A 205,081-nucleotide genomic window follows, 5' to 3' on the forward strand; every position below is an offset into this window, starting at 1 on the left:
TTTTCACTGAAGCTTTTTCTAATATCTAACCTAAACCTTCTCTGATGCAACTTGAGACCATCTCCTCTCACCCTGTCACTTGTCCCTAGGTAGAACACCACCCACATTGCTGCAGCCTCCTTTCAGGGAGTTGTAGAGAGCAATAAAGTCTCCCCTGCTGGAAAGCAGCCCTGAGGAGAGAGACTTGGGGGTGCTGGTGGACAAAAAGCTCAACATGAGCTCTCAGTGTGCACTTGCAGCCTGCAAAGCCAATCAGATCCTGGGCTGCATCAGGAGAAGTGTGGCCAGCAGGTCGAGGGAGGTGATCCTCCCTCTCTACTCAGCCCTGCTGAGACCCCACCTGGAGTACTGCCTCCAGTTCTGGAGCCCCTATTGCAAGAGGGATCTGGAGGTGCTGGAAGGTGTCCAGAGAAGGGCCACAAGGATGATCAGAGGGCTGGAGCACCTCTCCTGTGAGGACAGACTGAAGGAGTTGGGGCTGTTCAGTTTGCAGAAGAGAAGGCTCTGAGGTGACCTCATTGTGGCCTTCCAGTATCTGAAGGGGGCTACAGGAAGGCTGGGGAGGGACTGCTCAGGATCTCAGGTAGTGATAGGACTAGGGGGAATGGAATGAAGCTGGAGGTGGGGAAATTCAGGCTTGGAAGTGAGGAGGAAGTTCTTCCCCATGAGAGTGGTGAAACCCTGGAATGGGTTGTCCAGGGAGGTGGTTGAAGCCCCATCCCTGGAGGTGTTTAAGCCCAGGCTGGCTGAGGCTCTGGCCAGCCTGATCTAGTGTGGGGTGTCCCTGCCCACGGCAGGGGGGTTGGAACTAGATGATCCTTGTGGTCCCTTCCAACCCTGAATGATACTATGATACTATGAACCTCCTTTTCTCCAGACTAAACAATCACAGCTGCTCCTCACAAGACCTGTTCTCCAGATCCTTCCCCACCTTTCATTGCCCTCCTCTGGATTCGCTCCAGCACCTCAATGCTGTGCTGAGGGCTCCCAAACCGAACTGTACAACGTGGAGTGATTGTACACTGGAACAGTCAAACGGGAAGTAGAACATTTCCCTATCTCCAACTTGGTAGCTGCATTATGTCCTGTTTTGCATAGCACACATGCTTACCCAGCCCCAGGAAGAGGCCAATATCAAGTGATAGGTTCCATCTTGTATTATGCATCAACATGTGTCTAAACCTGCCCAAGTACTCTGCTGCATTCCAGGTGACGGCCCTACCCTGGAAAGCAGAAAGCCTCACTGGCTGCTAACGGACTGTCCCAGGGAGGCTTCCTTTGTCCTTGCTCAGAGGTGGTGGAATTGTGGCAAAAGGCAACAGGCTATAGCTTATGCCAGACTTGGTGCAAAGAGCAAGTTTGTGCCTGTGCTACACGGGGAAGAGGACAGGGGGAGATGCTGGCTTGCCTGAAAAGCTATGGAAGCTTGGGAAGCTTCAACAGGAGGCCTTTTTCAAAGGTCTTTAAACTGTTCTTTGAAAGCAGCCAAGGAACTCTGCTAACTCTGTGTATCTTCTCCTACTAGGCTACTTCAGCAGCTGCTCAAGTTTTAAAGCATTTCCAAATGCTATTGCCATGGTCTAGAGCAGCAGGACTTGTTGCAGTACACCACAAAAAGGAGATTGATAAGGCATCCAAGCTGGGGTTGTATGCAGACCTATGCCCTGCCCAGACCCAACTGGCACAGATACCTGTTAGACCCAGCAATGAGGCCCACCTGCACCCAACTAGGTCAGGCTAGTTCCACGTTGGCAAAGGAGGAATGCACTGAAGATGAGCACAGGGGCAGATGCTGAGATGCTGTTCCATGCTTCTCTCTTATCATCTGTCTAAACCACTGAGACATGAGGAAATGTTTCCCACGAGTCAAGGAACTTGTGTGGCAGGGTCACAGTTCAGAGATCTGTGATGTGCAATGCTGCTGTATAATGCTGAATAGGTAATATTAGAGCTTTTCTTAGAGTACCCAGCACAGATCTCATAAATTCACAGACTGGTTTAAACTGGAGTAGACATCTGGGGGCCATCTAGTCCAGTCTCCCCGCTCAGAACAGGGTCAGCTAGAGCAGGCTCCTCAGGGCTGTGCCAAGCTGAGTTTTGCACCTTTCCAAAGGCTGAGTCTACAACCCTCCTGAGCAACATGTTCCAGTCTTTGACAGCTGCACAGTAAGGATGTGGTTTTCCTCACATTTAAATGAAATTCCATGTATTTCACTTTGTGTCTCTCCCTTCTTTTCCTTTCACTGGACACCACTGAGAAGAGTCTGCCTCCATTTTTGCTCAGTCCCTTCCATCAGGTATTTTATACCTATGGATTTACACATGTTGGCTCCCCTCTCAAACTTAAACACCCCAGCTAAAACATCCCAGCTCTCCTGGTATGCCAAATACTCCAGACCCTGAATTGTTTTAAAGGACTTATGCTGGACTTAATCCAGTGTGTCCATGTCAAACAAAGATGGTCTCTGGTCTGGAGTGTGTTCTGTATGCATGTCATCCAAAACACATTCACTGCTTAGTTCCCTTCTCTTTGCCTGCTGCTGCTGCAGTGGGCAGAAAATGCTTCAGGAAGGCACTGTAAGTGGTTAAGTACATGGTCACAGTTATGTGGAACACAAGTTATCTTGGACCTATTAGAAGAGTCCTTCTTATGACAAATCCCTTGGGGTTTTGAATCACTCTGTCTCACATTTTGATTTGCTGATTGTGGTGCATGATCAACCTGCTGTTCAGCCAAATTAGGTAAATAAAGGTCTCTCTCTTCTCTTCTAGGATCATCTGTTGTAAAGCGGTGGGAGTTTTCACCCAGCTTGACATGTCAGTTACACTTCTAAGTCCTCTCTTTGCCTAAAACTTTGCTTTCATTTTCCCCCCAGAAGCCTTAGGGTCCCTTGTGTTTTACATAAATCTACTTTTCCTTCTATTTTTCTACTGACCCTTGTTGGGGGCCAGATCCCACCTCGTATGGAGACACATGCATACAATATTTTTGCTCAGATACTGAGCCTGAATTTGCTGTAGATTTTCTCCATCACCTTGGAAACAAGTCTTTCTCTCTCTTTCCCCCAAAATTCCAGACTCCACCTTCCCCAGCAGACAGTGATACACCCAGATCATTTTTGTCTGTGACAAGAATCATATAACCTTATTTTTCCCCCAACTGCTTCCTGAGTAGAACAAAACATCATTAAGTTACAAGCCCCACACACTCCTTGCCAAATGCACAATGCTGGGAATGGAATGGAATGGAATGGAATGGAATGGAATGGAATGGAATGGAATGGAATGGAATGGAATGGAATGGAATGGAATGGAATGGAATAGACCAGGTTGGAAGAGACCTTCAAGATCGTGTCCAACCTATCATCCAACACCACCTAATCAACTAAACCATGGCACCAAGCACCCTGTCAAGTCTCCTCCTGAACACCTCCACAGATGGCGACTCCACCACCTCCCTAGGCAGCCCATTCCAATGGGCAATCACTCTCTCTGTGAAAAACTTTCTCCTAACCTCCAGCCTAAACCTCCCCTGGTGCAGCCTGAGATTGTGTCCTCTTGTTCTGGTGCTGGTTGCCTGGGAGAAGAGACCAACCCCAGCCTGTCTACAACCTCCCTTCAGGTAGTTGTAGAGAGCAATAAGGTCTCCCCTGAGCCTCCTGTTCTCCAAGCTAAGCGACCCCAGCTTCCTCAGTCTCTCCTCACAGGGCTTGTGTTCCAAGAGAGTCAGAGGCAGTGCCTTGTCAGGTAAGAAAAGTAACCATAATCTGAGCAAGCACAAAAGTAATTCTGAGTTACTGCCCACTCTTAGATGGCATCAGCTGGAGCCTACAGCATGGGGTGGCTTTTTTTCACTGAGCCTGGATGCCACTTGATGGGGTCAGAGTGGCTGGAGGGCAGGCAGGTGGAGAGGGACCTGGGGGTGCTGGTTGATGGTAGGATGAACATGAGCCTGCAGTGTGCCCAGGCAGCCAAGAGGGCCAATGGCATCCTGGCCTGCATCAGGAACAGTGTGGCCAGCAGGAGCAGGGAGATCATTCTGCCCCTGTACTCAGCACTGGTTAGGCTGCACCTCAAGTCCTGTGTCCACTTCTGGGCCCCTCAGTTTAGGAAGGAGGTTGACTTGCTGGAACAAGTCCAGAGAAGGGCAACGAAGTTGGTGAAGGGTTTGCAACACAGCCCTGTGAGGAGAGGCTGAGGGAGCTGGGGTTGCTCAGCCTGGGGAAGAGGAGACTCAGGGGTGACCTTATCACTCTCTACAACTACCTGAAGGGAGGTTGTAGACAGGCAGAGGTTGGTCTCTTCTCCCAGGCAACCAGCACCAGAACAAGAGGACACAGTCTCAGGCTGCACCAGGGGAGGTTTAGGTTGGATGTTAGGAAGAAGTTCTATACAGAGAGAGTGATTGCCCATTGGAATGTGCTGCCCGGGGAGGTGGTGGAGTCACCATCACTGGAGGTGTTCAGGAGGAGACTTGATGGGGTGCTTGGTGCCGTGGGTTAGTTGTTTGGGTGGGTTGGATTGGTTGATGGGTTGGACACGATGATCTTGAAGGTCTCTTCCAACCTAGTTTGGTTTATTCTAAATAAAGGTTTATTCTAAATAAAGGTCCTGAAAACTGTCTATGATTGTGCTCTGTGCCAGCAAACCTCAATCCAGCAGCATGCAGCTAAAGTGCAGTGCCAGACATGCAGAAGGAGCCATGTTCCAAGCTCTTCATGCTGCAGGAAAATCGTGTTTAGAGGAAGAGAGAGGCCACAGGGATGTGACTACAAAAGAACACCTTCCTTCCCTTTTGGGGTGGTTGCTATTTACAAAGGGAAAATGCCTAGTGCTGCACAGCTGAAGAAACAGCATGACACATTCTGTTTTGCATAGCAACTTGCAGGAAAGCTACTGAGCCCTTCATGGAATTAATTATCAAAAATAGAGGATTTCTGCCCAGATAAAGAGAAACACTGGTGGGTGGCAAGCACTAGAAAAACTTCACTTGGCTGAGATGCTGCAAAACCCAGTTCAGAATTCACTTGAAATGAAAATTCCATGTCAAAGCACACAGAGGTAGGACCTTTCCTTGGGTTCAGCAGATTTAAAGAGTATTGTTTAACACAGGCAAAAGGGGGTAGAAAAAGGCAAAACAAACCCCAAACACTCAAGAAGCTTTTCCTAAGTAAATTTACAAGGGGGGGAGGGTGGGGGAAGAAAGGTAGATTTCAAGTTGTACAGGCCAAGAGGACTACAGAGAGAAAAAGAGAACATCTTTTTTGTCTGACTTGGCCCCAAGCTGCATCAAGAGAAGTGTGGCCAGCAGGGCAAGGGAGGTGATTCTCCCCCTCTGCTCAGCTCTGCTGAGACCCCACCTGGAGTACTGCCTCCAGTTCTGGAGCCCCTATTCCAAGAGGGATCTGGAGGTGCTGGAAGGTGTCCAGAGAAGGGCCACGAGGATGATCAGAGGGCTGGAGCACCTCTCCTATGAGGACAGACTGAAGGAGTTGGGGCTGTTCAGTCTGGAGAAGAGAAGGCTCCAAGGTGACCTAATTGTGGCCTTCCAGTATCTGAAAGGGGCTACAAGAAGGCTGGGGAGGGACTGCTCAGGATCTCAGGTAGTGATAGGACTAGGGGGAATGGAATGAAGCTGGAGGTGGGGAGATTGAGGCTGGAGGTGAGGAGGAAGTTCTTCCCCATGAGAGTGGTGAAGCCCTGGAATGGGTTGTCCAGGGAGGTGGTTGAGGCCCCATCCCTGGAGGTGTTTAAGCCCAGGCTGGATGAGGCTCTGGCCAGGCTGATCTAGTGTGGGGTGTCCCTGCCCATGGCAGGGGGGTTGGAACTAGATGATCCTTGTGGTCCCTTCCAACCCTGACTGATACTATGATACTAAGTTAGAGGGCTAGAATCTAGTGCATACCTTTCTTCTGTGTGCCAAGAGCCTCGTGGCCCCCTTATCTTAGAGGGGAATGGACATTAACAGACAGATAGTCATGCCCTTTCTCTTCTCTAACTCCACTCCAGTCAGAGTTACAGCAGGGCTGGAGACACAGGACAGAGGTTGAGCTCCACCTTCCTGTAGAAACAAAGGAAAGCATGAGGCCTTGAAGAGCAATACCATAGTGGTGGTAGATGTAGTACTCAACCAATTCTGAGGGCAAATTCTGTCCATGCAGAAGTGCATGGTGGCCAGAGAACCTGTCAGTGGGCTGGGATTTGACTGGAGGTGTGTGTGAAGTGGAGGAACAGGACTGTAGTCACTGGAACACTGGGGAATTTAACCTTTTAAAGAAGGGCAACAAGTATACAGGAAAAGAATAGATGGATGAACAGAGCCTTCAGTCAGAGTGAAATTATGTGTTTAGTCAAGCTGGCAAAGAGAAAAAGTATAATTGGTCTTTGAATTCTGGCAAAGAGGGAGTGTTTTTCCAAGCTAGAGATCGCTGCCCTGAAAAGAGGCCGTAGAGCAACATGTGCTGCTGCAGCTGATTAACAGTGCCACCAGCCGGCCTGCTGGAAGACTGCCAGTTGGCATGACAGGGGAGAGCAAGGTAATGTGCCTTCTACTCACCGCCTTCCACACCAGAAGGTCCTCAGACTGACCCTGCAAACCCATTGCCAAATACTTAGGGGCTGTTCCTGCGACCTCCTATGAAGCCCAGGCAGGTGGTGGAGTCACCATCCCTGGAGGTGTTCAAGAAGGGATTGGATGTGGCACTTGGTGCCATGGTCTAGTCATGAGGTCTGTGGTGACAGGTTGGACTTGATGATCTTTGAGGTCTCTTCCAACCTTAGTGATACTGTGAGGAAGGTCTTACCCACAGAGCTCCTAGGCTTACCTGGAGGTGGGGAGATTCAGGCAGGATGTGAGGAGGAAGTTCTTCCTCATGAGAGTGGTGAAGCCCTGGAATGGGTTGTCCAGGGAGGTGGTTGAGGCCCCATCCCTGGAGGTGTTTGAGAGCAGGCTGGATGAGGCTGTGGCCAGGCTGATCTAGTGTGGAGTGTCCCTGCCCATGGCAGGAGGGTTGGAACTCGATGATCATTGTGGTCCCTTCCAACCCTGACTGATACTATGATACCTAAGTCAACCTAGGCAACAAATCACTTGGGATTTTCTGGTAGAGCTAAGAGTGAATGACTAGAAATACCCAGCTCAAGAAAGCTTCTCCTAGTGTGGAGCCCACCAGCCAGCATGATGTGCTATGTCAGAATGAGGCCTGAAATTATTAGGTAACCAGATGGTGCTCCAGACAGAGTAAATGAGATGTGTTGGCAATTAGATACTTAAAGATGTACTTTCCATTGTCTGTGGGGCAATGTCCTGTTGGAAGCTGAACTCTGAGTGAAGTTTGGCATCTCACAGTCTCTGGCCAAAAGAGTTACTAGGAGGGCTGCTCTTGTCTACTTGTACCAGGCAAAGGAAAACTCTTACAAATATGCTAATGCACACAAATGCAGAAGACCCAGGAAAGTTCTCTTTGTGGCAGTAAAGCCAACATCAGAAACTCTGCCTTAAGATCTCCCCAAAGGGAATCAAAGGGTCATGGAACCTTTCACAGAATTTTTTGGGACAGCAGTAAGAAACTGGTTGTATCTAGCAGCTGCAACAAAGAGCTGTGTCATGAGATTGAACACATCCAAGTGCCAGGTTCTGCACATTGGCCACAGCAACCCCATGCAGTGCTACAGGCTGGGGTCAGAGTGGCTGAGAGCAGCCAGGTGGAGAGGGACCTGGGGGTGCTGGTTGATGGTAGGATGAACATGAGCCTGCAGTGTGCCCAGGCAGCCAGGAGGGCCAATGGCATCCTGGCCTGGATCAAGAACAGTGTGGCCAGCAGGAGCAGGGAGGTCATTGTGCCCCTGTACACTGCACTGGTTAGGCCACACCTTGAGTCCTGTGTCCAGTTCTGGGCCCCTCAGGTTAGGCAGGAGGTTGACTTGCCGGAACGAGTCCAGAGAAGGGCAACAAAGCTGGGGAGGGGTTTGGAGCACAGCCCTGTGAGGAGAGCCTGAGGGAGGAGGTTGGTCTCTTCCCCCAGGCAGCCAGTACCAGAACAAGAGGACACAGTCTCAGGCTGCACCAGGGGAGGTTTAGGCTGGATGTTAGGAAGAAGTTCTACACAGAGAGAGTGATTGCCCCTTGGAATGGGCTGCCTGGGGAGGTGGTGGAGTCACCATCACTGGAGGTGTTCAGGAGGAGACTGGATGGGGTGCTTGGTGCCATGGGTTAGTTGTTTAGGTGGGTTGGATTAGTTGATAGGTTGGACACAATGATCTTGAAGGTCTCTTCCAACCTGGTCTGGTCTATTCTATTCTATTCAAAAGCAGTGGTGAGAGAAGGGCAGGTGTAATTTATAAAGCCAGACTCAAATTCTGGCAGCTTTGCACACCCTTGCCCAGAACACTGCTCAGGATTTCACTTGATTGTAAGCATGCAATTATGCAGCCAAATTTTGTATTTCATAGTATCACAGAATGGTTTGGGTTGGAAGGGACCTTAAAGAGCATCTAGTTCCAAACCCCCTGCCATGGGCCGGGACACCTCCCACTAGATCAGGTTGTTCAAGGTCCTGTCCAGCCTGGCCTTGAACACCACCAGGAAAGGGGCATCCACAACTCTTCCAGTGTCTCACCACCTCCACTGTAAAGAATTTCTTCCCAATATCCAGTGTAAATGTTCAAGAGGGGATTGGATGTGGCACTTGGTGCCATGGTTGAGTAGTCCTGAGGTGTTGGGTGACAGGTTGGACTTGATGATCTCTGAGGTCTCTTCCAACCTTTGTGATTCTATGATTAAATCCATTCTTCCTCGTCCTGTTGATACAAGCTCTTGTAAAAAGTCTGTCCCCAGCTTTCTTATAGGCCCCCTTCAGGTACTGAATAAATGAACCCTTGAACAAATGCAAGACTTCTGGGGCACTGAAACAGTATGAACAGTTTGCACTGTGTGGTTGTCATGTGGTGTGGTTAATATGGACATCTTCTTTTCCAATGAGGTGTCTAGGTGGAATGTCTGTGTCTATGTATACACAGAGTCCCAGCTAACCACTCAAATGCTGACTGAAAAAAGGCATAATGAGATAAAAGATGAAATTTGAAGAGGTGAGTGGGGGAAAAAAATATCAGGCAAGCCAGTATCATATTCCAAGCCTAAGCAATAACTTCATGGAAGAGATAACAAATGAACCACCAGTGAAAGTTTAATTTTCCATCTCTAAAACAACAAAGGGACTAGGCCCACAACTTTACCCAAAGGCTCTCTGGACTGAAGCAGACTCATTCTTCTCCAGAGCTACTGGCAATACATAAATGATCTGGCCAACAGAAGCAGAGAGATGCAAGGGGGAGCAACAGCTTTGTAAGCCTTCGTTCAGGACTGGATGCATGCAGACTTGTCTGCGTGGTGCTGAAAAGATCCTTGGGGTTTTGTGCATGTTTCTCAGTGAAATTACTGCATCCTCATGGCTTTGAGACAATCACTGAAGGTGAACATAGTTGTGAAGCTCAGGAAATGCGTTTATTCCTAGGGAAGTAGTATCTAATGACAAGCGTTAAGGAGATGGTGCCAAGGAATGCCCGGCAGTAAGTCCACTGAGATGGTCACCAAGGAAGGAGGCAGAGTGCTCTGAATACCAACACTGGTTGATAGTAAGCTGAACATGAGCCAGCAGTGTGCCCAGGTGGCCAAGAAGGCCAAGGGCATCCTGGCATGTATCAGGAACAGTGTGGCCAGCAGGAGTAGTCAAATCATTCTGGCCCTGTCCTCAGCACTGGTCAGGCCACACCTTGAGTCCTGTGTCCAGTTCTGGGCTCCTCAGCTTAGGAAAGATGTTGAGACACTTGAACGTGTCCAGAGAAGGGCAATGAGGCTGGGGAGAGGCCTTGAGCACAGCCCTGTGAGGAGAGGCTGAGGGAGCTGGGGTTGCTTAGCCTGGAGAAGAGGAGGCTCAGGGGAGACCTTATTGCTCTCTACAACTACCTGAAGGGAGGTTGTAGCCAGGTGGGGGTTGGTCTCTTCTCCCAGACAACCAGCACCAGAACAAGAGGACACAGTCTCATGCTGTGCCAGGGGAGGTTTAGGCTGGATGTTAGGAAGAAGTTCTTCATAGAAAGAGAGATTGGCCATTGGAATGTGCTGCCCAGGGAGGTGGTGGAGTCACCATCACTGGAGGTGTTTAGGAAGAGACTGGATGGGGTGCTTGGTGCCATGGTTTAGTTGATTAGATGGTGTTGGATGATGGGTTGGACTTGATGATCTCAGAGGTCTCTTCCAACCTGTTCTATCCTATCCTATCCTACCATTGTCTGTTTCAGGCTTTCAGTTGCACAGAATTACTGACAGTACAGCAAATGCATGACTTCCTAGAGAAGTGGCAAGACACAGCCTCCTTTTAAACCTCAGCTTCCTCTCCTGGAGGGTGAAAGCAATAAGCTCCTTTGTTACAAAGCCCATCCTAACACACACCAACTCCCCCATGTTCAGCCAAGGAAGCAGGTTACCACTTGCTGGGAACACTGTCATGGGGATTTGTTTTTTTCCCACATTCTCACTTTGCTTCTGAGTCACTTCTGTTATTCTGAAATTCCAGTCATCTCCCCCACAAACCTGGCCTATACAGCTGAGTTGACTGCTGTCAGCTGAAGACTAGCACCTACTTCTGACAATGTCTGATGGGCACAGTGAATCACACTAATTTCTCATTGTCATCTAAACACTAAGTCCTCACTGTGGAATGAGTATCTTAGAACTGAATCATAGAACTGTTTGGGTTGGAAGTGACCTCCAAGGTCACTGAATCCAACCTTCAACCCAACTCCACCATGGCCACTGAAACAGGTCCCATGTCCCTTGAACACCTGCAGGAACAGTGACTCTACCACTGCCCTGGGCAGCTTGTTCCAGTACCTGACCACTCTTTCAACAAAGAAACTGTTCCTCAGATCCAGCTTCAATTTCAAGCCATTTCCTCTTACTCTATCATCTGATACCAAGGAGAAGAAACCAACCCCCAACCTCACTCCAATCACCTTTTAGTTATAAAGTGCTAGAAGGTCTCTTCCCAAGCTCCCTCAGCTGCTCCTCACCAGATCTGTTCTCCAGACCCTTCACCAGGTTCACTGCACCCACTCCAGCCCCTCAATATCTTCCTTGGAGCAAGGAGCCCAAAACTGAACCCAGGGTTTAAGGTGGCCTCACCATGGCAGAGGACACAAAACTCCCCTCTCCTGGCCGCCCCCCTCCCTCCCAAGGGGCACCCCCCTACCCGCAGCTGCTTGCACTTGATGATGGCAAAGCTAGAGGAATCATGTGTTCAGCTGGACTGCAGCATATAACTTGAGTCGTGTGTCCAGATCTGGGGCCCTCAATTTAAGAAGGACATCGAGACTCCTGAACATGTCCAGAGAAGGGCAATGAGGCTGGGGAGGGGCCTTGAGCACAGCCCTGTGAGGAGAGGCTGAAGGAGCTGGGGCTGCTTAGCCTGGAGAAGAGGAGGCTCAGGGGAGACCTTATTGCTCTCTACAACTACCTGAAGGGAGGTTGTAGCCAGGTGGGGCTTGGTCTCTTCTCCCAGGTAACCAGCACCAGAACAAGAGGACACAGTCTCAAGCTGTGCCAGGGGAAGATAAGGCTTGAGGTGAGGAGAAAGTTCTTCCCAGAAAGAGTAATTTGCCATTGGAATGTGCTGCCCAGGGAGGTGGGGCAGTTACTGTCCCTGGAGGTGTTCAAGAGGGGATTGGATGTGGCACTTGGTGCCATGGTTTAGTAGTCCTGAGGTGTTGGGTGACAGGTTGGACTTGATGATCCCTTTTCCACCCACACTGATTCTGTGATATGTGCCTTGCCTTGCTTTCTTGCTTTACAGTCACCAAGGTATTTAGTGGATCATTTTGGCATGAGATTGTGAACAGAGTGAGAGAGACTCCAAAAGGATACATGAGAGTGGGGATGCCCCGTGACGCCAAGTATTTCCGGATGAGCCGCTCGGTGCCGTACCAGTTGAAGCCTTTTGTTGCATACCCAATGCGTGGCAGATGCACTGATGCTGAGGAGGAGGGAAGCAGAGGGTGCACAGTCTTTAGGACAAGCTACACACAGAGAAAGCAATCTAGATAAGAACTTCAAGCTAGCCAAGAAAAACAGAAGAAATATTTTGGAGCTCAACATATCTGCCATGGAAATCTCACTCTTGCCTCACTGCAGGTGAGAAAAAATAGAACATAATCTTCAGGTGCAATTATACACTTAAGGATTCACAGTTCTACTGCACAGACACTTACCACTCCTTTTCTTGGCTGCTAAATAAATCTTCTTCAGGCCTTTTTCCAAAGCAGACAGCTTAATGCCAGACAAGTTGTTGGACCGATCCCGGTGCTGAGCTACAATCAAGGCCAACTGAAGAGAAAGAGACCACAAAGTTGAGGTGGAGTCTATGTACAGTGCTGAGAGAGACAGTGGTAGCTGCTAGAGAACTGCAGTACTGATTATTTGCTCTAATAAGTAAGAAAAAATGATAGAGTAGAGTAGAGTAGAATAGAGTAGAGTAGAATAGAATAGAGTAGAATAGAGTAGAATAGAGTAGAGTAGAATAGAGTAGAGTAGAGTAGAGTAGAGTAGAGTAGAGTAGAGTAGAGTAGAGTAGAGTAGAATAGAGTAGAGTAGAATAGAGTAGAGTAGAATAGAGTAGAGTAGAATAGAGTAGAGTAGAATAGAGTAGAGTAGAATAGAGTAGAGTAGAATAGAGTAGAGTAGAATAGAGTAGAGTAGAATAGAGTAGAGTAGAATAGAGTAGAGTAGAATAGAGTAGAGTAGAATAGAGTAGAGTAGAATAGAGTAGAGTAGAATAGAGTAGAGTAGAATAGAGTAGAGTAGAATAGAGTAGAGTAGAATAGAGTAGAGTAGAATAGAGTAGAGTAGAATAGAGTAGAGTAGAATAGAGTAGAGTAGAATAGAGTAGAGTAGAATAGAGTAGAGTAGAATAGAGTAGAGTAGAATAGAGTAGAGTAAACCAGGTTGGAAGAAACCTTCAAGATCGATTCCAACCTATCACCCAACACCATCTAATCAACTAAACCATGGTACCAAGTGCCACATCCAGTCTCTTCTTAAACACCTCCAGTGATGGTGACTCCACCACCTCCCTGGGCAGCACATTCCAATGGCCAATCTCTCTTTCTATGAAGAACTTCTTCCTAACATCTAGCCTAAACCTCCCCTGGTGCAGCTTGAGACTGTGTCCTCTTGTTCTTCATCCTTTCATTTTTAACTGCAGCTTAGCCATGCTCAGTATTCAGTACCATTACTGCTGGGGAAAAAGACATTCATTCCATACAGCTTCAAAAATGTGGACAGAGCAAGGCAAAAAGGAGCTTATCACTCTCAGAGAGTTGGGGCTGTTCAGTATGGAGAAGAGAAGGCTCTGAGGAGACCTTATTATGGCCTTCCATTATCTGGAGGGGGCTACAAGAAAGCTGGGGAGAGACTTTTTAGGGTGTCAGGGAGTGACAGGACCAGGGAGGAATGGAACAAAACTAGAAATAGGTAGATTCAGATTGGATGTCAGGAAGAAGTTCTTCCCCATGAGGGTGGAGAGACACTGGCACAGGTTTCCCAGGGAGGTGGTGGAAGCCTCATCCCTGGAGGTTTTTAAGGCCAGGCTGGATGTGGCTCTCAGCAACCTGATGTGGTGTGAGGTGTCCCTGCCCATGGCAGGGGGGTTGGAACTAGATGATCCTTGAGGCCCCTTCCAACCCTGTCAATTCTGTGATTCTCACCAAGTCTTGTCCTTTTTTCCTGGACTTTTTATCATCAATAGGGAATAACAGAGCTCGTCCTAACTCCAGGTCTGTACAGAAAACAAGAATGAAAAAACCCACACTAATAAATCAGGTCTGAAGAGTCAACTGACAGTCAATGCAGCTGTGATTTCACTGTCATGTTCTGTACTGTTCTCCTTGGCTTTGTCTCCTTGTGACTGTTCAAGCAGGGTCAGACCCTTTGCCTAGGGAAGCAAGACAGATGGTGCCTCCCTAGCCCCCAAAACACAGGGACCCACAGACATCCCAGTTAAAGACCATAAAAGCAGAGACTGACACAAGAAGTACATGTTCTGTACTATTCTCCTTGGCTTTGTCTCCTTGTGACTGTTCAAGCAGGGTCAGACCCTTTGCCTAGGGAAGCAAGACAGATGTTGCCTCCCTAGCCCCCAAAACACAGGGACCCACAGACATCCCAGTTAAAGACCATAAAAGCAAACAGAGACTGACACAAGAAGAAAGCATCTCTCAGGAAATTAGGAAAACCAGCAGGTGCACCTTACAGCAAGATGTGTGTTCCTCACCAGCTGCAGGTAGCTCAGAACTGCTCTTACATGCTCAGGAGAAGATCAGTGTTTGAAGGGAGCCAAAGGCTCAGCTGAGCACTGCCTGGGGTGGCTTTCATCCTTCTTATAAGCACTTTGGTAGACAATGTGGTGCGCTGTCTTACACAGCAAAAAAACCATCCTGTGAATAATGATCACTTGAGCTTTGGTGGTTGTGGGGTTTTTTTGATGACTTTCAGTGTGAGTTGGAATGACTAACCCCCTGCAGAGTTCTCACACTCCAAACAAGTCAAGTCAAAGCATCCCCTGTATTGCTACCTTCAGAGCTAGGGATGCACAGACCTAGGGAAAACTGGAAAGATCGTGAGTGTCCAGGTATCCAGGCACTTCTCCTGCAGCATCAGTGGGATTTAAGCTCATTCCTGTGTCTTGCCCTAAGGTTCTGTTTTAATCTCTTACCTTTCATCTTTCCTGCCATCTCATATATTTTCCTTGGCTGATCAGAACGAGCCTCCAGAGCTGTAAATAAGCCACCCCTTCCCCAGCGGCCGGAGTCATCTGCAATGAAATGCCAAGTTAGCTTCCTTTTCAACACTCAGCTTGAAGACCACCCTTGCAGGAAAGGGACCTGCTCTGTGCTAAGGCAACAAAAGATTCAAAACCCAGATACAGCAACCACACATGAACTGAAGCCAACCAGCAGTGAACCTGTTAGTATCCTCACATATGTGCATAAAGGTATATAAAGTGTGCACCTAGAATTGTGGAATCAATAAGGTTGGAAGAGACCTCAGAGATCATCAAGTCCAAGCTGCCACCCAACACCTCATGGCACCAAGTGCTACATCCAATCCCCTCTTGAACACCTCCAGGGATGGTGACTCCACCACCTCCCTGGGCAGCACATTCCAATGGCTAACAACTCTCTCTGAGAAGAACTTTCTCCTCACCTTGAGACTCAACTTCCCCTGGCACAGCTTGAGACTGTGTCCTCTTGTTCTGGTGCTGGCTGCCTGGGAGAAGAGACCAACCCCTACCTGGCTACAACCTCCCTTCAGGTAGTTGTAGACAGCAAGAAGGTCTCCCCTGAGCCTCCTCCTCTCCAGGCTAAGCAACCCCAGCTCCCTCAGCCTCTCCTCACAGGGCTGTGCTCCAGACCTCTCCCCAGCCTTGTTGCCCTTCTCTGGACACCTTCAAGAGTCTCAATGTCCTTCTTAAATTGAGAGGCCCAGAACTGGACACAGGACTCAAGGTGTGGCCTAACCAGTGCTGAGTACAGGGGCACAATGACTTCCCTGCTCCTGCTGGCCACACTATTCCTGCTAGTACTTGTGTGGGCTAGACATTGTGGAGTAGAGGCTGTACTGCCTCTGTACCACTCACATCAGACTCAAATCCAAATTACTTTGGTCTAGAAGAAAATTAGAAAATACAGAGCTGGTTGGGACAGTTCAGCCCCCCTGTCCACCTCATCCAACAGCATTCCTGCTGTCTTAAGTCCCACCTAGGCAGTGGACGATGATGGCATCCTCCTCTTCTGCTTTGGGGTGTGTGACATCTCCCATGACATACTTGATACAGTTCAGGTCTGCATCTTCATAATCTAAATCCACATTCAGCCCATCCTCATCCTCCTCAAACTCTTCCCCAGAGTCACTCTCTTCTGAAGGAAGGCAAGTAGATGTGTAATGATTTGCCTCCCACCAGGCCATCCTGAAACAAAACAAGAGAATATGGTGGTGAGAGAAAATTAGAGGTGGGGGGCACACAGCTTGTTTTAAATCACAGAGAAACACTGGAGACCTGGACCTGCATTCCCTCTGCTCCCTTCCCCTATTTTAGGCCAGAACCAAGGTTATCACACTTATTATCTGTGATATAAAGAGCCACATGCCAGTTGCAGGCATGGAAAAAGTGACCACTTGACAAAAAGGCAAGAAGCTACTTTGAGTGGTGAAAAGGAAGAACATGTAGGAAACCAGGAGAAAGTCAGGAGCCATGCCAGAGTCACAGATGTCAGAACAATACATAGAACCTAGCTATGACACCATAGAATCATAGAATCAGTAAGGTTGGAAAAGACCTCAGAGATCATCAAGTGCAACCTGTCACCCAACACCTCATGACTACTAAGCCATGGCACCAAGTGCCACGGCCAAGCCCCTCTTGAACACCTCCAGGGATGGTGACTCCACCACCTCCCTGGGCAGCACATTCCAATAGCTAACAACTCTTTCTGTGAGGAACTTTCTTCTCATCTCAAGCCTAAACTTCCCCTGGCATAGCTTGAGACTGTGTCCTCTTGTTCTGGTGGTGGTTGCCTGGGAGAAGAGACCAACCCCCACCTCCCTTCAGAAAGCTTCTCCCAGAAGCTCACTGTACATTCAGACACAGGGTTCTTATTCCAGGCACTCTCTCTGATTTAAATCAGATGTGAGGTCAGGCAGTGTATTCAGAGAAGAACCCTTGCTAGGGATTCAAGCCATTTTTCCACCTTCACATCCCTGCATTACACAGTTTGACCACACACAAAAACATCCTCAAGTATGAAGCTAACTCTCTTAGTAGAGTGGGTGGCAGCCATTTTGTCATCTTCTCTCCTGATCCCCAGCCCCACCCGCCAGAGTGGATGCAGAGCACAACTTGGTTTTGTCAGTCAGACACACGTTTCTAGGGTACAGAGGAACAGACATCAGCTCACAAGTAGTCAGTGCAGTACAAACCATACTTTTTCTTGTGTTCTGCCTCTGCTTTTGCTCTCTTCTTTTCCTCCATGAGCCGTGCTCTCTTTGCTGCAGCTTCTTGGCGCTTCTTCCTCCTGGCCTCCAGCTCCTCTGCACTCAACAAGTGCTTCCTCCTGCTTGACTGTTCCCTGAGGCCTGTGAGAAGGGCCTGGAGAAAGAAAGAAGTCTCATGGAATCAAACAGCTCATCTTAAAGCCATGGCTGGTGCCCATCTTAAACTATACTCCTTTCCCCTTCATCTACTTGTCCACAGGTCTTAATGACCTGATCCCAACTGTCACTTAATATGTAGTTCTGTGACATGTTTATTTGAGTGGAGCACAGCCCTGTGAGGAGAGGCTGAGGGAGCTGGGGGTGTTTAGCCTGGAGAAGAGGAGGCTCAGGGGAGACCTCATTGCTGTCTACAACTACCTGAAGGGAGGTTGCAGCCAGGTGGGGGTTGATCTCTTCTCACAGGCAACCAACACCAGAACAAGAGGACACAGTCTCAAGCTGTGCCAGGGGAAGTTTAGGCTGGAGGTGAGGAGAAAGTTCTTCCCAGCACAAGTAATTGGCCATTGGAATGTGCTGCCCAGGGAGGTGGTGGAGTCACCGTCCCTGGAGGTGTTCAAGAGGGGATTGGACGTGGCACTTGAAGCCACAGTTCAGATAGTCATGAGATGTTGGGTGAGAGGTTGGACTTGATGATCTCTGAGGTCTTTTCCAACCTTGACTCTATGATTCTATGAGTTCTCAGACTGGGAAGTGCTAGGCCTTGTCCTTCTGAAAGAGGTGGTGTGTAGGAAATGGTGTGTAGGTTTCATCTTCAGAGATTTCCCTTCCTCTTGGTTCTCTGAGGTCTTTTCCAACCTTACTGACTCTATGATTCTATGAGTGTCCAGCATACCCATAGCTCTTAGATGTCATCAGAACTGCTGAACTGTCAAGCTCTCAGACTCAGGAGCTAGCTTCACTACACTGACATCTAAATATTTCCAAGTATCTTCTGCAGGTGATAGGTGAAGAGAGAAAACTGTCAGCCTGATTTTCCACAAGGCAATGCAAGAGCAGCGCTGCGTCTTGCCACGTCTTTCATCTTACATTTGCTTTGTTCCGGAGAGCTCTCCCTTCCTTGCTGGTCTCTTCAGTCAAGGCTTTCTGAAGATCTAAAAGCTGATCAAATGCTTTTTTGTCTTCTCTGCTGGGCTCTTTGGAGTAATCTTTGCCTTCGTACACGTACATGTGATCTTTAAAAGGAAGGAAAGAAATTAGCGTGCAAAAAGGAACCGAAAGCCAATAAACCCTGAAGTGTGCAAGGACATCAAAAGAAGTCTGGCTTCTCTGTAGCAGGGTGCTCTACCCCTCTGTCCCAGTCCAGAGAGGGAAAGAGACTCAGTTCTTTTGAACATTCCTCTGTTATGAAATTAGAGGCACAAATGAGGCCAAAATATCAACAGCCAGGCTATTTATTACACAAAGTGGACGGATCAGAAGGGGGGAGAGAAAATAGAGAGGGAGAGAGAGAAGAGGGAGAGAGAAGAGGAAAGGAATTCTATTACCACACCTCTCACCCCCCCAAGACAGTTTGAGGCTGTGGAGGAAAGGTGCTGCAGCTTTGGGTGTAGAGGAGATGCTGGGGCTGTAGAGAGGAGGCTGGGGCTGCGGAGGGGAGGCTGCAGGAGGGGAGGCTGCAGGAGGGGAGGCTGCAGGAGGGGAGGCTGCAGGAGGGGAGGCTGCAGGAGGGGAGGCTGCAGGAGGGGAGGCTGCAGGAGGGGAGGCTGCAGGAGGGGAGGCTGCAGGAGGGGAGGCTGCAGCTATGGCTGTAGAAGAGATGTTGTCCTTGTTGGCTGTGTGGTCCTCTGAGCAGCCTTTTCAGCTCCATGGGTTGCAGCAGGCAGAACTTAGGACATGGAGACAGGGTTCTCCCAGGCTACATGGATTGTTTAGCCTGGAGAAGAGGAGACTCAGGGGCGACCTCATTGCTCTCTACAACTACCTGAAGGGAGGTTATAGCCAGGTGGGGGTTGGTCTCTTCTCCCAGGCAGCCAGCACCAGAACAAGAGGACACAGTCTCAGGCTGCGCCAGGGGAGGTTCAGGTTGGATGTTAGGAAGAAGTTCTACACACAGAGAGTGATTGCCCATTGGAATGTGCTGCCCAGGGAGGTGGTGGAGTCACCATCATTGGAGGTGTTCAGGAGGAGACTTGATGGGGTGCTTGGTGCCATGGTTTAGTTGTTTAGGTGGGTTGGATTGGTTGATGTGTTGGACATGATCATCTTGAAGGTCTCTTCCAACCTGGTTTATTCTATTTCTGTTTCTAGTTACAGGCAACTCTTCAATGGACACCAAACTTCCTCTTTTGAGCTCCCAAACAAAATAAGAACTCTGGCAGCCCAGAGTTCGTGCCTATCAGGTGAGCCATTTTCCCAATAGCTATTAGGCAGTGTGCTATCACTGCTCCTCTTTCAGTTACCAACAGAAAATAACACCCTCTGCTAAGTCTCAGCAAGTAATTTCTTGTTGCTGGCAACTGCTGCAGGACAGATAATACCTAACCTGCAGGGCTGTATTTCTGCTTCAGCCACAGATCTATATTTAGGTGCTACCATGTGCTCAAACCAGAAAATCAGTCTCTTTCTCACCATGACACTAGGAGCAGGAAAGTCTCCTTAGTCTCCTTAGGTGGGGAGATTCAGGCTGGATGTGAGGGGGAGGTTCTTCCCCATGAGAGTGGTGAAACCCTGGAATGGGTTGTCCAGGGAGGTGGTCGAGGCCCCGTCCCTGGGGGTGTTTAAGAGCAGGCTGGATGAGGCTCTGTCCAGCCTGATGTAGTGTGGGGTGTCCCTGCCCATGGCAGGGGGGTTGGAACTAGCTGATCCTTGTGGTCCCTTCCAACCCTGAATGAAACTATGAAACTATGAAACTATAATTTGTTCTCAAGTAGTGTGGGGCTATAAAAAACCTAACCACAGTTGTGTGACATCCAGACTGGAAGGTCAAGGACTGAAGACAAGAGTGGGTCTGTTCTAGCTGTTCAGACTCTGTGACTCTGCATTGCTTATCTGACATTTTGGACTGTTTATAAGGCATTTCAACTTGTGATTTTCATGGCAAATGATCTTTTTCTCTTTTTTATCCTGAGATACATGCAGAGCACCTGCCCTATAGCCTTTCCTTAAGGTACTGTTAGATCTCTAACCTGGTTAATGGAACATGTCCAGAGAAGGGGCAACAAAGCTGGGGAGGGGTTTGGAGCACAGCCCTGTGAGGAGAGGCTGAGGGAGCTGGGGTTGCTTAGCCTGGAGAAGAGGAGACTCAGGGGAGACCTTATTGCTGTCTACATCTACCTGAAGGGAGGTTGTAGCCAGGTGGGGGTTGGTCTCTTCTCCCAGGCAACCAGCACCAGAACAAGAGGACACAGTCTCAAGCTGTGCCAGGGGAGGTTTAGGCTGGATGTTAGGAAGAAGTTCTTCCCAGAAAGATTTGCCATTGGAATGTGCTGCCCAGGGAGGTGGTGGAGTCACCATCACTGGAGGTGTTTAAGAGGAGCCTGGATGAGGCACTTGGTGCCATGGTTTAGTTGATTAGATGGTGTTGGGTGATAGGTTGGACTCCATGATCTCTGAGGTCTTTTCCAACCTGGTTAATTCTGTAGTCTGAGAAAATGAAAGTAACTTAACTACAAGTCCACTGCTCTTGTTACTTGGAAAAATGCCACCTTTCTGGTAAGCTTTTTCTAGCAGCACCTAAGTGTCATGCATTCCATAGGTATGTAGATGCTTAACTTACTCTCTGTGTCCTCCTCTTCGCTCTCTTTTTCTCTTGGCAGGGCAGCATCCATCACCCACTTCCCTTCTTTTGTCTCTCCAAGGATGCTTTCTAGTTCCACATCCTGCATGGTACTCCCCTCAGAGGAGAGCAACTTATCCAAGCCGAATTTCAGGATCTCACTCAGCTTCAAGACAGAGAAGAGCGGAAGTTCAGCATTAATATTCCCTAATTCCATGCTAATCTCACCCTCTTGAACCTCTCAGCCTTAAATGCAGAGTGTACAAGTGGAGAAATATTAAGCCTTCATTTTCCCTGTCAAAATATTTAGGCTTTAACATGTCCAGGTCTCTGAACACCTGATGGGACAGGCCTCTGCAACATCTCTCTCTCAAATGCAACTCATCCAGGCTTGAACAGGTCATCTGTCTCCAGGGCTAAGTGATGAACACAGCCAGCATTTTAAGCTGTGTTCTTTGTTAAGCCAAAATGACCATGCTTGGTTTTGCCCCCTCCAACTCCTTTAAAACAAAAGCATACCTTAAAGTTAAAAATCCATGGGGAGAAAAAAAAATATCAGCATGGAATTTCCTCTGGGGTCACTTTGACTTCTCCCTTGGAAACTAGTGGTGTCCCCCAGGGATCAGTGCTGGGCCCCATCCTCTTTAACATCTTCATTGATGATCTGGATGAGGGGGTCGAGTCAGTCATCAGCAAGTTTGCAGATGACACCAAGCTGGGAGCAGATGTTGGTCAGTTAGAGGGTAGAAAGGCTCTGCAGAGGGACCTCGACTGACTGGACAGATGGGCAGAGTCCAATGGGATGGCATTCAACAAGTCCAAGTGCCGAGTGCTGCACTTTGGCTATGGCAATCCCATGCAGAGCTACAGGCTGGGGTCAGAGTGGCTGAGAGCTGCCAAACAGAGAGGGACCTGGGGGTGCTGATTGACAGCCGCCTGAACATGAGCCAGCAGTGTGCCCAGGTGGCCAAGAAGGCCAATGGCATCCTGGCCTGCATTAGGAATAGTGTGGCCAGCAGGAGCAGGGAGGTCATAGTGCCCCTGTACTCTGCACTGGTTAGGCCACACCTTGAGTCCTGTGTCCAGTTCTGGGCCCCTCAGTTTAAGAAGGACATTGAGACACTTGAATGTGTCCAGAGAAGGGCAACAAGGCTGGGGAGAGGCCTTGAGCACAGCCCTGTGAGGAGAGGCTGGGGGAGCTGGGGTTGTTTAGCCTGGAGTAGAGGAGGCTCAGGGGTGACCTCATTGCCCTCTACAACTACCTGAAGGGAGGTTGTAGCTGGGAAGGGGTTGGTCTCTTCTCCCAGGCAAGCAGCACCAGAACAAGAGGACACAGTCTCAAGCTGTGCCAGGGGAAGTTTAGGCTCGAGGTGAGGAGGAAGTTCTTCACAGAAAGAGTTGTTAGCCATTGGAATGTGCTGCCCAGGAAGGTGGTGGAGTCACCGTCCCTGGAGGTGTTCAAGAGGGGATTGGATGTGGCACTTGGTGCCATGGTCTAGTCATGAGGTCTGTGTTGATAGGTTGGACTCCATGATCCTCGAGGTCATTTCCAACCTAAGTTATACTGTGATACTGTAATATATTAAATGTTACTTGGCCTGAGGTTTTCAACTCAAGTTTCCAGCACAAACCTCAGCTTTCAGGTCAGAATTATAAATCATGCCCTGACTCTCAGACACTGGGTTTGCCAAGAGGTCAAGAGAAGGCTGACTGAGTTTCAAAGTAGAAACCTAAAGCTAAGTACTTATCATCAACTCTGTTTGGAAAAGCACCAGGGACAGACAAGTTCTAGAAACAATGAGTCAGCTTCCACTTTAGCCTTGATAAAATTTAGGGGAGACCTTATGGCTGTCTACAACTACCTGAAGGGAGGTTGTAGCAAGGTGAGGTTTGGTCTCTTCTCCCAGGCAACCAGCACCAGAACAAGAAGACACAGTCTCAAGCTGTGCCAGGGGAGGTTTAGGCTGGAGGTGAGGAGAAAGTTCTTCCCAGAGAGAGTAGTTAGCCATTGGAATGTGCTGCCCAGGGAGGTGGTGGAGTCACTGTCCCTGGAGGTACTCAAAAAGGGATTGGACGTGGCACTTGGTGCCATGGTGTAGTAGTCATGAGGTGTTGGGTGACAGGTTGGACTTGATGATCTCTGAGGTCTTTTCCAACCTTATTGATTCTATGACTGCCAAGTCAAAGCAAAGGAGGCATCAGCTTCCACCACACAATTCCCTTCCAGCTGTGGTTTGTACTGAAGGTAAGGGCTCATGCATCACCAAAGGAACAGCCTTCCCCATGAGCACACACCCCTTTTCAACAATGGCTGTACCTCAACATTGAAAAACAAACAAAAAACAGTCTTCAAACATCAGATCATGTCTGGTCATGGGATGTCATTTCAGCTGCTAAGGCATGCAGCAGCTGACGTGTCGCTGCAGATCTCCCCCACAACATTCCGTGCTTGGCTCGGCCCAGAGGATAGGATTGGACAGATCCACAGCAGACAGATATACAGAAACATTGTGGAACGCTTCTGAAGACATTAGTGGAGTCACAATATGGACATAGCTCTATTTTACCTGTAATGCTGCTGCTCCCTGTGGCTTGGGTGCTCCCAGAGCAAACTGACCTCCTTCTAAGACGGCGTTTGTCAGGTGGAGCTTCGAAGCAGCTCTCCGGTAGATGATTTCCTCGATGGTGTCTCGCCCAACCAAGCGGATGATTTTCACAGGCCTTGGAAAGTTTCACACAGCTCTTGAGATTTTCCTTTTGCTGAGGGGCACTGAAACTGCTTCCTAGCATAGAGCACTAGCTCCTCACCCACTCCTTTCACAGAATGGTTTGGCTTGGAAGGGACCTTAAAGATCATCTAGTTCCAACCCCCCCTGCCATGGGCTGGGACACCTCCCACTAGAGCAGGCTGCTCAAGGCCCCATCCAACCTGGCCTTTAACACTTCCAGTGTTCAGCTTCCCTGGGCAACCTGTTCCACTGTCTCACCCCCCTAACTGCAGAGAATTTCTTCCCAGTATCCAGTTAGTTACTCAGTTAAGCTGGAAAAGTTATCCTTTTCCAGCTTAAAGCCATTCCCCCTTGTCCTATCACTCCTAGGCCTTGTAAAAGGTCCCTCCCCGGCTGCCTTGCACGCCCCCTGCCCGGCTGTCTTGCACGCCCCCGTCAGGTACTGGAAGGTCTACCCTTTGGTAGGGTGAAAAAAGGCAAGAAAATCAAGAAAAATCACCAGCAGAAATGCAATGCTGATACAACTCCTTCCTGGACACAGAAGCAACCAATGCACACTGCAAAAGTGCAAGCAAACCTCCAGATCCCCTCTCCTCCAAACCTACAAGGTTCCCACCCTAAAGTGTGTGGCAAGCACAAGACTGTGTGAGGCTCCAACAGAAAAGCAAAGACATCAAAGCCTCTCTGCTCTCCCTCTTTGATATTCAGTCTGTTGCCCTTCACCCCACCACCACCTATGGATAGGGAGTGCAATCCAGAGGCCAAGAGAGTCAGCCCCAAACCAGAAACAGCAGCATTCCTCACCTGTCCTGCCCAATGCGGTGAGCTCGTGCTATGGCCTGCAAGTCGTTCTGCGGGTTAAAATCACTGTCGGTAAAAATGACCGTGTCTGCTGCTGTCAGGTTCATGCCAACTCCACCTGCCAACAAAGAAGCAGGTCACAAAGTATGTGACCAGCAGAAAAAAACCAACCAACCAACAGCACAAACAAGGAAAAGCTGGAGAATTTTTGCTATGCAAGGTTCTGTCAGATATGATCAACTGTATCCAATTCAATCGCTCTCTCAAGCCCAAATCTGAGCATCTCAAGGATTTAACAAGACAGGGAAGACAGGGATTTGCCCTTGGGAACAGTCAGCATGGCTTTGCCAAGGGCAAATCCTGCCTGACCAACCTGGTTGCCTTCTATGAGCAGGTGACAAAATTAATAGATGAGGGGAGAACAACTGATGTCATTTACCTGGACCTGAGCAAAGCCTTCGACACTGTCCCACACCACATCCTGGTCTCCAGGCTGGTGACACATGGGTGTGATGGGTGACCACTAGATGGATAAGGAACTGGCTTGATGGCTGCACCCAAAGAGTGGCTGTCAATGGCTCCATGGCCCAGTGGAGGCCAGGGACAAGCAGAGTCCCTCAGGGATCAGTCCTGGGACCAGGCTTGTTCAACATCTTTGTGGGTGCCATGGACAGTGGCACTGAGTGCACCCTCAGCAAGTTTGCTGATGACACCAAGCTGTGTGGTGCAGCAGACAGGCTGGAGGGAAGGGAGGCCATCCAGAGGGACCTGGACAGGCTGGAGAGGTGGGCACAAGCCAACCTCATGAGCTTCAACAAGACCAAGTGCAGGGTCCTGCATCTGGGTGGAGGCAATCCCAGGCACAAATCCAGGCTGGGCAGGGACTGGCTGGAAAGCAGCCCTGAGGAGAGAGACTTGGGGGTGCTGGTGGACAAAAAGCTCACCAGGAGCTCTCAGTGTGCACTTGCAGCCCAGAAAGCCAATCAGATCCTGGGCTGCATCAGGAGAAGTGTGGCCAGCAGGGCAAGGGAGGTGATTCTCCCCCTCTGCTCAGCTCTGCTGAGACCCCATCTGGAGTACTGCCTCCAGTTCTGGAGCCCCTATTCCAAGAGGGATGTGGAGGTACTGGAAGGTGTCCAGAGAAGGGCCACAAGGATGATCAGAGGGCTGGAGCACCTCTCCTGTGAGGACAGACTGAAGGAGTTGGGGCTGTTCAGTCTGCAGAAGAGAAGGCTCCCAGGTGACCTCATTGTGGCCTTCCAGTATCTGAAGGGGGCTACAGGAAGGCTGGGGAGGGACTGCTCAGGATCTCAGGTAGTGATAGGACTAGGGGGAATGGAATGAAGCTGGAGGTGGGGAGATTGAGGCTGGAGGTGAGGAGGAAGTTCTTCCCCATGAGAGTGGTGAAGCCCTGGAATGGGTTGTCCAGGGAGGTGGTTGAGGCTCCATCCCTGGAGGTGTTTAAGCCCAGGCTGGATGAGGCTGTGGCCAGGCTGATCTAGTGTGGGGTGTCCCTGCCCATGGCAGGGGGGTTGGAACTAGATGATCCTTGTGGTCCCTTCCAACCCTGAATGATACTATGATACTATGCTTTCCATTTCCAGCTTTTTGCAGCACTCCAAAACCAACTGTTCTGTGCAATGCAGTAAAAAACACAGGGTGCAAGTGAGCTCCAGAAGAAAATTTTTCACTGTGAGAACAGTTAGACATTGGGAATAATCTCACAAGGGAAGTAATGGAGTCCCTTACATTGGACAAGACTCAGCTTCACAGGGTGCTGGGCCATCAGTGTTGGGTGATAGGTTGGACTTGATCTCAAAGGTCTCTTCTAACCTGGTTAATTCTATTCTATTCTATTCAAACTATGCAATCACCTAGAAAACTTACAGAATTAACCAGGTTAGAAAAGACCTTCAAGATCATCAAGTCCAACCTATCATCCAACACCATCTAATCAACTAAACCATGGCACCAAGTGCCTCATTCAGTCTCTTTTTAAACACCTCCAGTGAGGATGGCTCCACCACCTCCCTGGGCAGCACATTCCAATGGCAAATAACTCCTTCTGTAAAGAATTTCTTCCTAGCATCCAGCCTAAACCTCCCCTGGCACAGCTTGAGACTGTGTCCTCTTGTTCTGGTGCTGGTTGCCTGGCAGAAGAGACCAACCCCCTCCTGGCTACAACCTCCCTTCAGGTAGTTGTAGAGAGCAATAAGGTCTGCCCTGAGCCTCCTCTTCTCCAGGCTAAACAACCCCAGCTCCCTCAGCCTCTCCTCACAGGGCTGTGCTCCAAACCCCTCCCCAGCATTGTTGCCCTTCTCTGGACACATTCAAGTGTTTCGATGTCCTTCTTAAACTGAGGGGCACAATGACCTCCCTGCTCCTGCTGGCCACACTATTCCTCATGCAGGCCAGGATGCCATTGGCCCTCTTGGCCACCTGGGCACACTGCTGGCTCATATTCAGGCAGCTGTCGATCAGCACCCCCAGGTCCCTCACTGTTTGGCAGCTCTCAGCCACTCTGACCCCAGCCTGTAGCTCTGCATGGGATTGCCGTAGCCAAAGTGCAGCACCTGGCACTTGGACTTGTTGAATGCCATCCCATTGGACTCTGCCCATCTGTCCAGTCGGTCGAGGTCCCTCTGCAGAGCCTTTCTACCCTCTAACTGACCAACATCTGCCCCTAACTTGGTGTCATCTGCAAACTTGCTGATGACTGACTCGACCCCCTCATCCAGATCATGAATGAAGATGTTAAAGAGGCTGGGGCCCAGCACTGATCCCTGGGGGACACCACTAGTGACTGGCCGCCAGCTGGATGCGGCACCGTTCACCACCACTCTCTGGGCCTGGCCCTCCAGCCAGTTCCTAACCTAGCACAGAGTGTAGTGGTCCAAGCCACAAGCTGACAGCTTAGACAGCAGTTTGCTGTGGAAATACTGTTAAGCACACCCCTTCCCTACTTAGGCCAGACATAGCAAAGTGCAGTAAAAGAGAACTGGCTAAGTCTGGCTGACATGGACAGAGAGAGTTCAGGCACTGTGGTGAGAGACACACTTAGTCCTACCATCTAGCATGAGGTGCTTCTCTTTGGTTTCTCTACACACTGCCCTCAGTCATTTGAGCCAGGATCATCTAGGAAGGTCTGACCAGAAGCCCAAAGGAAAACTTGATTCAAGTTTGATGCTTTAGATTAAGCACTGTGGATCCCTTCTCTGGAGACAAGCCTGCCTCTTGTACTTGCCTGAATAGAGACAGGGAGGTTTGAAACTGTAGAAGACACAGCCTGAGGAACTAAGAGGGGAAGAAGCACAGACAGCAGTCCCAGTGTTCTTTGAAGTCTCAGGACAGTAAGACACTCTCATTTGAGTCTATCTGCCAGCCAGAGAGCATGCCCACAATCAGCAAACTCAAGAAACAATTCCACCAGCTTACTTAAAGGAAGTCTGTTCCTGCCTAAAGTCTGGTGCTCGCAGAAATAAGATGCTAGCAAGATTCCTTCAGCTCAATCTGGCACAGGGACAGGCATTAGGGCCTCAGAACAAAAAAAGTAACTCAAGTGGCTGCAATATGAAAAGTACATTGGCATCAGCTGCTGAAAGCACAGAAGCCATATGCTCTAGCTGAGAGACCCAAGCTCATGACATGTCTTGTCTCCCTCCAAAGTCCCCCACATTAACAGGCTCTGTGGGATTCAGCACTCCCTGAAATCTTGCCAGAGGAGGCAAAGAAGAATGCAGAAGCAGGATGGGTTGTTTGGCTTTCCTTACTTACCTGCTCTGGTGCTCAGCAGGAAGATAAAGATGGGCTGTTGACCAAAGTTCTTAATGGCCAGGTGTCTCTCTTCTCCCCTAACAGAGCCGTCCAGCCGCTCGTAGCTGTAGCCTTTTCAAACAAGCAACATTCATGTTTCTGAAATCCTCTCTGTGCTCTTCTCCCTCTACCTCATTCTCTGCTCTCCCACTGCTGTCCTGAGTCTTCTTATGCCAAATCCTCCTGTCTCAATTCTCATTTCATTGCCTTCAGCTCCTCCATTCTTTCCCAGTTAAGCCTTGTATAAGCTGAAACAGTGACCCTGACTTCCAGACTGACTGTTGGCAAACGGTCATTTTGCTGAGTCTGAGGCTATGAGTTTCTACTCATAGCATTTAATTTACTGCTTGGAAACACAACAGGAAAGCTCAGAGCCAAAGTCAAAGCACATAGCCCCATTTCAGACTATGCTGTGCTGGCTGTTGGCCTCACTGGAAGGCCAACAACCCTTGGATTCTCCTTACACAAACTCCCCCAGCCTTCAGCGTGTGCTTTGCTGTGAGTGAGCAGCATGGGATACAGCCCTCTGTTTGGCTTCATCCTGCATTATCAGTTGTCCAAACCCATAAGCACCAAACAAAAGCCTCTTTCATAAGAAATCCTCAGCAGGCATAGAGCCATGTGCACTGAAACAAAAGCAATGTCCCAAGAACATTTTGGTAACCTTGCCAAAAATGGTCTGATCCAACCTGCCCTTGCAGACATGTTGGGGCCCCACTGCCAACAACTGTTTCCATCAAAAATTCATTTCCTGGTATGACTGTGGCCCAATTTGGTTTTTTTTTGTGTTGGGCAAACTGAATCTAGAGCAAACCTACTGCCTTCAGTGCAATTACTTCAGGACTCAGGCACGTAGCTGAACACAGGTATATAATGCAGCACTGCTACCCTGCCATCTGTCAGCTCCATTTTGTACAAGACCCAAAGCTGAAACTACTTTGAAAAACACTTCAGTGCCAGCTCATTTCAGACAGGTGGTACCACAGCAAAGGACTGAATCAAGAGGCTAAAGAGCTGAATCAAGACTCTCTCACAGCACCACTGCAAGAAGATGGTTTCTCCATACTAAGGATCAATACATTCTCATCAGGTTCCCTTTTCCACCCCAGACAGATCAACCAAAATGAGAGGAACAATATATGACAGATGTGATTAGGATAAGCTCTGTGCTGCCAAAGTGTGCAGACCATACCTCTGTAGTCCATGTAGTCTTGCAGAATATCAAGCAGTTGAGTCATCTGAGAAAAGAGCAAGACACGGTGGCCACTGGAAGAACAGGAGACATAATGGTAGTAGCTTATCAGTAGTGGTGGGGCTGTGAGCTCTAGGCAAGTGCTGGGACTTGATGATCAACAGGCTGGACAAATGGGCAGAGTCCAAGGGCAGGAGATTGAACACATCCAAGTGCCAGGTTCTGCACATCGGCCACAACAACCCCATGCAGTGCTACAGGCTGGGGTCAGAGTAGCTGAGAGCAGCCAGGCAAAGGGACCTAGGGGTGCTGGTCGATGGTAGGCTGAACATGAGCCTGCAGTGTGCCCAGGCAGCCAGGAGGGCCAATGGCATCCTGGCCTGCATCAAGAACAGTGTGGCCAGTAGGAGCAGGGAGATCATTCTGCCCCTGTACACTGCACTGGTTAGGCCACACCTCGAGTCCTGTGTCCAGTTCTGGGCTCCTCAGTTTAGGAAGGATGTTGACTTGCTGGAACAAGTCCAGAGAAGGGCAACAAAGCTGGGGAGGGGTTTGGAACACAAGCCCTATGAGGAGAGGCTGAGGGAGCTGGGGTTGCTTAGCCTGGAGAAGGGGAGGCTCAGGGGAGACCTTCTTGCTATCTACAACTACCTGAAGAGGGGTTGTAGACAGGCAGAGGTTGGTCTCTTCTCCCAGACAAGCATCACCAGAACAAGAGGACACAGTCTCAGGCTGCGCCTGGGGAGGTTCAGGCTGGAGGTTAGGAGGAAGTTTTACACAGAGAGAGTGATTGCCCATTGGAATGGGCTGCCTGGGGAGGTGGTGGAGTCACCATCACTGGAGGTGTTCAGGAGGAGACTTGACAGGGTGCTTGGTGCCATGGGTTAGTTGATTAGGTGGTGTTGGATGATAGGTTGGACACGATGATCTTGAAGGTCTCTTCCAACCTGCTTTGGTCTATTCTATCTCAAAGATCTCTTCCAACCTCAACAGTTCTATGATTCTGTGAGCCCCAACATACTGTGACAGCACTTCACAGAGACAGAGAGGTTACAACAGCTTAACCAGTTACTGTTCCATAGCGTACTGTTCCATGTCATGGGGTGAGTTGGACCTCCTGCTGTTATTCATAGCATGCTGCAGTCATGCCAGCCTCAAAAAGCAAAAGTGGTGACTGGAGGAAAGTATTATGGGGCTTGAAGTTCCAGCTGCTGCTTCTGGGATCTGGCTTCTTGGGTGCTGGCTCTTTCTCTGCAGACATGGTGGTGGAACAGTGGGAGTTGGGTAGCTGCTGGTTATGATTTTCTGGTTTATGTTGGGTTTTTCTGTACCTCACTGCTCTTATTGTGCAAATAGGCTAAGCTAAGGTCATCATGCATTGTATTATTAATTAGATTACTAGCTAAGGTAATAGAATAGAATTAACCAGGCTGGAAAAGACCTCTGAGATCATTGAGCCCAACCTATCACCCAACACCATCTAATCAACTAAACCATGGCACCAAGCACCCCATCCAGTCTCTTGCTAAACACCTCCAGTGATGGGGACTCCACCACCTCCCTGGGCAGCACATTCCAATGGCCAATCTCTCTTTCTGGGAAGAGCTTCTTCCTAACATCCAGCCTAATTACACATTGTGCTTATGATATGTTACACTGAACTCTTTATTGCAGCCCTGAGTTGTGTGTGTTACTCTTCCCCTCACTTTTGTGTTGGGGGGAGCAGGGAGTTTAGCCCTCACGTTAAACTGTCACATCCCATCACCTCTGCACATCAAGCCTTACAGGGTTATGGTCCATTCCCCCACATCAAAACAGTCAGCCTCATCTGCCAGCATCAGTTGACATGTCTACAGTGAGTGCTGTAATAAGGTTCTGGCACAGCTCTGCTGCTGGCTGGATGCAGCCTGGTGAGGATCCAAAGGAGCCTGTCTAAAAGGATCCTCCTATCTTCAACCTAGCATCATGAGATCTTCCTCACTACATGACTTGTCAGACCAGACTCCTCTCAAATCACACAATACAAAGCATCTCAAATGCTGGGAAAAAGTAGTATCAGCATCTCTCTGATAGCAGAGTACTTAGTCCTCCAGGAAATGACCCCCTGCCTACAATTGTGTGTGAGAAGTCAACTCTCCTCCCTCCCAGCTCTAGGCTTCAGTGCTGTTTAAATCAGACTTCACTGTAGAGCAGAACACAGACAGTTTCAAGTCCAGAATTTGCACAGGGCTGGTTCTGTGGCAAAGACTTTCAAGGGAGAGGCACTCATGAGTTGCTATACAGCAGGAGGAGAAAAACCTCCACAACGAGCTGGGGTTGCTTAGCCTGGAGAAGAGGAGGCTCAGGGGAGACCTTATTGCTGTCTACAACTACCTGAAGGGAGGTTGTAGCCAGGAGGGAGTTGGTCTTTTCTCCCAGGCAAGCAGCACCAGAACAAGAGGACACAGTCTCAAGCTGTGCTAAGGGAAGTTTAGGCTGGAGGTGAGGAGAAAGTTCTTCTCAGAGAGAGTTGTTAGCCATTGGAATGTGCTGTCCAGGGAGGTGGTAGAGTCACCATCCCTGGAGGTGTTCAAGAGGGGATTGGACGTGGCACTTGAAGCCATGGTTTAGTTAGTCATGAGGTGTTGGGTGAGAGGTTGGACTTGGTGATCTTTGAGGTCTTTTCCAACCTTATTGATTCTATGAACATCAGAATGTGCCAAGGTCTGTTGAACTTGTGTTCCTTGGAAGCAGTTAAGGAGAAAGAAGGTAGAGTTTGTGTCCTGCAGGAGGCACTGCTTCACAGGCAGCAAGCACCAGAAAGCAAACTGCAGTTTGATTTGCTTCCCAGCTGAGAGATGGAGGTAAATGCACAAGGCCTTTGGATTCTGGGTTCCAAAGGCAGCAGAGCCCAGGACCAGGAGTTCTGAATGCCATTCCCAAAGCTGAAGTTTCAGCTTATTCATGGGTTTGGGTCCAGGCAATTTTCTTTTTCTCATGTGGTATACATTCTGCCTCCAGAGCTAACAGACATGGCAGCACAAAGAAACTCAACTGATGCCTTGGGAGCTGTTCTCAAGAAACCCACAAACCAGATAACCTCAACCCTGTATCAGATGGATATTCTCCCATGGTCCCAAATACAGCAAACATGGGAACACAAGAGTTAGTGAAGTGTTTCAAGGGCAGCTACAAAAATCTTTGAGGCTGCTCTATCACTTCTAATGCAGCCCCTTATGCTGAAATGACTCCTTTCAGGTAGTCAGTAACATGCACCCAATAGGGCAATGCTTGGGTTGTGATGAGTATCTACTCCTTCCAGGGCTAAATAAAGTCTTTCAAATTCCCAGTTTACTACTTCTCCCCATGTGAACCCCACTCTGTCTTCCTCCCCCTGGTATGACGTACCCAGTGTGTAAGAATGAAAGGAGTTTATCCAGCAAACACAGCTTGCCACTGGCTTCAACAATATGGTCTCCAATCTCAAAGGGCTCTGGCTCCACACCTGCAACAGAAAAGAGTTTCAGAAGCAGGAGCAGGGAGGTCATTCTGCCCCTGTACACTGCACTGGCTAGGCTGCACCTCGAGTCCTGTGTCCAGTTCTGGGCCCCTCAGTTTAGGAAGGAGGTTGAGTTGCTGGAACGAGTCCAGAGAAGGGCAACAAAGCTGGGGAGGGGTTTGGAGCACAAGCCCTATGAGGAGAGACTGAGGGAGCTGGGGTTGCTTAGCCTGGAGAGGAAGAGACTCAGGGGTGACCTTATTGCTGCCTACAACTACCTGAAGGGAGGTTGTAAACAGGCAGAGGTTCGTCTCTTCTCCCAGGCAGTGGTTCGTCTCTTCTCCCAGGCAGCCAGCACCGGAACAAGAGGACACAGTCTCAGGCTGCACCAGGGGAAGTTTAGGCTGGATGTTAGGACAAAGTTCTATACAGAGAGAGTGATTGCCCATTGGAATGGGCTGCCTGGGGAAGTGATGGAGTCACCATCATTGGAGGTGTTCAGGAGGAGACTTGATGGGGTGCTTGGTGCCATGGGTTAGTTGTTTAGGTGGGTTGCATTGGTTGATGTGTTGGACATGATGATCTTGAAGGGCTCTTCCAACCTGGCTTATTCTATTCTATGCAAGTAATGGCTTGGTGGTCAGCCTTAGTGTGTCTGCACTGCTACCTACTGCTAAGCAGATCCCTATGATGAGAAGTGATGGTCCTACTCTGTCTCTGAAGAACACACTTAGAAGTTCACAAAGCACTGATTTCATTGTTTAGGTGAGAGTGGATGCACTGATGAGGAAACAAGCAAAGAGCTGCAGTGGCTTCCACAGTGCCCAAGACTTACTCCTCACTACTGATGAACTGTTGTGGGAACTCACAGCTGGTGCTGATTCAAGTACAACATTGTTTATTCCTTGCTGCTTCTAAGCATTACACTGCCAAGCAGTGACAGAAAAGCAAGGTGCAAATCAAGAAACTTCTCTCTCTTTGGAGGGAGCAGTGCTTTCTTACCATTGAAAAGGTATGGGTGGGCAACACACTTCCGAAGCTGAATTAAGACGTTCTGGAGTGTAACCTTCCTTCCCATCTCGTTTTCAAATGCATCTAGAACAGAGCACAAAAAAGGGGTCTGAACAGGAAACCCCATGCTCCACCAACAGCTGTAACTGGGAATATCTGGGCACTGAGTGCTGCTCTGCAGTGCTTTAGGACTGGAATAGCATTTCCTGTCCCCCGGGGATCAGTGCTGGGCCTCATCCTGTTCAATAGCGTCACTGACAATCTGGATGAGGGGCTTGAGTCAGTCATCAGTAAATTTGCAGATGACACCAAGTTGGGAGCAGATGTTGATCAGTTAGAGGGCGGAAAGGCTCTACAGAGGGACCTTGATCGGCTGGACAGATGGGCAGAGTCCAACATGATGGCATTCAAAAAGTCCAAGTGCCGAGTGCTGCACTTTGGCCACAGCAACCCCATGCAGAGCTACAGGCTGGGGTCAGAGTGGCTGGAGAGTGGCCAGGCAGAAAGGGACTTGGGGGTGCTGATTGACAGCTGCCTGAACATGAGCCAGCAGTGTGCCCAGGTGGCCAAGAAGGCCAATGGAATCCTGCATCAGGAATAGTGTGGCCAGCAGGAGCAGGGAAGTCATTGTGCCCCTGTACTCAGCACTGGGTAGGCCACACCTTGAGTCCTGTGTCCAGTTCTGGGCCCCTCAGTTCAAGAAGGATATTGAGACGTTTGAATGTGTCCAGAGAAGGGCAACAAGGCTGGGGAGAGGCCTTGAGCACAGCCCTGTGAGGAGAGGCTGAGGGAGCTGGGGTTGTTTAGCCTGGAGAAGAGGAGGCTCAGAGGAGATCTTCTTGCTGTCTACAACTACCTGAGGGGTGGTTGTGGCTGGGAAGGGGTTGGTCTCTTCTCCCAGGCAACCACCACCAGAACAAGGGGACACAGTCTCAAGCTGTGCCAGGGGAAGTTTAAGCTGGAGGTGAGGAGAAAGTTCTTCCCAGCACGAGTAATTGGCCATTGGAATGTGCTGCCCAGGGAGGTGGTGGAGTCACCATCCCTGGAGGTGTTCAAGAAGGGATTGGATGTGGCACTTGGTGCCATGGTTTAGTAGTCCTGAGGTGTTGGGTGACAGGTTGGACTTGATGATCTCTGAGATCTTTTCCAACCTTATTGATTCTATGATTCTATGTATATCCCATCTGCATTTAAATTTTGATCTCAAGACTTCCACCTCTGTTTACATGGACTAAACAAAAATTCTCCTTACACTTTTTTTGACAAGTCTTTAGAAAAAGACCCAGCTGCTGGATCCCTCTTCTTGAAGTTTCTGCAAGGCACATGGTTTCACATCTGCTTTCTGCAGAAAGGTGAATGGTGTTTCATAAGGAATGCTTTTTAGGACACAGGTAGGCTCAGCACTGTGAGACTCCTGAGACAGGTTTTAAAAGTATAGGTAGAATATGATCTCCCCTTGCCCTCACATCTGGAAATTGTGGGACCCAAGAAAAACAAGACTCATACTTCAAAAATATACTCTTAACAAATATTTAAAACCATGCTAATAGTGTATTAATAACAATATTCTGCTGTAGGAGGATCATCTATAACAGGAAAGGAAAAGAAACCTTTATCAGGAGCTTTTGCTGTATGTAAAATCATAGAATCAATAAGGTTGGAAAAGACCTCAAAGATCATCAAGTCCAACCTGTCACCCAGCACCTCATGACTACTAAACCATGGCACCAAGTGCCACATCCAATCCCTTTCTGAACACCTCCAGGGACGGTGACTCCACCACCTCCCTGGGCAGCACATTCCAATGGCCAATCAATCTCTCTATGAAGAATTTCTTCCTAACATCCAGTCTACACCTCCCCTGGCACAGCTTGAGACTGCGCCCCCTTGTTCTGGTGCTGGTTGCCTGGGAGAAGAGACCAACCCCCACCTGGCTACAACCTCCCTTCAGGTAGGTGTAGACAGCAATAAGGTCCCCCCTGAGCCTCCTCTTCTCCAGGCTAAGCAACCCCAGCTCCCTCAGCCTCTCCTCACAGGGCTGTGCTCCCCAGCTTTGTTGTGCTTCTCTGGACACCTTCCAGCAACTCAACATCTTTCCTAAACTGAGGGGCCCAGAACTGGACACAGGACTCAAGGTGTGGCCTAACCAGTGCTGAGCACAGGGCACAATGACTTCCCTGCTCCTGCTGGCCACACTATTCCTTATGCAGGCCAGGATGCCATTGGCCTTCTTGGCCACCTGGGCACACTGCTGGCTCATGTTCAGGCTACTATCAAGCAGTACCCCCCAGGTCTCTTTCTGCCTGGCCACTATGCACAGATAGAAGAGGAAGAATTCAGAGAGAAGGAAATACTTTCTGTGTCATTGCTCAGGCTGCTTTGTTACAGTTAATTCATCTGTACTAATACTGGATAACAATAGAATAGAATAGAATAGAATGGACCAGGTTGGAAGAGACCTTCAAGATCAATGTGTCCAACCTATCATCCAACACCACCCAACCAACTAAACCATGAAACTTGTAGGGATCCTCATCCAGAATCTTCTGTACCATCCTTTTATCTGAACACAAAAGCATGGAAGAGGAGCAGGGTTACCTGGAGATAGGCATTTTTAATTGCAGGCTGGCCTAAAGCAGAATCCTGAAGGTAATCATCCCCAGCTCTGGAAATGCTCAGCTCTACATTCTTATGTCTCTTGTGCATTTTAGTACAAGCTAAACCCACAAACCAAGCAGCCCAAAGCAATGAATCTGGCATGTTTACTCTATGCATATTCTTCAGGTCAAAGAGTCTCCTCCTTCACTGCAGCAGAGTATGGATTTACAAAAGAAATGAATCTCAGTTTTACAAGTAGCTGATATGGTTCAAAGCCTTCAGTTACCCAGATCCTTCATCAAAATGGCTTTGTAGTACTTCCTTTGCAGGGCTGACATTCCATGGTACAGAACCACCTCCACCTTCTTTGGAAGCTCTGCAGCCACCTCAGATTTAACTCTTCGAAGCAAGAATGGCTGCAGAAGACTGTGCAGTTCTTTGGCTATAGAGAGTCAAGGGGAAAATAAAACAAGGAGAGGAGATCACTGCATTAAATGGAAGGAATTTATACAGCACAGTCACAACTACACTTTCAAAACAACTGCACAAGGAACTTCACATCTATTAGTGCAATGATTCAAGCCCCTTGTTAAGGAGAAACCAAACCACAACTCCATACCTTAAACAGGTAAGAACTACATTAAGGTAAATAATCATTACTTTTAGTGGCTTTGTTTTAAAGGTAAAAACTACTACTACTACTAAAAAGGCAAATAAAGGGGTGAAAAAAGGTCTGCTTCCTATGCAGGTTAACAGCTGCTTTTGATTCAAGGGCTTATTACTGACCTGGCTCACTCTCCTTTTCAACTGCTTGGTAATACTCCACAAACTCTTTCACTTCTGTTCTAGGAAAGATGTCAGGCTCAATAAGGCTGAGTAAGGAGTACAGCTCCTGGAGGTTGTTCTGGACTGGAGTGCCTGTGAGCAGCAGACTGAAGCCTACTGAGAACTGAAAGAACCAGCAACAGAACAAAATCATGAAGAGAGAATATCTGGAAGGGAATGATACTTTGTACACAACTCCCCTCAAGCTAATCTTAAATTTAACTTAAAGATGACAGATGGCACAGAACTGCCCACAGAATGTAAATGTCTGCCAAGACCATCTAACATAAGGTATGGTGTAACAGTCATAGAATCATAGCATGGTTGAGGTTGGAAAAGATCTTTAAGATCATGGAGCCCAACTGCTAATCCAACACTGCCAAGTCCACCATTAAACCCAGTGCCACAGCTACACATCTTTTAAATACCTCCAGGGATGGTGACTCAATCAGTCCCCTGGGCAGCCAGATGCAGTGCTTGACAGCTCTTGAAGATGTTTTTCTTACTGTCCAATCTTTAAACTCCTGTGGCACAACCAGAGGCAACCTCCCCTCATCCTATCACTCATTACATGGGAGAGGAGATCAACACCCACCTCACTACAACCTCCTGCTTCTAGAGAGTGAGAAAGCCTCCCCTCAGACTCCATTTCTTCAGACTACACAGCCCCAGTTCCCTCAGTTGCTGATGCTAGCCCAGACTTAATGCCCATGTTTTAGAGTAGGATAGAATCAATAAAGTTGGAAGAGACCTCAAAGATCTTCAAGTCCAACCTGTCACCCAACACCTCATGGCTACTAAACCATGGCTTCAAGTGCCACGTCCAATCCCCTCTTGAACACCTCCAGGGATGGTGACTCCACCACCTCCCTGGGCAGCACATTCCAATGGCTAACAACTCTCTCTGTGAAGAACTTTCTCCTCACCTCCAGCCTAAACTTCCCCTGGTGCAGCTTGAGACTGTGTCCTCTTGTTCTGGTGCTGGTTGCCTGGGAGAAGAGACCAACCCCCACCTGGCTACAACCTCCCTTCAGGTAGTTGTAGAGAGCAATAAGGTCTCCCCTGAGCCTCCTCTTCTCCAAGGCTAATCAACCCCAGCTCCCTCAGCCTCTCCCCATAGGGCTTGTGCCCCAGACCTCTCCCCAGCTTTCTTGCCACTCTTCTACCCCTTCAGGAGCACAGCAGTGATTCAATTCTATGTCTGTCTGCTTTTCATTTTTTGGTCTTTCAAATTGCCCCAACACTGGCCAGCCCAAACACAAGTCAGAGTAAGAGATAAGGACTACATACTGCCCATCTCTCTGCAAAGCCAAGATGATAGACCTTCATCTGCCTGCCACTAAATATGAGAATCTGTTCACCCACTCTGATGGCAATTGGATGAGGCCCAAAGCTTAATGATTACTCAAAAGAACACAGAACCTGTGTGCTACACTGAAGAGAGGAAAGGCTTTAGACAGTAAAACATGTATGAGTTCCTTTACCTCTGAAAGCATCTTGTAAAGCACAGAGTTTTGATTTTTCAGTCTGTGAGCTTCATCTACAACCAAGGCAGCCCAGCTAAAGCTGAAAAAAAACAACGAGCATCATCATTTAGGGGCAGACAATTCATTCTTGGCAGTACAAAAAGACTGAACTAAGTGATAGATCTGCTTGGCTGAACTTGAGATGGTCCTACCCCATGAACCACAAGCAAAACATCATAAGCAGGGAGAGGAGGAATGCACAAGCACTGCTTTCCAAGAGCCTACGCAGCTTCTTGACTATGCCCTGGATGAAATTACCTCAAATCAAAACTAAGTAAATTCACTTGCATTTACTGCTTGTCTCTCCACCCTCTTCTCTATGGGGAAAATAACAAAGGCACAAGTAAAGCAAACATTTGAGGAGGTCTGTAGTTTGGAACAAGAGAGACTAGGCCCACCTGTGCAAAAACCCCCCAACTACAATCAGATAGTGATGGCAGAGTGATGACAAGCCTTTTGCAAATTGAGAATAAACCTTTATTTAGAATAAACCAAACCAGGTTGGAAGAGACCTTCAAGATCATCGTGTCCAACCCATCAACCAATCCAACCCACCCAAACAGCTAACCCATGGCACCAAGCACCCCATCAAGTCTCCTCCTGAACACCTCCAAAGATGGTGACTCCACCACCTCCCCAGGCAGCCCATTCCAATGGGCAATCACTCTCTCTGTGTAGAACTTCTTCTTAACATCCAACCTGAGCCTCCCCTGGTGCAGCCTGAGACTGTGTCCTCTTGTTCTGGTGCTGGTTGCCTGGGAGAAGAGACCAACCCCCACCTGGCTACAACCTCCCTTCAGGTAGTTGTAGAGAGTAATAAGGTCTCCCCATCTGTCCAGCCAGTTGAGGTCCCTCTGCAAAGCCCCTCCACTCTCCAGCAGATCAACTCCTGCCCCCAGCTTGGTGTCATCTGCAAATGTACTGATGATGGACTCAATGCCCTCATCCAGATCATCAATAAAGATATTAAAGAGCATGGGGCCCAGCACTAATCCTTAAGGCACACCACTAGTGCCTGGCTGCCAGCTGGCTGTGGCACCATTCACCACCACTCTCTGGGCTCAGCCTCCAGCCAGTTCCTAACCCAGCTCAGAGTGCTGCTGTCCAAGCCAGGGGCTGACAGCTTGCCCAGGAGTTTGCTCAGGGGGACAGTGTCAAAGGCCTTGCTGAAGTCCTGGTAGACTACATCCACAGCCTGCCCCACATCCACCAGGCTGTCACCTGATCATAGAAGGAGATCAGGTTGGTCAGGCAGGACCTGCCCTTCCTAATTCCATGCTGGCTGGGCCTGATCCCTTGGCCAGCCTGAAGGTGCTGTGTGATTGCACTCAAGATGACCTGTTCCTGATCTTGCCTGGCACTGAGGTCAGGCTGACAGGCCTGGAATCCCCTGGCTCATCCAACCGGCCCTTCCAGTGGATGGGCACCACGTTTCAGTTAACTGGCATGAAAACTGCCAGTTCATGCACCTCCTAGGTGACACTATAGATTATTCACTTAAAACTGGGCAAGGCAAAGCTCTAATCACAAGCAAAGAGCATCCTTGACTCTTGTGGGGGGGAAAAAAGCATGGGACCTCACACATAGAAACATACACTTAAGGAACTGCTGACAGATATGCAGAATTATACTTGAAAGAAAAAAATGAAATCACACTCACAGGTTCAGAAATGCAGCATCTTTCATGCAAATCTGCAATGAAAAAAATGATATATGACTTATTCAAATACACAGGTTAAGAAACAGAACATCAATCCAAGTGCTGGGTGCTGCACTTTGGCCACAACAACCCCATGCAGAGCTACAGGCTGGGGTCAGAGTGGCTGGAGAGCAGCCAGGCAGAGAGGGACCTGGGGGTACTGGTTGATAGTAGGCTGAACATGAGCTAGCAGTGTGCCCAGGTGGCCAAGAAGGCCAATGGCATCCTGGCATGCATCAGAAATAGTGTGGCCAGCAGGAGCAGGGAAGTCATTGTGCCCTGTACTCAGCACTGGGTAGGCCACACCTTGAGTCCTGTGTCCAGTTCTGGACCCCTCAGTTTAAGAAGGACATTGAGACACTTGAATGTGTCCAGAGAAGGGCAACAAAGCTGGGGAGAGGCCTTGAGCACAGCCCTGTGAGGAGAGGCTGAGGGAGCTGGGGTTGTTTAGCCTGGAGAAGAGGAGGCTCAGGGGAGACCTTATTGCTCTCTACAACTACCTGAAGGGAGGTTGTAGCCAGGAGGGGGTTGGTCTCTTCTCCCAGGCAACCAGCGCCAGAACAAGAGGACACAGTCTCAAGCTGTGCCAGGGGAGGTTTAGGCAGGAGGTGAAGAGAAAGTTCTTCACAGAGAGAGTTGTTAGCCATTGGAATGTGCTGCCCAGGGAGGTGGTGGAGTCACCATCCCTGGAGGTGTTCAAGAGGGGATTGGACATGGGATTGGTCCAGTCCCCACCTGGCTACAAGCTCCCCTCAGGTAGTTGTAGACAGCAAGAAGGTCTGCCCTGAGCCTCCTCTTCTCCAGGCTAAGCAACCCCAGCTCCCTCAGCCTCTCCTCGTAGGGCTTGTGCTCAAGGCCTCTCACCAGCCTCACTGCCCTTCTCTGGACAGGTTTTGACACAGTTGATGGCAGTCTTGGACTTGCTTAATTATGAGCATTGCCATTCATGGTATTTAGGACAAGGTTTATCAGTGATAACCCTTTCCTGCCCCTCCAAGGTGGAAGAAGATTCAGGCTCAGAGTGGTCAGCACAGGTCACACAGCTCTCAGTGGGAAGACACGTGAAATACTTGAAGAGAGCAAATGCAAAGGGACAAAGGGAAGAGAAGATCAGAAGAGGTGGGGTTAGAGAGCTCTGCATCGAATTTCAAGCTGCTGTGTTTGTTAAGAGATTGTTAAAATGAAATCAAAGTCCTGGTACAAAGTAACACCTGAGTGGAACTGACTCAGAAAAGGGCTTTTTCCCCACTCCAGAGAACTAAGGAGCAGACCACAGAAAGGCCAAAACAGTGACCCTTTTCTGCTTGCTTCTATTTACTCCTCTTAAGAGAGCTCTTCTTAGATTCTGGCCCAAGTCCTACCAACTGCAACAGCAACCTCACCATTTTGCATCCCAGGAATGAGGCATGCTACAGAGATACACAAAAAGGCAAACTCTAAGTGTCCTTGCACTGCCTGATTAATAATCCTGAGGAACACTTGTGCACTTCATTAAATGGTGAAGGTCTGTAAGGTGCCATACAAAGGCAATGCAGATGCCACTTAGCATTAGTTAAGGATGGGCAGATGTCTGTTTTCATAGTATCATAGTTATCAGTGAGGGTTGGAAGGGACCACAAGGATCATCTAGTTCCAACCCACCTGCCATGGACAGGGACACCCCACACTAGATCAGCCTGGCCACAGCCTCAGCCAGCCTGCTCTTAAACACCTCCAGGGACAGGGCCCCAACCACCTCCCTGGACAACCCATTCCAGGGCTTCACCACTCTCATGGGGAAGAACTTCCTCCCCACCTCCAGCTTCATTCCATCCCCCCTAGTCCTATCACTACCTGAGATCCTGAGCAGTCCCTCCCCAGCCTTCCTGTAGGCCCCCTTCAGATACTGGAAGGCCACAATTAGGTCACCTGGGAGCCTTCTCTTCTCCAGACTGAACAGCCCCAACTCCTTCAGTCTGTCCTCACAGCAGAGGTGCTCCAGCCCTCTGCTCATCCTCCTGGCCCTTTTCTGGACACCTTCCAGCACCTCCAGATCCCTCTTGGAATAGGGGCTCCAGAACTGGAGGCAGTACTCCAGGTGGGCTCTCAGCAGAGCTGAGTAGAGGGGGAGGATCACCTCCCTCGACCTGCTGGCCACACTTCTCCTGATGCAGCCCAGGATCTGATTGGCTTTCTGGGCTGCAAGTGCACACTGAGAGCTCCTGTTGAGCTTCTCCTCCCCCAGCACCCCCAAGTCTCTCTCCTCAGGGCTGCTTTCCAGCCAGTCCCTGCCCAGCCTGGATTTGTGCCTGGGATTGCCTCCACCCAGCTGCAGGACCCTGCCCTTGGTCTTGTTGAACCTCATGAGGTTGGCTTGTGCCCACCTCTCCAGCCTGTCCAGGTCCCTCTGGATGGCCTCCCTTCCCTGCAGCTGTCTGCTGCACCACACAGCTTGGTGTCATCAGCAAACCTGCTGAGGGTGCACTCAGTGCCACTGTCCATGGCACCCACATGGTCAAGCTATGATACACCCATGCAGTAAAGATAGAGGTCAGAGATGAGCACAAAGGACAAGGCTGGGTGGTACAAAGGAATGGAAAAGACAAGGAAGGACTTGATCCCTCCTTTCAAATGACAAAAATACCACATACCTCATAGGTAGTCAAAAGCACTCTGAAGTGAGTCTGCTCTCTCAGGCTCTGCTGCAGTTGAGGTCGCTCCTCCTTGTTGCCTATGTATGTCACAAAGAAAAGACCTGGAGCAAACCTGTTGTCCAAAGAAGGAGCAAAAACATGGGGCTAAATTAAGTCTTTCAGGTTCTTATGACCCTGGATGCCATTATCAACTACTGCCCTGACCCCAACACTCTGCCCTCCTGTGAAATGTGGCAGGATCTCAGCTTTTCAATCCAACCCCTTCTGAGGGGTGGGTTTTTCAGGTTGGCATCTCAGCTTCTGGTTCTGGTCTAGACAAGACCCAAAGAAACTGTGTTTCTCCTAGGAAACTTGCAACCCAAGTTTCAGTCATCTGAGTGAAAAACACTGCTGTGGCCTGCCTCTACTCTGAACTGAGAAAGGCCATGAGAAGCAAGTGAATGAACACAATTTGCCTGGTTGGTACCAAAGAATTGGCCTAAATCATGCTAAAATAAAGGCAAACAAAGTCTACAGCCAACAGCTCCAAGTCAAGACCTCAAAAATCTATCCTCTTAGCCACAGGATCACTGGATGCTAGGGCTTGGAAGGGTCTAGTCAAAAAGCAAATCAAACCAGTTCCACAGAGGAAGAGTTTGGACCATAACATTCTTCATTTAACCTCACCACTGATGTTTGCTTTCCTCCTGGGGAGCTGTCTGCTGCTGATCTATGAAGGGATGAACATTCTCCCAACTATTCCAACCACAAGGCTACCCAAATCAGGCCAGCTCACCTCAAAACATAACTTGGATGACTTCAGATACAGAGACAGCATCACCCAACAGCTACACAGACAGACTTCTGTTCCACTCATTTAACTTTCTTTCCTTTAATGGAATCTTTAGGCTCCAGCTTAAAAATGTTCATATTCCAGACACAGCAAATGTGTCATCAGCCCAGCCACTACACCCCAGTGAAGACATGCTGCATGCACAGATGTAATGCATTTTGCATGCATACATGAGCATGCCAAGGAAGACACTAGTCAGCTTGGGTCTTACCTTGCATCATACAGAATCCTGACTGTCCCCTGCAGATTTTGCCTAAGAGAGGCTGAGCATGGAGGGTCACAAATCAATAAAAGGAGCTAGTGGGGACACTTGGACTGAAAGTCAGTCAATACTAGAAACTGAATGAAATAGAATAGACCAGACCAGATTGGAAGAGACCTTTGAGATCGAGTCCAACCTATCACCCAACACCATCTAATCAACTAAACCATGGCACCAAGCACCCCATCCAGTCTTTTCCTAAACACCTCCAGTGATGGTGACTCCACCACCTCCCTGGGCAGCACATTCCAATGGCCAATCTCTCTTGCTGGGAAGAATTTCTTCCTAACTTCCAGCTTAAACCTCCCCTGGTGCAGCTTGAGACTGTGTCCTCTTGTTCTGGTGCTGATTGTCTGGGAGAAGAGACCAACTCCCACCCGGCTACAACCTCCCTTCAGGTAGGTGTAAGACAGCAAGGTCTCCCCTGAGCCTGCTCTTCTCCAGGTTAAGCAACCCCAGCTCCCACAGCCTCTCCCCCATAGGGCTAATGCTCCAAACCCCTCCCCAGCTTTGTTGCCCTTCTCTGGACACCTTCCAGCAACTCAACATCTTTCCTAAACTGAGGAGCCCAGAACTGGACACAGGACTCAAGGTGTGGCCTAACCAGTGTTGAGTACAGGGGCAGAATGACCTCCCTGCTCCTGCTGGCCACACTGTTCCTGATGCAGGCCTGGATGCCATTAGCCTTCTTGGCCACCTGGCCATTCATGCATACCACAGCAATGTAAAGACTGCATTAACCACATAGCTTGCATGGGCTTGTTGGTTTAGTAGCTTGCCTTTTTACTTTTTCTTTTCCCTGAAAGGAAGAAAGCTGTTTCACTTGAGCACATTTGAATAGAATCTTTGTAACTTGCTGTGTAAGAATATGAGCCAGACATCTGTTGAAACTTACCTCTCCAGTTCCTCCTTCCAGTTGCTCAGAACAGACAGAGGACAAAGTACCAAAAATTTCTCTCTGCTTGTTGTTTTTTTGGTCAAATAAAGAAGTAGAGAAATAGTCTAGAAAGAAAACGGGGAAAAAAAGTTAGTAACAAGGAAAGGGTTCAGCCCAATGGCCTGAATCTACATAAACTATCTCCTTGTAGAGTTTTTTAGTCAGTTCCCACAGGTTCCCTAGCACAAGGCAGGAAAGATCAAAGAAGATCCATCATCAGTGACAAAAAAGCTTAGATCCCAAAATGTGGCCTCAGTACTTGGAGTCCCTTTCCAAAGACCTTTCTCTCACAATCACAGAAAGAGATCTACCATACATCATTTTCTAAAACTACTAATTTTGGGTGTTTTTACAGAATACAGAATGAATCAGGTTGGGAAAGACCTCAGAGATCATCAAGTCCAACCTAGCACCCAGCACCATCTAATCAACTAAACCATGGCACCAAGCACCCCATCAAGTCTTTTCCTAAACACCTCCAGGGATGGGGCCTCAACCACCTCCCTGGACAACCCATTCCAGGCCTTCACCACTCTCATGGGGAAGAACTTCCTCCTCACCTCCAACCTCAATCTCCCCACCTCCAGCTTCATTCCATTCCCCCTAGTCCTAGCACTACCTGAGATCCTGAGCAGTCCCTCCCCAGCCTTCCTGTAGCCCCCTTCAGATACTGGAAGGCCACAATTAGGTCACCTCGGAGCCTTCTCTTCTCCAGACTGAACAGCCCCAACTCCTTCAGTCTGTCCTCACAGGAGAGGTGCTCCAGCCCTCTGGTCATCCTCCTGGCCCTTCTCTGGACACCTTCCAGCACCTCCACATCCCTCTTGGAATAGGGGCTCCAGAACTGGACACAGTACTCCAGGTGGGGTTCAGCAGAGCTGAGCAGAGGGGGAGAATCACCTCCCTTGCCCTGCTGGCCACACTTCTCTTGATGCAGCCCAGGATCTGATTGGCTTTCTGAGCTGCAAGTGCACATTGAGAGCTCCTGTTGAGCTTCTCCTCCACCAGCACCCCCAAGTCTCTCTCCTCAGGGCTGCTTTCCAGCCAGTCCCTGCCCAGCCTGGATTTGTGCCTGGGATTGCCTCGACCCAGATGCAGGACCCTGCACTTGCTCTTGTTGAACCTCCTGAGGTTGGCTTGTGCCCACCTCTCCAGCCTGTCCAGGTCCCTCTGGATGGCCTCCCTTCCCTCCAGCCTGTCTGCTGCACCACACAGCTTGGTGTCATCAGCAAACTTGCTGAGGGTGCACTCAATGCCACTGTCCATGGCACCCACAAAGATGTTGAACAAGACAGGTCCCAGGTCTTTTCCAACCTAATTGATCCTAGGCTGCCTAACTGACCAGTCATTAATGTGTTTTTCTGATTTTTCATTCTGGGCTAAAAAAAAACCCAACAAGTTTGGCAAAGATCATTGACCAGAAGAAGACAACATACCTGACAAGTCTTCCCAAGACCCATCTCATCCCCCAGGATACAGCCATGCTGGACATCATAGCACTGCACCAGCCAGTTTACACCTTCCAGTTGATAGGGACGAAGCGTAATGCCTGGAAATGAAACCAATCTGTTGCATTTACAGAGTCATCCAACATCATCTAGGCACCCTGAAGCCACCAGAAAGAAGGTCCTCTCCACAACAGGCCTTCCCAAACCTTTGCCTGAGAGGAAAAGCACACCATTTTTCAGCAGGTGGCTTAGAGATCAGAAGCAGCACTTACAGCAAGAGATCAGAAGCAGCACTTACAGCAAATTCATTACATTGAATCACATTGAGTAACCTGTACAGACAAAAATGCCCCAAGCTCTTACAAAGGCATGTACAAGGAACCCAAGCTGGTAATGAAGCCACTACTCTGCATTCCTAAAAGGTGGATTGATTTTCAGCTTCAGCTACCAAGGAGACCTTATTCTGGCCTTCCACTACCCTAAGGAGGCTTCCAAGAAAGCTGGGGAGGGACTTTTTAGGGTGTCAAGTAATGATAGGACTAGAGGGAATGGGAAAAAAAATAGAAATGGGCAGATTCAGATTGGATGTTAGCAAGTTCTTTACCATGAGGGTGGTGAGACAGTGGAGCAGTTTGCCCAGGGAAGTGGTAGAAGCCCCATCCCTAGAGGTTTTTAAGGCCAGGCTGGATGTGGTTCTGAGCAACCTATCTAGTGTGAGGTGTCCCTGCTCATGGCAGGGGGGTTGGAACTACATTATCCTTGAGGTTCCTTCCAACCCTGACAACTGTATGACTCTACTCTGTAAAACATCCAAGTACTACATCCAAGGACACTCTTTAAGCTACTGGAAGTGTTTGTAACACTCTTCTACTGTATAATAACCATTTCTCAACAAGGTATTCTGCAGATTTCACAGAATCACAGAATTAACCAGGTTGGAAAAGACCTTCAAGATCATCAAGTCCAACCTATCACCCAACACCATCTGATCAACTAAACCATGGCACCAAGCACCCCATCCAGTCTCTTCCTAAACACCTCCAGGGATGCTGACTCCACCACCTCCCTAGGCAGCACATTCCAATGGCCAATCTCTCTTGCTGTGAAGAATTTCTTCCTAACATGTAGCCTAAACTTTCCCACACTTCAGCTAGGATAGACCTCAGATGTAGGTTATCTGTAGCTACACCCATCACTGCAATCCTTATTATGGGGCATAGTATATAAAAAAAGCCAATGTGGAGTTCTCCAGATCATTCCTTGTACCTGGACTCAAGTGCCATGTATTGTTAATAACACAGCATCACTGCATCTCTTCCCTGGGGAAAGCTGCATGTGAACTAACTCACCAGCCCACAGGAAAAAAGACGTCCCAAGCAGAACTGAAATATAGGCTCTCCACAGCTAATGGAAACAAGCAAGAAAGCTGGGAAGCCTAGGCTCCCCTCAGGTGCTGGAAAGCACTTCAAAGCATTTACAGGATGGAAGCCAAGAGTATCCTGGGCTGCATCAAAAGCATTGTGACCAGCAGGATGAACAAAGTGATTCTCCTCCTGTACTCTGTTCTCATGAGATCCCACCTGGAGTACTACATCCAGTTCTCAGGACCCCAACACAAGGACATCAAACTGCTGCAGTGGTTCCAGGAAAGAGCCATGCAGATGACCAGAGGGCTGAAGCATCTCCCTTATAGGGCCAGGCTCAGAGAGTTGCGACTGTTGGGAAGGCTCCAGGAAAACCTTATAGCAGCTTTCCAGCACCTGAAGGCAGCCCACAAGAAAGCTGAGGAGGGACTTTTTACAGGGACTTGTAGTGATAGAAGGACATTGAGACACTTGAATGTGTCCAGAGAAGGGCAATGAGGCTGGGGAGAGGCCTTGAGCACAGCCCTGTGAGGAGAGGCTGAGGGAGCTGGGGTTGTTTAGCCTGGAGAAGAGGAGGCTCAGGGGAGACCTCATTGCTCTCTACAACTACCTGAAGGGAGGCTGTAGCCAGGTTAGGGCTGGTCTCTTCTCCAGCAACCAGCACCAGAACAAGAGGACACAGTCTCAAGCTGTGCCAGGGGAAGTTCAGGCTTGAGGTGAGGAGAAAGTTCTTCCCAGAGAGAGTTGTTAGCCATTGGAATGTGCTGCCCAGGGAGGTGGTGGAGTCACCATCCCTGGAGGTGTTCAGGACGAGACTGGATGGGGTGCTTGGTGCCATGGTTCAGTTGATTAGATAGTGTTGGATGTAAAGTTGGACTCCATGATCTCAAAGGTCTCTTCCAAGCTGGTTAATTGTATTCTATTCTAAGCACCCACCGACACCGCCCTGCAAAGCGGAGGAGCCTGGGCCTGAGGCCGCCGGGGATGGTTTGCGAGGAGCAGGGAGCACTGCGGCACCTCCCGCTTTTACAGGCCCGGGAGCCGCCGGTACTTCCACCTTCCTTCATGCGGTACACGGGGGTTGCTAAGAGAGCCCACAGGAGCCCAGCTGCGCAGCAGCGTGCAGCAGCGTGCAGCCGCGGGGCCTCCCCGCCGCCTCCCGCCGCCCCCACCGGCTCCCTCACCACCCCTCTCCCCGCGCAGCCCAGGGCCTGACCCGCTACCGCCGGCGGCCCGCTGACCTGTCAGACCCCACCGGTAAACCTCCGCCTCCTCCACACCAGGGCCCTTCGCCCGGGCGCTGGCAGCGCGGCGAAGTGCCTGGAAGAACCGGGACATAGCAGGAGAAGCCCGGCCGGCCCCAGCCCGCCAGAAAGCACTGAGACACCGCTGCGCTCCCGCCACTACTCGCCCCGCAACTTCGAGCAGGGCGCAGGCGCCCTGGGCAGGCGGGCGGGGCGAGACCAGCAGCACCGCCCCGGGAGCCGCAGGGCTCAGCCCCAGCCGGGCGCTGCGGGAGCGTTGGTCATGGCGCCGCTCCTGCTGCTGCTGCTCTGGCTGCTGCCGGCCGCCGCCGCCTTTTACCTGTGCTGCGTACGGCGGCACACGGGCAGTGCGGGCGCCACGCTGCGTCGCCGGGAGCCGGGCCGGGCTGAGAAGAGGGGCTACAGCCCCCCCAAGGAACCCGTGAGCTCCGGGAGAGGGCGGGCGAGCGGGGAGGTAGGGAGCGGTGCCGGGGCGCGGGGCCCAGCGCTCACCTCTCGCCTCCTTTCCGCAGTGGGCACCACGGCTGTGCGGCTCCGGGCTGCGGCTCTTCGTCCATGTGGCCAACACGGTGAGTAGCGGCCGGGGCGAGCTCGCCGCCCGCGGTACACAGGACAGGAAAACCTTAGGTTGCTTGGGGAAACCTGGAGGAGGCCACGAGTGACGGGCAGGCAGGAGGGAGAGGGATCTCGGCGTGAAGGTGGCATTCGCGTTTCGAGGGAAGTTGCGGCGCTTGGCGCGGTTTCAGGACCTCCCTCTCTCCCAGGTGGGATGCTGTGGGGGGAGGCAGCTGGCTTCGGGGCTGAGGGCGGCAGAGTGCTTTCGGGTGCATCCACTCAGGAGCCCGCATCCAACTCGAATACAGCACAGGACCGCTTTCCCCAGACGTGAAGGGATTTGAGGCCCTGGGTTTTCTTTCAGAAAGGTATTGAAGACAACTCTCCCCCGCAGTGCTCTCTCCTCAGGGTAGGATTTGGCGTTGAAGGCAGCTGTCCCCACAGGGCTCTCCTCGGGTCGGCTTTGGCTTTGAGGGCAGCTGTCTCTATAGCGCTCTTCTGGGTGAGCTTTGAAGGCAGCTGTCCCGCCAGTGCTCTCCTCGGGTGGGCTTGGGCTTTGAAGGCAGCTGTCCCCCCCCTCGGGCTTTCCTCCTCTGCTGGGCTTCGGTGTGCCTGTGAGCCTGCAGGTTGATTAGCGCTGAGGCAGTTGTGGAGGAGACCTGACTGCCGTGGGGCAGAAAAGCCTACATCTGCTTGGCACTGAGGACCTTGTGGCATTGTCTGCCCAAAAGCAGGTGGATTTTGTTGTTGTTGCTGCTGCTTGGCAGAGTCTAGGTTAGGCATAGAAGTGTCATTTCAACAGTGTGTTATGTTACAATTTGAGAATCATGAAGATTGGAAATGAGCCCTAAGATCATCAAGTCCAGCTTATCAGCCCAGCACCAGGATGACCACAAAACCATGTCCCAAAGTGACTTGTCTACATGGGTTTTTTTAACATCTCCAGGGTGGTGACTCTGCTCTTGGGCAGCCTGCTCCAATGCCTCACCACTCTTTCAGTAAAGACATTTTTTCCTAATGCCTAATCAAAGCCTCCCCTGGAATAACTTGAGGCCATTTCCTCTCATCCTGTCACTAGTTACTTGGACCTTGCTATGATCTCCTTTCAGGAGCTTTGTTAGCTTAGCAGCTGGTTGGGCCTGGAGTGAGGGCTAGCAGCGAGCTTTTGTTAGTTTGTGAGAGTACCTTGCAGATGGCTTTCTTCCAGGATATAACAAGCTGAATACCTCTTTATCTTTTATTTTGTGGTGGCTTCTGGTGTGTGGTTGTGGACTGGTTTCCTTTTCTGACATCCACCTTGGAGAGGGACACGAGAATCTCCATCTCCTAGGGGATTGTATTGGTTTAGATTAGATGTAGATTAGGAGTGATGTCTTTTCAAAAAGAGGTTAATTAATTTAGGCTGGAGGTGAGGAGAAAGCTCTTCACAGAGAGAGTTGTTAGCCATTGAAATGTGCTGCCCAGGGAGGTGGTGGATTTGTTGTCCCTGGAGGTGTTCAAGAGGGGATTGGATATGGCACTTGATGCCATGGTTTAGTTAGTCATGAGGTGTTGGGTGACAGGTTGGACTTGATGACCTCTGAGGTCTTTTCCAACCTTGTTGATTCTGTGGTAATTCTTACATAATGTGTGAAGCAACATATCACTTCTTGGATCTAGAAGCGTGAGCCTTACTTCAGACATAACATGCTTCTGCAATCCATTGTTGGGGTGTTAAGACAGGCTAGAACTAGGCTGGCACTGCTATGAACTGGGACCAGTGGTATTGCTGCCCTGGGAACCAAGTTGTTCAGAGTGTTTTCAGCTGTCTGCTGCCATGGAATCTCTCAGTTTCTCATGCTCTTCCAAGCTGACTTGGTTTAGCACAGAATCTGAGTAACAGGAAAGACTAACAGCAGGGTGAATAAGATAATAGTAAGTTTCTACCTCATCCAATGTTTGCATGCTCTGCAGAGCATGAGGAAAGTAAGGGATGGGAGCTATATAGATGCCTCTCAGTGTTGCAGCCACCAGCTGCAGGCTTTCTGGACCGAGTCAGGGAAGGACAAAGGCAGGAGAGCCAGAAGAATACACTCTTTATATTAATGAGAGGTGGGAGGAAAGTATTTCAAGGGAATTTTGTGGCCTGAAGTGCAAACATTTGTGCCTTTGTATGGGGTTTTTTTTTACTACATAGCATTGCATGCTCTCTAGAGTGCTCTGAAACTGAAGCAGTTTTGAGCATGTTCAGCATTCCTTGCCTAGCAAGGAGGGTGGTCAGGTCCAAGTCACTGCAAACCAATGTTTCTGCTTGCTTTCTTCTAGGCTTTTGGACAGATCTGCTTACTGCCATTCTTAATGAGGTAAGAGCAGGGAGTTTGCTCCCCTCCAAGGTTATCTCTTTTGGTTTGTTGGGTTTTTTTTTAAGGTGCTTGCATTGCATACCACTCATCAGGCTATCTGAAATGACCATTTCAGAATTTGATTGGAGAGTGAGCAAGATTATTTCATAGGTATCTTTTTTACTATATTCTTTTGTATTAACTACTTTGGTCTGAGTGATTCACTGTCAGAAGAAATCAACCTTTTTTGCACCCTCAGACAGGTGCCTAGAAACCAAAATCCCCAGTTTCCCTCTTTGTCTTTCTGTTCCTCTGAGGAAGAGCAATTTTTCTTTCAAGGATTATGGATGCACAAATCTGCCACAGTGGTAAATCACCCCCACAGTGGTGAAAGAATAGTAGTAATGGCTAAATGTGAAGTTCAGAGATTGTGGTATGTTCTTTTGAAGGATATGCACTGTTTTCAGCCAGCCTTTTCTCCTTAGTGTCATAGAATCAGTCATGGTTGGAAGGGACCACAAGGATCATCTAGTTCCAACCCCCCTGCCATGGCCAGGGACACCCCACACTAGATCAGCCTGGCAAGAGCCTCATCCAGCCTGGGCTTAAACACCTCCAGGGATGGGGCCTCAACCACCTCCCTGGACAACCCATTCCAGGGCTTCACCACTCTCATGGGGAAGAACTTCCTCCTCACCTCCAGCCTGAATCTCCCCACCTCCAGCTTCATTCCATTCCCCCTAGTCCTATCACTACCTGAGATCCTGAGAAGTTTCTCCCCAGCCTTCTTGTAGCCCCCTTCAGATACTGGAAGGCCACAATGAGGTCACCTTGGAGCCTTCTCCAGACTGAACAGCCCCAACTCCTTCAGTCTGTCCTCACAGGAGAGGTGCTCCAGCCCTCTGCTCATCCTCCTGGCCCTTCTCTGGACACCTTCCAGCACCTCCAGATCCCTCTTGGAATAGGGGCTCCAGAACTGGAGGCAGTACTCCAGGTGGGGTCTCACCAGAGCTGAGCAGAGGGGGAGAATCACCTCCCTTGCCCTGCTGGCCACACTTCTCCTGATGCAGCCCAGGATCTGATTGGCTTTCTGGGCTGCAAGTGCACACTGAGAGCTCCTGGTGAGCTTCTCCTCCCCCAGCACCCCCAAGTCTCTCTCCTCAGGGCTGCTTTCCAGCCAGTCCCTGCCCAGCCTGGATTTGTGCCTGGGATTGCCTCGACCCAGACGCTGGACCCTGCACTTGCTTTTGTTGAACCTCATGAGGTTGGCTTGTGCTCCTTCTCTTGCACTTGTTCAGAAACTGTGTTTTCAAGTGTATGTTGCACTAAGAGCTACTCAAACGAACTCAGGAACCTCAGGCTCCTAGAATCATGGAATTGTTTCAGTTGGCAAAGACCTGCAGGATCATGGAGTCCAACCATCAACCTAAGACCACCACTGTTCAACTATGTCCTGAGGTGTGGTTTGCCCAGCATTTGATGAGTCACCTGTGTCTAAGCCCAGGACACTGGGAAATGTATTAAACATAACTGATACCCATGAATCTTTACTTGAGGCATGGACTTTCTGAATGACTCAAAGCCAGGCAAGTGTCACTGTTGTTACACAGCAGATCACTCCTTGAAGTCTGTGGCAGGGTCTTGATTTCCTTGCTCTGTGTGTGTGACCGTTTGAGGCTGCGCCTTTAAGCTTCCAAGCCCCGGACCTGTGCTGCAGTGTTCTCTGTGTTTGATTGCAAGTGAACTGCATTGAAGCAGATCATGGTTTATACTACTTTCTCCTTTCCTTTTCCTCTCCATTCCTGTATGTACTGGCCCTGTAGGTGATCTATCTAATAAAAGTGCCTCATCCAACTTTGACCATTTCACTTCCAGGTTGGTTGCTGGAGGGCGGCCAGCCTTAAATCAAGGAGTAGGAGGCTTTGTTAAGCAAGCAGACTAGATTTGATGCTGCCCTTTGAGGAGGTGGGAGAGATGGTCTTGTAAATGTTGCAACTCCCTGCTGTGAAAGCAGGCTGCCTAGACAAAATGTTCTTGGGTAAAGCTCCCTCTGAAGGGTCTGAAAGATTAGTCATGGTAGAGCTCGCAGACTCTGGCAGTGACTCTCTCTCTCTTTCAGGCTGAACAGCTTCTTGCTTTTGCGCTCACTTGACATTCATGAAGATCCCACATTTATCCCAGAGGTTGCTGCAGAGGGTGGAGAAGACAAGTCTGAGGCTAAAAACACCTCAAATGTTATAGAGCAGCTGCTGGATGGAAGGTCAGTGTGTGGTGTGTGAGAGCGGAAGAGCACGCCTGTTGGCACTGCTGTGTGAGTGGGAAGCTGTTGGCAGTAATCTGCCATCACATCTTTCCCCACACTCAGCTGCTTTACAAAACAAATAGTACTGTCAATCTTCCCTCTTTTGTAACCTACACATCACCAGTAGCTGCAAGCACTGTGAAGTTGCTGGAAGCTTCAGGGAGCCAGCTTATTGGGGAGGGAACAAATTGTGCCCTTGTCGGGGCTCTGCACTACAAGAGCAGGCACATGTAGTGGTTGGCTGGTTGGTGGGTACAAGCCTTTCAGTGAGTTTGCAGCTGTGCTGCTTGTTGCCTGCAAGGACTCTCAAAGAGAACATAGGGGTTGCTTGGGGAAGAGAAGGATCACAGGTTTGTAAAGAAAACAATCCACAAGCAGCCCTGAAGAAAAGCACTTGGGGGTGCTGGTGGGTGAGAAGCTCAACATGAGCCAGCAGTGTGCACTTGCAGCCCAGAAACCAATCACATCTTGGGCTGCATGAAGAGAAGCACAGCCAGCAGGTCGAGGGAGGTGATTCTGCCCCTCTGCTCTGCTCTGGTGAGACCCCACCTGGAGTACTGTGTCCAGTTCTGGAGCCCCCTGCCCCTGGCAGTCCAAACAGTGTTCTACGGGATTACTCTGAGAACTTACTTGGATGCCTAAGCCTCCACTGGACTGCAATGCTGAAGTCTACAGGTCTGAACAGAGGTGGATTTGATGGTTCACAGTTGCCTCTTTAATTCTTTCTTTGCAGGTCTGATTCTACTGAAAATGGCTTTAGCTTCAAAGGGATCAAAGACTACTTGGACTGCTACCGGTAGGTGAAATTATGCTCTGAAAACAACCTCTCGTGCACATTCTCCTGCAGCTCTCCAGGCTGCTACTGTTCCACAAGCTCTCAGGCATCTCTCTGTTAGAATCATAGAATCAGTAAGGTTAGAAATGACCTTGGAGATCAAGTCCAACCTATCACCCAACACCTCAGGACTAACTAAACCATGGCACCAAGTGCCACGTCCAGTCCCTTTTTGAACACCTCCAGTGGTGGTGACTCCACCACCTCCCTGGGCAGCACATTCCAATGGCTAACAGCTGTCTCTGTGAAGAACTTTCTCCTCACCTCCAGCCTAAACCTCCCCTGGTGCAGCTTGAGACTGTGTCCTCTTGTTCTGGTGCTGGTTGCCTGGGAGAAGAGACCAACCCCAACCTGGCTACAACCTCCCTTCAGGTAGTTGTCGAGAGCACTGAGGTCTCCCCTGAGCTTCCTCTTCTCCAGGCTAAACATCCCCAGTTCCCTTGGTCTCTCCTCACAGGAGTTAAGACTGTCCTTGAGGTATCACTGTTTAGCATTACCCTCTGCAATCCTTTTCATCTAATAGAATAACAAAGGAGAAAACCCTAGGAGAGGTGGCACAACTTCTACAAGCCCTGCAAGGATAATTAAATGCTGTTTTCCTTGGATTATTGTCAGTCATCTCTGTGAAAGACTCCTGCACATCTTGTTTGCCCAGACATGTGAGAAGGAGAGGAAGGTTCATCTGAATTATACAAGTTGTTTGTATGCTGTGGGTCTCTGAAGAATCCCTTGGCTTCCCAGCTGCTTGTGCCCCTGTGAGCAGTTTTGTGCCCCTGTGAGCAGTTTTGTGCCCCTGTGAGCAGTTTTGTGCCCCTGTGAGCAGTTTTGTGCCCCTGTGAGCAGTTTGCCTGCTCTCCCCTAGTCAATATGTCCAATTCTGAAAGAGCTAGAAGCACATCCCATACTTGGAGGTTCTGCAAGCTGTTGGCTGCTCAGAAACCCCTGGTTGCCTCTGGGACATGGGCTGTGTGTGGAGTGCTCAGATCAATCCTCTTGCACTCCTGGCACTCATTCCTCAAGGGCCACCTCTGCCAGCAGGCTGTGGCCCTGGAGCAAAAGGCTGACAATTCAGTGTGGTGTTAGGGGTGCATCCTAACTGGGAGGCTTTCACATCAGCCAGAGATAGATGCTGCCTTTTGCCAGGAGTGAGAGAGTGCCTGTTTGATAAGGGTGGGCTGTGACAGCACTGCTGGGGACCCCTTCTCTGTAATGGGAGGCCTGTGTGAAAGGGCTGGCCTCTTGGTCTTAGCTCATGGTACTAGGGGTTAGATAGCATCAGGCTTTCAGGAGCTTGAGGACTCTGCAAAGCTGTCAGCTGTCCTTCCCTGTTTATCTAGTGGTTCAAAACCACCTGGGTAACTCTCCTGGCCCTTGCCCCTACTCTCAGGGTTGTGGGGGTGCTCTGTAGGCAAATTCTCCCCTTGAGGAAGAGAGTCTCATCTCTTGGTGGTGTCAACTGGGTTGTAATTATGACCACATATAGATTCTTAACTAGCTGTTGCTTGCAGTCATGGCAGCTGCCATCTTAGAATAGAATTAACCAGGTTGGAAAAGACCTTTGAGATCATCCAGTCCAACCTATCACCCAACACCATCTAATCAACTAAACCATGGCACCAAGTGCCTCATCCAGTCTCTTCCTAAACACCTCCAGGGATGGTGACTCCACCACCTCCCTGGGCAGCACATTCCAATGGCCAGTCACTCTTTCTGTGAACAACTTCTTGTTCCCTGAGAGACAAAACCTATGCATGGCTGTGGTGTGGGGGTCTTGTTGCAAGGTCTTGACTTCTGTCCTCTCCTGTAGGAGTGGGAAGCTGACCCCAGCTCAGGTAGCCAAGAACATCATTGCCACACTGGAGGACTGTGACAAATCCACCCCCCCACTCAGAGCAATAGTGCAGTGGGACCAGGAGCAAATAATGCTGGTAAGTCTGCCTGTGGTAGGAAAGAGCAGCAGCACCCATTAGAAGGGGCAGAAGGTCCTTTGCTGGGATGTTGCACAGAAAAATGTGTACCTTTTTCCTTCCTCCTCCTGTAGGGAGCTGCAAACAAGTTTGCTTTCCTTCCTGCAAAGAGAGGTGGCATTAAAGCAATCTGCTTCCCTGCTAGATGACTGTGTTTGAAAGGGGACTTCTGTGCTTGTGTGGCATCCATTGGCATAGCTGCATCCAAGTAGCAGCTTCCAATCAGCATATGTTGGGAGAAAGAAAGAAAACTTCTATAGTTTGGCTTAGTTAGGAGGCTGAGAGCCATTTGTGGTGTCTGTTCTGGTACTGGTAATGACCTTCAGCTCAACTAAATATATATATATCTAATATAACACATTTTTTCCTCCCCTTCTGTGCAGATGGCTGAGGCCTCCACTGCTCGTTATAGGAATCAATGTACCCTGTCTTATCTGGATGGTATCCCAGTGTGTCTGAAAGAGGAGTTCAAAGTGGTGAGTCTCCTTGTTTAGGCAGCAGTTGATGCTGCAGGTGGTCAAGCTGGACAACTCGCTGCAGCAAGGTTTGAAGGCCAACTCCTCAGCAGAAGCCTGAGAATATGTCTGCAGTGAGGGCTTGTAATGAGTAGGATTAACAAGTTTTGCCAGGTGAAGACAGATCTTGGGTACAGCAGACACATTCCTTATCTTGTGCTCATCTCTTTAATCCATGGGGAGTAGATGGGGGCGGGGAGAGGGTTGGAAACAGTCCCTGGTATGATGAGATTAGACTGTATAGAAGGATCTCTAGTGGTGGGTGTATTTCTCTGGCACTAACTCTGCTCCACTGGCAAAGCATCCCTGTCACCCTAAAGGACATGGGTCAGAAAGATGCAGCTTGCTTTGGAAATCTCTGCTCTCAAGGAGTTTTGCCTGTGGCCTAATAGCTACCATTAAATGCTCCTGTTGTAGGCTCTGCAGAGATTGACCTGCAAGTGGGAGGCCTGTTTGTATACAGGTTCTTTTATTGCTGCCTCAAGGTGAAGAGTACTTAGCATACCCTGACAAGGAGTCCATCTGGTATTTTGGCATTTGTCTATGCCTGTCCTTGGTGGCTTCCTTCAAAGCGCTGTGGGTCTGAACCACTGCAGCTCTGCCCCCAAAAGAGTGGAAAATGGGGCTGCTGTGTGGCCAAGGTGACTGTTCTGCAGCCTCTGGGCATAGCAGTTACATAGAATACATAGAATAAACCAGGTTGGAAGAGACCTTCAGGATCATCACATGCAACCCACCTAAACAACTAACCCATGGCACCAAGCACCCCATCAAGTCTCCTCCTGAACACCTCCAGTGATGGTGACTCCACCATCTCCCTAGGCACCCCATTCCAATGGGCAATCACTCTCTCAATTGCTGCAGAGGGGCAGACCTTTTAACCATCTACATAGTTCTGCTCTTCTGTATCATGGTATTAAAAGGGCTCCTCTGCATGGGAGAAGGACCAAGTTTTGAAGGGTTAAGCATCCCTCCTGACAGAATCAGAGAATCAGTAAGGTTGGAAAACACCTTAGAAAAGATCATCAAGTCCAACCTGTCACCCAACACCCAAACTACTAAACCATGGCACCAAGTGCCACATCCAGTCCCCTTTTGACACCTCCAAGGATGGTGACTCCACCACCTCCCTGGGCAGCACATTCCAATGGCTAACAACTCTGTCTGGAAAGAACTTTCTCCTCACCTTGAGCCTAAACTTCCCCTGGCACAGCTTGAGACTGTGTCCTCTTGTTCTGGTTTCCTGAGAGAAGAGACCAACCCCCACCTGGCTACAACCTCCCTTCAGGTAGTTGTAGACAGCAATAAGGTCTCCCCTGAGCCTCCTCTTCTCCAGGCTAATCAACCCCAGCTCCCTCAGCCTCTCCTCACAGGGCTGTGCTCAAGGCCTCTCCCCAGCCTTGTTGCCCTTCTCTGGACACATTCAAGAGTCTCAATGTCCTTCTTAAACTGAGGGTCCCAGAACTGGACACAGGACTCAAGGTGTGGCCTAACCAGTGCTGAGTACAGCGTACAATGACTTCCCTGCTCCTGCTGGCCACACTGTTCCTGATGCAGGCCAGGATGCCATTGGCCTTCTTGGCCACCTGGGCACACTGCTGGCTCATGTTCAGCCTACTGTCAACCAGCACCCCCAGGTCCCTTTCTGCCTGGCTGCTCTCAGCCACTCTGACCCCAGCCAGTGGCACTGCATGGGGTGGTTGTGGCCACAGTGCAGCACCCAGCACTTGGACTTGGTCAAGTTGAGGAGTGAAGCATCCTGGCCCTTAGCTCTTTGGGGTCTGTTTTGAAGTGAAGTGTGCATGTGATGCACACACATGTGCCTGCCTACCTTGCCAGGGCTGTAGGATGAGTAATACAGTGTCTTCTTGCTAAGGTACCTTACCATCACCGTGTGGGCACAGTCTACCTCGGGACAGAGCCTGAAACCGAAGATGCTACTGTGGCCAAGAAGCTGCGAGAGGCAGGGGCTGTCATTATTGGGGTCTCAAACATGCATGAACTAGGGACTGGAACAACTGGATGCAACCCCAATAGGTAAAAAAATCACTTTCCCCTCTCTTCCTCTAGGCCAGGTGGTTACCTAGTATGTGCCAGAGGAGTGAGATAAGAGTTAAGAGGAGAATTGTCTCCACTCCCAGCTCCAGCGGTGTCCTGTGTGGGCAATGTCTTCTTTGTGGTGGGTGCACACCAACAGTTAGTGATACTGCTTTTTACTCCTAAATTCCCCTTCCCCTGGTTGGCAGAGGGGGTCCCACAGCAGGGTGCTGCTTGTGTGATGGCTCAGGCACTTTGGGACAGCTGTTGACACCCAAGCAGTGTCTGAACTGCAACATCCTGTTCCAGGAGCAGACTCCCCCAGTTGCTTGAATACAAAGAAGGGGGAGCAGAGAAGCAGTCTGAGCCAAACCTTTATGGCAGCAAAGAAGTTTGTTGGAGATGGACTTCTGTAGTAACCCAGCCCCAGCTTCCACACACATGCAGCTGGATGGGGCTGGGACTCCCCCTCAGCTACAGCAATGTGCCAGGGCATTTCCTCACTGTGTGAGGCCAGCTGGATGCCCAGCCACCTGGCAGGTCTCTGCTATGTAGGCACTGTGGTCAGACTGGAGACTTTGGGAGCTGCTGCTCTGGGATAGAGAGCAGAGCTGAGGATGTTGGTGTGCTTGTCTCTAAGAATTGCTGGCCACCAGCTGCTTCACCTTTTGGAAGTGCCTGCTGCTCTGGGTTGTGCAGTAATGGCACAGTGCTGTTACAGACAGAAGAGCTGGAGTGGCACCCTTTCTCTTGCTTTGAGTCCCTCTCTTTGCATCTTGTTTTGTAGGGACATAGCGCTCCCTGGGGTGCTGGAATCCCTGAGCTGTGCCCCTGGATCTTTTCCTACATGCAGTCCATCCTAGGAAAACATTCAATGCTATTTGTCTGCTTCAGGTACCACAAGATCCCTAGGAATCCCTACCAGCCTAACTGCTTCACAGGTGGGAGCTCCAGTGGGTCAGCAGCAGCTGTAGCAGCAGGTAGGTGCTCCTAAACAGAGTTCAGGGGTGGTGGGAGGAAGGTCCTAAACCAAAGTGCCTCAGGCATTTAGTTTTATGAAGGACCTTAGAAGCTTGGGGCAACTCCTAGCTGATCAGTGTGCAACATGTGCTGTCTTGGCTACAGCTGCTGGTAGGACAGCACAAGGTCCCTCTGACCACAGGCCAACATGTGGTTTCTTTTGTAGGTCTCTGCCCAGTGGCTATTGGCACAGATGGAGGTGGCTCTGTGAGGATTCCTGCTTCATTCTGTGGTGTGGTGGGGCTGAAAGGTAGAGCTCTTTAATCATGATGGGGTGGGAGTGGTGGTGGTGTGGTGTGTTTGTCATTTACTGTATCAGACAGAATGCCACAGTCAAGCCAGGCACAGTCCATTAACTTCCTGTCAAGCCAAACTTGACCAGGGAAACTCTGCAGTACAGTCATGGGGGGTGGGCTGGCAGGTGGAAGTATTCTCAGTGCTGGCTGCTGGAGACAGTTCCAACAAAACCTGAATTAATGGAGTCAAATGCTAAACAAAACATGAAGGCTGCTTTTATTTCTACCCACTGGCCTGTCCCTCTTCCATCTTCTTTCTTTGCCTGGAGCTGTTCACAGCATGGTTGGGTCTCTGTGGGGAGCTGGTGAAAAGCACCTCCACCCATGGTGGTTGGCCATCACCCCAATTGCATGGAGAGCCTGAGGCTGCTCAGATTTGTGTCTAAGTTAAACCTGGTAAGAAGCTCAGATGAAACCAGGATGTAGCTGTTCCCTCTTAGCTCAGCATTACAAGAAGCAGCAATGCAGTTTTTACAGGACTCATGTAATCAAGGAGAATGTGCCCAAGACAGAGGGAATGCACAGGTCAGTGGCCACAGCATGGAAGGTGGTGAGGCAGGATTGTCAGCACTGGTTAGGTCACACCTCGAGTCCTGTGTCCAGTTCTGGGCCCCTCAGCTTAGGAAAGATGTCGAGTTGCTGGAAGGTGTCCAGAGAAGGGCAACAAAGCTGATTGAGGGGTTTGGAGCACAGCCCTGTGAGGAGAGGCTGAGGGAGCTGGGGTTGCTTAGCCTGGAGAAGAGGAGGCTGAGGGGAGACCTTCTTGCTCTCTACAACTACCTAAAGGGAGGTTGTAGCCAGGTGGGGGTTGGTCTCTTCTCCCAGGCAACCAGCACCAGAACAAGAGGACACAGTCTCAAGCTGTGCCAGGGGAAGTTTAGGCTGGAGGTGAGGAGAAAGTTCTCCCCAGAGAGAGCTGTTAGCCATTGGAATGTGCTGCCCAGGGAGGTGGTGGAGTCACCATCCCTGGAGGTGTTTAGGAAGAGACTGGCTGGGGTGCTTGGTGCCATGGTTTAGTTGATTAGATGGTGTTGGGTGATAGGTTGGAGTCAATGATCTCAGAGGTCTTTTCCAACCTTATTAATTCTATTCTAAAGGGATGCCAGCTCTGGGGAATGGATGATCAGTTCAGAGTAGCTTGGCTGCTTCCTCTGAAACCAGATACTCAGCCCTGAGTCTCTTTCCACTCTTCACATGTGATCAGCTTAGACACTTTCCTGTGCAACCTGATCTAGGTGAATAAGCTTTAGCAGGGGGTTGGACTAGATGATCTCCAGAGGTCCCTTCCCACTCCTACCATTCTGTGATTGCATAACTGGCCAGGAGGGTGGTGTGAGTACCTGCAGAAGACAGCTGATGTTAGGCTTGAAGGCTCACTGGTGAAGGGGGCAAAATCTCCCAGAGGGTGGTATCTCCTGCTGTTGATAGTCCTGCTCCTGCTTCTCTGTACTCCACACTGCTGCTTCTGCATGTGTGAAGTCATCTATTTCAAAACATTCTTGCCCTTATTTCCCCTCAACTGGTTTCTTGAAGGTGGGAGAACACTTTGGCTGTTGATGGCCTCTCTCTCACTAGTACAGATTGTGGCCAGCAGGACAGGTACTGAAAGGCGAGTGACTGGGCTCTGAAGAGGCAGCTGTAAAAGTGACTGGCAGGGGTATTTTGCTTGCTGACTGGCTGCCCCAGTGCCATTCTAGATCAGATGCTAGCAGCAGCTGCTGGTACCTTAGCTAAGTGTCCATTTCCTCCTCTCCAGGTACCTTTGGGCGCATCAGTGCCCACGGTTGCTTGCCGCTGTCCTACTCCACAGTCAGTGTAGGTAAGAGGACTTGTGCTGCACTCCTGGGACCTTGCTGTGTGGTGCTCTCGCAGGGGAGGCACTCCATACCTTGGGGGGAAGGTGCTGTTTACACTTTGTCCCATTTTACTAACTGCTGTGTGTTTTGCAGGCCCCATCTGTACTTCAGTGACCGATGCAGCCATTGTTTACAGCCTCCTTGCTGAGCCTGATCCCCTCTACCCATATGGTAGGTGAGCTCTCTTCCTCCTGGAGCCCAGCTGCTGTGCTTTCCTCAAGGCATCCTAGACAAGTGTGCTCCCTTGTTTGTTCCCTGCAGGACTGAAACAGCCCAAAGCAACCCTGTCTGATGTGTGTGCTCCTGACCTGAAAGGCTTGAAACTGGGAGTGGACTGGACATATTTTAAGGTGCCTCTTCTATCTTTCTCTTTCTGCTGCTTTGCAGAAGGAGATATTAAAAGAATTCAATGCATTCACTTTTCTCTTGCCTGTCATCATTAGAGATTCTTCTCTTTAGCTCCCTTAGCCCATCTCCATGCCTGTATCTGGAACAGTGTGGCCAGCAGGAGCAGGGAGGTCATTCTGCCCTGTACACTGCACTGGTTAGGCCACACCTTGAGTCCTGTGTCCAGTTCTGGGCCCCTCAGTTTAGGAAAGATGTTGAGTTGCTGGAAGGTGTCCAGAGAAGGGCAACAAAGCTGGGGAGGGGTTTGGAGCACAGCCCTGTGAGGAGAGGCTGAGGGAGCTGGGGTTGCTTAGCCTGGAGAAGAGGTGGCTCAGAGGAGACCTTATTGCTCTCTACAAGTACCTGAAGGGAGGTTGTAGCCAGGTAGGGGTTGGTCTCTTCTCCCAGGCAAGCAGCACCAGAACAAGAGGACACAGTCTCAGGCTGCGCCAGGGGAGGTTCAGGCTGGAGGTGAGGAAGAAGTTCTTCCCAGAAAGAGAGATTGGCCATTGGAATGTGCTGCCCAGGGAGGTGGTGGAGTCACAATCCCTGGAGGTGTTTAGGAAGGACTGGATGGGGTGCTTGGTGCCATGGTTTAGTTGATTAGATGGTGTTGGGTGATAGGTTGGACTCCATGATCTCAAAGGTCTCTTCCAACCTGGTTAGTTCTATTCTAACAGCCTGGGTGAAAACACTGACAGAGGTAGATATTGTATTTGATTTTATTTTTTCCTAAGGCAGCCTTATGATTAGAAGTTTGTTGGGGGTATGAGGAAAGGTGAGGACTGGACAGCTGATAACGCTGTGCTTCCTTGTACTGCTGTTTCTATCAGCAGCAGAGCTTCTGAACTGATTACAAAAGGCAGTTAGCTTAGAATCAAATGAGGAAAGTATCCATTTGGTGACAATGCTGGGGCTGCTGAGTGGGGTTTCATCATCCCAGTCTAGAAATTGGGCTTGAAAGCTCATATGCTTGGCATTTGTAATGAAGAGATAGAATAGAATAGAATAAACCAGGTTGGGGGTGACCTTCAAGATCATCATGTCCAACTCACCTAAACAACTAGCCCATGGCACCAAGCACCCCATCAAGTCTCCTCCTGAACACCTCCAGTGATGGTGACTCCACCACCTCCCTGGGCAGCACATTCCAATGGGCAATCACTCTCTGTGTAGAACTTCTTCCTAACATCCAACCTGAACCTCCCCTGATGCAGCCTGAGACTGTGTCCTCTTGTTCTGGTGCTGGTTGCCTGGGAGAAGAGACCAACCCCCTCTTGGCTACAACCTCCCTTCAGGTAGTTGTAGAGAGTGATAAGGTCACCCCTGAGTCTTCTCTTCTCCAGGCTAAGCAACCCCAGCTCCCTCAGCCTCTCCTCACAGGGCTGTGCTCCAAACCCCTCCCCAGCTTTGTTGCCCTTCTCTGGACACCTTCCAGCAACTCAACATCTTTCCTAAACTGAGGGGCCCAGAACTGGACACAGGACTCAAGGTGTGGCCTAACCAGTGCAGTGTACAGGGGCAGAATGACCTCCCTGCTCCTGCTGGCCACACTGTTCCTGATGCAGGCCAGGATGCCATTGGCCCTCTTGGCTGCCTGGGCACACTGCAGGCTCATGTTCAGCCTACTATCGACCAGCACCCCCAGGTCCCTCTCTGCCTGGCTGCTCTCCAGCCACTCTGACCCCAGCCTGTAGCACTGCATGGGGTTGTTGTGGCCAATGTGCAGAACCTGGCACTTGGATGTGTTCAATCTCATGCCCTTGGACTCTGCCCATCTGTCCAGCCTGTTGAGGTCTCTCTGCAAAGCCTCTCTACCCTCCAGCAGATCAACTCTTGCCCCCAGCTTGCTGTCATCAGCAAATTTACTGATGCAAATTTACTAAGATTAGGGAGAGGAACAAGGAAGGCTTGGTAAGGGCTGAAGTCCTGGTGAGTGTGCTCAAAAGCCCACTTGGTTCTTTCCTCTCATTCTCTAGGCATGTGATGCTGAAGTTGTGTCCACCTGTGAAAAAGGTAAAGAGGAAACCTCTCTTATTCTGCCTCCTGTCCTGCTATCCCTTGGTGCTCCTGTTGTGTGAAAAGATCTGCCTAAAGCCCTCAAAGAGCAGCACAGGACGTTCCACCTCAACATGAGGAAAAGACTTCTTTACTGTAAGGGTGGCAGAGCACTGGAACAGGCTGCCCAGAGGGGTTGTGGTCTCCTTCTCTGGCAGCTCAAGCCCCATCTGGATGTGTTCCTGGGTGACCTGCCCTAGGGGATCCTGCTTTGGTAGTGGGCTTGAACTTGATCTCCAGAGATCCCTTTGAACCTCTAACATTCTGTGATTCTGTGGAAGAGCTCCAGCTGGACAAAGAGCAGTAGCTTTGTGTTAAGGAAGCCCTCTGGGCTGCTGAGGGTTAAAAAGCTCAGCAGTTCCAGGCTTTTCAGAGCACACTGGACTCCATTCTTCCATTGTAATAAGCCTTTGTCTGGATAAAGGCAGATCTGTGCTCAGTCATACTTTCCCTTCAAGCTGTAATGGTGTAAGACTTAAGGGAGGGACAGCATAGTGTTCAGCAGGAAAGACAGGGCTGGGTCTTTGATTTATCCAGCCCTCTGGGATTGCCTTGAAATCAGCTTAATGATGCCTTTAGGGGGCCTTTGGCAGGTTTTAGACTAAGCAGAACTGACCCTGGCAAGCACTCAGGGGTTGGGGAGGAAGACTCTCCAATGCCTGGTGTAGTAGTTGGCCTCTTAGACCTTGGAGCTGAGAGAGTTCACAGCATTCAGGCTTTCTTTGCCTGTGTTTTCTTCAGCCTCATCATTTCTACAGACATGCCTCTACATGTGTAGAGGTTTTGCTGGGAGAGATGCAGCATAAAGCTGTGAAGTAGGCAAGCTTGTGTGTTTATGGAGAGGTTGGGGGTCAGACAAAGAAAGGGGTTCTTTTTAAGCTGAAAAACATTCACTTGTCCCAAAGGCTTGGTGTCCAGCCTTGCTGAAGTGCATCAGGGTTTAGTGAAGCTATACCCTCAAGGAGGCTGGGGGGAGACCTCAAGCACAAGCCCTGTGTGGGGAGGCTGAGGGAGCTGGGGTTGTTTAGCCTGGAGAAGAGGAGGCTCAGGGGAGACCTTCTTGCTCTCTACGACTACCTGAAGGGAGGTTGTAGCCAGGAGGGGGTTGGTCTCTTCTCCCAGGCAACCAGCACCAGAACAAGAGGACACAGTCTCAAGCTGCACCAGGGGAAGTTTAGGCTGGAGGTGAGGAGAAAGTTCTTGCTAGAGAGTGTTGTTAGCCATTGGAATGTGCTGCCCAGGGAGGTGGTGCAGTTACCATCCCTGGAGGTGTCAAAAGGGGATTGGATGTGGCACTTGGTGCCATGGTTTAGCCATGAGGTCTGTGGTGACAGGTTGGACTTGATGATCTCCGAGGTCTCCTCCAACCTTGGTGGTTCTGTGGTCAACCTGGTCTCTTGAGCATCCCCTGGGGTCTTGCACCATTGCAGTTCAGAAGAATGAGAATCTGCTGATGCTAAGGAATCACTTTGTGCTCGGAGAACACTGTCATGTTAAGTGCTCAGAGAAGTCAGTCCACTTTTACTCTAGGTTAACTGGAGCTAAAGGTATCTTAGTATCTGTCAGGGTTGGAAGGGACCACAAGGATCATCCAGTTCCAACCCCCCTGCCATGGGCAGGGACACCCCACACTAGATCAGCCTGGCCAGAGCCTCATCCAGCCTGGGCTTAAACACCTCCAGGGATGGGGCCTCAACCAACTCCCTGGACAACCCATTCCAGGGCTTCACCACTCTCATGGGGAAGAACTTCCTCCTCACCTCCAGCCTCAATCTCCCCACCTCCAGCTTCATTCCATTCCCCCTAGTCCTATCACTACCTGAGATCCTGAGAAGGTAGGGGATGAACTTGCCTGAAATGTAGCAGGTGAGTTAGAAGCCTGTCTGCAAGCCCCTACTGCTGCCCTGTTGGACTGTTGAGATCCAGTTAGGTTGAAGGCTTTTACCTGGGAGAAGCATCTGCAGCAGTTTGCATGCTGTGTGATGCACTGGAGATGCTTGCCTTGTAATGGCCTGTGGGCTCTCTAACTTTTTGGGGGAGTGGGGATTTGTAGCCCTTCTGTGAAGTTTGGTGAAATCAAGGATGCTGTCACAGGATGTTAGAATAGAGTAGAATAGACCAGGTTGGAAGAGACCTTCAAGATCATCCTGTCCAACCTATCATCCAGCACCACCTAATCAACTAACCCATGGCACCAAGCATGGGTTGGAAGGGACCCCCAAAGATCAAGTCCAACCCCCCCTGCCAGGGCAGGACCATTGAATCTAGCACAGGTTGCACAGGAATGCATCCAGATGGGTCTTGGAAGTCTCCAGGGAAGGAGACTCCACAACCCCTCTGGGGAGCATGTTCCAGTACTCTGTGACCCTCACAGGGAAGAAGCTCCTCATGTTGAGGTGGAACCTCCTGTGCTGGAGTTTGTATCTGTTGCCCCTGGTCCTATCACAGGGAGCAGAGCCTGTCCCCTCCCTCCTGACACCCAGCCCTCAGATGTTCATAAACAGTTATTAAATCCCCTCTCAGTCTCCTCCAGACTGAAAAGCCCCAGGGCTCTCAGCCTCTGCTCACAGGTCCATGCTTTGCTTGTTGTTTGTGCAGCTGTGTGGCACCTGCAGAGCTTGGGAGCCTGTGTGGTTGAAGTGTCCCTTCCAGAGATGGAGGAAGTGCGAGTAGCACATGCAACCTGCATCCTCAGTGAGATGAGGGACTTCCTGCAGCCTGACTTCAATAAACACTTCCATGAAATGGTAAGTGTCTGCAGCCTGCACCACTGCCAGTTGTTGTCCTGGCTGATGCAGAATGTGTCTGGAGTGCATCAGCAAAAGTGTGGCCAGCAGGTCAAGGGAGGTTCTCCTCCCCCTCTACTCTGCCCTAGTGAGACCACATCCAGAGTATTGTGTCCAGTTCTGGGCTCCACAGGTCAAGAGTGACAGGGATGTACTAGAGAGAGTCCAGTGGAGGGCTACAAGGATGATTAAGGTACTGGAACATCTGTCTTCTGAGGACAGGCTGAGAGACCTGGGTCTGGAGAAGAGAAAGCTGAGGAGATCTTCATAGTACATTGACAAATACCTGAAGGGTGGGTGTCAGGGAGGGGCCAGTGTCTTTGCAGTGCTGCAGACAAACTGGAACACTGGAAGTTCCCCTTCAACATGGGGAAGAACATTGCTGTGAGTGAACTGGAGCACTGGACCTGGCTGCCCAGAGGTTGTGGAGTCTCCTTTTCTAGTGACTTTCAAGACCCACCTGGCTGTGTTCCTGGGTGACCTGCCCTAGGGGATCTTGCTTTGGCAGGAGCGTTGCACTCGCTCACCTCCAGAGGTCCCTTCCAACCCTTACTGCTCTATGGTGGTCTGCAGTGTCATGGGAGTGAGAAACCTGAGGCTCTCCTGCTTTTTCTGTGACAAACCACCTGTTCAATGACTACTGATACAGGACAGCAGACCTGGAAGGCAAGTCCTGGGTCTTCACATGAATGTCTCCTGAGCAGAGCCATGACTGATGTGTTGTGTTGTTTTGTTTCAGAACTTGGAGACTCGGGCAACCATGGCCTTGGCTTCCCAGTTCACAGCTCTGGATTACATTAAGGTAAAGAGCAGGCAGTGGTGAAGGCTGAAGGGAGACACCTAGTGAAATTGCACAAGTGGGGTAGAGGATTCTCTTAACCTCCCATACTCCTGGGGACTACTGCCCTCTGCTGTGGCTGAATGGGGGGGCACCACAGAGGACATGCCCCTGGCAGTGGTGTCATAGAATCAATAAGGCTGGAAAAGACCTCAGAGATCAAGTCCAACCTCTCACCCAACACCTCATGACTAACTAAACCATGGCACCAAGTGCCATGTCCAGTCCCTTTTTGAACACCTGCAGGGACGGTGACTCCACCACCTCCCTGGGCAGCACATTCCAATGGGCAATCTCTCTTTCTGGGAAGAATTTTCTCCTCACCTCCAGCCTAAACCTCCCCTGGCACAGCTTGAGACTGTGTCCTCTTGTTCTGGTGCTGGTTGCCTGGGAGAAGAGACCAACCCCCACCTGGCTACAATCTCCCTTCAGGGAGTTGTAGAGAGCAGTGAGGTCTGCCCTGAGCCTCCTTCTCCAGGCTAAACAACCCCAGCTCCCTCAGCCTCTCCTCACAGGGCTGTGCTTGAGGCCTCTCCCCAGCTTTGTTGCCCTTCTCTGGACACGTTCAAGTGTCTCAATGCCCTTCTTAAACTGAGGGGCCCAGAACTGGACACAGGACTCCAGGTGTGGCCTAACCAGTGCTGAGTACAGGGGCAGCCTCCTCCAAGCCAAACAACCTTCCAACCCGCAAGGACGGGGTAATCATTTGCAGCAGCTGTGGCAGTTAACATTGGAGGAGGGGGGAGAAATTTCAACCCACTACAAGGACATGAGCTCTGATTGGAAGTCTGTCAGTGGCAAGCAGGAGCCTGATGACTGAAGAGGCCCTGGTCAGACACTCCTCTCTGTGCTTGCAGGCAAACCGACAGAGAACTCGGAGCATGGCGTTTCTGCGAGAGATCTTCGCCATGGTGCACTGCATCCTTACACCAGGTACTGGGCCAAGGAGCTGATGCCCATCAGCTGCCTGGTGCATCTTAACCACAGCCAGGCCATGTGCTTTCCCTGCCCTGTTTGAAGTGTGTGACTCTCTTTTTTGGCCAGGACTTTGCTGTGCCTCAAGCCTGCCATGGGTTAGTTGTTTCGGTGGGTTGGATTGGTTGATGGGCTGGACGCCATGGTCTTGAAGGTCTCTTCCAACCTGGTTTATTCTTTAGGTGAAGATGGGGCCTGGTTAGAAAAGCTGCTGTGTATATCTAGACCTGTGCCCATGGCAGTGAGAAACTCTTCTTGGCACTTGAAATGCAGATGCAGAGCCAGCAATGTTTACACAGGAGGGACGAGGCATCTACTTATGCAGGAAGATGTTCGTGCTCTGAATAGAAACTGACCACTTAATTCATGAATCCCAGTGCCTTGATTGTATTCCAGGGACATGAGTTTGTCCAGATCACCAGAATGCAGAATTAGCCAGGTTGGAAAAGATCTTTGAGGTCATTGAGTCCAACCTATCACCCAACACCATCTAATCAACTAAACCATGGCACCAAGCACCCCATCAAGTCTCTTCCTAAACACCTCCAGTGATGGTGACTCCACCACCTCCCTGGGCAGCACATTCCAATGGCCAATCACTCTCTCTGTGTAGAATTTCTTCCTAGCATCCAGTCTAAACCTCCCCTGGCACAGCTTGAGACTGTGTCCTCTTGTTCTGGTGCTGCTTGCCTTGGAGCAGAGACCAGCCCCTGCCTGTCTACAACCTCCCTTCAGGAAGTTGGAGACAGCAAGAAGGTCTCCCCTGAGCCTCCTCTTCTCCAGGCTAAGCAACCCCAGCTCCCTCAGCCTCTCCTCACAGGGCTGTGCTCCAAACCCCTCCCCAGCTTTGTTGCCCTTCTCTGGACACCTTCCAGCAACTCAACCTCCTTCCTAAACTGAGGGGCCCAGAACTGGACACAGGACTCAAGGTGTGACCTAACCAGTGCAGTGTACATGGGCAGAATGACCTCCCTGCTCCTACTGGCCACACTGTTCCTGTGAGGAGAGGCTGAGGGAGCTCAGGTTGCTTAGCCTGGAGAAGAGGAGGCTCAGGGGAGACCTGGTTGCCATCTACAACTACCTGAAGGCAGGTTGTAGCCAGGTGGGGGTAGGTCTCTTCTCCCAGGCAACCAGCACCAGAACAAGAGGACACAGTCTCAAGCTGCGCCAGGGGAGGTTTAGGCTGGAGGTTAGGAAGAAATTCTTTACAGAAGGAGTTATTTGCCATTGGAATGTGCTGCCTGGGGAGGTGGTGGAGTCACCATCACTGGAGGTGTTTAGGAAGAGACTGGATGGGGTGCTTGGTGCCATGGTTTAGTTGATTAGATGGTGCTGGGTGATAGGTTGGACTCAAAGGTCTCGTCCAACCTGGTTAATTCTATTCTATCGCCACTCTGTCATGGTCTAAGGCAGCCTGCTCTAGCTGGCTGTTCTTGAGGCAGAGGGTTACACAAGGTGACCCTCTGAGGTGCTTTTCTCTCTCACAGTTGTTCTGTGATTCCTCCACAGCTGTTCCTTCCACTGCCCCAAGAATCTGTGAATCTGACCTTGTGACTGGGAGCAGCGATTTGTCCTTCACAGTCCGGTCCATGAGGTGAGCAGAGTGATATTTGTGCTGAGGGAGCCAAAACTTGGGATCAGCTGGAGACTAGCTGTATTAACTCAAGGAACTTAGGCTGTGGATCAAGAGAGCTCTGTCCTAGCTGCCCTTCCCAAAAAAAGGATGACTTTGTTGCTGTCCCACATCAGGAATCAGAAGCACTGATGAGAGCTTTTCCCCCAGGTTCATGCAGCTTGGTAACTTCACTGGGATTCCAGGCCTTGTGGTGCCCGTTGGATATTCTGCTGCTGGGCTGCCTATCAACTTCCAGGTGAGCACTGACTCTTTGTGCATGCTGGGTCACCAAACCTCCAGCTTGCCTTTCCCCTGAACCCCTACAGCCAGAGCCTGCTGTTCCACACAGCACATTTGACAGGCACTGGTGATAAAGTTTCACTTGGCAAGTGAAGAGACTTGACTCACTCCTGAATGGCAGAGCAGCTCTACAGGTAGCTGGGAGATAGATTTCTCTGTCTGCTTGCATCAGGACACACTATTGGTCACTACTCTTATTTCTCAGTTCTGTAACTTCTTTAGGTCCTTTCTTGCTCTTCTTGAGATGAGTCTCAGTTTTGTTATGCATCTGCCCTGGTGCCATACTTCATAGGGTGAAAGGGAAGAGTGTGTCTCCTTTTGGTGCTGTAGGGGTGAGAGGGGGAAGAGCTGTTTTGCAGGGCTTTCAGGAGTGTCCAGATGTGATGATGCTACTTTTCTCTTTGTTTTCCCCCCTTTTCTTTCTCTCCTCTTTCCCCAGGTCATGGCAAAATGGTGGGATGAAGCTGTTCTCCTGAGGGTTGGCCTGAAGCTAGAGCAGTTTCGTTACCAGACCAAAAAGCCAGCCATTTACTATGACATCCTTGCATGAGGATGTGACCAAGATGGGAACCAACTCTTCTCTTCCCCCCCACCTCCCTCTTGTCCTAGTCTGACCTGGCCAAGTATTAGAGTGGCCTTTTCCCAGTGTTCATCTGAATAAGGCCTTAGTAGCAGGCCACTTGAGGAAGGGGAGAGAGAGTGATCTGAGCAGGCACTGATGCTGAGCAGACATAACTTTTACTCCATTTGTTATTTGATGGCCCAGTTGATACAGGGGAGGCCAGCTGTGCTAGCTAAGTTCCTTTTTGCTGGCAGGGGAAGCTGCAACTATCTTCTGCAACTTCTTTCCATGTAGTGGCCCTATGTAAAGATGGAAGGCAGGACTGCAAGTGAGCAGTCCATATGACTGGATGGAAAGGTACAACCCCTAGACCTCAAACCTTCTGTTCTTGATCCAGGACAGAAGAAAGGTCCTGTGTGGAGGGGGAGAGGCAGCTTTCATTAATAAATAACACCTAGCTCCTTTGGAAGGAGGATGATCTGAAGTTAGGTGGTGTGTGCTGTGGCCCCTTAGACAAGCCCTCAGAGCAAACCAGGAAGCCTGTAGCTATGGAAGTGTCACTGGGCTTCTGTGCCTCATGCTGCACATGGTGTAGGGTTAGCTGGCCTGCTGCACAAAGCATGGCTCTGCTCACTACATGAACAGTCCTACCTCTGCCCTTCAGCCTGATGTGCAGGGGGAGGAGAAAGCAGAGCATCAGCCTTCAGCACCTCTGTCACCCAAGGGCCTTGACTCAGGATCCTGGCTTTCAGTTGCATCTCTCTTTCTCAAGCTAAGCCTTGGGGAGCCTCCTTTCCCCCACTGGTTGCTGAACCATGAGTCTACTGTCATTGAGGTAGTCAAACAGAAGACATTACCTGGTAGTGCTGTGAAGTGCTGCTCCAGAGGTGCTGAGCCAGCACAGACAGATGGTTTTGAAAGTAGAAAGCCCTACTGAACAACTGCAGGAGCTTAGGGAGACCTTACTGTGGCCTTTCCCTACTCAAAGGGGCCATAGAACAAAAGTGGGGACAGACTTTCTAGCTCTAGATAAGAAGCCAACCCCTTCTTACCCCGAGTGCACTTCCTTAAGTAACTAAGGTGGAATTAAGACATGAATTGAAGGTGAGGCTCTGCTGCATCTCCTCTGCAAGAGAAGCTGCAGCAGACTCTACTGCTACAACAAAGGTTCCAAGCCACAGTACTGTTTCAGTGACAGGCCTCAGAGTGCAAACTCTTAGGTACTTGTGTCCTGCCAGCAGCAGTAGGGCCACATGAGAGCTAAGAGGAGGCCTAGGAGTGACCAAAGGGAAGCACTTCTGTTAATTTTGGAGTCACCTGAGGTTAATGCTCAGAGGCATCTCCTGTTGCCTACCTCACCAGGGATCCTGGGCTTGTGATCAGGCTGCTGGAGAAGCTGCCTTGTATAGACAGGAGGAGAGATCCCTGTCTTCTTACTTAGCCTGGAAGGAAAGAACAGAGAGTAGCTGCAGTTTCTGTCACACCTGGTACAGTTTGGGTGTTTTGGTTTGGTTTTCCCCTGTACATACACACCCTAAGTTTAAACACAGCTAGCACTTTACTAATGACCAAAATCAAGTCAGATAGCACCTGACTGGGAAATGATTGCATTGCTGTCTCCTTCACTACCTGAGGTGAAGTGTCAGCTCCACCCCATCAGCTGGCACCAGCAGCCACAGGATTGATGTTGCCTTTTATCTTAGTTCCTCTATGATACTGCCAGAACTTTTTCTACTACATTCTAAGTGTAGTTCAGCTTTCTGAAGAACATTTTAAAAGCCAAGTGTTTCCTCTATAAGGAATGACAAGTTATTAAACACCAACAAACTTTGAGCAGGCCACTGCTGAAATGTATTGTAGAGCAATAAGGGAGTTGAGAATAAATTCCTGCCAAGAACATGACTGCTTGAAGGAAATGAATGAATATTCTGCCCCTGTGCTCAGCACTGGTTAGGCCACACCTTGAGTCCTGTGTCCAGTTCTGGGCCCCTCAGTTTAAGAAGGACATTGAGACACTTGAAGGTGTCCAGAGAAGGGCAATGAGGCTGGGGAGGGGTTTGGAGCACAGCCCTGTGAGGAGAGGCTGAGGGAGCTGGGGTTGCTTAGCCTGGAGGAGGCTCAGGAGACCTTTTTGCTCTCTACAACAGTCTGGAGAAGAGAAGGCTCTGAGGTGACCTAATTGTGGCCTTCCAGTATCTGAAGGGGGCCTACAAGAAGGCTGGGGAGGGACTGCTCAGGATCTCAGGTAGTGATAGGACTAGGGGGAATGGAATGAAGCTGGAGGTGGGGAGATTGAGGCTGGAGGTGAGGAGGAAGTTCTTCCCCATGAGAGTGGTGAAGCCCTGGAATGGGTTGTCCAGGGAGGTGGTTGAGGCCCCATCCCTGGAGGTATTCAGTTATTCAGTATTCCTAAGGTTGGAAGGGACCTCAAAGATCATCGAGTCCAACCTGTCACCACAGACCTCATGACTACAGTAGGGAGGACACTACTCCCCACTGCAGGCTTCAACTCACAACCTTCTAATTAAGGGTCTGTTGTGCTACCGAGCCACCAAGACCAGGCTGGATGAGGCTGTGGCCAGCCTGATCTAGTGTGGGATGTCCCTGCCCATGGCAGGGGGCTTGGAACTAGATGATCCTTGTGGTCCCTTCCAACCCTGACTGATACTATGATACAACTACCTGAAGGGAGGTTGTAACCAGGTGGGGGTTGGTCTCTTCTCCCAGGCAACCAGCACCAGAACAAGAGGACACAGTCTCAAGCTGTGCCAGGGGAGGTTTAGGCTGGCTAGAGCAGCCAGGCAGAGAGGGACCTGGGGGTACTGCTCGATGGTAGGCTGAACATGAGCCTGCAGTGTGCCCAGGCAGCCAAGAGGGCCAATGGCATCCTGGCCTGCATCAGGAACAGTGTGGCCAGCAGGAGCAGGGAGGTCATTCTGCCCCTGTACACTGCACTGGTTAGGCCACACCAGGCAACCAGCTCCATAACAAGAGGACACAATCTCAGGCTGCGCCAGGGGAGGTTCAGGTTGGATGTCAGGAAGAAATTCTATACAGAGAGAGAGATTGCCCATTGGAATGTGCTGCCCAAGGAGGTGGAGTTGCCGTCATTGGAGGTGTTCAGGAGGAGACTTGATGGGGTACTTGGTGCCATGGGTTAGCTGTTTGGGTGGGTTGGATTGGTTAATGGGTTGGACTCGATGATCTTGAAGGTCTCTTCCAACCTGGTTTGGTTTATTCTAAATAAAGGTTTATTGGTTTATTCTAAATATAGTTAAATTTACTTCTCCTGCTTGGAACTGAGGTGAGGAGAAAGTTCTTCCCACAGAAGAGTTGTTAGTCATTGGAATGTGCTGCCCAGGGAGGTGGTGGAGTCACCATCCCTGGAGGTGTTTAGGAAGAGACTGGATGAGGCACTTGGTGCCATGGTTTAGTTGATTAGATGGTGTTGGGTGATAGGTTGGACTTGATGATCTCAAAGGTCTTTTCCAACCTGGTTAATCTATTCTAAGATGGCAGCTGCCATGACTGCAAGCAACAACTAGTTAAGAATCTATATGTGGTCATAATTACAGCACAGTTGACACCACCAAGAGATGAGACTCTCTTCCTCAAGGGGAGAATTTGCCTACAGAGCACCCCCACAACCCTGAGAGTAGGGGCAAGGGCCAGGAGAGTTACCCAGGTGGTTTTGAACCACTAGATAAACAGGGAAGGACAGCTGACAGCTTTGCAGAGAGTCCTCAAGCTCCTGAAAGCCTGATGCTATCTAACCCCTAGTACCATGAGCTAAGACCAAGAGGCCAGCCCTTTCACACAGGCCTCCCATTACAGAGAAGGGGTCCCCAGCAGTGCTGTCACAGCCCACCCTTATCAAACAGGCACTCTCTCACTCCTGGCAAAAGGCAGCATCTATCTCTGGCTGATGTGAAAGCCTCCCAGTTAGGATGCACCCCTAACACCACAGTGAATTGTCAGCCTTTTGCTCCAGGGCCACAGCCTGCTGGCAGAGGTGGCCCTTGAGGAATGAGTGCCAGGAGTGCAAGAGGATTGATCTGAGCACTCCACACACAGCCCATGTCCCAGAGGCAACCAGGAGTTACTGAGCAGCCAACAGCTTGCTGGAAAGTAGCCCTGAGGAGAGAGACTTGGGGGTGCTGGGGGACAAAAAGCTCAACAGGAGCTCTCAGTGTGCACTTGCAGCCCGCAAAGCCAATCAGATCCTGGGCTGCATCAGGAGAAGTGTGGCCAGCAGGGCAAGGGAGGTGATCCTCCCCCTCTACTCAGCCCTGGTGAGACCCCACCTGGAGTACTGCCTCCAGTTCTGGAGCCCCTATTCCAAGAGGGATCTGGAGGTGCTGGAAGGTGTCCAGAGAAGGGCCACAAGGATGATCAGAGGGCTGGAGCACCTCTCCTGTGAGGACAGACTGAAGGAGTTGGGGCTGTTCAGTCTGGAGAAGAGAAGGCTTCGAGGTGACCTAATTGTGGCCTTCCAGTATCTGAAGGGGGCCTACAGGAAGGCTGGGGAAGGACTTCTCAGGATCTCAGGTAGTGATAGGACTAGGGGGAATGGAATGAAGCTGGAGGTGGGGAGATTGAGGCTGGAGGTGAGGAAGAAGTTCTTCCCCATGAGAGTGGTGAAGCCCTGGAATGGGTTGTCCAGGGAGGTGGTCGAGGCCCCATCCCTGGGGGTGTTTAAGAGCAGGCTGGATGAGGCTCTGTCCAGCCTGATGTAGTGTGGGGTGTCCCTGCCCGTGGCAGGGGGGTTGGAACTAGATGATCCTTGTGGTCCCTTCCAACCCTGAATGATACTATGATACTATGAAACTATGAAACCTCCAAGTATGGGATGTGCTTCTAGCTCTTTCAGAGTTGGACATATTGACTAGGGGAGAGCAGGCAAACTGCTCACAGGAGCAGGAGTCACCATCCCTGGAGGTGTTCAAGAGGGGCTTGGATGTGGCACTTGAAGCCGTGTGTTAGTTAGCCGTGAGGTGTTGGGTGAGAGGTTGGACTTGCTGATCTCTGAGGTCTTTTCCAACCTTCTTGACTCTCCCTGTGAGCAAAGCAGTGCAGAGAGCCACACCAGCTCCCGCTGCTCCCCGGGGCTCCGTGTCTGCTGCCTCTAGATACATTATATATATATACACACCGGCCTTTTCTCTTCTTTAATATATATATATATATATATAAAATAACACCTTGTTTATAAAGCAACATGGACTCGCCACTGGGTGTCCTTCCCCCCCTGCAGGAGAGAGGGGGACACAAAGAAAACCAAACCACAACGGTATACAAAATATAAAATACTTTAAATATTTATAAACGCCGCAAGAGGGGGAGAAAAAAAATAGACCTGTAGGAAAATACTTGGGGGGTTCTGTCTCTTTTGTGTGTTTTTAACTCTTTTTCTGAGGTTTCCCCCCCCCCTCCCTCCCTAGGAAAGGAAAGAGGAGGAAGGAGGCGGGGGGGGGTAGGCGTTTGGCCGGCCCTAGTGCGCCTTGAGTCCGTAGTTGTTGAGCGGGTAGGAGTACGCCCTGCCTAACACGATCCGGTCCCGCAGGAGCTTAAATAGGACGTAGTAATTGCAGAAGAGGATGAGGGCCATGGAGAGGGTGTGGTTCCACTTCTCTGAGCGCAGCAGGGAGTAGAGCTGGTAGCAGACCACGCTGCCTTCGATGAGGATCAGCAGGTTGAGCAGCCGTAACGGACGGTGGAAGAGGAACTGCGGGGACAGAGGGCTGGGGTTAGTCATGGTGGAACCAGTGAGGGTGGAAAAGACCTCAGAGATCATAGAGTCCAACCTGTCACCCAACACCTCATGACTGACTAAATCATGGCACCAAGTGCCACATCCAATCCCCTCTTGAACACCTCCAGGGATGGTGACTCAACCCCCTCCCTGGGCAGCACATTCCAATGGCCAATTATTCTTTCTCCTCACCTCCAGCCTAAACCTCCCCTGGCACAGCTTGAGACTGTGTCCTCTTGTTCTGGTGCTGGTTGCCTGGGAGACCAACCCCCACCTGGCTACAACCTCCCTTCAGGTAGTTGTAGAGGTCACCCCTGAGTCTACTCCAGGCTAAGCAACCCCAGCTCCCTCAGCCTCCCCTCACAGGGCTGTGCTCAAGGCCTCTCCCCAGTCTCATTGCCCTTCTCTGGACATGTTCAAGAGTCTCACTGTCCTTAAATTGAGGGGCCCAGAACTGGACACAGTTGCAGTGTTGAAGGGGGGAGTGAGACAGGTGCCCATTGCTGTCAGCAACCTCTGAGCTAGTGACCACTCTGCTGGGTAGAAGCAATGTTTGCACTCCCAACCACCCGTGGCTGCTACCTGAGGAAAGCAGCGTTAGAAGTAAGGCCAATTGAATGTGGGCCATCAGGTGCTCAGGTGGCCTAGATGAGCAACAGCAAGCTGGCTTGTATCAGAAAGTATGACAAGCAGGACCAGGGAAGGGACTGTCCCCTGTACTCAGCACTGGTAGGGCTGCCCCTTGAGTACTGGGTTGAGTTTTGGGCCCTCACTACAAGGACAGTGAGGTGCTGGAGCACATCCAGAGAAAGGCAACAAAGCTGGTGGAGGCCTTGAACACACAATCTATAAGGGGGAGCTGGGGTTGTTCAACCAGGAGAAGAGGAGGCTGAGGAGAGATCTCATAGCTCTCTGCAGCTCCCTTGAAAGGAGGCTGTAGTGAGGTGGGGGCTAGCTGCTTCTGCCAGGTAACAAGTGATAGGACAAAAGGAAATGGACTTTAGTGGCACCAGGGGAGGTTCAGATAGGATATCAAGGAAGCTTCTTTCAGAAATGGTTATCAAGTGTTGGACAAGGCTGCCCATGGCAGGGGTGGAGTTACCATACCTGGAGGTGTTTAAAAGACATCTGGATGAGGTGCTCAGGGACGTGGTGTAACAGTTGTGTGGAAGGAGATGTTAAGTTCTGGTTGGACTCTATGTTCTTAAGCTCTCTCCCCACCAGGCAGGTCTGTGATTCTAGGGAGTGTCATTTCACTTGAGGAGGATGGGTGAAATAAAGTAACCTATAACAGGTGACATACTTTCCCATTTCCCTTGAAGATGCTAACAGAAACCCTCCTGAGAGTATAGCACTGCCTGCAAGGAGACCTGTGTCACTACCACCAGAAACCCTAACAAGGCAAGCTGGAGCTTCCACCTTGCCCAAGCATTGTGAAGTAGGCTGCCCAGGGAGGCAGTGGAGTCACCATCCCTCAGGGTGTTGAAGAAATGTGTGGACACAGCACTGTAGGCCACATTTTAATAGCCAATGGTGGTCTTGGATTGATGGTTGGATTCTATGATCTTGGAGGTGTTTTCCAACTGAATTCTGTGATTCTATGATCTTTATGGCATCACAGGAAAGCCCCCTCTGCTGCAGCAGGAACTGAAGTCTGTTCTACATCATCTTCTCAGGATCTCAGGTAGTGATAGGACTAGGGGGAATGGAATGAAGCTGGAGGTGGGGAGATTCAGGCTGGAGGTGAGGAGGAAGTTCTTCCCCATGAGAGTGGTGAAGCCCTGGAATGGGTTGTCCAGGGAGGTGGTCGAGGCCCCATCCCTGGAGGTGTTTAAGCCCAGGCTGGATGAGGCTGTGGCCAGGCTGATCTAGTGTGGGGTGTCCCTGCCCATGGCAGGGGGGTTGGAACTAGATGATCCTTGTGGTCCCTTCCAACCCTGACTGATACTATGTGCTCTGCTGCAGTTAGGTTTGAGCCTCTCCTCCCTCCCCCAGTCATAACATGTCAGGCAAGGGAAGAGATACTTGCATAAAAGCGGGCATGGGACACATCTGAAGGCACTGCTACATTGTAAGGCCCAACTGCTTTGTACAGGCACCGGCTACGTCGCACCAGAACTCCCTGTGGCCATATTGTGTTTTCTGACCAGCTGTGGGGATAGAATGACAGAGGGTTAATGTCTGTGCCCCCAGCTGCTTGAGCAGCTCACAGGAACAGACTGCATCTTGAAAAGCACCAGAGCCTCTGCCACAAGCACATGTCCTAGCTCCCCCTGGACAAGCACAGAGAGGTGATCACAAGGCCACCAGCTGGACCAAACAAATGGTTCCCAGGGCAGGAGTCCAGGGCACTGCGGCAGGGCGGGCGGCCTCCTGCCCCCGGCCAAGCTCCTTCTCCAGTAGCCAGGAGTCTGGGCATTTGTTTCTAGGAACCAGCACCAACCAGAGGAGCTCAGAGAGCTCTCTATAGAGGACAACTTCATTTCTAGGGAACAGCAAAGCCAGCAGAGTTCCATGGGGAATGAAGTGTCCTCAGTAGAGAAGCACTGCCGCTAAGTTTTGTGTACTCGAATGCCTTCTCCGCCCCTTGCTGGACGCGCCAACCCCTCCCCACACTCACATATGCTGTGGAGCATTGCTGTAGGAACCGTGTTCCAGTTTCTGCCACTTGCCAAGGTGGGCAGCTGATCTGTGGAGCAGGTCACAGTACTTGGGAGGCAGCAGCTGGGTGGTGAGCATGACAAAGGCGTTAATCCACACCATGATGAGGTGCTCGCAGGACCAGCGCATGTCGTAGTACTGGGTGCTCTGCAGAGAGACCAGAGGAGAGCTTGGCACCGCTGCCCCGGCGCGGGGAGGGCAATGACAAGAGCTGTACTGCGTGTGCATCCAGCAGACCCACACCACACGTTACAGGCATGCTCTCTTGGACCAGTGAGTTCAGAGGGTTACATCTTAGGAAACATTCAAGACTCCCTTCTCCTCAACCTGAATGCTGGATGGTGCTGCAGCTGATGCATCTCCTCTCCCAGCAGCAGACAGAAGGGGGTCTGCTTGTAACAGAACTGCCCCCAGAGCACCAATTGCACCAGGACTACTAGGTGGATGGTGGAGCCCTGCCCCTGTCACCACAGCAGCTGGAGCTCATTCAAGTTAGAAAAATAATGGATTAAAACAACAAAAACAACCCAAAACACAACCCCCACACTGACAAGAGGTTCCTGGGTTTAGTTTGCCAAGCATCCTGCTCGGCTTCGTTTCCTAACAGGCCGACCACCAAGGCCTCTGATCCAAGCACTCGGGCCAGGACGTTGGATCTGAGACAGGCAACAACAGGTTCCCTTTTCTAGGAAGAACACAACTATCCATCTGCCTAGGACAGGGGGTGGGAGAAGGGGAGTTAGTAAGTGGGGTGATGGGACTAGAGGTGCATCACATGTATGGCAATACCTATCCGCCAACCAGGAGCAGTACTAGTGCCCTCCGGATGCAGCCATGCTCCGCTATCCGGGCTGCCAAAGGGGAGACAGAGAAAAGGGGAGTATTAGCCAGGAGTCTGGCCTGGCAGCAGGTCACACAGCAGTCAGGAGGAGACGGCGGGCAGGGGCGCAGGGAGAGCTAGACAAGAGCTACCTTCACAAAGCACAGTGGCAAGAAGGCCACGTAGTAGGCACTGAAGAGAGAGTTGAAGAGAACTTCCTTGATCCTGCGGTTGAAGTCTGCTTTCAGGCACTCCACCTCGTTGCGGATGAGATCTGGGGAGAGGGGGCAGCTGTGGGTGGGGATAGATGTGGGATTATTGAACTGTTCTCTCAGGGACTCCCACAGCAGCGAGAGGAAATCTTTGGGTTTGACCAGGCTGCTGACAGCTGAAGCCCCATCGTCCACCATCTGGTCCTGTACCATGTAATCACAGTCTGCAGGGAGGGGCTGTGCTCTGCTGTCCTGGTGGAAGCAGCACAGAGGAACATAGACACCAAACCTGCAGGGAAAGAAAGAAAGAGGGTGGGGGGGAAAAAAGGGGGCTGAAGTGACAACCATCCCAACATGAAGCAGGGAGTACCTTCTCAACAGCTTCTGAGGAAGAGGAGGCCGAGGGGAGACCTTTTCACTCTCTACAACTACCTGACGGAGGTTAGCGTGAGGTAGAGGTTGGCCTCTTCTCCCTAATACCAAGTGATGAGAGGAAACAGCCTCAGGTTGCACCACAGGAGGTTCAGACTGGGTATCAGGGGAAATTTCTTTACTGGAAGAGTGGTGAAGCAGTGGAACAGGCTGCACAGGGTTGTGGTGGAGTCAGCATCCTTGGAGGTGTTTACAAAGCCTGTAGACACATCTCTCTGGGGCAGGGTCTAATGGCCATGGTGGTGTTAGGCTGACAGTTGGACTTGATGATCTCAGAGGTCTTTTCCAACCAAAACAATTCTATGATTCTCAACAGATGTTGGCCCTTATGACAGGGGCACCACGTGGGAACCCTCACTCAGAGTCACAGAATCACCAAGGGTGGAAGAGACCTCAGAGATCATCAAGTCCAACCTGTCACCACAGACCTCATGACTAAAAGCTAGAGGCTGACTCTTCTCCCCCATAAAAGCCTAGAGGCCAGCTCTCCTCCCCCATAAAAGCCTAGAGGCCAGCTCTCCTCCCTCATAAAAGCCTAGAGGCCAGCTCTCCTCCCTCATAAAAGCCTAGAGGCCAGCTCTTCTCCCCCACAAAAGGCTAGAGGCCAGCTCTTCTGCCCCATAAAAGCCTAGAGGCCAGCTCTTCTCCCCCATAAAAGCCTAGAGGCCAGCTCTCCTCCCTCATAAAAGCCTAGAGGCCAGCTCTCCTCCCTCATAAAAGCCTAGAGGCCAGCTCTTCTCCCCCATAAAAGCCTAGAGGCCAGCTCTTCTCCCCCATAAAAGGCTAGAGGCCAGCTCTTCTGCCCCACAAAAGCCTAGAGGCTGCAGCTTCACCAACCAGAGAAGCTTCTCTAAATCCCTGTCGTGGAAGCAACAATCCCAATGGCTCAGCCTTCACATACTGAGGCCATCTGCTTCATCACCTCAGCACCACCTCCTCACATCCTACTTCCTCTTTAATCATAAGGCAAGGAGGGTAGGCTACTGCCAACAGCTTTTCTTCCCATGGCAGCTCATCCCACCCCCAAGCAGCTATGTCCCTTCCACCCTGAAGGTAGAAGGTGCTGTCACAGGATCACAGTATAACTAAGGTTGGAAGAGACCTCGAGGATCGAGTCCAACCTGTCACCACAGACCTCATGACTAGACCATGGCACCAAGTGCCACATCCAATCCCCTCTTGAACACCCCCAGGGATGGTGACTCCACCACCTCCCTGGGCAGCACATTCCAATGGCCAATTACTCTTTCTGGGAAGAACTTCTTCCTCACCTCCAGCCTAAACCTCCCCTGGCACAGCTTGAGACTGTGTCCTCTTGTTTTGGTGCTGGTTGCCTGGGAGAAGAGACCAACCCCACCTGGCTACAACCACCTTTCAGGTAGTTGTAGAGGGCAATGAGGTCTCCCCTGAGCCTCCTCTTCTCCAGGCTAAACAACCCCAGCTCCCTCAGCCTCTCCTCACAGGGCTGTGCTCAAGGCCTCTCCCCAGCCTCGTTGCCCTTCTCTGGACACCTTCAAATCTCCCAATGTCCTTCTTAAACTGAGGGGCCCAGAACTGGACACAGGACTCAAGGTGTGGCCTAACCAAAGCAGAGTACAGGGCACAATGACTTCCCTGCTCCTGCTGGCCACACTATTCCTAATGCAGGCCAGGATGCCATTGGCCTTCTTGGCCACCTGGGCACACTGCTGGCTCATATTCAGGCAGCTGTCGATCCGCACCCCCAGGTCCCTCTCTGTTTGGGAGCTCTCAGCCACTCTGACCCCAGCCTGTAGCTCTGCATGGGGTTGCTGTAGCCAAAGTGCAGCACCTGGCACTTGGACTTGTTGAATGCCATCCCATTGGACTCTGCCCATCTGTCCAGTCGGTCGAGGTCCCTCTGCAGAGCCTTTCTACCCTCTGACTGACCAACATCTGCTCCTAACTTGGTGTCATCTGCAAATTTGCTGATGACTGACTCGACCCCCTCATCCAGATCATCAATGAAGATGTTGAAGAGGACAGGGCCCAGCACTGATCCCTGGGGGACGCCACTGGTGCCTGGCTGCCAGCTGGATGTGGCACCATTCACCACCACTCTCTGGGCTCAGCCTGCAGCCAGTTCCTAACCCAGCACAGAGTGTAGTGGTCCAAGCCACGAGCTGACAGCTTAGCCAGCAGTTTGCTGTGGGGGACGGTGTCAAAGGCCTTGCTGAAGTCCAGGTAGACCACTCACGGGTAGCCCAGGAAGAGAAGGTTGAGAACGGAGTGGCTGCGGAAGAGGTTGACCAAAGTCCAGCAGAGCACCCAGCCGCAGACGGTGAGCAGCACCAGGCGCACCATGTAGTGAACCACTGAGGTTGCACCCACCTGAGAGGCCTGCAAATGGAGAAGAAACATTCATCAGCCCTGTTACACTGGTGCTAGAACGTCAGCACAGGGGGGGCCTGTGGAGGAGCAGCAGGGACAGGGCTGCCAAGAGGCGCTGTGAGAGGCAGAGCTGCCCTCTCCTTCCCAGAACGCAGAGACTGAGCTGTTATTAATGATTGATAGGATCCAAACCCATTCAAATAAACACAAGTCACAGGGCATGATGAAAACAAGGCCCTTAAAACCAGTTTCAGAGCTACAAAGCAGAGAATAGAGTTACTCAAGTCTTTTATTGCTCTGCTGATAGGCCAGGATAGCCTGACACACATTTCCTATTGCTGTAGAATGCTCAGGTCTCAGCATTCATTCTCCTGCACAACTGGCATGTCACAGTGCTCAGCTGAGGGCAGAGGTGATGGTGCACCTTGGCAAGCCCCAAACTGGGTTTCCCACACTCATCTTTATTGGATGCAGTGCAGTTTGGTGAGGAGGCACCACCTTCCAGAGGACTGCAAGAAAGCTTGTTCCGGTCTCCTGAGGGGAGAAGGCAACTGAACCATGAAAAGATTCTTAGGGGTTAAGGCCACTAGGTGGGATGTGCCAGAACTTGCATGGAAGGCTTCAATGCAGAAATTTTGGTCTATGGGAATTTTCAGAGAGGATGAGATCATAAATGAAAATGGCAGGAAGTGGGAGATGAAAAGAGAACTTCAGAGATCCCATCTTCCCCACTCCCCCACTGAACAGGGCTCTTCCTTTCTTTTATTGAGCTGGGTTTCATTTTCTGGCTTAGCCTGGAGTTGTTTCAGGGGACAGAACTTCCATGTTCCTCAAAATGACCTTTCTGAAGCATATGTTTGGCCTGGTTCCACTCTCACAAACACAGGGGCTAAAACCCTGAGGTGGTATGACTAGGCTCTCAGAGTTACTGAGTAACCAGGACTGGGAAGGCAGTTCCTATTTCACTCGGGCATCCCCCCGACCTTTCCACTCTCATCTGTTTGTTCTTCCAGCCTCAGCCAACCTCCCTGTTTGCCTTTCTGCTACCTGACTTGCAATTCCCACAGCTGCTTCTCTGGCACAGGATACTGAGGAACAATACTGTACCTACAGGGACAAAGAACTAAGTGGGACCATTCAACCCCCTCCTGGCTACAGCCTCCCTTCAGGTAGTTGTAGACAGCAATAAGGTCTCCTCTGAGCCTCCTCTTCTCCAGGCTAAGCAACCTCAGCTCCCTCAGCCTCTCCTCACAGGGCTGTGCTCCAGGCCCCTCCCCAGCCTTGTTGCCCTTCTCTGGACACCTTCCAGCAGCTCAGCATCTTTCCTAGACTGAAGAGCCCAGAACTGGACACAGGACTCAAGGTGTGACCTAACCAGTGCAGTGTACAGGGGCACAGTGACCACCCTGCTCCTGCTGGCCACACTATTCCTGATGCAGGCCAGGATGCCATTGGCCCTCTTGGCTGCCTGGGCACACTGCTGGCTCATGTTCAGCCCACAGGGCTCCTCATTGTTTTCTACAACTCCCTGGCAGGAGGCTGGAGTGAAATGGGGGTCGGCCTCTTCTACCTAGTATCGGGTGACAGGACAAGAGGAAATGTCCTGAAAGTCTGCCAGGGAGGCTTAGGTTGGATATTATGACAAACTTCTTTCCTGCAAGAGTGTTCAGGATTTGGAAGAGGTTGCTTAGGGAGGTGGTGGAGTCCCTGTCAGAGGAGGTGTGCAAGAAATGTGTGGACAGGGCACCTCAGGGCATGGTTTAATGGCCGCGCTGGCGTTGGGTTGATGGTTGGACTCGGATCGTCTGGGAGGTCTGCTCCAAACAAATCAATTCTATGATTCATCTTCTGGTAGCTGCAGAGGCAAGAGAGCTACCCAATAGTGCAGGACCTGAATGAGCTCAAGGAGAAAGCTCCAAGGCAGAAAGGCATCCTCAAAAATCTCAGCCACTCACATCCAGACTCGTGCTGGGGGAACAGGCTCTGCAGCTATCCAAATGGCAGAGGTCTCTCAGGCTGGGGTCATGGGCATGCTGTGCTAGGAGTACTACAGGCAGGAGAAGGAAGAGTGGGAATGTTACCTCAGAGATGAGGGCCCACACCAGCCTCCGTGCCAGCATCACTGTGATGAATGCCGCCAGGTGGTAGTCAATGAGGTGAAAATTCTGGAGGAGGAAAAAGAAAAGGTCTTCACCAGGGGAAGGGACTCTTGAGCCACCCAGCTGAGGTGGGACCAGGAAGGTGTGTGCTGAGTGTCAGGGCCTTGTGCAAGCATGCCCTGAGCCTCTCTGTTAAGGATGAGGGAGAAAGGAGTGACCCAGAAAGTGGCTCCAGAAGGTCTTCCCCACATGGAGGTTCCTTTCCCTACAGGTTTCCACTGGAAAGAAACCAAAACAAGCTCACCACCCAAACACTGGACAAGAGTTTGGGTTCAAGGGGAGATGTAGGGCCAGGATCCTGCCGTGGAGAAGAGCTTGCAAGCTGTCTTGGGAAAAGCAATGGAGCAGCCAGAGCAAGGAGAGCCCAGCTGGAGTCCCCTGTGAGCACAGCAGCTCACTTCACCTCTCAGGGAGTCCCCTGTGAGCACAGCAGCTCCCTTCAGCTCCTAGGGAGTCCCCTGTGAGCACAGCAGCTCCCTTCAGCTCCTAGGGAGTCCCCTGTGAGCACAGCAGCTCCCTTCAGCTCCTAGGGAGTCCCCTGTGAGCACAGCAGCTCACTTCAGCTCCTAGGGAGTGCCCTGTGAGCACAGCAGCTCACTTCAGCTCCTAGGGAGTCCCCTGTGAGCACAGCAGCTCACTTCAGCTCCTAGGGAGTCCCCTGTGAGCACAGCAGCTCACTTCAGCTCCTAGGGAGTCCCTTGTGAGCACAGCAGCTCCCTTCACCTCTCAGGGAGTCCCCTGTGAGCACAGCAGCTCACTTCAGCTCCTAGGGAGTCCCCTGTGAGCACAGCAGCTCACTTCACCTCCCAGGGAGTCCCCTGTGAGCACAGCAGCTCACTTCACCTCTCAGGGAGTGCCCTGTGAGCACAGCAGCTCACTTCACCTCTCAGGGAGTCCCCTGTGAGCACAGCAGCTCCCTTCAGCTCCTAGGGAGTCCCCTGTGAGCACAGCAGCTCACTTCAGCTCTCAGGGAGTCCCCTGTGGGCACAGCAGCTCACTTCAGCTCCTAGGGAGTGCCCTGTGAGCACAGCAGCTCACTTCACCTCTCAGGGAGTCCCCTGTGAGCACAGCAGCTCACTTCAGCTCCTAGGGAGTCCCCTGTGAGCACAGCAGCTCACTTCACCTCCCAGGGAGTCCCCTGTGAGCACAGCAGCTCACTTCAGCTCCTAGGGAGTCCCCTGTGAGCACAGCAGCTCACTTCAGCTCTCAGGGAGTCCCCTGTGAGCACAGCAGCTCACTTCAGCTCCTAGGGAGTCCCCTGTGAGCACAGCAGCTCACTTCAGCTCTCAGGGAGTCCACTGTGAGCACAGCAGCTCACTTCAGCTCCTAGGGAGTCCCCTGTGAGCACAGCAGCTCACTTCACCTCTCAGGGAGTCCCCTGTGAGCACAGCAGCTCACTTCAGCTCCTAGGGAGTCCCCTGTGAGCACAGCAGCTCACTTCAGCTCCTAGGGAGTCCCCTGTGAGCACAGCAGCTCACTTCAGCTCCTAGGGAGTCCACTGTGAGCACAGCAGCTCACTTCAGCTCCTAGGGAGTGCCCTGTGAGCACAGCAGCTCACTTCAGCTCTCAGTCTCACAAATGGGCTGTTAGTGATTAGTGCTTCCTGAGAATTATGTTGATGTCATCTTCCTGAGCCATAGCTCTGTATTAGACATTAGTGTTGGCTCTGGCTCTATCAAGTCAGATACAGCTCTTGGACCTCCTGTGATTTTCCAGTGAAGCTATCAAATGTGTTCTGGCTAGAACAGTCAGTGGACTCTGAACACTGCTGTCTGGGACCTCAAGGCCATTTTGGGTAATCAAGGTGCTTGACTCCTGCTGGGAACAAACATGAGATGTATACAATCCTTTCAGGCAGGAAGCCTAAACCAGGCTGCTTCTTCAAAGCAAGCTGTGGCCAGCACAGCACTGCTCATGTAAACATGGGGGAAGAAATGTTACCCTGTGAGGGTGATGGAACACTGGAACAGGCTGCCCAGGGGGGTTGGGGAGTCTCCCTCTGGAGATATTCAAGACCTGCCTGGATGTGTTCCTGTGTGATCTGCTCTAGGTGATCCTGCTCTGGCAAGGGGGGTTGGACTGGATGAGCTTTCGAGGTCCCTTCCAGCCCCTAACACTCTTTGGTTCTGTGAACTTGAAACCAATAGCTTGACAGCTGGAACACCAGCAGCACCTGTTGGCATAGTTCACTGAGGAACCACCTTGTACTTCCAAGCAGCAAGGACACAACCTACACTGAAGGACCTCTTCAGAGGCTAGTTTCACTCAGAGGAGCTTTGCTGACTCCAGTATGGGGCACTGCCATGTTCTGTGGCTTATTGGGCCAGGAAGAACACTGGAGCAGAGGTGGCTGGAACATTTACATATGCTGAGGATCTGACCACCTCCCCAACTCCTCTGCTCCTGACCTGCTGTGAGGTCCTCATGATAACTTCAATGACCACCCTTCCTTTCTGCTAGGAGGGAGCAGCCCCAGCAGGCTCCTGCAATCTCAGCTCCATTTCAAACCCTAGGGGCTAGCTAGACCATGCAAGGATCTGCAGGTAATTTCCAGCCTTTTGGTGGTTGAGGCCCTGTCCCTGGAGGGGTTTAAGCCCAGGCTGGATGAGGCTGTGGCCAGGCTGATCTAGTGTGGGGTGTCCCTGCCCATGCAGGGGGGGGTGGAACTAGCTGATCCTTGTGGTCCCTTCCAACCCTGACTGATACTATGATACTGATGGGGCCCTGCTGACAGCCCTTTCTTTCACCTTCTCTCCTGTAAAATGGGGGATGACATGGCCCTGGCTGATTGGGGTGCACGTGCAGTGCAGCTCACCCCACTGATGTCCAATGCTTGGTGATTGCTGGGCTGAAGCGTGGAAGGAAGCTGCGTAATGAGAGAGCAAGAGCGACGGCAGTGGCCGGGGGACTTACCAGCGAGGTGCAGGAAGCAGGGTGGTTGTATGGGTACCACCAGACAGTCTTGTAGATGTTGATGTACTGAATGAAGAGGGCTACCAGCAGGTAGATGAAGAAGAGGAACTCGAAGAGGAGGCTGCCATCCAAGGGCAGATCAGGGATGCGGCAGTGACGCACAGGCTCTGGGGTGATCAGCGCGGTGATGAGAGGCGCAGAGAGGCTGATGGCACTACCATTCCTGAAGCAGACAGACAGCACTGGCTTAGGTGAGCCATTCCACATCATCTCTACTGCTTTCCAGTACACAAAGTGATTGTCATTGTGAATTCTGGGAGTGAGCAGTGCTGGGAGACAGGGCATCAGTCTTACGTTCAGAGCTCTGGCACCATCCTGCTGGTGAGCGTTATCATCTGCTTTGCTCAGGCAAAGCCTTTATCCAGCCTGTTCTCTAGACAAGAGATTGGTCTGCCAGAGGTGCTGGGCAGAGTCCAAGGGCATGAGACTTACCACATCTAAGTGCCAGGTTCTGCACATTGGCCACAACAACCCCATGCAGAGCTACAGGCTGGGGTCAGAGTGGCTGAGAGCAGCCAGGCAGAAAGGGACCTGGGGGTGCTGGTTGAGAGTAGGCTGAACATGAGCCAGCAGTGTGCCCAGGTGGCCAAGGCAGCCAGTGGCATCCTGGCCTGTACCAGGAATAGTGTGGTCAGCAGGAGCAGGGAAGTCATTCTGCCCCTGTACTCAGCGCTGGTTAGGCCACACCTTGAGTCCTGTGTCCAGTTCTGGGCCCCTCACTTTAAGCAGGACTTTGAGACTCTTGAATGTGTCCAGAGAAGGGCAACGAAGCTGCTGCTGGGTTTGGAGCACAGCCCTGTGAGGAGAGGCTGAGGGAGCTGGGGTTGTTTAGCCTGGAGAAGAGGAGGCTCAGAGACTTTATTGTTCTCTACAACTACCTGAAGGGAGGTTGTAGCCAGATGGGGGTTGGTCTCTTCCCCCAGGCAATCCACAACACAACAAGAGGACACAGTCTCAAGTTGTGCCAGGGGAGGTTTAGGCTGGATGTTAGGAAGAAGTTCTTCCCAGCAAGAGAGATTGGCCCTTGGAATGTGCTGCCCAGGGAGGTGGTGGAGTCACCATCACTGGAGGTGTTTAGGAAGAGACTGGATGGGGTGCTTGGTGCCATGGTTTAGTTGATTAGATGGTGTTGGGTGATAGGTTGGACTCAATGATCTCAAAGGTCTCTTCCAACCTGGCTGATTCTATTCTATATGCCCAGCATTATTTCAGTAAACTTGCAGGTGGAGGAGCAGAGGTAGAGTGAGGAAGTAACTCCAAGCAACAATCCCTGAGGACTCTGTGCCAGACCAAGTGCTCAGTGTCACTTCCTTCCACCCATCACTAGGATGTTAGGGGAGCACCCAGCCTCCTTCTCCAGTGTTGCTAAGTGCCCATCACCTACCTGCTCTCAGTTCCTCTCTTAAAAAGAGGGGCAACTAAAAGTGGAACAAAGGAGTTCAAACACGTCCTAGAGGCTTACCTCTCAAGTGTTTTCACACTTCCTTCTTTCCTAGGCTTCAGAGGAGGCTAGGACAACTCAATCTCCAGCAGACTGAACTTGATGAGGAAGTTCAGACATGCTCTGCTGTGTCTGGCTGTAACCAAGATAAACAATGCCCCCCCAGGACCCTGGGGCACTGACTGCATGGTCTCAACAGTGACTTGTTCCTCAAGAATCTGAGACTGTGCCATCCATCCACCTGTCCCAGCCACATAAGTCTTTAAAGAAGAAAGCTCTGGCAGGGGGGTTGGACTAGATGATCTTTTGAGGTCCCTTCTGGCCCCTAACATCCTGTGACCCTCTGACAGCTAAGTGGCTTGGAGATCTCTCCTCTGCAAGAATGAACCTATAGCAAAGTAGATCAGGGCCTCAACATGCAGCAAATAGCTTCTCTAACCTGTTAACTTCTGTATGGCAAGAAGTAACACTGAACCCTTTTAGTCTTCACACCAAATGTGGAGATCTAAATGTCACCCTGCATTCCTTTTTCAGCCCCTAACTTCCCAGGAAATGGAGGTGAGCTTTGCCAACTGTGAGAATTAGCTTCTGCTGCAGCTAGCAGTTCTAAAACAGAACACAGGCATCCTCCTGCCCTGCCTCTCTGTCATGTAGGAGGGGGACTCACAGCTGAGCTCTGACAAGTCACACTAACTCCTTGTGGCACTGCAGGCAAGTGAGCAAGAGAGAGAGCAGTTGTCACCTGCCAGGACTTGCTGCTCTAGGAACTGCTGCAGGGAAAGACAAACTGAGCACTGTGGGATTTCCACCTCTGGCTGCTGTGACCACACGAGATGGTGTAGGGTGGCCCAGACCACGTCCACAGTCCTCCCCCACAATGCATGAAGGCCACAGTGACCACAGAGGGAAGTGTGCACCACAGCAGAGCTGGGAAGAGAAACTGGAAGAGGTTTGTCATGCAGGGTGTGTTCCCTCTGGGATGGGCCGTCCCCTGATGCCACATCAGAGGCCTCGAGGTTTCCCTCTCCCGGTTCTGCTTAACCATGACACTGCACTCCCTCCGGGCGTTCAGAGCAGGCCAAGGCTCCTAGCTTTTGGTGCTGCCCTAGCTGCAGGTGTCTCAACAGCCCCACCTTTGTCCTCACCTGTTTCTCAAAGCAGTACCGTTGCCACAGCTCCCTCCAACCAGCGTCTGAAGAGAAGGCAAAGCTGAACGGCTTAGCTGCTGCCGGCTGGGTCCCCTCCTTCCACCGGGCATGACCAGGAACCAGTCCCCTTCCAACGCCTCCCGCAGGCTCTGCCCTCAGACTCACACAACGATCTCAAAGCCTTCCCAGGTCTGCAAAGGAGGCAGAAACGTCACTTACACTGTGAACTCTTAGTCGTCTAGGTGACCAGCCAGCCGAGCCAGCGCATGCAAGCGGCAGCTGCTCCCCTGCGGGACACCCAGCACCCAGCAGGGAGACCCTGCGCCACCCCCGCGGCAGCAGAGCAGGCTCTGCGTGCACACACGGGATGGCCACCACTGACACTGCATCTTTAAAAAGCAGCTGCTTAAATTAGCCATCAGTGACTGCTCACACTTCCTGTTGGCTGGAAAGCACCACAGAGCAGCCTCAGGGCTGGAGACCACACCGCTGCCTGCCGCGTTTCAGAAGCCGAGCTGGGAAAAACCCTCTCCCTGTTCGGCTGTACAGAACCTCGGCAGGTCTCTGAGCCGCCTGAAACATCACCTGACAGCTTCTGCTGCTCGTAGGGAATTTGCACCCCCTTTGCCAGAGCTCTCAGCAGACAGGCTGGTCCCTGTGAAGCTACCTGCATGGTTCAGCTCCCTTCCATGCTAAGGGAGCCCAAGTGACACGGCGGTAGGAGGTGCACTTACAGGTCAGTGTAGTCAGCAGTGCAGCCAAACACACCTCTATGTAGCACTTCAGATGCACCTGCAGGCAGTGACTTATCCCTGCACAGAACTCATGGTTTTAAGCCTTTAAACAGTTGTTTATTTTAAATGGCACATTTTAATCCATTCTTCAAGTGACCTAGTGGGAGAGAGGCTGGGCATCTGAAATCACCAGGAACAAAGGCAGAGTCTCTGCCTTCACCACTGCCCAGATGATTTGGTTGTTATTTCACTGGTCTCCCCCATGACACTGCAAGGACTTTGCCACTCTAACAAGTTTCTGGTAGCTAGCAGACATGAGAGGGGGCTGGGTTGAGCTGGTGTGTGAATCTGGAAGTTGCTCTAAGCATTGTGCTGTACAGAATCAAGACACTGAATGACCATCTCACCAGAAGGACTCTGGTGTGTGTCTGCATGGCTGGAGACCAACCACCAGCCCTTTGGGGGAAAATAAAGCCAGAACCAACCCAGGGTCTGAAAAAGCACCCCCATAGTACCAAAGTATCATTCAGGGTTGGAAGGGACCACAAGGATCATCTAGTTCCAACCCCCCTGCCATGGGCAGGGACACCCCACACTAGATCAGCCTGGCCACAGCCTCATCCAGCCTGGGCTTAAACACCTCCAGGGACAGGGCCTCAACCACCTCCCTGGACAACCCATTCCAGGGCTTCACCACTCTCATGGGGAAGAACTTCCTCCTCACCTCCAGCCTCAATCTCCCCACCTCCAGCTTCATTCCATTCCCCCTAGTCCTATCACTACCTGAGATCCTGAGCAGTCCCTCCCCAGCCTTCCTGTAGCCCCCTTCAGATACTGGAAGGCCACAATGAGGTCACCTCAGAGCCTTCTCTTCTCCAGACTGAACAGCCCCAACTCCTTCAGTCTGTCCTCACAGGAGAGGTGCTCCAGCCCTCTGCTCATCCTCCTGGCCCTTCTCTGGACACCTTCCAGCACCTCCACATCCTTCTTGTAATAGGGGCTCCAGAACTGGAGGCAGTACTCCAGGTGGGGTCTCACCAGAGCTGAGCAGAGGGGGAGGATCACCTCCCTTGCCCTGCTGGCCACACTTCTCCTCATGCAGCCCAGGATCTGATTGGCTTTCTGGGCTGCAAGTGCACACTGAGAGCTCAGGTTGAGCTTTTTGTCCCCCAGCACCCCCAAGTCTCTCTCCTCAGGGCTGCTTTCCAGCCAGTCACTGCCCAGCCTGGATTTGTGCCTGGAATTGCCTCGACCCAGATGCAGGACCCTGCACTTGCTCTTGTTGAACCTCCTGAGGTTGGCTTGTGCCCACCTCTCCAGCCTGTCCAGGTCCCTCTGGATGGCCTCCCTTCCCTCCAGCCTGTCTGCTGCACCACACCCTGGTCCCATCTTCTGGGAAACTCTGGATCTAGCTTCACAATTTGCAAATGAAACCTATCATCTATTTATAAGTCAGTTATCAGCTCCTTTGAAATCCTGCTGGCAGAAATGCCAGGAATTCTGCTCAATGAGTCACACCACTGTCACCATGAACACAGTGTGCAGGAGAACTGCTCTAATAAAAAGAATCCTTCAAATGATCATCCTTTGTATTAACATTTCTCATCCCTTGTCTCTTCTCCAATAACCAATACTCAAAACTCCACCAACAACCAAGATGATGTTTCAAAAGAGGAATCCTTCCTCTTTCTGGCAGCAAGGACAAGACAACAGTGAAGTGAAGCCCTCCTTACAGAGGTTCTAAAGCTTTCAGAGAACTTTCCCTAGGATGTTCTAGAGTTTTATTTAGGAATGTTTATATTTCAGGAATTAAATATAAACAGAAAAAAATTGTGTCCACTTCTGGGCCACTCAACTTAAGAAGGACATTGAGACACTTGAAGGTGTCCAGAGAAGGGCAATGAGGCTGGGGAGAGGCCTTGAGCACAGCCCTGTGAGGAGAGGCTGAGGGAGCTGGGGTTGCTTAGCCTGGAGAAGAGGAGGCTCAGGGGAGACCTTCTTGCTCTCTACAACTACCTGAAGGGAGGTTGTAGCCAGGTGGGGGTTGGTCTCTTCTCCCAGGCAACCAGCACCAGAACAAGAGGACACAGTCTCAAGCTGCACCAAGGGAGGTTTAGGCTGGAAGTGAGGCAGAAATTCTTCGCAGAAAGAGAGATTGGCCATTGGAATGTGCTGCCCAGGGAGGTGGTGGAGTCACCATCCCTGGGGGTGTTCATGAGGGGATTGGATGTGGCACTTGGAGCCATGGTTTAGTTGTCAGGAGGTGTTAAGTACTGGGTAATAGGTTGGACTTGATGATCTCTCAGGTCTTTTCCAAGCTGGTTGATTCTGTGAACGTTCTTCAGAGAGAGAGTAATTGGCCATTGGAATGTGCTGCCCAGGGAGGTGCTGGAGTCACCATCCCTGGAGGTGTTCAAAAAGGGACTGGACATGGCACTTGAAGCCATGGTTTAGTTAGTCATGAGGTGTTGGGTTACAGATTGGACTTGATGATGTCTGAGGTCCAACCTTACTGATCCTATGATTCTATGGCAGAAGCCCTCCCTTAACACCAGCCCATTGTATTGTAAATGCACTTGAATGAGCTCTTGCAGAGTGAGCCACAGCCCTTTCAACAGTGAACACAGAGATCAGGCAGTTCCTCAAACTGAGCTTCACATTGCTTCACTGGAGTCTGATCAAATTAGCTAGGTGCCTGTTAGAGCAAAATCTGCCCAGGAACCATCCCTTTGTGTTTGTGTCTGTGTGTGTGTGTGGCTTTTTTGTTGTTGGGTTGGGCTTGTTTTGGTTTGGGGTTTTCTTTTGTAAAGCCAGCCACACAAAACTGAAGCTTCCCAGATAAAGTTAAACAAAGCAGTGAGATTACAGAGCAGTTTTGATTCTTAAGTCTGCTTTTTCTGGCCTTGAACCAACCAACAGCCCTCCTTTTTTAGCAGGCAGACAGGGAGGGGGGGAAAAAAAAAACCTTTTTATAGTTTTCAATTAATAAACAAAGGCATGATTCTACTGTGAGAAATATGCTAACAAGGAAAAGAAAAGTGTCCATAGTATCATAGGATCAGAGAGGCCTTGAGCACAGCCCTGTGAGGAGAGGCTGAGGGAGTTAGGGTTGTTTAGCCTGGAGAAGAGGAGGCTCAGGGGAGACCTTATCATAGTACCATAGTATCAGTCAGGGTTGGAAGGGACCACAAGGATCATCTAGTTCCAACCCCCCTGCCATGGGCAGGGACACCCCACACTAGATCAGCCTGGCCACAGCCTCAGCCAGCCTGGGCTTAAACACCTCCAGGGATGGGGCCTCAACCACCTCCCTGGACAACCCATTCCAGGGCTTCACCACTCTCATGGGGAAGAACTTCCTCCTCACCTCCAGCCTGAATCTCCCCACCTCCAGCTTCATTCCATTCCCCCTAGTCCTATCACTCCCTGAGATCCTGAGCAGTCCCTCCCCAGCCTTCCTGCAGCCCCCTTCATATCCTGGAAGGCCACAATGAGGTCACCTCGGAGCCTTCTCTTCTCCAGACTGAACAGCCCCAACTCCTTCAGTCTGTCCTCACAGGAGAGGTGCTCCAGCCCTCTGATCATCCTTCTGGCCCTTCTCTGGACACCTTGCAGCACCTCCAGATCCCTCTTGGAATAGGGGCTCCAGAACTGGAGGCAGTACTCCAGGTGGGGTCTCAGCAGAGCTGAGCAGAGGGGGAGAATCACCTCCCTTGACCTGCTGGCCACACTTCTCCTGACGCAGCCCAGGATCTGATTGGCTTTCTGGGCTGCAAGTGCACACTGAGAGCTCCTGGTGAGCTTCTCCTCCAGCAGCACCCCCAAGTCTCTCTCCTCAGGGCTGCTTTCCAGCACACCAGCAGATAAGATTCCTGTGTGCACCCAAGTCCTATTAAGTATTGATAGAGAGCTTGCAGAGCTCGCTGTGAGTCTAACCAGGCTCCCTTCTCTGCTTGCAGCATCCCCACCCAATCAGCAGTATGGTTTTACATAGAGTCACAGGCACAACAATTAATGGAAGGTAAAAGCTTTTCCTGACAAGATGCTTCAGTCCATTACTGTGATTCCACATTCTTTTTCCCAGTTTGCCTGCAATTTCCCTCAAAGCAAGGCACGTATTTCTAGCCCTTTCATCCACAGCGCTCCCGGAACAAAACTGCCTAGCTTCTGAGATCTCCCCTCTCAGGCAGATGTCCTCATCATAAACAACACACAAGGAGGCTCTGGGGACTAGCTACAGAGCAGTGGACAGTGGTCCCCTTCACACACAGGGAATGGGTATTGGTACAGGCAGCTCTTGGGTCCTACAGAGGGGCCATGCTCTTTGTTCAGGACAGAGATGAAGCCAGCAGCTGTGATAGGGCTGTAAGAAGATCCAGGAATGTAAGCAGCATAGAATCAATATGGTTGGAAGAGACCTCAAAGATCATCAAGTCTAGCCTGTCACCCAACACCTCATGATGACTAAACCATGGCACCAAGTGCCACATCCAATCCCTTCTTGAACACCTCCAGGGATGGTGACTCCACCACCTCCCTGGGCAGCACATCCCAGTGGGCAATCACCTCCCTTCAGGTAGTTGTAGAGAGCAACGAGGTCACCCCTGAGTCTCCTCTTCTCCAGGCTAAGCAACCCCAGCTCCCTCAGCCTCTCCTCACAGGGCTGTGCTCCAAACCCCTCCCCAGCTTTGTTGCCCTTCTCTGGAAACCTTCCAGCAACTCAACATCTTTCCTAAACTGAGGAGCCCAGAACTGGACACAGGACTCAAGGTGTGGCCTAACCAGTGCAGTGTACAGGGGCACAATGACCTCCCTGCTCCTGCTGGCCACACTGTTCTTAATGCAGGCCAGGATGCCATTGGCCCTCCTGGCTGCCTGGCACACTGCAGGCTCATGTTCAGCCTACCATCAACCAGCACCCCCAGGTCCCTCTCTGCCTGGCTGCTCTCAGCCACTCTGACCCCAGCCTGTAGCACTGCATGGGGTTGTTAAGGCCAATGTGCAGAACCTGGCACTTGGATGTGTTCAATCTCCTGCCCTTGGACTCTGCCCATCTGCCCAGCCTGTCGAGGTCCCTCTGCAGAGCCGCTCTACCCTCCAGCAGCTCAACTCCTGACCCCAGCTTGGTGTCATCTGCAAATGTACTGATGATGGACTCAATGCCCTCATCCAGATCATCAATAAAGATGTTAAAGAGGATGGGGCCCAGCACTGCTCCCTGGGGCACACCACTGGTGCCTGGCTGCCAGTTAGCTGTGGCACCATTCACCACCACTCTCTGGGCTCAGCCTCCAGACAGTTCCTAACCCAGCTCAGAGTGCTGCTGTCCAAGCCATGGGCTGACAGCTTGGCCAGGAGTTTGCTGTGGGGGACAGTGTCAAAGGCCTTGCTGAAGTCCAGGTAGACTACATCCACAGGCCTCCCCACATCCACCAGGCTGTCACCTGGATACTCTCAAGAGCAGAGGAAGAAAAGTGGCCATTCTCACTTACAACAACACAACCCAAGAAGGCCACAGGTCTCTTCTTGCCACTCTCCACCTCGATCAAAGCAGCCTTACTCCTGCCGGGTAAGCATCTGACACCTTGGGCTGAAGCAGCACGTTGCCTCTGTGGGCCTGCCTGCCTCCTCCTCCTCAGCAGTGCAGAAGCTCCCAGCATTGTCTGAGTTGCTAGCTAAACCTGCCATTGAGGGTGCTTATGCTTTATGGCCACACAGGCCCAGGAGCACACCTGCCATATGTGCAGTGCCCCCTTGCAAGGGAAGCACAGCAGGCCACCCCTGTGCCACGGGTGCAGAGCACTGACCACTGAAGCACAGGGGACAACCAGTGAGAACACTGGTTGTGTCACCAGCATTTCCAGCCTCCCTGGGAGTCAGGGGTAATACCCTGAACCACAGCTAGCACCAAGTGCAGGATAAAGGCACTGGGAACAGCACCATGCCGGCAGCACCACCCATCTCCTGAGCACTCCTGCAAGCAGCTGTCTAGCAGTCCCTCCCCACACTTCAACAGCTACCTGCTGTCAGGTCTGCTGGCTTTTAGGTCATCCTCCTCCTACAAGGAACACACATCCTGGAACTGGATTGTCTAGGTAAACTCCAAGGATTAAGCTTTTAGCCCACGAAGGCAAGAGGCCATTTAAGACTTGGACAGCTTCCTCTTGCCTGAGTGACAGGCTCTGTCCCCAGGGCTTCCAGTGAACAGCACCTGTACAGCTTCTATTGTCACCTCACAAGTGTCAGCAGCTCCCTGTGTCACAGAGGCTTATTTACAAGATCTTGTTTGCAAGGCTGCAAGAGACAGTTACTAGCCCCTGGGGGAGCCATTTCTGGAAAGCTGCCAGGAGGAAAACAGGGCGAGATTCTCTGCCCTTTGGGATCAAACATAGACCATTAGCAGTTGTGACTTTCAGATGGCAGACAAGCAGCTCTTTCTCTTCTTCCTCCCTCCCAGCTCCATCAATCCCCAAAAGTGAAGTAAAACTGTCTCTTAGTTACCAAGGCCCTCACTTCCAACTCACTGCAGCTGCTCAACCTAATCCCAAACTTGCATTTGTCCTGCAATTCTGTCTTTGCAAATTGCCATCAAACCCATCTTAGAACCAAGTTCTCTTTCAAGCTGCTGTGAGTCCTAGTTACTATGATCTCGATGGGTGTCTGGAATGATCTTGATGGGTCTCTGGAATGATCTTGATGGGTCTCTGGAAGGTCTCTTGCACGATCTTGAAGGTCTCTTGAAGGTCTCTTGCATGATTTTGAAGGTCTCTTGAAGGTCTCTTGACTGATCTTGATGGTCTCTTGAAGGTCTCTTGCATGATTTTGAAGGTCTCTTGAAGGTCTCTTGACTGATCTTGGTGGTCTCTTGAAGGTCTCTTGACTGATCTTGAAGGTCCCTTGCATGATCTTGAAGGTCCCTTGATGGTCTCTGGAATGATCTTGATGGTCTCTGGAATGATCTTGATGGTCTCTGGAATGATCTTGATGGTCTCTGGAAGGTCTCTTGATGGTCTCTTCAGTGATCTTGATGGTCTCTTGAAGGTCTCCTGAATGATCCTGATGGGTCTCCTGAAGGTCTCTTGAATGATCTTGATGGTCTGTTGAAGGTCTCTTGAATGATCCTGATGGGTCTCTTCCAACCTGATCTATCCTATCCTATCCTATCCTATCCTATCCTATCCTATCCTATCCTATCCTATCCTATCCTACCCTATCCTATCCTATCCTACCCTATCCTATCCTACCCTATCCTACCCTATGGCTTATTTCTACTTCCTTTCAGTGTGAGCCATTCCCTTCTGTATTTCAATAAACCCATTTGGACAGCTGGAAAAAGAGAGACAGCAGGTTGGTAACCCATTCACCCCACACAACGCCAAACAACTCAAGAAGAGCCTAGGAACAGCCATGGCTGCACCCATGGCCATGGTTTCAAGGCCACCTTTTCAGCACCTGCCACACCAGAAACCAAGCAGCAGCAACATTTCTGTGGAACCCCTAACTCCATTTGGAAACAGCAAAGCATTTGGTTGTTGTGAGGGAGGAAGTAACCAACAGGCTATCGGATGGAAAGCTAAATATTTGGCTTGCATAGAGCTCCCCCCGTGCTAAGTCAACACAACCTTTCAGCTCAGGCTGGTTCCACACACCAGCCACCTGGCCCAGGGCTTGGCCCCAGCCCTGAGCTAGGACACTAAACCAATCAGGAGGGAAGTCTCCCGAGCCATCCTGTTTTCTGTGCCCTCACGCCATATGGAACGACAGATTCAGGAGGAAATTGGGCGCAGAGAGACAGAAACTCCCCCATGAAGTGCAGCCCAGGGTCTGGCAAAGAGGACAAGAAGTGGGAGGTGAATCACCACCGTCAGGTGATGCACCAAGACTAATTTTTGTTCAGTGACTAAGACCCAAGAACCTCCCCTGTAACAGCAAGCCCAGCCGAGCAAGACCACGTTAGCGTAGGCTTCTCTGGTGCAGCACAGCTCGGGCCGAAGAGGATCCCTCTGTTAGTCCCAGCACTGGTCCCTGGGGGGCTCCACTACTGACTGGCTGCCAGCTGGATGTGGCTGTCAATGGCTCCATGTCCCAGTGGAGGCCAGGGACAAGCAGAGTCCCTCAAGGATCAGTCCTGGGACCTGTCTTGTTCAACATCCTTGTGGGTGCCATGGACAGTGGCATTGAGTGCACCCTCAGCAAGTTTGCTGATGACACCAAGCTGTGTGGTGCAGCAGACAGCTGGAGGGAAGGGAGGCCATCCAGAGGGACCTGGACAGGCTGGAGAGGTGGGCACAAGCCAACCTCAGGAGCTTCAACAAGAGCAAGTGCAGGGTCCTGCAGCTGGGTGGAGGCAATCCCAGGCACAAATCCAGGCTGGGCAGGGACTGGCTGGAAAGCAGCCCTGAGGAGAGAGACTTAGGGGTGCTGGTGGAGGAGAAGCTCAACAGGAGCTCTCAGTGTGCACTTGCAGCCCAGAAAGCCAATCAGATCCTGGGCTGCATCAGGAGAAGTGTGGCCAGCAGGGCAAGGGAGGTGATTCTCCCCCTCTACTCAGCTCTGGTGAGACCCCACCTGGAGTACTGCCTCCAGTTCTGGAGCCCCTATTCCAAGAGGGATCTGGAGGTGCTGGAAGGTGTCCAGAGAAGGGCCACGAGGATGATCAGAGGGCTGGAGCACCTCTCCTATGAGGACAGACTGAAGGAGTTAGGGCTGTTCAGTCTGGAGAAGAGAAGGCTCCCAGGTGACCTCATTGAGGCACCATCCCTGGAGGTGTTTAAGAGCAGGCTGGATGAGGCTCTGGCCAGCCTGATCTAGTGTGGGGTGTCCCTGCCCATGGCAGGGGGGTTGGAACTAGATGATCCTTGTGGTCCCTTCCAACCATGACTGATACTATGATGCTATGATTCACCACCACTCTCTGGGCTCAGCCTCCAGCCAGTTCCTAACCCAGCTCAGTGCTGCTGTCCAAGCCAGGGGCTGACAGCTTGGCCTGGAGTTTGCTGTGGGGAGCAGTGTCAAAGGCCTTGCTGAGGTCCAGGTAGACCACATCCACAGCCTGCCCCACCTCCACCAGGCTGTCACCTGGATACTCTCAAGAGCAGAGGAAGAAAAGTGGCCATTCTCACTTACAACAACACAACCCAAGAAGGCCACAGGTCTCTTCTTGCCACTCTCCACCTCGATCAAAGCAGCCTTACTCCTGCTGGGTAAGCATCTGACACCTTGGGCTGAAGCAACACGTTGCCTCTGTTGCCTCTCGGGCCGAAGAGGCTCCCTCTATTAGTCCCCTATACACATGCCAAATCCAAAGAGTGAAAGTAGCAAGAAAAAGGCAAGAATTCACAGACTGCATGTACACCATGACTCATTTCAGGCATCTTCAGCAAAGTAGGCTAGAGCTCAGCAGACAGATAAGAGGGGGAAAAGATGTTCTAGCTGAAGACACGGTGAAGGTAGCACTTGCTGTCTGGAGCTGTCACAGTAAATTCACTCACTGACAGAAATGGCAGCAGGGAAAAAAGGAGTTTTCCAGGAAAAGCCTCTCCAGGTTAAAGTGCAGGAAGTTCAGTCCAGCTCATTTTGGAAATAAACTTTGTAAGGATGGGACAGAGCTTTAACTTCCAGACCAAGAAAGTTATCCAAGAGACTGAGAAAGCTTCCCCCTGGCAATGGAAAAGGAGAATGGAATAGGAATGGAATAGGAATGGAATAGGAATAGGAATGGAATGGACCAGACCAGGTTGGAAGAGACCTTCAAGATCATTGCATCCAACCTATCATCCAACACCATCTAATCAACTAAACCATGGCACCAAGCACCCTAGCAAGTCTCCTCCTGAACACCTCCAGGGATGGTGACTCCACCACCTCCCCGGGCAGCACATTCCAATGGGCAATCACTCTCTCTGTGTAGAATTTCATCCTAACATCCAGCCTAACCTTCCCCTGGCACAGCTTGAGACTGTGTCCTCTTGTTCTGGTGCTGATTGCCTGGAAGAGACCAGCCCCCACCTGGCTACAATCTCCCTTCAGGTAGTTGTAGACAGCAATAAGGTCTCCCCTGAGCCTCCTCTTCTCCAGGCTGATCAACCCCAGCTCCCTCAGCCTAATCCTACACATTCCTTAAAAATCCCCTCAAAAAAAAAGTCTTACTTCAGAGGGTGTGAGGAAGGGATTTCTAGAGGCATGCAGGAGATGGAGTCCCCTTCAGAATACAGATGAGTTCAAGCTTTTGTGAACTGCAGGAAAGAAGACACACACCCCGAATGCTCTTAATGAGCCTCTGGCGAGTCCAGGAACAAAGCCACGACTCCCGAAGTAATAATACCTCACAACCACACAATTACCTTGTGCAGCTAACTGCTGCAGGAGGAAGTGAAAGCAAGCAGCTTAGAAAGACTTGAATGAATCACTGCAATAATTTTATGAATTAAGACAAGTGAAATTAGGCTCCAAAAGGATGGGAGGGGGAAAACCCCCTCAAACCACAGCACACACGCCAGCATTCACAAGCGGCCGACACCGTGCTTCTCACCAAGACAACAGTATCACACCCTCTGCAAGACATTCACCATTTCTTTGGTGTCTGATGGAGACAGCAAGACTCACAGCCAAACACTGGATCCTGGGAATAAAGCAAGCATCAGCTGCTCCTTGTGTGAGGGCAAGGCAGAATTGCAAAGCTGAGCTCTTCCAGCAGCAGAGTGAAACGCGGGACTGAGCGGCTGGGTCACAGGTCTGTGTTGGTCCTGCAGTTCCCATGCTCCTATATTGTGTGGGGAAAGGGACAGCAAGCCCAGCCTCATCCAGAGAAAGAGGCTCCAACTAAGAAAGCTGGCAGGAGCTACTGAGCTACACATATGGCTCTCAAAGGCAACCTGCAGTATCATCTGAAAGCTCGGGGAAGTTTCAGCTTCAACTCCAAAGCAAGACCTTGAGGTGTGATAACACCAAAGTTTTGAGATCCAGCTCCAGATGCCTGTTACAGAGGGAAAGAAAAGTTCACTTTAAAAAGGGACACTGAGTGGGAGCTAATGCTAGCTCACAAGGACAATGTATTAGCAGACACAACACAGGCAGAGCTATCAAAGCTGGCTGCTAACACAATTTATCAACACTGCCCTCCCTAAGCACATCTTGCACTGAAGCCCTTCATAAACACTGCACACAAGAACAGCACTTCTAAAACACAGCCACTGATCACCCTCCGCTACACAGTGGACTGAAAAGGGAGGAGAATTCTGGCTGGGACCACTGAAAACTGTTTTTCCAACTCAGCAGGACAAGTGCACAGCAAAAAGAGATCACACTGCCTTGAGAGCCCACAAGCTTTCAGCCAGGAAAGCCAGCAAAATATGCAGCCCCCTTCCAAAGCCTGAAAAGTCATGGGGTCTGTGTTGATAGGTTGGATCCTCGAGGTCCTTTCCAACCTTAGTTACACTGTGAAAACCATCCACACCATCTAACAGCCTGAGTCCTGCACTGCAAGCCACGAATTCTGCTGTGAAACACTTCAGCTGACTAGCAGGGAAGTTGTTTTCACTGATGCAGACCTCAATTTCTCTCTCCCAAACAGGATAAGCTGTTTGGTAAGCATTTCTCCTCCCAGGGGTCTCTGTGAGTAGTAATGATTAGGTTTTTTTTACAGCATTATTTTAAGTGCTTTAGACAAGCTTTGAGAGAAAACAAAGAGAAGCAGCTTGCCTGCTGCTTTGGCTCCTCTGCCAAGCCCTGGGTTTCATTTAATGGAGATCAGCCACGATGACAAATCCTGGGGAGTCACTGGGATTTTTCTGTTTTGTTCTCACACAGCTAAAAATAAGGCAAGCAATCTGCCATCTGTGGCAATCAGCTTGAAGGCAGAGAGTAAAACACACAGAAGAAACACTTCCAGGAGAGTTAACCCTCAGTTAACTCTGAGTTACTGGGCAGACGGGCAGAATCCAATGGGATGGCATTCAACAAGTCCAAGTGCAGAGTGCTGCACTTTGGGCACGGCAATCCCATGCAGAGCTACAGGCTGGGTTCAGAGTGGCTGAGAGCTGCCAAACAGAGAGGGACCTGGGGGTGCTGACTGACAGCTGCCTAAACATGAGCCAGCAGTGTGGCCAGGTGGACAAGAGGGCCAATGGCATCCCGGCCTGTATCAGGAATAGTGTGGCCAGCAGGAGCAGGGAGGTCATTGTGCCCCTGTACTCAGCACTGGGTAGACCACACCTTGAGTCCTGTGTCCAGTTCTGGGTCCCTCAGTTTAAGAAGGACATTGAAACACTTGAACGTGTCCAGAGAAGGGCAACAAGGCTGGGGAGAGGCCTTGAGCACAGCCCTGTGAGGAGAGGCTGAGGGAGCTGGGGTTGCTTAGCCTGGAGAAGAGGAGGCTCAGGGGAGACCTCATTGCCCTCTACAACTACCTGAAGGGAGGTTGTAGCCGGGAAGGGATTGGTCTCTTCTCCCAGGCAAGCAGCACCAGAACAAGAGGACACAGTCTCAAGCTGTGCCAGGGGAGGTTTAGACTCAAGGTGAGGAGAAAGTTCTTTCCAGATAGAGTTGTTAGCCATTGGAATGTGCTGCCCAGGGAGATAGTGGAGTCACCATCCCTGGAGGTGTTCAAGAGGGGACTGGATGTGGCACTTGGTGCCATGGTTTAGTCATGAGGTCTGTGTTAATAGGTTGGACTTGATGATCCTCGAGGTCCTTTCCAACCTAAGTGATACTGTGATACTGTGAAATAAGCTCCAGTTTGAACAAATCCCAAGTTTGCATTCAAATATAGACCACATAGGAGAACATGTTGACTGCCCTCTACTTGCCCCTTAACAGCTATCCACCATACAGTAAGGGTCTACAGTTCATAGAAGCAGTAAGGTTGGAAAAGACCTCAGAGATCATCAAGTCCAAGCTGCCACCCAACACCTCATGGCTAACTAAACCATGGCACCAAGTGCTACATCCAATCCCTATTTGAACACCTCCAGGGATGGTGACTCCACCACCTCCCTGGGCAGCACATTCCAATGGCCAATCTCTCTTTCTGGGAAGAACTTTCTCCTCACCTCCAGCCTAAACCTCCGCTGGTGCAGCTTGAGATTGTGTCCTCTTGTTCAGGTGCTTGGTATGTGGGAGAAGAGACCAACCCCCACCTGGCTACAACCTCCCTTCAGGTAGTTGTAGAGAGCTGGGCTGCATCAGGAGAAGTGTGGCCAGCAGGTCAAGGGAGGTGATTCTCCCCCTCTGCTCAGCTCTGCTGAGACCCCACCTGGAGTACTGCCTCCAGTTCTGGAGCCCCTATTCCAAGAGGGATGTGGAGGTGCTGGAAGGTGTCCAGAGAAGGGCCACAAGGATGATCAGAGAGCTGGAGCACCTCTCCTATGAGGACAGACTGAAGGAGTTGGGGCTGTTCAGTCTGCAGAAGAGAAGGCTCTGAGGTGACCTCATTGTGGCCTTCCAGTATCTGAAGGGGGCTACAAGAAGGCTGGGGAGGGACTGCTCAGGATCTCAGGTAGTGATAGGACTAGGGGGAATGGAATGAAGCTGGAGGTGGGGAGATTCAGGCTGGAGGTGAGGAGGAAGTTCTTCCCCATGAGAGTGGTGAAGCCCTGGAATGGGTTGTCCAGGGAGGTGGTTGAGGCCCTGTCCCTGGAGGTGTTTAAGAGCAGGCTGGATGAGGCTGTGGCCAGGCTGATCTAGTGTGGGGTGTCCCTGCCCATGGCAGGGGGGTTGGAACTAGATGATCCTTGTGGCCCCTTCCAACCCTGACTGATACTATGATAAGGTCACCCCTGAGCCTCCTTCTCTCCAGGCTAAACAACCCCAGCTCCCTCAGCCTCTCCTCACAGGGCTGTGCTCAAGGCCTCTCCCCAGCCTCGTTGCCCTTCTCTGGGCACGTTCAAGAGTCTCAGTGTCCTCCTTAAATTGAGGGTGCCAGAACTGGACACAGTTCACACTGGATTCCTCTGGCAGGGAGCACGCAGTGCCTTGTGTGACCATTTACAGCACAATTAACGCAGCAGATCATGAAAATGCAACAGGATCTCTTTCTCTCAGCTGTAATTAATTCCAACCAAGACTCATTTAGCTGTCTCAATCTGCATACATGCCCCTTTGCAGGTATTTCTGGGCCACAGACATCTACTACTGATAATTTTGCTTAACACCACCTATTGCAAACCCTGCCAGCATACAGGGATGCCCCTGCACCATGCCAGCCTGCACAGCTTTACTGGCTGGCTGGCTTGCATAATACTTCCCACCAGAAGTCATTTTCCTGCTTGCAACACATTCAGCCTGGAAAGCTGTTTGGGGCTTTAGAAAATTGATTTATTACTAAAAAATAGGTTGGAAATTACTCTCCAATGTCTACAACCCCACAAAGAATGATAAAGAAAAAGTCTTTCAGGCAAGTTTAAGCTCATGAGGCTAAGGGAGCTGGGATTGTTTAGACTGGAGAAGAGGCTCAGGGGAGACCTTATTGCTCTCTACAACTACCTGAAGGGAGGTTGTAACCAGGAGGGCTTTCTGAGCTCAATCCCAATGCAACAACTCAGGATAACTCTCCTGAAGTGTCTCTTCTGTGTGTTTTACTCTATGCCTTCTCCCAGCCAACCAGCACCAGAACAAGAGGACACAGTCTCAAGCTGTACCAGGGGAAGTTTAGGCTGGAGGTGAGGAGAAAGTTCTTCACAGAGAGAGTTGTTAGCCACTGGAATGTGCTGCCCAGGAAGGTGGTGGAGTCACCATCCCTGGAGGTGTTCAAGAGGGGACTGGATGTGGCACTTGGTGCCATGGTTTAGTAGTCATGAGGTGTTGGGAGACAGGTTGGACTTGATGATCTCTGAGGTCTTTCCAACCTTAATGATTCTATGAATTATTTGCCCACTTCATGCAGCTACTAGAGATTTAGCTCTGATTTTAAAACCCCACCTGCTAAAAGCTGCAGCACTGATCTAACTGTGGTAAGAAACAAAAGGACTAAAGTTTCCTTTGGTACAAGAGACCTGCAGCAGCTAGGTGAACAAAGAGAAGAAAGCTAACTTTATGGCCCTATCCATTACCTTGACAAGCTGAATTCTGCAGCCAGAGAGCAGATTAAAGCAATAGCAGAGGGAAGAGATCACTGGAAGAAGAGGAAGGTCGACTGTTGTAACTTTGATCTTCCTCAACAGTTTCTTGTGCGTAAGCGAGCACTGCAGTACTGCCAAGCTGTTCTCCAACTGAATGGTAGTACAAGGAGCACAGAAATTTGACTTCAGAAAGGAAAACACACATGAGAGCATCATACTGCACAATTAAAGAGGACAGGGCAATTAATACAAGTCTAAACAAGGGGACACAGTCTCAAGCTGCACCAGGGGAGGTTTAGGCTCGAGGTGAGGAGAAAGCTCTTCACCGAGCGAGACGTTCGTCATTGGAATGTGCTGCCCAGGGAGGTGGTGGAGTCACCATCCCTGGAGGTGTTCAAGAGGGGATTGGACAGGGCACTTGGTGCCATGGTCTAGTCATGAGGTCTGTGGTGACAGGTTGGACTTGATGATCCTCGAGGTCTCTTCCAACCTTAGTGATACTGTGATACTGTGTAAAGATTCCAAGCATTGAAGTAGATTCTGCAAGCCAAACTCAACCATCCTCTATATTTCCCAGCCCATGAAGACACCAGGACATAAAGTTTCACAATGGACAAACAGATGGTTGGAAATGGGTAATATTTTTATCACCAACCATTCATGGAATCATAGAATCAATAAGGTTGGAAAAGACCTCAGAGATCATCAAGTCCAGCCTGTCACCCAACACCTCATGGCTACTAAACCACGGCACTAAGTGCCACGTCCAATCCCCTCCTGAACACCTCCTGGGATGGTGACTCCACACCTCCCTGGGTGGTGGCATTCTAATAGCAAGCAAATGTACTGATTGCCACCAGTGCTAAAAAGCACATACATCTTCATATTGATAAAGGATTTCTTCTTTAAATCCAGAGCACAGCTCCAAGCCCTCCAGCTCATGAGTTTCGCATCCATAAACTAGAAGTGAACCACAAGCTTGGAACTGCTGCAAGAAAGCCTTTTTCTGGTGGGATTTCATGACACCTGAGGCACAGGGAAAGCACTGAGACTGAGGAGTAGGATGGTCTCAAACTCAGTATTATCTCATGGCTTTGCTCCATATCTATATATAATTATATATATCTATGTAACTGTGTCCAGTTCTGGGCCACTCAGTTTAAGAAGGACATTGAGACACTTGAAGGTGTCCGGAGAAGGGCAACAAAGCTGGGGAGAGGCCTTGAGCACAGCCCTGTGAGGAGAGGCTGAGGGAGCTGGGATTCTTTAGCCTGGAGAAGAGGAGGCTCAGGGGAGACCTTGTTGCTCTCTACAACTACCTGAAGGGAGGTTGTAGCCAGGTGGGGGTTGGTCTCTTCTCTCAAGCAACCAGCAACATGAGGACACAGTCTCAAGCTGTGCCAGGGGAGGTTTAGGCTGGACGGGAGGAGAAAGTTCTTCACTGAGAGAGTCATTCACCATTGAAATGTGCTGCCCAGGGAGGTGGTGGAGTCACCATCCCTGGAGGTGTTCAAGAGAGGACTGGATGTGGCACTTGGTGCCATGGTTTAGTCATGGGGTCTGTGGTGACAGGTTGGACTTGATGATCTTTGAGGTCTCTTCCAACCTTTGTGATTCTATATTTAGGAGCTGGAACTCTACAGCTGTCCTGAGTGGCCTGACTGGCTTCTGAACTGAATGCTCATGAAAACTGGAAGCCACCTGAGCAACCATTTCTAGTATATATGCTCTTGCCCTATTCTCAAAACTTATTTAATGCCTGCAGAAGAAAAGGAAAGGAAAAAAAAGTTAACTTTATGACAGCCAGGCTTGAGTTGTTCAAATCAATGTGCAATACAGGCACTGGTGGCAAAAGACTTGTGCTCAGCGCTGCTCAGTTCCAAAACACAAGCAGAAAGATGTGGTTTTTTCCCTTCAAATACCACACACAGCACTCAGTATTCTAGAATTTCAGACCAAAATGCAGCACCTAAAGAGAGCATAGATAAAAAAGTGATTAGGCTTGCCTGCTTCCGAGTAATACCTAAGAGTGTAACGATATAGGTGATGTTACATCAGCACAAATATTGCTGACATAGATAGAATCATAGAATCAATCAATAAGGTTGGAAAAGACCTCAGAGATCATCAAGTCCAACCTATCACCCAACACCTCATGACTAAATAAACCATGGCACCAAGTGCCACATCCAGTCCCCTCTTGAACACCTCCAGGGATGGGGACTCCACCACCTCCCTGGGCAGCACATTCCAATGGCTAACAACTCTCTCTGGGAAGAACTTTCTCCTCACCTCCAGCCTAAACTTCCCCTGGCACAGCTTGAGACTGTGTCCTCTTGTTCTGGTGCAGGTTGCCTGGAAGAAGAGACTAGCCCCCACCTGGCTACAACCTCCCTTCAGGTAGTTGTAGAGAGCAATGAGGTCTCCCCTGAGCCTCCTCTTCTCCAGGCTAAATAACCCCAGCCCCCTCAGCCTCTCCTCATAGTGCCACTGAGATGAGAACAGCTTTATTTCCTTAGCTACCAGCAGATGCCATTAGTGTCTCCATAAAAATAGTAATTCATCAGGGCACTAACCTGTACATTGCAACAAGTTTCTGTAAGAATTTCTCTTCTTACAGGCAGAACAGAAACACACACATTGCACAAAAGTAGGAAGCAGTCATTTTGCAGTCAGAAAGATTGTAAAAACTTGAATTCTTGCCTTTTCTGAATGATCAGTGACTTTCAATGCTCAGCTTGAGGCAATAGAAATGCCTCACTCGAAAAGAGTGTGGATCCCCACTGGAGGAGAGGAGGCTCAGGGGAGACCTTATTGCTCTCTACAGCTACCTGAAATGTTGGGGTAACCAGGTGGGGGTTGGTCTCTTCTCCTGGGCAACCAGCACCAGAACAAGAGGACACAGCTTCAAGCTGCAGCAGGGGAGGTTTAGGCTGGATGTTAGGAAGAAGTTCTTCTCAGAAAGAGAGATTGGCCACTCTGCTGAGACCCCACCTGGAGTACTGCCTCCATTTCTGGAGCCCCTATTACAAGAGGGATCTGGAGGTGCTGGAAGGTGTCCAGAGAAGGGCCAGGAGGATGAGCAGAGGGCTGGAGCACCTCTCCTGTGAGGACAGACTGAAGGAGTTGGGGCTGTTCAGTCCGGAGAAGAGAAGGCTCTGAGGTGACCTAATTGTGGCCTTCCAGTATCTGAAGGGGGCTCCAAGAAGGCTGGGGAAGGACTGCTCAGGATCTCAGGTAGTGATAGGACTAGGGGGAATGGAATGAAGCTGGAGGTGGGGAGATTGAGGCTGGAGGTGAGGAGGAAGTTCTTCCCCATGAGAGTGGTGAAGCCCTGGAATGGGTTGTCCAGGGAGGTGGTTGAGGCCCCATCCCTGGAGGTGTTTAAGCCCAGGCTGGATGAGGCTCTGGCCAGGCTGATCTAGTGTGGGGTGTCCCTGCCCATGGCAGGGGGGTTGGAACTAGGTGATCCTTGTGGTCCCTTCCAACCCTGACTGATCCTGTGATACTATGATTCCATGATTCCCCAGACCTTCTGAAAATCAGGTCTCAGATGCTTGCAGGTCACTTGGTCTGCCCATAGAATGGCAGAAATGAGCTGTACAGGAGGCACACAGACGTTCTGTGGCATTGAGGTTAGCAGTGCACATCACATCAGACATAGTTAACTGTGCCAATGACATTACCTGAGCTCCTCTGTCCTTCCAAATAAATCAGAGCTGGACAGCATTCCCACCCTGTGTTCCAGTTTGCACTGTAAAACCTGAAACAAAGGATGCTCAAAAGCAGAAGCTACCTCTAAACCTGAAAACAATTCCAGACCAGTAAGGGACAACAACTACCTAAAAGGAGATTGTAATGAGGTAGAGGTCGGTCTCGTCTCCCAGGTACCTAGTATGAGAGAAAATGACCTCAGGTTGTGCCAGGGGAGGTTTAGATTGGATATTAAGAAAAATTTCTTTACTCAAAGAGTGGTCAGGCATTGGAACAGGCTGCCCAGGGAAGTGGTGAAGTCATCATCCCTGGAAGGGTTCAAAAAACACATAGATATGGCACTTCAAAACATGATTTAGAGGGCATGGCAGTACTGACAGTTGGACTTCCTGATCTTAGAGTCCATTTCCAACCTTTATGACTCCATGGTTCTGTGAAGGAGCATGTGAAGTTTCAACACAACTCCCAGAGAGGGAGGCTACAGTGGGCCTAAGTTTTACCAGTGCAACATCTCTAGTCCCAATACCAAGTGCCCTGGCTGAGGGAGCTGGTGCTCCAGAGGAGCAGCTGGAGGGAGAAATGAGTGTAGGAAACAAAGCCAGTCCAACAACAGAAGTGCCAGGAAGTGAGCAAAGGGCCTGACTGCAGGCTAAAGGGCTCTTGTCCTGCCCTGCAGGACAGATATCCTGTGAACTGGAGCTAAGCCACTGCAGTCCCACCCCCACACTACAGTATCCCTCTCCCAGAACGACTCTTCTGGTCGCAAGTTAACAGACCCGACTTTGTTACAGAAGAGATGCCTCATCTCCAAAACACTTGAAGACTCCCTGCTTTGCAAGCCAGACCTCTCATTCCTTCACTTCCAGTCGCGGTGGGTCCCCATGATACGAGGGGTCCGCTGCTCGCCACGAAACAGCCTGCACATCAGCGATCACGAATTACAGACAAAGCCACCTCTGTTTCTGCCACATGTTCATGTGCTAAAATGCCGCTAGAAGAGTGAAGGAGCTACCTCACATATCAAGGAAAGCGAACAGCCGGATTACTATCCCACATAGCAGATGACTCTTTTCTTAGTGGTGCTTAGTGGCACTCTTTTCTTAGTGGTGCAAGACAGGACAGCCGAAGAGATGGCTCCACTTCGATCCTGGAAGCAGTACCTTACAGCAAGACAGATTTGGCTACACTTAGAGAACATTGCCTCGGTTCCTCGTCTTTCACAGGATGGTGCCCTCTCCTACCTCTTTGTAGGACTCGTTACACAGGGACAGCAAGTTAAAAGCCCAAAGCAAAGCTACCCGTGACCCCAGACCCAGCGCTCCATCCTCAACCGTCCCCTCGCCGAGCAGCCCGCCTCTCGGGGCACCTCTTGCTCTAACCCAGAGATACCAAGAAAGGTCTACCGAGAAGCCCGGCACCAAGAGCCGTGACTTACCACCAGGACCAAACAAAGCCAGCAGAAGCCTTCCCACCACACACACGCTTGGTTTCAGGTAGGCGGGAGGTGGCCCCGCAGGCACGGGCCAGCGCGGAGGGGCTCCGGCTCAGAGGCGGCTCCGGCTCTCGGCCCCGCAGCAGCGCGGCAGGGTCCCGTCCCGTCCCGCCCGGCCCGGCGGATCCCGCCGCCCGCCTCGGTCGGTCGGGCTCTCCCTGAGCGGAGCTGCCCTGAAGCAGCGGTGGGGCCAGTACTCACACATGCAGGCGCGGGCGGCGGCGCGGCTCGGACATCAGCCGGCAGCGGGGTCTCCTTCCGGCGGCAGCGGCCCGGCGGAGAACCTGGACCCCCACAGCCACCGCTCCCCCCCGCACCGACCGGCGGGGGACGAGGCTGCGGCGGGTACCCCGCGGAGCGCCCCTCCTCCCGCCGGGCAGACCCGACTCGCCCGCAGCCAGGCAGGAGCGGGGACGGGCAGCCGCGACCGCCCTACGGGGAAGAGAAAGGAAGGGAAGAGAAGGCGGGCAGGGCAGGCCCCGGCGCGGCCCTGCACACTGCCGGCTACCCGCGCCGCAGCTGCCCGGGAGACGTGGCAGTGAGGGCTGATGCTCTCATCACAGGGCGACAGGCGGCGGCGGCAGTAGCAGCCACCGCGGCGGCCAGCGGCCGCGGCCGGCCCAGGGAGGGAAGGGCTCCGCGGGGGGCGGGGCGGCAGCGCCGTGTCGCCATCTTGGTGGTGGCGGCGGCGCCGCGGGGCTGGGGCGCTGCGGGAGCTGATGGCAGGAGCTGATCGCGGGGGCTGATCGCGGGGGCTGATGGCAGGAGCTGATCGCAGTGCTTGGCGTTTTTCTTTGGGGGTTCCTTTTTCTTTACATTCGCGCGTCATGATATCATGACCAACCTGCTCTGCTTCTCCGACAGGGTGACCTGCTTAGTGGATGAGGGAAAGGCTGCGGATGTTAATTCATTTGGCTTTTAGTAAGCCTTTGATACTGCCTCTCACAGCATCCTCCTGGAGAAACGGGCTGCTCGCGGCTTGGATGGGTGGATGCTTCACTGGGTAAACACCTGGCTAGATGGCTGGGCCCAAAGAGTGGTGGTCAAGAGAGCTAAATCCAGCTGGTAGCTGGTGGCGAGTGGCGTCTGCATGGCTCAGCCTTTGAGCCAGTTCTCTGTGATACTGTTATCAGTGGTGGATGCGGGGGCTGAAAGTAAGTTTACAGATGACACTAAGATGGAAGGGAGCTTGGTCTACTTGAGGGCTGGAAAGCTCTATGGAGGGACCAGAACAAACTGGAACAAGGGGCTGGGGCTGAGGCCAACTGTATGAGACTAAGCAAGGTCAAGTGCTGCACTTGGGTCACAACAACCTGATGCAACGCTCCAGGCTTGGGGCAGCATGGCTGGAGAGCTGCCCAACAGAAAAGGAACTGGGGGTGCCAGCTGACAGCAGTCACAACATGATCCAGCAGTGTGCTCAGGTGGCCAAGAAGGCAAACAGCATCCTGGCCTGTACCAGGAATAGTGTGGCCAACGGGAGTAGGGACGTGATTGCCCCTTGGTGCAATGGCCCTCAGTTGCCTCAGGGGAGACTTAGATGGGATAGTAGGAGAAAATTGTTTGCTGAAAGCTTTCTCAAGGACTGGAATAGGCTCCCCAGGGAGGTGGTTGAATGCCTATTCCTCCAGAATCACAGAATCATAGAATTGTGAGGGTTGGAAGGGACCTCAAGGATCATCCAGTTCCAACCCTCCTGCCATGGGCAGGAACACCTCACACTAGATCAAGTTGATCACAGCCACATCCAGCCTGGCCTTAAAAACCTCCAAGGATGAGGCTTCCACCACCTCCCTGGGAAACCTGTGCCAGTGTCTCACCACCCTCATGGGGAAGAACTTCTACCTAACATCCAATCTGAATCTACCCATTTCTAGTTTTGCTCCATTCCCCCCAGCCCTATCACTCCCTGACACCCTAAAAAGTCCCTCCCCAGCTTTCTTGTAGCCCCCTTCAGATACTGGAAGGCCACAATGAGGTCACCTGGGAGCCTTCTCTTCTCCAGACTGAACAGCCCCAACTCCCTCAGTCTGTCCTCACAGGAGAGCAGCTGCAGTCCTCTGATCATCACTACTGCACAGTCCTTTTATTTTAGGGTGGGAAAGGTATGAAGATCAAAGCCATGATCCAAAGAGTCTCTCAGGATTTTGTATTTCCATGTCACTTTACAGATTCAGTGAACACTGCCAGCTCACTTCATTTGCAATAGTGAGACATGGACTTGTTTAAAAGATGCATACATGTGGCACTAAGGGACATGGTTTACCACCAGCCCACCAGAGTTAGATAATGTCCATGTCCCAGTGGAGGCCAGAGACAAGCAGAGTCCCTCAAGGATCAGTCCTAGGACCTGTCTTGTTCAACATCTTTGTGGGTGCCATGGGCAGTGGCATTGAGTGCACCCTCAGCAAGTTTGCTGATGACACCAAGCTGTGTGGTGCAGCAGACAGGCTGGAGGAAAGGGAGGCCATCCAGAGGGACCTGGACAGGCTGGAGAGGTGGGCACAAGCCAAACTCATGAGCTTCAATAAGAGCAAGTGCAGGGTCCTGCATCTGGGTCGAGGCAATCCCAGGCACAAATCCAGGCTGGGCAGGGACTGGCTGGAAAGCAGCCCTGAGGAGAGAGACTTGGGGGTGCTGGGGGAGGAGAAGCTCAACAGGAGCTCTCAGTGTGCACTTGCAGCCCAGAAAGCCAATCAGATCCTGGGCTGCATCAGGAGAAGTGTGGCCAGCAGGGCAAGGGAGGTGATCCTCCCCCTCTACTCAGCCCTGCTGAGACCCCACCTGGAGTACTGCCTCCAGTTCTGGAGCCCCTATTCCAAGAGGGATCTGGAGGTGCTGGAAGGTGTCCAGAGAAAGGCCACAAGCATGATCAGAGGGCTGGAGCACCTCTCCTATGAGGACAGACTGAAGGAGTTGGGGCTGTTCAGTCTGCAGAAGAGAAGGCTCCGAGGTGACCTAATTGTGGCCTCCCAGTATCTGAAGGGGGCCTACAGGAAGGCTGGGGAGGGACTGCTCAGGATCTCAGGGAGTGATAGGACTAGGGGGAATGGAATGAAGCTGGAGGTGGGGAGATTGAGGCTGGAGGTGAGGAGGAAGTTCTTCCCCATGAGAGTGGTGAAGCCCTGGAATGGGTTGTCCAGGGAGGTGGTCGAGGCCCCATCCCTGGAGGTGTTTAAGCCCAGGCTGGATGAGGCTGTGGCCAGGCTGATCTAGTGTGGGGTGTCCCTGCCCATGGCAGGGGGGTTGGAACTAGATGATCCTTGTGGTCCCTTCCAACCCTGACTGATACTATGATACTGTGATCATAGTTGGACCTTATGATCTCAAAGGTGTTTTCCAAACAAAGCAATACCACAATTCTAGCATCTTGACTAGACCCAAGCAGGAGTTGCCAGGGGCCATGCCCTGTCTCCTCATTTGCACTTTGCTCCATTAAGGACATTTTGTGTTGCTCTGGACTCACCAATAACAATAAATCCAGAAAGCTTCACATTTTTTGCACCATGAGGCAGCAAAAATAATTATGTGATAGCTATGAAATAATTAACTGCTTCATTTTAGCCAGCAAATCAGTTTATCTTATGACTGAACATCAACAGCCACCCTCAGCTGAGGTGTGACACATAAGCCTAACTAGAGGAGGCCAGCAGCACTGAGCACTCACAAGTACTCAGGACAGCCTGAGGGCACTGCAAGACTGGGAGAACAGTCAGCAGTGAAGGGACATCGGGCAGTATCTGCAATAGCCACCAAGCGGCAGCAAACATCAAAGGTTGTGGGGTGGTTGACACACACCGAGGGACCTGGGATGGAACAGTTAGATAACGGTGGGACTCGAGGGTCTGCAAAGTGTCTTCCAACCGAAGCGATTCTGTGTTTCTGTGATTCCACAGCTTTCGTGAACAGCTTGCAGCAAGTGACTCTGGGCCAGCTTGTGGGGGCCAGCCCACGGTGAATAAGTCTCTCTTTGAATGGTTAGCTTTCACAATCACAAGAAGAAAGCTGTCCCAGGGAGTGAGAGGAAATGCTGGAGGAAAGAGATAATCTTGCATGTGAGCAATGGACAATTCTGTGTGGAGATGCACCTGGTAATTCAGGCCAGGCACATCTGTGATCTGTGGTGACAGGTTGGACTTGATGATCTTTGAGGTCTCTTCCAACCTTAGTGATACTGTGATGATACATGGGATAGAGTTGGCCTGACCAACCCACTCTGATGGTGAGGAGAAAGTTCTTCCCAGAGGGAGTTGTTAGCCATTGGAATGTGCTGCCCAGGGAGGTGGTGGAGTCACCATCATTGGAGGTGTTCAGGAGGAGACTTGATGGGGTGCTTGGTGCCATGGGTTAGTTGTTTAGGTGGTGTTGGATTGGTTGATGGGTTGGACACGATGATCTTGAAGGTCTCTTCCTACCTGGTTGTTTTTTATTATTATTATTGTTGTTGTTGTTGTTGTTGTTGTTGTTGTTATAACTTGAGGCTATTTCCTCTCTTCTATCACTCATTACTAGGAAGAAGAGACTAACCCCCACTTTGCTACAGCCTCCTTCCAGGGAGCTGTAGAGCGTGAGGTGTTCACTCAGCCTCTTCTGCAGATTAAACAACCCCAGTTCCTGTGGCTGCTCCTCACAAGACCTGTTCTCCAGCCCCTTCAGCAGCTCTGAATTTATCAGAGAGCTATTTGAATGTTTGAGGCCTTTCTTTCCTCACATCTGCAAGGAACCCTTAATCCAGTCTGAGCTATGGTAACTAGTACTGAGGAAGAAGGAGTGGCTCAGGCAGAATGTGAAAGATGAGATCACCCTTGTCACATTTTGTGGAATCCCCCAAGTGTTTTTACTGATCCATGCATGGGACTTTATCATGTGAAACACTGGATTCCACCACTGAGAAGCCCAGGAAAATAGAGAGGCCCATGTTCAGAAAGACCCTTCCTCCCTGATTACAGGTGTAACTGCTACAGGGACTTTCATAAGAGTCACTGTATCACCACTTTCCAAACCAACACACTACAAAACCCTCCTCATTACTGTGCAGAGTGCTCAGGGGCAAGAGAAGGTCTCTGGACCTACAGGCAGACTGGCAGGCACTATGGATATTCAAACCCCAACAGCAGGCATGTCAGCTGCACCAAAGAACCAGCCTGTGCCAGCATCAGCTGCCCTTGTACAGAAGAATAAATATACAAGGAAAGCAGCTTGTCCAGCAAAGGATGAGGATGAATCGAGGCCATCATGGGAACAAGAGGAAGAGCCAGAGGTGGTCACTTGGTCTTTCTCTCTGGCCTTGGTAGATGGCCAAGGACAAATGGTGGATGAAATGACTAGCAGGTTTCAGCAACACGAGCAAAGTCCCTCTTCTTCTGCACAGGCCTGTGTTTTGCTTGTCAAGGAACTGTCTTGGAAGATCAAGATAATCTGGGAGGACATGTCCTGCTCCCTCCCTGTATGGTCCTCTGTTTCAGCCATGAGGAGCAGGTGCTTCCAAGGGAGAGAATTTGGGAGGTACACACCACAGCACACCCTATGGTTTTATTTATGTGACCATGGGGAGGACATGAGGAAGGGGGATGGAAAATCCACTTCAGACCTAGCTCTATGAGTATGTGAATGACAAGGAATTGATCCCCAGAAGAATGCTGGCTCAGTTTCCAGAAGAAAATCACTCAAAAAAAGCAGAACTGATCACAGTATCACAGTATAACTAAGGCTGGAAAGGACCTCGAGGATCATCGAGTCCAACCTATCAACACAGACCTCATGGCTAGACCATGGCACCAAGTGCCACATCCAATCCCCTCTTGAACACCTCCAGGGACGGTGACTCCACCACCTCCCTGGGCAGCACATTCCAATGACGAACGACTCGCTCGGTGAAGAACTTTCTCCTCACCTTGAGTCTAAACCTCCCCTGGCACAGCTTGAGACTGTGTCCTCTTGTTCTGGTGATGGGAGAAGAGACCAACCCCTTCCTGGCTACAACCACCTTTCAGGTAGTTGTAGAGGGCAATGAGGTCACCCCTGAGCCTCCTCTTCTCCAGGCTAAACAACCCCAGCTCCCTCAGCCTCTCCTCACAGGGCTGTGCTCAAGGCCTCTCCCCAGCCTTGTTGCCCTTCTCTGGACACCTTCAAGTGTCTCAATGTCCTTCTTAAACTGAGGGGCCCAGAACTGGACACAGGACTCAAGGTGTGGCCTAACCAATGCAGAGTACAGGGGCACAATGACTTCCCTGCTCCTGCTGGCCACACTATTCCTAATGCAGGCCAGGATACCATTGGCCTTCTTGGCCACCTGGGCACACTGCTGGCTCATATTCAGGCAGCTGTCAATCAACACCCCCAGGTCCCTCTCTGTTTGGCAGCTCTCCAGCCACTCTGACCCCAGCCTGTAGCTCTGCATGGGATTACCGTGGCCAAAGTGCAGCACCTAGCACTTGGACTTGTTGAATGCCATCCCATTGATGCTGCTTCTGATCCTCCTGAAGGGACTCCAAAAGCTCCTTCACAAGACACAAGTGATTCCAGTCAAAACTAGAGGAGCCCTGAATCTAGCTAGGTGGAGGACAGGGTCATCTGGGTTTATTGGATCTGTTGGATGGGCAAGTTGAACTCACAAGAGCACAAAGCTTTAGTATCACAGTATCACCAAGGTTGGAAGAGACCTCAAAGATGATCGAATCCAACCTGTCACCACAGACCTCATGACTAGACCATGGCACCAAGTGCCATGTCCAATCCCCAGTGTACCTGATGCCATCAACTACAAGGAGTGGAACCCATCTATATTACTGGTGTACAGGGGGGATCTCAGCAGCTGGATGCTGGAAGCAGAGCACCAGAAGGATGTGTGTTAACTGCTGCTGGGCATCACGGGGATGATGTAGAGTAAGAGTTGGGGAATGTCGTGGGCTGAGTTGAATCTGCTGCTGATACTCAATGCCACGTCATGCCAGCTTCTAGTGCTGGCTGGAGAGAAGTATTGTGGGGCGTGGAGTTCAGGTTGTAATGTGAGAGGCTTCCTGTTCTGGTTGCTGCCTGCAGCTTCCAAGCTTGGGGCATTGACATTTTCCGCTGTGCTGGCAGGCTGCTGCGTGCTGGGTAGTTGCTGCGTGCTTGGGTATGAGGAACTGTTTTATTGCTGGCTGCTGCTGCTGCTTTTGCTCAGGTAATTGCATAGTGTCTGAGCTCATCAAGCTCTTTATCTCAACCCAGAGGTTTTCTTGTGTTGCTTTCCCTCCCATCTGTGTGTGTGTGGGGGGCTTGCTTCTCAGAGTGGGCTGTGTTAACCCAGGACACTTGCTCTCAGCAGCTAAACACTTTCAGCCATCTGCATGTGGGCATGCACACTTAAATGCTTTTTGGGTGGTTTTTTTTAAGCACTCTGTTCCAGAGTTTGACATGAAAAGCTCTTCTTTATATTCTATTTAAGATTAAGGAACACCTTTGTCCTTCCTGACCAACTAGGTTTTGAAAGCAAGCATTGAAAGTTCTGATTCCTGAGATTCGATGAACTCCTGCCAAGCCTCATCTGATTTTCACTGTGACATGATGACACATTTGGAGAGGAAGCAAAACACTTTAACTTTACAAAAGTGGCAGCAAGAATAATAATGCCAATGGCCCTCAAAGCTCCCCTTCAACTTCAAAAACCCAGGCACTGCTGCGTTTAAGGGATGTCATTTAGCTCAGATTTGATGGAATGGAATGGAATGGGATGGGATGGGATGGGATGGGATGGGATGGGATGGGATGGGATGGGATGGAATAGAATAGAATAGAATAGAATAGAATAGAATAGAATAGAATAGAATAGAATAGAATAGAATAGAATAGAATGGACCAGGTAGGAAACTACTTTAAAGATCAAGTCCAACGTATCACCCAATACCATCAACTAAACCATGGCACCAAGCACCCCATCCAGTCTCTTCCTAAACACCTCCAGTGGTGGTGACTCCACCACCTCCCTGGGCAGCACATTCCAATGGACAATCTCTCTTTCTATGAAGAACTTCTTCCTAACCTCCAGCCTAAACCTCTCCTGGCACAGCTTGAGACTGTGTCCTCTTGTTTTGGTGCTGCTTGCCTGGGAGAAGAGACCAACCCCCACCTGGCTACAACCTCCCTTCAGGTAGTTGTAGACAGCAAGAAGGTCACCCCTGAGCCTCCTCCTCTCCAGGCTAAGTAACCCCAGCTCCCTCAGCCTCTCCTCACAGGGCTGTGCTCCAAACCCCTCCCCAGCTTTGTTGCCCTTCTCTGGACACCTTCCAGCATCTCAAAACCTTTCCTAAACTGAAGGGCCCAGAACTGGACACAGGACTCAAGGTGTGGCCTAACCAGTGCTCAGTACAGGGGCAGAATGACCTCCCTGCTCCTGCTGGCCACATTGTTCCTGATGCAGGCCAGGATGCCATTGGCCTTCTTGGCTACCTGGGCACACTGCTGGTTCATGTTCAGCCTACTTTCAACCATCAACTGTCCACTGCTCTCCAGCCACTCTGACCCCAGCCTGTAGCTCTGCATGGGGTTATTGTGGCCAATGTGCAGAACCTGGCACTTGGATGTGTTCAATCTCCTGCCCTTGGACTCTGCCCTCTGTCCAGCCTGTCAAGGTGCCTCTGCAGAGCTCTCCAACCCTCTAACAGATCAACTCCTGCCGCCAGTTTGGTGTCATCTGCAAATTTACTGATGATGGACTCAATGCCTTCATCCAGATCATCAGTAAAGATATTGAACAGGATGGAGCCCAGCACTGATCCCTGGGGCACACCACTGGTGCCTGGCTGCCAGCTGGCTGTGGCACCATTCACCACCACTCTCTGGGCTCAGCCTCCAGCCAGTTCCTAACCCAGCTCAGAGTGCTGCTAAGACAGAGACTGACAGCTTGGCCAGGAGTCAGAGTTAGATAATGGTTGGACTCAGTGACCTTAATCTGGAGGTTTTATGAGGAGTGCCTGAGGCAAGTGAGGCTGTTTAGTGTGAAGACAAGGAAGCTGAGGGGAGATCTTCTTGCTCTCTACAGCTGCCTGAAAGGAGGTTGTACGGAGGTGGGGGCTGCTCTCTTCTCCCTAGTAGCACGATGTGGGGGTTTAGGTTGGATAGAAGAAACTTCTTCACTGCAGTGGTTCTCAAACACTGGAATAGGCTCCCCAGGAAGCAGCTGAAAAGTGTAACACACAGAGGTGTGGTGCTGAGGGACACAGTTTAGCAGCAGACTTGGTACAGTTAGGTAATCATAGAATGGTTTGGGTTGGAAGTGACCTTAAAGATCATCTAGTTCCAACCACAGGAAGGGACACCTCCCACTAGACCAGGCTATCCAAGCTGGCCTTGACCACCTCCAGGAAGAGAGCATCCTCTGAGGACAGACCGAAGGAGTTGGGGCTGTTCAGTCTGGAGAAGAGAAGGCTCCCAGGTGACCTCATTGTGGCCTTCCAGTATCTGAAGGGGGCTACAGGAAGGCTGGGGAGGGACTGCTCAGGATCTCAGGTAGTGATAGGACTGGGGGGAATGGAATGAAGCTGGAGGTGGGGAGATTCAGGCTGGAGGTGAGGAGGAAGTTCTTCCCCATGAGAGTGGTGAAGCCCTGGAGTGGGTTGTCCAGGGAGGTGGTTGAGGCCCCATCCCTGGAGGTGTTTAAGAGCAGGCTGGATGAGGCTCTGGCCAGGCTGATCTAGTGTGGGGTGTCCCTGCCCATGGCAGGGGGGTTGGAACTAGATGATCATTGTGGTCCCTTCCAACCCTGACTGATTCTATGGTACTATGATCCACAATTCCTCTGGGTAACCTCTTCCAGTGTCTCACCACCCTCACTGTAAAGAACTTCTTGCTAGTATCCAGTCTGAATTTCCCCTCTTCCAGTTTACAACCAATGCTCTTAAAGGTCTTTTCTAAGCCAGACGATTCTACAATCCCCACCAGCGCCGAGACCTGGCAGGGCTCTGGCACCCAAGCACACACAGCTCCGGGCGTGCTGCCCCGTTGGCAGCACCTGACCCTGCTGATAAAGTTATGCCTCCAGAGTTTGCTCTGAAACCCTAAAGCAAACAAAGGGATGAGGCCGGCTGGCCTGCAGGGCCCGCGCCCCTTGCCCCGCCGCGGCGAGGCACACGGGAAGACAACTACCGCTGCAGCGGAGGCTCTGCTGTCCCTGTCCGGGTGGTTTCCGCGGCTGCTCCATCCCCGCGGTCCGTGGGTGGCTGGGGTCATGCCCTTACCGTCACCCACGTTCGGATGGTGAGGGAAGAAAGGCAGGGAGGAGCTGTCCCTCCCGAAGACATCGGCTCCCGCCCCGCGCCCCCAGCCGCGGCAGAGGAGGCGGCGGCGGACGCCGCGCCGCGCCTCGCCCCGCCTCGCTCCGCCCCGCCCCGCATCGCCTCGCCCCGCCCCCGGCACGCCGTGCTTGGGCAGCGACAGGAGGGCACGCGTGCGCGCACTCGTGCTCGCGCCCGCCCGCTCGCTCGCTCGGGCCTAGAGCGCCTGCGCGCGGGCCGGGGGGCTGGTCGTCGGCGCGCGGCCGGGGTAACCCTTCTGCGTGTGGAGCCACCCCCGGGGCGAAGCGGCGGCGGCGGGCAGCGGGTGTCCTCCGGTGCTGATCGCGTGAGTACGGGAGTCAGAGCAAACAACGGGGGAGAGCTGTCCGCTGTCGGGGCGGGCCGGCCCGTAATCGGGGCGGGCGGGCGGAGAGAGGGGCTGCGGTGACGGGAAGGGGGCGTTTGGAGCGGGTGTAATTGTGGAGGGAGGGGTAAGGACGTGGAAACGAGGGGTGGGGATAAGCGGTTTCCAGGGTGCTGTAGTTTGAAGTCCGTAGTGAAAGAGCGAAAGGGGGGGTTATTTAACTGAGCCTCGTAGCCGGAGCATCTGGTGCGTAGAGCAAACTTTGGCTCGCCTCCTGCAGCTCGCCCCTTCTAGCCTGTGCCCTGCGCGGGCAGGGGATCGATCCCCCTGCGGTGGTCTCTCCTGAGCGTCAAGAGGAGGGCTTGGGGATGTGTTCCTGCGAGTAAGTGTGCTGCTACGTGATTTCATTCTAGTGTGGTGTGACTGAAACTGATAGACCAGGCAACAGTTGCCTATCTGAAAATCAGACGCCAGGTGGAAGCGCTCTGTCGCTGGGCTCCGGAGCTCCGGAGTTAAGAAGACGGACGCAGTGCACCGCTGTTTCCATTTGAAGCAAAGCTCTGGAACGGTTTCATAGTAAACTCAGTACTTGGTGGTGTTTTCGTCATTTCACGCATGGAGAAACAGGAGTGCAGTCAAGTGATGCTGTGAGCTACAATTTTCTCCCTGATGATAGATAAGCTGCTTCACTCCTTGCTCTAGGTGGTATTTTGGAGGACTTGAGAGAAGGTTTGCACATATTCATAAGAGTTCTCATGTGATGAAAATGCCCCAGTTGGAAGATGGAAATGTGTTTGCAGGTCTCAAGGGGAAGCAGAAATGGGGCTACTAGCAGAAGTGTTTGAGAAGGTTTGGTTTTCAATACAAAAGCTTCTAAAGTTTAGCTCTCAATATGATTGGAAACAAAAGCTTCTAAAGTTTAGCTCTCAATATGATTGGAAACAAAAGCTTCTAAAGTTTAGCTCTCAATATGATTAGAAAACTTTGCAGCCTTAAGATTTTCACAGCACTATGGAAGTAATCAAAAAAAAAAGGAATATATGTATTTAATTTCTTACTAGCACCTGCTTATCTCAAAGTTAGAATGGAGGTCTCCTATGGATTTAACATTCTTTCCACCCTTTCGATTGACAGCTAAGGAAGTTCCCAAGGAATGGTTGTGTCAGTTTAGAAGAACTCAGTTTCCAAGAGGGGATTGGAGAGCAAGGTGAAAGCTTGATGTCGTTAAGTTATCATAGTATCAGTCAGGGTTGGAAGGGACCACAGGGATCATCTAGTTCCAACCCCCCTGCCATGGGCAGGGACACCCCACACTACATCAGCCTGGCCAGAGCTTCAGCCAGCCTGGGCTTAAACACCTCCAGGGATGGGGCCTCAACCACCTCCCTGGACAAACCATTCCAGGGCTTCACCACTCTCATGGGGAAAAACTTCCTCCTCACCTCCAGCCTCAATCTCCCCACCTCCAGCTTCATTCCATTCCCCCTAGTCCTATCACTACCTGAGATCCTGAGCAGTCCCTCCCCAGCCTTCCTATAGGCTCCCTTCAGATCCTGGAAGGCCACAATTAGGTCACCTGGGAGCCTTCTCTTCTCCAGACTGAACAGCCCCAACTCCTTCAGTCTGTCCTCATAGGAGAGGTGCTCCAGCCCTCTGCTCATCCTCCTGGCCCTTCTCTGGACACCTTCCAGCACCTCCACATCCCTCTTGTAATAGGGGCTCCAGAAATGCATGCGGTACTCCAGGTGGGGTCTCAGCAGAGCTGAGCAGAGGGGGAGAATCACCTCCCTTAACCTATTTGGCTAACATTAAAAAACCCCAAAGAAATCAACTTTAGGATCTGCTCACATTCTTTGAGTATGCCTTGTATGCCTTTTTTATCAGTAAGGTTGATAGCTGTGAGATGATCTTCCTCTAAATGCTATATTCTCTGTCGCTTTGCTACTTAAATAATTTCCCATGAACTTCTCTTTAACACTGTGAAGCATATCACCTTTCATCCAGGTTGCTGTTACTCTATAGGATTTTTCCTGATAAACACTTTTAAGTATCACTTGTCTTGGTTTAGATTTATGTAAGTGGTTCCTTGTCATTTTTGTAGCAGCTATATCTGATTTTCATAAATGCAGTGCTACAGGCTGGGGTCAGAGTGGCTGGAGAGCAGCCAGGCAGAAAGGGACCTGGGGGTGTACTGGTTGATAGTAGGCTGAACATGAGCCAGCAGTGTGCACAGGCAGCCAAGAAGGCCAGTGACATCCTGGCCTGTATCAGGAGTAATGTGGCCAGCAGGAGCAGGGAAGTCATTGTGCCCTGTGCTCAGCGCTGCTTAGGCCACACCTTGAGTCCTGTGTCCAGTTCTGGGCCCCTCAGTTTAGGAAAGATGTTGAGTTGCTGGAAGGTATCCAGAGAAGGGCAACAAAGCTGGGGAGGGGTTTGGAGCACAGCCCTGTGAGGAGAGGCTGAGGGAGCTGGGGTTGTTTAGCCTGGAGAAGAGGAGGCTCAGGGGAGACTTATTGCTCTCTACAACTACCTGAAGGGAGGTTGTAGCCAGGTGGGGTGGTCTCATTTCCCAGGCAGAGAGGAGGAACAAAACAAGAGGACACAGTCTCAAGCTGCACCAGGGGAAGTTTAGGCTGGAGGTGAGGAGAAAGTTCTTCCCAGAGAGAGAGATTGGGCATTGGAATGTGCTGCCCAGGGAGGTGGTGGAGTCACTGTCCCTGGAGGTGTTCAAGAGGGATTGGATGTGGCACTTGGAGCCATGGTTTAGTAGTGATGAGGTGTTGGGTGACAGGTTGGACTTAATGGTCTCTGAGGTCTTTTCCAACGTTATTTATTCTATGATTCTTGGGTGCATGTTTTAAGGATTGCATCCCCAAGCATTCAAGCTACACTTGTTGTAATGATTGTGATTTCTGTCAGATGCTGTTCTTGGCCATAGCACCTCCAAAGGATGTGGGTTAGAGCTCTTACATTGTAGGCTTTAAACTTTTCACCCCTGTTAAAACCCATCTGATAATTGGGCAGAAGTCTGCATCGATGTAAATGATGTTCTGACATGGCAAAGGGCCTGTGCACTTAACAGCTTAACAAAATCATGCCCTCTACACAGTATCTTGGTAGCTAGCTCTGCAGGTAGGCACTGACAATTTGTGATCCTGACTAAGACTGGAAAAAAGGATCTGCTCATGGCTAAGGGACTGTTTTTGATTAAATTCTCATGATGAAGTACCTCTGGGAGAAGCAAATGGTGGGATTCTGTTCTCAGGTATGCATTCATAATACACATTGCAGGGGAAGAGAACTAATGAAGTTGTACATCTTTGTTCATTGGCACTTGTAAGCTGGAAACTACATATGTGTTAAGTAACCACACTTCCATCCTGTATTGCTTTAGCTACCTGTGGTTGATACTGGCCTAAATGAATCACTGTTAGGTATGAACAATTAGAATAAACCAGGATGGAAGAGACCTTCCAGATCATCGCATCCAACCTATCAACTAATCCAACACCACCTAATCAACTAACCCATGGCACCAAGCACCCCATCCAGTCTCCTCCTGAACACCTCCAGTGATGGTGACTCCACCACCTCCTCAGGCAGCACATTCCAATGGGCAATCACTCTCTGTATAGAACTTCTTCCTAACCTCCAGCCTAAACCTCCCCTGGTGCAGCCTGAGACTGTGTCCTCTTGTTCTGGTGCTGGCTGCCTGGGAGAAGAGACTAACATCCACCTGTTTACAACCTCCCTTAAGGTAGTTGTAGAGAGCAAAAAGGTCACCCCTGAGTCTCCTCTTCTCCAGGCTAAGCAACCCCAGCTCCCTCAGCCTCTCCTCACAGGGCTGTGCTCCAAACCCCTCCCCAACTTTGTTGTCCTTCTCTGGACACCTTCCAGGAAGTCAACCTCCTTCCTAAACTGAGGGGCCCAGAACTGGACACAGGACTCAAGGTGTGGCCTAACCAGTGCAGTGTACAGAGGCAGAATGACCTCCCTGCTCCTGCTGGCCACACTATTCCTGATGCAGGCCAGGATACCATTGGCCTTCTTGGCTGCCTGGGCACACTGCTGGCTCATGTTCAGCTGCTGTCAACCAGTACCCCCCAGGTCCCTCTCTGCCTGGCTGCTCTCCAGCCACTCTGACCCCAGCCTGTAGCACTGCATGGGGTTGTTGTGGCCAATGTATAGAACCTGGCACTTGGATGTGTTCAATCTCATGCCCTTGGACTCTGCCCATCTGTCCAGCCTGTCGAGGTCCCTCTGCAGAGCCTCTCTACCCTCTAACAGATCAACTCCTGCCCTCAGCTTGGTGTTATCTGCAAATGTACTGATGATGGACTCAGTCCCCTCATCCAGATCATCAATAAAGATGTTAAAGAGGATGGGGCCCAGCACTGATCCCTGGGGCACACCACTAGTGCCTGGCTGCCAGCTGGCTGTGGCACCATTCACCACCACTCTCTGGGGTCGGCCATCCAGCCAGTTCCTAACCCAGTGCAGTGTGCTGCTGTCCAAGCCAGGGGCTGATTTCACGCTAAAATAAGAATGTGCACTATTTTAATACAGTGTTTTTCTCAGCTGTTGGTTTCTCTTGTTTTCTTTGCTCTTGTGCAGGGAGAGGGGTGTGGGGGATTTGGCCAGATTTGTTGGTGGGGTTTTGTTCCTGGTTTTTGGTGTAAAGTGACAAGTTCTCTGACATCTGGCATCCCCTCCAGCAGGGCAGCAGCTGCCAGAAAAAGATAGGTTATTGCTGAGTCGGATCATGACCTTGCCTTTCCATTATACATGAGATGCCTGTGTTCACAGAAATCTGTTTTCTCCCCTGTGCTTTTTCAGACTGTTCCACTGGCTTTGTGGGGGAAGGTGTTTGTTAAACTGTGTAGCATGTGTTTTAAAAGACACTTCTGTGGTGAGCACTTAGGTAGTTACAGGGTGTGCCAGTACTGCTTGCTGCACTCTTTGCTCAGCTTTGCACTCTGCCTGACTGTGCTGTGGCTTTTACAGTGAGGTCAGTAGCTCAGTCAGTTGTGTAACAAGAGAGGCCATTCATAAATGTGTTTCTTGGCCTGGAGATGTTAGGTTGCATTTCCCAGCATAAGATCACAGTTCATTACATCTTAGGAAAGTGAAAACGGTGCTGGAGTTTGGGAGTAGCAACAGCTGAGCTGCTCTGGGCTTGATAATGATGGGTCATGCAGCAAAGGCTCTGTAGTGGCTGAGTAAAGAAAGCATCAGCTTTTCCTTTGATCTCAGGCTGGGGCCAGAGTGGCTGGAGAGCAGCCAGGCAGAGAGGGAACTGGGGGTACTGGTTGACAGTAGGCTGAACATGAGCCAGCAGTGTGCCCAGGCAGCCAAGAAGGCCAATGGCATCCTGGCCTGCATCAGGAACAGTGTGGCCAGCAGGAGCAGGGAGGTCATTGTGCCCCTGTACACTGCACTGGTTAGGCCACACCTTGAGTCCTGTGTCCAGTTCTGGGCTCCTCAGTTTAGGAAAGATGTTGAGTTGCTGGAAGGTGTCCAGAGAAGGGCAACAAAGCTGGGGAGGGGTCTGGAGCACAGCCCTGTGAGGAGAGGCTGAGGGAGCTGGGGTTGCTTAGCCTGGAGAAGAGGAGGCTCAGGGGAGACCTTATTGGTGTCTACAACTGCCTGAAGGGAGGTTGTAGCCAGGAGGGGGTTGGTCTCTTCTCCCAGGCAAGCAGCACCAGAACAAGAGGACACAGTCTCAAGCTGTGCCAGGGGAAGTTTAGGCTGGCAGAAATTCTACACAGGAAGAGTGATCGGCCATTGGAATGTGCTGCCCAGGGAGGTGGTGGAGTCACCATCACTGGAGGTGTTCAGGAGGAGACTGGATGGGGTGCTTGGTGCCATGGTTTAGTTAATTAGGTGGTGTTGGATGATAGGTTGGACTTGATGATCCTGAAGGTCTCTTCCAACCTGGTTTATTCCTTCCTAAAGTCTTGATGTGGTGGTTTAGGTGCTGTTTGTCAAGGGTCAGGCCTCTGTTCTGTAGGTAAACTGTGACAGTGTATGTCTCTGCTCACCAAATTGCCTGGAGCTGTTAAAAGTAGCCATATCACCACTCCTCAAGGTCTGAGATGTGAAGCACTGGAACAAAAGCAGTGCTCATGTCAAGATTCCTCTGGGGCTTTGTATTAAAATGTAACTTGATTCTTTATTTCCCCCCCCTCCTGTGTTCCTGAAATTGTAACCTTAAGTTTCTCTACCTGGAGATAGATTGGCAGAGCTGTGGCAGGCTAGTTGCACCATTCAACTACTGTCCAGATGAACAGTCAGGAAGTGTCACTTGGTTAATCTGAGGTGGTAGAAGTGGGGACTTGCTATTTTGGACATCAGTAGAGGATGACAGAGCTCAGGGGTGTAGCTCACAGGTGCCTGCTGTGGCTGGAGAGGACTCTGTTACAAGCAGGCAGAAAATGCCTCTATTCTGAGTAAACCAAATGAAATCTTAATGATTACTTGTGTCTATTTAATTTCAAGAAACAGAGTGGACCTTTTAAACCACTTTTAAGTCTCTATTTTGCTTCAGCTAGTGAGATGCTATACTGGGTGTAGGGCACCTGGTGTTGGCTGTGGTCGTGGTGCAGGTGCTGGTTTCTCTGAGGAAAAGGCCATGTGCTGCAGCTGTGCTGAACACAGCCAGCCCCAAAATAGACCCTCTGCTGTCCATAGCTGAGCCTGTTGGCCAAGCTGCTTGCCCCATGGTGAAAATCTATTAAGGAAGTGCAAAATGCTGCACAGCAGCACTGAGAGATGAGTGAATGGGGGTGGGGCAAAGAAGGGAGAAACAGCTCTGAACACTGAGGCCCAGAGAAGCAGAAGGGGAGGAGGTGCTCCTGGTACAGACCAGGTATCCATCCTGCAGGCTGTGGAGAAGACCATGCTGGAGCAGTTTGTGAAGGGCTGTAGTCATGCTTGAAGCAGGGGTGGAAATGTGAGGAGAAAAAAGTGGCAGTGGGGACCCCCATTCCCTGTCTCCCTGCACTGTTGTGACATGGGCAGCCCATTGCAGTGATTGCCCATTGGAATGGGCTGCCCAGGGAGGTGGTGGAGTCACCATCCCTGGAGGTGTTTAGGAAGAGACTGGATGGGGTGCTTGCATGGTTGAGTTGATTAGATGGTGTTGGGTTGATAGGTTGGACTTGATGATCTCAGAGGTCTCTTCCAACCTGGTTAATTCTATTCTATTCTAAATGGGGACTAGAGGAGGTAGGAATGAAGTAGTGAAGTTGAGGCTGGAAGGAAAGGAGGGGATGGAAAGTGGTTCAGCTCTTGGCTCTCACCATCCAACTCTATTTTTAATTGGCAGCACATTAATTTTTACTGAGTTGAATCTATCTTTGACTGTAGTTGGTAATTGATCTCCCTGTGTTTAGCTCAAACCATGAGCTTTGTAATCTTACTGTGTCGTCCCCCCCACTCCCCTCACCCTGTCAGGGAAGTGAGAAAGCTGCTGTGTGGGTGTCTGGCAGCCAGAAAATGAATAACACACAGCCAAAAGACAGTGGACTTCATGATAACCAGTGCTCAGGAGTTGGTGCTTTTGTCCAGTGCCTTCTGTGTGGAACAAATGGTTCAGCTCTATAATCATTAACCAAATCAGATTTGAACACAGAAATAGCCCTCCTCCTTTTGGGGTAGCGTTGGGTGGAAGAACAATAGCATCACTGTTAAGGACAGGTGAGGTGCTGGGATGCTTCTCTTTTCTTCACTGCCCAACAATTCAGAGTGAAAGATGGATGGAGAGTCTTTCAGTGCCTTGTGTGTGAAATGGATTTGTTGTGGCTGGAGAGCAGCCAGGCAGAAAGGGACCTGGGGGTACTGGTTGATAGTAGGCTGAACATGAGCCAGCAGTGTGCTCAGGTGGCCAAGAAGGCCAATGGCATTCTGGCCTGCATCAGGAACAGTGTGGCCAGCAGGAGCAGGGAAGTCATTGTGCCCTGTGCTCAGCACTGGTTAGGCCACACCTTGAGTCCTGTGTCCAGTTCTGGGCCCCTCAGTTTAGGAAAGATGTTGAGCTGCTGGAAGGTGTCCAGAGAAGGGCAACAAAGCTGGGGAGGGGTTTGGAGCACAGCCCTGTGAGGAGAGGCTGAGGGAGCTGGGGTTGCTTAGCCTGGAGAAGAGGAGGCTCAGGGGAGACCTTTCTGCTAGGATGCTCCTTGTGTGTGAAATGGATTTGTTGTGTTTGCCTGCCGGGCCTGCCTTCATTTATGTCTGTTGCAGGGCTTCTCTGATGCCCACACACATGGAAACAGTATAAAACAAACACCTAGGTTGTTTCCTGGTGTGGTAGATGTTCTTTATCTTGTTTTAGATTGTGAATCAGGGAGTTGTAATGGCTGTTTGAACTTCTGTATTGAATATCAAGTAGTTACCAGGTAATAGAGGGCAAGAAAATTGAGTGGAGCCAGAACATCTGTTGGTAGCCCTTGCACAACTGAAATGTCTTATCTGGCAGTGGTTGTTACTCTAATCAAACCCCATGAGTGCACCTTGGTCAGTTTCTTTGTAATTCATGTGTTTCCTCTTCAAAACTGGCTTGTTTGAGGCAGTTTGAATGCTATCAGTTACTGTCTGGGAATGTGTATTGCTTCTCAGGATCTCAGGCAGTGATAGGACTAGGGGGAATGGAATGAAGCTGGAGGTGGGGAGATTGAGGCTGGAGGTGAGGAGGAAGTTCTTCCCCATGAGAGTGGTGAAGCCTTGGAATGGGTTGTCCAGGGAGGTGGTTGAGGCCCCATCCCTGGAGGTGTTTAAGCCCAGGCTGGCTGAGGCTCTGGCCAGGCTGATCTAGTGTGGGGTGTCCCTGCCCATGGCAGGGGGGCTGGAACTAGATGATCCTTGTGGTCCCTTCCAACCCTGACTGATGATACTATGATCATCCTCCCAAAATAACCATTTCTGCTGAACTGGAAGCTGAGCTAGTGTTTTGCTGCTGGTGGTTACAGAACTGTGGAACCAGGTCTTCTGATAGGTTTCAGTGAGAAGAGCAGACAGAGGATCACAGAAGGTTGCTGCAGCCTCCTGATCTGGCTCACCCCATGTTTGCATGAGGGCTGGTGCAGAGGAAGTATGTTTTGGAAGCAGGAGCAGAGAGGAAGGTGAGATAGTGCCAGTTGATACCCAGGCTGATAGGACTTTGTGGCTGACCAGTTAAAGCACACAATGATCCTAAGGGGTTTATCTATGCTGCTACGTGTCTGAAACAAGGAAACATTCCCCCCCCAGAGCTCCTGTGCAGTCCTAATAATAAATCAGACCTTTGTGCTGTAGAGGAGGCTTTCTGGGACAGCTCTGAAATATCTACATGCTTGGAATGTGCTTACTGCACAAAGAGCTCAAACAGGTTTGAGTTACAGGAAACTCCTTGCAAAGCTGTGTCTCTCCTTTCTCTCCTCACCTCTAATTCAGTCTGCCTCAGCCCTGCCCCCTGAGTGTGCTCAGGCCCCATCTTTTCTGTGGGGTTTTGTCATTGTTGACTGGAAGCATGAGAAAATCCCACCTCTTATGTGATATAAGGGTGCTCATAAGGTCCTCTTAGACACTGCCTTCCACAGAGCTGCACCTATATGTCAGCTTTAATACATAGCAGCGAGGGAGGAGGCTTAGGCAGGCTGGCAGCAAAGCTCTTCCTGGCAGCTGTGTGCCCCCTAGATGGGCAAGGTGCCAGAGACACCTCCTTTGTTTCCATCCTGTTGATTCTGCCAGGTTGCTAGAGGAGTATTATGGGGCAGAGAGGTGGAAAAGCTAGACCTATTGAAGCACCCTTGCATAGCATACACACTTCTGTCTGTGTTGGTATGACATCAACAAATATTTCCAGGTGATAAGGGAGTGCAGGGGGAGTGCCTGGACTTCTCCACAGGTATGGACAAGAGGGCAGAGAGCCCAGAGAGTGGTGGTGAATGGTGCCACGTCCAGCTGGCAGCCAGGCACCAGTGGTGTGCTCCAGGAATCAGTGCTGGGCCCCATCCTGGTCAGCATCTTTATTGCTGATCTGGATGAGGGGACTGAGTCCATCATCAGTAAGTTTGCAGATGACACCAAGCTGGGGACAGGAGTTGATCTGTTAGAGGGTAGGAGAGCTCTGCAGAGGGACCTTGACAGGCTGGACAGATGGGCAGAGTCTGAGGTCATGAGATTGAACACATCCAAGTGCCGGGTTCTGCACATTGGCCACAACAACCCCATGCAGTGCTACAGGCTGGGGTCAGAGTGGCTGGAGAGCAGCCAGGCAGAGAGGGACCTGGGGGTACTGGCTGACAGCAGGCTGAACATGAGCCTGCAGTGTGCCCAGGTGACCAAGAAGGCCAATGGTATCCTGGCCTGCATCAGGAATAGTGTGGCCAGCAGGAGCAGGGAAGTCATTGTGCCCTGTAGTCAGCACTGGTTAGGCCACACCTTGAGTCCTGTGTCCAGTTCTGGGCCCCTCAGTTTAGGAAAGATGTTGAGTTGCTGGAAGGTGTCCAGAGAAGGGCAACAAAGCTGGGGAGGAGTTTGGAGGACAGCCCTGTGAGGAGAGGCTGAGGGAGCTGGGGTTGCTTGGCCTGGAGAAGAGGAGGCTCAGGGGAGACCTTATTGCTCTCTAAAACTGCCTGAAGGGAGACTGTAGCCAGGTGGATGTTGGTCTCTTCTCCCAGGCAACCAGCACCAAAACAAGAGGACACAGTCTCAAGCTGCACCAGGGGAGGTTTAGGCTGGAGGTTAGGAAGAAGTTCTTCCCAGAAAGAGAGATTGGCCATTGGAATGTGCTGCCCAGGGAGGTGGTGGAGTCACCATCACTGGAGGTGTTTAGGAGACTGGATGGGGTGCTTGGTACCATGGCTGAGTTGATTAGATGGTGTTGGATGATAGGTTGGGCTTGATCTTTGAGATCCTTTCCAACCTGGTTTATTCTATTCTCTGCTGAGGCATGGCTGGGTGCCCTGCTCTGCTAGGGGGAAAGGAGGGAGGCTGTCTGCCATCCCGAGTGGATGTGAGCTGAGGGAGGGGCATGTGGAATGGCACTCGGGAACCTCTTAGGGCTGGGGGAAAGCAGGAGGTGTTGGTGCTTTTATTGGTCACCCTGCCAATTTTTGAGCTGTCCCCTTCCTGCAACATGGGAGAAGTAACAGAGATCTCATTATGGTGTGGGGTTTCCTGGATCAAAAGTATCTGCTGCTTGCATACCACTCTCCATACTTCTTGGAGTGACTGCTCTACAGGAAGGAGGGCTGTGGCAGCAGCAGCAGTAAGTGGTTTAACATGCTTGCTTCGTTTGGCTTCAAGTCCTGAGCAGTGGAAAAAGTGCTTGAGGATTTGGTTTCTTTTCTTTGTAATTTTGTGTGTGTTTGGGGGGGCGTTTTTGGTGGGTGTTGTTTTTGCTTGGTTGGTTGCTAAATAGCCCGTGCCTTCAGCATTCTCCCATGCAGTTGGTGATGGGTTTCTTTCTTTCTTTTATAACAGAGGTAATAGGATTATGAAAGAGATGTTAAAAACTTTTAGCTCAGTGCCCTACTGTAAAACCAGTCTGCCAAAAAGAAGGACATGCCTGTGAAGGGAGCAGGTTTAGATGCTTGTTAAACTTGAGGTCTAGAACTGCCTTGCACAGAGGCTAAGGGAGCTGGGGTTGCTTAGCCTGGAGAAGAGGAGGCTCAGGGGAGACCTTATTGCTCTCTACAACTACCTGAAGGGTGGTTGTAGCCAGGTGGGGGTTGGTCTCTTCTCCCAGGTAAGCAGCACCACAACAAGAGGACACAGTCTCAAGCTGCACCAGGGGAAGTTTAGGCTGGAGGTGAGGAGAAAGTTCTTCTCAGAGAGAGTTGTTAGCCATTGGAATGTGCTGCCCAGGGAGGTGGTGGAGTCACCATCCCTGGAGGTGTTCAAGAGGGGATTGGATGTGGCACTTGAAGCCATGGTTTAGTAGTCCTGAGGTGTTGGGTGACAGGTTGCACTTGATGATCTTTGAGACCTTTTCCAACCTTACTGATTCTCTTTGGGCCAAAATCAAAAGCAGAAATGGGTTAGCTCTGGGGGTATCATGAAGAAGCATGACAATCTGCTTTACTAAACCCTCCAAGAAATAACTGAAGCTTAAAAGATAGAATTTTCACTCTACAGCATCAGCTTTTCATGGAATCATAGACTCAATAAGGTTGGAAAAGACCTCAGAGATCATCAAGTCCAACCTGTCACCCAACACCTCATGACTAACTAAATCATGGCACCAAGTGCCACATCCAGTCCCCTCTTGCACACTTCCAGGGATGGTGGATGGAGACCTTTCTCATTTTTCACTGATTTTGGTACTCTGGCCAATGTGATATTTGCATAACTAGTTTTTTCTGAGTTTGAATAAGTTCCTTGGTGCTTTTAGCTTTGTGCCTTTAATTGCTGTGCTATTCTGGTCAGCTGTAGCTTGCTAAACTAGATTTGGTTATGCTTCAGTGAGACTCATTTCACAGGAAGATTTGTACTCTATGTTCCTATGAAAGTTTCTTGGTACCTGTGATGAAGGTCAGACCTAGCTAGTCAGGTGTGACAGCTATGGGAAGAATCTAGTCACACAGCAGATGTTTTCTCACCCCTCTTTGAGGGTTAGTCACCGTGAGTTCCAAAGTGCACAAGAAAAACCCCCACATTTCCAGTATCTTGGAGGTTATTGCTGATACCAAGATTCACTGAGTGTTGACTTTTTGATTGAATTGTTTGCACATGCTTTAGAATCATAGGATCAACCAGATTGGAAAAGACCTCAGAGATTACCAAGTCCAACCTAACACCTCCTGACAACTAAACCTTGGCTTCAAGTGCCATGTCCAGTCCTTTTTTGAACATTTCCAGGAACAGTGACTCCACCACCTGGGTGATTTAGGGATACTAAAGATGACAAGAAGGGCTTCTATAAGGTGCTGTATACAACTGTATTCCTGTGTAACTTAGTTTAGTTTAGTTTCATTCAGGGTTGGAAGGGACCACAAGGATCATCTAGTTCCAACCCCCCTGCCATGGGCAGGGACACCCCACACTAGATCAGCCTGGCCAGAGCCTCATCCAGCCTGGGCTTAAACACCTCCAGGGACAGGGCCTCGACCACCTCCCTAGACAACCCATTCCAGGGCTTCACCACTCTCATGGGGAAGAACTTCCTCCTCACCTCCAGCCTCAATCTCCCCACCTCCAGCTTCATTCCATTCCCCCTAGTCCTATCACTACCTGAGAGCCTGAGCAGTCCCTCCCCAGCCTTCTTGTAGCCCCCTTCAGATACTGGAAGGCCACAATTAGGTCACCTGGGAGCCTTCTCTTCTCCAGACTGAACAGCCCCAACTCCTTCAGTCTGTCCTCACAGGAGAGGTGCTCCAGCCCTCTGCTCATCCTCCTGGCCCTTCTCTGGACACCTTCCAGCACCTCCACATTCCTCTTGTAATAGGGGCTCCAGAACTGGACACAGTACTCCAGGTGGGGTCTCACCAACTCCAGGTGGGGTCTCACCACTACCTGAAGGGAGGTTGTAGCCAGGTGGGGGTTGGTCTCTTCTCCCAGGCAACCAGCACCAGAACAAGAGGACACAGTCTCAAGCTGCACCAGGGGAGGTTTAGGCTGGAGGTGAGGAGAAAGTTCTTCCCAGAAAGAGAGACTGGCCATTGGAATGTGGTGCCCAGGGAGGTGGTGGAGTCACCATCACTGGAGGTGTTCAAGAGGGGACTGGATGAAGCACTTGGTGCCATGATTTAGTAGTCCTGAGGTGTTGGGTGACAGGTTGGACTTGATGATCTTTGAGATCTTTTCCAACCTTACTGATTCTAGGACTACTATTTAGTATTCTATTTGGGGAAGAGGGGTCTTCATGAGGCATTCTGTGTGTGAAAGAGATTGGCCATTGGAATGTGCTGCCCAGGGAGGTGGTGGAGTCACCATCACTGGAGGTGTTTAGGAAGGACTGGATGGGGTGCTTGGTGCCATGGTTTAGTTGATTAGATGGTGTTGTGTGAGAGGTTGGACTTGATGATCTCGAAGGTCTTTTCCAGCCTGGTTAATTCTATTCTGTTCTGGGAAATGATTCCCACTGACAGTAGGACAGTTGGTGTATTTGTCAGAGGCAAGCACTGGGAACTTCAGCAGTGTCTACTTAGAAAGGAATCTTGCAAAGGTGACAAAGAAAATTGATAGGTGTGAGATTTCACCTAACTGAATGGGAGGAGAGGAGAGGAGAAAAAAGGTTGGTGTGGCAAGTTCAAAGGTTGTAATTTAACACCCTTGTGCCTTAGCACTTTTGCACCTGCAGGCACCGTAAGCCACTTGTACTAACTACCAATTGCTTTCTTATGTTTCTTTCTATTCTTTTCCAGGGGTAGTTTTAAAATATTTTATTTGCAAAATGAAAGAATTTTGCCCTTTTGCCACCAGTCTGTGTGTCAGAGCAGCTGGGTTTTTAAGAATACAGGCCAGTTCTGATAGCATAGACTAGAATTAACCAGGTTGGAAAAGACCTTTGCTATCATCGAGTCCAACCTATCACCCAACACCATCTAATCAACTAAACCATGGCACCAAGCACCCCATCCAGTCTCTTCCTAAACACCTCCAGGGATGGTGACTCCACCACCTCCCTGGGCAGCACATTCCAAAGGGCAATGACCCCTTCTATGGAGAATTTCTTCCCAACATCCAGCCTAAACCTCCCCTGGCACAGATAGAGACTGTGTCCTCTTGTTCTGCTGCTGGTTGCCTGGGAGAACAGGCCAACTCCGCCTGTCCACAACCTCCCTTCAGGTAGTTGTAGACAGCAATAAGGTTTCCTCTGAGCCTCCTCTTCTCCAGGCTAAGCAGCCCAGCTCCCTCAGCCTCTCCTCACAGGGCTGTGCTCCAAACCCCTCCCCAGCTTTGTTGCCCTTCTCTGGACACATTCAAGAGTCTCAATGTCCTTCTTAAATTGAGGGGCCCAGAACTGGACACAGGACTCAAGGTGTGGCCTAACCAATGCTGGGCACAGGGCACAATGACTTCCCTGCTCCTGCTGGCCACACTGTTCCTGATGCAGGCCAGGATGCCATTGGCCTTCTTGGCCACCTGGGCACACTGCTGGCTCATGTTCAGCCTACTATTAACCAGTACCCCCAGGTCCCTCTCTGCCTGGCTGCTCTCCAGCCACTCTGCCCCCAGCCTGTAGCACTGTAACTTTCCAGTATGGTGGCAGTGGAAGGCTGTATGAAAATGGAGGTCTTGAAAGAGGGTGGGAAACAGAACAAATGGTTGGATCCTCACAGGCCTAACACTGAAAAACCAAACCGTTTCCTTGAAAGGAACGTGTCCAGAGAAGGGCAACAAAGCTGGGGAGAGGCCTTGAACACAAGCCCTATGAGGAGAGGCTGAGGGAGCTGGGATTGCTTAGCCTGGAGAAGAGGAGGCTCAGGGGTGACCTCATTGCCCTCTACAACTACCTGAGGGGTGGTTGTGGCCGGGAGGGGGTTGGTCTCTTCTCCCAGGCAACCAGCACCAGAACAAGAGGACACAGTCTCAAGCTGCGCCAGGGGAGGTTTAGACTTGAGGTGAGGAGGAAGTTCATCACCGAGAGAGTTGTTAGCCATTGGAATGTGCTGCCCAGGGAGGTGGTGGAGTCACCATCCCTGGAGGCATTCAAGAGGAGATTGGATGTGGCACTTGGTGCCATGGTCTAGTCATGGGGTCTGTGTTGATAGGTTGGACTCGATGATCCTCGAGGTCCTTTCCAACCTAAGTTATACTGTGATACTGTGACTTGCCTCCTGCAGCAGCATGTGAGAGTGGAATACTGGGCAAAGACCCCCAAGGTGGTATGGTTGTCATGAGGTGTTGGGTAATAGGGTGGACTTGTTGATCTCTGAGGTCTTTTCCAACCTTATTGATTCTGTGGTAGGCAGCAGATAGAAAAGCACAACTTCTGATGGCATTCAAATATTACAGGGCTCACTCTGCATTGTGTAGAGCAACCTGGTAACAATCATGCTGCCTTCAGAAGAAAACAGTTTCATTCTGCAGGGGATTCATGTGCTTTTCATCTTGGTGGGAAGAGCTGACTTTACTCATGGCCAGCAGGATCTCCTGCCTTCCAGCTGCCGTTGCTTTTGGTTAGAATAGATGTAGGACAGTCTGAGTATTGCCAGGCACTGCATGCAGACATTATATGGGGGAGCAGTTGTGCTTTGGGTTGGTTTTTTTCTTTCAGATCAGAGGACTGGGAATAAAGAACAAAGCAGGGAAGTGATTTGCTTAAATTCATGCAGCTGGCTTGTGGCTGAGCTAGGACTAGAGGTCTTAATTTCTGACTAATGGCTCAGGCTGTTCCTTTCATGTTTTGTATCACAGTATCATTCAGGGTTGGAAGGAACCACAAGGATCATCCAGTTCCAACCCCCCTGCCATGGGCAGGGACACCCCACACTAGATCAGCCTGGCCACAGCCTCATCCAGCCTGGGCTTAAACACCTCCAGGGATGGGGCCTCAACCACCTCCCTGGACAACCCATTCCAGGGCTTCACCACTCTCATGGGGAAGAACTTCCTCCTCACCTCCAGCTTCATTCCATTCCCCCTAGTCCTATCACTACCTGACATCCTGAGCAGTCCCTCCCCAGCCTTCCTGTAGGCCCCCTTCAGATACTGGAAGGCCACAATGAGGTCACCTGGGAGCCTTCTCTTCTGCAGACTGAACAGCCCTAACTCCTTCAGTCTGTCCTCACAGGAGAGGTGCTCCAGCCCTCTGCTCATCCTCCTGGCCCTTCTCTGGACACCTTCCAGCACCTCCACATCCCTCTTGGAATAGGGGCTCCAGAACTGGACACAGTACTCCAGGTGGGGTCTCACCAGGGCTGAGTAGAGGGGGAGGATCACCTCCCTCGACCTGCTGGCCACACTTCTCCTGATGCAGCCCAGGATCTGATTGGCTTTCTGGGCTGCAAGTGCACACTGAGAGCTCCTGTTGAGCTTTTTGTCCACCAGCACCCCCAAGTCTCTCTCCTCAGTGCTGCTTTCCAGCCAGTCACTGCCCAGCCTGGATTTGTCATAAGCTGTTTTCATGAAGTCACTGAAGGTGCAGCTGTGGATGGTGGTAGAAACTAACTCTCTTTTTTTTTTTGTGTGTGTTTGTGTCCAGGTTAAGTCATATTTTTGGACATCTGAAGAGTCAAAAGCACCATGGCTCCATGAACTGTGAAACCACAGGAAGTGTGGCAGCCCTCCTTACCTCAAGCTTCTCTTCCTTACTGTGACGTTCCTCCTGGGACCTTTGTTTTCAGCCCTGCTGGGTGGCAGTGGCCTGCCTTGGCTTTAGAGCAGAGGAAGCAGTTTGCAGAGCAGAGAGAGCCATGGCCTTCAGCTTGTATCTTGTTTCCTTCCTCCATAAGCTCAAAGTGTGGGTGCTTGTCACTTTGTGTTTCACGGTGCTATGGGTGGCCTTCGGTTACTTTGTGGACTACAGACAGGAAATTGCTAAAGCTGGGAGCATGGTGGAAAGTTTCAGAAAGGTACCTGGCCTGGAGGACAGTCAAAAAGAAGAGATGGAATCAGTTGTGAAAGTTCAGGGTCACTGCCCATCTCCTTCTCCATACTTGAGTAAGTGATGGTGCTTTCTCCTGTCTAACAAGCTATGTCTGCTTTGGTACTGCTGCCTGGGGTTTCTTCCTGGCCATTTTACAGCTGGGCACTTTTCCTGTGAAACAAATTCAACACAAGCAGCTGCAGTCAGCGTTCCAGGCTGAGGTACTGACATGTGGCAGTGTGTTTGTGCCGGGGCAGGCCGGGTTAGCAGCCCGGCCAGCGCTGCGCGTTTGCGCTGTTAGCGCCCCGCTGACTTGGCTGCTGCTGAACAGTGCTTGCACACTGAGCCTCTGTGTGTCTCTCTCTGGCCCCCTGAAATGTGGTGGGCTGGCTGAGAGGTTGAGCTCTCAGCCAGTGCTGGGCCCCGTCCTCTTCAACATCTTCATTGATGATCTGGATGAGGGGGTTGAGTCAGTCATCAGCAAGTTTGCAGATGACACCAAGTTAGGGGCAGATGTTGGTCAGTTAGAGGGTAGAAAGGCTCTGCAGAGGGACCTCAACCGACTGGACAGATGGGCAGAGTCCAATGGGATGGCATTCAACAAGTCCAAGTGCCAGGGGCTGCACTTTGGCTACAGCAACCCCATGCAGAGCTACAGGCTGGGGTTAGAGTGGCTGGAGAGCTCCCAAACAGAGAGGGACCTGGGGGTGCTGATTGACAGCCACCTGAATATGAGCCAGCAGTGTGCCCAGGTGGCCAGGAGGGCCAATGGCATCCTGGCCTGCATTAGGAATAGTGTGGCCAGCAGGAGCAGGGAAGTCATTGTGCCCCTGTACTCTGCATTGGTTAGGCCACACCTTGAGTCCTGTGTCCAGTTCTGGGCCCCTCAGTTTAAGAAGGACATTGAAACATTTGAACGTGTCCAGAGAAGGGCAACAAGGCTGGGGAGAGGCCTTGAGCACAGCCCTGTGAGGAGAGGCTGAGGGAGCTGGGGTTGTTTAGCCTGGAGAAGAGGAGGCTCAGGGGTGACCTGATTGCCCTCTACAACTACCTGAAAGGTGGTTGTGGCCAGGAAGGGGTTGGTCTCTTCTCCCAGGCAACCAGCACCAGAACAAGAGGACACAGTCTCAAGCTGTGCCAGGGGAAGTTTAGACTCGAGGTGAGGAGAAAGTTCTTCACCAAGAGAGTCATTCGTCATTGGAATGTGCTGCCCAGGGAGGTGGTGGAGTCACCATCCCTGGAGGTGTTCAAGAGGGGATTGGATGTGGCACTTGGTGCCATGGTCTAGTCATGAGGTCTGTGTTGATAGGTTGGACTCGATGATCCTCGAGGTCCTTTCCAACCTCAGTTATACTGTGATACTGTGAGCATGGACACAGCTGGCCAGCTGACCCCAAGTGACCAAAGGGATATTCCATCCTGTATGACCATACCATGTGTCGTGCCCAGCAGTGAAAGCTCGGGGAAAGGCGAAGGGCTGGTTTGTGGTTCCGGTGTTTCGCCTTCCCAACAGCTACCTTGTGTGCTGAATCCCTGCTTCCCTGGGCATGGCTGGGCACCTGCCTGCCAATGGGAAATAGCAAATGCATTTCTCTTTCTGCCTTGCTTATCCATGCAGCTTTTGCCTTTTCAAAATGTTTATTGAGCTATCTTGATCTTGGGCCCAAGTCTTCTTTCTTCAGTATTTCCCCTTTTCATTATTAAATATCACAGAATCACCAAGGTTGGAAGAGACCTCAAAGATCATCAAGTCCAACCTGTCACCACAGACCTCATGGCTAGACCATGGCACCAAGTGCCACATCCAATCCCCTTCTGAACACCTCCAGGGATGGTGACTCCACCACCTCCCTGGGCAGCACATTCCAATGGCTAACAACTCTCTCTGGGAAAAACCTTCTCCTCACCTCCAGCCTAAACCTCCCCTGGCACAGCATGAGACTGTGTCCTCTTGTTCTGGTGCTGCTTGCCTGGGAGAAGAAGCCAACCCTCACCTGGCTACAACCTCCCTTCAGGTAGTTGTAGAGAGCAATAAGGTCTCCCCTGAGCCTCCTCTTCTCCTGGCTAAGCAACCCCAGCTCCCTCAGCCTCTCCTCACAGGGCTGTGCTCAAGGCCTCTCCTCAGCCTCGTTGCCCTTCTCTGGACACCTTCAAGTGTCTCAATGTCCTTCCTAAACTGAGGAGCCCAGAACTGGACACAGGACTCAAGGTGTGGCCTAACCAGTGCAGAGTACAGGGGCACAATGTCTTCCCTGCTCCTGCTGGCCACACTATTCCTAATGCAGGCCAGGATGCCATTGGCCCTCTTGGCCACCCTGCTGGCTCATGTTTAGGTGGCTGTCAATCAGCACCCCCAGGTCCCTCTCTGCCTGGCTGCTCTCCAGCCACTCTGACCCCAGCCTGTAGCTCTGCATGGTGGTGTTGTGGCTGAAATGCAGCACCTAGCACTTGGACTCCATCCTGTTGGACTCTGCCCATCTGTCCAGTTGGTTGAGGTCCCTCTGCAGAGCTCTCCTACCCTCTAATTGACCAACATCTGCTCCCAACCTGGTGTCATCTGCAAATTTGCTGATGACTGTCTCAATCCCCTCATCCAGATCATCAATGAAGATATTAAAGAGGATGGGGCCCAGCACTGATCCCTGAGGCACACCACTGGTGCCTGGCTGCCAGCTGGCTGTGGCACCATTCACCACCACTCTCTGGGCTCAGCCTCCAGCCAGTTCCTAACCCAGCTCAGAATGCTGCTGTCCAAGCCAGGGGCTGACAGCTTGGCCAGGAATTTGCTGTGGTGGATGGTGTCAAAGGCTTTGCTGAAGTCCAGGTAGACCACATCCACAGCTCCACATCCACCAGGCTGTCACCTGGTCATAGAAGGAGATCAGGTTGGAGAGGCATCACCTGCCCTTCCTAAGCCATGTTGGCTGGACCCGAGCCCTTGGCCATCCTGCAGGTGTGCTGTGATTGCCCCCAAGGTGATCTGCTCCATAATGATCCCTGGCACTGAGGTCAGGCTGCCAGGCCTGGAGTTTCCAGGTTCCTCCATCCAGCCCTTCTTGTGGATGGCTTTGTTGAGTCTGGAGGGGCAGGGGTGATAGCTTAATGCAAGAGAAGTTATGAGAACTTCACTTGGCTACAGAAGGCCTTGGTGTATGACCTTTCAAAAATGGATAGCTTCAAGCCTGTGATGCTTTTGTTCACACTTCAATTAGAGATGAATTCTCATGGCAACAATCCTGTGGCTCTTTCCATTCCTCTCACCTCTGCTTTGCCTTTGCAGCTGGTTTGGTTTTCAACTTCTTGTACTTCCGCCCCCGCTCCCCTTCTTTTTATCTGCTCATTGATACTCTACAATCAGTTTAATCAACTGAATGCTCAATCTCTCTCTTTCCTCTACCTTTGTAATATCCTTTTAGCACTCCTCTTGGTAATATCCTTTTAGCACTACTCTTGCAAAGGCAGGGAGACAAACTGGGGGGGTTTGATCCTGGGGGTTGCTTATGCTGGTTGCAGAATGCTTCATTAAGTGACTGGACTAGCCACAATGACAACTCAGAAAAGCTTCTCCTTGCTTCTCCTACAGAAGGTGTCAGCAAACTCTCCTTCAAACCATCTCTCACACTAGAAGAAGTCCAAAAGGAGAACCCTGGAGTAGCCAGAGGCAGGTATCACCCTACAGAGTGCTCAGCATTGCAGCGTGTGGCCATCATCATCCCCTACCGCAACAGAGAGATGCACCTGCTGTACCTTCTGGAGCACCTCCACCCCTTCCTACAAAGGCAGCAGCTGGACTATGGCATCTATGTTATTCACCAGGTGAGGCAACTGTGCAGTGAAGTGTTTTGGGAGGGGATGATATCTGTGGTCTGCAGACTGAGGAGTCGTGCTCCTCCCTCTGCTTAACATCAATCCTCCACGCCTGCTTCAAACACTTCTACTTGTTGAGGGGTGCATGGTGGCACTACAGGGTCTCAGCTGCTGGTGGGGCAAAGCTGGGAAGGGTTACCAAACATTAACTGGTATCCCTGTCCCAGTCTAAGTAACTTCTTTCTGAGTTGTTGTTCAAGGCTGGCTATGGCAATCCCATGCAGAGCTACAGGCTGGGGTCAGAGTGGCTGAGAGCTGCCAAACAGAGAGGGACCTGGGGGTGCTGGTTGACAGCCACCTGAATATGAGCCAGCAGTGTGCCCAGGTGGCCAAGAGGGCCAATGGCATCCTGGCCTGCATTAGGAATAGTGTGGCCAGCAAGAGCAGTGAAGTCATTGTGCCCTGTACTCAGCACTGGTTAGGCCACACCTTGAGTCCTGTGTCCAGTTCTGGGCCCCTCAGTTTAAGAAGGACATTGAGACACTTGAATGTGTCCAGAGAAGGGCAATGAGGCTGAGGAGAGGCCTTGAGCACAGCCCTGTGAGGAGAGGCTGAGTGAGCTGGGGTTGCTTAGCCTGGAGAAGAGGAGGCTCAGGGGTGACCTTATTGCCCTCTACATCTACCTGAAGGGAGGTTGTAGCCAGGTGGGGGTTGGTCTCTTCTCCCAGGCAAGCAGCACCAGAACAAGAGGACACAGTCTCAAGCTGTGCCAGGGGAGGTTTAGACTCAAGGTGAGGAGAAAGTTCTTCACCGAGCGAGTCATTCGTCATTGGAATGTGCTGCCCAGGGAGGTGGTGGAGTCCCCATCCCTGGAGGTGTTCAAGAGGGGACTGGATGTGGCACTTGGTGCCATGGTCTAGTCATGGGGTCTGTGTTGATAGGTTGGACTCGATGATCCCCGAGGTCTCTTCCAACCTTAGTTACACTCTGATACTGTGATACTGTAAGCATCTGTTGCACTACTGATGCAACTCGTTTTTCTTGCCCTATACACATACAGAGCTGGGCTGACCTGTTTTCTGCCTTCAAATTTGGAGTTGTTTGGATCAAAGGCCTCAGTTTGTGTTTAGCTCTGCTCTTCTGTTTGCTGGCTGTTGTGCCTAATAAGCTATGTGCATCACAGTATCACAGTATAACTAAGGTGGGAAGAGACCTCGAGGATCATCGAGTCCAACCTATCAACACAGACCTCATGACTAGACCATGGCACCAAGTGCCACATCCAATCCCCTCTTGAACACCTCCAGGGATGGTGATTCCACCACCTCCCTGGGCAGCACATTCCAATGACTCGCTGGGTGAAGAACTTTCTCCTCACCTTGAGTCTAAACCTCCCCTGGCGCAGCTTGAGACTGTGTCCTCTTGTTCTGGTGCTGCTTGCCTGGAAGAAGAGACCAACCCCTTCTTGGCTACAGCCACCTTTCAGGTATTTGTAGACAGCAATGAGGTCACCCCTGAGCCTCCTCTTCTCCAGTGAGGCTGGCCACAGCCTCATCCAGCCTGGGCTTAAACACCTCCAGGGACAGGGCTCCAAACACCTCCCTGGACAACCCATTCCAGGGCTTCACCACTCTCATGGGGAAGAACTTCCTCCTCACCTCCAGCCTGAATCTCCCCACCTCCAGCTTCATTCCATTCCCCCTAGTCCTATCACTACCTGAGATCCTGAGCAGTCCCTCCCCAGCCTTCTTGTAGCCCCTTCAGATACTGGAAGGCCTCAATTAGGTCACCTGGGAGCCTTCTCTTCTGCAGACTGACCAGCCCCAACTCCTTCAGTCTGTCCTCACAGGAGAGGTGCTCCAGCCCTCTGCTCATCCTCCTGGCCCTTCTCTGGACACCTTCCAGCACGTCCAAGTCAGGTGAAGCTCTGTGCTAGGGGGGAGTTTGCATGCAGCATAGCAACTAAGCTACAGATAGAGGCGCTGCAAATGAAGAGACCTGCTTTTGATGTCCCACTCTGCCACCTACTGTGTGACCTCAGGAAGCACAGAGTACTCCTTAAACTCTGCTGTCTTCTAAACTGAGTGTACAAGCAGGAATAGAATAGAATCAAAACCAGGCTGGAAAAGATCTTTGAGATCATCGAGTCCAACCTATCACCCAACACCATCTGATCAGCTAAACCATGGCACCAAGTGCCCCAGCCAGTCATTTCCTAAACACCTCCAGTGATGGTGACTGCACCACCTCCCTGGGCAGCACATTCCAGTGGCCAATCTCTCTCTCTGTGGAGAATTTCTTCCTAACATCCAGCCCAAACCTCCCTTGGCACAGCTTGAGATCTGTGACAGTTTTGCTGACACCTGTCCCCTAACTGGTATGTTTCCAGTGTGGGGTTTTTTGCTTGGGTTTGGTATAGGTTGGACTCGATGATCCTCGAGGTCCTTTCCAACCTAATCGATACTGTGATACTGTGATCAATTCCATGAACCTTACTGACAGAGTTTTATGGAGTGCCAGTTTCTAAACTGTTTACTGATACCTCTTGTGTTATGTAGCCTGCTGGGAGCTGCAGGACTGGAGCAGCAATAGCAGTGAGATTGCATCATGCAGCACACATGCTTCTGGTGCCCAGATGACTGCAGGCATCCCTGCCCTGGCTCTGTCCATGACAAGCAGAGCCTGAAGCAGCACGTTGCACCACAGGCCAATTGGATGCTGTACCCATGTTATGGGGCAGCTCTTTGTGTGGCTGCTGCTGTAAAGGCTGCAACACCCAAACACAGTTCTGAACTTATGTGATCAGAACAAATGCCTGGAAGCAGTTCTGGTCCAAAAGGTTTGACCCCTTCTTCAGAGGTTCTTTCTCTTCTCTTCCACAGGCTGGCAACAGCAAATTTAATCGAGCCAAACTGCTGAATGTAGGATACCTAGAAGCCATAAAAGAAGCCAACTGGGACTGTTTCATCTTCCATGATGTGGATCTGGTGCCAGAAAATGACTTTAACACTTACATGTGTGACAGACAACCAAAGCACCTTGTAGTGGGCAGGAACAGCACTGGATACAGGTAGGAAACCAGGAATACAGAAGGACTATGAAAGGGGAAATGCCATGTTGCTGATGATCATAGAATCACCAAGGTTGGAAAAGACCTCAAGGATCAGCGAGTCCAACCTGTCACCCAACACCTCATGACTACTAAACCATGGCACCAAATGCCACATCCAGTCCCCTCTTGAACACCTTCAGGGATGCTGACTCTACCACCTCCCTGGGCAGCACATTCCAATGGCCAATCTCTCTCTCTGGGAAGAACTTTCTCCTCACCTCAAGCCTAAACTTCCCCTGGTGCAGCTTGAGACTGTGTCCTCTTGTTCTGGTGCTGGTTGCCTGGGAGAAGAGACCAACCCCCACTTGGCTACAACCTCCCTTCGGGTAGTTGTAGAGAGCAAGAAGGTCTCCCCTGAGCCTCCTCTTCTCCAGGCTAAGCAACCCCAGCTCCCTCAGCCTCTCCTCACAGGGCTGTGCTCCAAACTCCTCCCCAGCTTTGTTGCCCTTCTCTGGACACCTTCCAGCAACTCAACATCTTTCCTAAACTGAGGGGCCCAGAACTGGACACAGGACTCAAGGTGTGGCCTAACCAATGCAGAATACAGAGGAACAATGACTTCCCTGCTCCTGCTGGCCACACTATTCTTGATGCAGGCCAGGATGCCCTTGGCCCTCTTGGCAGTGTGCATAAGAGGTCAGTGCACATATGGATGTGCTGCTGGCAGTCAGTTCCCAGCCCCTGCCATGCTGCTGGAACAGGAGGATGTGGGAGCATTAGTAACTGGCAGTGCAGCCTGAAAGCACAGCTGGGGAGGCATCTCCCTTGCTGCTGCTGCTTTTGGGACCTTCTTGCCATCCATTGCACCTGCTCTCTGCATTTCTGTGGAGCAGCCACGGCAGAAGTATCAAGGTGGCAATCCATAATTAAACCTTGATAGGGCCTACCCTTTCTTGTGCTTGGTCTTCTCTGGGAGAGGAGGTAAAGGGAAGAGAGGGAGGAAGAGTGAAAATTCCAGGTAGCAAACAGGTAGAGCTGAGAGGCTGCATCTGCCTAGAACAATTCTTTTTTGTGTGTTTCTCTAAATAACAGCATCTGTTGGGGAGTGTATCACAGCCCCAGCAAATGGCAGCTGAAGCTCTTCTCAGGTAACTGGAAGAAGCTTCATGTGTACAGGTCCTGCTCCTTACACAAGACTCTAAGCATCCTGGGATCTGCTGGAAGGGTAATACAACAAGCAATACAGGTGATACCTTCCTGATAGAGGTCATCAGAGTTGAGGAAGGGGAAGGATTTCTGCTGAACTTTATACCTGCAAACTAGGAAGAACTGGTCAGGGAGGTGAAGGTCAGAAGCGTGGAGGGAGTGAGGCAATTAGCAGGATCACCACCTTGGACTTCCTGCTCAGGGATCTGCTGGGCAGAATAGCTTGGAAGATGACCCAAGAGAGAAGAGAGTTCAGGAGAGCTGGTAGATCTCCAAAGGCTGCCTCCTTCATGCTCAAGAATAGTCCATTTCCATGTGCAGGAAGTCAGGCAAAAATGGAAGGAGGCCTGTGTGGATGAGCAAGGTGCTCCCAAGAAAACTTGAGCAGAAAGAGGAAGCAGGGAAGAGGTGGAAGCAGAGTCAGGTGAGTTGCAGAGACACACCAGGTGCTGTCTAAGCATGCAAAGATGGGGTGGGGACAACAAAAGCCCTTCTGGAATTGAGTCTTCCAAGCAAACTGAAGAGCTTCTACAGGTCTATCAGCTGCTGAGAACACTGGGGGACATGCACTTGCTGTGTGGTAGGGCACTTGGTTACCAAAGACAATAAGGAGGCCAAGCTTTTCAGTGCCTTGGTCCTTACTGCCAATATTTGTCTTCAGGAATCCCAAGACATCAGATACCATTGGAAAAGTCAGGAGTTATGAAGCCTTACCTTTGGTGGAGGGGGATGCAGTCAAGGAATACTAGAACAAACTGGGCATGCACCATAAAACCATGGGGCTTGGTGGAATGTGTCCATGTCTATTCCATGGAAGGGAACTGTTGCTGTGGGGCCATGACATTCTCTTTGCAATACCATGGTGATTAGAGGGGTTCCTGAGGACTGGAAGAAAACAAATGCCTCTTGCATCTTAAGGACAGGGAAGAAGGAGGGAATCCCAGAATGAGATCTGGGCCAGCAGTGTGCCCTTGTGACAGAGGCCAGAAGAGAATACAGATTTAACCAGGCTGGAAAAGACCTCTGAGATCATCGACTCCAACCTATCACCCAACACCATCTAATCAACTAAACCATGGCACCAAGTGCCTCACCCAGGCTATTTTTAAACACCTCCAGTGATGGTGACTCCACCACCTCCCTGGGCAGCACATTCCAATGGCCAGACTCTTTCTGGGAAGAATTTCTCCCTAACATCTAACCTAAACCTCCCCTGGTGCAGCTTGAGACTGTGTCCTCTTGTTCTGGTGCCACTGGTTGCCTGGGAGAAGAGACCAGCCCCCACCTGGCTACAACCTCCCTTCAGGTAGTTGTAGACAGCAAGAAGATCTCCCCTGAGCCTCCTCTTCTCCAGGCTAAGCAACCCCAGCTCCCTCAGCCTCTCCTCACAGGGCTGTGCTCCAGACCCCTCCCCAGCTTTGTTGCCCTTCTCTGGACACCTTCCAGCAACTCAACATCTTTCCTAAACTGAGGGGCCCAGAACTGGACACAGGACTCGAGGTGTGGCCTAACCAGTGCTGAGTACAGGGGCACAATGACTTCCCTGCTCCTGCTGGCCACACTGTCCTGATGCAGGCCAGGATGCCATTGGCCTTCTTGGCCACCTGGGCACACTGCAGGCTCCTGTTCAGCCTGCTGTCAACCAGCACCCCCAGGTGCCTCTCTGCCTGGCTGCTCTCCAGCCACTCTGACCCCAGCCTGTGCACTGCATGGGGTTGTTGTGGCCAATGTGCAGAACCTGGCACTTGGATGTGTTCAATCTCCTGCCCTTGGACTCTGCCCATCTCTCCAGCCTGTCGAGGTCTCTCTGCAGAGCCCTTCTACCCTCTAACAGATCAACTCCTGCCCCCAGCTTGCTGTCACCTGCAAATTTACTGATCATCAGTGTCTGATACAGACCATCAATAAAGATACTGAACAGGATGGGGCCCAGCACTGATCCCTGGGGGCCACCACTAGTGCCTGGCTGCCAGCTGGACGTGGCACCATTCACCACCTTACACTCTGCCTTCCCTTGCAATTGGTCCTGCAGTATCCCCTAGCCCATGCCTCCTGGCTGTGATCTGATTTCATTCCAAGTTGTTTGGGTTCAGCTTCAAGACAGTCCCTGGCTTGCTCTCACTATTGCAAAGCTTTTGCTGCATTAGTGCCTGGGTTTGTTCCTTTTCTACTCCGAGTCCTTGAGGCAAAGTGCCTTTTGGTGAAGGGAATCATGTAATGAGAGAGAAACTCTTGCAGAGGGCTCCATTGTCTCACCTAACTCTGAAGGATGATCTAGATCCAGTTCTTCAGGGTGATATTCAGTTGTTGGTAGAATTTGACTTCTAATTCTCCCTTCTCCCTTCTTGTGTGCTCCTAGGCTGCGGTACAGTGGCTATTTTGGAGGTGTAACTGCTCTAACAAGAGATCAGTTTTCCAAGGTGAATGGATTCTCTAACAGCTACTGGGGCTGGGGAGGAGAAGATGATGACCTTCGAATCAGGTAAATAAATCATCTCAAAAGGCTAGAGGGTGAGTCCTGATACCTCTGCACTGCTTTCTGCATCTCCCTGCAGCTTTTAGCCTGCAGGAACAACCATGGTGTGGGTGCAGCAGGGAAGGGCTGATGAGACACTTAGAATAGAATCATAGAATCAATAAGGTTGGAAAAGACCTCAAAGATCATCAGGTTCAACCTGTCACCCAGCACCTCATGACTACTAAACCATGGCCCCAAGTGCCACATCCAATCCTTTTTTGAACACCTCTAGGGATGGTGACTCCACCACCTCCCTGGGCAGCACATTCCCATGGCTAACAACTCTCTCTGGGAAGAACTTTCTCCTCACCTCCAGCCTAAACCTCCCCTGGTGCAGCTTGAGACTGCCCTGTGCTCAGCACTGGTTAGGCCACACCTTGAGTCCTGTGTCCAGTTCTGGGCCCTTCAGTTTAGGAAAGATGTTGAGTTGCTGGAAGGTGTCCAGAGAAAGGCAACAAAGCTGAGGAGGGGCTTGGAGCACAGCCCTAGGAGGAGAGGCTGAGGGAGCTGGGGTTATTTAGCCTGGAGAAGAGGAGGCTCAGGGGAGACCTTATTGCTCTCTAAAACTACCTGAAGGGAGGTTGTAGCCAGGTGGGGGTTGGTCTCTTCTCCCAGGCAACCAGCACCAGAACAAGAGGGCACAGTCTCAAGCTGCACCAGGGGAGGTTTAGGCTGGAGGTTAGGAAGAAATTCTTCATAGAAAGAGAGATTGGCCATTGGATTGTGCTGCCCAGGAGGTGGTGGAGTCACCATCACTGGAGGTGTTTAGGAGGAGACTGGATGGGGTGCTTGGTGCCATGGTTTAGTTGATTAGATAGTGTTGGGTGATAGGTTGGACTCAATGATCTCAAAAGCCTTTTCCAACCTGGTTAATTCTATTCTATCATAAAACCATTTTGGTTGCAAAAGGCTCCTTGCAGCCTTCCTCAGTGAAGGCAGCAGATGGCAGCATCCCCTTCAGTATCTTCAAGATCTCAGGGCCTGAAACCTCTTGGGTTCCTACTTATCTATGTTGAACGTGATGGGCACTTTTTGGCCTTGTCTTACAGTGTGCATCACAAGGAGATTTATCAGACAGTCTGAAGCATTTGTTTGATATTTTACTGCTCCAGAACAGTCACTAGAAATCTGTAAAGGGCTTTAGCTTCCTGGTTTCCTATTTCAGCTGATGTGACAAGCAAAGTATCTGGGCTATTCCTTAATTCCTCTGTCATGAACTTAACCCTTTCTACTGACATCAAAGTAATTGTGCTCCACACATGTGTTTAAGGCTAAATGCTCCAACCAAGTGCCTGATGTCAGACATTTGAGTATGTGCCATGGGGTTTAGTGTCTCTGGCACTCTTCTCAGAAAGAGAAACAAGTTTTAGAATAGAATTAACCAGGTTGGAAAAGACCTTTGAGATCATTGAGTCCAACCTCTCACCCAACACCAGCTAATCAACTAAACCATGGCAACAAGCACCCCATCCAGTCTCTTAAACACCTCCAGTGATGGTGACTCCACCACCTCCCTGGGCAGCACATTCCAATGGCCAATCTCTCTTTCTGGGAAGAACTTTCTCCTCACCTCCAGCCTAAACCTCCCCTGGTGCAGCTTGAGACTGTGTCCTCTTGTCCTGGTGCTGCTTGCCTGGGAGAAGAGACCAACCCCCACCTGGCTACAACCTCCCTTCAGGTAGTTGTAGACAGCTATAAAGTCTCCCCTGAGCCTCCTCTTCTCCAGGCTAAACAAGCCCAGCTCCCTCAGCCTCTCCTCACAGGGCTTGTGCTCCTTTTATTTGGCTTTCTTGTTTGTTTTGGGGTTGTTTTAGTGGAGAGCTATCAAGTATTTGGGCTCTCTTGCAGGAGTTGAGATGAATGTCTTGCACTACGTGTGGAATCTTGCTACAGACCTCTCAGGTTAATTCAGGGCAATACAAACTGGAGCAGACACTGCAAATTTAAATGCACTGAGTTGTGTAATGTGTGCTTAAAGCTCTGTGTGACCTCTACTGGAGCAGCTACTTGCTTCTGTTCAAAAGAAAAAGGTGTGTGTCACCATCCTGTTCTCCAGAAACACAACTCTGAGCCCTTTTCCTCTAGCACAAATGGCTTGTGGAAGAAAGACAGAGCTGTTTACTACAGTTCCTTATTCCATGGCATCTACAGGAGAGAAAGTCTCCAACTGTTGATTATTGTTACTGGGTTTTTCTTCTCCTTAAGCCCTTGTCCAGAGGTGACCACCTTGCTCATGGCACTCTTGCTTCTTCCAGGGTTGAGATGCAGAAAATGAAGGTGGTGAGGCCACCTGCTGCTGTGGGCAGGTATACCATGATCTTCCACAAAAGAGACCAAGGAAATGAGGAGAACAGAGGGAGGTGAGTCCAGAACTGTCTTCCACCTTGTGTTGTCTGGTATGTGTCCACAGTTGAGGTACTCAGGGTCCAAACTCTCTGCTGTAGGCCAAACAGGCATTTTGTGGTACCCAGAGCCTCAGGGGATAAACCCTGTGACACCTCTTCACCCCTGGCAGCTGCACATGGGAACTGGGTGGGGTTCCTTAGGAACTCCCAAAGCTGGAGTGCAGCTGTTGTTCTGCACAGGGGATCTGGGTGGGGTTCCTTAGGAACTCCCAAAGCTGGAGTGCAGCTGTTGTTCTGCACAGGGGATCTGGAGGGGGTTCCTTAGATGCTCCCAAAGCTGGAGTGCAGCTGTTGTTCTGCACAGGGGATCTGGGGGGGGGTTCCTTAGGAACTCCCAAAGCTGGAGTGCAGCTGTTGTTCTGCACAGGGGATCTGGAGGGGGTTCCTTAGGAGCTCCCAAAGCTGGAGTGCAGCTGTTGTTCTGCACAGGGGATCTGGAGGGGGTTCCTTAGATGCTCCCAAAGCTGGAGTGCAGCTGTTGTTCTGCACAGGGGATCTGGGGGGGGGTTCCTTAGGAACTCCCAAAGCTGGAGTGCAGCTGTTGTTCTGCACAGGGGATCTGGAGGGGGTTCCTTAGGAGCTCCCAAAGCTGGAGTGCAGCTGTTGTTCTGCACAGGGGATCTGGGGGGGGGGTTCCTTAGGAGCTCCCAAAGCTGGAGTGCAGCTGTTGTTCTGCACAGGGGATCTGGGTGGGGTTCCTTAGATGCTCCCAAAGCTGGAGTGCAGCTGTTGTTCTGCACAGGGGATCTGGGGGGGGGTTCCTTAGGAACTCCCAAAGCTGGAGTGCAGCTGTTGTTCTGCACAGGGGATCTGGGGGGGGTTCCTTAGGAACTCCCAAAGCTGGAGTGCAGCTGTTGTTCTGCACAGGGGATCTGGGTGGGGTTCCTTAGATGCTCCCAAAGCTGGAGTGCAGCTGTTGTTCTGCACAGGGGATCTGGGGGGGGGTTCCTTAGGAACTCCCAAAGCTGGAGTGCAGCTGTTGTTCTGCACAGGGGATCTGGGGGGGGGGTTCCTTAGGAACTCCCAAAGCTGGAGTGCAGCTGTTGTTCTGCACAGGGGATCTGGGGGGGGTTCCTTAGGAACTTCCAAAGCTGGAGTGCAGCTGTTGTTCTGCACAGGGGATCTGGGGGGGGTTCCTTAGGAACTCCCAAAGCTGGAGTGCAGCTGTTGTTCTGCACAGGGGATCTGGGGGGGGTTCCTTAGGAACTCCCAAAGCTGGAGTGCAGCTGTTGTTCTGCACAGGGGATCTGGGGGGGGTTCCTTAGATGCTCCCAAAGCTGGAGTGCAGCTGTTGTTCTGCACAGGGGATCTGGGGGGGGGTTCCTTAGATGCTCCCAAAGCTGGAGTGCAGCTGTTGTTCTGCACAGGGGATCTGAGTGTTGTTCTTTAGACACTCCCAAAGCTGGAGTGCAGCTGTTGTTCTGCACAGGGGATCTGGGGGGGGGTTCCTTAGATGCTCCCAAAGCTGGAGTGCAGCTGTTGTTCTGCACAGGGGATCTGAGTGTTGTTCTTTAGACACTCCCAAAGCTGGAGTGCAGCTGTTGTTCTGCACAGGGGATCTGGGGGGGGTTCCTTAGACGCTCCCAAAGCTGGAGTGCAGCTGTTGTTCTGCACAGGGGATCTGGGGGGGGTTCCTTAGACGCTCCCAAAGCTGGAGTGCAGCTGTTGTTCTGCACAGGGGATCTGGGGGGGGTTCCTTAGACGCTCCCAAAGCTGGAGTGCAGCTGTTGTTCTGCACAGGGCATCTGGGTGGGGTTCCTTAGACACTCTCAAAGCTGGAGTGTTACATGGATGTGATCTGAGCATGTGATTTCAGAGAGATTAATTCAAAGGGCTTTTCTGCCCCTCCTGAGGACAGGAAGAACATCATTTGACCTTCCCACTAGCTAAACAATGGCAGTAGCTCTGCCTCCAAGTTCACTAGCAGGGGGAAAGAGCTCAGAACTCCTCTCCCCCTGCCTGTTACTGAAGATTTTTGTTCTCTTTGTCCTCAGGATGAAGCTTCTCCGTCAGGTATCTAAAACCTGGAAAAGGGATGGGCTGAGCTCTTGTTCCTATCAGCTGCTCTCAGTGGAACACAACCCTTTGTATGTCAACATCACAGTAGACCTCAGCAAGGGGCCCCAGATCTCCTAAGGACAAGACACCACACAGACTATGGGAAATGGCAGCTGGTGGGGGTTGTGCTCGCTGGTACAGCAGCTGACTCCCAGCACTCCAGCATACTTCAGTGGCACAGAAAGAGATTGCCTTCAGTGTCTGCTGAGTTCTGTTGAGAATTGCCTTGGGTGAGGACTAGAGAGCTGGACTGAGCCAAGGGACAGGTCTTCACATTCTTCTATGCACCTTCTGCTGGGACAGTTGCAAAAGTGTCCTTGTTTGGGCTGCTCCCATGAAAATCTCCTGGAAGAAGAAAGTTGTTCTTGCAACTCTTCCTAACCTTTGTATTTTTTGTAGGGGGAAGGCTGCCTTGTGACTTCAAAAGACATAGGCCAAGGTTTTCTCATTAAAAGCAGAGTTCTTCTTCACCAACTACAAGCTTGCTGGAAAAGCTTGGCCTCTTTTTAGGCTTGTGGAAAAAACTGAGAGAGAAACTGCTGCTGTGTGAGGGAATGGCAATAAAAGGACATGTTGAATCTCTCAATAAACACAGTCCATTGAATTCAGGCTTCTCCTCATATCTCCTTCATGAGCTCAGCTCCCCCTGCTGTGGAACTGCTGAACATGTCCCGTGGCAAAAGGAGACTCTTGGTTCTGCAGCAGGCTGCAAGCTGTGTGCTGTTCTGGAGTGATGGGAAAGGAAATGCAGGAAAGCTTAGTTGGAGAGAAATTCCTGTCCCCATCTATGCCTGCTTGGGGCCACACTGTTAAGAGTGCAGACCTGTACAGAGGGCCAGGCTCTTGTTTGTGGTACTTGGTTCAGAAGACTGTTGAAAAGTCTGTGGGAATGTGCTGCCCAGGGAGGTGGTGGAGTCACCATCCCTGGAGGTGTTCAAGAGGGGATTGGATGTGGCACTTGGTGCCATGGTCTAGTCATGAGGTCTGTGGTGACAGGTTGGACTTGATGATCTCTGAGGTCTCTTCCAACCTTGGTGATTCTGTGGTAACAAACTGTCAACCACTGTGCTACAGGATTTCTGCTAGCCTCTTGCTTACAGCCTTGTCCTTGCTCCATTACACCTCAGTGGCCTGACCTCTGCTTGTTGGATATGCATCCCTTGCAAGGTAGATGCCAGGCTTGGGAGAGGTTCTTTTAGGATAATGCTTTTTAATGTCTTTTAGGACACCAAGCTGGGGGCAGGTATTGGTCTGTTAGAGGGTAGAAGGGCTCTGCAGAGGGACCTTGACAGGCTGGACAGATGGGCAGAGTCCAAGGGCAGGAGATTGAACACATCCAAGTGCCAGGTTCTACACATTGGCCACAACAACCCCAGGCAGTGCTACAGGCTGGGGTCAGAGTGGCTGGAGAGCGGCCAAGCAGAAAAGGACCTGGGGGTGCTGGTTGATAGTAGGCTGAACATGAGCCAGCAGTGTGCCCAGGGGGCCAAGAAGGCCAATGGCATCCTGGCCTGCATCAGGAATAGTGTGGCCAGCAGGAGCAGGGAAGTCATTGTGCCTCTGTACTGAGCACTGGTTAGGCCACACCTTGAGTCCTGTGTCCAGTTCTGGGCCCCTCAGTTTAGGAAAGATGTTGACTTGCTGGAAGGTGTCCAGAGAAGAGAGAGAGATTGGCCATTGGAATGTGCTGCCCAGAGAGGTGGTGGAGTCACCATCACTGGAGGTGTTTAGGAAGAGACTGGATGGGGTGCTGGGTGCCATGGTTTAGTTGATTAGATGGTGTTGGATGAGAGGTTGGAGTTGATGATCTCTGAGGTCTCTTCCAACCTGGTCTATTCTATTCTAATGTTTAAGAATTCCCTGACAAAAGGCAACTTCTGTTTGCCTTAACATTGAAGCATGGCCTTCTAGGGGGTAGACATGTTATTCTAACTGGAAAGGAGACTGAAGTTCTAAGTTCTAGGGAGTGAAGGGGACAGCTGCAGCTGTTTCAGAGAGCAGGGACTTCTGGTATCTACCTGTAACATGCAAAAACCACCCTCTGTCATACTTGCAAAACAATGAGTCTGGGGCTGCACTGCTGCTGACTGACTTTATAGAAGACAGACACCAGAAGGGGCAAGGTTTGGGGCACACTCTGTCAGTCTCACAGTCAGGTAAGTATCACAGTATAACTAAGGTTGGAAGAGACCTCGAGGATCATTGAGTCCAACCTGTCACCACAGACCTCGTGACTAGACCATGGCACCAAGTGCCACATCCAATCCCCTCTTGAACATCTCCAGGGATGGTGACTCCACCACCTCCCTGGGCAGCACATTCCAATGACTAATGACTCTCTTGGTGAAGAACTTTCTCCTCACCTCGAGTCTAAACCTCCCCTGGCACAGCTTGAGGTTGTGTCCTCTTGTTCTGGTGCTGGTTGCCTGGCCAAAGAGACCAACCCCTTCCTGGCTACAACCTCCCTTCAGGAAGTTGTAGAGAGCAATAAGGTCTCCTCTGAGCCTCCTCTTCTCCAGGCTAAGCAACCCCAGCTCCCTCAGCCTCTCCTCATAGGGCTTGTGTTCAAGGCCTCTCCCCAGCCTTGTTGCCCCTTCAGGGGCACAGCTCCCCTCTTGACATGTTTAAGTTTTTCCTCCAGTATTTCATTTCTCAGAAGTATTTTATGTTGGAGGCAGAGCAACCTTGAAAGGTAATGAAGGTTTGAGCTGAAATACTGGGCTGATGTCCCTGCTTTGAGCAGGAGGTTAGGCTAGGTGACAGCCTTAGGTCACATCCAGCCTGAATTACCTAGGACTACACAAGCCCCACATTTTAACAGTGAGGGATCAAGCTAGAAATAAACCCAAGGCCTGAGGCTCTATTTCTGTATAGTCAAAGGCAAGTTGCTCCTTTATTTATACTCTTATTAACTATTCTGGCACTCTTAACCCAAGCCTGTGAGTTAACTTATTTTAGTCAGATTCACAAAAGGTATTTACAGAACTGTAAATGGCTTCAACACCTCCAAAACACAGCCCTTGAGAGGCCCATCTGCCAGCATGGCTTGCATCCCAATGAACACTTAAGCACACAAAGCAGGACAAAGTTACCCAGCTATGGAACACATCTCCCTGCAAAGCCGGGTCACTTACTGTCAAGGAGACTTTCAGCCCTTGAGGGCTACCTCAGTAGTTAGTTGTACAGTGCTCTGGCAGTTTCAGAGTAAGTCACAGTCTGGTTAGCAGCTGCCACCCTAGTCCTGAAGCCTTCTCTTCCCACTCTTAAAACTGTCAGAAGAAAAGTGAACTGCATGACCAACACCAGGATTGGGCTCAGGTGGTGCAGGCTCCACAACAGGATGCTGAGTGCAAGCACACACACTGCCCTGCTGAGCCCCCAACTCTGCTTGTGTTGCAATTCTCTCAAGAAAAGGGGGGAACATAGCCAATGTCCACAGTGATGTTGGTATAAAGAGGATGCTTCCTCCTGGAAAGGAGCTTGAACTCTAATGAATTCATTCCATCATCTTTCCATGTCTTTCTGGTGTTGTGGTGGGGAGCAGGCCTGAAGGAGGAAGAAAAGCTGCAGTTAGCTAGAAGAACAAAAGTGAGGAGAGCAGCTGAGGCTGCAGATCAAAGACTTCCCCAGAAGGCTTAGCAGAAGAAAGCTACTAGCAGGGAAGCCCCAAGAAAATTCTCACTTAGGACAGACTAGAGAGAAGGCATTTCATGAGTCTACACAGCTGGGAATAAATTCATACTGAGGATTCTAAATGAGGGCCAACTTGGACTAGGAGCTCATCTGACAGGAAGTCCAGTGAGGGGACAACTTGGACTAGGAGCTCATCTGACAGGAAGTCCAGTGAAGGGACAACTGGGTGCAAAAAAGCCCCCAGTGAATCTGGCAGCAGTTTAGAGAGACCTGGGAGTGCCAGAGAGAGGCTGGCAGCAATGCTGTACACAGGCTGCTGTAGGTAGCTTGTAAGGCAGGGTTGTTATGGAAACCTGAGGTTTGAGATGACAGGGAAGTCAGCACTGTTAGTAGCAGAAGCTGCCACCAGCACTTGACCCAACACCCTCCTCCAGCTTTTCCATGTAAAACTGGGTCTTTGCTAAGGTAACTCACAGCACCTGCTTCACGTCTTCAAACTAACACACAGCTCTCTACTAGTTTAATGGCATGCTGTAAATCCAGACAGATTGGAGAGCCAGGTTTTATTGGAGGGAAATTGTAAGGAAGTGCCTCTTCAAAATGAACTCTCCCTGCTGATAAAGCAGGCAGTATCTTTTTATGGGAAAAGTTTTATCCCCTTAATCATCTGATACTTAAATCTGATAGGAGTGAGCTCCCTAGCTAGCCCACATCCTTAACAGGAGAAAACTAGGAGAAAGCTGGGTGCAGGATAGGATAGGATAGGATAGAATAGACCAGACCAGACTGGAAGAGACCTTCAAGATCATCGAGTCCAACCTATCAACCAATCCAACCCACCTAAACAACTAACCCATGGCACCAAGCACCCCATCAAGTCTCCTCCTGAACACCTCCAATGATGGTGACTCCACCACCTCCCTGGGCAGCACATTCCAATGGGCAATCACTCTATGAATAACTTCTTTCCAACATCCAGCCTAAACTCCCCCTGGCACAGCTTGAGACTGTGTCCTCTTGTTCTGGTGCTGCTTGCCTGGGAGAAGAGACCAACCCCCACCTGGCTACAACCTCCCTTCAGGTAGTTGTAGAGAGCAAGAAGGTCTCCCCTGAGCCTCCTCTTCTCCAGGCTAAGCAACCCCAGCTCACTCAGCCTCTCCTCACAGGGCTGTGTTCCAAACCCCTCCCCAGCTTTGTTGCCCTTCTCTGGGCACCTTCCAGCAACTCAACCTCCTTCCCAAACTGAGAGGCCCAGAACTGGACACAGGACTCAAGGTGTGGCCTAACCAGTGCAGTGTACAGGGCAGAATGACCTCCCTGCTCCTGCTGGCCACACTATTCCTGATGCAGGCCAGGATGCCATTGGCCTTCTTGGCCACCTGGGCACACTGCTGGCTCATGTTCAGCCTACCATCAACCAGCACCCCCAGGTCCCTCTCTGCCTGGCTGCTCTCCAGCCACTCTGACCCCAGCCTGTAGCACTGCATGGGGTTGCTGTAGCCAATGTGCAGAACCTAGCACTTGGATGTGTTCAATCTCATGCCCTTGGACTCTGCCCATCTGTCCAGCCTGGCAAGGTCCCTCTGCAGAGCCTCTCTACCCTCCAGCAGATCAACTCCTACCCCCAGCTTGGTGTCATCTTCAAACGTACCGATGATTGACTCCAGGCCTTGGGAGGTTTTTTCAGTAGCCACACTGAAGTAAGAGAAAACCCCAATAAAGCAGGAAGAAGTGGTGGCAGTAAGTAAACTTCCTGAGGAAGATCATGGCAACAGTCAACCTGCAACAAGTCAAAGGGTAGCCTCCTAACTGCCAACCCCAGAAGTGTTACCTTCTCCAAGGATCTTGTGTCTCTGCCTGCTCATTGTAGTCCATCACTTTGTAGCGTCCCAGCTGAGGCGAGGTCCGGACTATTTTCATTCCTGCTAGCTGGATTCTGTAAGACAACAACCAAAATGCTTGCTTAGGCACACAGGGGCTGCTTGGAGGCTCAGTTATGGCAAAGTTAAAAGTTAAAGGTGATTTTCAGTGTGAATGCAATCAGAGCAGAATGGAGAAGCTGACAGGAGTGAGCTCAGTGCCACAATGCTGCATGCTGTTCTCTAGTAGGTTCTGACTGGGCAAGGCAAGAAAGCTCCCATCTGCAGCTTGCTTTGGCAGGGTACAAAGAGCTGGGTACAGCAAGCAGGGGATGAACAACATACATCATTCTGCCCCTGTGCTCAGCACTGGTTAGGCCACCAGAACAAGAGGACACAGTCTCAAGCTGTGCCAGGGGAGGTTTAGACTCGAGGTGAGGAGAAAGTTCTTCACCGAGCGAGCCATTCGTCATTGGAATGTGCTGCCCAGGGAGGTGGTGGAGTCACCATCCCTGGAGGTGTTCAAGAGGAGATTGGATGTGGCACTTGGTGTCATGAGGTCTGTGGTGATAGGTTGGACTTGATGATCCTTGAGGTCTCTTCCAACCTTAGTTATACTGTGATACTGTAACTGTGTCCAGTTCTAGGCCCCTCAATTTAAGAAGGACATTGAGACACTTGAACGTGTCCAGAGGGCAACAAAGCTGAGGAGGAGTTTGGAGCACAGTCCTGTGAGGAGAGGCTGAGGGAGCTGGGGTTGCTTAGTCTGGAGAAGAGGAGGCTCAGGGGAGACCTTATTGCTGTCTACAACTACCTGAAGGGAGGTTGTAGCCAGGAGCAGGTTGGTCTCTTCTCCCAGGCAAGCAGCACCAGAACAAGAGGACACAGTCTCAAGCTGTGCCAGGGGAGGTTTAGGCTGGATGTTAGGAAGTTCTTCCCAGAAAGAGAGATTGGCCATTGGAATGTGCTGCCCAGGGAGGTGGTGGAGCCACCATCCCTGGAGGTGTTTAGGAAGAGACTGGATGGGGTGCTGGGTGCCATGGTTTAGTTGATTAGATGGTGTTAGGTGGTAAGTTGGACTCCATGATCTCTGAGGTCTCTTCCAAACTGGTTAATTCTATTCTATTCTATACAGAGCATTTGAGAACAATTCCCAGGACTCTGACAAAGCAGCAGTATTGTTTTCACTTCCTTGTAAGAGCACAGCCCTTACTGCCTAGGGGTGCATCAACTAAACTTAGAAAAACCCCAAATGAGCCCAAACCTGCAGCTTGTGAAAGCAAGCCAGTCCTGAGTTTCAGCTCCAGATTAAGGCCCTCTGAGCAATTGCCTGATTAGAGATCAGGCTTCATTACAGATTAGTGATAAATACAGGCACCAGACCCCTAGCTGTGAGCAGCTCAGCCGCAGACAGAGAAGACAAAAGCACACTGCAGGCTCAGAATTCCAGAACAGAGTCGCTAAGAACAGCTTTGGGGGGTGACTTTCAAGCACCCCACTGCTGACGCCACCTCCCTGGGTTTATGCACAACAAGCGCCTGCCACGGCGCCAGGGCTAGCAGAGCTCTGGTATCACAGGGCAGCTCTTGTGCAGAGAACATTCCTGTGCAGGAAGGAAGGAGTGTTTGATCAGCTGAGGTTATCTAACTGGCACATTTGCAACATCTGATTACCTTCTGCAGAGAGCTGGTACAGCAGCAGGCTGCACTGAAGCAGGAGTGTTACAGAGCTGAAAGAGGTTGCAGAGCTGGAAATGTTTGCACATCTAAGAGGCGTCACAACAACACTGCACTGACAGCAAGACACACTTAGTTTGAAATAAGTTTTAGACAAGGTTTCTTGTTTTCTGAGCAGAAGCTTACTGCACCTTCAAAGCAAAACCACTAACCTAGCTTTGCTGTTAAGAGTTTTTCCATTCAGGATTGAACTGAAACCATTATATGAAACAGAATAGAGCTGAATTAGCCAGGTTGGAAAAGACCTTTGAGATCATTGAGTCCAACCTATCACCCAACACCATCTAGTCAACTAAACCATGGCACCAAGCACCCCATTCAGTCTCCTCCTAAACACCTCCAGTGACCATGTCGGCTCCACTTCCCTGGGCAGCACATTCCAATGGCCAATCTCTCTTTCTATGAACTTCTTCCTAACCTCCAGCCTAAACCTCCCCTGGCACAGCTTGAGACTGTGTCCTCTTGTCCTGGTGCTGCTTGCCTGGGTGAAGAGAGCAACTCCCACCTGGCTACAACCTCCCTTCAGGTAGTTGTAGAGAGCAATAAGGTCTCCCCTGAGCCTCCTCTTCTCCAGGCTAAGCAACCCCAGCTCCCTCAGCCAGTGTTAAGTTTTCAGAGGAGCAACAGATGATTTACTTCCCTTCCCAAGGCTAGTTTGGAATCTACAGGACACACTTGCCATGAGAGAATTGTGTAAGGCAGGGCACTCCTACTTGTAACTGGCATCCCTCTCTACCATGGTACTGAAAACCACAGTACTTGCTGAAGTTCTACTAAGGACAGCTGAACAGACCCACAACTGTTGTGCCTAACGTTAAGATCTATTTTCCTGGCATTCCATTCCTTTAGTAAAGGCTGAATGTCTGAACAATCACACACCCTTTTAGTTAGCTTTCTCTGAAAGGAGGAGGAGGAGGAATCCAGTGGTAGAAAATCCAACTTCCAATCCCCAGCAGAATGTTGCTTTGTAAAAGACTCCTACAGGCCGCCAGCAGAACGTGCCACCACAACTGGCTAACTTATCACACTGTGCAAGACCAAAAACCACACAAGGCCTTCACTGCCAGTTTCATTTTGTAAACTGCTGGTGATCCTGCCTCAGTCCTGGATGATGAAGGTGCACATTACAACTGTAAAGCTGAACAAAGATGTTGAGTTGCTGGAAGGTGCCCAGAGAAGGGCAACAAAGCTGGGGAGGGGTCTGGAGCACAGCCCTGTGAGGAGAGGCTGAGGGAGCTGGGGTTGCTTAGCCTGGAGAAGAGGAGGCTCAGGGGAGACCTTCTTGCTGTCTACAACTACCTGAAAGGGAGGTTGTAGCCAGGTGGGGATTGGTCTCTTCTCCCAGGCACCCAGCACCAGAACAAGAGGACACAGTCTCAAGTTGCACCAGGGGAAGTTTAGACAGGATGTTAGGATGAAGTTCTTCATGGAGAGAGAGATTGGCCATTGGAATGTGCTGCCCAGGGAGGTGGTGGAGTCACCATCCCTGGAGGTGTTCAAGAGGGGACTGGATGAGGCACTTGGTGCCATGGTTTAGTTGATTAGATGGTGTTGGGTGATAGGTTGGACTTGATGATCTCGAAGGTCTCTTCCAACCTGCTTTATTCTATTCTATTCTACAGCCATGATTTTGTACTCTAAGAATCTGCATTAGGCAGAGTACCTAGAACTAAACTCATTATACTCCTTTCTGTAGTCTGTTGCTGCCATGGCAACTAAGTACATGAAAAAAACCATCAGCTCTTGCTATCAGACTTGCAGTAGCACACAGGCTTCTCCATCACCCACTGCTGCAGACAGAAGTTTGAGTTCTTTAATTCCAAGTATTGGTGATTAGGTAATACCTGGAGCAACCCAAATGCACTTAACATCACTTCAATTCCCAACTGTCTGAGAATTGCTAAGTACCCTCTTGGTTTTGTTATTCATCAGGCTTGCAGATTCCTTCCCTCCCTTGGGGCTGATAATGTCAATGGAGTCAGCTTGTCAGCTATTGGTGCTTACAAGCCCTTGGATGCACTCCAGAGCGAGGGAAGGCCCAAGGATATGAAGTAACATTCTGCCCTCCAGAGTCTGAGGAACACTTTGTCCTCTCAGCACACAATGTTTGGATTCATAGGTTCTGAGCATCTTCTGACATTAATCAGCAGTGTTTTGGACTCTCATGACACCACAAGCACACAGAGAGACAGCATCTTAGTTCCTTTCTTAGCGTAATGCTCCCTGTCTCACCAGCCAGTCTGCTTCTATTTTAAGCCTATTCTGTGCAGGAGTACCTTGTAGCAATGTCATCATTGTCACCACCACTGCCCCAGTATGTGTTTGGAAAACCATTCATCTTCATGTAATGGTCTGGAGTCAGAGCAGATACACCTCCAAAAAATGACTTGTATGGCAGACTGAAAGAGAAAAGCCAGAAAACAAGGGGGAGAAAGCCCCCCACATTAATAATGCAGGCTAATATGCTAGCAGCAGTCCCCCACAAACTAACAATGGGAGCCAAGTCACACATCCATTCATTGTGCACCTAACAGACATTACCATGACAATGCCAACCTCCCAAAATAGCAACACCAGTCTTGTTCCCAGCATGTCAGCATGTTCCATTCCCTCCATCATTCCCCACCCCCTGCCTTTCCCCTCCAGCACACCAAAGTAAAGGTGGTTTTGAAACTCCCATTTTGGGGCAGTTACAAATACCTGCATCCTATCCCATACAGAATCAGAGAGTCAGGAAGGTTGGAAAAGAGCTCAGAGATCATCAAGTCCAACCTCTCACCCAACACCTCTTGACTAACTAAACCATGGCACCAAGTGCCACATCCAATCCCCTCTTGAACACCTCCAGGGATGGTGACTCCACCACCTCCCTGGGCAGCACATTCCAATGGCTAACAACTCTCTCTGGGAAGAACTTTCTCCTCACCTCAAGCCTAAACCTCCCCTGGTGCAGCTTGAGACTGTGTCCTCTTGTTCTGGTGCAGGTTGCATGGGAGAAGAGACCAACCCCCACCTGGCTACAGCCTCCCTTCAGGTAGTTGTAGAGAGCAATAAGGTCTCCCCTGAGCCTCCTCTTCTCCAGGCTAAGCAACCCCAGCTCCCTCAGGCTCTCCTCACAGGGCTGTTATTGAGGCCTCTCCCCAGCCTTGCTGCCCTTCTCTGGACACACTCAAGAGCCTCAATGTCCTTCTTAAACTGAGGGGCCCAGAACTGGACACAGGACTCAAGGTGTGGCCTAACCAATCCAGAGTACAGGGGCACAATGACCTCCCTGCTCCTGCTGGCCACACTGTTCCTGATGCATCTCCCACATGACCCAATAATCCAACCCTATACTTCGGAAAGGCAAACAGCAATCAGCCACTCATTTGCAAAGCTGAGCTAACAGTGGAACTGCAGGCAAGGAACAGTTCAAGGCTGCATGCTTAGGCCAAGAACAGCCTGTTCTGGGGCGGTCACTACTGCAAAAACAAACAAAAAACACCCTTCAAGGTTGTCTCTTTCACTGCCCCCATAGATAGTTCCATGCAGAAAGTGCACCAATGAGAATAGGATCACAGAATGCATCAGGTTGGAAGGGACCCTGGAAAGCCATCTTGTCCAACCCCCCTGCAATGAGCAGGGACAGTAGAGGAAGGCACTTACCTGTAGTGGAACTTATCCATGGCACTGGCCATGTGCTTGGGATAGTACTCATCACAAACATAGAGGTTGTAATCATTCTCAGGCACTAGGTTGACATCGTGCAGGAGGAGGCAGTCCCAGTCTTCATCCTTCAGGGCTTCCCGGACACCAACATTCAGAAGCTTGGCTCTGTTGAACGTGCCATTGCCCACCTGCAAGAGAAAACCTCCACTGCTTCACCAAATCCACAGAGCTGCTAACCCTCCATTGCAATTGATGTCAGTAAAAACCCCACCTTATGCCACTGAATAATGAAGCAATTCTGCCCCTGCACTCAGCACTGGTTAGGCCACACCTGGAGTCCTGTGTCCAGTTCTGGGCCACTCAGTTTAGGAAAGATGTTGAGTTGCTGGAAGGTGTCCAGAGAAGGGCAACAAAGCTGGGGAGGGGTTTGGAGCACAGCCCTGTGAGGAGAGGCTGAGGGAGCTGGGGTTGTTTAGCCTGGAGAGGAGGAGGCTGAGGGGAGGCCTTATTGCTGTCTACAACTACCTGAAGGGAGGGTGTAGCCAGGTGGGGGTTGGTCTCCTCTCCCAGGCATCCAGCACCAGAACAAGAGGACACAGTCTCAAGCTGTGCCAGGGGAGGTTTAGGCTGGATGTTAGGAAGAAGTTCTTCACAGAAAGAGAGATTGGCCATTGGAATGTGCTGCCCAGGGAGGTGGTGGAGTCACCACCCCTGGAGGTGTTTAGGAAGAGACTGGATGAGACACCTGGTGCCATGGTTTAGTTGAATAGATGGTATTGGGTGATAGGTTGGACTCAGTGATCTTGGAGGTCTCTTCCAACCTGGTTAATTCTATTCTATCCTATCCTATTCTATCCCATTTTATTCTATTCTATCCTATCTATCCTATTCTATTCTATTCTATTCTATCCTATCCTATCCTATTCTATCCTTATTGCTGTCTACAACTATCTCAAGGGAGGTTGTAACCAGGTGGGGGTTGGTTTCTTCTCCCAGGCAACCAGCACCAGAACAAGAGGACAAAGTCTCAAGCTGCACCAGGTCAATTACTCTTTCTGTGAAGAACTTTCTCCTCTCCTCCAGCCTAAACTTCCCCTGGTGCACCTTGAGACTCTGTCCTCTTGTTCTGGTGCTGGGTGCCTGGGAGAAGAGACCAAACCCCACCTGGCTACAACCTCCCTTCAGGTAGTTGTAGAGAGCAATAAGGTCTCCCCTCAGCCTCCTCATCTCTAGGCTAAACAACCCCAGCTCCCTCATAGTATCATAGTATCATTCAGGGTTGGAAAGGAGCACAAGGATCATCTAGTTCCACCCCCCCTGCCATGGGCAGGGACACCTCACACTAGATCAGGCTGGCCAGAGCCTCATCCAGCCTGGTCTCAGCCTCTCCTCTAGTTCCACAGAGGATTCACACGCCGCCTTCAGAACCTAACCCATAACTAGGGGAAGCTCAGCAACACCAGCAGAGACATCTTACTCAGACTTACCTGCTGAATCAAGTAGATGCTGTAACTGAGCTGCTGGCGCTGCAGGAAGGGGTGGATGTAGTAGAGCAGATGGCGCAGGTACTGCTCCTGGTTGCTGTAGGCCACCAGGATGGCTGACTTGTAGCGAGCCAAGCAGTGCGGCGGTCTGTAGCGGCCCCCCGCCTGAACAAAAGGATTCTTCTTGATGATCAGCCTCTCACTAGGGAGCACCCTGAAGGTGATGGTTAATGGACCAACTGTGAGGAGAGACAGGAAAAAAGAAAAGCAAAGAAATCAGTGATGTTTCTCAGCTGTCATTCGAAGTGATCAGGTTGGCTACATACATTTACTGCTGAAGGCAGCAGCCCTACCACAGAACAGCCAACAGCACACAGGATGAATTCCACCACTGACTGCTGCTCACCTGCTCATGACTCCACACCAGAGGGTGTTAGGCTCAGCACAGAATCACAGAACGAACCAGGTTGGAAAAGGCCTCAGAGATCATCAAGTCCAACCTATTACCTAACACCTCCTGACAACTAAACCACGGCTCCAAGTGCCACTTCCAATCCCCTCTTGGACACCTCCAGGGATGGTGACTCCACCACCTCCCTGGGCAGCACATTCCAATGGCCAACAACATCTCTCAGTGAAGAACTTCATCCTAACATCCAGTCTAAACTTCCCCTGGTGCAACTTGAGAGTGTGTCCTCTTGTGCTGGTGCTGGTTGCCAGGGAGAAGAGACCAACCCCCTCCTGGCTACAGCCTCCCTTCAGGTAGTTGTAGAGAGCAATAAGGTCACCCCTGAGTCTCCTCTTCTCCAGGCTAAGCAACCCCAGCTCCCTCAGCCTCTCCTCACAGGGCTGTGTTCCAAACCCCTCCCCAGCTTTGTTGCCCTTCTCTGGACACCTTCCAGCAACTCAACATCTTTCCTAAATTGAGGGGCCCAGAACTGGACACAGGACTCAAGGTGTGGCCTAACCAGTGCTGAGTCCAGGGCAGAATGACCTCCCTGCTCCTGCTGGCTACACTGTTCCTGATGCAGGCCAGGATGCCATTGGCCTTCTTGGCCACCTGGGCACACTGCAGGCTCATGTTCAGCCTACCATCAACCAGTACCCCCAGGTGCCTTTCTGCCTGGCTGCTCTTCAGCCACTCTGACCCCAGCCTGTAGCACTGCATGGGGTTGCTGTGGCCAATGTGTAGAACCTGGCACTTAGATGTGTTCAGTCTCATGCCCTTGGACTCTGCCCATCTGTCCAGCCTGGCAAGGTCCCTCTGCAGAGCTCTCCTACCCTCTAACAGATCAACTCCTGCCCCCAGCTTGCTGTCATCTGCAAATTCACTGATGGTGGACTCAACCCCTTCATCCAGATTATCAACAGAGATATTAAACAGGATGGGGCCCAGCACTGATCCCTGGGGGACACCACTAGTGACTGGCTGCCAGCTGGATGTGGATGATCTCTAAGGTTCCTTCCATCCTAAGCCATTCTAGGATTAATTAAATGAACTAAGAACAAGCCTTCACCTAAGTCACAGTGAAAAGCTGACAAATGACAGCTTTAAGCATGACTCCTCTGCAGGCCACACTACTCAAAACATTTGTTTGCATCAGGAGCCTGAGAGACCAGGGTTTGGTGGCTTTGCTTTGGTTTTTGAATAGTTAAGTAGGATTTTCTTTTTTCATTCAAGCTCACATTTAATGCTACAGCAGGCTGACAGCAAGTTTTCAGTAGCTGGTAAAGTAAGAGTGCCTCTTAAATGACTGAAATCAAGCATTCTCTCAAAAAATCCAAACAATGAAGCTCAAGAGAAAAAGGGCAACTATTTAGGCCCAGTTTTTAGCAGCTGTCATTTGAGCTGGGAAAGGAAGTCTAATGTGAGTATTTAAGCAGGTGAGTCCAGAAGATGGCTCCTTGTAGCCCATCCAACGTTCAAGTGTCTGCTACGATTCTAACCACAACCAACTGAGCCTCTGTGCACCCACATCCTGTTTAACTGACACAGAAGGAAGCAACATCCTTCCACTGCTTTTTTGGGCTGGGGTTTTTTATTCACTAGAAGTGTCCTTTCCTCCCCACCCCCCCTCAAGGAACACTCAGCATTTCCTGAAGGTTGGTCTGAACAGTGACTGATCCCATTTCTCATGCTGCCCAAAAGGTCTAGAATAGAATAAACCAGGTTGGAAAAGACCTTCAAGGTCATCAAGTCCAACCTATCACCCAGCACCATCTAATCAACTAAACCATGGCAACAAGTGCCTCATCCAGCCTCCTCTTAAACACTTCCAGTGATGATGACTCTACCATCACTAGCCACAGTGAACAGAATAGAACAGAACAGACCAGACCAGGTTGGAAGAGACCTTCAAGATAGTTTCATAGTTTCATAGTTTCATTCAGGGTTGGAAGGGACCACAAGGATCATCTAGTTCCAACCCCCCTGCCATGGGCAGGGACACCCCACACTAGATCAGGCTGGACAGAGCCTCATCCAGCCTGCTCTTAAACACCCCCAGGGACGGGGCCTCGACCACCTCCCTGGACAACCCATTCCAGGGTTTCACCACTCTCATGGTGAAGAACCTCCTCCTCACTTCCAGCCTGAATCTCCCCACCTCCAGCTTCATTCCATTCCCCCTAGTCCTATCACTACCTGATGTCCTGAGAAGTCCTTCCCCAGCCTTCCTGTAGGCCCCCTTCAGATACTGGAAGGCAACAATTAGGTCTCCTCGGAGCCTTCTCTTCTCCAGACTGTACAGCCCCAACTCCTTCAGTCTGTCCTCATAGGAGAGGTGCTCCAGCCCTCTGATCATCCTCCTGGCCCTTCTCTGGACACGTTCCAGCACCTCCACATCCCTCTTGTAATAGGGGCTCCAGAACTGGAGGCAGTACTCCAGGTGGGGTCTCACCAGGGCTGAGTAGAGGGGGAGGATCACCTCCCTTGCCCTGCTGGCCACACTTCTCCTGATGCAGCCCAGGATCTGATTGGCTTTGCGGGCTGCAAGTGCACACTGAGAGCTCCTGTTGAGCTTTTTGTCCACCAGCACCCCCAAGTCTCTCTCCTCAGGGCTGCTTTCCAGCCAGTCACTGCCCAGCCTGTATTTGTGCCTGGGATTGCCTCGACCCAGATGCAGGACCCTGCACTTGCTCTTATTGAACTTCATGAGGTTGGCCTGTGCCCACCTCTCCAGCCTGTCCAGGTCCCTCTGGATGGCCTCCCTTCCCTCCAGCTGTCTGCTGCACCACACAGCTTGGTGTCATCAGCAAACTTGCTGAGGGTGCACTCAATGCCACTGTCCATGTCCCCCACAAAGATGTTGAATAAGACAGGTCCCAGGACTGATCCCTGAGGGACTCCACTTGTCACTGGCCTCCACTGGGACATGGAGCCATTGACAGCCACAAAGATCATCGAGTCCAACCCATCATCCAACACCATCTCATCAACTAAACCATGGCACGAAGCACCCCATCAAGGAATCCCATAGCATAGCATTAACACAGGAATGGAATGGAATAGCATTAACACTGGAATGGAATAACATTAACACAGGAATGGAATGGAATGGAATAACATTAACACAGGAATGGAATGGAATGGAATAGAATAGCATTAATACAGGAATGGAGTGGAATGGAATAGCATTAACACAGGAATGGAATGGAATGGAATGGAATGGAATGGAATGGAATGGCATTAACACAGGAATGGAATGGAATAGAATGGCATTAACACAGGAATGGAGTGGAATAAACACAGGAATGGAATGAAATAGCATTAACACAGGAATGGAATGGAATGGAATAGCATTAGCACTGGAGTGGAATGGAATAGCATTAACACAGGAATGGAATGGAATGGAATAGCATTAACACAGGAATGGAGTGGAATGGAATAGCATTAACACAGGAATGGAGTGGAATGGAATAGCATTAACACAGGAATGGAGTGGAATGGAATAGCATTAACACAGGAATGGAGTGGAATGGAATAGCATTAACACAGGAATGGAGTGGAATAGCATTAACACAGGAATGGAGTGGAATGGAATAGCATTAACACAGGAATGGAGTGGAATGGAATAGCATTAACACAGGAATGGAATGGAGTGGAATGGAATAGCATTAACACAGGAATGGAATGGAATAGCATTAACACAGGAATGGAATGGAGTGGAATGGAATAGCATTAACACTGGAATGGAATGGAACAGCATTAACACAGGAATGGAATGGAGTGGAATGGAATGGCATTAACAGAGGAATGGAATGGAATGGCATAGCATTAAAACTGGAATGGAATGGCATTAACACAGGAATAGAATGGAATGGAATAGAATAGCATTAATACAGGAATGGAGTGCAATGGAATAGCATTAACACAGGAATGGAGTGGAATAGCATTAACACTGGAATGGAATGGAATGGAATGGAATGGAATAGAATAGCATTAACACAGGAGTGGAATGGAACAGCATTAACACTGGAATGGAATGGAATAGAATAGCATTAACACAGGAGTGGAATGGAATAGCATTAACACTGGAATGGAATGGAATGGAATAGAATAGCATTAACACAGGAGTGGAATGGAATAGCATTAACATTGGAATGGAATGGAATAGCATTAAGATAGGAATGGAATGGAAAGAACACAGGAATGGAATGGAATGGAATAGCATTAACACTGGAATGGAATGGAAGAATTAGCATTGGAATGGAATGGAATAGAAGAATTAACATAGGGAACATGTTGCCCAGAGACATGATATATGACCCAACCCTGGCAACATTCCAGGTTAGGTTGAACAGGGCTTTGAGCAACCTGATGTAACAGAGGCCATCCCTGCTCATTGCAGAGGAGTTGGGCTAGATCTTTTAAAGTCCTTTCCAACCCAAAGCATTCTACAATCCCATTTTTCTCCTGCCTTTCAGAGCACCATGTTTCAGTCCAGCACTGGTTTTAACAGGTGAATTATGTTGCTTTTGAGATTTATGAAGTCCCTGACTATCAGATCATTTAAATGAAGCAGCATTAACTGCTGATTTGATGTCAGCTTCAGCATGCTAAACAAAAAAAGAGAGGCAATTTGAATGTAAAATTTCAACTACAGATCACTGCTCCAAGGAAAAACATAACAAAGGGAATTACTCCCTTCTGTCGCACCACTAAGGCAGGGCTTTGTTTCCTCTCATACAACCAAGGCTCTTTGAATTGCAGAGTGAGATTCTGGAGCAATAATCCTTAAATTAAACAAATAACTAAATAAATACAATCAATCAAACCTAAATTTGGAGGGAAGAGATGAGTAATGTGTGCAATAGTTTCTCCCTTTCCCCTTTTATGCCCAAGCATGTGACTCATGAGGGCAATATCTGCATTCTTCAAGTGTTTCTAGATGTCACATTCACTCCAAAGATGCCTGGCTCCATACCTCAAAAGCTCAATCTAGTATGTGCCAAGGAAACACAGGAAAAAGGTTAGCTTGTGACTTACAGCCTCCAAACCTCTGGCTGCCCTACATTCACAGTATCACAGTATCACCAAGGTTGGAAGAGACCTCAAAGATCAGAGTCCAACCTGTCACCCAACACCTCATGACTAAACCATGGCACCAAGTGCCACGTCCAATACCCTCTCGAACACCTCCAGGGATGGTGACTCCACCACCTCCCTGGGCAGCACATTCCAATGATGAATGACTCTCTCTGTAAAGAACTTTCTCTTCACCTCCAGCCTAATCCTCCCCTGGTACAGCTTGAGACTGTGTCCTCTTGTTCTGGTTGCTAGAGAGAAGAGACCAACCCCCACCTGGCTACAACCACCTTTCAGGTAGTTTTAGAGAGCTATGAGGTCACCCCTGAGCCTCCTCTTCTCCAGGCTAAGCAACCCCAGCTCCCTCAGCCTCTCCTCACAGGGCTGTGCTCCAAACCCCTCCCCAGCTTTGTTGCCCTTCTCTGGACACCTTCCAGCAACTCAACATCTTTCCTAAACTGAGGGGCCCAGAAATGGACACAGGACTCAAGGTGTGGCCTAACCAGTGCTGAGTACAGGGCACAATGACTTCCCTGCTCCTGCTGGCCACACTGTTCCTGATGTAGGCCAGGATGCCATTGGCCTTCTTGGCCCTCTGGGCACACTGCTGGCTCATGTTCAGCCTACTATCAACCAGTACCCCCAGGTCCCTTTCTGCAGACCTTTAAGGGAACATCAGTAATTTTGTTCAAAGTATTGACGAAGACACGTAATATCTATTAATTCTTTTAAAGCTGTTGGTCACAGAAGGTTCAATGGACACTACTAAGCATTAAAAAAGCAGCAGTAGCCAGCAAGAGTCTAGTTTTATTTAGAATAAACCAAACCAGGTTGGAAGAGACCTTCAAGATCATCATGTCCAACCTATCAACCAATCCAACACCACCTAAACAACTAACCCATGGCACCAAGCACCCCATCAAGTCTCCTCCTGAACACCTCCAATGACAGTGACTCCACCACCTCCTTGGCTTCCTCCAGGGCAGAGATGTTTAGCAATTAGGCATTAATTCTTGCTCCACAGTCCTGTAAGAACCAAGACATTGCAGCTCCAAGGAGGCTGGGAAAAGACAGATGAGCTGCAAGCTGATCTCACATTGAAACAGTTATCAAAATGATCTACTACATACATAAGTGGGAAAAGTGCTGCACTTCATAAAAGCCCTGATGTGGAAACCATTTAAGCCATTTGGCATTCTTCCACTTCCTTTAGCACTCTTTGGAGTGGACACAGTGACTTCTTAGCAGCTCTGAATTGGAAACTGGAGTCCTCCACAATGGATGTGAAATCTCATTTAATGAAGTTTATCAAATGAACATTAAAAGGCATCATTCTCTCTGCCAGAATGTGCTTCCAAGCGAGATCAGTCCCAGGAGAGAAGATGACAACAACCAATCAAGGCATTTATAAAGTATTTATATTTCTATTCATATGCACACATCACACACAAAAGGCAATCATTTACTTCTGATCCTTCAAAGGAAGTATCACTGAGTAAAAGTGAAGCTGTAACAGGAGTGCTCAGTTTCCTTAAGCTCAACTTGTATCAATGTTCCAAATGATTTGTGTTTAACAGCAAAAAGGCTTCAGAAGCTCAGTTCAAGACTTGGATGCAGCAAAACTTCCACAATTAATTTGCCTCATTTGTTGTTGTTGGTTTTATCTTCCTCCTCTCAGTCAGTTTTAGAATAGAATAGAATAGAATAAACCAGGTTGGAAAAGACCTCCAAGATCACTGATTCCAACCTATCACCCAACAGCAACCAATCAACTAAACCATGGCACCAAGCACCCCATCAAGTCTCCTCCTAAACACCTCCAGTGATGGTGACTCCACCACCTCCCTGGGCAGCACATTCCAATGGCCAATCTCTCTTTCTGGGAAGAACTTCTTCCTAAAATCCAGCCTAAACCTCCCCTGGCACAGTTTGAGACTGTGTCCTCTTGCTCTGGTGCAGCTTGCCTTTGAGAACAGACCAACTCCCTGCTGGCTACAACCTCCCTTCAGGGAGTTGTAGAGAGCAATAAGGGCTCCCCTGAGCCTCCTCTTCTCCAGGCTAAGCAACCCCAGCTCCCTCAGCCTCTCCTCACAGGGCTGTGCTCCAAACCCCTCCCCAGCTTTGTTGCCCTTCTCTGGACACCTTCCAGCAACTCAACATCTTTCCTAACCTGAGGGGCCCAGAACTGGACACAGGACTCAAGGTGTGGCCTAACCAGTGCTGAGTTTTGTTTGTTTCTGTCTGTAACTAACATCAAGCTTTCCATTTTAGCTCTGAAACACCACATGCAGGCTGATTCCCAGTCCCCTCTGTTCTCAGCAGGGGCCACAGCGAGCAGAAGTGTTGATAAGACCTCACAAATCAAAGTGCACTGATAAGTGTAATTTTACTCTGCCTCCTCCACTGCGTCACTATTCCTTATCTGATGGTTTGCAGCCAGTGCACAGAATTACACCTAGTTTTGTTTGGTTTTCTCTCCTTGTAAGACCAAAGCTTTCTCATTTTACTCCTTTCAGGACAGCAGATCATAATCAGGAGTGAAACAAGTAGGGTGCAGGCATATTTCTGTTGTGTTTTTTTAAGTAAAACAAAGGAGCTGGAATTGTTTAGCCTGGAGAAGAGGAGGCTCAGGGGAGACCTCATTGCTCTCTACAACTACCTGAAGGGAGGTTGTAGCCAGGAGGGAGTTGGTCTCTTCTCCCTAGCAACCAGTACCCGAACAAGAGGACACAGTCTCAAGCTGTGCCAGGGCAAGTTTAGGCTGGAGGTGAGGAGAAAGTTCTTCCCAGAGAGAGTCATTTGTCATTGGAATGTGCTGCCCAGGGAGGTGGTGGAGTCACCACCCCTGAAGGTGCTCAAGAGGGGATTGGATGTGGCACTTGGTGCCATGGTCTAGTCATGAGGTCTGTGGTGACAGGTTGGACTTGATGATCTTTGAGGTCTCTTCCAACCTTGGTGATCCTGTGATACTGTAATTCAGTCTAAAACACAGAATTGTACCTCCCCAGAAGAACTGATGATGGGCTGCTGCTACTGATGACCAGAGATTGTCCCAAGGCCTTTACAACTGGTACCTGTGCAAAAAGGTTCTGTATTATTAGTAGTATTTGAGTATTTACTTAGTAGAGCTGATTCCAAGGGAAATGCTGAGGCATATACCCCAAAGTTACCCACTTTCATCATACATACATACTGCCCATATTTCATTTAACTTCATCAACAGAGGAAGGAAGGAAACTTAGAATCATAGAATCAGTCAGGGTTGGAAGGGACCACAAGGATCATCTAGTTCCAACCTCCCTGCCATGGGCAGGGACACCCCACACTAGATCAGCCTGGCCACAGCCTCAGCCAGCCTGGCCTTAAACACCTCCAGGGACGGGGCCTCAACCACCTCCCTGGACAACCCATTCCAGGGCTTCACCACTCTCATGGGGAAGAACTTCCTCCTCACTTCCAGCCTGAATCTCCCCACCTCCAGCTTCATTCCATTCCCCCTAGTCCTATCACTACCTGAGATCCTGAGCAGTCTCTCCCCAGCCTTCCTGTAGGCTCCCTTCAGATACTGGAAGGCCACAATTAGGTCACCTGGGAGCCTTCTCTTCTGCAGACTGAACAGCCCCAACTCCTTCAGTCTGTCCTCACAGGAGAGGTACTCCAGCCCTCTGATCATCCTCGTGGCCCTTCTCTGGACACCTTCCAGCACCTCCAGATCCCTCTTGGAATAGGGGCTCCAGAACTGGAGGCAGAACTTCCCAAAAGAACAGGCACTGTTACATGTTCTCAGCCTAAAAAGGCTTGCCCAAAGCATTCAGCAGTGGTCTCTAACTGAAGCAAGCAACTTGACCCAAGAGTAACCACAGCACTGGCCTTCCACAGTACTTCCACCTGTGAACTGAGGTCAGCCACTTGCTCTTTCTGTGCTCCACATGCAGTGATCAGCTTTCCTAGTACAGTGGGGCAACTACTAAGTAATGCTTCAAGGTAGATACAAGATTAAGATAAGCTGGAACCTGTTCAATATGGGAAACCAGGCAAGGGAACTCACAACACAGTAGCTTAAGCAGATGTCCCCAAAGCAGCTGGAACTGTGTGTTTAGAGAACTCATCCATTCCTGCCTGTGGGGAACTATTACCAGAGATGCTACCAACAAACCTGTTTTATGGATTTGACTTAATATTTACTTCACATTTATCAACTGGTTTAGCAGTTAGATTAAGGAGGCCTCCAGGATCAGGTGTAATTTGGTCCCAGCATAATTACAAATTAACCCATGACCAGACCTCTAAGTCCAAAAGAGAAGCTTCTAAGTCTAAAGCACACAACCATAGGCCAAAAAGGACACCACAAAGAGCAGGGTGCTGAGATACATTCTCATATAAATGATATTTAAAACCAACTTAATCAATTTGTATCTTGGTATTGGCAACATGTACTGTTTTCATTCTTGTACCACCTCCCTGGGCAGCACATTCCAACAGCTAACAGCTCTCTCTGTGAAGAACTTTCTTCTCACCTCGAGCCTAAACTTCCACTGGCACAGCTTGAGACTGTGTCCTCTTGTTCTGGTGCTGGTTGCCTGGGAGAAGAGACCAACCCCTTCCTGGCTACAACCTCCCTTCAGTGAGTTGTAGAGAGCAATAAGGTCTCCCCTGAGCCTCCTCTTCTCCAGACTAAACAACCCCAGCTCCCTCAGCCTCTCCTCATCGAGCTTGTGCTTGAGGACTTGATGATCTTTCAGGTCTTTTCCAACCTTATTGATTCTATGATTCTATGATCATAGTATCACAGGATCAGCCAGGGTTGGAAGGGAGCACAAGGATCAGCTAGTTCCAACCTCCCTGCCATGGGCAGGGACACCCCACACTAGATCAGCCTGGCCACAGCCTCATCCAGCCTGGGCTTAAACACCTCCAGGGATGGGGCCTCAACCACCTCCCTGGACAACCCATTCCAGGGCTTCACCACTCTCATGGGGAAGAACTTCCTCCTCACCTCCAGCCTGAATCTCCCCACCTCCAGCTTCATTCCATTCCCCCTAGTCCTATCACTACCTGAGATCCTGAGCAGTCCCTCCCCAGCCTTCTTGTAGCCCCCTTCAGATACTGGAAGGCCACAATGAGGTCACCTGGGAGCCTTCTCTTCTCCAGACTGAACAGCCCCAACTCCTTCAGTCTGTCCTCATAGGAGAGGTGCTCCAGCCCTCTGATCATCCTCCTGGCCCTTCTCTGGACACCTTCCAGCACCTCCAGATCCCTTTTGGAATAGGGGCTCCAGAACTGGAGGCAGTACTCCAGGTGGGGTCTCAGCAGAGCTGAGCAGAGGGGGAGAATCACCTCCCTTACCCTGCTGGCCAAACCCCTACTATTGGAGGTCCTTAGCTCAGTAAACTACTTTTCCTCATTAACACCAACAGCAGGGAGTTAATTAACAGAAGTTTTGTCAGTGCATTACATCAGGATAGCATTTTTTTTTCAACGGGTAAGTTGTAGAACTACACAACTATTAAGTGCTCAGCTGCAATCGTGTACCAAAGCAACATCTCAAGCACTATGGGTTCATACCTACCAAATATCGGTGAGTGCACTGAGCAGTAGGGCATCGTCTCTTCATTAGGAGCTTGGGTGAAGAGGCTGAGGTTGGTGTAGACATCGTGAGTTTTGGAGTAGTCCAGAACCCGCTTCGAGTCTAAAAACCCACGGAAGACATTTGACGGTGCGCCTCGGTAGAGGATCAGGATAAAGATCGCTTGGAAGACGAACAGAAAACACAGAAAGCAAGGGCTCTCGACACGAGAGAGGGACATAGCTTATCGATAGCCCATGCCCCGCAATCCGCCCAGCCAGGTGTTGAACCGCCTTCTGCAGGCTGCCTTTCAGGGCTACATCGCTGTGCACCGAAGATCTCCACCTCCTCTTCAAACTTTCCGAGGCGGCAGCGTGCTCTTCCAACACGGCTTCGCCACGGTGCTTCGAGCCCAATCCGTCCTCGCTACGAGCTCTGCAGAGCGGGCTCCAGGAGGGGGAAAGCCGTTGGAAGATACCCGGAGGGGGTGGAAGGGGAGGGAGGGGACAGGGGGGCAGCGGCACAGGCGCAGCACCCGTCCTCCCACACCCCCTTGACGCCTACCGCCGCGGGACGGGCCCTCCGAGACAGCGCCAGCGGCGGGGTGCCAGCGGCTCCGGGAGAATACCGACCGCACGGCAGCGAGCGGCACACCTCCGGGCCGGGGCTGGGTAAACCGTGTGTGGGAAGGCAGCCAAACTCGCCGGTAGTCATCCCCCGCGCAGGACAAACCAGCTCTCCCCTGCTCCGCCCCAGCTCAGGGTAGGGGAGGAGAGAGTCCTCACCCCGCCGCGCAACTGCCAGGCAGCGCTGAGGCCGGTTCCACGCAGCCTCAACCGCTACCACAGCCCGTGCCCGCCGTTCCCTTGCGTTGGCGAGACTACAACTCCCGGCATGCAAGACGGAGTAGGGCTGAGCCCGCCCCGGCCCTGCTGCCGAAGGGCATTCTGGGAAAGGTAGTCCCCGGGCTCTCCTCAGCGCCAGGCGCTAGGACGGCCCTCAGACAGGGCGGCCGGCGACGAGCGGGGCTGTGGGGTGGGCAGAAGGGTAAGGGTGGATGCTGATGGGTGCTGCTCTTCTAGGCGTAAACTAGTTAAAGGACTGACCCAACAACAGGAAAAAATTCTCTGCTGAAAGGGCGGTGAGGTGTTAGGCTGCTCAGGAAGGTGGTGGAGGGAATGGAATGGAATGGAATGGAATGGAATGGAATGGAATGGAATGGAATGGAATGGAATGGAATGGAATGGAATGGACCGGACCAGACCAGGTTGGAAGAGACCTTCAAGATCATGGAGTCCAACCTATCATCCAACACCACCCAACCAACTAAATCATGCAACCAAGCACCCTGTCAAGTCTCCTCCTGAACACCTCCAGTGATGGTGACTCCACCACCTCCCCAGGCAGCCCATTCCAATGGGCAATCACTCTCTCTGTGTAAAACTTCCTCCTGACCTCCAGCCTGAACCTCCCCTGGTGCAGCCTGAGACTGTGTCCTCTTGTTCTGGTGCTGGCTGCCTGGGAGAAGAGACCAACCTCTGCCTGTCTACAACCTCCCTTCAGGTAATTGTAGAGAGCAAGAAGGTCTCCCCTGAGTCTCCTCTTCTCCAGGCTAAGCAACCCCAGCTCCCTCAGCCTCTCCTCACAGGGCTGTGTTCCAAACCCCTCACCAACTTTGTTGCCCTTCTCTGGACACACTCCAGCAAGTCAACCTCCTTCCTAAACTGAGGGGCCCAGAACTGGACACAGGACTCAAGGTGTGGCCTAACCAGTGCAGTGTACAGGGGCAGAATGACCTCCCTGCTCCTGCTGGCCACACTGTTCCTGATGCAGGCCAGGATGCCATTGGCCCTCCTGGCTGCCTGGGCACACTGCAGGCTCATGTTCAGCCTACCATCGACCAGCCCCCCCAGGTCCCTCTCTACCTGGCCACTCTCCAGTCACTCTGACCCCAGCCTGTAGCACTGCATGGGGTTGTTGTGGCCAATGTGCAGAACCCGGCACTTGGATGCGTTAAATCTCATGCCGTTGGACTCTGCCCATCTGTCCAGCCTGTCGAGGTCCCTCTGCAGAGCCTCTCTACCCTCCAGCAGATCAACTCCTTCTCCAAGCTTGGTGTCGTCCACAAATTTACTGATGATGGACTTTGTGCCCTCATCCAGATCATCAATAAAGATGTTAAAGAGCACAGGGCCCAGCACTGATCCTTGGGGCACACCACTGGTGCCTGGCTGCCAACTGGATGTGGCACCATTCACCACCACTCTCTGGGCTCAGCCCTCCAGCCAGTTCCTAACCCAGTGCAGTGTGCTCCCATCCAAGCCATGGGCTGACAGCTTTTCCAGGAGTTTGCTGTGGGGAACAGTGTCAAAGGCCTTGCTGAAGTCCAGGTAGACTACATCCACAGCCTGCCCCACATCCACCAGGCTGTCACCTGATCATAGAAGGAGATCAGGTTGGTGAGGCAGGACCTGCCCTTCCTAAATCCATGCTGGCTAGGCCTGATCCCTTGGCCATCCTCTAAGTGCTGTGTTAATGCACTCAAGATGACCTGTTCCATGATCTTGCCTGGCACTGAGGTCAGGCTGACAGGCCTGTAATTCCCTGGCTCATCCAACCAGCCCTTCTTGTGGATGGGCACCACGTTGGCCAGCTTCCAGTCCTCTGGGACCTCTCCAGTGAGCCAGGACTGCTGAAAAATGATGGAGAGCGGCTTGGCCAGCTCCTCTGATAGCTCTCTCAGCACCCTAGGATGGATCCCATCTGGTCCCATGGACTTGTGGGGCTCCAGGCGGCTGAGCAGATCACCAACTACCCTGTTCTGGAACAGAGGAAAACTATGCAGCTCCCTGGCTCCTTCTGCCAGCTCTGCAGGCCAGCTGTCTGGAAGACATTCTGTCCTGCCAGTAAAAATTGAGGCAAAGAAGGTGTTAAGTTTCCTCATCCTTTGTTACAACGTTCCCCTCCATGTCCAATCCCCAAGGAGTGGTGGTTGTCCTTCCCCTTCCTCTTGCTATTAATGTATTTGTAGAGGGACTTTTTGTTGTCCTTCACAGCAGAGGCCAGGCTAAGCTCCAAATGTGCTTTTGCCACCCTTATTTTCTTCCTACAAGACCTAGCAACATCCTTAAATGTTTCATGGGTTGCCTCCCCTTTCTTCCAAAGATGATACACCCTCTTTTTTCCCCTTAGTTCTTTTAGAAGTTCATTGCCCATCCAGGTTGGCCGTCTGCCCTGGCGGCTCATCTTCTGGCACATTGGCACAGCCTGTTCCTGCGCCTTCAACAGTTCTTCCTTGAAGCAGGCCCAGTTCTCCTGGACCCCTTTGTTTTTAAGGGCTTTATCCCAAGGAACCCTCTGAATTAGTTCCTTGAGTAGCCTGAAGTCCGCCCTCCAACCTGAGAGGAATGAAGAGAGAATTCAGGGCCTTGGGGAGGTTGGTGAAAGAGTCTGAGGTGCAAGATATTTTCTTTTCCCTCCTTCCAGTTGCAGGTGATGACAAGTGATGATCTTGAAGGTCTCTTCCAACCTGGTCTGGTCTGGTCTGGTCTGGTCTATTCTATTCTATTCTATTCTATTCTATTCTATTCCATGGAATGGAATGGAATGGAATGGAATGGAATGGAATGGAATGGAAGCATGAATTCAGTAAATACTTGGCTCAGAGACTGGTGCTGCAGGCAGGGCTTTAGGTTCTTTGATCAAGGTTGGTTTTATATGACACCAGGCCTGATGGTAGTATGTGGGAAAGCCCAGCCCCTCCCAACCAAAATGATGATATGATTTTATCTGTATGGGGAGCTTGGAGAACTCACACTTCAGAACTGGATGAAGATGTAGGGGACACATCTATAGGAAACATCACCTCAGTCATTCTGCTGTGTAGACCAACCTGTTACTCAGTTTAAGTGGATTGCTTAAGGCCTGGATGTAAAATTGTCACATTTAATATTAATTGGGGGTTTTTTAAATGAAAAATGAATGGAACCTTTCTTCTGCCTAAGCAAAGCTTTGCTTTATTGAAACCCACCCACTGCTCCTGCATGCTGCTGTGAGTTTCCACCATTTATGCTCTCCCTGTGCCATTTGCCCCATGACCATGGCAAACCCACCCTGCTTGTTCTCCCCTCCATACAACAAAGCAACAATGACTATCCTGCTGGAAGGCCTGGGAAGTACAATGCCATGGACAGGAAAGAATTAATCTCTCTGTCAACCATGAAACAAACAGAGGAACCAAGCTTTTCATGGTATGACCTAGGGTTGCAGACAACAATTGTTTTAGAGCCTGGTACTGCTTTATGCTTCATGCTTTGCTTGCAATCCTCCCTTGGGTCACAGTAGGAAATCATGATGTAGGAATGACTTAGGCAAGGCCTGTCTGCCTCCATCTGTCTTGGAGACAGGGAAAAGCTGAAACCCACTGGAATTGTCCAGCTCCAGTGGCACTCCTAACTTCCTTGTAGTCAGAGCTTAGCTGTAAAAATGGTCATCCTTTGTCAGTTTCTGGGCAGAAGCGGCAGCAGGTCAGCTGGAAAGGAAACAACCTCCCTCAAGCTGTATTTTTACCTCTCTGTGTATTCTCTGAAGGCTGGAAAACCAACATAAAACTGCCTAGGTCAGCTGTCTGCAGAGCAGCTGAACGGCATGTGTTTCTGTGTGGGCTGAGAGAATTCCTGTGTCCAGCTCTGGGCCTCTCAGTTTAGGAAAGATGTTGAGCTGCTGGAAGGTGTCCAGAGAAGGGCAACAAAGCTGGGGGGAGGTTTGGAGCACAGCCCTGTGAGGAGAGGCTGAGGGAGCTGGGGTTGCTTAGCCTGGAGAAGAGGAGGCTCAGAGGAGACCTTCTTGTTGTCTACAACTATCTGAAGGGAAGTTGTAGCCAGGTGGGGGTTGGTCTCTTCTCCCAGGCAACCAGCACCAGAACAAGAGGACACAGTCTCAAGCTGAGCCAGGGGAGGTTTAGGCTGGATGTTGGAAAGAAGTTCTTCATAGAAAGAGAGATTGGCCATTGGAATGTGCTGCCAGGGAGGTGGTGGAGTCATCATCAGTGGAGGTGTTTAGGAAGAGACTGGATATGGTGCTTGGTGCCATGGTTTAGTTGATTAGATGGTGTTGGGTGATAGGTTGGAGTAGATGACCTCAAAGGTCTTTTCCAACCTGGTCTATTCTATTCTATTCTATTCTATTCTATTCTATTCTATTCTATTCTATTCTATTCTATTCTATTCTATTCTATTCTATTCTATTCTATTCTATTCTATTCTGTTCTATTGGAATCCCTCCTTCAGGAGCCTTCCAAAGCTGAATGCAGCTCCTCTCCTTATCCTTCAGCTGTTGTCACTGAAACAGGTGGATCAGAAATCACTGTGAGCCTTTTTCTCACGAGAAACCAAACAAGTAAGGACTAGAAAGCAGAGTACAGATCAGAATGTTGTGGTGCCAGCAGGTCAGAGCCTTTTCAAGGTCACAGTGCTCCTGTTTTCAACAGAGCTGTGGATAACTGGGATGTGTTTTGAATTAAAAATGAATCAGATTACTTAAATGCAATAAAAAAAAGATCCACCCCAAACAAATGTCTCTCCACTGAAGCATGGAAGGGAGGCGTTGGGCACTTTAGCAGCACCTGCACACAAATTTATTGAGAGTGGTGAGGAAGGGGGAAATAAAAATATGTGAGGCTGGGTATGTAAGAAGCCAGCACTGGGCTGTCTTCACAGTCAAAGGTCTGCCTTTCTCATTTTCACATCTCTGCCTGAGAAATTAAATTGAATGTATACAAGGGGAAAAAAAAAATAGAAAAGACAAACACCATCTGCAGCAGAGCTTGAAATTAAGTTTGTGTGAGAGCCGCTGGGTTGTCCCAGGGGAGGGGGCTTTCACTCTCTCCAACTGTAATTTCACCTCCAATCAGCCCCAAACATGATGAGAGACTGAGAAGTACCTCGCTCCATTTAATAAGATTCATTCTTGCTTTCTCTTTCTCTTTCCCCTTCTCCTCTCTGCTTTGCCTCTTGGGGCTTGCCCCAGATCCCTGTTGAAAATGCAGCAAAGCGGCTGGGAAGCTTGGCCTTGAAAATGCAGGGCCCAAGGAAGGGAGGAAGGATGCACTGGTGTAACAGAGTGACACCAAGCAGGGCACTCAGGCAGTACTGATCAATGGGTCTTACCCACTGGCCTTCCAGTTGCCAGGGTTTCTTTCACAGGAAGAGGAAGGTAGCAACCAGGGTAGCAACCAGGTAGCTGCGCCAGGGGAGGTTTAGACTCGAGGTGAGGAGAAAGTTCTTCACCGAGTGAGTCATTCATCATTGGAATGTGCTGCCCAGGGAGGTGGTGGAGTCACCATCCCTGGAGGTGTTTAGGAAGAGACTGGATGAGGCACTTGGTGCCATGGTTTAGTTGATTGATTGCTGTTGGGTGATAGGTTGGACTCAGTGATCTTGAAGGTCTTTTCCAACCTGGTTAATTCTATTCTATTCCATTCCATTCCATTCCATTCCATTCCATTCTATTCTATTCTATTCTATTCTATTCTATTCTATTCTATTCTATTCTATTCTATTCTATTCTATTCTATTCTATTCTATGACTGATACCTTCTCCATAATGGAGTCCAGGCTGTGTTTTCCTGGGTAAGGAGTAGACAAGAGAACAGCACAGCATCTCTACATACTATTCACATCATATTTAATAACGCTCTAGTACCATTCAATATAAATAAATAACCATTAAAAAGTACTTTCTTGACATTTTCTTTCCCTTGTCCACAGGATTTTCTGCAACAGAAAAGGTTAGTAGTATTCCTTGGTTGGTGAGCTGGATGAATCTGAGAGAACATGAATATCAGAGACTAATATGCTAGTAAAAACCAGGTGCTGAGGTGCCTTCTCTAAATCCTTCAGGCTTGGCCTGCAGCTTCCCTCCTTCACAGCATTTGCTTTCCTTGAAGCGTGTAGCTCTGACTGCTGCTTCACCCCTGTGCTCCCCAACCCAGCTCTGCCAACAAACAGCTCTCCTAAATGGTGATGCCTGTTACTCAGCTACCCTTCAATGATACACCTTGACCAGCAGCAGTCCTTGCTGTCTTTAAGCTGCTCTACAGGAATGGGAGTATCTGTGCTGAACAGGTCCCAATGCCTGCTAGCCTGGAATGTTGGCTGTGTACATCCATGCTGTCCATACGAGGTCTTGGTCCTGCCCAACTTAGCGGCTGACAGAATTTCTTGATTGACAGAAACTCTCCCCCACAGGGCCAGGCTGGGGCAAGAATAGAGATGGTGTGCTGGGGCCAGCCTGCCTGGCACTGAGCTGATAGCATAATGCACATCACAGGAATCCAGACCCCAGTTTTGCTTTCTTGTAAGGATGACTAAAGAACAACCCTCTAGAGACATATGTGTGAGGGTATCTTTCACGGTGGGAATAGATCCTTAATCCAAACACCCACTGTCAGTGCCAAAGTCCCTGTGTAGGGCCTGTACAAGGTTAAAGAGCAGGGAATTTAACCCCATATTTCCCCCCTGTTCATATGGGCAAAACCCATGCCCATCTCAGAGGAGAAAATGGAGCATCATTGATCAACTCCTCAAAAACACAAACAAAGGGACTTAGTCTTGGTTTAGTGCTGGGTGGAAGTATTGAGCCCACTTCTCTGGTTGCAGGATGGGTTGTCAGCATCCACTGGAGTGCAAGACCTGTGCACAAAGCTCTGACAAATGGAGAATAAGAAGTGTTCTGTGGACTCCAGGCCTCCTTCATGCTATCTAGTGCCAGTATGCCAGACCCTTCCTCTGCAAGGACATTTCTGGGGTCCAGAGCAGAGGCTGTTTTCACAGCCCATTCAGTATTTCTTCATTCTGACATAGCTAGCAGGGTGTGTTCATGTAGAAAGACCCTGACCTAAGCCTTCCATTTCCTGGCCACAGCCTCCATTTCTCTATTTACTGCCTGTTCTTTGCTCTCTCCTGCAACCATCTCTGACAGGAGGCATCTCATCCTCTTTGCCCCCTCCTGCGTTTTAGCCTCCCTCTATAGCAGATCGTGCAGCTGCTTGTTCCCCATTTGAAGGCTGGCTTCCTCTCTCAGATACCCTTCAAAGAACCCCCTTCATGGAGGCTTCCCAAGGTCCCATGGGGACTCTCTGATGACTGAGGTACTCCTTTGCACATGTTTTCACCTTGCCACATTTGCTCAGAAGCCAGAAACTTAGTGCCACCCACGTCTCTTCAATAAGGAACCGTAATTCCCTTTGCTCTATTCTCCTCCTTGCTGTGATCCTGATTATTTTGCCAGTTTAAGACACCACTGTGAAGAAACCCCAGGGAGAGCAGAACATAAGACATTCATCAGTGAGCACCAGGCTCTACAGTTCTGGGGTGAGAATATTCTTTCCTCATGAACATGTCAGGGGATCTAAGCTGAAAACCAAAATGAAATGAGGAGGAGGCAGAGAAGAATCCCAGCGTAAACGAATCAACAAATCAATAAGGTTCCTGCCAGCCTAGAATTCCTTGGGCAGGGAATGACTCAAATGCTCACAACTTTTCCCCAGCTGTGAAACCCTCAGTGTGTTTTTGAATGCCTACAGCCTTGTTTCTCATGGCCTGAGTGAAGAGGCTTTCCAGGATGGTTTTCAGAGGGGTTTCTGGGTCATTCAAGGAATCTTCCCGGGAGAGTCACAGCGACACCACTCCCCACGCACACACATGCTACCAACACTTGTGCTTTTAATCCAGTGCATCCTTCCTGCAGTCCTCATTTGCCACCTCCTCCTTTGTGGGCTGCCTTCCACCTGGCTGCCTTCCTGTTTTATTGAGGGAAAGGGAAACCCCTCCACATGCCACCAGCCTCTCTCATTTCCCAGCGCTACCCATGGCTTTCAGCGTTCTACTGGAAAACCATGTCACGTTTGCTATTTCACTTAGCATCTACATGCTCAAAACAATGTTTCTCAATGGTGTCTCTCCAGATTCCTCCTCACAGGAGAGGAGTGCAGGCTGAGAGCTCCTTTTCTCTCAACACTTCTCACCCACCTCCAGCTCAGAGAGGTGTTTTCCCTTCTGAAGGTCTAGGAAGCAAATCTGTGATCTGAGGCTACTGAAGTTCCTGATGGTGCTGCAGCAGGGTTCCAGGCTAGAAACAACACTTGTCAGTCTACCCATCTTTGCCCCTCCTTTCTGGTCTCTCCAGTGAGCCATGGAGGCATGGCCTCTGAGCTGCAGTACCTCCTGGGTCTCCCTGAGAGGGAGAGGATATTTATCCAGATGGCTCTGGGAATCTGGGATGGCATTTTCCAAAACAATGTCAAGCAAGGGCAGTTCCAGTTGTCAGCAAAGGCACAGGCTCCAGATCCCTTCTGAACTCACAAACCCCAAATGAGGTGCTTCAGCTCAGCCTCCTCTCCAATACTGAAGGCTGATCCATGGAGTTATCTGGGTGCATCCTTCAGAGGAAAAGCCTCTTTCAGACTAGCTTTGTTTTAAGGTGGTTTTGAGAACATAGCAGCCTCAGGGTAACAGGTCCACGTTTGTGCTTGTGCAACAGCTCATGTCCTGGGACCACTGCAGCTCCACAGCAGCTGTACTGAAGTTCAGGTTTTATGATATGCCTGGAGCAACCTTCAGAGGCACCTGCACCCCTCCTGGATTTCAGCCTCTCTACTGGCACAGCTGAGAGTGGAGATCACATGTAAGAAATTTTGAGGAATGGTTAAAAACACAGAGCCTGCAGGGGAGGAGAAGCACTGCTCTCCCAGGTGGGCAACAAGAGATTTTGCATCAAGTTAAGGGTGAAGAGCTATAGGATTGCAGGGCACCACTTCAGCTCTGTCCCTGGTTGTTACCACCTTTTGTGCAGTGGGAGCTCGCTGACATGGAGACGTTTTGGGGGGTGGTTATCATCCTTCATCAGTAGGGCAGAGGATTAGACAGAGCAGGCAGGGGCACACAGCTGCTGTTGTTGCTGACAAACTTCAGGATCACTGCTTGCTGCCTCTGTTAAAGCAAACATAAGATGAGGTAAGAGTCACAGAACCATAGAATCACTAAGGTTTGAAAAGCCCTTTGGCCATTAAACCATGTCCCTAAGCTCCATGTCTTCATGGGTTTTAGAGCACCTCCAGGAAAGGTGAGTCCACCACCTCCCTGGGCTGCCTGTTCCAATGCCTGACCACTCTTTCAGTAAAAAGGTTGCTTCCTAATAGCCAATCTAAACCTCCCCTAGCACAGCTTGAGACTGGTTCTTATCCTGTCACTTATTACTTGGGAGAAGAGCCTGACAACCATCTCACTACAACCTCTTCTCAGGGAGCTGTAGAGAGTCAGTAGGACTCCCCTCAGTCTTCTTTCCCCCAGACTAAACAATCCCAGTTCCCTCAGCCATCCTCACAAGACCTGTTTCCAGACCCCTTTTCATCTTCATTGCCCTTCTCTGGATCCCCTCCACCACCTCAATGTCTTTCTTGTAGTGAGGGTGCCAAAACTGAACTCAGTATTCAAGCTGTGCTCTTACCAATAGTGAGGACAGGGACACAATCCCTTCCTGGTCCTGCTTGTCACACTGGCTTGATACAGGCCAGGATGCTGTTGGCCTTCTTGGCCACCTGGGCATACTGGTGGCTCATGGTCATTTTTCTGTTGATCAGTCTCTCCTCCACCACCTCCCTGAGCAGCACATTCCATATGGCAAGCAAGTGGTCCAACTAGAGCACCCAATGCAAACCGAGCAATGTCAGCCTGCCTCACCTATGCTGGTGTTAAAAGGCTTGATCAGATCCTCAGCAAGGACTAACCACCAGGAGGGAAAGACAGAAATACTGTCCCTGGTGTGCCTAAGAACAGAACATCCTCAGGGGAGCAATTTTACCTCTTTTTATTCTCACCACTGGCTTATCCAGATCATGTGTGTCAAGGTTCTGCAGCTCAGCAGCCTTGGCAGCAAGGACCTCCCCAACACTGCAGTAGTTAGCAGAGAACTCAATTTAAAGCTTTAACGGTGGGGAATCTAATGAATTTGCTTAACTGCCCAGTCAAGCAGTTTACCTTGCAGTTGTCCCCTGGAATGGATGCCACCTGCCCACTTGGCAGGTCAGAGCAGCTGGCCTATATGGCAGACAGTGGTGCAAAAAGGATTGTGGTCAAATTTGCTGCTAGTGCAAGTGAAAAGCTCCTTCAAAGTCTACAGAGGTAGCTCAGCCAATGCTCTTGCTTGAAAGCACCAAAGAGGATGACTCTAGAGAGTGCAAGTCCTTGTGCTTAATGAGTGGCAGTATCTTGATCTCTCAAGCCAGTTGCTTCCCTTTCTCACAAAGGGACAATGTCTCAAGCTGCACCAGGGGAAGTTTAGACTGGAGGTGAGGAGAAAGTTCTTCACAGAAAGAGTAATTGGCCATTGGAATGTGCTGCCCAGGGAGGTGGTGGAGTCACCATCCCTGGAGGTGTTCAAGAGGGGATTGGATGTGGCACTTGGAGCCATGGCTTAGTAGTCCTGAGATGCTGGGTGACAGGTTGGACTTGATGATCTTTGAGGTCTTTTCCAGCCTTATTGATTCTATGAAATTACCTATGGGGAACCATTCCCAGGAGAATCCATAGCAGGTGTGTGGCATGTCTCCTGGAGGATGGCTGAGTGTTTAGTCAGGGAAAGAGGACAAGGACAAAAGCACTGAAACACAAATGGCACACTTATGGAAACATCACATCCACACTCTGCATCTGTAGTGGAGCAATCAACTCCTCCTCTGACAAGTGAGCAAGGCAGGTCTAATGTGTGTGAGCTGTTAGGAGCCTGCTCATTCTTTACAAAGTGAGGGGTACCTCCAGAGGAGTTAACTGGGTTCTGAGTCCTCATGGGCAGTCACAGCTTTAGCCTACTGCAGACCCAGCGTAGGTAGGTGTGTAAAATGAGCCAGTAATTGAGGCACAGATTAAAAGAGGGGCTGCTGCCTAAGCACAAGCATCTAGCATCATTTGTGGGTTGCTAGGATATCTGAGATATTAATCAAAAGCTGGCAGATATAGGATCATAGAATCAATAAGGTTGGAAAAAAGGTCAAAGATCAAGTCCAACCTGTCACCCAACACCTCATGAGTACTAAACCATGGCACCAAGTGCCATGTCCAGTCCTCTCTTGAACACCTCCAGGGATGGTGACTCCACCACCTCCCTGGGCAGCACATTCCAATGACGAATGACTCTCTTGGTGAAGAACTTTCTCCTCACCTCAAGCTTAAACTTCCCCTGGCACAGCTTGAGACTGTGTCCTCTTGTTCTGCTGCTGGTTGCCTGGGAGAAGAGACCAACCCTCACCTGGCTACAACCTCCCTTTCGGTAGTTGTAGACAGCAATAAAGTCTCCTCTGAGCCTCCTCTTCTCCAGGCTAAGCAACCCCAGCTCCCTCAGCCTCTCCTCACAGGGCTGTGCTCCAGACCTCTCCCCAGCCTCGTTGCCCTTTTCTGGACACATTCAAGAGTCTCAATGTCCTTCTTAAACTGAGGGGCCCAGAACTGGACACAGGACTCAAGGTGTGGCCTAACCAGTGCTGAGTGCAGGGGCACAATGACTTTCCTGCTCCTACTAGCCACACTATTCCTGATGCAGGCCAGGATGCCATTGACCCTCTTAGCCACCTGGGCACACTGCTGGCTCATGTTCAGCCTACTGTCAACCAGTCCCCCCAGGTCCCTCTCTGCCTGGCTGCTCTCCAGCCACTCTGACCCCAGCCTGTAGCACTGCATGGAGTTGTTGTGGCCAAAGTGCAGCCCCTGGCACTTGGACTTGTTGAATGCCATCCTGTTGGGCTCTGCCCATCTGTCCAGCTGCTCAAGGTCCCTCTGGAGGGTAAGGAATTTGTGTTTGTGCCCTAAAGGAGGGACAGGTAGGCTACCTCAGGGTCCCTATGGTGACACCAGGTGTCTGTGTTTAGGCAAGTGACACCTGTCCCTCCCATCTGTCGCTGAGCATGCAGGCACTGGGATTGCTTTGCACTCTTTGTACAGCTGTCACTCCTGATGAGATGATGTGGCAATGCAGCGTGCAGCTACTAGTTATGCACACAGCAGATCAATGCAGAAGCTGAAGTACTCACAGCTGCCTGTATGAAAGCTGTCAGTTTCATTTCTACCAGCAGAGCTGAGCTGAGGTGTCTATTGGGGTCAGGACTGAAAGCAGCCCTGGCATATCTTCCAAAGTAGGAGTAAATCATTCAGCATCCTGTATGCCTGCCACTGATATGAGTCATTCCAGAAACAGCTGAGTACTGCCAGATTGGATACCTTTATTCCTTTGGGACTGTTGGGCTGGGAATCTGCCCAGGGCAGACATTGGGGTCAGAAGGCATGGCAGTTGGCAGAGGAGGTTGTAGCTCTGCTGAAGCTTATTCTTCACCAGTCTTTATTTCTTGGAACATATCACTGATCTCTGATACATTTCAGCACTCACCTCTGGTGGCCATAATCCTCCTGCTGACCTGGCTCTGTGGATCACAAAGGCATTCCCAGTACCTTTATTACTTCTCTTCAGCAGCAGATATATTCCTAGCTTTGGAAAAGTTGGTGCTAAGCTCCTCAAATTCTGTGAGAGCTGGTGTAGGTTTTGCTTTCCTGGTTCCTATTTTGAAGTGGTCTAAGTGCCACTTGAAGCCATGGTTTAGTAGTCATGAGATCTTGGGTGACAAGTTGGACCTGATGATCTCTGAGGTCTTTTCCAACCTTATTGATTCTATGATTCTATTCTAAGTGTCCCATCAGCCCTTCCCTGCTGCACCCACACCATGGTCGTTCCTGCAGGCTAAAAGCTGCAGGCAGATGCAGAAAGCACTGCAGAGGTGGCAAGGCTAGCAGGAGTGTGGCCTGTTTCTACACACTGGGGGACAACTTTGACAATAAAGAGAGGCTGAAACTGGCAGAAATAGGGGAGCAAGGAATTTGGCTTGTGATATTCTCCTGCCAGTTTTCTCTCTCTGGGTTCAGGCCAAAGTTCAATATGGAATAGAATGGAATGGCATGGCATGGCATGGCATGGAATGGAATGGAATGGAATGGAATAGAATAGAATAGAATAGAATAGAATAGAATAGAATAGAATAGAATAGAATAGAATAGAATAGAATAGAATTAACCAGGTTGGAAGAGACCTTCGAGACCATCAAGTCCAACCTATCACTCAACACCATCTAATCAACTAAACCATGGCACCAAGCACCCCATCCAGTCTCCCCTTCCTAAACACCTCCAGTGATGGTGACTCCACCACCTCCCTGGGCAGCACATTCCAATGGCCAATCTCTCTTTCTGGGAAGAACTTTCTCCTCACCTCCAGCCTAAACCTCCCCTGGCACAGCTTGAGACTGTGTCCTCTTGTTCTGGTGTTGGTTGCCTGGGAGAAGAGACCAACCCCCACCTGGCCACAACCTCCCTTCAGATAGTTATAAAGAGCAATAAGGTCTCCTCTGAGCCTTCTCTTCTCCAGGGTAAACAACCCCAGCTCCTTCAGCCTCTCCTCATAGGGCATGTGCTCAAGGCCTCTCCCCAGCCTCGTTGCTGCAAGGAGACTTGAGGAATTATGAAATATTGATCCCAAGTGGGTAAAGTTGAGAGTCTACTTCTTGTGGAAAGGGTGGCATGGTAAAGGAGTTACTGGGACAAACATATATGCAGTCTTTAAGGAAATAATCACATAAACAAGAAGACAAGTGCAGATTATTTGTCTTGCCCAAACCAGTCAAGACAAGGTTACTCACACCCTGGAGCAGGCTCCCTGCTTACACCTCTACTCTGGGGTCTGTAAATCCACGCTTGCCTTCATTAACCAGAGTGGGCCTCTCAGTTCTTGTGTGCCAGACCAACACCTAGAAGGAATCACAAAGAGTTCAGGGACTCTGGATGCCATGGAAACACTGAGAGCAGCGCATTCATCAGGTGGGATCCTCAGCAACCTGTGGCTCACAGCTGTTTGAAGCATGTAATTCAGAGGGGTTAAACCTGGGAGAGACTTCACAGGCACATGAAACAGTGACAAGAAGAAAGGATCATTCTGGACTGAAACCCCAGAGTCAACCCTCTGCCAATCCTCCTGGATATTGGAAAAACAATCTGGGCACGAAGTGTACATCTGAGGCTCTTTGTTAAGAGAGTGCATAGCACTAATGGTACCTCAGTGCTCTCTGAGCTTTGCATCTATGAAGAATTTGGCAAGCTCTGCCTGACTGTTCTAACACCATTCTGCACTGCAGCAGGGTAAGCACAGAGAAAGGTGGAGAAGCATGGCAGAAGGCTGAAAAAAAGAAGCCAGGACCCAACAAGAAAAGTGTATCTCCAAGTTCTCTTGTCCTACTCACTGTGGTGGGTCAAGGCCCATTCTGGAAACAAAAACAAACCAGGGTGGAGGGCTTGCGGGTGCTTTGCCCTCCCTGCAGGGCATTTTCCTCCTGGGAAACTGAGTCTGTTCCACTCCCCCCTCCCTGCCCAGCTAGGGTATAAAAAGCAGGGCATTGCAGCTATTAGGCCTCCTTTTGGCTCCTGCCTCTCCTGGATGAGAGCTACTGCAGCTGCCTTCCTGCTCCTCTGCTACGTGGTCAGGCCTGATCCTTCTCCCTGCTGAATCTGTGCCTCTTCAGAGAGAGACTGGTTTTGTATTCCTCTTCTTTGTCCCCCTTCCATCCATCCTTGTTCCTTGCCCTTGTGAACCTTACCTGTTATTGTTCTCTCTCTCTCCCTATATGTGTATATATGTGTATATATATATATATATATATATATATAGTATATATATATATATATATATATATTGTTTAAAGAAAACTCTTTACTTCTCTACTTCCAAGCCAACTCCAAATTATTGTTTGGGGATTTGCTTCATTTCTTTTTTGTCCCCCTCTCTGTAGGGAGGAGGAGGGGGGAGCAGGGGAGAGATTCTCAGCCTTGTCCCCATCTGAGCTCTTAACTCCCAGTTAAGGCTTAAACCACCACACTGACCTTGGTGCAGTTGGCTGCTTTGGGCTCCAGCCCGTCCATAGTCACTAGATCCTTCAGCAGACTGGTTTCCTGGTAGCCTCCTTTCACTCCCTCCAGCTTGAAACTGGCCTGAGGCTTCTCCAAAATCAGCTTGATGCTGATGGCAAACCCAGCCATGTCAATCGCGAAGGGCCGGTTGGGGTCGAAGACGGTTTTCCAGCCCACCACCTTCCCTGCCGGGCTCACTTTTGGGGACTCGTAGCGCAGCCCCCCAACGAAAGCCACTGGCCAGACTGACACCCTCCTGGTGTAGCGCATCTGTGTGCCAGAAAGAAACAGTGCTGAGAGCTCCACACCGCCACCTTTGTCCCAACCCAGTATAGAGTCAGAGAATCAGAGAATCAGAGAAGGGCAGTTAGGCTGGGGAGAGGTCTTGAGCACAAACCCTATGAGGAGAGGCTGAGGGAGCTGGGGTTGCTTAGCCTGGAGAAGAGGAGGCTCAGGGGAGACCTCTTTACAACTACCTGAAGGGAGGTTGTAGCCAGGTGGGGGTTGGTCTCTTCTCCCAGCCAACCAGCGCCAGAACAAGAGGACACAGCCTCAAGCTGCACCAGGGGAGGTTTAGGCAGGATGTTAGGAAGAAGTTCTTCATAGAGAGAGAGATTGGCCATTGGAGTGTGCTGCCCAGAGGTGGTGGAGTCACCATCACTGGAGGTGTTTGGGAAGAGACTGGATGGGGTGCTTGGTGCCATGTTTTAGTTGATTAGATGGTGTTGAGTGATGGGTTGTACTCAATGATCTCAAAGGTCTCTTCCAACCTGGTCTATTCTATTCTATTCTATTCTATTCTATTCTATTCTATTCTATTCTATTCTATTCTATTCTATTCTATTCTATTCTATTCCATTCCATTCCATTCCATTCCATTCCATTCCATTCCATTCCATTCCATTCCACCCCACCCATCACACTCCTAAAACATTTCAGATTTATGCTTTGCCAGAATTTCGTCTCTTGTGCTTCTTTAAATCAGGTCATCTCTCCCTGAGGGTATAAACATCCTCTGGTCCTTGGCACAGGGCAGCATCCAGGTGGGTTTTGAACGACTCCAGAGATGGAGACTCCAGCACCTCTCTGGGTAGCCTGCTCCAGCGCTCTACCCCACTCCAAGTTAAAGAAGATTCTCCTCATATTTAGGTGGAACTTCCTATGTTCCAGTTTGCACCCATTACCTCTTGTCCTGTCATTGGGCACCACTGAGAAACAAAAACCAGTCCTATCCTCCTGACACCAACCCTTTAAGTGTTTATAAGCATTGATAAGATCCCCCCTCAGTTTTCTCTATGCTAGAAATCACCAAGTCCCTCAGTCTTTCTTCATAAGAGAGATATTCTAGTCCCCTAATCACCATTGTAGCCCTTTACCATGCCTTCTCAAGCAGTTCTTTGTCCCTCTTGAACCATGGAGCCCAGAATTGGACACCATACTCCAGATGAGGCCTCACCAGGGTAGAAGGGAAGGAAAAACTCCTTCCACCCGCTGCCCACACTCTATGCAGCCCAGGATGCCACTTGCCTTCTTGTCCATGAGGGCACATTACTGGCTCTTGGTGAACTTGTTACCCACCAGCACTCCCAGGTCCCTCTTTCCAGAGCTGATTCTAGCAGGTCAGTCCCTAACTTGTACTGGTGCAGGGGGTTATTCCTCCCTAGGTGCAGTACCCTACACTTGCCCTTGTTGAACTTCATGAAGTTACTCACATCTGCAGCCTATACCATGGCAGATGTGCTCCTAACAGCATAACTACTGGGTTAGATCAACTGTAGGTTTTCATCTGCCCTATACCAAACTCCTACTGAGTGCAGTGTGGGCAAGGAGGGCTCTAGGCAACGTCTTCCAGTTAACGCTATTAGTCCATGTGGTAGTCCTAACTTAAAGGTCTTTGCAAGTGCAATCTGGTCTTGAGAGACTTTGCAGCCATACCCTACTTTTCTGTCCCATGTCATTTTAAGGCTCTTACCTCTTCAAAGAGCTCCAGGCTGTAGGTGTTATCATCATCAGCAAAATACACTACCCCTTCTGGTGGTGCAGTGTTGCTGAAGCTGTCCCTCAGCCAGTGCAGCCCCAGGTTCCTCTGCAGTGTCCCCCTTGGGGTGTGGGATGGGATCCAGGACAGTCCTAGTTTCAGACTCTTGGGTGTCTCCACATTGAGATGGGTGAAATTGAGGCCTGCCTTCTCCAGCAGGTTGGATACCAGGTTGGTCCTCCGGGGAGAGTCCTCCACCACCACCCAGTGCAGGTTCTGTACATGTAGGAAGGTGTTGGCCAGACGAGTCAGCTCAGCTTTTTGCACTGGCCGCGTGTAGGTAGGGGTGATAACGAAGATGGTTGGCAGGCTGTCTGACCATGGGGGAGGCCTGGAGTACACATAGTTGTGGATGACTTTAGGTGTTGCCCCTAGGCTTTGCTGCTGCCGAGTGCATGATGGGAAACCTTCTTCTCTCAGTGCAGAGGTACCATTGAGGAGAGCTTTAGAGGTCACGTTCTCATCTGTCTCTTCTGCAGCAAAAGGAAGGAAGGAAGGAAGGAAGGAAGGAAGGAAGGAAGGAAGGAAGGAAGGAAGGAAGGAAGGAAGGAAGGAAGGAAGGAAGGAAGGAAGGAAGGAAGGAAGGAAGGAAGGAAGGAAGGAAGGAAGGAAGGAAGGAAGGAAGGAAGGAAGGAAGGAAGGAAGGAAGGAAGGAAGGAAGGAAGGAAGGAAGGAAGGAAGGAAGGAAGGAAGGAAGGAAGGAAGGAAGGAAGGAAGGAAGGGGAAGAAGAAAGATGTTAAAAACTAATCACTGCTGGGCTGCTTCCTCTATGGGGAGTGTCAGGGACAGGTCTGTCTGCAACCAGTGCTCAGCACACCAGCACCCTCTCCCCAGAGCCAGCCTAAGGTGCTCTTAAGTACAGTTTGTGTGCTGGCTTGTAGGCAAACCTTGAGGGTGCCTTCAAACGAGTTTGTCTCTGATTAAGCCATCCCATGAGAGAGCATCTGTTACCGAGGGTTGGCACCAGCAATCACCACAGCTGCCACCACACTGACCACAGAACTCTTGCACTTACTTCTCAGCAGGCTGAGGTAATGGGTGGTGGGATACTGGTGCCACAAGGTTAGGAGGAGTGCCCATGGCAAGGCAATCAGGAGCGTGGTAAGAAGGTTACGTCTCCTCAGCATGCTGCAGAGAGCTTCCAATGCCCAGGCATCTCTCTACCTTCCAGAGCAGAGAAAAGAGTTAAGTAAGGCCTCTGAAATATCAGCCACCACAAACATTAGGACAGTAAGTCTAGAGGCCAAACTAATAGACTGCCTTTGGCTTGCTTGGAGGGAGATGTGATAAATGTTGGGCCCTGATGCAGCACAGCCTTTGTCTAACTTTACAAGGAGCCCCATTAATGTTACAAGCCCAGACCATTATCCAGCTGCCCTGGCCAATTCCTGTGCTATTGAATAGAGGCTTTTATCTATTGATGTTGCTATAAAGAGCTTCCCCTGCCCCATGATGAACCCACTGTCCTTGGCTTTAGGGCTGTCCCCATTGCTGATTCTGAAGCCAAACAAGATTGTTACTTGCCCCCCCCTCCAGGGCTGGTATTTATTTCTGAGCTCTGTGGTGACCATTTCCTTTGCTTCTCTTAACAGAGCTTTTAAAAACTGTGTGCAAGATTTGGGTTTCTGCCTATGTGAAGGGACAAAACAGAAGATGCCAGGCATCCTCAAGGCAGCCAGCAGCTCTTTCAGTCCTGCAGTTTTAATTCCTCTTCCTTATACAGCAGTACAGACTCACAGAATGGTGGAGGTTGGAAGAGACCTCTGAAGGTTGTCTAGTCCAACTGCTCTGCCAAAGCAGGTTCACCTAGAGCAGGTTGCACAGAATTGAGTCCAGGTGAGTTTTGAAAGTCTCCAGAGAGAGAGAGAGAGGCTCCATAGCCTCTCTGGGAAGGCTGGTCCAATGCTCCAGCACCCTCACAGCAAAGAAGTTTTCCCCTGAATTCAAGTGAAATCTCCCACCTTCTAGTTTGTCCTGTCACTGGGCACCACTGAAAAGAGCCCAACCCCATCCTCTTGGCCTCCACTCTTTAGATATTGGTAAGCATTGATAAGATACCTTCAGATCTTTCAGCCTCTCCTTGTAAGAGAGGTGCTCTACTCCCCTGCTTGTCACTGTGTCCCTCTGTTGGACTCTCTCCAGTAGTTCCCTGACCCTCTTGAACTGAAGACATATCTCTGTCCTGTGTAAAGTCATGGTGTGATGTGATCCTAGTCCTGGTTCTCCTCTTTGAAAGAGGAGCCTGTGTGCACTAAATCACATGAACATGAGATGCTAGAGGTTACTTGTGGAAGCCAACACACATGGCTAGTGTACGTGCTGTTCTCTGTATGGCTCTGCCACAGGGAGTGACATTTGGTGCCATGGTTTAGTCATGAGGTCTGTAGTGACAGGTTGGACTTGATGATCCTTGAGGTCTCTTCCAACCTTGGTGATACTGTGATTTTCCTCCAACTTTGAGCTTTTCTTTTTGCTCCCTCTCTGAGTACAAAATCTCCTGGTTCTGTTATTACACAGCAGCAACAAAAGCAGTGCTTCAGAAAGAGGGATCCATTTCTGGTACTGTAGCACAGCAGCCCATAGAAACACTGAGGGGTACAGAGCAAAGGTACTTGTTAACATCTGAGGACTTTCTGCTGTCATTCAAAAAAGGATGCCAGATGTTCCATGGTTGGATTCTAATCCCCTCTCTCTCCTGGTAACATCTGTAATCTGTTTCCTCTGCTATTACCTTTCTGATGCCAAATACTTCTCTCAGCAGACTTCCTTGCTACCACAGTGATGCTCATGAGGAGGCTAAAGGGAGCATAAACTCTCATTAGTCTCTTGCAGAGATATTTCTGTTGGGAAACTGGTCCAAAGTGTGCTCTGCACTGCCTTATAACAGCAGCAGAGACCTAAGTCCACATGGGCCCTGGCTCAGGATCATCACAGCTCCTTGGTTCCTCTAGTATGCTTGCAAGTATGAATGTCCCTCCACCAGAATCAGGTAGTCAGTGTTTCTTCCCTTTAAAAGAAGACCTTAATGATACTGGCACAGTTTCCATGCATGGTCCTGCCACTGCTGCAAGCTTAGGTTGCTTCTGGAGGGAAGGAAAAAGAGGAGGCTGTGCTGGCAGCTGTGTTACCAAGAGAGCACAGAGGAGAGGTGATCAGGTTTAAAAAGCTTTAAGCAGTTACCTTTCTAGTCCTTTCTCCTCCTCCTCCTCCTCATGGTCAGCCCTGTTCAAGCTTCCCAAACCCCACAAATGAGTGGAAGGTGCTGTCTGTGTGTGCAGCTCCCAAGGTGCTCCTTGCTCCTTTCTTTCTGCATGTACCTTCTCTCTATTGCTTCTCCAAAGCATGCAGTGCTGAAGAATTTCAACCCCACATAAAGCACCAGGCCACTTGGGAACCTCACAGAGGGCATTACTTTAACCCATTGTTTTTCAGCAAATGTCTTGGAATATTTTATTTTCTCTTTAAACAATTTCCTTCTCTCCCCTACTGCCACCTCCTGCTTTGCAGAGGGACCTCGACAGGCTGGAGAGCTGGGCAGAATCCAAAGGTATGAGACTGAACACATCCAAGTGCCAGGTTCTGCACATTGGCCACAGCAACCCCATGCAGTGCTACAGGCTGGGGTCAGAGTGGCTGGAGAGCAGCCAGGCAGAGAGGGACCTGGGGGTACTGGTTGATGGTAGGCTGAACATGAGGCTGCAGTGTGCCCAGGCAGCCAAGAAGGCCAATGGCATCCTGGCCTGCATTAGGAATAGCGTGGCCAGCAGGAGCAGGGAGGTCATTGTGCCCCTGTACTCAGCACTGGTTAGGCTACATCTTGAGTCCTGGGCTCCTCAGTTTAGGAAAGATGTTGAGTTGCTGGAAGGTGTCCAGAGAAGGGCAACAAGGCTGGGGAGGGGTTTGGAACACAGCCCTGTGAGGAGAGGCTGAGGGAGCTGGGGTTGCTTAGCCTGGAGAAGAGGAGGCTCAGGGGAGACCTTATTGCTCTCTACAACTACCTGAAGGGAGGTTGTGGACAGGCAGAGGTTGTTCTCTTCTCCCAGGCAACCAGCACCAGCACAAGGGGACACAGTCTCAAGCTGTGCCAGGGGAGGTTTAGGCTGGAGATTAGGAAGAAGTTCTACACAGAGAGAGTGATTGGCCATTGGAATGTGCTGCCTGGGGAGGTGGTGGAGTCACCATCCCTGGAGGTGTTTAGGAGGAGACTTGCTAGGGTGCTTGGTGCCATGGTTTAGTTGACTAGATGGTATTGGATAATAGGTTGGACTTGATCATCTTGAAGGTCTCTTCCAACCTGGTCTGGTCTGGTCTGGTCTGGTCTGGTCTGGTCTGGTCTATTCTATTCTATTCTATTCTATTCTATTCTATTCTATTCATCATGCTTGTGTTCTTCTCTGTTCCTTTTCATCTTGAACTTGCCTCTTCTCAGTCCTTAAGAGTGTCTCTTCTTACCTTCTAGTCTTTCAGGACTATAAGCTCACCAGTAATTTTAGCCTCTTAACCTCTCTCTTTCCCCACAGAAAAGTTCTTTACATTTTCTTAATGTCCACCCTGTGTGGAGTATTTCCCACAAAGTGATCCATGAAAGCATCAGCCCATCCTCTGGGAAAAACAGAACATCACAACCCAATTGCATGCCAGTGCCTCTGGGTAGCCTGCTGATGGTCCCAGTGGGGCTTACAGAGGTTTAATGCACATGCTTTAACCTACATTTTATAATGAAAACCAAAGCACCCAAAGAGGCTCAGATTAATTGCCTGCCTGGCTGGCAGGCATTGCTCTGGGTATTCCTGGCACAACCAGTTACCTACCTTCTGCCTTTAAACCCATTCAGAGTAGATCCTATTAAATAAGATTCAAGATCATAGAATCAATAAGGTTGGAAAAGACCTCAGAGATCATCAAGTCCAACCTGTCACCCAACACCTCATGACTAACTAAACCATGGCTTCAAGTGCCACATCCAATCCCCTCTTGAACACCTCCAGGGATGGTGACTCCACCACCTCCCTGGGCAGCACATCCCAATGGCTAACAACTCTCTCTGGGAAGAACTTTCTCCTCACCTCCAGCCTAAACCTCCCCTGGCACAGCTTGAGACTGTGTCCTCTTGTTCTGGTACTGGTTTCCTGGGAGAAGAAACCCACCCCCACGTGGCTACAAGCATCCTTCAGGTAGTTGTAGACAGCAATAAAGTCTCCCCTGAGCCTCCTCTTCTCCAGGCTAAACAATCCCAGCTCCCTCAGCCTCTCCTCATAGGGCTGTGCTCAAGGCCTCTCCCCAGCCTCGTTGCCCTGAAAACCTTGTGATCCAGCGATCACTAAACCGAGATCCTGCCACCATCCCATCCGTAGTTCCTGAGTTTAAGCTGTAGAGGGCAGGGACTGTCTCTTAATGGGCTTGTGCAGTCCTGTGCTGATCCCAACAGGAGCCTTTGGATGTGATTGCAGCACAGATATTAGCGATTGTCCTCTCCCACTAGCTCTTCTCCTCCCTTGCTATTTCTCCTTTCCCACCTATTCCCCTTTCTCTTGCCTTTTTTTACCCAGTGTCTCCTGCAGCCCTTGTTTGTTTTATGCACCCCTAACCACGTTAGCTGGATGTTTGATGGATGCCTTCAATATGCTGCCTGTAGCCTTCCCGAGCTGTTTTCCAATTATACATCCCTCTTCTTAATTTCATCCATCAATCTTCTGCTCCCCATTAAAAAATGAACAAATGCATACACAGAGCACAAAGCTGAGGGTGATAGGGACAAAATGTTTCTCATACTCCTCTTGCCTCACGCTGCTCTGTCAAACTCCTCAATTCCCAGGGCACAACACCATCCAGTCCCCACTTAAGCTCACGTGCTCATGCAGAGGGCATTCATCTGAAAGGATGGAGGAGAGAATGAGAGAGGCACATGCTGAGTAAGAGCCCAGCCCAGATGCCCCAGACTGATGCTGAGGTTCAAGAGCATCCTGTGTGACCCATCCCTTCACTGCCCTTAACTATTGTTACCAGCAGGGTACGATTTGTTACAGGTAGAGCAACTCAGCTGTTGGGAGAGGGATAAGGATTCCCAAGCCTTCCCAGTAGGCCTTACTCTTCAGATACAGAACTTTAAGAGGTCACATATGTGACCTATTTCATGAGCTGAAGAGCAGTTTCAAAGAAAAGCATCTCCCTGGAGAAGGACCTGGGAGTGCTGGTGGATAACACTATTGAGGCAGCAACATGCCTGAAGTTCTGTGTCCAGTTCTGAGTGGAGGACATGAAGATGGGGCTGGGCTCTTTTCAGGGGTGTCCAGTGATAGGACATGGGGCAATGGGCACAAACTAGGACAAAGGAGGTTTCACTTGAACTTAAGGAGAAACTTTATTTAGAATAACCCTTTATTTAGAATAAACCAAACCAGGTAGGAAGAGACCTTCAAGATCATCACGTCCAACCCATCAACCAATCCAACCCACCCAAACAACTAACCCATGGCACCAAGCACCCCATCAACTCTCCTCCTGAACACCTCCAATGACAGCGACTCCACCAGCTCCTTGGGCAGCACATTCCAATGGGCAATCACTCTTTATGTATAGAACTTCTTCCTAACATCCAACCTGAACCTCCCCTGGTGCAGCCTGAGACTGTGTCCTCTTGTTCTGGTACTGACTGCCTGGGAGAAGAGACCAACCTCTGCCTGGCTACAACTTCCCTTCAGGTAGTTGTAGAGAGCAGTAAGATCACCCCTGAGTCTCCTCTTCTCCAGGCTAAGCAACCCCAGCTCCCTCAGCCTCTCCTCACAGGGCTGTGTTCCAAACCCCTCACCAACTTCATTGACCTTCTCTGGACTCGTTCCAGCAACTCAATATCCTTCCTAAACTGAGGGGCCCAGAATTGGACACAGGACTCGAGGTGTGGCCTAACCAGTGCAGTGTACAGGGGCAGAATGACCTCCCTGCTCCTGCTGGCCACACTCTTCCTGATGCAGGCCAGGATGCCATTGGCCTTCTTGGCCACCTGGGCACACTGCAGGCTC

At 50.5% G+C, this 205,081-nt stretch overlaps 6 protein-coding genes across 12 annotated transcripts in view; 2 read left to right on the forward strand and 4 right to left on the reverse strand.

The window, feature by feature from the left end:
* Positions 1 to 9,175: 9,175 nt before the first annotated feature.
* CHD1L (chromodomain helicase DNA binding protein 1 like) lies at positions 9,176 to 49,384 on the reverse strand. Of its 2 annotated transcripts, XM_068165984.1 has the most exons (23): positions 49,209 to 49,384; positions 46,592 to 46,704; positions 45,114 to 45,220; positions 43,122 to 43,236; positions 40,453 to 40,484; positions 38,751 to 38,832; positions 37,228 to 37,390; positions 36,728 to 36,883; positions 33,835 to 33,927; positions 32,742 to 32,838; positions 29,355 to 29,428; positions 28,124 to 28,234; positions 24,353 to 24,467; positions 23,387 to 23,540; positions 20,820 to 20,985; positions 18,131 to 18,276; positions 17,035 to 17,198; positions 15,811 to 16,019; positions 14,766 to 14,864; positions 13,759 to 13,829; positions 12,265 to 12,379; positions 11,921 to 12,029; positions 9,176 to 9,523 (listed from the first exon to the last, which is right to left on the reverse strand). In XM_068165984.1, exons 1-23 carry the CDS (start codon positions 49,303 to 49,305, stop codon positions 9,490 to 9,492), a joined length of 2,622 nt encoding a protein of 873 aa, XP_068022085.1. In that variant the 5' UTR covers positions 49,306 to 49,384; the 3' UTR covers positions 9,176 to 9,489. The 2 variants fall into 2 exon arrangements, with proteins under 2 accessions (XP_068022085.1, XP_068022086.1); XM_068165985.1 differs by lacking the exon at positions 33,835 to 33,927.
* A 101-nt stretch (positions 49,385 to 49,485) lies between these two features.
* LOC137455295 (uncharacterized) lies at positions 49,486 to 76,686 on the forward strand. The gene is made up of 20 exons (XM_068165986.1): positions 49,486 to 49,653; positions 49,745 to 49,801; positions 52,092 to 52,129; positions 54,228 to 54,368; positions 55,144 to 55,206; positions 57,053 to 57,173; positions 57,596 to 57,688; positions 59,604 to 59,764; positions 60,659 to 60,744; positions 60,951 to 61,034; positions 62,837 to 62,899; positions 63,030 to 63,107; positions 63,198 to 63,286; positions 65,303 to 65,339; positions 67,980 to 68,128; positions 68,907 to 68,969; positions 69,863 to 69,938; positions 71,490 to 71,574; positions 71,764 to 71,851; positions 72,335 to 76,686. The coding sequence occupies exons 1-20, from the start codon at positions 49,495 to 49,497 to the stop codon at positions 72,443 to 72,445; spliced, it is 1,842 nt and encodes a 613-aa protein (XP_068022087.1). The 5' UTR covers positions 49,486 to 49,494; the 3' UTR covers positions 72,446 to 76,686.
* A 1,064-nt stretch (positions 76,687 to 77,750) lies between these two features.
* On the reverse strand, positions 77,751 to 113,964 carry TMEM39A (transmembrane protein 39A). Its single transcript, XM_068165960.1, has 9 exons — positions 113,602 to 113,964; positions 92,402 to 92,595; positions 89,756 to 89,978; positions 86,765 to 86,848; positions 84,550 to 84,692; positions 81,843 to 82,191; positions 80,830 to 81,017; positions 80,239 to 80,359; positions 77,751 to 78,182 (listed from the first exon to the last, which is right to left on the reverse strand). The coding sequence occupies exons 2-9, from the start codon at positions 92,512 to 92,514 to the stop codon at positions 77,949 to 77,951; spliced, it is 1,455 nt and encodes a 484-aa protein (XP_068022061.1). The 5' UTR covers positions 92,515 to 92,595; positions 113,602 to 113,964; the 3' UTR covers positions 77,751 to 77,948.
* B4GALT4 (beta-1,4-galactosyltransferase 4) lies at positions 112,640 to 157,179 on the forward strand. Of its 3 annotated transcripts, none has more exons than XM_068165962.1 (7): positions 112,640 to 113,401; positions 141,146 to 141,603; positions 145,113 to 145,345; positions 148,219 to 148,406; positions 151,954 to 152,076; positions 154,368 to 154,472; positions 156,512 to 157,179. In XM_068165962.1, the coding sequence occupies exons 2-7, from the start codon at positions 141,357 to 141,359 to the stop codon at positions 156,651 to 156,653; spliced, it is 1,038 nt and encodes a 345-aa protein (XP_068022063.1). In that variant the 5' UTR covers positions 112,640 to 113,401; positions 141,146 to 141,356; the 3' UTR covers positions 156,654 to 157,179. The 3 variants fall into 3 exon arrangements, with proteins under 3 accessions (XP_068022063.1, XP_068022064.1, XP_068022062.1); XM_068165963.1 differs by lacking the exon at positions 112,640 to 113,401 and adding an exon at positions 114,296 to 114,403; XM_068165961.1 differs by lacking the exon at positions 112,640 to 113,401 and adding an exon at positions 123,896 to 123,999.
* B4GALT3 (beta-1,4-galactosyltransferase 3) lies at positions 157,153 to 180,835 on the reverse strand. Of its 3 annotated transcripts, none has more exons than XM_068165965.1 (6): positions 180,032 to 180,835; positions 168,939 to 169,174; positions 167,449 to 167,639; positions 166,080 to 166,202; positions 162,040 to 162,144; positions 157,153 to 157,300 (listed from the first exon to the last, which is right to left on the reverse strand). In XM_068165965.1, the coding sequence occupies exons 1-6, from the start codon at positions 180,267 to 180,269 to the stop codon at positions 157,204 to 157,206; spliced, it is 990 nt and encodes a 329-aa protein (XP_068022066.1). In that variant the 5' UTR covers positions 180,270 to 180,835; the 3' UTR covers positions 157,153 to 157,203. The 3 variants fall into 3 exon arrangements, with proteins under 3 accessions (XP_068022066.1, XP_068022067.1, XP_068022065.1); XM_068165964.1 differs by lacking the exon at positions 157,153 to 157,300 and adding an exon at positions 159,088 to 160,121 and having other exon boundaries at positions 180,032 to 180,819; XM_068165966.1 differs by lacking the exons at positions 157,153 to 157,300; positions 166,080 to 166,202 and adding an exon at positions 159,086 to 160,121 and having other exon boundaries at positions 180,032 to 180,825.
* A 5,854-nt stretch (positions 180,836 to 186,689) lies between these two features.
* The window catches only part of LOC137455283 (galactosylgalactosylxylosylprotein 3-beta-glucuronosyltransferase 1-like), a 40,327-nt gene continuing 21,935 nt past the window's right edge, over positions 186,690 to 205,081 (reverse strand). The window contains exons 2-6 of one of the 2 annotated variants that reach the window (XM_068165957.1): positions 199,078 to 199,222; positions 197,996 to 198,534; positions 195,997 to 196,293; positions 194,763 to 194,870; positions 186,690 to 190,017 (exon numbers count right to left, since the gene is read on the reverse strand). In XM_068165957.1, the coding sequence (XP_068022058.1) occupies positions 194,784 to 194,870; positions 195,997 to 196,293; positions 197,996 to 198,534; positions 199,078 to 199,189 (1,035 nt within the window). In that variant the 5' untranslated portion in view covers positions 199,190 to 199,222 and the 3' untranslated portion in view covers positions 186,690 to 190,017; positions 194,763 to 194,783. Of the gene's footprint in view, positions 190,018 to 194,762; positions 194,871 to 195,996; positions 196,294 to 197,995; positions 198,535 to 199,077; positions 199,227 to 205,081 lie in introns of both variants that reach the window. The other variant, XM_068165956.1, reaches the window with a different exon arrangement.

The sequence above is a fragment of the Melanerpes formicivorus genome, unplaced genomic scaffold, assembly GCF_026170545.1.
Source record: "Melanerpes formicivorus ecotype bairdi unplaced genomic scaffold, bMelFor1.0.p_v2 SCAF_95, whole genome shotgun sequence".
In the NCBI taxonomy this organism is placed as follows: Eukaryota; Metazoa; Chordata; class Aves; order Piciformes; family Picidae; genus Melanerpes; species Melanerpes formicivorus.

What these genes read in the sequence shown, in the direction of transcription:
- CHD1L (XM_068165984.1), bottom strand. Translation starts at nt 49,305, where the DNA reads ATGTCCCGGTTCTTCCAGGCACTTCGCCGCGCTGCCAGCGCCCGGGCG. An exon ending in CATTTTGATGAAGGATCTGG is followed by an intron (nt 33,928 to 36,727) that starts GTAACTGAAGGC and finishes GCTCTGTTCTAG; the next exon opens with ATGCATTTGAAAACGAGATG. An exon ending in CCTGCTGAGCACCAGAGCAG is followed by an intron (nt 24,468 to 28,123) that starts GTAAGTAAGGAA and finishes CTTTGTTGGCAG; the next exon opens with GTGGAGTTGGCATGAACCTG.
- LOC137455295 (XM_068165986.1), top strand. Translation starts at nt 49,495, where the DNA reads ATGGCGCCGCTCCTGCTGCTGCTGCTCTGGCTGCTGCCGGCCGCCGCC. An exon ending in GAGCAGCTGCTGGATGGAAG is followed by an intron (nt 54,369 to 55,143) that starts GTCAGTGTGTGG and finishes CTTTCTTTGCAG; the next exon opens with GTCTGATTCTACTGAAAATG. An exon ending in ATAAACACTTCCATGAAATG is followed by an intron (nt 68,129 to 68,906) that starts GTAAGTGTCTGC and finishes GTTTTGTTTCAG; the next exon opens with AACTTGGAGACTCGGGCAAC.
- TMEM39A (XM_068165960.1), bottom strand. Translation starts at nt 92,514, where the DNA reads ATGCCCGGTGGAAGGAGGGGACCCAGCCGGCAGCAGCTAAGCCGTTCA. An exon ending in GGTACTGCTTTGAGAAACAG is followed by an intron (nt 89,979 to 92,401) that starts GTGAGGACAAAG and finishes TGTCTGCTTCAG; the next exon opens with GAATGGTAGTGCCATCAGCC. An exon ending in AGCAATGCTCCACAGCATAT is followed by an intron (nt 80,360 to 80,829) that starts GTGAGTGTGGGG and finishes CTATCCCCACAG; the next exon opens with CTGGTCAGAAAACACAATAT.
- B4GALT4 (XM_068165962.1), top strand. Translation starts at nt 141,357, where the DNA reads ATGGCCTTCAGCTTGTATCTTGTTTCCTTCCTCCATAAGCTCAAAGTG. An exon ending in GCATCTATGTTATTCACCAG is followed by an intron (nt 145,346 to 148,218) that starts GTGAGGCAACTG and finishes TCTCTTCCACAG; the next exon opens with GCTGGCAACAGCAAATTTAA. An exon ending in AGGAACAGCACTGGATACAG is followed by an intron (nt 148,407 to 151,953) that starts GTAGGAAACCAG and finishes GTGTGCTCCTAG; the next exon opens with GCTGCGGTACAGTGGCTATT.
- B4GALT3 (XM_068165964.1), bottom strand. Translation starts at nt 180,269, where the DNA reads ATGTCCCTCTCTCGTGTCGAGAGCCCTTGCTTTCTGTGTTTTCTGTTC. An exon ending in GCATCTACTTGATTCAGCAG is followed by an intron (nt 167,640 to 168,938) that starts GTAAGTCTGAGT and finishes TTTCTCTTGCAG; the next exon opens with GTGGGCAATGGCACGTTCAA. An exon ending in ACACAAGATCCTTGGAGAAG is followed by an intron (nt 160,122 to 162,039) that starts GTAACACTTCTG and finishes TTCCTCCTTCAG; the next exon opens with GCCTGCTCCCCACCACAACA.